General features: G+C 39.4%; 5 protein-coding genes and 4 pseudogenes across 7 annotated transcripts; 1 reads left to right on the top strand and 8 right to left on the bottom strand.

Annotated features, from left to right (window-relative positions):
• Nucleotides 1-8,627: 8,627 nt before the first annotated feature.
• On the bottom strand, nt 8,628-22,365 carry LOC143405200 (guanylate-binding protein 5-like). Its single transcript, XM_076863574.1, has 11 exons — nt 21,940-22,365; nt 19,980-20,188; nt 18,719-18,846; nt 17,456-17,565; nt 17,006-17,199; nt 16,396-16,638; nt 15,010-15,290; nt 14,088-14,300; nt 13,397-13,499; nt 12,890-13,071; nt 8,628-11,501 (listed from the first exon to the last, which is right to left on the bottom strand). Exons 2-11 carry the CDS (start codon nt 20,167-20,169, stop codon nt 11,382-11,384), a joined length of 1,764 nt encoding a protein of 587 aa, XP_076719689.1. The 5' UTR covers nt 20,170-20,188; nt 21,940-22,365; the 3' UTR covers nt 8,628-11,381.
• Nucleotides 22,366-32,360: 9,995 nt separating this feature from the next.
• On the bottom strand, nt 32,361-63,217 carry LOC143405201 (guanylate-binding protein 5-like). Its single transcript, XM_076863575.1, has 10 exons — nt 63,028-63,217; nt 62,261-62,388; nt 60,987-61,096; nt 60,539-60,732; nt 59,880-60,122; nt 58,442-58,722; nt 57,364-57,576; nt 56,408-56,510; nt 35,146-35,327; nt 32,361-33,742 (listed from the first exon to the last, which is right to left on the bottom strand). The coding sequence occupies exons 1-10, from the start codon at nt 63,215-63,217 to the stop codon at nt 33,623-33,625; spliced, it is 1,764 nt and encodes a 587-aa protein (XP_076719690.1). The 3' UTR covers nt 32,361-33,622.
• Nucleotides 63,218-77,766: 14,549 nt separating this feature from the next.
• On the bottom strand, nt 77,767-115,234 carry LOC143403849 (guanylate-binding protein 7-like). The gene is made up of 11 exons (XM_076862112.1): nt 115,153-115,234; nt 104,549-104,744; nt 103,050-103,177; nt 101,167-101,276; nt 100,784-100,980; nt 98,899-99,144; nt 96,608-96,891; nt 95,064-95,273; nt 85,927-86,029; nt 85,408-85,601; nt 77,767-78,237 (listed from the first exon to the last, which is right to left on the bottom strand). Exons 2-11 carry the CDS (start codon nt 104,736-104,738, stop codon nt 78,010-78,012), a joined length of 1,890 nt encoding a protein of 629 aa, XP_076718227.1. The 5' UTR covers nt 104,739-104,744; nt 115,153-115,234; the 3' UTR covers nt 77,767-78,009.
• Nucleotides 115,235-121,920: 6,686 nt separating this feature from the next.
• On the top strand, nt 121,921-122,727 carry LOC143403850 (PRELI domain containing protein 3B pseudogene; annotated as a pseudogene).
• A 17,518-nt stretch (nt 122,728-140,245) lies between these two features.
• On the bottom strand, nt 140,246-142,000 carry LOC143404408 (endoplasmic reticulum chaperone BiP pseudogene; annotated as a pseudogene).
• Nucleotides 142,001-142,276: 276 nt separating this feature from the next.
• Nucleotides 142,277-172,885, bottom strand: LOC143404409 (rho GTPase-activating protein 29-like). The gene is made up of 8 exons (XM_076862562.1): nt 172,846-172,885; nt 153,334-153,473; nt 152,417-152,605; nt 152,007-152,144; nt 148,704-148,936; nt 145,669-145,984; nt 145,434-145,542; nt 142,277-143,127 (listed from the first exon to the last, which is right to left on the bottom strand). Exons 1-8 carry the CDS (start codon nt 172,883-172,885, stop codon nt 142,277-142,279), a joined length of 2,016 nt encoding a protein of 671 aa, XP_076718677.1.
• Nucleotides 172,886-182,083: 9,198 nt separating this feature from the next.
• Nucleotides 182,084-182,691, bottom strand: LOC143404410 (COMM domain-containing protein 2 pseudogene; annotated as a pseudogene).
• An 11,568-nt stretch (nt 182,692-194,259) lies between these two features.
• On the bottom strand, nt 194,260-202,915 carry LOC143404411 (endoplasmic reticulum chaperone BiP-like; annotated as a pseudogene).
• A 44,305-nt stretch (nt 202,916-247,220) lies between these two features.
• LOC143405202 (guanylate-binding protein 6-like) lies at nt 247,221-266,678 on the bottom strand. 3 transcript variants are annotated; one of them, XM_076863578.1, is made up of 12 exons: nt 266,591-266,678; nt 266,408-266,497; nt 261,942-262,155; nt 261,020-261,147; nt 256,069-256,178; nt 255,683-255,879; nt 253,483-253,728; nt 252,303-252,583; nt 251,313-251,525; nt 249,961-250,063; nt 249,435-249,628; nt 247,221-248,096 (listed from the first exon to the last, which is right to left on the bottom strand). In XM_076863578.1, exons 3-12 carry the CDS (start codon nt 262,129-262,131, stop codon nt 247,872-247,874), a joined length of 1,887 nt encoding a protein of 628 aa, XP_076719693.1. In that variant the 5' UTR covers nt 262,132-262,155; nt 266,408-266,497; nt 266,591-266,678; the 3' UTR covers nt 247,221-247,871. The 3 variants fall into 3 exon arrangements, with proteins under 3 accessions (XP_076719693.1, XP_076719691.1, XP_076719692.1); XM_076863576.1 differs by having other exon boundaries at nt 266,578-266,678; XM_076863577.1 differs by having other exon boundaries at nt 266,408-266,678.
• Between the last annotated feature and the right edge of the window lie 21,680 nt (nt 266,679-288,358).

The following is a 288,358-nucleotide window of genomic DNA, read 5'->3' on the forward strand; positions in this document are numbered from 1 at the left end:
AAATAAGCTTTCTATCCTCTAACTTGTTCTTATCAGGTATTTTTTATCAAAGTAACAAAAAATTGACAAACACAAAAATTGGTACCTGAGTAGGTAATTATTTGACTAACTTGATCATGTGGTTCAAGAAGTTTTGTGGCTGCTTTACAAGAGGAATTTGGAAAAGTTTGGAGAAGCTTTAGAATGTTGTAAGTCTTGCTTAACAGGCCAATCTGGTGGAACAAATAAGACCAAAATGCAGATTTTTAAAGAGAATTCTCTAGAAAATTGGACTAGAAGCCACTAATGTTATATTCTAGCAAACAACTTGCCTATATTTTAGATATGTGCTGAAATTTTGTATGAGGCTAAATTTAAAAGAGACATATTAAAAATCTGGTGGAGAGAATTTCAAGGTAGCACAGCATTCAGGTAGTGGCATGGATTTAGCTGGCAAATTTTGGCCACATTTGCTGTGAGAATTGGTAGCAGAAAGCAGAGCTGAAGGACTTGAAAAACTTGCAGTTTAACCAAAAAATTACATGCTAATGGGGGGGCCAAGTAAGTTGTGCTTGTTGAAGAGATTACAACAGATACTTCAGATATTAAGTATTTTACAATAGAGACAATAGGAAAAATGGTTTGAAGGCATCTCAGAAATTTCTAAGACCACACACATTGCAGGTTCAAGGATGTAAAAGTAAAAATCTCTTTGAGAACACACTGTGGAGGCAGATTGCTTGCATAGGGAACCTAGAAAGTTGTTTCACCATGCTCAGCTGCCCAGGAATACAGAGGCCACTGCAACAATGAGCCAGCAAGCCCAAGCATTGCACAAGTTGGAAGCAGACCTTGGCATCATTAACAAGGTTATGTTTTTCTGGAATGCAGGATGCTAGAGTTAGGGGATCATGAAGGCTTCCACCAAGATTTCAAATGCATATCTGATAAGTAATGAAAGGTGTAGCAGCAGAGTCAGAATCCTTGTAGGCTGCCCCTCAGAGGGCAATGGGTATAGCTGTAAATGTGAAGACAAAGCTGGAAGAGAGACCCATCTGTAAGAGATGCCAGTAATGTGAAATTTCTGCCAAGAAAATCTTCAGGTGTGAAGAGAGCCAGGCTAAAAGAGGAACCATGTGCTTCAACTAGTAAGTCCAAAAGGATGGGACTGCCTAAGTCCTTAGTTGAGCACATCTTGTGACCATATGTCCTAGAAGCTATACGTGGAGATACAGGACATATTTGCCTGGCTAGGTTTCGATCTTCTTTTGGTCCCATCCCTTTTTCTATGCCTCAATTCCTCCCTTTTAAGATGAAAATATCAACTCTGTGCCATTAATTATTGAACATATGTAGCTTGCGTTAGGTTTTTATAGTTTCACAGCCAATATTTTTCAGAGTCTCAAATGAGACTTTGGACTTGGACATTTGAGCAATGCTGGAACAGTTAAGATAATGAGACTGTTAGTCATGGACTGAATGCATTTTGCACTGTGAGATGGACATGAGCTTTTGGGCAACAGGAGAAGAATATAATGGTTTGGATATAAGGTGTATTCCAAAGGCTCTGTGTTAATGCAGAAATTATCAGAGCTGAAATGATTAGACTTTGAGAGCTGTATCCTAATAAGTCCATCCTAGTTTCACTGGGCTAAGTTAGTGATAAAACACTTATTAGAAATTTCACCTTTAAAGTGAATTTATAAACATTCTTTGCTAATACAACGTGTTAAATGTACTCTTATTATACTATGTCATGGTGAAATTTGATGTTATTCAGAAAGAATAAAAAAGGGAATCATACATCAACAAGACATAACAATCACAAATATTTATGCCTGAAACAATGGAGAATCTACGTACATCAAACAAATCCTTCTCAATTTCAAGAATCAAATAGATCATTACACAATAATAGTGGGTGACTTTGACATACTTTTCTCACCACTGGATTGATCTTCCAAACAAAAACTAAATAAAGAAACTATACAATCAATAATTTAGACCTAACAGACTTATATAGAATATTTCATCCATGAATGAGCAAATACACTTTCTTCGAAGTAGCACATGGATCATTCTCTAAAATAGACTATATGTTATGCCACAAAGCATCTCTTAGCAAATACAAAAAAAAAATAGGGATACTACCCTGTACTCTATAAAGGAATGAAATTAGAAATCAATGAAAAAAATAAAAGATAGAAGCTACTCCAATATCTGGAGACTAAAAATATGCAATTGAATGACAAATGGATAGCAGAAGACATCAAGGAGGAGATAAAAAAAATTCTTAGAAGTAAATGAGAACACCAATACAACATACCAAAATCTCTGGGACACTATGAAGGCAGTGCTAAGAGAAAAGTTCATTGCATTGAGCTCATTTATTAAAAAATAAAAAGTCAACAAATAAACAACCTAACATCACATCTCAAAGCCCTAGAAAAAGAACAAATCAACACCAAAAGCAGTAGTAGATAGGAAATGATTAAAATCAGAGCTGAAATCAATAAACTGAAACAAAAGAAACAATTGAAAAAACTGACAAAACAAAAAGCTGGTTCTTTGAAAATTTGTACTCCAATAAAATAGAAATGGGGCAAAGACTTCAAAAAATTTCTGGAGACATATGATCTACCCAAACTGAATCAAGAGGACATATACAACTTCAACAGATCAATTTCAAGCAATGAAATTGATGACACCATTAAAAGCCTACCAACAGCCCTGGACCAGATGGATTCTCAGCCGAGACCTTCAAAGAAGAACTAAACCAATACTCCTCAGAGTATTCCACGAAATAGAAAAGGAGGGAACCCTTCCAACCTCATTCTATGAGACTAGTATCACTCTGATACTGAAACCAGACAAAGACACTTCAAGGAAAGAAAACTTTAGGCCACTATCCCTGATGAATATAGACGCAAAAATTCTCAATAAAATTCTGTCTCGTCACATACAAAAATATTGAAGAAGATAAAGCACCAAGATTAAGTGGGGTTCATCCCATGGATGCAAGATTTGTTTGACATACAGAAGTCAATAAATGTAATTCATCACATCAATAAACTTAATGATAAGAATCATATGAATAGCACTTCCTTGTGTTCAAAACATTAGAAAAACTAGGAATAGTAGGAACATACCTCAACATTTTAATAGCTATATATGCTAAGCACAAGGCCGACATCATTCTAAATGGAGAAAAATTGAAAGCATTCCCTGTAAAAATTCGAATAAGACTGGGATGCCCTTTTTCACCCCTTCTATTCAACATAACCCTTGAAGCTCTAGCCAGAGCAATTAGGTGAAAGAAATTAAAGTAAAATGAATAAGAAAAGAAGAACTTGAACAATTTTTATTTGTTGAAGACATGATTCTATATTTAGAAGACCCAAAAAATTCCACCAGAAAACTTCTAGAACCAATAAATGAATTCAGGAAAGTAGCAGTTTATAAAATCAATACCCATAAATCAAATGCATTTTTATACATCACTGATGAATCCTTTGAAAGAGAAATTAGAAAAATTACTCCATTCACAATACCCTCAAAATTAAATAAATAAATACTTGGAAATCAATATAACAAAAGAAGTGGAAGACCTCTACAACAAAAACTGCAGAACACTAAAGAAAGAAATTAAAGAAGACCTTAGAAGATAGAAAGATCTCCCATGTTCTTGGATAGGCAGAATTAATATTGTCAAAATGGCCATACTACCAAAAGTGTTATACAGATTTAATGTGATTCCAATTAAAATCCCAATGACATTTTTCACAGAAATATTGAAAGCAATCATGAAATTCATTTGAAAAAATAAGAGACTGAGAATAGCCAAAGCAATCCTTAGCAAGAAAAGTAATAAAGGAGGCATCACAATAGCAGATTTTAAATTATACTACAGAGTGATAGTAACAAAAATGGCATAATATTGGTACCAAAACAGACATGAAGATCAATGGTACAGAATAGAAGAAACAGAGACAAACCCACACAAATACAGTTATCTCATACTAGACAAATGTGCCAAAAACATACATTGGAGAAAAGATAGCCTCTTTGACAAATGGTGCTAGGAAAATTGAAAATCTATATGCAGCAAAATAAAATTGAACCCTTATCTTTCACCATGCATAAAACTCAAAGTGGATCAAGGACCTAGGAATTAGACCAGAGACCCTGCACCTAATAGAAGTAAAAGTAGGCCCCAATCTTCACCATATTGGCTTAAGATCTGACTTCCTTAACAAGACTCCTAAAAGAATAAGAAGTAAAACCAAAATTCAATAAAAGGAATTGATTCAAATTAAAAAGCTTCTTCTCAGCAAAGGAAACAATCAATAACATGAAGCTAGAGCCTACAGAATGGGAGGAAAATCATTACAACACACACATCAGATAGAGCACAAATCTCCAGGATATATAAAGAACTCAAAAACACCAAAAAAAAATCTCAATCAATAAATGGGCTAAGTAACTAAACAGACACTTCACAAAAGAAGATATACAAAAAATGGTCAAATAATATATGAAAAAATGTTCCACATCTCTAGCAATTAGGGAAATACAAATTCAAACTACCCTGAGATTTTATCACACTTCAGTCAGAATGGCAATTATCAGGAATACAACAACAGTAAGTGTTGGCAAGGATGTAGGGGAAAAGGTACACTTATACATTGCTGATGGGAATGCAAATTGTTGCATCTATTATGGAAAGCAGTATGGGGATCTCTTAGAAAACTTGGAAGGGAACCACCATTTGACCCAGCTATCTCACTCAAAGGACTTAACATCATCATACTACAATTATGCAGCCACATCAATGTTTGTAGAAGCTCAATTCACAATAGCTAAACTGTCGAACCAACCTAGTTGCCCAAAAATAGATGAATGCATAAAGAAACTGTGTTATATATACACAATGAAATATTACTCAGCCTTAAAGAATAATGAAATTATGGAATTTGCAGGTAAGTGGATGGAGTTGGAGAATATCATGCTAAGCAAAATAAGCCAATTCCCCAAAATCAAAGGCCAAATGATTTCTTTAATATCAGGATGCTGATCCATAATGGTCAAGCAAAAAAAGAAGGAACTTTGGATTGGGCAGAGGATAGTGAGTGGTATAGGGGTGGGAAGGATGGTGGAATTAGGTGGACATAATTACCCTGTGTCCATGTATGATAGCATGAATGGTTTGACTCTGCAGTGTTTACAACCAGAGAAACAAAAAAATTGTGCTCTATTTGTGTACAAAAAAGAAAGAAAGAATTTCCTAAATTGATGAAGTTTAATGAGGCCTTTTAAAATGAAATAAAGTTCTTTTCTATTTTATTACTTGAACCCCAGGAAAAAAAATGTTATAGTATCTTTTAGAAGTTGTTTTGCTTTAATTTGTGTGTGTGTGTGTGTGTGTGTTTTATACCCAGTGCACTCAGTACTGTGACCTACTGAATGTACTCAGACAGGAAGAGTGTCTCATTTTGACACCTTGCTATGGAATATTTGGTTAAAAAAAAAACAAAAACAAAAAACAAGATGAGTATTGTCAGGTTGCACAGGCAAGCCCCTACCCCACCCCACCCCCTGGGAAACACCCAGAGGCTTCCAAGGTTTGAAGTTACAATGTACTACCTGGAGAAAAGAGATAACTCATGCCCCCACCAGGATTCTGGAACTGAGTAACAAGTAAAAGCAGCCTAGGCTGAGACAGGAAATTGAGCCCATGTGACAAAACTATGCAGAGTCTGCTCAAACTGAAAGATGATAGCAATACCTAGAGACTCCCTGGCACACCAGATCTTACATATTGATCAGTGTCAATGCAGAATGTCATTGGTGAAAGTTCAGGCTTATGGTACTTTGAAGGTAGCTATGCATAAAAACCAAACCCAAATCCAGCTGAAGTATGACTACGTTGAACCCATGCCTGTCCCCAAACATCTTAAAGCAAAACAGGTATGTCCATTTGCAGCACAACTATTATCGTATCATTCTCAACTGTTTTGTTTTTTTTAGCAATGAATGATTTAATAATTATGAGACACACAGAGAAATGAAGTTAAAAATATTTATTTTAAAGAAATAAACATAGATATAGGAGCACTTGTTCCAACAAGTTTTGGAACAATCATACATGGCTTCTAAAATCACTACAATTATTATGTTTAAGGATTCTAGCAGAAAGGTGATCAACATACATGAAAAGATATGGATTTGTAGCAGGAAAGTGGAAATTGTTAACAAACTCTGTAAACACAAAGCACAATATTAGTGATGAAGAATTCTTCAGTGGGCTCAACCAAAGACTGGACATAAACACAGCAGAGAGAGCAATCAGAGCCCTTGAAATAGGTCAATAAAATTAACAGCAGCACGAAGAGTCATGAGTGCAAACAATGATAACTGAGTTCCTAGTGGCTCAGGGCATCCCCAAAACCAGCATCAAAGGGTTTACTGTAAATGTGACGGGGATTCCAAAAGAGGAAACGAAAAGGGAAGAGAACAAGGCTGAGAGCTTTCTAAAACTACTGAAAGACAATAAAGCATGATCCATAAGTTCAGAGAACCCAAGCAGTACAAATACAAGAAAAAATACATTAGTGCACATCATAGACAATACAATGAAACCTAACATAAAGTAAGCATTTTGGAGGCAACTAGAGGAAATCTTACATATAGGCAATTAAAAGTAAAAATGGGAGCAGTTTTGTATGGAAACTATAAAAGTGAGAGAAAATAGAAAAGCATCTCTAGGATACTAAAAAGAAAATGGCAACCCCAAATTCTTTACCTAGTAAAAATTTTTGTAATGAATGTAAACACAGAGTTTTTTAAAAAAAATGATAAAAAATGTTATTGGACTCCTGGTGAAAATATAAACATTTCCAGTAGGTATAGAGTGATCCTAAAATTTATATGGAAATGCTAATGTTCAGGTAGAGTCAAGAAACTTTTGAAGAACATTATATAAACACTAAGTATAGCAGAATTAAAAACTTATTAAATTAGTTAATGATGCATTGTTATATTTGCACCTGAGTGGGTAAATAGGCCAAAAGAACAATTGAGGGAGTCCCAGATACAGTCAAATACTGATATTTAACTTAGAGTTATTTCTACATAAGTTTACAGACATAAACTATCTTCGTTAAAATTGTTTCGGGAAAATATATCATCCTTCTCCAGAAAAATACTTTGGACCCAAAATTCACATCATATAGACTTTCAATTGTTATTCAAATATAGATGTGCTCATGAAAAAGAAAAATACATTTTAGAAGATATATAGATAAGTACCATCATGTCCTTGGATGCAAAAAAAAATTTTTATTGACTGCACTAAAATTACAACTATTTTTTACAAAAAATTCTAAAAAGTGTTAAAGGAAATCATAGAATAAAAAAATGACTTTGACAATCATCCAACCCCCCAAAACTCAGGACTTTTATATTTTATTTTTTTAAATTTTTTTTTGACTTTTATATTTTAAAATCTCCTAAAAAATCAAGAAAAAGGCAGAACATGACAAAAACACATGAAAGACACCACAAAACATGGAAAAGAACTAGTAAACAAACAAACGCACAAAGAGGCATTCCACCCGACTCATATAAAAAAAGCAAATTAATGTCTTAATAAGATCTACCACATAGACCCTCCACTACCAAATGTGAAAACTTTTGGTGTGGAGACTGTCATTCTTTGTTGTGAAGTATGTAGTTTGCTAGAAAAACAAGTCATGGTAAACCTTATATAATAGGACACGATTCACCTCCTCTATGATCTGGAAAGTCCATTCCTATGGGTGTTACGCAGGGAATTTTGCATGTATACATGCATATACATGTATACGCATATTTCAAAATATACTTAATAATATTTCATAAAAGATAAACATGAGAATTTACATATTTATCAATAGCATTACAAACAACTCAATGTTACTTTATACAATATATTTTTCAACTACACAATGAACTAGAAGAATCATTAATAAATCTTTAACAAATGAACAAAAGTACAAAAGAAGACATGCAATAAAAACTGATTTGTATGGAAAGCAGATCAAACTAAATTACAGTATTTCAGACATCGCCTGTATATGATACAGTCCAGGGGGAATTCAAAAGTTGTGATACTGGTTGTCTCTAGCAAGGTTGTCAGAAGTTGTAATATACTCCTTTAGGGTTTTAGCAAAGCTGAATTTGCTTCTAGGGTGTGGTGTTACAACAGTTTATATTATTCGTATGCTTTATATTTGATGCACTCGTCTGAATGTGTCATATTTTATAATTTTTAAAAGCAAAGGAGGGGATGTAACTTATCAAAATCTTACTTTGAAAAGGATCAAGAGATTGTGTTGTAACTGATTGAGTTATGAGATCAAGAGACACTTCAAAATAGGTTTGACTCAGAGAAAGGCCCTCTCCTATAGGTTCAGAAAAAATATAACCTTGGATTTTAAAATGGGTTTTACATCTTTATACTTTAAACTCTTTTTCTTGTTGTTCTTTTTAGTGTATGATATAAGATCTGGTTCTGTGTCAGAGACCAGCTCCAACAGGGGGTCTCAGGAGAATAACGGATGGTGAGGAGTCGGCGAAAGAGGGGTAGAGAAACAACACAGACACCAAAGTGAAGGTGTTGATCCCAATCTTTACTTGTGAAGTTGATCATATATACTTTTCATTTTGGCAGGCTCACAGTACTTTGTGGTTACAAAACAGGAATCATTATTCAAAGAAACAAAATATTACCTAGCTACAATTAGAATAGAAGAATGCATCTTGGCTTATGCATAAGCAAGCATTTGTACTTTCAGTTCGCATTTTGCTTTGAGCTGTTTCTGCTTAGTTAACTTTTAATAATAGTTACAAATGTCCCAAACTATTGGCCTATTGACTATTGACTATTCTTTCTTGACTTACTGACTGGAACTGGTGCCATGGTTATCAAGTGGTTGACTTGTTATTAATTTTAATCAAACAAGAGTAAGAGCACAAACCATTGTGCACAGGAACAAGAACAAGTTGCCCAGTACTAAGCACTAATCTGTCTTCTTAACATTAATTTTTCTTCTCTAGATTTTAATTTAATTTCTCAAAAACTTCCCTGACAGGAATACAGGGAGTTTTTCATTAGACATTAACAATTTACGCTCCACAGCTGAATCATTGCATTTAGAGCAAACATCTATTCTTTAGAAGTAGTTGCTTTAATTGGGAAAGTCATGTTTTTTCCTTCATACTTAATGGTCATATGAGAAGTCACAACTATACTTATTAAAGGAATACAAAAACAAATCAGCCCATTCCCAGAAACATACTGTGCTCCTCCAGAGGACGGACGCCTTGTACCATCCACCTCAGTAGGGCCTTGCCATTGCCTGAGTCAGGGGAGGGGCACAGCAGTTCTGACATGATCTCTTTCTAAGTGGCCATGCAGCTGTCTCTTTCTATTTAGAATTTCATCTTTACTCTCCATGCTTCCTATATAGTTTATTTTGGACTTTCTATTCTGTTTTATTGGTGATCTGTATATTCAAGAGTCATTACCACACTTTTAACTTTTATTTTTGATAGTCTCTTTACTTTTTGTGTTGAATACTTTTTCATTGTTTTGACACTCTGATTTGGTTTTCATTATTTTAGTAATGTTCTCTAGATTTTAACATATTATTTAATATTTATAGAAATATTGTCTTACTAAGCAAGACAAGAAAAACAGTTTTAAGATGAAAGGTCCAGATCTGAAAAGCCTTCTGCAGCATTGCCTCTAGATGACTTAATTATCTTGAATGCCTTAAAAGTAATAACTTTAATAATAATAACACTAATAAATATGAAATATTTTAAGTAATGATAATTGTAATAAAGCAATACTGCATGCTCAAAGGATTTTGTGAACAATGCATGAGGTATTACAGTGACCACAACAGGCACGTGGTGAAACCTGACAAACTATTACCTGCTTTTATTAGCTATTTATGATGCTAAGGAATAAAGAAATCATACATGTTTACTATTGCTGCTATACTATGAGAAATTCAGAGAAATAAAACACTCCAAAGCATAAGAAAAAGTACAGTCAAAAACATTAATGTGTATTTCTTTTGCATATGAGTAAATCATATTTTGAGGAACTTAAAAAAACCTTAAAGATCCTATAATATCACCCAAAGTAAAATCTTTACATAAGCAAACAGTTATAAGGGAGAAAAAACTAGAGCTTTGTGGGGTGGTCCTATAATTTTTAAAGCATATTTTACTAGAGTTAAACACAACAAACAGAAAACAAAAAGATATTGCAAAAAGCATTTTAGTTCCAGTTTTAAAGTAATTCCTGATCTTGTGAGGGAAATTCAGAAGCTTTCCCCATAGAATTTTATATACTGAGAGACATAAAAGCAAAGCAATAGAGCTATGGTTTAAAAATATTTTCATAGTTAAAACTAGGTACTAACAGATACATTTGTACAATCAATACTTTTTTAATTTTTTTATTTTTTAGTTGTAGTTGAACACAATTTATTTATTTATTTATTTATTTATTTAGTATTCATTTATTTTTATGTGGTGCTGAGGATGGAACCCAGGGCCTGACACATGCTAGGTGAGCACTCTACTGCTGAGCCACAACCCCAGCCCATACAATTAATACTTTTTTAAAAATGCCAGCAGGCTCTTATATGGTATGATGATTTAACTTTAGCATTATACCAAGTATAAAATTAAATGAGCACCATCATAATTTTGGCTAATTACACATTATTACTTATGCCTCCTATTTACAAGCTAAAGGATTATAAAAATGTAACACAAAAATATCAAGTCACAAATAAGTTGTTACCTATTATAACATGCTCTAAGTCATGACTTATTGAGGATGAGTAAAAGAAAAAGGCTTTTTCTTTAGTCCTTAAGCCTATGACACAATTTCCACAGTAGTATTTCTTTTCATCCTCTAAAGATCTACCTTTCATGATAACATTGTTTTCTTTCAGCTTGGGAATTCTCTTTGCAGAAGATGAACTGACAGTGCAGATGATTTGTACCATTGCCCATAGAATAGCAGTCTCCACCCAGGTGAGACCTGCAGATTGTTCCTACTTTACCACTGGTGCCTCCCTCTGATGGTATCCAGCATGTGACCAGCAGCAGAAGTGAAGCCATACTGACCCCAGACCTGGGTACCTTTCTATTTGACTGAGCCCATGTAGTAATTTGCAATAACTAGACACCTGGGTAACTTGCAATACCTAGAGACAAATTGGAAGACTAGGCAGAAGACTAGGCATTTAAATGTTGATTGTCCCAAGTTCTTTAGTTTCTTGTTCCTTTGTGTCTTCAGTGAGAAGAAATAAGAAAAGGAAGCTTTAATGTTTAGCATTTTAGAGTATCAAACATGGATCAGGTTGTGGCTGAGACCTTGTGCTTTGAAGCTGCTGGATCTGAGCTTGAAATCTTGCAATTTGAGCTTGATGGATCAATTTGAGCCTCTGGGCTTCTTCCTAAGTGAAAATAGTCATAATAATACTTAGCAAAAAGTAAGGTCTGCTTCATTTTGATTGCTTGTTGACTTGTCCTTATTTCCTTTAATCCACAGGAACAATAAACAGTACCTGAATCTCCCTCTTCCACTAATTTACCTCCAGTTTACTTCTTTATTCACTTTGGTCTTCCTCTACCTCCAGAAACATTGTTTCAGTCCCTGAAATGTTGCTGTCTCTAGAATTCCATCCCAGGGCTCCCTTCCCAATTACACTACACAATTTCCTTCAGTAATCTTCGTTACATCTTGACCTCAATTCTCTATCCCTATCTCTTTCCAGTTTTTAGGAAAATATTGACTATGTTTGTAAGAGAAGAAACTGAAACAAAAGCACAATGTCTAGGTGATGTGCAATTAGGAGAGGAGTCTGGACCTTAGATGAGGGATACGTTCCAGGTCAATACACTTTGGAGGGAAAAGTACAAGAAAGGACTGAGCAGATCAAACACCAAGATTGCCAAAAATGCCTTTCAGGAAAAAGCTACAATCCCCTAAATGCCACAGGGTAGTTACTAAAAAAAAAATGGGTACCCATAGTTTCCATGTTAAGTCAGGGCAAGATTGGGATGTTGTCTGAGGTGCTTTCATAGGAATTCTCCAAGGATTTCGGGAACAGCAACACTGCAGATCCCATTCACTGGAAAGACAGCTTCATTGACTCACAAGACTGTGAGATACTGGCATTTAGTTATTTCCTTGAGACCTCGATTACCTCATTTAAAACTGAGGACAAAATAGTTCTGCTTCACAGTAAGTAGATAAGATGAGAGAATGCATGCAGAGGGCTTTGTACAGTGCTTGGGAGAGAAGAACTCCTGCTTATTGAGTGATGATAAACTACAGGACTTGGTGAAACAAGCACTGTGAGTTCAAGGTCATCAACCAGAGATGACAAGAGCAAAGACACTGCGATATGAAGTTGATGTAACAAGGTATGATCAAGAAAAAGGATTGACCAGTCAATTAACAAATTAACAGAAAAGGCTAATCACTGTGGGACAGAAATGCCTCAGTCTATATATAAAAAATTATCTTTTTACTCTATGCCAAATACCATTCTAAATGTAAGTACTAATGCATTTCATTATCACAATATAAAATATATGAAACTGTCATTTCCATTCTATACAAGAAGAAAAGGAGACACAGAGAAAATAAATAGATACCTTGCTTAAACCATGCATTTGGTAAAGTTGAGCTTAATGCAAACCCAGCAGTCTAGCTCCACAGACTCCACTCTGAGCCACCATAGCAGTCTGCATCTCCCCAATGGCTACTCTTTCATGCCTTCATCCTTATAGGGAAGGGCCAGAAACACAATCCTGAGATACAACGATTAATTAATACCTGGAGTCGACGTTCCTGCTCCCTCTGTTGCTGTGCCTGAAAGTTTGCTTTATCTATCTCCATTTGTCTTATTTGCTGCTGATGGCGTCTCTCCCTCTCCTCCATCATTTGCTGATTCTGCCTACGAATCGCCTCCAACCTTTCTGCTTCAGCCTTGGCAGCCTCTGCTTTTATACGTGCCTCTGAAGAGAAAGAAGAAAAGGTAAAACAAAACAAAACAAAACAAAACAAAAAACCCTGGAGAACTGTTCTGTCCCTCCCTTGGGCTTCCCACTCTTATTTGTTATTGCTCCAACTCAACAGAGAAAATTCCCTGGCACTGTTTTTCCTTCAAGATAACCATATTGCACCTGATCCTGCCATACTCAGGTACCACCTGTGGGGATAGGACACCTCTTTGCCTGTCTTATTCTAGTTGAATGATCTCAGCTGGGCCAGAATATATGAATTTCACATTTTTGGACATTTTTTTTTGTCTCTCTTACTTTGTTTCTGTTCTCTTCTCACCTTCCATCTCCTTTTCCTTGGCTGTGAGAGCCTGGTCTGTCTGTAGAACAGCTTTACTCACAGACTCTTTGGACTTTAAATACTTTTGCAGAGCTTCCTCAGCCTAGGAACACCAAAAACATACAGTTAGAACTTGGCAGTGGTGATTGGCAAGGTGATAAAATCACATTTTTTGTTCCATAAAGCATCTTTTCCTCTTAGAAGGTGCTCTGTCTGTACCTGCCATCAAGCCTCTCCACAGGTGGGGTTCAGAACATGTCAGGGCAATTAAGAGCACCCAAGGCCACTAGATGAAAAAAACTCACTGCAACAAGAGTGTTTACTCTGTCACCAAGGTAGTAAGAATCGGTTGACCTCACACCCAGTGGTATCTCTTTGTTGTCATGTCGGGCAAGCCTTTTTGAAAATAGAGTCAATAGTGAGGAAAATGGAGCACAATAATGAAGAAGTGCTGGAACATCAAAAGGAAGCAGGAGAACTGCTGACACTGTTTCAACTCTGGAATGTGTCCACACTTGAAACTAAATAGCAAGCACAAAATACCCATGCATGCTCATTCAGTGACAGTGAGTCTGAGGCAGAGACATCAACCTCATCTCTATTCCTCTAGACATTTCCTTTCTCCTATCCTCAATGGCTTATTAGAGAGGCCCCAGAAATTCCCATAATTAATAGACAGAACCAGGGATACCTGTATTCCTTTCCTGGGCTGCTGATGGTACTTTGTCATTAGCTCCTCTGTCTTCTGAAGGTAGAGATTATGGCCTCCTGGCTTAGAATAAACCCCCTGCTTCACTGCTTCTTCCAGAGGACCAAAAATATCCTGAAGCAAAGCTGAGCAACGATCTGAAGAGACTTCTTCGTTCTGTTTACAAATATCATTCTGCTTTGCATCTAGTAGGGTCTTCAAAGGGACAGGAACCCACAGAGGTGTTAAACATACCTCAGTACTTCTGAAATTTATATTTTAAAGTCTCTATTTTTCTTAGAAATTCCAAGGACTATACCCTTGCCAGCAATCCTGGAGGAAATTGCAAGGACGAGAGTCTATGGAAAATATTTACATTTGTCTATGAAATATTCCGAAATTCCTGTGTCTTTTAATTTCTGCTTAAAAATGATCTTAAGACCACAAACCCCTAGCCTCAAGCCCTCATTTTAAATGAAGCCTACGGTTTTCCAACATTTTCCTACATCAAGCAGAAAATAGATTTGAATAATTGGTTGGAATGATGTCAGTTTATTCTATTAATTCTGATCGTAATTTAGTAGATACAAAGGACAGTTTTTCTCTGCTTAATTAATGAAAAACAAGAATAATATTTTGCAAATGTTTTAAAGGAATGAATGAATCAATCAAATTAATTCCATGGATGTTAAATGGTAAATGTGAGCTGTGTGACTATGTGAAAAATTCAGACTGTAAAAGTCCCAGAATATTTACACATTTTTGTTTTCAGAAGGAAAGTATAAATCATGCCACATTAATGATCACCATTGTTTTCCAATATAGAAGGAATTGCTTTTCTTAAACCATTCCTATTGTATCACTCATAGCAGTATTGTTCATTCTATTAACCCAATGCCCATGAACAAGAAAAATAAATAATTACCTTTAATTCTTTCTGGAAACTTTGGTCCTCATCCTTGAAAGAGTTCTCTGTGAAGATTTTTATGGCCTCTCTCTCACTGGCCCAGTGGAAGTCCAACAGCTCCTGGAGGGTCTCTGTGGGAAGCTGCACCTTCTGGCCCATCAGCTGGTCATAGTGGGCAAGTGCTCTTTTTATTGCAGCTGAATTCTCTCTCTGGGCCAGGGCCAGGACTGCATTCTCCATGCAGGGCAGATCTCCATTGTTGATAGCATTGACATAGGTCAGCACCAGGCTCTCTAGACCTGCACAGAAGGAAGAGATGCTTGTGTTCTCTGTAGAAAAAGTCTATGATCTATGTCATTAATTCTGAGAGCATTCATTGAACAATGTATTACCCCCAAATTTTCAGCATTCTGAATAGGATCCAAGTGTCCCAGACAAATTCCTTTGGGAAATAGTGAGATTAAGAAGACAGGTATTTCCTTCTTAGGAAAATGAAATAGGAGTCAGAGGATAAAGACAGGAAAAATGTCTAGATGTATATCATTATTTAATTCTATGCAGAGAAATAAGCATATGATCATATAAAAGTCATGCATATTCATGAAACATATAGTTCTAGGAATTGAGCCCAGGGGTGCTTAACTACTGAGCCACATCCCAGCACTTTTTATAAAAAAATTTTTTTTTTTTTTTTTTTTCAGACAGGGTCTCTCCTACTGCTTCTGGTATGGGAAATGCCATTCCCTGAAAAAGGGCAAATTGAATAAATTAGAACAATATTCCTTTATTCTTAGTTAGAACTTCCTTGTTTTACTTCTTTGTCATTTGCACTTAACTTCCATGCATAATATAGTGATTATTTACAAAGCTGTGAAACAGAGTTGTTATGGAAAGGTACAGCAAGAAATGTGATTAGATATTTTTAGAGGCTCTAGACCACTTGGGGCATAGTTCAACAATTGTATCAACCAAGTTGCATTTCTAAAAGGAATATATTTATAATGTGTGCCTTCAAACATTGTAACATACCTTAAAAATCCAATATATTTGTTAAACAAATGCTGCCAACACATATGACCTAATATAGGTCAATAGTGGAAGACAGAAGGATACAACATCTTTAACTTCATCTTATCCTCATGTTCTTATTTCATGCAACCTTAAAGGCATTACTAAAATAAATACTAGAGATATGTTTCATATTCACTATAAGTTTACATGGTGCATATGATTTGCATGATGGTATTTGAAGATATATTTAACTGAGGATCACCAAGAAAATGAGCACCATTATCATTTTGGTAACTGCTTATGCATCTCTCAAGGTTGGCACAACAAGGACCCTCCTATATATCTCTTACACATTATTCTGAGTAGAAGGAAAATCCTTGAAGAGGTACTCACGAGGGCCATTGACCTTGAAGCCTCCTGGAAGAATCTTGATCTTGGACTTGGTAAAAATGTGGGAAGAGAATTCTGCCACTTGTTGCACAAATTCAAGACTCAGCTCCTCATCCTGCAGTGTCTCTAGCTGGGAGACCTTCTTCTGGTGAGTGGGTGTGTCAAAGACAAAGCACTTCTTTGTTGGAAAGAACTTTTGAATACACAACCGGGGCAAATTGAAAGTTTGTGTTCTTTGATCACTACCTGGAGAAGGAAAAACAGGATTTATTTTCTTTAGAATTTACACTCACTTTAATACATTGTCCTTGAATACGTGTCTTTTTTCTTGGTGATCCTCAGTTAAATATATCTTCATATACCCTAAGCAAACAGAGTAAATGTATTTAATCAGAAAAAGGAAAAAAAGGAAAGAATATTTTTTCCCAAGAAAAAGGAGTAATAAAGTTTGATATTGAGCCTATGAGTTCATTGAAAATTAATAATAATCATTATATATTCTGTAAAACAGCTATGTTGATAAATAGGAAAAATATACATTTAGCCTTCTACCCAAAACATATCATTTCTTGGGTTACTTTTCTTCCTCTTTTCCAAACAGAAGCCCAATTACCTTTCTTTATCTTCAGTGAATTCTCCAGGTATTCATCTGCTGTCATGAGTTGTCCATCTATTTCCAGGCTTAGGTAGAAATCTCTTATAGTCCACACCAAGTCTGGAAAGAAGCTTACAATGTCATCAGCATCCTCGACTCCAAGATCAAGCGACTTTCTTGCCCTGAGTAGATCTGTCAATTCTGTCACATTGCTGAGATGATTAAGGAAAACTCTCAGAAATAGCACAGCATCTAAGCCCATATTTGATCCCATGTTCCCCAAACCTGCATTTTCCACTTGGCAACCAGCCAAATAAACATTTTCTCATCAGAGAATATGAGGGCTTTTGTCTGTACGTTCAGTGTCTACACATTTTCATTGGGGGGATTTACAAAATCTCATAGACTTGCAGCTGGTGCGTAGTGTTCTCTGTGGCTTTGGTGCCATCCTGAACCACAAAAGGATACTGCAGTAGGTCAATAGCCCCCTGGTCAATTTTGTTCATGGTATTGTATACAAAGGTGCTGCTCAGGAGGATTGCCAGAGCAAAGATCTGGGTATCATTCTTATCATCATCCTAGAAGTCAAACAAATTTAAGTCATGTCAAATGGCATTCCCAAATGCACAATCATTAAAAGTAGAATCCTGATATACAAATGTTAAGCATGGAAAACACAAGTGATTGCCAGACACATGAACTTGCATAACTTTCTCATTTATAATTTTATACTAATGCATATATTTCTAATTCCCAAGTCCCTCTTATAGCTACTATTAGATAACTGCAACTGGTGTAGTCAAAGTTAATGGGGGAAGCAGAGTAGTTAAAATGAAGGTTTTCCAGGTATCAAAACAAAATTGGCCTATCTGCACAATCCATATATCTATTTTATAAAATAATTATTATCCACAGGGAGTTCATATTACCAATCTTAGACATCTAATTCTAATGCTATAAGATGAGCTCATAATTAATATCTATTTTGTATATGAGTAAACAGAAGATGAAATTTTGTCTTAACATCTTTGCATCAGAAGTAAAAATCAAAATCAAAATATAAAAAACAGTAGACATTCAAGAGATAGTTTGGTTTGGTACAAAAATCAGCTTATAAGATCCAACTATGTACCTTTCTTCCCAAGTCTGAGTTTAGGGACTTCACTTGAGTAGCTTGTATTTAGTTATGATAAAAATATTTAGGGAATGATCAAGTCTTTCTTTTTTTCTATGAGCTGGTTGTTAAACACTTACTAGCATACAACTAGAAAAGGCTCATGTGTTAGACAAGACCTATGGGTGTACTGTTGAATAATTCTAAAGAAAAAATAAAAGATTTAGGGAGACCTACTCTTCTTGTCAGAGTCAGAGAGTTACAAGTGCCAGAGTCCTGATTTGAATAGAATTTTATCTCATCTTCAACCCGCTACTAACCATATTCAGTGCAAGACCAGGCTTGTAATGTGATTTTATTTGCACCATTTATGCATCTGGCAACTACTAAGCAAAACATCAGTGTAGTTCTCCTAATACTCATTCTGTATTATAAATATATTTCCTCACTTTCAGACTTCCAAACACTATTGAAAATGGAAAGAAAAAATGAGGGGCAATATAGTCCAGTCAAGTGGAAATACAAATTCATAAAAACAAAAACCAAATGAAAAACTCCTTGTACAAAGTGTGTTCAGTGATAAGGAGTTTAATCATAAAAGAATCCTCTGTCCTTACCTTCTCTACATCACCCAGGCCTTCGGTGTCCAGCAAAACTAGGGTGTGGCCTGGCTTCTCAGGATGGGGCACACACCACATCCAGATTCCTTTGGTGTGAGACTGCACCGTGGAGCCCACAGAGAAGCCTGCAGAGGGGAGTGCAGGGTTCGTCACAGAGAAGGGGATCTAGAATTCGTGTAATTTCTTGATAATTGAGTTAGGGTTTAAGGAAAGCAACATAAGGAAACAGCAGAAAATACGAGTGTTGAGCTCCATTACAATAGAGAAATGGGGAAATAAAGTCAAATTCCATAAGTGGGAATTTTTTTATGTTTTTTATAATAATAAAAAAGTAAAATTTTAAATTTTAAAGTAAAATCTTAAATTTTATAATTACACATATGGAAATTATTTCATTGATGTTTATTCCTTATGAGAGGAATATATTGTGTTTCTCCCAGAAAGACATTAAGGTCAACATTTTTAAAAAGGGTTTATATGTCAGGGACAGAAATCTGCCCTTTATTTTATAGTGGCACCCCTTTCTCCACAGAAAATCTTAACTGAGCTTCTCCAGAAATCTTCACCATGGTTGATTTTAGACTGTCAGCAAAAGAGTCTCAACAAAAGAGTTCAATGTAGGTAAACTTTCTATTTTTGTGGTGCCATATTTTACTTGGTCACTAGCCTGGAAGAAATCAGCACTCCAGGTGCTGGACACCCCCTTACTAGTTCTTTACAAACATTTATCCAGTATAGTAGTTTGTAGAAATGTGTAAACGAGGCCTCTGGCCTTGAGCTGAGGCTTCACAGAGATGTCTACATTTCTAAGATAAGTTACCAATTGGGCTCCATGGTAACAGCTGGCAGGGGGAGGAAAGAAAGGGGAGAAGAAGCTCTCCCCTTCTCAGGTGTTATCCTTGAAGGGTTAACTTGCCCAAAACAGTGAAAGAAAAAGCTGCTTTTATGTGATCTTCTGCAGACTGTGAACTTCTGAGCCCCTCCCCTTACATGCTGGGTATACAATTCTGAAACTTCAGGGGATTGGTTGATTACAGCAAAAGCTGTGCCCTCTGAACCTGGCTGCAGCCAAATAAAATTGTTTCCTGCTGTCTTAGGTTTTTAAAACAATCTCTCCAATTTAAAAAACCTAACTATGGCCTAAACATTAGTTTTTACTGTTCCTCCCTGATACTAACTTTCTCCCCTCCATCCCCATGCAGAGTGTCCACAGTGGAGTAGACAGAGGGCTAAGCAGAGCTTTGTTGGTGTCACTCACCCAGTTTCTTCCCAGCCAACTGGTTCATCAGGTAAGATTTGCCTGTGCGGTAGAGGCCCACAATGGCCACCACCACCATGGGCTGCGTGATGGCCGACAGGATCTGCAGGGCTTCCTGCTTGACCACTAGCTGCCCCTCCATGTTCTCAATGAGGCACATGGGGCCTGGCATGTAGGTCTCTGAGGTCATGTCTGGGGTGTTACTTTGTCTGGAAGGAAGAGATGGGATGGGCAGTAAATATTAGTCCTTGCAGAGAAAGCCATTTTGCTTACTGAACCTGAAAACATAATTGTTTTCCAGTGTGGCCTGTTTCTGAAGACATTACAAAACAAAACATAAAAAGAAATATCTAAAAGCACCAAGGTAAACTAGGTCCTAGGCCAGCCATCAGCTACCCTGCTTGTTCTTAATGGCTGGTGAACAAAGAAAAATTAATTTCCTGAATCTTACCCTCTGATTTTTTGCATCTATCTCATTTCACTGGATTTTGATTTACTCATGTTTCTCAGTTTTTACCTCCTAAAATCCCTATTTTGAAAATTTATTTTCATTATTTGCTATATATAAATTTTTTGCTTTTCTCTTATTTAGGTCCATGTCTAGAATGAATTGCATTAAACAATTCTATGCCGTTATGTTGCATTTTCCAATAAATTCAAGTGTTTATTCAAGCTATACTTTTCAAAGGGATTTTTACTTAGTTAATGATTTCTTTTACAGAAACAAAACTTCAAAGTGTTATCATTTTATGACTGTTTATATGAATGAAAAAAATTTCATTTAATAATTTTTCACCACTAATTTTCTACTTCTGGGCATCAACTCCTGTAACCTGAAGAGTCTTTGGTAAAATATTTTAAAGCTATGTGAAACATAAAGGCAAATTGTTGTTTTTATGACCTGTCATGCCATAAGGAGAGGGTTTTTTTATTTTTTCCATTTTAGAAATTATCATTTATTTTGAAGCTAAAAATCCACTACCTGCTTGAATTCATATTTCATGAAACTCTTAAAATTAAAACATCTGGATTCTTTTTGCTAGCAGACTATACACACTGTGGATTTCTTTGTTGTTGTTGCTGGTTTTGATGATCCCTTTCTCATAGCCAATGACCTTTCTCATCAACCATCCTGATGAAAGACAAATTAGAACAGAAACTGCTGCTTGGGACCAAATAGTAGGAAGTCCATTCACAAATTGTACAGCACCATGTGTTCAGAGGCAGGAAATTCCATATGCCAGATGTCTTTCCCTTCCAACCCACTTCTACTGCAATATTGGTACTTTATATTAGTAGAATTCTGGTTGCCTGACTTACATATAGCAGGGACTAGAATCATATTTAGATTAGAAAGATGTGGGAAAATTCCAATCATGATCTACAATAATTAGCTACAAAGCAGATATTTATAAACCAAATCTGTATTCAGACATTGGAGACTTATAAATTCTCATGCTTTGAGGTGAAGTTACTAATGTGAGAGAAAACAGTTTTGAAGTTTTAGACTTCTTCATGAATAAGAATAGCTCTGTGTATCAATATCAGTAATAGTGTTTTTTATGTTGTTCCCAGGTGTGATCTGGATAGCATCTTTAGTGCTTTTCGAAGAGCCAAATCTCTGACACATCTTGGAATATTGACTGTGTTCAAGCCACACACACAACTGCCACTCTGCCATTTACAACTCAACCTGTTTGTGTCCTCTGGGATAAAACATATTAAGACATTTCAAGTTCCCACTGGTATTGTGTCTAATTAAGCAGGAAACAAACTCAGCAGACACTGAATGAATTCTCTTATCTAGCTACACATCAATTTAGTCTTCAATGGGTTCATTTTGTAGTATCTCAGAAAAATTTGCACCCTATCCCGGATGGAATACTTTTAAAAATACCTGAACATTGCAAATATCTTCCTCCCTTTTGCCCCCCACCACCTGCCCACAATCTTAACTTACCTGTAAAATCTAGAGCAGAGAGAAAAGCTGCTTTTAGAAATGGCAGAAAAGCTGCTTTCAGGAAGGCTTGGTAAGGGTGAGTTTCAACAGTTGTCCTTTAATTTAGCTGTAATGAGTTCTGATGAGCTCTTCCTCCAATCCTGGGGAGTTTCTTTCTTCCCCAGTTCCTGCCTCCCAGCAGAATATTTGAATATGAAATGTAAGCATGGCAAAAGTCCAAGGGGTTTTCAAAGTTTCTCTACAAAACCGAAACCACAGAGCAAATTCAGTGACTAGGTAGTTGCAGAGAGGATATTCTGAGCGTCCTCTGGTGGAAGGTTTCAAGATACTTGGCATGATTTCCCAGAAATTGCATTATGTTACTGAAGGAAAACTTTGAGAACTTTTGCAAGTTTTTCAAGTGTGTGTTATTTGAACTAGCTTGAGATGATATTTATCTCCAGTTTGGAAAAACATTCTCTTGTAGGTCTAGTTTACTGAGATGTTAAATGCACTCACATAGGAGTAAGGTTGTTGTTTCTTTTCTTTCTTTTTTTTTTTTTAATGGAAGCTTTAGGAGCTAAGAACTAATTTACAGGAAAAGATAAAGGTTTCTGCACAGTACACAAAGAATGCTGGCAAAGAAGTCATTTACTAAACATTTTCTATAACTCCCTGTACAGTGTTCACTTCTTTATGTGGAGTACCCTATTTTAACTCTCCCAACTGAAGAGCCAGGGCCCTCAGAGGTTTAGTCACTTGTTCAAAACCTCAGAGCTACTGATAATCAGATCTTAAAGCTCAACCCCATGCACGTCCTGGAGTCCTTCTGATTTGTTGTGTGTCATAATTGTCACCAACATCATTACTGCTTTTTACATAATTAAATCTCTTTTTATTCGGACAATAATTGTACAGGACTGTTGGTTTTATCTGTAATTTAGAATGAACACGGGGGCTGTTAGGCTGTGTTTCCATTACGGAGTCAAGGATTTGAGATTGAGGGATTTGCTCAGAAGATGATCAAACAAAGCAGAGTAGAAGATAGGGAATGGAAACTGGAAGGGAATGAAGCCAAGGAATGGGGAAAGAGCCAGTGGTTCCTTTTGTGTGAACCATGAGGTTAACCCCTGGAGCTAACTCCAGGAAACAAGTTAAAATCTGCCTGGGAATCTGGCCCTTAGGATGGAGCTTTTTCCTCCAACTTCCTTCAATATCTGCTCAGGGACTGTTCCTGGCAGCATGACTCCCTGGCATTGCTGGCCTTGCTACGTGTGCCTTGAGAGCAAATGCTAACGTAGGGTATCTAAAATATTTGTTGTAAGATACCTTTGGAATATGCAGAAAGGGTAAGTAGCAAGGGGAGATGGGTGAGGCACCCACAGCATCTGTGAAGATCATTTTCTATTTGCCAAGATCCCCTCATATCACAGAAAATCTACTCCTTTACTTCAAGACTTCTTCAAATGGATGGTTTGTCATAGTTTACTTTTTTAAAATGTACCCACAATAGGAACATATAAGCTATAGCCCTTATTACTGCCATTGATTTCATGGTCATAATTGATACTCAAGATCTTCCCCCTCTTCTACCCATTCTAGATTCCATATACGTAGCCAGCAGTTCTTCTTATGTACTTACAAGGTATTCTAAAAAAGTCTTTTTGTGTTCCAATTAGGGTGTGCTCACTACCAATGTATTTGAACAGACCACAGAAATGACAAGAGACTCCCAATTAATCCTCAAGAACAAGACATACTCTTCCTTCCTTTAATCATGTATAATCTCTTCACATAAATTATTGGCAGTTAAGCTTGCCAATAAAGCAATCTCATTCATTGTCTGCTGGATGGTCCAATGATAAGTTTTATATAATATGAGAGATTTGCATGACAGCTGTAGTTTTAGATGTAATGGAGCCTTACTGCATCTTACTTCGGAGAAATACCTCTTAACTCCACCCTTAGAACTATCCTTCTAGTCCAGCAGAAACACAGGATGTAGGTACTGGATCATAAATTCATAAATGAGTCAATGAAGAACATTTTTATTTGATTCCTTAGTGTTCAGGCCTATATATTCTAGCAAGCATGCAATGGCTGTTACTTCATCAACTATATACTGGATCTTGAATGCCAATGAACAATCTCAACAGTGTTTCTTATTATATCACCAAATGGACATTGCACTGTTTTATTAAGCTAGCAATATCTCGGTGATGTATAAGAAGTAGTGGATCCTATAACTACATTCACATTGTTGTTCCTCTTTTTTGTAAAATCAGAAACGTGTCTGAGATGACATGTAGCAGAGTCACATAACAGTAGACCAGACACTGTGAATCCTTAAACAGGGTTTTCCCATAATTCTCTAAGTAGAGGAGGGTAACACATAACCAGAATTCATATCAATTCCAGTTACAAAGTTGCTACCATCTTCAGGGTGCAAAGGAACCTGAATGGTCATCTTACTATCTAATGGAGGGCTGATCTCTAAGAAGAAAGGAATCATGTAGAAGCATCTGTTTCAATCTTTGTTGCCTTCAGGCCAACATTTAATATCTGGTGAGATTAAGAGGGAGACCAGGCTGGTGGATTCATGCAAAGATTCAATCATCAAACATAGCTATCTTGTCCACTTTGTACAAACAGTTTGTAAGTGAGAACAAAGGCTGAATCAAATTTAAGATAACTCCCTGATGGTTCAGTCTCTCTCTAAGGTGTATACTCCTTGGTTTACATTGACCTAACAGATAGACATCTACATATTAAAAACCCGCACTCCTGTGACTCACCTCCTGGTCATTCACTTGTGTTCCTTGTAAGCCAAGAACAACCAGAGAAACCATTCACACTGCTTAAGACTTTCTGTAGAGCCTTACTTCAGTTTACTCTTTCTTGGTACAAAATTGATGAACAGTTGAACTGCTTAAAATCTATTCATAGACAATAAACCTAAAGGTAGGTGTCTTTAGGGTCCATCTCTAGCTGCCAAAACTATATATTTTCCATTTTATTTCAGTAAATAGAAAAATCGAAACACTGAAATTAGAACTGTCAGACAACATCATACCCTGACATTGGTGGTTTTCCTGTGTTTTGAAAACTTCTTTTACACAATTTCAAATTTCTTTTGGCTCCAGTTTTACTATAATGCCTGTTGCTACCACCATTTCTGCCACTTCTACAGCTGACATTGGGGGATTCTCTCCTGGACTGGTACTTTATGTCTTCACTGCTTCTGTAATGTGGGGTCCCCAAAACTATTCAACTCACAGTCTTACATATGTACAATCGTGTTCTCCCTAGAATTGTAAGGCATTGGTATCCATAAAAATGAGAGCCAATAAAAGTACTTTTGCATTTTGTTTTTTGGAGGTTCTATTCTGAGATACATTGCAGAATGTATTTAAGAGAAAGCTTCAGAGAGAATAGTAGTTATTTACAGTGGTGAGCAAATCAATGACTTGTTTTTGGTCTTCTATCCAGATGTCCTATATTTTTTCCATTGATCATTTTAAAAAAGAAAACTCTTTCACTCAGACCTTTGTCTCAGACTCTGATAATGGGAGAATCCACAGTGTGACCAATGGTGATGGACATCCTTACAAGCGGCTCTATGTGGTGGCAATTTGGATTAGAAACATGGGGACACTATAATTGACATTCACAAATGGCCATGCATCCGTCTATCCCCAACAAGACCACAGACATGAATGAGGTCATCATGATTCAACAGAGTGTCTTTCATTGGAACCCCTTAGAGCAGAAGTGTCACACAACTAAATGTAACCCAAATTTCTGGTCAAAACAAGAATAAAATTATTAACTAGGAAAAAATATTCATTTTTTTAAGTCAATAAGTTTTGGAATAAATTGTAATTTACCTTGGTGGTTTTAAGTTACCCTGGTTACAGTGAGAAATCAGTTATCCCTTCATAGTGGAGCTATGAAGGAATTTATTCGGAACCAAGGACATCAACTGACTTTTCTCAGGTTCACGATGAACTAACAGTAGCAGCAATCACAGTCAAACAAACCAAGGTAAGTAAGAATTCAGGACTTCTTAGGAGATGATTTGTTTCATTTCACAAGGAACATAGAGCACCTTAAATATCCCTGTGGATAAAAAAGCCTACTGTGCAGTGCTATATATGAATGTATTTATCTTTCTAACATTCAGATGGCCTCATGGTGAATAGTATTAAGAAGTGGGAACTTTGGAGAAATGATTAAGTGATAAGTATTCTGACCTCACAAATGGTATTTATTAGTGTTTTATAAAAGATGCTGAAGAAGACAACCAAGACATTTTGCCCTTACACCATGTAGGACACAACAATGATGGCCATGTTGAAGCAGAGAGTGAGACTTTAGGAGACACCAAAACTACCAAGCACCTTGATCTTGGACCCTGCAGTGTCCAGAATGGTGAAAAATAAATTTCTATTATTTATAGATTACCAAGTCTGTGGTATGTTACATCAACAGGAATGGACTAAGGCAAGTGATAAAAGAAGAAGATGAAGAATATAAATTGTGGTCTTAAAACTGTCACTGCAAACAGGATGTGGTTGTCCTCCAATGTGCCTTTGTTAAATTTTGGTGTTGATAAAATTTCCTGTTGATAACCCACGTGTCCCCCCAATCTCCTATGTTAATTCAGGAGACAAAGTAATTAGATTATGAGACTGTAACCTAATCAGTGCATCGATCCATTCAATCAATGATTTGAAAGAACTGAACTGGGTAGTGACTGAAGGCAGGTAGAGTGTGGCACAAGGAAGGATCATGGGGACATGCCTTTGGAGTATATATTTTATTGCTGACGAGCACAGGTTACTCTCTCTGTTTTTTGGCTACATGAAGTGAGCAGGTTTCCTCTGCCATACCCTTCTGCCATGATGCTCTACCTCACTTTTGCAAAAAGCAACAAAATCAGCTGATCATGAACTGACCTCTGAAACCAGAAGCTCAAAATAAACGTTTCCTCCTCTAAGTTGTTCTAGTCAGATATTTTGGTTACAGTGACAACTGTAACTAATATACCTTTTGAAGACTCAATCCTAGACTGGTCCTGCTAGAGGAGCAAGTAGACTGAATTATGTTCTTCATACTCCCACTTTATACTCAGATTATGTTACTGCATTCAATTTCACATGGGCTGGAACAAGCTTCATGCTGGTGAGCAGCCTCCTTCAGGACCATTGTCCTGCCCTGAGGCTTCTCTGATGCTCAGTTTGAATTTCCTATTAGAAAACATTGGCACTCATTCTTGTACAAATTTGAAGATAAGTTTGTGGGACCAGTCTTCATCCAAAGGGATGGAAGCTGATGGATAAATGTTTTCATTTTTTGACTTCTTGAAGGCATAGTTCTGAATAGTTTTTTGTCCAATCTTCAATATATTCCAAAAATGGAGGTGAATGGCTGTAGCCCAAATTGATAACCCATTCTTCTATTGACTTCTCTCTCCTCCCTGTTTCACTTTATCCCTATTCCTACTCCCTGGTATCCTATTTCCAATAAAGTTACCTGTAAGCAGGGCTTTATATCAGGCTCTCCTTTCAGTTAAAACAAAGCTTATAAAACTGGCATTTACTATCTTAGATATCAGAATATCAAGGACAGATAAAGTTTCTCAAAATAAGCTTAGGAGAGTTCTTATTTCTATTCTACTTTCAGCTCCCAGAAGCAATCCAGAAGCATCCATACTGGACACCTATGTGCTTATTTATCTAAAGACAGGTATGTAGGAAGTGACAGCTCTATGTTAAAATGGATCCAAACTCTGAGTATTTTCAGCTCCTTTCCTACTACCTCCCCAGTATATTACCATCCTCCTTAGTTGAGATGGTCATAGGAAACTCCAACAATTCTCTCTGCCTTCATTCTTTCACCCTTCCCTCATTTGAACATCCTGCGGGTTTCTCTTTATACTATAATCTGACACTGTAAATCAAATTTCCCACATTTCCCAATTACTTCCCCAAATTAGTAAATGCCAGTTTTCTAAGCTTTGTTTAAAGTGAAAGGAGAGCCTGATATAAAGCCTTTAAGTCCCTTAAAAATGAAATTTTTAATAAAGCATCCAAACAATAAATGGGAAAAGGAACTGAACAGACACTTCACAAAAGAAGAAATACAATTGATCAACAAATATATGAAAATACATTCAACATCTCTAGCAATTGGAGAACTGCAAATTAAACTCCACTGAGGTTTCATCTCACTCTAGTCAGAATGGCAATTATCAAGAATACAAGTAACAAATGTTGGTAAGGATGTGGGGAAAGGACACACTCATACATTGCTGAAGGGACTGCAAATTGGGGAAAACACTCTGTAATTTAGTATGGAAATTCCTTAGAAAACTTGGAATGGAACCATCGTTTGACCCAGTTATACTACTCCTTGGCCTATACCCACAAAACTTAAAATCAGCTTATTATAGTGACACAGCCACATCGATGTTCACGGCAACTCAACTCACAAGAGCTAAGCTATGGAACCAACATAGGTGCCCTCAACAGATGAATGGATAAAGAAAATGTGGTATATATAAACCATGGAAGGTTACTCCACCTTAAAGAAGAATGGAACTATGGCATTTGCCAGTAAATGAACAGAACTGGAGAATATCATGCTAAGCAAAATAAGCCAATCCCATAGAACCAAAGGCCAAATGTTTTCTCTGATATGCAGATGCTAATTCACAATAAGGGGAGCCTAGGGAAGAATATAGGTACTTTGGATTAGATAGACAGGAGTGAAGAGAGGGAAGTGGGTATGAGGGTAGAAAGGACAGTAAAATGAATGAGACATTGTTACCCTATATATATATATGACTACACAATCAGTGTAACTCTACATCATGTACAACTAGAAGATGAGAATTTATACTCCAATTTCATATACTGTGTCAAAATGCATTCTACTGTGTATAATTAATTACAACAAATTTAAAAATAGGAAAAACAATTTAAATTAAAAATAAAATAAGAGGGCTGGGGATGTGGCTCAGTGGTTAAATGCTCCTGGGTTCAATCCCTGTGCCAAGAAAAAAAAAAAAAAAGCAAATAATTTTTTTTAAAGAGAGAGAGTGAGAGAGAGAGAGAGAGAGAGAGAGAGAGAGAGAGAGAGAGAGAGAGAGAATTTTTTAATATTTATTTTTTCGTTTTCGGCGGACACAACATCTTTGTTTGTATGTGGTGCTGAGGATCCAACCGGGCCGCACGCATGCCAGGCGAGCGCGCTACCGCTTGAGCCACATCCCCAGCCCAAAAATAAAATTTTTCTTTCAAAAATATATGGCATAAATTTATTTTTTTGCGGGTTGGTTTCTTCTAATAATCATCACTCTATATTCGCTACCTTTGCTTCAAGGGCATGTCAGGGTTTTATAGAGATCAGTATTTCCCTTATATCAAGAATTTTAGGGTCAAGTGTAAAAATAATAATCCTGTTTTATCCTTTATAATATGGTATCTCAGTAGCCTATCTTCTACTAGAGGGCAGGAGGCTGTGTGCCCAGTGAGAGATGTAGAGAACAGACTCACTTATTTGAAAAGCTGTATAACAAAATGAAACACAGGAGGACAGTGCCGAACTACTGAAGTTAAAATAGGAGCATTCTGGGCTTGGTGAAGTTTCCAAGAAGCAGTGCTACACATGCCATGAAATTTTTTGGCCTGCAAAATTCAAATGGTCCCAATGGGAAGAGGGTGGTCTCTGAGGAGGGTTTGCAGAGGCACCATAAGAATAGTAGTTCGGAAGTCCTTCAACACTTCAACATTTATTAATATCTTACTTGTAAACTACTAAAATCCAAGAATCATGGCTGTTCTGCTAATCACTGTATCCTTAATGCCTTCACTAGGGTCTACCACACAGTTTAATACATATTTACCAGTGAGTAAGATACTCTCCTAAGCTCATTTTGAAAAACTTGATCTGACCTCAATATTCTGATATCTAATTCTGACGAGGTCTGCTTAGATTTTTTTTTTTTTTAAGTTCTTGTTTTGCTACAAGAGAAGACCAACTCATTTCCCAGAACTGGCCAGTTACACAAATAATTCTTTGTTGCTTTCGGTTTCAATCTGAATTGCATTCCAGGAAAAGCCATTTCAAATAGGCCTTCAATGGATCAAGAGGTCATTTTCCTGGCTGGAAAAACACTTCTGCTAGGTCATTTTAAAACAGAATATCTGAAAGTGTATGCAATGTGGAGGGAGGAAGGGAGAAACACCACACATCAGACTTCCAACATAGCCCTATTTTGCTGCTATTTTATAAGCATGTGGCACTGAGCTTCCAAAAACAGCTTGCAGATCAGGCCCATTGCCAGGGCTATCATAACTTATAATCACATCTGAGTGGCTTTAACTCACATCCATGCAATAAACATGATAACTTAAAAACAAAAACTGTGTCTTGTCACTTTTTTTTTTTTTTTTTTTTGCTGAATAGATTAAAGCTTCCTGTTTTATACCATTCTATGGTTAGAACTATCTTACTTGTCTCTTTCCATATATATCCAGTCTATCTTTCACCACATGGACTTTCATCCTGACCAACCATGCCTGGAACTTGTTTTCCTCATTTCTTTCCTGAACACATTGTACTCATTAAAAATTCTCCATAAGTCTCTTTTCCTCAGGGAAATATTTCTGACCAACTAATCTTAATTGGGTCTCCTTTCTATACTTACTCATAACACCCTGAATTGTTCACTTACAATGCTTAGCAGAAATTGAAATTTTACATTTATTAATATCTTACTTGTAAACTACTAAAACTGAAGAACCATGGCTGTTCTTCTGCTAATCACTGTATCCTCAATACCTTCACCAGGGTTTGGCACACAGTCCAATACATATTTTCCAGTGAGTAAATACAATCATGTTTAAAAATGCCCACTCTCTTTTCAGTAACGTATGAACTTTGCTCTTTGCATCCTCACCTTTCAGCCTTATAGATAAAATAAAGAAATTCTGTTCACAAGCTCAAAACATGAATTCATGGATGTGGGCTCATGTTAATGTTATGTATCTTATCATTGCCATCATCATGAGCATCATCCTATCCTTAGCTTTTGCTTTAAAGATTCCGTAACCCTAAAACAACACCTATATCTCCAAGATAGATAAATTACACAAAGAGCAAGGGGAGCTCAGGGGTTTCACTTAGGCTTCCTTTACAATATTAGTGATTGTACTGGATTCTAGGACTCTAGTCTAATATCAGCTATTTTCTTAATATTATTGTCAATAGAAAATCAAAACAATAACAGGAGACTTCTGGTAACATTTTGAACTGCATCATATGAAAACTTTCTCATCATCATATACTGAGAAAAAAATTCAACGAATTATGGCAAACAAGCTTGCTAGAATTGTCAAAAAAAAAAAAAAAAAAGAATTCTACCATTCTCCCTTTGGGTCCCCAAAGCTCATGTCCTTCTCACATGCAAAATACATTCATCCCATCCCAACATTCCCAAAAGTATTAACACATCCTAGCATCAACTCTAAATCCAAAACATCATCTGAATATCATATAAACCAGGTGGGAGGGAGTAAGATTGCAGGTGTGATTCATCCTGGGTAGAAATTCCTCTCCAACTGTGAATCTGGGAAACCAAATACATGGTTGGTCAGGCATCAGTTCTCTTCCTCTCTCTCTATTATAGCTCTTGCTAGAGACTTAACATGTAATTTTAAAGGACTCCTTCTGCTTTATTGGAGAAATCTTCTGTGGAAATCTCACCAACAAAATCAGATTCATATGGAAGGAGTCAAACTAAATTATCTTATTTCAGACATCAAATGTATATAATAAAATCCAGCAGGAATTCAAAAGTTGTGATACTGGTTGTCTCTAGCAGGGCTGTCATAGGTTGTTAACACACTCCTTTGAGGTTTTGGCAATGGTGAATTTATGTCTAGGGTGTGGTTTTGTAATTTATATTATTTATATGCTTTAGATTTGATGCACTCCTCTGAATGTGCCATATTTCATAATTTTGAAAAACAGGAAGGGGATGTAATTTGTTAAATCTTGCTTTGAAAGGATCAAGAGATTTTGTTGTAACTGATTAAGTTGAGATCAAGAGACATTTCAAAATAGATTTGACTCACAAAAAGGCCCTCTCCTATAGGTTCATAAAAAAAAAAAACCTTGTTTTTAAAAATGTGTTTTATATCTTTACACTTCAAACCTTTTGTTGTTGTTGTTATTAGTGAACGATGTAAAGGCTACTTCTGATTTGATCTTTTTCTAAGTGGCCATGTAGTTGTCTCTTCCTATTTAAAAGTCCATCTTTACCTTCCATTCTTCCTACATAGTCTTTTTATTTCACTTTCTATTCTCTTCCATTGGTGATATGTATATTCAAGAGACATTACCAACATATCAAAATCTCTGGGACACTATGAAGGTACTACTAAGAGGAAAGTTTATTGCATTGAGCTCACTCATTAACAAAATAAAAAGTCAACAAATAAATGACTTAACATCACATCTCAAAGTCCTAGAAAAAAAAACAAATCAACACCAGTAGAAGATAAGAAATAATTAAAATCAGAGCTGAAATCAATGTTATTGAAACAAAGGAACAGCTGAAAAAATTGACCAAACCAAAAGTTGGTTCTTTGAAAAAATAAACAAAATAGATAAGCCATGCTAACAAAAAGAAAAAGAGAAAAATTCAAAATACTAAAATATGTGATGAAAAAGGAAATATCACAATGGCACATCTAAAATACAGAAGATAATTAGAAACTATTTTGAAAATTTATACTCCAATAAAATAGAAAATATCAAAGACATCGACAAATTTGCAGTGGCATATGACCTACTCAAACTGAATTAGGAGGTCATACATGATTTAAACAGATCCATTTTAAGTAATGAAATAGAAAACACCATCAAAAGCCAACCAGTTAAGAAAGCCCAGGACCAGATAGATTCTCAGCCGAGTTCCATGAGATCTTCAAAGAAAAATTAAAGCCAATACTCCTCAAAGGATTGCATGAAATAGAAAAGGAAGGAACCCTTCCAAACTCATTCTATGAGCACCATCAGAACTTGGGCACATTACACATTATTACTTATGATTCCTATTTACAAGCTCTAAAGGATTACAAATATGTAATACAAAAATATTAAGTCACATTTAAGTTGTTACCTATTATAAGTTATGAATTAGTGAGGATTAGAGAAAAGGAAAAAGCTTTTTGTTTAGTCTTTAAGCTTATGACACAATTTCCATAGTAGTATTTCCTTTCATCCTCTAAAGATCTCCATTTCATGTTAACATTGTTTCCTTTGAACTTGGAATTTCTCTATGCAGAAGGCCAACTGAGAGTGCTGATGGTTTGCACCACTGCCCATAGTATAGCAGTCTCCAACCAGGTAAGAACTGTGGATTGTTCCACGGTACCATTGGTGACTCCCTGTGATGGCATCCAGCACATGACCATAAGCAGTAGTGATGCTGAACAGGGTACAGTTCGATTTGACTGATCCCATGTGATAACTTGCAATACCTAGACGCCTGGGTGACTTGCAGTATCTAGAGACAAATTAGAAGACTAGGCAGAAGGCTTTGGGGTTATTTAAATGTTGATTGTCCCAAGTTCTTTAGTTTCTTGTTTCTTTGTGTCTTTAGTGAAAAGAAATAAGGAAGCTTTGATGCACTTTAGAGTATGATACATCGAGCAGCTTGTGGCTCAGACATTGTTCTGTGGATATGCTGGATCTGATCTTGAAACCTTGACATTTCAGCTTGATGCATCAACTTGAGCTTTTCGGCTTCTTCCTACGTGAAAAATAGACACACTAATACTTAGCAAAAAGTAAAGTCCGCTTCATTCTGATTGTCTAAACTATTGATTTGTCCTTATTTCCTTTAATCCACAGGAACAGTAAACATCCCTGAATCTCCCCACTCCATTCACTTACTCCAGCTTACTTCTGAAGTTATGCACACTACTACTCTTCATCTACATCCAGAAACATTGTTTCAGTCCCTGAATATTGCTGTCCCTAGAATTCCATCCTAAGGCTCCCTTCCCATTTATTCTACACAAGTTCTTTGAGTAATCTTAGTCACATCTTGACCTCAATCCTCTTTCCCAACTTTCTTTTTCATTTTTAGAAAAATATTAACTGTGTTTGCAAGAGGAAAAGTTGACACAAAAACAGAATGTCTAGGTGATATGCAGCCAGGAGGCATCTGAGCCTTAGATGAGGACATGTTCCAGGTCACCACACTTTGGAGGGAAAAATACAAGAAAATACTGAGGAGATCAAACACCAGAGTTTGCCCATAATGGCCTTCAGGAGAGAGCTGCAATCTCCCAAATACTCTAGGGCAGTTACTGAAAAACAGGTACCTGCAGCTTCCCCAATAAGCCAGAGGGAAGGTTGGGGTGTTGTCTGTCTCATCAGAGGCTCACATAGGAATTCCCTAAAGGATTTCGGTAGCAGCAACACTGTAGATCCCACTCACTGGAAAGGCACTCAGAAGACTATGAGATAATGGCCTTTAGTTATCTCCTTGGGGCTTCATTTACCACCTATAAACTGGGGACAGAACAGTTCTGCTTCACAGTAAACAGATTACCGTGAGCGATGCATGCAGAGGGCTTTGTACAGTGCATGGGAAATAAGAACTGCTGCTTATTGAGTGATGATAAATTAAAGGACTTGGTGAAATAAGCACTGAGTTCAAGGCAATCAGACCAGATATGATTGATGCAAGGACAAGAGCAAAGACACTGAAATATGAAATTGACATAAAAAAGTATGATCAGAGCAAAGAATTGTCCAGAGTAATTAACAAATTAATAGAAAAAGCTAGTTACTGTGGGACAGAAATAGCATGGTTTATACTTAAAATTCATATTCTTACTCTATGCCAAACACCATTCTAAATGCAAATACTAATGCATTTTATTATGACAATACCCTTAGAAAATATGTGTGACCACCATTTCTATTCTAGACAAGAAGAAAAGGCACAGAGGACATAGATGACTTGCTTAAATAATGCATTTGGTAAAGGTAGAGTTCACATGCACACCCAGCTGTCTGGCTACAAAGTCCCTGCCCTTAGCCACCCTAGTAGTCTGAATCTCCCCCATGGCTACTCTTTCATGGTCTTATCCTTATAGGGAAGGGACAGAAACACAGTCCTGAGATGCAACAATTGATCAATACCCCCAGACGAAGTTCCTGCTCCAACTGTTGCTGTGCCAGACACTTTGCTCTTTCTATCTCTATTTGTCTTAGTTGCTGCTGATGGAGTCTCTCCTTCTCTTCCATCATTTGCCGCATATGCCTACGAATCTCCTCCACACTTTCTGCTTCAGCCTTGGCAGCCTCTGCTTTTGCACGTGCCTCTGAGAGTAAGAAAAAAGAGATAAACCTTCTAGGACAGCTCTGTCCCTCCCTTGGGCCTCCTGTTCTCATTCATTATTGTTCTAACCCATAGAGAAAATTCCCTGCCATTGTTTTTCCTTCCAGATAACCCTCTGCAGCTGATCCATCCATATTCAGATACCACCTGAGGTGATAAGAAGCTTCTTTGTCTGTCTTACTTCAGGTGAATGATCTCAGCTAGGCCAGGACACATGAATTTCAAATTTCTGGACATTTCTTTTTGCATTACTTCTGTTCTCTTCTCACCTTCCATCTCCTTTTCCTTGGCTGTGAGCCTGGTCTGTCTGTAGAACAGCTTTACTCACAGACTCTTTGGACTTTAAATACTTTTGCAGAACTTCCTCAGCCTAGGAACCCCAAAAACATGCAGTTAGAACCTGGCAATGGTGATTGGCAATATGATAAAATCATGATTCCTTTTCCATCAAACATCTTTTCCTGTTAGAAGGCGCTTTGCCTGCACCTGATGGAGATGTCCATCAAGCTTCTCCACAGGTGGGGTCCCAAACCTGGCTGGGTCAATCAGAGCACCCAAGGCCACTTGTTCACAGGAGGAAAAACTCTATGACTTTAATGTTATAAAGGCTGATATGGGTGCTGGCAAAGACACCTGTTCTGTCATCAGGGCTATAAACTTGGGTTAGACTTAGACCCAGCAGTCTCTCTTTGTAGCCATATGGGGTGAGTTTACTTGAAAATAAAGCCAATAGTCAAGAGAATGGAGCACACTAATGAAGTAGGATTTGGAAATAAAAAAGGAAGCAGACAACTGCTGATGCTGTTTGAACACTGGAATGTGACCATCATTTTATAGTCTAGTTGGAATTGCTTTTCTTAAACACTTGAAACTAAATACCAGGCACATAATTCCCAGGAATGCTCAGTGACAGAGTAAGTCTGAGCCAGATGAGACATCAATCTCATCTCTGTTCCTATACACATGTCCTTTCTTCTGTTCTCAATGGTTTTTGTTAAAGAGGGGCCCCAGGATTTATCATAATTAATAGGTAAAACCAGGAATACCTGTATTCCTTTCCTGAATTGCTTGTGGTACTTTGTCTTCAGCTTCTCTGTCTTCTGAAGCAAGAGGTTATGGCCTCCTGGTTTAGAATAAAGCCTGTTTCACTACTTCTTCCAGAGGAACAAAAATATCCTGAAGAAAGCTGAGCAAAGATCTGAAGAGGCTTCTTCATTCACTTACAAATGTCTTTCTGCTTTGCATCTAATAGGGTCTTCAAGGGGACAGGAACCCTCAGAGATATTAGCCACACCTCAGTATTTATGGAATTTATCTTAAAGCAAATCTCTATTTTTTAAAAGAAACTTCAAGGAATATAAGCAAGACTGTGCCCTTCCTGAAAAAGTTTCAAGGACTTGAGAGTCTATGAAAAATGACATTTAGCTGGGCACAGTGGCACATGCCTGTGTGCCAGTGGCTTGGGAGGCTGAGGCAGGAGGTTAGGGAGTTCAAAGCCAGCCTCAGCAAAAGCGAGACACTATGCAACTCAATGAGACCCTGTCTCTAAATAAAACACAAAATAGGGCTGGGGATGTGGCTCAGTGGTGGAGTGCCCTTGTGTTCAATTCCCAGTACCCACCCACCCACCCCCACCTCCCAAAAAAAAAGAAAAAAGAAAAATGACATTTACTTTCGGGTGTGAAATTTTCTGAAACCCCTCTATTTCAATTTCTACTTTAGAGGTGATCTTATGACCATAGACCTCTAACCTCAAGCCCTCGTTTTAAATGCAGCCTACTTTTCCATCATTTCTGACTTCAGTGTTTTCCACCCTCAAGGAGAAGGTAGAAGTGAATAATTAGCTGGAATGATGTCAGCTGACTAAATTAATCCTGGATACATTATACTTAGTTGATCCAAAGGGAAATTCTTTCTGCTTTATTAATAAAAAAATACTTTGTAAATATAATGATATAAAGGGATGTACTGAATATTTTGTAAATGCAATGTGTTTAATATTTTGTAAATACAATGTTTTAAAGAAATTAAATCAATTCAAATTAGCCAATTGGTGTAACATGGGAAAGGTTGTGTGCACATTTGAAAATTTCAGATGCTAAAAGTCCAGAGTACTTTTATACATTTGTTTGTTTTCAGAATGAGAGTGATAATGTGACCACATAAGTGACCATCAGTTTATAGTCCAATAGGAATTGCTTTTCTTAAACAGGTTTTATTATACCTTTCAGAGCAAAGCTTTCTTTTCTATTAACCCTAATGCCCATGAACTAGAAAAACAGTTACCTATAATTGCTTCTGGAAAATTGGTCCTCATCCTTGAAACAGTTCTTTGTGAAGATTTATATGGCCTCTCTCTCACTGGCCCTGTGCAGGTCCAGCAGCTCCTGGAGGGTCTCTGTGGGCAGCTGCACCTTCTAACCCATCAGCCTGTCATAGTGGGCAAGGACCTTTTTTATTGCAGCTGCACTCTCTGTCTGGGCAGGGCCAGGACTGCGCTCTCCATGAAGGGCAAATCCCCACTGCTGATAGTGTTGACATAGGTCAGCACCAAGTTCTCTAGACCTTTACCAAGGAAAAGATGCTTGTGTTATTAAAGAGATACTTTAATCTATGCCATTTAATTCTGAGAACAGCCAGTTGCAGTGGTGCACATCTTTAATCCCAGGGGCTTGGGAGGTTGAGGTAGGAGGACTGAGTTAAAAGTCAACCTCAGCAACATAGTAAGGCCCTGAGCAACTCAGCAAAGACCCTGTCTCAATGTATTTTTTATAAAAATATAAAAAAGGGCTGAGGATGTGGCTCAGTGGTTCAGTACCTATGGGTTCAAGCCCGAGTACCAAAAAGAAAACACAAAACTTTAAGAACATTCATTTAACAATATACTGCCATTTTTCAGCATTCTAAATAGTATCCAAGTAAGTCTAGATAAATTCCTTTGGCAAATTATGAGAGTAAGAAGTCAGGTGTTTCCTTATTTGGGAAAAGAAGCAGGATTCAAAGAAAATATGAAAAATGTCAAAATGTAGCTCATAGCTGATGGTCCACGTTTACTCCTTCTCTGGAGAAGTTAAAAGTCATGCACATTCATTTGATTGGAATGATATATGGTTTTGCCTCTTTAACCTCCTTTTCTTTCCTTCTTCCTCAGTTATCCATTTTCTTCAAAACTCTTTCACTTTTCACAGTTAAACCACTATGGGAGATACCATCCTCTGAAAAAGGGTTGATTGAGCAATTTAGAACAGGTTTCCGTTATTCTTTGTTGGAACTTCCCTGATTTACTTCTTGACCATTTACATTCTACTTCCCTCTATAATATAGCAGTTGTTTACAAAGTTCTGAAAGAAATGTTAGGAAACCTAGAGCCAGAAGTGTGCTTAGATATCTTTAGAGGTTCTAGATTTTTGGGCCTTAGTCCCATATTTGTATTGTATTTAGGTTAGAAAAATGTGGAAACTTCCAATTATGATCTATACCAATTACCTACAAAAACAAGTTATATAAACCTAATCTACACACAGATATTGTGGGCTTACAACCTCTCATGCTCTATGGTGAATTTACTAATATAGGAGAGAATAACTTTGAGGTTTTGGACTACATGGTTAATAGCATCTGTATCTATATTAATAATAGTATTTTATATGTTGTTCCCAGGTGCTATCTGGATAGCATCTTTAGTGCTTTTAGAAGAGCCAGATCTCTGACACATCTTTGAATGTTTACAGCGTTTGAACTATACACATAACTGCTGCTCTACCATTGAAAACTCAGCCTGTGTGTACCTCTGGGATGCATTTTCTCCCACTCTGGTAGAGCCCATGACTTTTATAAAAGAAAACAATGCAAGAGTGGATCAAAACACATAGAAACAAATACACATTTTAGCTTTATTGTAAGCTAGATTTAATTTCTAATCTCATTCTTGCTCTTTCTCGTGAAAACATTGAAAAGTTCTTCAAACTGTCAGATTGCAGGTGAAACCAGATTAGTCAGGTGTCAGCGAAGACAAAGATAACTTAAATTACAAATATGAACCCTGGTAGAACCTTAGATGGCAAAGGAAGAAAAATAGTATTAAGGCATTTCAAACTCTCTGTTAGTCCCCGCTAGTATTGTGTCTAATTCAGCAGGGAAAAGGAGGAGAAAAAAAAAAAAAAAAAAAAAACCCTTACCAGACAACTAATGAATTCTGCTGCCTGTCTGAACACCAAAGTTCACTTTAGTCCTGCTGTGTTTCCTAGGGCCCTTCAGGCAAAGCTGCACCCGGTCCTGATAGATGTTTCTTTCCCCTCCCCGGAATCCACCGTGCGGCTGGCGGAGGCGCCATATTGGAAGGTACAAAACTCCAGAAACGCGGAGTGACACACACACATAAAAATACCCTAGATCGGTTCATTCCCCCAGTTTTAAGGGCCCGGGGCGCGGTATCCAGAGGACTGCTGGACAGCGGGGGCGTGGCGCAGGCCGGCCCCGGCGGGACCCGCGGGGCGAGAGCGCCTGCGCAGCCGCAGGAGGGAAGGGGGCGAAGGAGGCAGCGGCTTCTTTCTCTCCATAACCTGCAGCTTCCTCCTGAGCTGCTAGTTCCCTCGACCGCCTGGGTATTTTAAAAACGAACTGAACCTTGGTAAATCTCTTCCCCCCCCGCCCGCGATCTTACCTTATCTACGTAAAATCCGGAGCAGAGATCTTTTAGAACAGGCAGAAAAGCTGCTTTAAGGAGGACTTGGTCAGGGTCAGTACCAACAGTTGTCCTTTAGTTTAGCTGTGATGAGTTCTGATGAGCATCTTCCCACAGTCCTGGGGATTTTCCTTCTTCTCCAACTCCCACCTCCCAGCAGACCCTTGGATATGGAGTATAAGCACGCCAAAAGTCAGAAGATGTTTTCAAACTTCTCCACAGGAAATGGAAACCACAGAGTCAATTCAGTTACTAGATGGTTGCCCAGGGTATATTCTGAGCGCCTCTTGTGGAAGGTTTGGATATATTTGGCTTAATTTTCCAGAAATTGCAAAGCGTTCCTGAAGGAGAAATGTTACCAAGGAGAGCTTATGCAAGTTTTCCAAGTGTGTTTTACCTCTTTTGAAATATGATGATATTTACCTCCAGTTGGGAAGAACATATTTTTTGAGGTCTGGTTTTCTGAAAAGGTAAATGCAGTCACATAGGAATTAGTTTGTTGCTTTTACAGTAGGTTCCATAGTTGAGAACTTTAATTTACAGGAAATGACAAAAGGTCTTGGCACTTAGTACACAGTGAATGCAGGCAAGGAAATTATTTTCTAAACATCTGCTATATTCCACGCACAGTGTTCACTAGTTTATGTGGAGTAAATATTCCACAAATATTTCCTCCCAATTTAAAAGAGCTAGGGCCCTGAGAGATTTTGTAGCTTGTTCAAAATTATAGAGCTACCAATTAACTGATCTTAAGTTTCAAACCCAAGCACTCCTTGAAGTCCTCTGGTTTGTGGTGTGTATTCTCATGATTGTCACCAGTACCATGATTCTTTTTAATGATTAAATGTCAGTTTATTCTGTCTTTGGTTCTTTTGGAGAAGGGGACAGTACTGGGGATTGAACCCAGGACTTCATGCAGGCCAGGCAAGTGGTCTACCACTGACTACATTCCCAGCCCCTAGATCTCAATTTATTCTGACAACAATGCTACAGGACTGTTACTTTTATCTGTAATTTAAAATAAACACAGGGGTTCTTAGACTGTGTTTCCTGAGGTTCTAGTCCCTAGCCAAGGATTTGAGTTTGAGGGATTTTTTAAGAAGGTAATCCTACAAAGCAGAGTAGCAGAGAGGGAAAGAGAAGATTGGAAGAGAATAAAACCAAGGAACAGAGTCAGAAAGTCATTTTGTGAGCTCAGCCCCTTGAGCTAAATCTAGGAAACAGTATAAAATCTGCCTGGGAATCTGGCCTTTAGGATGGGGGCTTTTGCCTTCCATTTCCTTTCACATCTGAATGGGGATTGCTACTGGGAGCGATAACCCTCCAGCATTGCTGGCCTGACCCACATGTGGGTTGAAAGCAAATGCTCAGATAGGGTATCTCTGATGTTTGCTGTTAGATGTCATTGGAATGTGCAGAAAGGGTAAGTGACATGGGAAGATGGTTGGAACACCCACACCATCTGTGAAGACCCCTTTCTCTCTGCCCAGATCTCCTCATACTTCACAGAAAATCCACTTCTTTCCTTCAAGACTTCTTCAAATGTTCGGCTAGTCATAATTTTTTTTTAATGTATCTAGTATAGGAAAGTCTAAGTGATATTCCTCATTATTGTCATTGATTTCATGTCATAATTGATATTCAAGATCTTTGCCTCTTCTACCCATTCTAGATTGTTCATACTTAGCCAGAAGTTCTTCTCATGCATTCATGAGGGATCAAAAAAATTTTTTTGATTCTATGTTCTAGTTAGGCTATGCTTGCTTCCAATACATTTGAATAGACCACAGAAATAATACAAGACTCCCAATGAATCCTTGAGTACCAGACTGTTTCCATCTTGCACAATCTCCTCATTTAAATCATGGTCAGTTAAGTCTGCCAGTAAGACCACCTCATTCATTGCCTGCTGGTTAGTCTCATAGGAAGTTTACAACATGGCCACGTGGCATGTATAGATTTAAATTTAGTGCAACTTTACTAAGATTCTTGGGAGAAATACTGCTTAACTCCACCCTGATACTCAGCTCTCTAGTCCAGTAGGAACTCAAGAAGTGTTTAGAGGATCAGAGGTTCACGAATGAGTCCATGAGCAACATTTCTACTTTAATCCCTTGGTTCCCAGGCCTATATATTTTAGCCAGCATGCAAGAGCTGTTCGTTCATCAATTATATACTACACCATGAATGCCAGTGAACAATCCCACAGTGTGTCTTAGTTACATCACTAAGTGGATATTCCATTTTTCTATAAGCCTGACAGCTTCTCCATGATGTATCAGTACTAGTGCATCCTTGGGCTATACTCACATTGTTATGCCTCTTTTCTGTAAGTCAGAAACTTGTTTAAGGTGATATGTAGCAGGGTCAGACACTATGAATCCTTGAATAGCTGCTGCCCATAATTCCCTAAGCAGGGGAGGCCAACACACAATCAGAATTCATATCAATTCCAGTAACAAAATTGCTGCCATCTCCAGAGTACAAAGGTCCTGCTATCTAATAGCTGGTTGATTTCACTGAAGAAATGGATTGTGTTGAAGCATCAGTGTCAATCTTTGTTGCCTTCAGGACAACATTAAATATTTGGTGAAATGAACTTTGTTGAGAGAGATCCCAGGCTGTAGGTAATTGCAAAGATTCCATTACAGCTGTCATGTCTACTCTGTACAATCACTGGGTAAGTGAGGACAAACTTGAGTCAAATCTAAGGTAACCACCAGATGGGTCATTTTTTCTTTAAAGTATATACTGTCTGGTCATCATTGACCTAAGAAATAAATGTCTACATATTAACAAACCCACTCCTGTGAACTCACCTCTTTATTACTGATCATTCACTTGTGCTCCTTATAAACCAAGAATAACCAGAGAAACCATTCACCACTGCTCAAGACTCTGTAGAGCCTTACTTCAGTTTTCTCTCCTTTTGTACAAAATTGATGACCAGTTGAACTGCTTAACATTTGTTCATAGACAATAAATCTAAATGTAGGTGTCTTTGGGGTCCATCTCTAGCTGACAAAGCAACATATTTTCCATTTAGTTTCTATAAAAAAGAAAACTCAAACACTGGAATTGGTAATGTCATACCCTGGGTGGAGGTTGTCGCATGTGTTGAACTTCTTGTACAGTTTCAAGTTTCTTTTTGTTCCATGTTTTATAATGTCTGTGGCTTTGTAGAGCTATCACTGGGGGGATTTTCTCCTGGAATGGTGCTTTATGTCTTCACTGCTTCAGTAATGTGGGGCCCAACAAAGATTCATCTGACAGTCTACATATATGATCATTTTGTTCCCAGAATTGTAAGGGTGTTGATATCCATGAGGATGGGAGCCAATAAAATTTTTTTCCATATTGTTTCCTCTAGGTGCCCCTCTGAGATGCCTTGAATACAGTATTTCAGAGAGAATTCTTCAGGTGGATTTGCAGTTACTCACAGTGGTAACCAACTCAATAAATTAGTTTTTTATTAACCTTTGTTCCTTCCTTGCTTGACTTGCTGCTCCTCTACCCAGATCCCTTATATTTTATCTGTTCATCACTTTTTTAAAAAGAAAACTCTTTTCATTCAGACCTTTCTCTTGGGCTTTGAACTGGGGGTATCCCAGGCTATGGCCAACAGTAATGGACATCCTAACAAGCAGCTCTATGTATTGGAAATTTGGATTAGAAATATGTAGGAACTTCAAATGACATTTATAAATGGGATCTGTAGGGTTGGCCCAAGATGATTATAGTTAGGCTCTCTCATCAAGCTTTCTGGTGGGCTATTTTTAGTATGTAGCCAAGGTCATAAACACCTTGATTCAGCTTATGTATTCAGAGTCATAAACATGTGCTTGTGGGCATGGCCTCACTTATTTAATCTGTTAGCAATATGCCTTCTTATTTTCTGTTAGCAATATGCCTTTTTTTGGCTGGCATATAAAAAGGCCTCTGGAATGACTGGGGTAAGGGAAGATATTGCTGCCTCCAACCAAGTATGTCTACTATCACTAGTGCACCTGGCATGTTCTTTCACCTGCCAAAATCCTAAATCTGTTTTCAGTGTCTGAGACCATGAAGGACGGGCCCATGTCTCTAACTATCCTCAACCAGGCCACAGATTGTGAATGAGGTCACTGTGGACCTCTAGACCACTGCACTTATCATCTGAATACAACAGAGTATTTTCAGTTGGAACCACTTGAAGCAGAAGTATCTCACAGCCAAACTTGACCCAAATTTCGGACCAAAATACTAATTAAATCACTATGATAAAATATTTTTTGTAAGTCACTATCTTTCGGAATAAATTTTAAGTAGCAATGCGCCACTACTTAAACACTGGTAGTTATAATTTACCTTGATTACAATGAGGAATCATAGTTACTTCTTCACAGTAGAGGTATAAGGAGTTTATTTGGAATACAGGGCATGACATGGCTTTTCTGTGGTCCATGTTGAACTGACAGAACCAGCAACCACAGTTCAAAATCAATGTCACTGGGAATTCAGATTTCTTAAGGTGATGATTTGGTTCACTTCACAAAGAACATAGAACATCTGAAGTGTCCCTGAGAATAAGGAAACCTATTAAGCAGTACTATAATCTGAATATATATGTCACTCCAACATTCAGATGTCCCCAAGGTGACAGCATTAGAGGTGGGAGCTTTGGATAAATAATCAAATCACAAATGTTCTGCCCTCATGAATGGTGTTTGTTATTACAACAGATGTCAAAAGGGACAAACAAATCATTTTTCCATTCCCCCATGTCAGGACACAGCAGCTAGGGGTAATGTTGTATGCAGAAAGTGAGCCCTGAGCAGCAACTCAATCTTGGACTCTCCAGGGTCCAGAATTGAGGGAAATAAATTTCTATTATTTATAACTTTCAAGTCTATAGTGTTGTTAGAGCAACTGGAATGGACCAAGGCAAGTGGGAAGAGAGGCAGATGAAGAATATCATTTATGGTTTTAAAATCAGCCACTGTAAACAGGAAGTTAGTTTTCCACTAATCGTCCTTTAATAAATCCTTGCAGAGTTTCCTGGTGACAATGAATTTTTACACCTTAGATATGAGGTGTCCTCCAAAGCTCTTGTGTTAATACATGAGATGAAATTATTATATTATGAGAGCTATAATATAATCAATGAATTAATATTTGAAAGGATTACTGTACTGGGGGGTAATTCAAGGCAGGCATGGCTGGTAGAGGTGGGTCACTAAGGTCATTTCTTTGAAGTATATGTTTTGTTTACTCTCGCTCTCTCTTTCTGTCTCTGTCTCTCTCCATCATCACCACCACATCTCTCTCTCCTTCTTGGCTACCATGAATTAAGCAGTTACCTTCCACTGTACTCTTCTTTCATGATGTTCCACCTCATCTTGGGCCTAGAGATATGAAGCTGGCCATCAGTGGACTGAACCTCTGAAACCAGGATCTAAAAGGAAAAAAAAAAAGTCAACTCCCCCCCCCCCACCCTCTAAGTTGTTCTGGTCAGGTGTTTTGGTCACATAAATGACCATAACCCATAACCCATACGGATACACTTTTTGAAGAGACTCTATCATGGACTGGTCCTACTGGAGAAGAGGGAGACTAAATTATATTCCTTATAGTCCAATTTACACTCCAGATTATGTTACTGAACCAGTTCTACCTGGGCTGGAACAAGTTTCATGTTGGTGAGTACTCTGCTTCAGGCCTATGCCTATGCTATTTTTCCTACCCTAAGACTTCTCTAATGCTCAGACTGGATCTCTCATTAGAACACACTTAAAATCATTCCTGTACAAACTAGAAGATAAGCCTGTGGGATCAGTCTTCATCCCAAAGGGATGGAAGTTGATGAATAAATGCTTTTCTTTCTTGACTTCTTGGGGTCAGAGTTCTTAAATGCATTTTGTACCATTCCTCAAAATATTCCAGTGGAAATGAATGGCTCTAACACAGCTGCCTAAGCCTTTTTTTGTACACCTCTTGCTACCATGGGTCCTAGATGCTGTATGTGGAGATATAGGATCTGTTTGCCTGGTGAGGTTTTGATCTTGTTTTGGTCCCATCCCTTTTTCTATGCCTCAGTTCCTCCCTTTTAGAATGGAAAGGTTGACTCTGTGCCATTACTTATTAGATATATGTAACTTGCTTTTGGTTTTTATAGAGTGTCATAGCCAATAGTTTCCCAGGAGTGTCAAAAGAGACTTTGGATGTGGATATTTGGGCAATCTGAAACTGTTAAGAAAATGATACTATTAGTAATGGACTGAATGCATTTTGCATTGTGAGATGGACATGAGCTTTTGAGAATCAGGAGCATAATATTTTGGTTTGGATATGAGGTATACTCCAAAGGGTCCTGTGTTAATGCAGGAATTATCAGAGGTAAAATGATTATAGATCATGAGAACTGTAAACTAATCCTAGTTTCAATGTCTAAGTCAGTGGTAAAACACTTTAATAAGAAAGTTCACCTTTAGAGTGAATGTATAAACACTCTTTCCTAACATAGCTTTTTAATTGTACTCTTCTTAAAGAGCATCAAAGTAAATTTCATGATCAAGTTTTTCAATTGTCTTTATATAAAATTGAAAAATGCTATTTTTTTCCTTCAACTCTTGAGGGCATATTATACTGGTAAAATGTAACCCAATGTGAGAACCACTGAATATGTAAAGAAAGAGCAACCTTCTCAGTTCTTAATAAAACTTTATCTTGAAGAGGCATGAATTACAAAACAAAGTGAGAAGGGATCTGTGTTAATGTACAAAGTGTTTGAGCATCTCTATCAACAATGATAAATTATATTTGATAAGTTGCAGAAGTCATCACAAGGAGGCTCCATTTCTTTAGAATCTTGAAGGATGCCTCAAATTTAGCAAGGAGATATTGTAGAACATTTATTTTAGAGCAAAGAAATGGAATGAGAGAGAGTATATAATGACAAAAAGTAAATGGTTCAGGTTAACCTGTGTCACTGCAGGTGGTGGGCTTACTGAAAGATCAGTGGCCACCTGGGCTATGGACTGTCTTTCAGAGGCATGCTTCAGCCTTTATTTTTCACTACTGTCACTCTGATAGCAGGAGCAAAGAAAGCATAAAGAGGAGATAATGGAGAAAGAGAGAACTCATCAAGAGGCTGTTGCTACAGCTTGGAAAATATGTTATGTCCCTTCCCCTTTGGCTTGAGGGTAAGCCCTGCACCACAGGACCATCCAGGAAGGCTGGCTCCTGACATCCCTTGATTCTGTTCCCAAGAAGTCATTTTACTCATCTGCAAGGTTCAGACAGAAAGAGAGGAATGAGAAATTTGTGGAGTGCAGGCTCAAATTCTGTGACACAGATGTACAAATAATCTATATTTACTCTCTTTGGCCATACCAGCTTGCAGTATAGTTAGAAAAAATATAACCTCTATCTAGGTCGCCATGAACTCCTCATGTAAAATATAATCACACAATATTTAAAGGCAAACTTTTAGTATAACTCTGATATATATAGAGAATTTTTTTAATCCTGAAATTAACTTGGCAATTTCTGGTGCTGAATCCAAGCTGGGCTAAGTACAGTGGCCTTATAGTTACTGAGACACAGAGGGACATACCTAGTAGACATGCACATTGTTGCAAGCCTAAATAGCAACAGTCCTTTCTCTATTAATGGGATCTAAAATGTGAGTGTCTTTTTAGTCTCTCTCTCTCTCTCTCTCTCTCTCTCTCTCTCTCCTTCTCTCTCTCTCTCTTATATATATTTTGTTTGTTTTCATTTTGTTCATGCAGGTATGAAGATATGACTCTAAAAGATACTCAGGCTTATTTGTTCTTTCTGACCATAAGGAAGATTTATGATCATTATTTGATAATGGAAGAAAAAAGCAAATTTGGCATCATTCTTCTCACTCCATGATTTCAAGCTGTTGCAAGAAAGAACATCTCTTAAAATGATATTTAGTAAGCCTCATAAAAGTTAAAATATTAATTAAGGAAAGCTTGTTGAAATAGTTTCCTAAACTGATAGTTTAATGAGACTTTATTTAACTGAAATAAAGTTCTTCTCTGTTCCATTAGTTGAACCCCCAAAATAAATGTAGTATCTTCTTTAGAAACAGTTTTGCTTTAATTTGTGGTTTTCTTCGATTTTTTTGTTTGTTGTTGTTTTTACATGTACTCAATTTGGGGTCTGGAGAATATGCTCAGACAGGAATAGTATCACTTTTTTGATATCCATGTAAGATAGCTATGCAGAGTCTGCTAAAACTGAAATGTCACAGCAATATTGAGACAGACTTTCTAGCACACCAGACCTTACCTAAAGATTAATGTTGTTACAGAACGTCACTGATGAAAGTTCAGGCTTGTGGTACTTTCAAGGTAGCTATCCATAAAAACCAAACTCAAATCCAGCTGAAGTATGATGACACTAAACCGATGCTTGCCCCAAACATCTTAATACAAAAGAGCTATGTCTATTTCCATCACAAATATTATAATACATTTCTCAACTATTTCTTCAGCAATGATTGATTTAAAAAATTATGAGACACATGGGAAAATGAAGTTAAAACTATTGATTTTAAAGAGCTAAAGCAAGCAACATATATAGAAATATATATTATGATGAATTATATATGTATGATGTTTAAGGATTCTAGCAGAAAGGTGATCAATATACATGAACAGATGTGGATTTGCAGCAAGAAAGTGGAAATTGTTGACAGTCAGATGGAAACTCTGTGAACCACAAATCACAATATTAGTAATGAAGAATTCTTCAGTGGGCTCAAAAAAATAATATACATGAACATAACAGAGAGAAGAATCAAAGCCCCTGAAAAAAGGTCAATAGAAATTAACTAAACAGCAGCACAAAGAGATTCATGAGTACAGTCAATGATAGCTGAGTTCCCAGTAGCTTGGGGCATCCCCAAAAGCAATGTCAAAGAGTTTACTGTAAATATGATTGAGATTCCAAAAGACAAAATGGAAAGGGAAGAGAACATGGCTGAGAGCTTTCTGAAACTACTCAAAGACAACAAACCACAGGTCCACAAGTTCAGAGAACCCGAGCAGAATAAATGCAAGGAAAACACACTCATGCACATCATAGGCAACATAATAAAACCTAATATAAAGTAAGCATTTTGGAGGCAACTAGAGAAAATGTTACATATGAGGAATTAAAAATAAAAATAGGAGCAGTTGTTTATGGAAACTCTACAAGTGAGATAAAATAGAAAAACATCTCTAAGATATTGAATAGAAAATGGCAATTCCAAATTCTTTACCTAGTGACAATGTTTGTAAATAAATGTAAATACAGAGTTTTTAAAATTTTTATTTTATTTTTTATTAGAGCTTAATGGTTACACATAGTTTCTGGGTTCATCCTGATAAACTCAAACATGAATGAAAATCCATTTCAGTTCATGATCTCCATCTCCCCTCACACTTCCCCTCCCCTCTCTTCCTCTATTCTACTAGCCTTCGTTTTACTTGTCTATTAATTGTAAATACAGAGTTTTACAAATTATAAAAACAATGAAAACAAATATTAATGGATTCAATGTAATCCAAGAAAAAATATGATTTTTTTCTGGGAGGTACAGAATGATCCAAAAATTAAGATAGAAACGCAAATGTTTAAGTATAGCCAAGAAATTTTTGATGAACATTGTAGAAAGACTGAGCACAGTAGAAATAAGACATAATTCTTATGATCCTTTAGTTTGTAATACATCATTATATTTGTGCTTGAGTGGGTCAACAGGCCCAAAGAATTGGGAGAGTTGCAAAATAAACAGTCATATATTGTTATCAAACTTACAATTTCTTCATGAGTTTGGAGACAAAGACTTCTGTTTAAATTGTTTTGGGAAAATAGGTCATCTTCTGTTTAAATTGTTTTGGGAAAATAGGTCATCCTTTTTCAGAAAAATACTTTGAACCCATAATTCACACTACATAGATCTTAAATTTTTGCAGAAATTTATAGATACATATGAAGGTCAAATGACACACATTTAGAAAAATATTTAGATAAGGAGCACCATGTCGATAGATGTGAAGATACACACAGGCAATCACACATACATCCCTCCTACCATAAAGTAAAATGTTGTTGACTACAGTCAAAAATTCTTTTCACTAAAATTCCATAAATGGTGTTAAAGCAAATCACAGAATGAGAAATGACATTGACACATCATATAACACACAGGAAACTCATATCCTTTATATTTAAGGAACGCCTAAAAATCAAGAAAAAGACAGAATATGATAGAAAAAGACATCACAAAACATGAAAAAGAACTAGTATACAAACACATGAAGAAGTGTTGCACCTAATTTATTTGAGAAAAATGCAAATTAATGTCTCAATAAGATACAACACATTACCATATACAGTACAGCCCCTGTACTTCAAAATGTGAGCAATTTTGGTGTGGAAACCATCATACTATACAAGAAAGACTCTGAAGTCATGGCAAAGCTGATGTAGAAGGACAGGATTCCCATTTTTTTATTGAACTCCCATAGAGTTCAAAATCCACTTGAATCTAATATATGTAATACGAGATGTCAAGAGCTTTGTAATATTTTGAACAACCAATAAAAAAAAAAGAAAAAAAAAAGGACAGGATTCACTTCCTCTAACCTTAGGAAGTCCATTCCTAGGGGCGTTACACAAGGGAATTGTGCATGTATGCACACACACACACACACACACATACATATTTCAAAATCAACTGAATAATATTTCAGAAAAGATAAACCTGAGAATTTATATATTTATCAATAGTATAATAAACAAAGTGATTTTACTATATACAATATATACATTTCCAACTACATAATGAAATAGAAGAATCTTATTGATATCTTTTTGGAAATGAAGCAAAGTACAAAAGAAGACATGCAATAAAATCTGATTTATCTAGAAAGAAGGTCAAACTAAGTTACGTTATTTCAGACATCATTTGTATATGATATAATCCATGAGGAATTCAAAAGTTGTGATACTGGTTGTCTCTAGTAGGGTAGTCAGAGGTTGAAATACACTCTTTTGGGGTTTTAGCAATGCTCAATTTATGTTTCTGGGGTGTGATTTTTATAATTTATATGCTTTATATTTGATGTACTCCTCTGAATGTGTCATATTTCATAATTTTGAAAAACAGAGAAGGGGATATAATTCGTCAGAATCTGCTTTGAAAAGGATGAAGGCATTGTGTTATAACTGATTGAGATATAGGATCAAGAGAAGTTTCAAGATACTTTTGACTCATAGAAAGGCCCTCTCCTATAGGTTCATAAAGAATATAACCTCTGTTTTCTTAAATACAGTTTATATTGTTACACTTTAAACTTTTTTGTTGTTGTTGTTTCAGTGTAGAATGTGAGATCTGGTTCTGATTTAGTCTCTTTCTAAGTTTGCCATGCAGTTGTTTCTTTCTATTTAGAAGTCCACCTTTACTCTCCATACTTCCTATAAAGTTTATTTTGGACTTTCTATTCTGTTCCACTGGTGATCTATACATTCAAGAGTCATTATCACATTTTTAACCTTGATTTTTAACAATGTGTCTGCTTTTTTGTGTTGAGTACGTTTATGTTGTTTTCACACTGTGCTTTTGGTTTTCATTCTTTCACTAATTCTCTCTAAATTTTAACATATTACTTACTATTGTTTTATTAAGCACCACAAGAAAGACAATATCAAAATGGTTATTAATGTGGGGTCCATATTCAAAAGGCTCCTGTGGTATTGCCTTGAGATGACTTAATTATCTTCAGTGACTTAAATTTAATAACTTTAATAATAGTCCCACTAATAAACATAAAAATGTTTTAAGTAATGATAATTACAATAAAGCAATACTTCATGTTCATAGGATTTTGTGAGCAATATATGTGTTATTACAGGGACCACAACTGGCACATGGTAAATCCTGAAAAAATATTAGCTGCTATTACTAACTACTTACGATGCTAAGGAATAAAGAAGTTGTACATGTTTACTATTGTGTTGTATCAAATGACCACCAACTAAATGACTCAAAACAATAAGAGTGAGATCTGAGTTTCTAAAAAACATTTCAGTAATAATAAATTAAAATGCTCAGAGAAAAATGGCACATGTGGTATAGAAGCTTCTATTATATGAGAACATAGAACTTGAGAAATGTTGGAAATATACATTTACTCAGGACGCTCAGTAAAATTATCTCTTAAAATATGCTAGAAAGGGCTGGTGTTGTAGCTCAGTGGTAGAGCACTTGCCTAGCACTTGTGAGACCCTGAGTTCGATCCTTAGCATCACATAAAGATACATAAATAAAATAAAAGTACTGTATCCATCTACAACTACAAAAATAAAAATAAATATGTTCCAAAAAAAAAAAAAGAAAGAAACAATAAGAGCAAGGGCTGGGTTTGTGGCTTAATGGTCGGGCCCTCACCTTGCATGGGTGATGCACTGGGTTAGATACTTAGCACCACATAAAAATAAATAAATAAAGGTATCATATCCATCTACAACTAAAATAATATTTAAAAAAATGTAAGCTTATACTCTACAATTCTGGAAATCAGAAGTCTGCGAGTCTAATCTCAGGCATTAGCGGGTTTGTGATTCATATGGAGACTCCAGGAGAGAATCTATTTCCTCACTTCTTATTATACCTAAATAATTTAGTCATTTAATTTCATAATAATAAGATCAGTGGGGTCAGAAAACATAGTCTAGTTCTTAATAGTTCTAAAAAACTGTCCCTGTTCATCTTTCAGTGCCTTTTCTTGTCATTTTGTATCCAGTGACACAGTTTTGTTCTAGGTGACAGAGTATGTGGGGACACATGGGAGCCAAGGAAGCTGGTGGGAAGGAAAGTCTGTGGACCACTGCTCCTCTAGAGATTTCTAAGGAAAAGACCCCTTATTTGGTGGGGAGATACTAGAGAAGTGTTAGTGAGCTAGATGTCAGATTATTTGTAGTGTGGTCTGGACTAACAGTATAAATGGTGGGAACTTTGGATAAGTAGATTAATTATGCTATGACCCAGCTTTAAAAGTGTGTTGAAAATGAGTAGTAATGATATAGAAAGTTGTTCTTTCTGACTATGCCATTTCCTCAGGTGTAAAATATATGTTATTTTCTGTTATGTGGTCTGCATAACTCACAAAGATACCTATAGAGTATTGCTAAACAAATGCTCAGCGAGTGTGCTGGTACCTTGTGGAGTTGAGGTCAAGTCCAGAAACATAGCTGAGCAGGCATACCTTTGCTGATACAAGAAGTTTAGAGAAATAAAACTCTCAAAGAACAGAAGAAAAAGTACAGATATTAACACTAATGTGCTTTGTTTCTATAGATAAGTAAATCACATTTTGAGCAACTAAAAAATAAATGATGCACTTCTAATATCTCCCCACTGGAAATTCTTTACATAATTAAGTAGTTATAAGGGATAAAGAAATGTAACTTTGTGGAGTATTCCTACAATTTTAAAAACTTTTATTGGAAATTAAACAAAACAAATAGAAAGGCATAGCAAAGTGTATTTTAATTCTAGTTTTAAAGAAATTCCTAATCTCCTGATGAAAATTTAAAAGTTTTCCCCATAGAATTTAACTACTGTGAAACATTTTTAAAAAGAGTTAAAACCATAATATATTTATGGCTTAATAATATTTTATAGTTAAAACTATGTATTAACAGATACATTCTTTTAATCAATATTTTTAAATAATCAACAGGCTCTCACAAAAGACTGCAAAGGTTATGATGATTTAACTTTCACATATAGCAAGTATAAAACTAAATGAGCATCATCAGAATTTTGGCACATTACACATTACTTATGCCTATTATTTATGAGGTCTAAAGGATTTCAAATAATACACAAATATTAAGACCAATGTTTTCTATTATAAAATTCTCTGAGTTATGAACTAACTCAGATGAGGATGAATGCAAAGGAAAAGGCTTTCTCTTTAGCCCTTAAGCACATGACACAATTTCACAGTAGTATTTCCTTTCATCCTATAGAGCTTTAAGCTTGGAATTTCTCCATGCAGAGGTCAACTGACAATGCTGATGATTTGCACCATTGCTCATAGAAGAGCAGCCTTCACCCAGTTGAGAAGGGCACATTGTTTTAACTTTACCATTGGGGCCACCTTTTGATGGCATCTAGCACTGGGCCAGCAGCAGGAGTGATGCTGAACAGAGGCCAAAACCTAGAAAGATTTCCATTTGACTGTGGTTAATAACACCTAGGTAACTTGTCATACCTAGAGACAAACTGAAAGATTAGGCAAAAGGCTTTGGGATTGTTTAAATGTTCATTGTCCCACATTTTCTAGTTTCTCATCTTCAGTGAAAAGAAATAGGAAGAGGAAGCTCTGATGTTTTCAGTACGTTAGAGTATGATACATGAATCACTAGCACGGTGGAGATGCTGGATCTGATCATGAAACCTGGTGATTTGAGCTTGAGGAATCATGTCACCACTTGCCTGAGAAGCAATAAATACAAACAATAAAACTTAGCAAAAAGCAAGGTCAGCCTCATTCTGATTGCCTACACCACTGACTTGTCCTTACTACCTTTCATGCGCAGAAACAATAGACATTTCCATATTTTTCTTTTCCACTCAGGTAGGTCCATCGTACTTCTATAGTTAGTCACATTCCTCTTTCTCTAGTTCCAGAAACATCCAGTCCCTGAAATGTTGGGATCTGTAGAATTCCATCCCAAGGCTCGCTTTTCACCTACGCTACCCGGTTTCCTTGAGTAATCTTAGTCACAACTTGACTTCAATCCTCTTTCCCAATCCTCTTTTCCATCTTTAGGAAAATATTAACGGTGTTTGTAAGAGAAGAAACTGACACAAAAACAGAATATCTAGGTGATGTTCAGTCAGGCGAGGTCTGAGTCTTAGATGAGGGAAATTGTCCAGGTCACCAAACTTTGGAGGGAGAAGTACAAGAAAAGAATGAGGGGATGAAACACCAGAGTTTGCCCATAATGCCTTTCAGAAAAGAGCTATAATCCCCAAAATACCCTGGGGTAGATACTGAAAATCTGGTATCCACAGATTCCATGGTAAGCCAGGGAAAATGTCGGGATGTCATAAGAACACATCTTATGAGGTGTTCCCACAGGAATTCGCCAAAGAATCTAGGGAGCAACAACACTGAGGATACCACTAATGGGAAAGGCAGCTTCAATGCCTCACAAGGGTGTGAGATACTCACATTTAATTATCTCCTTGGGGCATCGCTAACCTCATATAAAACTGGGGACACAACAGCTCTGCTTCACAGTAAATAGATGAGAGAATGCATGCAGAGGGCTTTGTACAGTGCTTGGGAGAGAAGAACTCCTGCTTATTGAGTGATGATAAACTACAGGACTTGGTGAAACAAGCATTGTAAGTTCAAGGCCATAAGAACCAGAGATGACCGAGGCAAGGACAACAGCAAAGACAAAATGCAAGATGAAATTGATATAATCAGGGCAAAGCATTTTTCATTAACAAATTAACAGAAAAGGCTAATCACTGTGGGACAGAAATGCCTTGCTATAGATTTAATAATTTATATTCTTATTCTACTCCACTCACCATTCTAAATCCAAATATTAATGAACTTGCTTATCACAATAACTTCACAAATATGTTTAACCCCCATTTCTATTCTATGCAAGAGGAAAACAGGCACAGAGGACATAGATAACTTGCTTACACCATGTATTTGGTAACAGTGGAGCTTGGATGCACACCCTGCGGTCTGATTCCACAGTCCCTGCCCTGAGCCACCCTAGTACTCTTCATCTCCCCTCACTGTTTCATGCTCTTATCCTTATGGAGAAAGGACAGAAACATAACCCTAGGCTGAAACAACTGATTCAATACCTGGAGCTGACGTGCCACATTCCTGTGTTGCTGTGCCAAAATGTTTGCTATTTCTATTTCCATTTGTCTTATTTGCTGCTGATGGAGTCTCTCCTTCTCCTCCATCATTTGCTGCATCTGACTATGAATCACCTCCACACTTTCTGCTTCAGCCTTGGCAGCTTCTGCTTTCACATGTGCCTCTGAGGAGAACAAGGAAAAGGATAAACCTTCTAGGACAGCTCTGTCCCACCTTTGGGCCTCCCATTCTCATTCCTTATTGTTCCAACCCACACAGAAAATTCCTGCCATTGTTTTTCCTTCCAGATAACCATACTGCAACTGATCCTGCCATATTCAGATACCACCTGTGGGGATTAGAAGCCTCTTTGTCTGTCTTGCTCTAGGTGAATGATCTCAGCTAGGCCAGGGTCCATGAATTTCAAATTTCTGGACATTTCTTGTCTTTCTTGCATTACTTCTGTTCTCTTCTCACCTTCCATCTCCTTTTCCTTGGCTGTGAGAGCCTGGTCTGTCTGTAGAACAGCGTTACGCACAGACTCTTTGGACTTTAAATACTTGTTTAGAGCTTCCTCACCCTGGAACCCCAAAAACACACAGTAAGATCCAGGAAATTGTGTTTAGCAATGTGATACAATTATACTTGTTGTTCTGTCAATCATCTTTTCCTCTTAGAAGGCGCTCTGCCTGCACCTGATGGAGAGGTACATCAAACCTCTCCACAGGTGGGGTTCAGAACCTGGCTGGGCCAATCAGAGCACCCAAGGCCATCTGATGAAAAGAACTTATTCACAGAAGGAAAAATACTGCAACTTGAGTGTTTTAAAGACTGGTAAGGAGGCTGGGAAAGACATGTTCTGTTCCCAGAGGATTGAGGCACTAAGAGGAATTGAACTTTTATTCAGTTGTATCTTCCCGGTTGTCATGTGGGGCAAGTCTATTTGAAAATGAAGCCAATTATCAGGAAAATGGAGCAGAATAATGAAAGAGGGGTTGGAAAGGAAAAGGAAAGGAAGACAACTGAGGACACTGTTTGAACTCTGGAAAGTATTCATATTAAAAACTTTTGATTTTAGATATATAAACCAATTATAGTTTTTCTTAAATAAGTTACAATAATTGGAATTCTGTTCTGTATAGCCAAAAATGGTCCCTTTGCTGCAGTCAGTACTCATGTTTGCAATAGAATTCTGGTGATTATGGTGATGGTTCAGATTAATTCCACAGCTATCATTAGCACACCCACATCTTGTGCTAAAATACCAACACCAGGTACATAATTCCCAGGCATGCTCATTCAGTTACAGAGTAACTCTGAGGCAGAGACATAAACTGCACCTCTGTTCCTGCGTGCATGTCCTGTCCTCAATGGTTTTTTAAACAGGCACCTCAGCATTTCACATAATTAATAGATAGAATCCTGGGAAATACCTGTATTCCTTTCCTGGGCTGTTGATGATATTTTGTCATTAGCTCCTTTGTCTTCTGAAGGTAGAGATTATGGCCTCCTGGCTTAGAATAAAGCCCCTGCTTCACTGCTTCTTCCAGAGGACCAAAAATATCCTGAAGTAAAGCTGAGCAACGATCTGAAGAGGCTTTCTCATTCTGCTTACAAATGTCATTCTGCTTTGCATCTAGTAGGGTCTTCAAAGGGAAAGAACCCACGGAGATATTAGCAACACCTCAGTCTTTCTGAAATTTATTTTTAAAGAGATTCTCTATTTATTTAAGAAACGTCAAAGAATATAAGCAAGACTATACCCTTCCCAGCAAACCTGAAATAGTTACAAGAATGATAGTCTATAAAATATGGCATTTACTTTTGGGTGTGAAATTTCCTGAAACCCCTGTCTTGCATTTCTGCTTTAGATGTGATCTTATGTCCACAGACCTCTAAACTCAAATCCTCATTTTAAATGCAGCCTACTCTTTTTCAGCATTTCTGGTTTCAGGATTTTTCTACCTTCAAGAAGTAGAAGTGAATAATTAGCTGGAATGACGCCAACTTGCTCTATTAATCCTAGATAGCTCATACTTTAGCAAACCCAAATGACAATTCTCTCTGCTTAATAAAAAGATAAAACATGACTTTGTAAATACAATTTTTTTCTTTTCACATTTTTATTGGTTCATTGTAGTTGTATATAATGATGGGATTTGTTTTTATGTATTTAAACATGCAAAGAATACAACAATATATTTTGGCCAATATTATCCCCTGTAAATACAATGTTTTAAAGGAATGAAATCAATTCATATTTAGCTCTTGGGTGTAACATGGTAAAGTTGAGCTGTGTGCATAGAGGAAAACTTCAGACCCTAAAGGGTCCAGGTATTTACATTTTGTTTACAAATGAAAAGTGACAATATGTACACATAGGCAAATATCATTATCTTCTAGTCTAATAGGAATTGTTTTTCTTAAAAAGGTCTTATTGTGTTATTCACAGTAATGTTTTTCCTTCTGTTAACCCTAAACCACATGAATTAGAATTAAACACACAATTACCTGTAATTCCTTCTGGAAACTTTGGTCCTCATCCTTGAAACAGTTCTTTTTGAAGATTTCTATGGCCTCTCTCTCGCTGGCCCTGTGCAGGTCTACCAGCTCCTGGAGGGTCTCTGTGGGCAGCTGCACCTTCTGGCCCATCAGCTGGTCATAGTGGGCAAGTGCCCTTTTTATTGCAGCTGCATTCTCTCTCTGGGCCAGGGCCAGGAATGAATTCTCCATGCAGGGCAGATCCCCGCTGTTGATAGCGTTGACATAGGTCAGCACCAGGTTCTCTAAACCTGCACAGAGGAAGAGATCCTGTTGTTATTTGCATAAAAAGTCAATGAAACAATTGACTAATTGATTCATTAATGTCAATTAATTCTGATAACATTCATTCAACAATTTTCTGACCAGTAGATAACTTTCTTTAGGAAATTGTGAGATTAAGAAGACAGGTATTTCCTTCTTTGGGAAAAGAAATAGGGGCTAAAGAAGAAAATAGGGAAAATGTCTAGATATATGATTTTATGATTTTTTAAAAAATATTTTTATTAGTTGTTGATGATTTTTTTTTTACTTATTTGTATATGGTACTGAGAATCAAACCTAGGGCAACACACATGCTAGACAAGCGCTCTACTGCTGAGCCACAACTCCAGCCCCAAGATATATGACTGTATGATTTTAATCCTTCTCCATGGAGAAATAAGCAGATGATCATATAATATCATGCACATTCCTGTAGTTGGATTTTTTGCCTCTTTGATCCTCCTTTTATTTCCCTCTGCCTTGGATTTCCATTTTCTTCAAAATTTTCTCTTCTCTCATTTTTTTTAAGTATTTAAGTTAGTATGATAGATACCATTCTCTGAAAAGAAGCAAATTATACAATTTAGACCAATTGTCCCTTATTCTGTGTTGGAACTTCCTGGTTTTCCTTCTTTGTCATTTTTCTACTTCCTCAATAATACAACAATCATTTACAAAGTTATGAAACCTGAAGTTGTTAGGTAAAGGTAGAGCAAGAAGAAGTCTGATTGGATATCTTTCGAAGGTCTAATTCAATACTGGACCTTAGTTCAATACTTGTAGCAACCAAGTTCTGTTTTCACAGGGAACAGGTATGTGTCACTATATCTACTAAAATTGTGACCCCCACATGCATCTAATTTATTTGTTGAACAAATGCTGCCAACCTACGGGGAGTAATCTAAATGAACAGGGGTTGACTGAAGGATAAAATATCTAACTTCATCATGTTCCTATTTCATGTAACCTTATAGGCATTACTAAAACAAATACTAGAAATACTTTTTGTATTCACTATAGCTTTTACAAACATGGTGCAAATGATTTGCACAGTGGTAATTGTTTATGCAATGTTGACCCAAGGACCTTCTTACATGTTACACATTATGTTGAATAGAAGGGAAATCCTTAAAGAGATACTCACAAGGTCCATTGACCTTGATGCCTCCTGGAAGTGTCTTGATCTTGGACTTGTTGAAGATGTGGAAAGAGAATTCTGCCATTTGTTGCACAAACTGAAAACTCAGCTCATCCTCCTTCAGTGTCTCTAGCTGGGAGACCTTCTTCTGGTGAGTGGGTGAGTCAAAGACAAAGCACTTCCTTGTTGGAAAGAACTTCTGAATACAAAGACGAGGCAAATTGAAACTTTGTGTTCTTTGATCACTACCTGGAGAAGAAAAAAACAGTATTTATTTTCTTTAGAATTTACATTCACTTTAATCTATTCTCCTCAAATATATGTCCTTTCCCCGGTGTTACTCAACTTATTGTGTCTTTATATACCTTTAGAAAAATATTAAGGATAACTAATCAGGGGAAAGAAAAAAGAAAAGAATTTTCCCCAAGAACAAGGGAGTAATAAATTTTGATATTAAACATATTACTTCATTTGAAATCAATAATATTCATTAATTATTTTTAAAACAGCTAGGTGGAAAAATAGGGAAAATTATACATTTAGCCTTCTACCCAAAAAGAGATCATTTTTTTTTTTGACTTCTAGGATGATGATAAGAATGATACCCAGAGATCATTTCTTGGGTTACTTTCCTTCTTATTTCCAAAACCAAAGCATTTATTTACCTTTCTTCATCTTCAGTGAATTCTGCAGATATTCATCTGCTGTCATGAGTTGTCCATCTCTTTCCAGGCTTAGGTAGAAGTCTCTTAGAGTCCACACCAAGTCTGGAAAGAAGTTTCCAATGTCATCAGCATCTTTCACTCCAATGTCAGGCAAAGTTCTTGCCCTGAGTATATCTGTCAGTTCTGTCATATTGCTGAGATGATTAAGGAAAAGTAGAAGAAATAGCACAGCATCTAAGCCCATATTTGATTTCATGTTTCCTAAACCTGCATTTTACATTTGGCAACTAACAAATCAACATTTCATCATCAGTGAATATGAGGCCTCTTGACTGTACATTCAGTGTCTACCCATTTTCATTTGGGGGATTTACAAAGTTTCACAGACTTGCAGCTGATGAATGGCGTTCTCTGTGGCTTGGTGCCATCCTGAACCTCATAAGGATACTGCAGTAGGTCAATAGCCCCCTGGTCAATTTTGTTCATGGTATTGTATACAAAGGTGCTGCTCAGAAGGATTGCCAGAGCAAAGATCTGGGTATCATTCTTATCATCATCCTAGAAATCAAACAAATGTAAGTCATGTCAAATGGCATTTCCAAATGAACTATCATTGAAAATAAGATTCTGATGTACAAGTGTTAAGCAGGGAAAACACAAGTGATCAAACACATGAACTTCCATAGTTTTCTCATTGATAATTTTACCCTAAAGCATACATTTCTAACTCCAGAGTCCCACTTATAACCACTGATAGAAAAATGCAAAATTAATAGTCAATGGGGTAACCAGAATAGTTAAAATGAAGGTTTTCCAGGTACTAAAACAAAATCAGCCTATGTGAACAATACATATATCTATTTTATCAAATAATTATTATCCACAAGGGAGTTCACATTACTGATCTTTTCTAATTTTAATGCTGTGGGATGAACTCATTATTAATATCTCCATTTTGTAAGGAAACTGAAGCTGAAATTTTTGATTACTATCTTTGCATCTTGGTAGGTAAATCAAATGTAAAAATCAAAATCAAAACATAAAAAGCAAACAGTGGACGTTCAAGAGAAAGTTTGGTTAGTTGCAAAAACCAGCTCATGAGAGTCAACTATGTACATCTCGTCTCAAGTCTGAGTTTAGTGACTTTGCTTGAGTAGCTTGTAATTAGTTATGATAGGTATCTTTATGGAATGGTCAAGTTGTACAAATCTAATTCATTTTCTTCTGTGAACTTGTTCCTAAATACTTATTAGAATATAACTAGAAAGGACCTATGCAGTAAAAAAGATCCATGTGTCCACTTCTCCTATGATGAGTTGGATAAGACCAAAAAGAATATTAAAAAATTTAGGGAGACTCACTCTTCTTGTCAAGGTCAGAAAGCGAAAAGTGCCAGAGCCCTGATTTGAACAGAAGTTCATCTCATCCTGTGCCCACTACTAACCATATAAGCTTGTAAAGTGAGTTTATTTGCACCATTTTTATATAACTGGGAACTACTCAGCAAAAACATCAATGTAGTTCTAATACTCATTCTGCATTATAAATATATTTTCTCACTTCAGGCTTCCAAACACTATTGAAAATAGAAACAAAAAAATGAGGGGCAATATAGTCCAGTCAAGTAAAAGTACAAATTTATAAAAACAAAATGAAAAACTCCTTGTACAAAGCATGTTCAGTGATAAGGAGTTTAATCATAAAAGAATCTTCTGTCCTTACCTTCTCTACATCACACAGGCCTTCGGTGTCCAGCAGAACTAAGGTGTGGCCTGGCTTCTCAGGATGGGGCAGACACCACATCCAGATTCCCTTGGTGTGAGACTGCACCGTGGAGCCCACAGAGAAGCCTGCAGAGGGGAGTGCAGGGGTTGTCACAGAGAAGGGGATCGAGAATTTGTGTATTTTCTTGATGATTGAGTTAGGGTTTAAGGAAAGCATAATAAGGAAACAGCAGAAAATACGATCTTCATTACAATAGAGAAATGGGGAAATAAAGTCAAATTCTGTAAGTGGAAAATTTTTATGGTTTTTATAATAATATGCAAGTGAATTTTTTAAAGTTTATAATTATGCATATGGACCATCTTATTATCCAAAGTACACGTATGAAGACAGGAATTGGTGTGAATGTACATTGTCTACAACCAGAGCTATGAAAAATTGTGCTCTGTATGTGTAATAAGAATTGTAATGCATTCCGCTGTCATATATAAATAAATATGGAAATTATTTCATTGATCTCATTCTGTATGATGGGAATATATTGTGTTTCTCCCTGAAAGACATTAAGATCGACATTTTTAAAAAGTTATATGTCAGGGACAGAAACCTGCCTTTTATCTCTCCAATTAAAAGACCCAGATGTGGCCCAAACACTGGTTTTCACTGTCCCTCCTTGGCACTATCTTTTCCCCCTCCATCCCCATGCTGGACGCCCATTGTGTGGTGGACAGAAGGCTCAGCAGAGCTCTGTTGGTGGCACTCACCCTTTTTCTTCCCAGCCAGCTGGTTCATCAGGTAGGATTTGCCTGTGCTGCAGACGCCCACGATGGCCACCACCACCATGGGCTGCGTGATGGCCGACAGGATCTGCAGGGCTTCCTGCTTGACCACTAGCTGCCCCTCCATGTCCTCGATGAGGCACACAGGGCCGGGCATGTAGGTCTCTGAGGCCATATCTGGGATATTACTTAGTCTTCAAGGGAAGAGGTGGGATGAGCAGCAATTTCTAGTCTTTAAGCAGAGAAAGCCATTTTGCTTACGGAACCTGAAAACATAACTGTTCCCCAGCATGGCCTCTTTCTGAAGACATTAAAAAACAAAATATAAAAAAAGATAATCAAGAGCACCATGGTAAAGTCAGTCAGTCCTAGGCCTGCTATCAGTTACCTTGCTTATTCTTAAATATTTGGTGGACATAGAAAAATTTATTTCCTGAATCTTACCTACTGGCTCTTTGTATCTAACTCCTTCCCCTGGATTTTGGTTTACTTATATTCCTTTTTTTATGTCCCTAGCTTGATTATTTGCCAAATATAAATTTTTGTATTTCTCTTATTAAAGTCCAGGTCCAAAGTGAATTGCATTAATTCTAAGCCATTATCTAGCATTAAAAATAAATTGCAGGTGCTTATTTCTTAAAGCTGTACTTTTGAAGTGCTTTTAACTTAGTTAATGAATCCCTTTATTGAAACAAATGTTCAAAGCATGATGATTTTATGACTGGCTATATGAGCGGAAGACAAAACTTCTTTTATTAATTTTAACCAATTTCTACTTCTGTTCTTTAGCTCCTGTAATCTGAGGAGTCTCTGGTAAAATTATTTTTAAGCAAATTCTTGCTTTTCTGACTTGTCATACTGTTAAAATTCTTCTTGAGTTTTCTGCCATTTTACAAAACTAAAAATTCACTATCTGTTTGACTTTATTTTCATGGACATCTTAAATGAATACTTCTGGACTCTTGTTGTAGCAGACTATATAAGCTGTGAATTTCTTTGTTGTTGTTGTTGACAACCATAAAGATCCATTCTCTCCCTTTCTCATAGCCAAAGCCCTGTCAATCCTCTAGATGAAAGACAAAACAGAAACTGCTGCTTGGAAACAATAGTAGGAAGTCACAAATTGCCTTCACACATGGCACAGCTCCAGGGCATGGAAGTCAGGGAATGCTTATACTGCAGAAAGGGGCAATTTTATGATGAATTTAGAAGCTCAGATGCCAGGTGTCTTTCCATTTTAATGTACTGCTATTGCAATATTGGCACCTTAGATTAGTAGAATTCTGGCTGCCTGATTTACATGTAGCAGATGCGAGAATAATATTTAGATTAGAAAAATGTGGCAACTCCCAATTATAATCTACACTAATTAGCTATAAAAACAGAAGTTATATAACTAAATCTGTATACAGATATTCTGAGCTTACAAACTCTCATGCTTTCGAGTAAATTTACTAATGTGGGAGCTAACAGCTTTAAGGTTTTGGACTTTCTTGTGAATAGCATTAGCATGTGTATTAATAATAGTGCTTTATATATTGTTCCCAGGTGTTCTCTGCGTAACATCTTTAGTGCTTTTAGAAGACCAAATCTCTAGCACATCTTTGAGTATTTATAGTGTTCAAGCCACACTCATAACTGCTGCTCTGCAATTTACATCTCAGCCTGCGTGTGCCTCTGGGATGCATTCTCTCCCACTCTAGTAGAGCCCAAGACTTTTATAAATGAAAACAGTGTAAGAGTGGACCAAAACACATAGAAATCAGGGCTTAGGGTGTGGCTCAGTGGTAGAGCACTTGCCTAGCATGTGTGAGGCACTGGGTTTGATTCTCAGCACCACACATAAATAAGTAAAAAAATAAAGGTCCATTGACAACTAAAAAATATTTTTAAAAAGCACATAGAAAACAAATGCACATTTGGATTTGTAGTGAGTTAAATTTAATTTTCAATCTCTCAGCCCTGTAACTGGCTATCACATTGGCATTTCACTCAATTCTTTAAGCCTAAAGTGGAAGTAATGTTTCCTAAAGTGGAAGTAAATGACTCTGTATTTATATCAGTACAGCTATTATTTTTAAAAAAGAGGTTTGCAGGAGAGAGAGAAAAAGTTCAAAGAAGAAAAATGCCAAGAAATAAAAGAACATGCTAAGAAATGTTGTTGATAGATTTTTCTGGAAGAAAACAATTCTTTTTTAAATCCATGTTAGTCTAGCTTGGGTTTTATGTTTTATTGTTGCTGTTTTTATTATGTTTGCTTTTGATTTATTTTGTGTAGTTTTGTTCAAAGTTTAGAGGGAAAGGAAAAGGCACTGATCAAAGAGATATGTGGAAATCAAACAAACATGAGACTCATTAGCATGTGCTATGGAAAGAAGTTGAGAGGAGGAAGGAGTTCCAAGGAGTGACAAAATTGCTAGACCAATATTGAGTTTGGAAATTAAATCTAATCCACCATAAGCCCAAATGTGCATTTGTTTTCTATGTGTTTTGATCCACTCTCGCATCTTGTACATTTATAAAAGTCATGGGCCTCTACCACAGTTGGAAAGAATGCATCCCAGAGGACAGCAATATGGAGCTGTTGAATTAAGTGATCCTAACAGCAGAGACACTGGAGTAGAAAAAATAGGAACCAACACAAAAGGGACTAAGGAGATTGCAGGAGTGGATGGCATTGGGGTTTAGGGGGCAAGCCAATATGATAACAATATATTGCTCTTTTCAAGAAACTGCTTCATTGTTCACTCTGGGTTTCAATTTTTTCTTTTTATTTTCTTTCTATTTTCTCTTTTCTTTTTTTGTCCTTAACAATGCCAGCAAATATTTATGTTGGTTGACGTTTTCATTTATTGCTCCCTCATGAAAATAATGAAAACTTCTTAAAATATTCAGGCTACAGTTTAAACAGCAAAACCAGGTGTTAGTAAAGACAAATGTCACTTAGTGACAATTATATGATAGGACATAAGGTGGCAGAAGAAGAAAAACAGTACTAAGACATTTTGAACCCTCAGTTACTCCCCACTGCTATTGTGTCTGATTCAGCAGGAAACAAACTTAGCAGACACTTAATGAATTCTGCTGTCTATGTGGCTACACCACAATTTAGTCTTTACTAGATCCATTATGTAGCATGTCAGGCAGAATGCCACGCTATACTGGATAAAATGTTTTAAGATCTACCAGAACCTTGCAAATCTCTTCCCACTCTTGTCCATGTCCTTACCTTACCTGTAAAATCTGGAGCAAAGATCTTTTGGAGCCAGTAGAAAAGCTGCTTCCAGGAGCACTTGGTAAGATTAGTCCCAACAGCTGAACTTTAGTTTAGCTATGATGAATTCTGATGAGCTCTTCCCCCAATCCTGGGGATTTCCATTCTTTCCCAGCTCCCACCTCCCTGAAGATAACTTGAATATAAAATGTAAGCATGCCAAAAGTCAGAAGGGGTTTACCAAACTTCTCTACAGATAACTGAAACCACAGAACACATTCAGTGACTAAGTAGTAGCAAAAGGGATATTCTGAGCATCCTCTGGTGGAAGGTTTGGATATATAGTGTAACTGAAGGAGAACTTTGAGCTCTTTTGTGAGTTTTCCAAGGGTGTGTTATTTGAACTAGCTTGAGATAAGATGATATTTATCTCCAACTGGGAAGAACATACTTTGGTAGGTCTGGTAAACTGAAATGTGAAGTGCACCCATGTAGTAGTTAGTTTATTGCTTTTATGGTAGGTTCAATTGAAACTGAGACTTCAATTGATAGGAAAAGACAAAGGTCCTGGCATTAGTACACAATGAATGCAGAGAAGGAAGTTATTTTCTAAACATTTGCTATACTCCATGCACAGGGCTCACTAGTTTAGATGGAGTACCCTATGTCAACTCTCCCAATAAAAATTCCCTCCATTTTAAAACAGCTAGAGCCCTCAGAAGTTCAGTAACCCATTCAAAACCACAGAGCTACTGATAAACAGACCTTAAGGTTCAAACCAGAGCACTTCCTGGAGTCCTTCTGGTTTGTGCTGTGTCATAATTGCCATCAGCATCATTACTTCTTTTTCATAATTAGATCTCTTTTTATTCTGACAACAGTCATATAGGACCATTGGTTTTATCTGTAATTTAGAATAAACACAGGGGTTCTTGGGCTGTGTTGCCTGAGGTTTCCTTCCAGAGTCAAGGATTTGAGACTGAGGGATTTGCTTGGAAGGTAATGCTACAAAGCAGAGTAGGAGATAAGGAATGAAAACTGGAAGGGAATGAAGCCAAGGAATGGGGCAAGAGCCAGTGGTTCCTTTTGTGTGAACCACGAGGTTAGTCCCATTAGCTAATTCCAGGAAACCAGGTAAAATCTGCCTGGGAATCTGGCCCTTAGGATGGGAGATTTTTCCTCCTGCTTCCTTCAATATCTGCAGCATGATCCTGGCAGCTTGACTCCCTGGCATTGCTGGGATCTGAAATATTTGTTGTAAGACACCAGTGGAATGTGCTAAAAGGGTAAGTGGTAAGGGAAGCTGGGTGGGGCACCCACAGCATCTGTGAAAACCATTTCCTATTTTCCAAGATCCCCTCATATCTCACAGAAAATCCACTCCTTTATTCAAGACTTCTTCAAATGGATGGCTTCTCATAATTTTTTTTTTAGGTACCCACAACAGGAAAGTCTAAGCTATAGCCCTCATTATTGCCATGGATTTTATGATCAAAATTGATATTCAAGATCTTCCCCTCTTCTACCCATTCTAGATTACTCATACTTAGCCATCAGTTCTTCCTTTGTACTTACAAGGGATCCTAAAAAATCTGTTTCTGTTTCAGTTAGTCTGTGCTTGTTTCCAATACATTTAAACCAACCACAGAAATAACAACAGACTCCCAATAAATCCTTGAGAACCAAGCATACTCTTCCTTCCTCCTATCATGTACTATCTGCTCACATAAATCATGGTTGGTTAAGTCTGCCAATAAAAAAAAATCTCACTCATTGTTTGCAGTATGATTCAATAGTAACTTTACAAGAGATCTATTGGATGACAGCTGTAGATTTAGATGTATTGGAACATTACTAAGACCTTTCGGAGAAATGCTGCCTAACTTTACCCTAAGAACCATTCTTATACTCCAGCAGAAACATAGGATGTTGTCAGTGGATCAGAAATTCATGATCGAGTCCATGGAGAATATGTCTATTTATCCCTTGGACTGAATTCTCCAGTTACTGTAGAACTGCCTATGTTCACTTTAGTTTTGTCCATTTTGACTTCAACACCTGAGAACACCCATTATTAGTGATACAAATGTTTATAATTTTATATCTTTTTTCTGTATTAGAATATTTATTGGTATGTATTATTCTTGTATCTCTTCTACTTCTTTTGATTCAAAGTGAATTTTGTTGATATTAGGGTGACTATACTAATCCTAATAGTAGGACCAGTATTCACATGTAATATTTACCATAGGGATTATGTTTAATATCTTTTTTTTTTCTTGGTACCAAGGATGGAACTCAGGGGCACACAACCACCATGCCACATCCCTAACCCTATTTTGTATTTTATTTAGAGACAAGGTCTCACCTGAGTTACTTAGCTCTTCAATTTTGTCAAGGCTGGCTTTGAACTCATGATCCTCCTGCCTCAGCCTCCTGAACCGCTGGGATTATAGGCATGTGCTGCCACCCTCATCTTATATTTAATATCTTAAATCCATAAAACTCTAATAGAAACTTATACCAGCTTCATTTCAATAATATACAAAAGATTTTATCTTCAAGAGGTTCTTCCTCACCCCTTTTAGTTATTGATATCACAAAATTATACCTTCATAACTTATGTGCCTAAAAACATGAACTAATCATTTTTTGAAACAACACTGTCTCTTAAATAATGTGGACAATAAAATACAGAGTTAAAAGCCACAGTTACAATGATGATAGCTTTAAAGTAATAACAACTAAAGCCAGCAGCTGAACTCTGCAGATCAGGCTATCAGCCTACTTTCTCCCTTGCCTCCCCATCCCTCAGATTCAATGAATCAGAAACTAAGGGTTTTCTGCTCAGAAACTAGGGATTAAGTGTAAGTGAGCATTTCCTGCCTGGTTCCTGTGCAGGTCAGTGTGGTCAAGATAAAGCTGCCAGTCTGCTCCATTTCCTCTTTCCACTTTTCTGTTGCTACTTCAGGGAAGAAATTTAAAACAAACTGAGGGCATATTGTTTCATTCTCATAAAGAAAATGGAGCAAAAAACTGAACTCAAAAGTAATTTATGTAGCGGATTTTTGTTCAATTGTTTGGATCATTTATTTAGAAACAGTTCAGGATAAATAAACTTTGACCATTTAGTAGTGATACTTGAGAGTTGATCAGAAAGATGAAAGTTAATTATTCCATATACAACCAGCTTTATCAAATGTATGTAGTATTGAATGTTGTTAATACAAGGAACAATCACTTTCTTTCAACATTTGCTCATTTTATTGTAGCCACCACCCACTTTCTTCTATTCTTTTTAAATTAATCAACCTATTATTTTTAATCAACAGGTAATAAATATTTTTTTAAGATGGAAATTGCACCTTAAGAAACATCTTTTTTATTTTTTCAATTCCTGTCAGGGCACAATCACAAAATCGGTGTCTGAGGACAGAAGGAGAAAGGTGGAAGAGGCAACCCCACAGCAGTGCCTCTGCCTCCATGAGGCAGGAACACCCATAGACAGACAGGATAAGGGCCTCAGAGAAGGAGAAGAGGGAGGAGAATATCATGATTTTTCGGAAGGAAACATCAAACCTATAGAACATCCTGTCACTGCCTCTGACAGCTTTAACCACAATTGCTCTTTCTTAGCTACCCTACTCCTACCGTTAACAATAGCTGACCACCAAATCTACCCTTATGTAAAGTGCTTCCTCTCCCCAACAGATGTGTCAACCACAAGGTTGGATGGGTCCTCTTAATTATGTAAATAAGGCATTAAACTTATGCACTTATTAAGCTTTGGCAAGAATTTGGCCTCACAGACACCTCTGGACTAAACAGAGATGCTGGCAATTGGGAGCACAGCACCCAGCAGGTGGAACACCTCAGAGCCACCTGTGTGCCCCCTAATGTCTCTGTCCACCCACTGGTTAGGATGAGAAGTGAAGACTCACCATTCCCAGTGACCTTGACTCCTTCCCTGAGGGTCTTGGTCCTTGCGTTGGTGAAGATCTAAGAACAGAAATATTTTTTTATTGTTCCTAGAATTAAGGAATTTTAGTTACTTTTCCAACATGTCCTCAGTATGGGATAGGAACTCCTTTTCATATTTTGTCTGGTCAAAGATAAAACATCCAATTTGAAAATATATGCCTGGGGCTGGGGATGTAGCTCAAGTGGTAGTGCGCTCGCCTGGCATGCGTGCAGCCCAGGTTCAATCCTCAGCACCACATACAAACAAAGATGTTGTGTCCACCGCTACTAAAAAAAAATAAATAAATATTAAAATTCTCTCTCTCTCTCTCTCTCTCTCTCTCTCTCTCTCTCTTAAAAAAAAAAGAAAGAAAATATATGCCTGGTATCCTCCATAGATATGTTGGAATTTTTAGCTTTGGGACTTTCACCTGAGAAAGAGAGAAAATGGAGTTGCAGTGAGCACAGTCTTGGGATAAGGCAGCTCTAGAATTTTGACTGGTGATTCTTGTTCTTTGGAGTTATTTATTCTTACAGATATATTTTTACAAATTCATTCAATGCCTCAGTGCAAATCAAACTCATAGCAATGATGTATCTCTGGAAATAAAATAGTAGGAAGCATTTTCCAAGGCAAAGAAATTTATAGCTAATATCCATAGAAACAAGAATCGCTCATGGATTATTAAGTGATGTTATGGTTTAGAATGAGGTGTCCCACAAAAGCTCATGTGTGAGACAACATGAGAATGTTCAGAGGTGACATGATTAGATTATGAGAGGTATAACCTAATGAATGGATTAATCCAAACCAATGGTATGATAACTAAGTGGTAACTGTAGGCATGTAGGGTATGGATGGAGGTTGTAGGTCACTGGGGTATGTACTTGGGGTTTGAAATTTGTTCTCTCTCTCTCTCTCTCTCTCTCTCCTTCCTCTTTGCCATATCCTGTTTTCCTTCACCGAGTCTTTCCACCATGATGTTCTGCCTCATCTCAGGCTCAGAGCTACTTCCCCCCCCCACACATTGAAGGTCTTTTGGTCACAGTAACACACTGCTAGAACAGATGTCTACTAAATGACTTAATTAGTTAATGGTCATATATCAATCTCTGGTTTATGCCTGCTGATATAGCACTGCATGAAGAGGAGCAACAAAAAAGGATAATAAGAACAACAATTAACAAGGATCGGATGATACTTTATTCATTAAAGAAAACTTTTGATAAAATTGTGTATATTTTTTTTGCTATGAATTCCAAAGACCAAACACTATTTAAAGAATTTCCTTCTACTTAATAAACTCATGTTTTTTTCCAGGTATTCACCCACCTAAATTCAACATATTAAGATGATTTGTAAACTTAAATAGCATCCACATAAATAAATCTGTTAGAATAAAGAGAAATATGTGATGGGGAATGAAAAATGGACAATCCAGCAGATATCAGATACATTGAAAAACTATAAACTGAAAGTCACCCTAGATCTATTTAGAACGTGTGATTATTTTTGAAGAGGTTATAGCTATCCATTAGCTAAAAGGTTACACATTTCCTTGGTGCCTATGCTATTGTAGATACAGCTGAGCAAACCTAGTTCTCCATTGCAGTTTTATGTCTAACAATAATCTTACTATAATATTAATTTCTTTTTTATTAGTTTTAATTAGTTATACATGACAGTAGAATGTATTTATGCATTTCAATATATCATACATAGATGAGATATAATTTCTCATTTTTCTGTGTGTACATGTTGTAGAATCATATTGGTCATGCAGTCACATATATACATACAGTAATAATGTCTGTGACATTTTACAATCTTTCCTATCCCCACATCTCCTACTCTCCCCTCCTTTCACTTTTCTATATCTAATCTAACACTAGTGCCCCCGACCTTATTGTGAATTAGCATCTACATACTAGACAAAACATTCAGCCTTTGTTTTTTTTAGAATTGGCTTATTTCACCTAGCATGATATTCTTCAACTCCATGCATTAACTGATAAATGCCATAATTTCATTCTTCTTTAAAGCTGAATAAAATTCCATTGGAAAAAAATATAATATATATATATATATATATATATATATATATATATATATATATATATATCACATCACATTTTCTTTATCCATTCATCTATTGAAAGACACCTAGGTTGGTTCCATAGTTTAGCTATATATTAATTGAGCTGCTATAAACATTGATATGGCTACATTACTGTAGTATGCTGATTTTAAGGCCTTTGTGTATAAACCAAGGAGTGGTATAGTTGGGCCAAAGGGTGGTTCCATTCCAAGTTTTCTGAGAATCTCTATACTGCTTTCCATAGTGGTTGCACCAATTTGCAGTCCCACCAGCAATGTATGAGTGTGCTTTTTCCCCACAACCTCACCAACATTTAGTGTTGCCTGTATTCTTGATGATGGCTATTCTGACAGGAATGAGATGAAATTTTAGTGTAATTTTGATTTGCATTTCTCTAATTGCTAGACAAGTTGAACACTTTTTCATATGTTTGGGTTTTTTTATTGATTGTTCAAAACATTACAGAGCTCATGATATATCATCTTTCATACATTTGACTCGATTTATGAATTCCCATTTTTTCCCCAAATACAAATTGCAGAATCACATTGGTTACACACTCACATTTTTACATAATGGCATATTAGTGACTGTTGTGTTCTGCTACCATTCCTATCCCCTATTATCCCCCCTCCCCTCCCCTCCCCTCCCATCTTCCCTCTCTACCTCCTCTGCTGTTGTTTAATTCTCTCCCTTTTTCCCTCCTCCTTTCCCCTCACAACCTCTTATAATATTGTGTAACATTGAAGGTCTCCTACTTTTTCCATATGCTTTCCCTTCTCTCTCCCTTTCTCTCCCCCCTCTCGTCTTTGTTTAATGTTAGTCTTTTTCTCATGCTCATCCTTCCTGTTCTGTTCTTAGTTGCTCTCTTTATATCAAAGAAGACATTTGGCATTTGTTTTTTAAGGATTGGCTAGCTTTGCTTAGCATAATCTGCTCATATGTTTGTTGATTGATTGTATTTCTTCTATTGTGAAGTGTCTTTTCAGTTCCTTAGCGATTTTGTTGATTGGGTTATTTGTGTGTGTGTGTGTGTGTGTGTGTGTGTGTGTGTGTGTGTGTTTTGGTGTTAAGTTTTTTGAGTTCTTTTTATATCCTAGAGATTAATGTTTTATTGGAAGTATATGTGTTAAAGATTTTCTCACAATCTGTAGACTGTATCCTCACATTATTGATTATTTCCTTTGATGAGAAGATTTTTAATTTGAAGCCATCCCATTAATTGGTTCTTGATTTTACTTCTTGTGCTTTAGGAATCTGTTAAGGAAGTCAGATCCTAGGCTGACATGGTGACGATTTGGGCCTACTTTTTCTTCTGTTAGGTGCAGGGTCTCTGTTCTAGTGGCTAAGTCTTTGATCCACTTTGAGTTGATTTTTGTTCAGAGGGAATGCTTTCAATATTTCTCCATTTAGAATGATGCTGGCATTGGGTTTAGCACAGATAGCTTTTACAATGTTGAGATATGTTCCTACTATCCCTATTTTTTCAAGTTTTGAACATGAAGGTGTGCTGTATTTTGTCAAATGTTTTTTTTCTGCACCTATTGAGATGACCATATGATTCTTGTTTTTAACTCTACTAATTTGATGAATTATTTTTATTGATTTCCGTATGTTGAACCAATCTTGCATTCCTGGGATAAAGCCCACTTATTGTAGTGCACTATCTTTTTAATATGTTTCTGTATGCAATTTCCCAGAATTTTATTGAGAATTTTTCATCTATGTTCATCAGGGATGTTGGTCTGAAGATTTTTTCCTTTATGTGTCTTTGTCTGGTTTGGGTATCAGGGTGATATTAGCCTCATAGAATGAGTTTAGAAGGGTTCCATCCTTTTCTATTTCATAGAATATTTAGAGGAGTATTGGTGTTAAATCTTCTTTGAATGTCTTGTAGAACTCTGCTGAGAATCCATCTGGTCCTGGGCTTTTCTTGGTTGGTAGGCTGTTAATGGTGTTTTCTATTTGTTGCTTGAAATTGATCTGTTTAAATCATGTATGACCTCCTCATTCAGTTTGGGTAAGTCATGTCCCTAGAAATTTGTTGACATCTTCGATATTTTCTATTTTTTTGTAATATAAATTTTCAAGATACCTTCTAATTGTCTTCTGTATTTTAGACACGTCCATTTTGATATTTCCTTCTTCATCTTGTATGTTAGTAATTTGAGTTTTCTTTCTCCTTCTCTTTGTTAGCATGGCCATGGGTTTATCTATTTCATTTATTTTTTCAAAGAACCAACTTTTTGTTTTGTCAATTTTTTAAAATTGTTTCTTTTGTTTTGATTTCATTGATTTCAGCTCTGATTTTAATTATTTCCTGTGTTCTACTGCTTTTGGTGTTGATTTGTTCTTAAAGGATGTGATTGTTTAAGAGAAGTAAATAGGTTCTGTTCTCCTTCATGAATATGACATAGTAAGCTATGGCAGTCCTAGAAACCCACAAAAGTCAGGCCATGTTTCTGGGACTGGAAATGCTGCCTGCTTCCCTCACTACAGGAGATCTTATTTCTGGTTTTTATTCCAAGCTGGAAAACCTCCCTGAGTACCTCCCTGTGACCCCTTCCTAGTGAGACTTTGCTTCCCAGAGGCCTCTCACTGGGATGCTGGCAGCTTGGTTACATGCTCTTACTTCCTCCCTCTGAGGAATATATGCTTGTGTGACAGAATGTAATCTGAGACTGAGGAGGCCAGAAGGAGACCCTGCAACTCTCTCCTCAGCTTTCCTGCTTCTTTGTGTTATTTCCAGTTCTCTAGGACACAGGTCTTCTCCATTTCTTTGTATTTCCAAGTTCCCAGCCCTAACTTCTAGTCCACAAGAGGAGTTTCCTGAAGACACGGATTTAATCTGGGTTGTTCAGACTTGGCACCAATAGGTGAGAAGGTGGCCCTAGCAAGGCAGGCTGTGGACACTATCTGAGAACAGGAACAAGGAGTTTTAGAAGTGGCCCAAATACCATGTGGAGGAGGAGTGGCTGTGCACTGGTCTTCCTAAAAAAGTTGTAGAGAAGGTCCTTGAGATAAATCCATTATACATTCAAAATTTCAACAAATATGTGTTGATTTTCAAGAATGTGAGAGATCTTTTCCCTGGAAACTTATTCGTGGTGTATATAAATATTAACCCAACAGGTGATGACTTATGACTAAATTTACACTGGGCAGAGAATCACTTTTCTCTGCTTTCATTGTTTTATCACCTCCCTTTTGACTTCTTCATGATATATAAATAGATATAATTTCATGCCAACATTTCCTTATTGAGGTTACACTTTCCTTTGCTGGTCATGTGTATTGAGAAGACGTGATGGAACACCAGAACTCTAGCCTACCCCCTCATTGCCCTCACCAGACTATCCCAGTGTGCACTATTCAGCGTATTCCCTTCACTGACAGCAGCAGGTTCCTGGGGACTGGTTCAATGATAGAACTTCTGTTATCAGTGGTTTTTATTGGGGAAACTGAAAGGTGACTGACCATTACTTTAAGATCCTAAAGAAAGCACAGATGTATTCTTAAGACATTAGAGGGAAGGAACAAATAAAGAGTATTTGCAATGTTGCAGTCTTGTGGCTCTGTGGACACTAAGCAGATTCCTCTGTCAGAATTTGATCCTCATATAAAATGTGTGGTTTTATTTCAGCATGATAGAAGGACTATGACAGGAATGAGGTTTGCATGAATACTTTGTTTACTATTTTAAACATCCTACTTTTATGCCATTCTTGGGTAGTTACTACGAGTGAGAAATTTTAAGAACTCAGGGCTCATGGGGTGTCCAGTTCATCAGAGAAATAGGCAGCAGTTTCACACTAGGGTACAGGTCCCTTTGCTTCAATGAGTTTTTTCAGCACTACTTCCTACAATTGTGTCCTTCATTTTGAGAGCACTAGAGACTGAGGAACAGGGTGAGGACCTCATCAGTTGGTGCCCTATTGGATATGTGATTAATGTGATTAAAACGAATGTGATTAATCAGCCAATACCTGGTATTTAGCAAAATTGTAGACTAACACACAATTCATTCTGGCTGGAAGTCTTAAGCATTACACAGCTGAAAAGAATTCCTGAAATACTGAGTTAACCTGAAGAAATTTTTCCCTTTTAATTCACCATCTTTATAAATCTGGGAGGAAATTTAAAGGCCATTCCAGTTTAATATCTTAGGGGAGTTGTATCTGAACATATACTGGTGAATAAACTTTTAAGGACAATTGAAAGGCCATAATGAAAACAAAATCAAGATGCAGGTCTTGGGCTTTCTAGTTCCCTGTTCTTGTGAGTAAATTATTCCTGTTGGGCCTACTTATACTATTTCTAGTAGTATTAAAAGCTTTCATCCTGTCCTGGGAGCCTTTTAATTTGTATTTATTTGTTTGAATAGGTGACAAATTCACCTAAAGTGTTAAAGTTGTGGAAGAATATACAATATAAAGTTGGTTGTTTTCTTATTTCTTACTTCAGCTATCTAAGTCCCAATCTATTGTGACCATGGATACTAGTTTCTTTTGTGTTTTTCCAGAGGTAGACAATAACATGTGTGCACATACACTATATTCTTAATTCAGTGATAATATGTATATACACTTTCAGCATCTTGTTTTTCACTTATTATATATCTTGGAGAAGATCTCATATCAATACCAATAAAGCTTTGCCTTTCATATCAGTGAAAATGCAGAGTATTCTTCTGAAAGTATGTCCCAAGGTTTACGTTATCAATACCTGATTGTGTCAGTCAGCTCTATGGCACTATGGCTACATCTAACAAGAACAACTTAGAGAGAGAGAGAAAGTTTATTTTGGTCAGAGTTTTAGAGGTCCTGTCTGTGGTCAGTCAACTCTATTACTCTAGACCTGAGATGGAAATGATGGAAAGGAAATAGCAGAGGAAAGCTGCTCAGCTCATGGTAGCCAGGAAACAAAGAGAGAGAATGACAGAGGACACTCAAGGAGCCAGGGATAAGATATAATCCCTAAGGACACAACCTCAATGACCTATTTCCTCCAGGCATGCACAACCTACCTATGGTTAATAGGAGTTCATTTAAATTATTAACCCATCAAATGGATTAATTCTCTCATCATTGCCTAAAACTCCAACTTCAAACTGTACTGGTTTGGGTATCATGATTTCAAACATGAGCTTTTGGGAGACATTTAAAATCAAAACATCAGTGACTGAGGGACTTCAAAGTTTTGTTTTTCAGTCTTTTGTCATTACAGCATATCATTAACAATGCCCATTTCATCTTGGGTAAATAAGTATATAAGATATCTGTATTCTAATTTTTAATGTAGGCCACTGATTACACCAAACCCTTGTTAGCTCAGGGTCCTGGAAAAATTACCCTTTCTTACCCATAAATGAAGTGAAACACAAACTTCCTAATTTCATTTTGCAGAAATTTTATTATCAGTAAAGTAAAAATTTTTATCATATCTCTGCTGATTTAGAAATGTAGTTGTTGGTCTCTTCTCACAAGAGCTCATCATTAGTTATAATATCATCATGTCTAAAATCAAACTGCAAATGTTTTCTTCATCTTGGCATTTGTCTTTGCTTTATTCAAAACTTTTCTACTAACAATTTCATTATCTCCTTATTTGTTTCCCATTTCTTTATATTGTTTACTTAAATATTGAACAACAGTGTTGTGTAATTAAAATTTAAAATTTCATTTTATCATTTTCTTAGGAGAAGTGCCTTAGTAATAGATCACATATATTCCTCACTATATCCAAGAGTGTTTCAGCAGAAGTTCCTACCCTTATCACAGAGGAAATAAAATCAAGGATCTGTGAGACAATTGAGGATTTTTTGGTGTTGATGTCATCTAGTTCATCTCGTACTCGATCTATCTCTTTTCTTAGCTTCTCAGCTTCCTTTTGAAATCCTTCAGTCAGAAGTTTTTCTTGGACCTGTGAAAGAGAAGAAATCCACTTTTGAAAATCCCATTGCTAACAGACAGAGTTTTGTGTTGAACAACTTCAGCAGTTAATCATGTGTTCATTTCTCTACCACCTTAGAATGTTTTTGATGTCTCTAGACATTTGGACTTGGATAATGGGACAATCCATGGTTCATACATTTGTGAGATTTCCTCAGCACCACCGGGCTATGCTGGAGAGATGTTTTGTTCAAGCCCAGAGACTGTCCTGAGCCATATGATGTCAGAATAGATGCACCCAGTGCTTGCCTTCTCCTCTGTGGACTAGAAACAAAGCAATAGTTGTGGAACTGCATGTGGAGGTGAGTGGCCCTGGGAGAGCGCTAGAGTTCAGCAGCAGAGAGATGGGGACCTGGTGAAAACACAGAATCTTGGGATAACAGCATAGCAAGAGAAACAGAATGCCCCAGTACCTACTGCCCATCACTGAGGTCAGGTATTGGGATCTTCTCTCAATGGGAATAAAGGGGAAAGAGTCCCAGCCAGCTCCACTGGTGCACAGGTCAATATGTTGCAGACATACAATTTAAATAAGTAAGAGACCTGAGGTCTACACTTTAGGTTTGTTCCATCTCCCAACAAACCCTCAGGGTGCTGAAGCCAAGAGTCAACTTGAGAAGGGTCCCATTGAGTTTTCCCTGCTCAGGAGGGGCATATTCCCATCTCTAGGACTGCATGGACTTTCCACTGCATTGCTTCAGTGGGTGACTGTTTTTTGAGAGGGCCTTGGCTCAGGGGACTGGCTCTGACACAAACTCACTAAGAGTCCCATTCTGTGGGAATGCAGGCTGTGAAGCTAAGGGGAGCAGAGGCTGTCACCCTCTACAATCATCTCACCAGGGAACCTGTCCTCTGAAAAAAGGGACTGAGTAGTTGCAAGTGGTCTCTCATGGCTACCAGGCCTGAAGATGCCAGGATTACGACGGCAGATTATGTGGATCCCACTGTTCCCTTCCCATCACAAAACTGTATTGTTCTAGTGTCCAGTCTGCCCCTGACACCTTCATTCCCAATTACCTGCCTGAGATACTTTGCTCGGAAATATGCCCTACCTCAGGACACACAGCCTGAGACATGCCAAAGGGAATCTAGGCCTGGCAAAACCCATTTTACACAGCATCTAGCTCTGGCCTGCATCTAGCTAAAAGGAGTTTCAGTTAGCTTCATGGGTCTCACTGCCTGTGGCTCCTTGGTGGCTACCACAAGTGAAAGAATGGTGGGGAGGAATGAAAAAAACCCACCCCTGGGAAGCACACTCTAAGATTAGCAGAGAAGCTGACTTAAAATAGGCTGCAATAACACACCTTTCTTACTTTTCCAAGCATCTCAAGTGGAAGGATTTGTTTTCTTCTTTTCAAAAAAAAAAAAAAAAAACACAAACTTTTCTTTTGTTTTTTTTTTTTTCATTTGGTATTATTTATTTTTATCTTTTATTTAACTTTTCTTGTTAGTTTTATTTTTAACTTGTTAGTTTTATTTTTTATTAAAATTTAATTTTTTATTTAAGTAATATTTTCTCTTTTCTCCTTGTTGTTCTCCTTGTCTTTATTTTTGTGATTTTTATTATTTTACTTTATTTTTGGATTAAGCTCAGGGCCTTACACAAATTGCATGGCTGCCTGGTTGATGAGCTGCATTCTCAGGCCAGTTGAGAGGAATTGTATCCAGCTCCAGCTTTGACAGACTTGAAACCTGACAGACACTTCAAGTGGGTACGGGTAGGGAGGCTCTGAGTTCCCACTCCTGGGAAGACACTCCACAATAGTGAAGAGAAGAGTTACAGAACTTTTGCTGACATCATTCTTATGCATTATTTCTGCATTGGCTGCACCTGCAACTTGTCAGAACATGCATTGTTGATAAGACTAGATGTGAATGCCACTAGAGGAGAACTGTGATTCTGGCCCCCACTTCTCCCCATGAACCACCTAGACATGCACCAGTATTTAATCAGAGGACAAGAGCTTCCTGCCCTGTACCATGACTGGAGCATCTGTATCAGAATCATATTAAAAAAAAAAACAGAGCCAATATAAACCCCCATCACTTGATAGAAATAATCAATCCCACTGTAATAGAAAACATAGAAATGCATACACTATGTCCACACAACTCCTGGCTGAATTACCAGAATAGCTTCACTCTTGTGAGACCTATAGATATAAGATAATAAATTGGAAAATCTAGAAGAAAAGAAGAACTTTCTGGTCACATGCAATCTGCCACAATTGAACCAAAGGTGGGTATGTGGCACATGCCTATAATTTCAGTGGCTTGGGAGGCTGAGGCAGGAGAATTCCAAGTTCAAGTTCAGCCTCAACAACTTAGCAAGGTTCTAAGCAAGTTAGAGCCTGTCTCAAATTTTAAAATAAAAACAAGGGCTGAGGATGTGGCTCAGTGGCTAAGTGCCCGAGGGTTCAATCTCTGGTGAAAACAAAACAAAACAAACAAACAAAAAACAAGAAGATACAAAAACCTAAATAGAGAAATAACAAGTAACAAAACCGATTCAGTTTAGAAGACTTCTCCAAAAATAACAACTCAAGACTGCATGGTTTCACTGTTGAATTTTACCAAACTTTTAAAGACCTAACAACAATGATTCACAAAATTATTCCACTGTAGTGAAAAGAGGGAGCCTTCCAGACTCATCCTTTGAGAACACCATTACACTGCTACCAAACCCTACAAGGACACACCAAGAAGAGAAGAAAATATACATCATTATCCCCGATAAACACACATGCAAAATCTTCAATAAAATACTTGCAAACTGAATTCAACAACACAATAAAATGTTCATACATGATGATTAAGTTGACTTTCATTTCAGGGATTCAAGAATGGTTCAACATATCTAATCAATACATGTAATGCATCACATAAATAAAATTTTAAAATTACATGATCATCTCAACAGATGCAGAAAGTGTCTTTGATAAAATTCAATACACCTACATGATAACATCTCTGAATAAATGAGATATAGAAGGATCATACCTCAACATAATAAAGGTCGTATGTAACAAATCCATTGCCAACATCATACTGAATGGAAGAAAACTGAAAGTATTTCCTCTAAGATCAGGAACAAGACAAGGGTATACACTCTCAGTGCTCTCACTCAATACAGTGCTAGAAAATTTAGCCATTGCAATTAGACAAGAGGAAGAAATAAAAGGTACAAACAGGAAAGGAAAAAGGCATCTCTATGTACCAATAATATGATTCTATACATACAAAAACCTAAAGACTCTACCAAAAAAACTTTTGTAACCAATAAACTAATTCAGGAAGGTAGTAAGATACAAAATCAATATGCAAAATCAGTAACTCTTCTATACATCAATAATGAATTTGATGAGAAAAAAATCAGGAAAACAATCCCATTCAAAATAGCAAAGAAAATACTGAAAGAAAATAGAGGAGTAGTATCCAGTGCATATTGACAACCCCCCTCCCAGGAAATTAAATTAAATCTATAGTCATGTTCATTGGAGGTATTTGAGCTATGGTTCTTCTTGTACTTTGGTCATACTTTTCTCTATCTTTGGTATCTCATAGTTGTTTGTCTACCTTCTCTTCTCATTCCCCCACCCCATTTGTTTTATTTATTAATTTTTGGATAAATATATATCAGCAATGGTGAGGTGCTAAGCCACTCAATGAGACACTGTCTCTAAATAAAATACAAAAAAGAGCTGGGGATGTGGCTTAGTGGTTGAATGCCCCTGAATTCAATCCACACTACTCACCCCCCCAAAAATATCCAGGAGTTTATTTCTTCTCAATTAATTCTGCAGAATTTAATTTTTTCACCAAATTATTTTTCTTACTCATTATCACTCACCCTATTAATAGTAGCAACCTGAATTCTATCCCTAATAATTCTAGCATGTCAATATCAACTAAATAATCAATTCTACAAAAACTTTATGTTGCAATATTAATCTCCTTAGAAATATTTTCAATTGTAACATTCACAGCCACTATATTTTGTATGCTCTTCAAAGCAACATTAATCCCAACTTTAATCATATTATCCAGTGAAGAAATCAAACAGAACAATTAAATGCAAGACTTTATTTTCTATTGTACATATCTGTTGCTCTCCACAACTTCCTATAGCATTAATCTACACTCAAAATACAGTAGAATCACTAAAGTTTTTAGCTGACCATCACAAAGTGTTATGATTTGAATGTGAGGTGTCCCCAAAAAGCTCACAGGTGAGACAATGCAAGAAGGTTCAGAGGAGAAATTACTGGGTTGTAAGAGTCTTAATCCCCTGATAGGGATTAACTGAGTAGTAACTGAAGTGGTAGGGTGTGGCTGGAGGAGGTGGGAATTGGGGTGTGGCTTTGGGGTACATATTTGTATCTGGAAAATGGAAACCTCTCTCTGCTTCCTGATCAGCATATGAGATGTTTCCCTCTGCCACACTCTTCTGCCCTGATATTTTGCCTCACCTCAAGCCCTGAGGGATGGAATTGACCTTCTTTGGACTAAGACCTCTGAAACTGTGAGCCCTCAAATAAGCCTTTCCTTCTCTACAATTGTTTTGGTCAGGCTCTTTAGTCATAGCAGCAAAAAGCTGACTAAATTTGCAAAGCTAAACCACATCCACACAACTGATCTAATAACATTTTGTGATTAATGTGTATAAAAGCTTTTATATAAAAACACACTCTGGCCTCCACCTATGACTATCAAAAGCATAACAGAGACTCCAATAACCAGATCTGTGGTCCTTTTGGGTGTATTGTGGATACTAGGAGATTATGGTATAATATGAATCACTACAGTTCTAAATCCACTAACAGATCATCTAGCCTATCCATTTTTTATATCATCTTTATGAGGTATAATTATAACAAAATTTATTTCTTACATCAGATCAAAAGTCATTAATTACTTAATAACCTATAAATCATATAGTATTAATAACAATTGTAGTTATTCTTATTCAAACATCATGAAATTCTACAGGAACCACAGCCTTAATCATTGCCTATAGCTTCACACCATCAATACTATCCTGCCTTGCTGACTCAAACTATAAACAAACTGTATTATTAACTTGAGGATTATAAAAATTTCTTCCTTCTATAGCAGCCAAAAGGTTACTAGCTATTTTCACTAATTTAGCCATATCACCTCCACTGACCAAATCAGAGAGGTGTTTGTAGTTTTATCCTCATTCTGGTGATGCAACCTTAGCATTTGTGTAATAGGACTTAATATGCTTTGACAAGCAAAGTGATCTACAGATTCAGTGGTCATCAAAATATGAATGACATTCTTCAGATAAAAAAAATTAAATTTATATGATAGCACAAAGACCCTGAATAGGCAAAGCAATATTGGGCAAAAAGAGCAAAGCTGGAGGCATCACAATACCTGATTTCAAGAGGTACTTCAGAGCCGTAGCAACAAAGACCACACCATATTGGCATGTAAACAAACTTGTAGACCAGTTAATAGAACAGAGAACCAGAAATGAATCCACACACCTTCCCCTCACTGATTCTCAATGAGGGTACCCAAAACTGAGACAACGGAGGAAGGACAGACTCTTCAACAAATGGCACTGGGAAACTGAATATCCACACGTAGGAGACTGAAAATGACCCCTATCTCTCACCCTGTACACTAAAGAACCCCAAATGGATCAAAGACTAAAGTATAAAACCTGAAATTCAGGAACTACAAGACGAAAACAGCAGAAGCACTTTAAGATATTGGCACAGGCAATGGTGTTTTAGATAGGATCACAAAAACAAAGGAAACAAAAGCAAGAATTAACAAATGAGATTACAACAAATTAAAAAATTTCTGCACAGCAAAGTAAGAACACTAAAGAGGCACCTTACATGAAAATCTTTGACACCTATTCTTCTGACATAGGATTAATAACTTTAAAAATCTTAACAACAACAATAAAAAACCTAAGTAATACAATTAGAAATGGGCAAATATCCTAAACAGATAATTCTCAACAGGAGAAATACAAATGGCAAATAAATATGATACAAAGTACTAATATCTTTAGTTATCAGGGAAATTCAAATCAAAACTACTCTCAGACTATATCTCCTTCTGATTAGAATGCCAATTGTCAAAATAAATAATAATTATTATTAATATTAATAATAATGGCAAGTTCCGGATTTGGAGAAATAGGAGCACTTACATGTGGTTGGCAGGAATGTGAATTAGTACAGCTACTATGGAAAATGGTTTGGAGGTTTCCCTAAAGTAAACTTAGAATTTACCATGTGATCCAGCTATCCCACTCCTGGGCAAATATCTCATATGTGGAAACAATAACAACAACAACAAAAGTGACTAGAAAGTAGAAGAGGGAATATTAGGGACCAGGATTGGGGCTGGGAGAGAGGAAGGGAGAGAGGAAAAGGGTAGAAGAAGGATCTATGGACCTGATCAATGCACAGTATATGCATGTATGGAAATATCATGGTAAATTCCATTAACTTGTACAATTAATATATGCCATTGTTCATGATTTTAAAATCCCCCCAAAAAATAATTCCTCTTAGCACACAGATTGAGATCTAATGAATTATCAGTTCCACTGAAGTAGCATCTTCTAACAAATAATAGGAAATACCTAGTAGAGAACACTAGTTATCAAGCTTCTGGTTGGGACAAAGACTTTAATTTATTTTTGTTGTAGAAAGAATCAGGCTATGGAAATAAATGGAGCAAATTCAGAGCTTTCAAAGATCCTCCATTTTATATAAGGTCAAAGGTGATACATGCAGTTCAGATGGATCTAATTTTGATCTCTTTGATGGTTGTGCCAAGAGTCCTAAAAAAGACCAATGGACTAAAACACTATTCAACTGGGACACAGTAAGACCACCCTATAATCTCAACAAACCTTAATCCATCACCCTGGGAAACACTGTATACTCTGAATTCTATCAATATACAAGGTGCTGGAGTCTCGGAGGTTTATAGACTTCAGGAGGATGCAGGTATACATGAGGAGTTAGTGAAACATGCACCTTTTGAGTTTCCCTTTGAAATCATGTCCATGCTTAACATGTTGGTACTTCCCTTCCTGAGGAACCAGGGCACTGTCTGTCAGGCACTACCAGGCCCTGTCCAGGCTCACCTTTAGCTTATGGTCCAGATTACTTTCCAACCTTCTCAGAAGGTTCTCCATTTTCCTGTCCAACTTCTTCTCCAGCTGAGCAATGTGTTCTTTTAAGCTTCCCTTTTGTGCTTCCAACATTTCCTGTTGCTCTTGCTGTTGCTGTCTTAGCAGCTCCTGTTCCTTCTCAGCTGCCTCCCTCTTGAGCCGTTCAACTGTTCCACAAACGTTTTAGGGAGGAAAACAAACAAAAAAAAACCAGTTAGGTCTGAGCTCTACTATCCTAGCTTCACAAACCAAACTTATTTCAGAAAAGGCAAGAGGGATATCTGAATCCTCCCTTTAGCCATGATAGCCACAGTATGTTTCCAAATGTGATGAAAAACTGATTTGCTGGCCTCCCCTGTTGCTCCTCAGATTTAGCAGAGCATGTGTTCCACAGCAGGAAGAATTTTCTGGTTTCAGGAAGGTTTTCCTGTCCAGTCAGTCAGTCTATGCAGGAACCTCCCTACTCTCTGAGAGCTGTGACCTCCCCTGTACCTGCTATGGCCTTCTTTTGAGCAGTGAGGGCTTTATCTGACTGCAGGATGGATTTTTCTATGGCAAATTGTGACTGCAGGAAGCTCTGAAGGACCTCCTTTGCCTGGGGAACCAAGAAGGAACAAAAACATTTTAGGCATCAAAGATCTAGTCTTCTGAGGATCCAACATGGCGGCCGGCGAGGAAGCTGCACTTTCAATATCTCCACATTAACGGGATCAGAAACACCAATTAAAACAGCTACATTCTACCTACTGAGGATCTTCTAGCAAAATTCCGTTGAAAGGAGACCTGCCGAGAATTAGTAAGTTTATTAGACGTGACAGTTTGCCCCAGACAAGTGAAACTTGACCGGCAGCGCGGGCTCAGAGTCCAATCCCGCGGCCACCCGCCGCTTCTGCAAGCGGCAGGCGGCCCAGAGCAGCGCGGCAGAAGGGTCCCCGCCCAGCCAGCAGACAGCTCCCGCCTTCCCAGCTACCCTGGCGGCCCTGCTTTCGCTCGGCGAACAGCCACCCTACCCGGCTGGTTCTTAGCCACGCGGCTGCAGTCACCCGGCTTTACAAGCACCCCCGGCGGCCCTGCTCGGCGAGAAGGGTCCCCGCCCTGCCGGCAGACAGCTCCCGCCATTCCGCTCTTGCTCTGCAAACAGCCACCCCGCCCGCCTGGTTCTTAGCCACGAGGCTGCAGCCACCCGGCTTTACAAGCGCCCCCGGCGGCCCTGCTCAGTGAGAAGGGTCCCTGCCCGGCCAACAGACAGTTTCCACCATCCCGGCTACCTTGGCGGCCCCGCTCTCGCCCTGCAAACAGCCACCCCGCCCGCCTGGGTCTTAGCCACGCAGCTGCAGCCACCCGGCTTTACAAGCGCCCCCGGCGGCCCTGCTCTGCGAGAAGGGTCCCCGCCCTGCCGGCAGACAGCTCCCGCCATTCCGCTCTTGCTCTGCAAACAGCCACCCCGCCCGCCTGGTTCTTAGCCACGAGGCTGCAGCCGCCCGGCTTTACAAGCGCCCCCAGCGGCCCTGCTCGTCGAGAAGGGTCCCTGCCCGGCCGGCAGACAGCTCCCACCATCCCGGCACTCCTGGCGGCCCGCCCGCTCTGCGAAGGGTCACCCCGCCCGGCTCTTAGCCACGCGGGCGCCATCTGCCTGGCTCTGTGGGCGCCCCCGGCGGCCCAGCGCAGCCAGAAGGGTCCCCGCCTGGCCCGACAGAAGGCACATGCCCTTCCGGCTCTGCTAACGGCCCTGCCCACCTGGGAAAGGGCTCCCCCCCTTGAGAGGATGGGAAGGAAATCTAACCAAGCCTCTATGAATTAGCGAACTGGGATCTAAAACCAGAGATTGTGTCAGACCAGAGACAAGCCAGTTCCACCTCTCCCTTCGGTCACTCCTGCAAGGAGCCAGGGGCCCGCCATAGCAGAGAGGGGAAGTTACCAAAGATCGGCCAAAGAGATTCCTTCCCAGCGGATTCTAAATTAGCAGGAGCGGAGAGGGAGCCGGCCGGAGCTGGCGGGAACCGCGGCAGCGGCACGGGAACCGGCGGGAGCTGAGGCGGCGCTGACACAGGAGCCGGCGGGAGCCGCGCGGCGCGGGTCTCCCAGCTACAGCTCCCACCAGTGCTGACAACTGAGGTCTCTTGCACCAGATATGGGGGCGTGGCTACCAGAAGGTAAGCAAATTTGCTGGGGGTTCTCAGCCCCAAGCTCTACAAACTTAGGGCCTGAGGGAGGCAAACAAGGAGAGTGTGCCCAGGCACTAATGAAACAGCTGCTCCACGCGTGTGCAAGGTAGGCGGAACCGTGACCACCGACAAAACAGGCCCAGTGGCCCGCCAGATACATCGCCCGGGTCGGGGGAGGGGCAGAGCCGCCACCAGCGCCTTTTAGGTAGACAGATCTGCAACCGACAGACAGAACAGGCCTAGTGGCCAGCGGAGGGGCAAAGCCGCTACTCACGCCTGCAAGGTAGGCGGACCTGTGACCACCGAAAGAACAGGCCCATCGAAAGTACAGGTACAGCGGCCTCCTGGCGTGGAAGGCACATTGCCTCAATTGGAGGAGGGGCAGAGCCACCGCCAAAGCCTGCGAGGGAGACTTTGCAGCTATACAAGAGCAATATAAATATATAGGGGGAAAAATCAATAACACAACAGTTTCACCAAGCAGAAAGAAACGCGATCAGTATGAAAAGACAAGGAAAGAAAGGACCACAAGCAATGCAGGTCAACTCAACTTTAGAAGAGGTAATATCTGCAGCAGATGGAATGTCAGATAAAGAATTCAGGATATACATGCTTCAGATGATCTGGAGTCTCAAGGAAGACATTAGACAGCAAAATCAGACAATGAAAGACCACTTCGACCACTTCGACAATAAATTACATAAACAAATCCAAGAAGCAAAAGATCAATTATACAGGGAGATAGAGGTTATAAAAAACAAACAAACAGAAATCCTGGAAATGCAGGAAACAATAAACCAACTTAAAAACTCAATTGAGAATACTACCAGCAGAGTAGAACACTTAGAAGATAGAACATCAGACAATGAAGACAAAGTATTTCAACTGGAGAAGAACATAGACAGCTCAGCAAAGCTGTTAAGAAACCATGAGCAGAACATTCAAGAAATATGGGATAACATAAAGAGACCCAACTTAAGGGTCATGGGGATACAGGAAGGTATTGAGGTCCAAACCAAAGGAATGAGCAATCTATTCAACGAAATAATACGAGAAAACTTCCCAGACTTGAAGAATGAGACAGAATCCGAAATCCTAGAAGCCTACAGGACGCCGAATGTGCAAAATCATAAGAGATCCACACCTAGACACATTATAATGAAGATGCCCAACATACAGAATAAGGAGAGAATTTTAAAAGCTACAAGAGAAAGGAAGCAGATTACATTTAGGGGTAAACCAATCAGGATAACAGCTGATCTTTCAACACAGACTCTGAAAGCTAGAAGATCCTGGAATAACATATTTCAAACACTGAAAGAAAAGGGGTTCCAACCAAGAATTGTGTATCCCGCGAAATTAAGCTTCAGGATGGAAGATGAAATTAAAACCTTCCATGATAAACAAAAGTTAAAAGAATTTGCAGCTAGAAAACCAGCTCTTCAAAACATCCTTGGCAAAATATTACAGGAAGAGGAAATGGAAAATATCAATGAAAACCAACAGCGGGAGGTAGTACAGTAAAGGTGGGGGGGGAATAATCAAAGAGGAAAACAAACCATGTTTAGTAACATAAATAAACAAATATGGCTGGAAGAACAACCCATATCTCAATAATAACTCTAAATGTTAATGGCTTAAACTCACCAATTAAGAGACACAGGCTAGCAGAATGGATCACTAAACAAGACCCAACAATATGCTGCCTTCAGGAGACGCATTTGATAGGAAAAGACATACATAGACTGAAGGTGAAAGGTTGGGAAAAATCATATCACTCATATGGACTTCGGAAACAAGCAGGAGTGTCCATACTCATTTCAAATAAAATAGATTTCAAGCCAAAGTTAATCAAAAGGGATGAAGAGGGACACTACATACTTCTCAAGGGAACCATACACCAACAAGACATAACAATCATAAATATATATGCCCCAAACAATGGTGCAGCTATGTTCATCAAACAAACTCTTCTCAAGTTCAAGAGTCTAATAGACCACCATACAATAATCATGGGAGACTTCAACACACCTCTCTCACCACTGGACAGATCTTCCAAACAAAAGTTGAATAAGGAAACTATAGAGCTCAATAACACAATTAATAACCTAGACTTAATTGACATATATAGAATATACCACCCAACATCTAGCAGTTACACTTTTTTCTCAGCAGCACATGGATCCTTCTCAAAAATAGATCATATATTATGTCACAGGGCAACTATTAGACAATATAAAGGAGTAGAGATAATACCATGCATATTATCTGATCATAATGGAATGAAATTGAAAATCAACGATAAAAGAAGTAAGGAAAAATCATGCATCACTTGGAGAATGAACAATAGGTTACTGAATGATCAATGGGTTATAGAAGACATCAAGGAGGAAATTAAAAAATTCTTAGAGATAAATGAAAACACAGACACAACATATCGGAATCTATGGGACACATTGAAAGCAGTTCTAAGAGGAAAATTTATTGCTTGGAGTTCATTCCTTAAAAAAAGAAAAAACCAACAAATAAATGATCTAATACTTCAACTCAAAATCCTAGAAAAAGAAGAGCAAAACAACAGCAAAAGAAGTAGAAGACAAGAAATAATTAAAATCAGAGCTGAAATTAATGAAATCGAAACGAAAGAAACAATTGAAAAAATTGACAAAACTAAAAGTTGGTTCTTTGAAAAAATAAATAAAATCGACAGACCCTTAGCCACGCTAACAAAGAGAAGAAGAGAGAGAACTCAAATTACCAGCATACGGGATGAAAAAGGCAATATCACAACAGACACTTCAGAAATACAGAAGATTATCAGAAATTATTTTGAATCCTTATACTCCAATAAAATAGAAGATAGTGAAGGCATCGATAAATTTCTTAAGTCATATGATTTGCCCAGATTGAGTCAGGAGGATATTGACAACCTAAACAGACCAATATCAATTGAGGAAATAGAAGATACCATCAAAAGACTACCAACTAAGAAAAGCCCAGGACCGGATGGGTATACAGCAGAGTTTTTCAAAACCTTTAAAGAGGAATTAACACCAATACTTTTCAAGCTATTTCAGGAAATAGAAAAAGAGGGAGAACTTCCAAATTCATTCTATGAGGCCAACATCACCCTGATTCCTAAACCAGACAAAGACACTTCAAAGAAAGAAAACTACAGACCAATATCTCTAATGAACCTAGATGCAAAAATCCTCAATAAACTTCTGGCGAACCGGATACAAAAACATATCAAAAAAATTGTGCACCATGATCAGGTAGGATTTATCCCTGGGATGCAAGGTTGGTTCAATATACGGAAATCAATAAATGTTATTCACCACATCAACAGGCTTAAAAATAAGAACCATATGGTCATCTCGATAGATGCAGAAAAAGCATTCGACAAAGTACAGCATCCCTTTATGTTCAAAACTCTAGAAAAACTAGGGATAACAGGAACATACCTCAACATTGTAAAAGCAATCTATGCTAAGCCTCAGGCTAGCATCATTCTGAATGGAGAAAAACTGAAGGCATTCCCTCTAAAATCTGGAACAAGACAGGGATGCCCTCTCTCACCACATCTGTTCAACATAGTTCTCGAATCACTGGCCAGAGCAATTAGACAGACGAAAGAAATTAAAGGCATAAAAATAGGAAAAGAAGAACTCAAATTATCACTATTTGCAGATGACATGATTCTATACCTAGCAGACCCAAAAGGGTCTACAAAGAAACTATTAGAGCTAATAAATGAATTCAGCAAAGTGGCAGGCTATAAAATCAACACGCATAAATCAAAGGCATTCCTGTATATCAGCAACAAATCCTCTGAAATGGAAATGAGGACAACCACCCCATTCACAATATCCTCAAAGAAAATAAAATACTTGGGAATCAACCTAACAAAAGAGGTGAAAGACTTATACAATGAAAACTACAGAACCCTAAAGAGAGAAATAGAAGAAGATCTTAGAAGATGGAAAAATATACCCTGTTCATGGATAGGTAGAAGTAACATCATCAAAATGGCGATATTACCAAAAGTTCTCTATAGGTTTAATGCAATGCCAATCAAAATCCCAACGGCATTTCTTGTAGAAATAGAGAAAGCAATCATGAAATTCATATGGAAAAATAAAAGACCCAGAATAGCAAAAACAATTCTAAGCAGGAAATGTGAATCAGGCGGTATAGCTATACCAGACTTCAAACTATACTACAGAGCAATAGTAACAAAAACAGCATGGTACTGGTACCAAAACAGGCAGGTGGACCAATGGTACAGAATAGAGGACACAGAAACCAATCCACAAAACTACAACTATCTTATATTTGATAAAGGGGCTAAAAGCATGAAATGGAAGAAGGATAGCATCTTCAACAAATGGTGTTGGGAAAACTGGAAATCCATATGCAACAAAATGAAACTGAATCCCTTTCTCTCGCCATGCACAAAAGTTAACTCAAAGTGGATCAAGGAACTTGATATCAAATCAGAGACATGGTGTCTGATAGAAGAAAAAGTTGGCTATGATCTACATACTGTGGGGTCGGGCTCCAAATTCCTCAATAGGACACCCATAGCACAACAGTTAATAACTAGAATCAATAATTGGGACTTACTCAAACTAAAAAGTTTTTTCTCAGCAAAAGAAACAATAAGAGAGGTAAATAGGGAGCCTACGTCCTGGGAACAAATCTTTACTCCTCACACTTCAGACAGAGCCCTAATATCCAGAATATACAAAGAACTAAAAAAATTAGACAATGAGATAACGAATAACCCAATCAACAAATGGGCCAAGGACCTGAACAGAAATTTCTCAGAGGAGGACATACAATCAATCAACAAGTATATGAAAAAATGCTCACCATCTCTAGCAGTCAGAGAAATGCAAATCAAAACCACCCTAAGATACCATCTCACTCCAGTAAGATTGGCAGCCATTAGGAAGTCAAACAGCAACAAGTGCTGGCGAGGATGTGGGGAAAAGGGTACTCTTGTACATTGCTGGTGGGACTGCAAATTGGTGCGGCCAATTTGGAAAGCAGTATGGAGATTTCTTGGAAAGCTCGGAATGGAACCACCATTTGATCCAGCTATTCCACTACTCGGTCTATTCCCTAAAGACCTAAAAAGAGCACACTATAGGGACACTGCTACATCCATGTTCATAGCAGCACAATTCACAATAGCAAGACTGTGGAACCAACCTAGATGCCCTTCAATAGACGAATGGATAAAAAAAATGTGGCATTTATACACAATGGAGTATTACTCTGCATTAAGAAATGACAAAATCATAGAATTTGGAGGGAAATGGATGGCATTAGAGCAGATTATGCTAAGTGAAGCTAGCCAATCCCTTAAAAACAAATGCCAAATGTCTTCTTTGATATAAGGAGAGTAACTAAGAACAGAGTAGGGAAGAAGAGCATGAGAAGAAGATTAACATTAAACAGGGATGAGAGGTGGGAGGGAAAGGGAGAGAGAAGGGAAATTGCATGTAAATGGAAGGAGACCCTCAGGGGTATACAAAATTACATACAAGAGGAAGTGAGGGGAAAGGAGGGAAAATATAAGGGAGAGAAATGAATTACAGTAGAGGGGGTAGAGAGAGAAGAGGGGAGGGGAGGGGGGAGGGGGGATAGTAGAGGATAGGAAAGGCAGCAGAATACAACAGACTCCAGAATGGCAATATGTAAATCAATGGTTGTGCAACTGAAGTGATTCTGCAATCTGTATATGGGGTAAAAATGGGAGTTCATATCCCACTTGAATCAAAGTGTGAAATATGATATATCAAGAACTATGTAATGTTTTGAACAACCTACAATAAAAATTAATAAAAAAAAAAAAAAGAAGGCCAAAAAAAAAAAAAGATCTAGTCTTCTGATAAGGAAGTTATTATTCAATAGACTGACTTTATTTTGCATCATTCTTAGTTAGGATCCCATAGGGATTCCTGTCCTTCTAAGGACACAACAAAAGTCCGTGCTCTGGTGAGACATGAAAACTCTCTACAGCAGACTCCTCTTCCTTGAGTGCTGCCCACCAGCCACCCCAGTCATATGTAAGAGCAGTTCTACAAACATGTACCCTCTCCATTGTTTGTGGTATGTGCACATCCTTTTTCTGGATCTGTTCTAGCCTTCCTTAACTAGCATCATATCTACAGTTTGTTTGACTTGTGTCTTCCACCTCCGATACTAGAAAGCGTTTCTAGGCTGCCTTCTGAGTTTCTTTTCAGCTTTGTTGAGATTAACAAATAAAAATTGTATACTTTGAAGTTATATAACATGATGTTTGATATATGACTGCGTTGTTGAATGGTTCCTACAATCAAGCCAGTTTTCATATTGATCACATCACACAGTTACATTTTCCATTGTCATGAGAATGCACAAGGCCTACTATCTTAGTAACATTAAGGTACACAATATTTGTAAGCCATATATCTGATAAGAGGTAATATACAAAGCATATTAGAAAATCATAACTCAACAGTAAAAAAAATAAATAACCTGATTACAAAATGGACAAAGGACCTGAATAAACATTTTTCAAAGAAGAAATTCAAATGTCAATCAGATATTTGTAAAAGTGCTCAACATCACTAATACCAGTGAAACACAAATGAAAACCACAATGAGATCTTAGCACATCTGTGAGGATGCCTATTATCAATTAGTCAAAGGACAAGAGATGTTTCTGAGGATATGAAAAAAAGGGAACCTTGTAGAATAGCTGGAAGAATCTGAAGTGGTGCAGTAGGAGGATCCCCCCCATCCCCCCGCCTTAAAAATAAATTCTGAGTTTAAAATGGCTGCCCATGAGCTCTGTCACTGACAGACTGTTATGATCTTAGGTCACGTATTAGGCCTTCTGTGCACTACCTTTCTTAAGGGTATTAATATGGAAGATAGTAATATGTACTTTGTGTATTCTGAGAATTAAATAGGTAATGTAAGGAAATCACCAAAACCTGTACCTGATGTAGGAAGAGAATGTTCAATATTTCCTACAACCACGTCCATCATCATTCTCTGCTACTATGAGTACACACCAGTTACCGTTAACTTATGATAACCCTATCACTTCATATACCATTGACTGTTATTTGTCCAACTGAAATATGTTAAGCCTCACAAGAACAAAGTCATTTCTTTCATATTGTACCTTCTGTGTTTTAGCAGAAAAAAAATTAAAACCGCTTTTTTGATAAGTAAAAGAAATGGTTGGTTTCACCTGAATTCCTGGTTCTAAACCCTCTCTGGGAAGAACTGTTTCTGGTTTACTTAAGAGGATCTAACTAACATGGGATATAAAATCATATAAATGTCAACATATAGCCATTCTCTGCTTTTGTTTCACAAATAATGGTGGGAGCTTAGTTTTAGAAGGAGCAGCACAGACCCTCTGACCACATACTGGCCCTCTCCCCTCCCCTTACTCCTCACCTTCACTCCTTTCCTGGACCCTAGATTGTACTGAAGTTCTACCTTCTTCTTTACTTCTAAGTAGAGCCTATGGCCTCCAGGAACAGAGAACGCTCCTCTTGAGATGCTTGGCATCAGGGGCCCTGAAAGCTGCTTGAGCCGAGCCTCGCAGCAGTTGACAGATACCTCTTCATTCTGCAGCAGGAGAGCTTTTTTCTCTCTCTCTCTATGGTGTCCTGGAAGGGAAATGTAGGGAAGTAAAATACAAAGAAGTTGTTAGAAGGAAGGCCCAACTGGTATCCTCTCAGAAAAAGCAGTCTGACCGCCTCAGAGAGGACTGGAACATAGAAGGAGTCAGGAGACATGCTTCAGTCCCAGGTCTGGCCAATTCATTGTGTGACTCTGAAAAGTCTCTTACCTCAATGTCAGTCTCAATATATGTGAAATGATGGAGTTGGAAGACATAAACTTTATAGTTTATTTAGTAATAGTATAATTAACAGCAACTGAAACCCTAACAATCACTAATAAAATGTTTAATGTTTAATTCTGGTTGAAGTAAAATTCCCCTCAGAGAATGCGGGTTGCTACAGATGAAAATATATGCATGGCACATCTACCCACCAGAAACAAGTTAAGTATATTCTGAGCAGAGTTTTGACTGCTTTGCAAGTTCTTTCCATGACAGTTTCAGTGTGTGAGGATATAAGAATAGGTGCATTTGTTTGTTTGTTTCTATTTGGAAATTACAATCCAGCTGGATTTTCCTCAATATGAAATATGAGAATTTTGTCAAATTAAGATCTGTCCTAAATAGTCTGAAAGAAAAACTTTCTGTGAAGGTGCATCTGATCAGCCAAACTAAGTTGTCACCTGAGAGTTCTCTCCTCTGTGTCCACTTCCTGCCTCGCCCCCGGGTCTGTGAATATGATGGTTAGTAATCCTATGATTACAATATGTGGCATTACACAGGATAAATATAATAAATAAACAGTACCCTATTGAACCTAACCACATCTGCACATTAGAACAGTTTTTTCCAGCTGTGGCAGAAGGGAAAACAGAGAGACTAGAAAGGAAGGAAAGATGGGATGCATCACTGGTATGTTGAAGATGAAAAGGGTTCCCAGGTGTCCAGATGAGAACTAAGCCCATTTTATATCTTGTTTTCAGCTTGTGAGGCACTGAGCAGAACCCCCACATATCCTATGCTGGGATCTAACCTTACTGTGAGCTAATGAATGCATGCTCTTTTAGGCTGTTGAGTACATGACCATTTGTTTTGCAGCAATAGAAAACAAAGTGTCATCTTTTAGATAAAGAGAGCACTTGTAGCCTGCAGAGTCTTGTTACCCACAAAAATCTAGGTTATTTCTGAGATAAGAAGGATACAAACCCTGGAATAAAAATGTTAGGCCTAGGGGTTTGGGATGTGGCTCAGTGGTGGAGTGATTGCCTAGCATGTTTAAGGTCCTGGATTTGATCCTTGGCACCACAAAAAAAAAAAAAAAGACTATCAACCTTATTCCAGGACAAGATCAGGAAAGGTATAAGCTAAGGTTAATTACCACCAGCTTCTTCTGGAACTCCAGCTTGTCATCCTTGAAGGAGAGCTCCATGAAGACTTCGATGGCTTCCCTCTCACAGGCTGTGTGCACCTCCAGCAGCTCCTGGAGTGTGTCTGTGGGGAACTGCACCCGCTGGGCCATCTGCTCACTGTAGTGGTGGGCTGCCTTCTGCACAGCTGCTGAGTTCTCACGCTGGGCCAGAGTGGTCACTGCATTCTCCAAACAAGGCACCATTCCGCTGTTGATGGCATTCACATAGGTCTCCACCAAACTCCCCAACCCTGAATAAGGCCGAGAATAGGTATGCATGTCAAGTTCTCACTCAATAGGATACAAGAGTCTGAGACTGTGTTTTTAAAATCACACATAACACCATGGACTGATTAATTCTCACCATGAAGGTGATGGAAGTAGGAGGTGGTGCCTTCTGTGAAGTGATTAGAGACAATGGGGGAACAGTTCAGAATTAGTATGTTACAGGAGACCCCAGAGAGCTAAATTGCCCCTTCTACCATGTGAGGTAACAGCAAGAACTCAGCAGTCTGCAACCTGGAAGAGTTCTCAAAAACTCTACCATGTTGGCACCCTGATCTTGGAGTTCCCAGCCTACAAAACCTGGAGAAAAAAATGTATGTTGTTTCATACTCCCAGTTTAAGGTATTTTTAAATAATAGTCCAAAGGACAAAGATAAACTAACACATGCCTTGCATACTTTTTCTATCAGCACATACAATTTCACACCTTTTCTTCATTCTATTACTCACTGGGACTTAACAGTTTAAAATATTGAATACCAACCTTCATCTAAAATCTGATTTAGATGATTATGATCCAGCTATCCCACTTCTTGGTGTTAATCCAAGAGTACTAAAATCAGCATATTATAGCAATACAGCCACCTCAATATTTATAGTAGCAAAATCCACAACACCCAAATTATGGAATCAAACCAGGTATCCTTCAATTAATAAATGGGTTAAGAAATTATAGTATATATATATACCTATTGTGGCTAAATACAACTCCATATATACAATGGAGTTGTATTTGGCCACAAAAAATAAATAAAATTATATCATTTGTTGGTAAATTCATGGAAATGGAAAACATCATGCTAACTGAAATAAGTCAGTCTCATAAAATCAAGAGTCAAATGTTTTCTTTTATATGGGGAAGCTAGGAAAAAATAAAGAAATAAAAGAGGGAGTATTAAATACATAAAAATATAGAGAAGATCATGGAATAGAAGAAGGAAATTGAGAGGGAGAGGAAAGAGATGGGAAACAGAGAAATGTGGAATGAATTTTTTTTAAATCATGTTAAGTACATTCATAAATATACCACAAGGAATCTCACTTTTATATATAAATAGAAAGAATTAATCAAATATAAATAAATAGGTGAGTGATAGGAAGATCAGTGGAGAAAAGGAAGAATGGGGGGAAAGAGGAGGGAAGAGAAGAAGGGCAGACATGAACTGACATTGAACTCCATGCATGTGTGATTTTGTTGGGAGGAACCCAACTACTATACTAACTATAATGTTCTAAAAAGTTTTAAAGATATGGTCTGAGATCTTTACAAAGCTGAGTTTTAAATGGTTACGGTGATGAAAGCAATTGAACCATGAAAATCAGTGTGGACAAGGGACTAAAGGAGGTAGGATCTAGGCAGGTTCCTCAAGCCCACATCCCATTAGTAAGGAATTGTGGTCATTTACAAATATCATAATATTGTGATTCTTCTTTCTCTTTTGAAAGATAAAAATAAAATAAAATAATCATGGTTGTTCAGGAAAAAAAGAAACTATTTTTTGTTAACTGAAGAGAAAAGTAGGATAAACAGATAGACTAAGGAGGTAGGGGAATCCAAAAATCATTTATTTCTAATTATTAAGCATTCAAGAGATTTTCAGGGCCTCATAAGCTAACATTTATTTTGGACTGGTTTAAACTGCCAGATAGTCTCCCTTTTCACAGGACCTCCCGTGAAAAGACAATGCAGTCTGTTTTTAACCCTATCACTTCTATTTCATCCAAGATGGGTCCCTTCATATATGTAGGAACTGTCCATACCAGTGATGTTTGAAGTTTTGGAAAATAAAATTAATAATAGGATTTTGTAAATCCTGTGACATGAACACTTACACATTTTCTTGTGGTATATGAATATTGATAAATAGTCTATACTCTTCTGTATAAAAAGAAATAAAAAACTGAATAGCATGTACTATGATTCAACAAATATTAGACCACACAGAAGTATCATTTAAGAAAAGTAAACTCACGATTCCCAGTGACTTTGACTCCTTCCCTGAGGGTCTTGATCTTTGCATGGGTTAAGATGTGAGAACGGAAATTTTTTGATTGTTCCTGGAATTCAGGATTTAGTTGATTTTCCAACACATCCTCAATATGAGCTAGGAGCTCCTTTTCATATTTTGGTCGGTCAAAAACAAAACACTTCCGGTTGGGAAAGAAACGTCTAATACAATCCCTTGATGTGTTAGTATTTTTCGCTTTATCATTATCACCTGAGGAAGAGGAAAAACAGAGTCACCCTGAGCACAAACTAGGGACAAGGCATCTCAAGCATATCATGACTTGGAATTATTATTCATTGGAATCTTCTTAAAGATCCAATTTTATATATTCATTCAATGGCTTAGTGCAAATCAAACTCATATCAGTGATGCATCTCTGTAAATGAATTGTGGGAGGCATGTGCCCAGGAAAAAAAAAATTGGGGTTGGTATCCACTGAACCAAGATCAGCACCTGTCTTATAAGATTTTCAGGAGTGATTTGATTGGTAGATGGTTACATATCAATTTCTGGTCTGATAGTACTGATAGTGGAAGTCCAGCTGTAAGACTGAATGAAGAGGAGCCACAAATAAAGATAGTGGAGCAATAACTAAAATAAGACAGATGACACATTGTTAAGGAAAACTGTAATCACTGTTATTCACACAACAAATAGGATTATGTAGTTTGGGTATAAACTCTAAAGAATATAAACTCTCAAAATGGAAGCTATATAATTTGTCTCTACATAATAAACTTATGGGTTTTATCAGACACTCACCCACCTAAATGCAATACATTAGAATAATTTATTAACTGAGAACAGTATCATCATAGGTGCTAATATGAAGAGAATGATATGGTAGGGAAACACAAATGAAGGCTCTGGCAGGCAGCAGAAGTATTGAAAAAGTTTGGAAGGGACTGTTTAGGTCTATTTGGAGTGTAAAGTTGCTTTTATGGAAGACATAACTAGCCACTCCCTGAAAAGTTAATACATGTCTGTTATGGTTTGGATGTGAGGTGTCCCCCAAAAATTCATGAGTGAGACAATGCAATAAGGTTCAGAGGAGAAAAGATTGGTTTATAAGAGCCTTAATCTATCAGTGACTTAATCACCTAATGGAGTTGAGGCAGGCGTTATGTGGCTGAAGGCAGGTGGTGTGTGGCTGGAGGAAGTAGGCATTGTGGGTGTGACTTTGGGGTATATATTTGTATCTGGAGAGTGGAGTCTCTCTCTCTGCTTTCTGATCATCATGTAAGCTGCGTCCCTCTTCCACACTCTTCTGCCATGATGTTCTGCTTCACCGCAAGCCCTGAGGAATGAAGCTGACCTTCTATAGACTTAGACCTCTGAAACCGTGAGTCCTTAAATAAACTTTTCCTCATTTATAGTTATTCTGGTCAGGACCTTTAGTCACTGCAGTGAAAAAGCTGACTAAAACAATGTCTGAAAGGAGAATGAATAAAACTGAACAAAGTAGGTTCTGCCTTGTAATTCTATGACTAACAATTAACTAGTACATTGTTTTTCTCATTGTTTTTCCACAAAAAAAAGGAGAAGCATAAGAAAGAGCAATGTCAGGTATCTGGAAAGGTTTAGTGCCTGACGTAAGCTGAATGCTAAAGTACAAATTATTTTAAGTGAAAATTGGTTTGGAATCACTTTGTACACATTCATGCCCTACTCTCACTGGGTGAGTTAACTCTAGTCATTAGAACTTATCAAAGAGTAATAACCCAGAACCCAGTCATTTCTGTAGACCTGAGCTAGTGTGAAGTACAAGGCAACCCCAGAGATGATGGACAATGTTCATCAAATATCAGCCCTTACTAGTCAGCACCCCACCCAGATCATGCTCATATACCTGGAATCATCCTCAAGGCATTCTCCAGGTACTCGTCTTCCGTGATGGGGTGACCACGTAGGTTCAGCTCCAGAGTGAAATCCCGAATAGTCCAAACAAAGTCTGGAAAGAAACTCACAAATTCTGTGGAATCTTCTACTCCATCAAGTCTCGGGGAAAACTTCACCCTGATTAGTTCTGTGAGTTCTGTCACATAACTAGGACTTGGCTAAGGAAAAGGAGTGGCCAGGCACAATTTCCTTGTTCCCCTTAAAAAATTATTACGAATGCTCTCCCTTCCCCTGGGTCCTCTCTGCCCTACCAAAGGCAACTCAGCCACTGGGGGAAGGATTCAGCTTGGTCTCCATTCCCTCCACAATTTCTCAATAAACTAGAACGGATACTGCATCTTCTCCAAGGCATCATTGTTGATGGTGCCCATGCTGTTGTACACCAACATGCTGCTCAGAAGCACAGCCAGGGCAAAGATCCACGTGTCATTCTTAGGGTCACCCTGGAAAACATGTTAAAACAAGCACTGAATGATCTTTTCCTTCAGTGTTCATTCAGGTTTTGTTGTTGTTGTTGTTGTTCAGTTATTTTTCATTTGTTATTACAGACAGCACAGTGTTGACACAAAGAAAATAAAACATGAAAACAAAATTAAATCTCAGCTTTGGCAATGAAATTTCTGTGACCCCTGTTTCCTCATCTATGGAAGGATTCTAACAATACTTTCTTCAAATGATCCTTCTTTTTCGAATGAGATGAAATAAGAAAATACAGGTTGAAAAAACAGGGTCCAGTATGCAACTAATTAGTAGTAAGAGACCAAGTCTCACTTAACAATAAGAGGGCCACATAATTCATGCTGTGCTAATCACCACTGAGCATTTTAGTCAAATCCACAAAGCATACATATGTGTGGGCTACTAAAAAATGTTGCTCACCTTGTTTATTTGGTGAAAAACATACTTAAGCACAGCAATTTTTACAATCTACGTGATTATCTAATAATACATTAATTTAAAAACAACGACAAACAAGGATAATAACATAATTAAAGTGTTTACATATTAGTAATGAATCTAAAGTAAAAAGAACAGTTATTATATTGAATAAAAATAATGAAAGTGTCAATGAGAACAAAAGTTACTGAAAGTAGGAAATGACTGTATGTGACATAGAATATAACTGGAAATTACATCTGAGTGCTGAAGTTTTTGTAAAATGTGGACTTAACAAAAGGGTATGCAAAATAGAAATACTTGCAGAAGCCAAATCAACATTAGAATTAAATAAGCATAGAGTTCTTAGGTCTGACTGTCTCAGAGCCAAGGGAAGATACAGAAGATGTGACTTCAAAGCTAGCTCTGTGGCGAGATGGTGAGAGCCTTGAAGAGGCAAAGCTGCTTTTGTGTTGACTGAATCACTGAAGAAGCCAGCAGTCAGTTGTAGTAAAACTCTGATATGTTTTATTACCTGCTTGAGGAAATGAAAATCCTGAAATTCAAATCCAGAATATGGGAATTTGGAAAAAAAATATTATGAATATACTGCATTTCCCAAATTCTAATTATTTAAGAAGTAAATTGACTGAGATCAGAACAAGTTGGACTTAGAGAAACAACAATAGGTTTTGGCACCAAGACCGTATCTTTGGTATGTTGTTTTATAAGTAAGAACAGAATATCTGCTTAAACTTGGGAGCAAATGAACCCTACAGAAATATAGATCTTGTTTCCAATTTAATCTCTAAATAGGGAAGGAGGAAAAGAGGGAGAGACAGATACAGAAATAGACATGGTGTCTTAATTGCACTCTAATGTAAGATTCGGCAAACTAAAACCTGAATTAAAAGACCTCCTGCCTGTTGGTGTCTCTTAGTGTGCTTTCTAGGAAATTCACCTGGTTCACTCACACCCAAGCAGTGATCACATGGTATTCTAGCTGACTTATACACACCATCTCCTCAACAGAGTTGAAGGTTCTGAGAGAGCAGGACCTTTACCTCATCAACAGTACTTGCCCAAGACCCTATATCTCAGCTTCTCCATAAAGGCTTACTAAAATAGATGAAACTCTTCAATTCACTTCTCAGGAATACAATTTTACCTAACGTATCACATTATATGGTATAAATTCAAAGAGATCGAAGTAAGTCTCATTCCATAGAGTAGCATTTGGGGATTTCAGGAATGAAATACAGAAGTTGAAGTAAAAAGTACCATGGAAAGCTAAGAAAAAATACCAGAATAAAAAAGATCTGTCTGAGATTCTGCCTCACCTTTTGCACATCTCCCAGGCCCTCAGTGTCCAAAAGAACCAGACTGTGGTTTGGCTTGTTGGGGTGGGGCATACACCACATCCAGATGCCCTTGGTTTCAGATTGTACTGTGGATCCCAGAGGAAAGCCTGCAAGAGAAGAGCAGATATTCAGGAACCTCCTGAACTACAGAATCGCACTTGTAGGATCATAAGAGCCGGTGATACGAGATACTACTTCTCTGATTTTATATATTTACATGTACGTTTCATATATTTATAAAGTATAAGCATGTATATCCATATGTATATGTGTGTGTGAATATTTGTTTTTAGTGGGTGTGGATATGTTGTTGCATATAGTATATTTATGTTTTATTTTACAATGATAATACTTATTGCAATGAAAAAAAAGATGATGCTTCTCTGTTCTTTGAGGATATCCAACTTAGTGTCACATAAACACCTCATATTTTTCTCTGTAAGCTTCTCCCACATTTTAAAGTTTGGTTTGTTCATAATTTCTAATTCCTCTTCCCATTGTAAGAAAATGTGCCTTCCTGTTGGTGTGGCCCACCAGTGCACTGGATGAAAGAAGTTACACTACACACAAAGATGCTTTGATTCTTAGCTGTCCAACCACCCTGACTTCAAAAGGAAGTTAAGCTAGTGATGGTATTGTAATTAGATCAAGTCCTTTTAATCATCTGAGGAATAAACAAAGAAATTTAGTCAACAATTACTTATTAAGTAACTATTATTTTCCAGGTACTATAGATAAGTTAAAGCTCCAGGAGATACAATAGGACTGAATGAGGCTGAAATACCTGCCCTTCGGAGGCTAAAGCCTGTGAGTACCTTGAAAAGATGGAGATGGAGACTCAGAGATAGAAAGAAACCAAGAGTGTGTGGTATAGAGATAATAAGAAAGGAAAGAGTTTTTAGGAGCAAGCTGGTGAAACAGGAGAAGTGATGCTAAGCAAGGGTCCGGGATGGATAAAAAGAAACATAATTTGAATCAGAAAAGACAGGGTCATTGGTATATATTGAAAGAGAAAGAGCAATTCAGTGGAATGTTGGGTTTTAAGAAAAGAGAGGAGTTGATTGAAAAGTGGGAAGAAAGTATAAAAAGGAAATTGAGACAATATAATTTTGCTTGAGATAGAGTTTTAAAAAAAAACAGTGATATGGCAGCCATGATGAGATACATAATTCAGAGAGAGCATCAAGTTAATAAGAATAAGATATCAGAAAAAGGAAAACCATGGATGGGTGAAGGTCATTGTAAGAGCTCAGGTCCTAAGCTGCTAGAAATGAAGGATATCCCTTTTACAGGAAGCTGAAATGACAGATGTAAATAAAAGCATTGGATACATTGACAAGGCTGCAATTTTGCTGGAAAGAATTAGATTTGTTGGAGAGGAGATTCAGAATCTCCCTCCTTGTTATCCTGAAGATGCAGTGACAAACTGAGATAGAGCTGGATTGAAGTAAACAGCCCTGCCGAGGGACCTCACTCACCAAGGTTTTCTCCAGCAAGACGGTTCATCAAGTAGGACTTTCCTGTGCAATAAGGCCCTACAATAGCCACAACCACCACAGGCTGAGAAATCTTGCGAAGAATCTTCAAGGCTTTCTGGTTCACTCTTAGCTGCTCATTGTTGTTTTCTAGCAGACACACTGGGACCAACATAATTGGTCCAGACGTCATGGTGATCTACAAAAATAAAAGGGCCTCACTGTAGAAATAAGATCGCAAATTAGTTCCCCCAACCCCTGAAGTTTAATCAAACATGTTATGACAGGAGGGAGCTCAGAGGATTTCCATATTTTTCTATGGCACAAAATGTAGGATATCATTTGCATAGGGCTTCCTCTACTAGAAATCTGAAGTTAAAAGTAATGAATAAAAAAATTTGAAGTAATGAAGTAGTTAGATACCAGTCCAAGGTTTTACTTCCATAATAAAAATAAAATTCAAGCAATGTTTATCATGCATTGACAGTCTATACAAAGCTGTCACATATGTTTTACATACCTGAGCTCATTGATGTTTACAGGAATTTTGAAAGTTAATGCTATTTATACTCAGTTTGCATATGTACAAGATGAAGTTCAAAAAGACTGAGGAGTTTGCTTCGTCATATCTAGTGAATAGTGGGAGTCCCAACGTTTGAAGCCAGGAATGTCACTTCCCTACACCATGCTTTGTGACCACTCATCTGGCAGAATGATCTTTCTCAACAACATTGCTTCCTGTGCTCCTTAATCAGTAACATACAGGGGCTTTCCATTGACACTCATTTACCAACAGCATGATGCTCTGATCCATTAGTGTGATGGAATGAACTCCACTTATTCCTGTAGAGTCAGGCCTGCATACCAGAAACAGGCCTGCACACATGAGAGGTCTTGTTCTCTGCTATTTGTCAACTAAAAATTGGAATAGGAATGAAAATAGAAAAACTATGCTTCCATTTGTAAAACAAAAGTATATAAATGATGTCCAAAATATCACCAGGAATGAATCTAAGAGAAGGAATATCTGAACTTTCAGTAGTCTTAAACTTTCTCTATAATTCAGAATTATTTTTTTAAAACAAAGATTTAATTAGAGCTTATTAAGCATTAAAAGTTCTATTATTGCATGAATCTCTTGGCAAGCATTTATTTAGCTTTGTATATCAGTGGCTTTCTATGATATAACCAATTTTTTATTGTAATAATATGTAAGAACATTCTGTTGAAGTCACTCAAATATATTTATATTTTAAATGCTAAATATTCAGCATGTATCTATGACTTTCAAAATTTTTCAGCTCTACAGTTTACTACTGCTACAGTTTGTATGTTGAATGTGCCTCAAAGGCCCATGTGTTAAAGCTTGGTGCCCAAGGTAGCACTGTGGGGAGACGGTAGAACCTTGAACATTGATGCCTCATGGTAGGTCTTCAAGTCACTGGGGGAGTGCTTTTGAAAATAACTGCAGATTTCAGCCACTTCCTCTTTTTTCTCTACTGCTTCTTGGCCACAAGGAGGATAGTATTGCTCTGCCACACACTCTTGCTATGATGTGTTATGCTAGTGTCATCATAGACCCAAATAAATGAAACCAATTGACATTGACTGGAAACTCCAAAACTGTGAGCCAAAAGAAACCTTTTCTCTTGTGTGCTGATCATCGCAGATTTGTGTTATAGTACTGGAAAACTGACTAACACATCTACCCATATAACTTGAGCAAAGAGCTTAAGCTAGCTGGGTGTCAAGGAATGAAAACAAAACACATTCGTCATTTTATGAGGGTTACAGGTTAAAAAAAAAATTCTTCCTACCTCAAGTTTGTTTTGAGATTTAAACGGAATGATGTAACCTTTATTGTAACATTATTTAATCAACAGATTGTTGGTTTTGATAAAATTAATCTCCATTTGTGCACAATATGTCAAAATGCATTCTATTGTAAATTTAATTAATTAATTAATTTTAAAAAAGATGAATCTGTAAAATCTACCATGAAGATTGATCTACCAGATAATGTATTTCAAAATATTCTGTAAATGTAAGTTAAAGAGACATACAGTGTAAAAAAAAATTTTCATTGGAATGAGACATTAGTAGGCTGAAAACATTGTTTTTGTTTATGTTTATTTTGTTAGAACCTTTAGGCTCTGTGCATATGGAAAGTAAGAACTCCTTTTGGCCACATTAGAATTCTGGATTTGCTTTCCTTTTTTCAAGGAGCAGATTAAGGGGACTGCAAAATGATATGAATTTGATAGCAGAATTTATTTATAAGAACCAGGCCTGTCATGCCTCTATTATTAAAGAACCACAAATTGTAGCTTCACATTATCAGAATAATGTTTTTCACTCTTGCTCAGAAAGTCTTTTTCAAAATGTAAGACATAAGAGTATCACTCAGAGTGGTTGTAAAACCCAGATTCCCAAACTTAAGAATCAATGTGTGGTCAGGCATGGTGGCACACACCTGTAATCCCAGTAGCTTGGTAGGCTGAGGCAGGAGGATCATGAGTTCAAAGCCAACTTCAGCAACACCAAGGCACTAAGCAATTCCGTGAGACCCTGCCTCTAAATAAAATATAAGAAAGGGAGGGGATGTGCCTCAGTGGTTGAGTGAGTGCCCTGAATTTGATTCTCCATTCCCACCCCCAAAAAAGAATCAATGTGTGTAAAAAAATCACCACACATGGGGTACATACACATTGATACACATTGGATTACCTTAGATTAATCCTGATATCCCTAAAGAAAATAAATCTATGGAAAAGAAAAAGAAAAACCTCAGTTTTGACTACTTTGACCTAAAGGGAATAGATGTAGGTACTTAATTTTTCCACCAGTATAAATAAGAAACAATCTTTTCCAATGATAATAGTGATAAAATACTAGGGACAAACTCTTTTTTCTCTGTATTTGCAAACCACCATCTTTGTGAGGGATGCTATTTGATCAGGAAGGTCCTTGAGGAAAACTAAAATTTTCCTTTTTTCCATTTTCTCAATTGTGGTAGAATTAACAACATAAAACCTTGTTAAATGTACAGCTCGGTGGTTTCAAATATCTTTATGCCGTTTTTGCACCAAAACCACAATTCCATCTAAAAGATGGTTTTCATTTTGCACAACTAATACTCTGTATCCATTAAACAATATAATCCCACATCTCTGTTACCCATCCCTAGGCTACTACATTCTATTTTCTGTTTCTATGATTTTATAATACTTGAAGTTTCAAAATAGTTCAAATAAGGAATCACCAACTATCTTTTTGTGACTGGCAAATAAGCCACTTGGCACAATGACCTTATTCATATTTGTAATATATGTCAGAATATTCTTCATTTAAAAGACTAAATAATATTCTATCAAATACATATACCACGATTTGCTTATTAATTCATGCATAATTATGAATAACTAGTGGCTTCTGTGGTTTACACATTACAAATAATTCTGCTCCGAACATTGGTGAACAAATGTCTCTTTGAGACCCTGCTTTCAATACTTGTGGGAATATAGTCACAAGTGGAATTGATGAATTATATGATAATTACATTTTTTAATTTTCTAAGGAACCATCATTATCATTATTCACAGCAGTTATATCCTTTCACATTCCCACCAAGAGCTCAGAAGCATTTCAGTTTCTCCATATTCCTCTCAACACTGGTTATTGTGTATATGTGTGTTTGTCTCCCTTTATTAACTTTTATTATTAACTTACTTATTTCATTAACGGGGTGAGGGGTGGGGGGTGGGGATTGTACCCAGGACCTCACTCATGATAGGCAAGTGCTCTATCATTGAGCTACATCCCTAATCCTTATATTCTATGTGAATAACCTTCCTACTGAGTATAAGGTGGTTTCTCATGGTAGTATTGATTTATGTTTTCATAATAATTTGTTATCCTGGGTATCTTTTCATGTTCTCATTGTATATTTGTATATTGTCTTTGGAGAAATGTTAATTCAAATCCACTGCCATTTTTGCTTCAGGTTAGTTTTGCACTGCTGGATTTAGAAGTTCACTGTATAGTTTGAATATTAATCCTTAATTAGATATACGATTTACAAATATTGTTTCCCATTCTCTAGGCTGCCTATTATCTTATGTCTTCTTTTATTTCTTTCAGCAATATTTTGTTCTGTTTTATATTTCAATTTTTTAAGCCGTTGTAAATGAAATTGTATTTCTAAAATTTCCTTGTGCAGAATATTCATTGTTAATATATAGGAGTGCATCTAATATTTGAGTGTTGATTTTAGAGCCTGCCACTTTGCAGAAATTTTTATGAAATTACCAGAGTTTTCTACATCTCATTACTTAGGAACAGAAAAGTTTAATTTTTCCTTTCCAATTTGGATGTCTTTTCTTTCTTTTTCTTGCTTATTTTCTCTAGCTAGTTCTTTACAGTACTATGTTGGAAAGAAGTGAAAAAAGAGAGCATCCTTGTTTTGTTCCTGATCTTAGGGGAGGAGTCTCCCATCTCACTGTTACTTCCAAACTAGCAGTGAGACTAGCTTTTAGACTAACAACAACTAAAGCTAGCAACTGCACCCTGCAATCCAGGCCATCAGACTATCTTCTCCCTCACCTCCCCATTTCTCATATGCCACTTTAAGTCAGAAATTAAGGAACTTAAGCTCAAGACTAAATTATATGTAAAAGAAAGTCCTTGAATAAGCATTTCTGCTCTATCTCTGTTCAGGGCAGTGTGATCCAAAAAGGCTACCAATTGTTGTCCACTCATCTTGTTCTCTTTCCTCCATCCTATTTTCTGATGTTATTTTATAGAAGATGAAAACATACTGAGGATTATTTTTCATTCTCACAAAGGAAAACAGAGTGAAAAACTGAACTTGAAAGTGAAAGTAATTTTTGTGTCTGTTTGGTTGCTTGGATGACACATTGAGAGAAACACAGGTTTAAACCATTTAGTAATTGTTTTCATCAGCTTTTTCACCACTGTGACCAAAAGACCTGACAAAAACAACTTTAGAGGAGGAAAAGTTTGTTTGACATTCACACTTTCAAAAGGTCTCAGTCCATAGACACCTGGAACAGAACATCATAGCAGAAAGGTGTGAGGAGGAAAGCAGCTCAGGTCATGATACCAGGTAGCAAAGAGCAACCTCTGCTCACCAGCAACAAACCCACAGGCACATCCCAAGAGACCTGACTTCTTCAGCCACACCCTACCTGCATACAGATACCACTCAGTTAATCCATTCAATTGTATTAATGCCCCAATTAGGTTAGAGCTCTCATAACCTAATCATTTACCTCTAACCTTTCTTGTATTATCTCACACGTGAGCTTTTAGGGGACACATATAATCCAAACCTTAATAATAATTAGTTTAACTGTTGATTAAAAGACAGATAATTACAATCTCTTCAGATCAGTATTTTCTCTTAAAGATCATCTTTCTCACTGTTTTCCCAGTGGTCAACAGAGTACAGTCAGGAAACATTAGAGAATGGGAGTGGACAGGAGGAAGCTACTCCACAGCCACCTGTCTACCAGAGTGCTGGATTTTGGTCTCTAGTTAAGGTCAGGGTGAAGAGAATCAAAATCAAAAGTATGTGATTTTGTTCAAGGATACAACTGTTTGGGGGGCTTTTCATTGCATTTTTAACCAAAATGGAAATTGGAGTGAATGGCTGAAGCCAAGTGAACCATCCTCTGTTGCTGCACACCTGGACTTTGATTTCAACACCCTGGGTGTGTCCCTTCTCCCCAGTTGGCCTAGGGATCCTTGATCTCCACAATAGATATAGAACAGCAGGCAGGAATGTCACCACAGTGACCAAAGACTAGAGCATTTCAACATCCTACCTCAGTGGTACTATTTTAGTAGGGTAAGGATTGATGTTTATTTTAAATTTTTACTTGCTCATCTCTTGCTCATCTCTCTCTCTCTCTCTCTCTCTCTCTCTCTCTCTCTCTCTTCTTGTTATTATTATCTAGTGTTATCAGTACTTTTCATTAAGACTAAAATCATACATGTGTATGTTGTCTCCAACTTTACATTCCAAATTCATTCCTATTATTTCCAAGCTTATTCTACCAATTTTTTCACTAGAGTAAATCTAGACAACGGGAACCTGGAATTCATATATTTGGGGTGTTTTATTTAAGTAAACATGACAAAATATTAATTCAAAAGTGATTACTGGGGCTGTGGGTGTTGGTTCATTGTTAGAGAACTAGAGTGTTAGGCTCTGGGTTCAATTCTTAGCACACACACACAAAAAGTGATTATCTATTGAACACACAAAAGTGATTATCTATTGAAAATTAACAGATTCAGAACCATAAACAATTAAAAGCTAACAAATGCACCAGATGTGGTGGTACACATCTGTAATCCCAGTGGCTTGGGAGACTGACACAGAAAGATCACAAGTTTGAAGTCAGCCTCAGCAATTAAGCAAGTCCTAAGCAACTTAGTGAGACCCTATCTCAAAAAATAAAAAGGGTTGGGAATGTGGCTCAGTGATTAAGTGCTCCTGAGCTCAATCTCCAGTACAGAAAAAAAAAATGCTGACAAATGCTGCAAATATCATCTCTACTTATTGTTTTTGATCTTTAATTAAGGCACTTCCTCTCGTATTTAAGTTTCAGTATGAGCAATCATTCAGAAAACAATGTAGTAATTTAAATCATTCCACTATGTTAAACTATAGGAAAAAAATCATATGTAATCAAAATATATAAGATTATATATTACATTACATTACATCTTTTGCTATACATGCTGCCTTCTGAATGCATATAACTAGGCACTGGGTTATTAGAATTGCTGTCAACTTAGTTTCATTGGGTATTTTTCTTTGCCTAGAAAGTTTTATGTTGCTAGAAAAGTCATCAAGAGTATCCACCCCATTTTCATATTTGAATAGAATGGAATCTTTGACAATAACATGACAGAAACTAAGTACCAACAGCTAGATGTCCATTTGTATAGCATCATCAAAATAAATTGCTAAAATAACAGTTATTCACAACTATTGCTTGAATACAGTACAAGAATAAATTTCAAAGTGAATTTTTCAAAACCCCTCATTTTCTTCACTATGTTATGCAACGCTATAGATAGTGTTTTTATCGGAATACTTGTGGTTTTATGGCTCATTTCTAGCACTTCCTAACTTCCCAGTTAAAATTTACTATTGTTTGTGAAATTAGTTGGTCAATTTTCATCAGTTGTCTTTACTTGTTTTTTTTTATTTTTAAATGAGCAATGCTATTTTTTTCTTCAATACTTAAATGACATATAATCATTCAGTCAATAGCAATGTGGGGCCTATTGCTATTGAATACTTAATGATGAACAAAACAAGTTTCTTCCTTCAGCCAGTCTGTCTTGATAGGAAAAAAAATTGTGAAATATAGCAAGAAGCAATGGATGTTAAAATGTTGATTCAAATAAGGTGTGGTCTCTACCCAAGTAATAGTTTTATTTGTAAGCATTATAGCTGGCTTCACAGAAGAGACATTTCTATTGGATCTAAAAATTGGAGTTCTGCAAAACGATTTTGGAGAAAATATATTTTAGAACAGGAGATACACCATGGTAGGAGCTAAAGGCTGGGAAACAGCCTGGGTCCAATGCAGCCAGTGGAACAGTCTTACTGAGGATAAAGTAGAAAAATCATTGGGGACCCCAGTCTTGGGCTTTGTTGCACACACAGGAAGAGACTTTCAAGACTACTAGGTACTCAGCTGTGTTGGAGTTCCTTCTTTCTGATAGGAGGAAGAAACAGAGAATAAGGTTATGGCATTGGTGACACAGATTGCTTAAAGAGCTATTGATACAACTTGAAAGATATGTTTAACCCTTCCACCTTAGACATGAGTGGAAGCTTTGCTTCACATGGTCATTCAGAGATTCAGATTCCTGCCTCCCCCTTGTTTCCTACATACTAAAGCACTGCATTCATCTGCAAGATCAAAGATTGACTTCTACCAACATCTGGTATCCTGAGTAAACAGGAACAGAAAAGAGATACTGCTTAAATAATGGCTCAGAGTTCTCTAGATAAGACCTACAGAGTAACATAAAAGTAATTCTGATGAAATCTCATGTATAAATATAATCACCAGGACAACTCAGTTGCAAGAGCAGCTAGAAAAAATCCAATTTCTGCCTGGGATCATCTTATAAAATAGAACCATACAATATTTAAAGCTGAATATTCTGTCATAACTGTCAAGTATGCACAACAGTATCAGAAAAAGATATTTTTAAAATCCTGAAAGGAATTGAAACTGCTGACCTAATAAAGTGGCCTTAACTTCCTCAGATGCAAAGATTGGTGTTGTAAAGTGAGATATGGGCACCCAACAAATGGATCAAAGTGTCTCTCTCTCTCTCTCTCTCTCTCTCTCTCTCTCTCTCTCTCTTTCTCTCTTTCCCCCTCGCTCTGCTCTTATTTTACTTTTATATTTTTTTCACAAGCTTAAAAAGATTTAATTCTAGAGAAATAAAATATAAGACTAGTTAATTCTTTTGCCTTTAAATTTTTATTATTGTTATTTTGCTAGTATTTATTATATTTTAACATCTATTATTAATTTATCATTTATTATTTTAATTACTATCTTGTTGGATTTAAAACATTTTTAAATGGGAAAACAATTTATCTATTTATTTCAGTCCCTGCCAGTGTAGATCCATATTCAAGGGAGAATGGGGACAATCTCAAGAGAGAGGCCTTTGGGGTAAAGGAAGGAATGCACATTCAAGGGAGAGTGAAGGCTCTCTCCAGAGGGGAGTGCTAATATTTTTAGTCGGTGTGGGGTGCTAATATTTTTAGAGGCCAGTTCTAGAGACTGGATTAGAGCTGAAACCAGCGTGATCTATATACATTTGTGCCAGTTTTCTCTGCCCTCATGGTACAAGGGCATGGCTCAATGGCATGAGCCAAGGGCATGTGTTCAGGACTTATGATTTTTCCTGGGCACTTTTTGCATCTCAGTAGTTCATTTGAGACTTGGTATCTCACCCTTTATTCCCAAATTCCTGTCTCAGAATGGTGAAAGAAGCCTAAGTTCTTAAGCTCATGTGGGGATAATGTGTTTTTATTTAGATTTCTTCTCCAAGAGAAAGAGAACTGAATTCATTCAACCTTTCCCCTTCTTCATTTTCAACTCATTTTTCTGACTATGAGAGGGCTGCTTATCTTTATACACAATAAATTTACCTATTTGCTCCAATCTAGCACACACGGAAAGTAATTTTAAAGTTGATGATTCAGAACTCTACAAAAAAACATACATTTACTAACTAGAATACATTTTTTAGCAGACAGTTCTTTTTTTGTCTTTAGACTTACGCACATGGTCAGAACACTATATTCCAAAGTTGCTTAGACAATTTCTTCCACTTTTTCACTTTCTGAGGTGTGCTCAATTCATTTGTAGCACACTCAGATTCACTCATTACTGTTTCTGTTTCATTTGGGCCTTCTTCATATGTTGGTGTATTCATTAATTTTAAGTATGTGTTTATTTTTGGACTACGTGAAACACCACGGTTCTATAAGTCAGAGCTTTAAGCATAGTGAGACGCTGTCTCAAAATAAAAGTCAAAAAGGACTGGGGATGTAGCTCACTGGTAAAACTTCCCAGATTCAATCCCCAGTACCAAAAAAGGAGAGGGGAAATCAGAGTTTTCAAAAAGATTTAGTTGGAAAAAATGTCACTTCATCTTACCACTGTATTCCCATTCATGGGAATACATAGAAAATGTATTAAAAATTACATCTAGAATGTATTTATAAATTTTAATACATCTAAAATATATTAGAAATTAATTTTTTTTCCATTATTAATGAATTAACTTACTTATTTTTTTGTCAGCATCACAATCCCTGTTACTCAAAGAGTTCCCAATGAAATGAGTAAATTCTTTGAGATACAAACAAATATTTAGCATAAGCACCCAAGTTTTCATTCTTTAACTTGAAAATGTTGGTTACTTCTGACTTGTTCCATTTTAATCAATATGATGCCAGTTCTGCCTCAGTCTAGCTTCCCAAGTCTTCCCCCCAGCCCCATCACAAAAAAGCCATTAATTTTTCTCTGATCAGAACCCATTTCCTCTTACAATTCCCCACCGAGATTACCACGAAGCTGATAGTCTAATCAATTATATAGCATAAGGCACTACACCACAAAATGAGAACCAGTCAGTGACTGGCCCAGAAAAAATGTCTGCACAAGATTTTAAAAGTTCCCAAATTTGGGACAATGGCCTCTTTAGGCAAATTCCAAGTTGTTAAATTTTATCTACCTAGAGCTATGAAAATAATCAATAAAGCAAGATTTCATTTTAATTTTATTAGATAATTTAAGTGTCAAGAAAGAAATGACAATCTTAAAACCTTCCCAGTTCCCTCTGTGGGCTCCACCTTTGCTGGAGCCAGATTCAACACAGGAAGAGCAGTGGGCACTTAATGGACAGGTGCCTCCTGATATACCCAGGATTATAAGTGAGCTCCTATCCCACATCTGGCTCAGGAGCAGCCTCTCTTGGGAGATGCTCATTTCAGAAAGAAGGAATTCACCTCGTAAACTGTGTCCCAGTCTCACCTGGAGCAAGGATCCTTTAGAGAAGGCTACTTTGGGAAGAAGGCTACTTTCAGGAGGTGATGAGTACTGATGAGCTCCTTCCCTTCTGTTTTACCTGTTACTTTGCTTTATAACCTACTGCGCTGACTTCCTGGGACTTTATAGACTTCTTTCAGTGACCCAATGAGGAAACGTTCAAATAATAAAGCAAACTATGCAAAAATCTAGGAAGAGGAAACTGAAAGTACTGAATTCGAAGCATTTGCTCGACAATCATGAAAGCAATCACTGAGAGGAAGATTTGACACAATTTCTGAACTAGAATCTTCCAATTGGAGGAGACTGCTTGCAACAATAATATTCATAAATAAACTTCTATACACACAGAGTGTCTCGGATCCCATAGGAAAGTGTACTCTGGAAAGATAAATTATATTCATTCCCTCCATATAGAAAGAATCTAGACTCATTTGGTATAGTTGTGGGAGACAATAAAGATGTTTTTGGGTTTTGTCTTCCTGGTGAGCAAATAAGATAAGCCTAAATTCTTATTTTGTCCATGTGAAAATATACTTTAAATTATTTCAAGGGACCTTAGTCCTTCCTTTCTGGTGGCTAGAACAAAATACCATAGAGTGTCTTGGTTTGTTTGTGCAATAGGTAATTCTTTCTCATAGTTCTAGAGTCCAGGAAGTTCAAGATCAACTCATTGGCAGATGCAGTGTCTGATGGGGCTCACCTTCAGGTCCACAGATGGTGGCTCCTAGCTACATCCTCATATGGTGGAAGGAAAAAACTCTGTTGTCTTGGGTACAGAATTAGTGCCTTCAGGAGGGCACTAAATCTCATTCTTGATTGCTCCACACTCATGGTTTGAACACTTCCCATGGCCTCCCTTCCTAGTACCATCACACTGGGGATCAGGTTTCAACATGTGCATTTGGAGCAACGTAAACAGTCAGTCCATTGCACAGAATAAGTGCTGTGCTATAGCTGTTAACAACTGATTCAAACTACAGGGATGAGGTGGTCAATGAGCAGATGAATTGGCCTGATCTGAAGTGATCACCTTAATAGCAGATGATTTAGCACAGGAATCATTGCTCTCTGTAAAAAACGAGAAAGGCTTGAAGAATTTGCAAAGGATATGATAGAAGCAATGACACCAATCAGCTTGAAAGGACATGGTTGTTTATGAGAAGCAAGCAGGTGCCTGTTCACTTTCATGACCATGACTTACAAGCCTGTGTAGTTGTGCCATGTTCCAGGGTTTAGAGCTGCTGCCCACTTCCTCTCTCCAGAAAGGAGGCAGCTCTTGATCTCACTTTGAGGCAGAGAACTTGCCTTAGAACCTTCCTAAATCCCCCTTGAGTGAGGCTTTGCTTCACAGAGGGCTCTCACTGGGATTAGGCAGCTTGGTTATATGTTCTTAGTTCCTCCCTCTGAAGGATGTATACTTCTGTGACAGAATGTAATCTGAGACTAAGGAGTCCAGAAGGAGACCGTGTGCCACAGTCTGGCTGGACACAAAATCACGAGCCACTCAAGCAGGAACAAACTTTATTTTTGAAACTGCCACCAATGCCCCGTACACTCCTGGGAAAATTGCCGACCGACACACGCAGCGTTCTCCCGACCCCAACAGGAAGTCCCTCCTCCGGAATTTCCTCCTACCGCACTTCCCCAACCAATGGGAACTCTCTAGGAGTCCCTTAGCAGGGGTCTAATATCCATAAGAATGCAGATCTTAACATAATCATATCATCTCAATGGCTTGCTGGTTTCACCTATCAACCAAAAATGCCAAGCATCATACTACTGGGCTATGGCTCTTAGCAACCATGCAACTGTCTCCTCAACTAACCTGTTTCCTCACATTATTTCCAGTTCTCTGGGACAGAGGTCAGCTACATTGCTTTATATTTTTAATGATTTCCCAGCCCTAACTTCTACTCCACAACAGGAGAGTTTCCCAAAGGACTGGTTTATTCTGGATTGTTCAAACTCAGCCCAACACATGAGAAGGTGGCACTAGTGAGTTTAGCTGTGGATATGGTCTGAGAACATGCACAAGGGGTTTTAGAAATGGCTAAATACCATATAGAGGATTGGGTGTGCATTTTTCTTCCTACAAAATTGTTGAGAAGGTATTTGAAATAGATCTGTTGTACCTTCAAAAATTCAACAACTATTTATTAATCTTCAAATGCAGGGAGATCATTTTGCTTGGAAAACTATTTGAGATAGATACATACATACAAACACATGTAAGTATTCATACACACACACACACACACACACACACACACACAAATACACATACACACACACAAACCAGATGTTAACTTATGCCCTAACTTAACTGAGGGGAGAAAAATTACTTTGCTTTTATTGTTATTTACCTCACTCCTGAGTCCTTCATTATTGTATCATGAAATAGCTACAATTTCATACCAACTTTTCCTTATTGATGGTTTCATATTCCACTGATGGTCATGTATGTTGGAGAGAGGTGATAGGGCACTCTTGGTGCTCTTTGCCCTTAACAGAGCATCCAGATGTGCAGTATTCAGGGCATTCTTCTGATTGACAGAAGCAGGTTCTTGGCGACTGGTTATCCACAGGCTTTCTGTTGCCAGTGAAGAGAGAGAGAGAGAGAGAGAGAGAGAGAGAGAGAGAGAGAGAGAGAGTTGTTTGTTTGATTTTCCCTTTTGTGATGCTGGAAACAGAACACGCATATGCCAGTCATGCTCTCTTTCAACGTAGCAACACTCCAGTCCTTGCCAGTGCTTTTGGGGTGGGAAAACTAGAAGGCAACTACACATTACTTTAAAATCCTGAGGAAAGCAGAGGCATGCTTTTAGGACCTCAGTGGAAGGAGGAAATAAGGAGAGTTCACAATGTTGTCGTCTTGTGGTTCTATGGACAACATGCAGATCCCTCTTACACTGTAGCTATCCTTCTCAGTGAGAATTTGATCCTCATATAAAATGTATGGTTTATCTGCATACTACAGCAACACAGCCCCATCACTGTTTATAGCAGCACAATTCATGATAGCTAAATTATGGAATCCATCCAGATGCCTCTTGATAGATGAATGGATTAAGGAATACTGGTATATATTAAGGAATACTGGTATATATTAAGGAATACTGGCATATATATATATATATATATATATATATATATATATATATACAACTGAGTTCTACTCAGCCAAAAGAAAATGAATGAAATTATAGCATTTGCTGGTAAATGGATAGGAATGGAGAATTTTATGCTAAGTGAAATTTGCCAAGCTCAGAAATTCGAAAGTCTTAATTTTTCTCTCATATGTGGAAGCCAGAGTAAAATAAAGGAAAGGGGAAGAGAAAGATAACACAAATACAAATTAATAGATGAGCAAAAGAAAGCCTAGTAGAGAAAAGAGAATGGGAGAGGGAAGTGAGGACAGGAAGGGAAAGAGGAGGGAAAGAACTGAAACAGATTTCCATGCATGCATGAGTTTGTCAGGAGGAACCCAACTTCGTAGCTCTAGGAATAATAATAATAAAAAATTGAAAAGCTGTATTTCAGAACTAGCCTGGACTGAGAGAAGAACTCTGGTAGAAGTGAGGTTTGCATGATTATGGCATGTATTTCCTATGGTAAACCTCATAGTTTTGCTAAGAACTAACGATAGTGATGTCATTCCTGGGTAGCTACTGTGAGTGGGAAGCTTGAAGAATACAAAGCACATGAGTGTCCAGTCCCTCAGAGATAACAGGCAGAAATTTTCCACTAATGTGTAGGTATTGGGGTGCAAGTCTCATGCTTTCTAGTTTCCTATTCTCGTGAGCAGACTTTTCCTGTTGATCTGACTTATGCTATTGCTAGTAGTATTAAACGCTTTCATCCTCTCCTGGAAATGTGTCCAGCCATGTGCAATTTTGTTTTGAAGTGTGTTTTCACCATTTTTCAGAATGATTAGTATTACATAACTCCTGCCCCCAGCATTCAAGTTGTTGCAATTATTATTGCTGTAGATGACAGAATTGAAGCCTGCTGTTCACTTTAATACCAGATTTAGTTCACAGTTTCTTATTTATTTTGCTGTTGACAACTGCTGGCTTCATTATTCCTGTTCTGGTGGTAGCTAGTGTTGTAGAAGTCACCATACATGTTGGGTATTTATTTTAATGCTGTTTATTATTTGCTTTGGATGTTCATACTGTTGGTTTTCCCCTTTTCTGTAAGGTCCTAGGAATCTAAAGGAACACTACAAGTTCATAGGGTACAGACTCTGCTTCTGAATTAAATTCAGCCAAAAAAAAAATCATTGGATCTTGCTCTACACACAAATTAAAAGCACTCAAGATTCAGCTATATCTTATTTAAAAGGATAGAAAAAACAAAAATACAAACTAATGACTAGGCCTCAGGTATGAATACCTAGAAGTGGACCTTCAGGACCCATACATGGACATCCACTCTTACAACAAAAACAGAAAAAAAGTAACACAAAAGTTGTAGATACCATACCTATGAGAGGGTCTCAAACTAGATCACTCTTGGACATTTTATTAGGAAAAGTCTGTGACCTAAAAAGGTCCACATAGAATAATAGAGAAGAAATTCATCACAAAAGATGCATAAAACACAATACAGGTATACAAGAAACATGAAAAAAAAAACAAGGTAAAATGATAACTTCTAAAGGTCACAATTCACCAGCAACTGACTACAAAGGTATTGAAGTGGATGAAGTACCCGATAAAGAATTCAAAAGAATAATTATTAAAATGATCAATAAATTCTAAGAAAACAAAAAACAACTGAGTGAGAGTAGATCATGCTGAAGACAACATCTCAAAGCTGGAAGGTAAAGTGGACAGCATTGAACATTCAGACAGTATTAAAGAAAGGAAAATAAGTCACCATGATAATAATTCAAAAGAACTCTTAAGTACATTATGAGATCAGATTTAAGAATATTTGGAATTGAATTGGGGTGTGAGATATAGGTGAATAGAAAGGTCAACCTCTTCAGGAAGATATTAACAGAAAATGTTCCAAATCTTGGAAATGAGATGAACAGCCAGATACTTGAGAACCACAAATATATAAGATCATAAAAAGAAGCTCTCACTTGTGGGACACACGTATAATCCCAGTGGCTCGGGAGGCTGAGGAAAGAGGATCACAAGTTCAAAGACAGCCTCAGCAACTTAGTAAGTCCCTATGTAACTTAGCAAGACCCTGTCAAAAAATTTTAAAAATAAACATAAAGAGCTGGAGATGGACTCAGAAGTTAAGCATCCCTGGGTAAAATTCCATGATATGGAAAGAAAGAAAGAAAGAAAGAAAGAAAGAAAGAAAGAAACAAAGAAAGAAAGAAAGAAAGAAAGAAAGAAAGAAAGAAAGAAAGAAAGAAAAGAGGGAGGGAGGGAGGGAGGAAGGAAGGGAGATAGGAAGGAAAGAAAGAAAGAAAGAAAATAACTTTTCCACAATACATTATGATAAAATATACTGAACAAGAATAGAATTTTTCAACCTCAAAATAAAAACATCAGGTCACATTTAGAATCAAACCATCTGATTCCTCAGCAAACTCAACAGGTAGATTTGGAAGGGTGTGTTCTAAGTCCTGAAAGAAAATAACTGTCAGCCTAGACTGTTACATAAAACAAAGCAATTCTTCAAAAACTAAAGAAAAATAAACACTTTCCAAGATAAGAAGAAGCTAAAAGAATTCGTGGCTACTAACTCAGTACTACAGAACTTTTATAAGGAGATAGTCCACTTATTTTTCCAAATGAATATCATGACTGCTTTTTCTATTTCTGTGATGAATGTCATCAGAACCTTAAAAAGAATTGCATTGAATCTGTATAGCACTATTGATAATATGCCATTTTGATAATATCAATTCTGCCTATCCAAGAACATCTTCTAAATTCATCTTCTAAATTCTTCTTCAATTTCTTTCTTTGGTCTTTTGTAGATTTCATTGTACAGATCTTTCACTTCTTTGGTTAGAGTGATACCCAAGGTTTTTTTTTTTTTTTTGGTTTGGTTTGATTTGGGGTTATTGTGAATGAAATAACATTTCTAATTTCTTTTTAAACTGATTTATCATTAGTATAGGAATGCAATTGCTTTGTGGGTGTTAATTTTATATCCTACTACTTTGCTGGATTCATTTATGAGTTCTAGACATTTTCTGGTGGAGATTGTTTTTTTGGTGTGTGGAGGGGTTCTAAATATAGAATCATGTCATCAGTTAATAGAGACAGTTTGAGCTTTTCTTTTCCTAATCATACCCCTTTAACTTCTTTCTTCTGTATAATTACTTTGCCTAGAATTTCAAGGACTCTGTTGAATAGAAGTGATATAAGGGGGATAAGGCAAGGGGCCCTGCATTGGGACGTCCTCCCGCCGGCCCCATGGCGCCTGCGCGCTGCGCGGCCACTGGGGGTGGGTGGGGCTGGGTAGTGTGGCCTCATTGTCCCCTAGAGTCTCCCGGACAGGACTCAGGCCGCTGGCACCATGAAGATCTGGACCTCGGAGCACGTCTTCGAACCTCTTAAAGATTAGATGAAAGTTCTGGGACCTACCTTCTAGAAGATAGGCATACTCAAATAAATGATCTCCATGTTCCAGGAGGAGGAGCAGCAAGCAGCTCTGCTCTGCCTCTTCTCCAAATAGTCTGAGCTGCTCAGTCAAGGTGCCAGCTGATACACGTTCATGGCGACCAGATCTGTACCTTGATCTCCAGCCTCTCAGGAACTTCCCATTGTTATTTTCAGTCACCCATGGGAAGCTGTTACAACAGCTGCAATGCAGAAATACCCAAACCCTATGAACCCGAGTGTGGTTGGAGTTGATGTGCTGGACAGACATATAGATCCCTCTGGAAAGCTGCACAGCCACAGACTTCTTAGCACAGAGTGGGGACTGCCTTCCATCGTGAAGTCTCTTATTGGTTCAGCAAGAACCAAAACATATGTGCAAGAACATTCTGTAGTTGATCCTGTAGAGAAAACAATGGAACTTAAATCGACTAATATTTCCTTTACAAATATGGTTTCAGTGGATGAGAGACTTATCTACAAACCACATCCTCAAGACCCAGAAAAGACTATTTTGACTCAGGAAGCCATCATCTCTGTGCAGGGAGTTAGCCTTAGCAGTTACTTGGAAGGACTGATGGCGACCACAATATCTTCTAATGCTAGTAAAGGCCGAGAAGCAATGGAATGGGTAATACACAAATTAAATGCTGAGATTGAAGAGTTGACAGCTTCAGAAAGAGGAAGCATAAGGACACCAATGGCAGCGGCAGCATTTGTAGAAAAATGATAAAGTCAGTATAGAATATCAAATCCCCAGGTCTCTCCAAGCAGACAGTGTATTTATTTGTTATTTAAAAAGTACAACTGTATTTTAGGTAGAATTTTTTTTTTCTAATAATCTGGAGTAAGGCTATGTGACTTTTGATCAAAACTAAAAGATACAGGACTTTTAAAATCCAAGGGATCATCTGAGGTTATTGTGGCTTGAAATGACTAATTTCTAGAGTTCTAGTATTTATGTGAAATATAACAATTTTTTTTAAAGTACTCCGGAGAAATGGGTATTGACATTGAGTCTCCTTAAAATAGAATTTTAACACTTTTCAGGCATTGGAACTGTACCTGACTTTGGACCAACCCCAGAGCCAAGCAAACAGAGCCTCTCCTCATACACACACACTCACCTTGCTAATACAGACAAGCACAGGCTGCATGGGGGAACTGATTCTAAAATGAGAATTTGTGTAGTTTTAAAAGACATTAAATTGTATAAAATAACTTGCTCTGCTAAAAACCACAGTGTTTTGATTTGGTATTTAAATGATGTTTTTGGAGTAAAAACCATCACTAAGTCTAATATATGACTCCAGCATAAATAATATTTTATTGTATTATAGAGTACTGTGTTGATTTGCCAAAGTTTTGTAACTTAGTAAAGGTAATACCTTCCTTGGACTTGTACTTTATGATTTAGCATGCTGTACCGTGGGCTGGTTATGTTAACTAAAAAAATAAAGTCATTACCTGAAAAAAAAAAGAAGTGATATAAGAGGTCATCTCAGTCTTGTTCCAGTTTTCAGAGGGAATGCTTTCAATTTTTCTCAGTTTAGAATAATGATGGCCTTGGTTTTAACAGGTATAGCTTTTACAATATTGAGATATATCCTACTATCCAAGTTTTTCTACTTTTTTTAACATGAATGAATGCTGTATTTTGTCAAGTGCTTTTTCTGCATCTGTTGAGATAAACATGTGACTCCTGTCTTTAAGTCTATTAATGTGTTTAATTACATTTATTGATTTCCATATATTGAAGCAACCTTGCATCCCTGGGATGAACCCCACTTAATCATAGTGCACTGTCTTTTTAATATGTTTTTGTATGTGATATGTCAGAATTTTATTGGGAATTTTTGCATTTATGTTCATCAGGATATTAGTCTGAAGTTTTCTTTCCTTGATGTGTCAGTTTGGTTTGGGTATAAGGGTGAGGCTAACATTACAGAATGAGTTTGGAAGAGTTCCCTCCTTTTCTATTTCATAGAATAATTTGAGGAGAATTTGTATTAGTTCTTGGAAGATGGTAGGACTCAGCTGAAAATTTGACTGATCCTGGGTTTTTCTTTGTTGGTAGGCTTTTAATGGTGTCTTTAGAAACTGTAAATTTATATGTAGCAGAATAAAACAAAACCCCAATCTCTCACCCTACACAAAACTCAACTCAAAGTGGATTAAGAACCAGGCATTAGGCCAGAGACCCTGTGCTTACTAGAAAAAAAAAAAAAAAAAAAAACGTAGGCCCAAATCTCCATCATGTCAGCTTAGAAACCAACTTGTTCAACAAGACTCCTAAAACCCAAGATGTAAAATCAAGAATCAATAAATGGTATGGTATCAAACTAAAAAGCCTCTTCATAGCAAAAGAAACAATCAAGAATGTGAAGAGAGAGTCTACAAAATGGCCCCCTGCCCCTCAGATAGAGCATTAATCTCCAGGATATATAAATAATTCAAAAAACCTAACACACACACAAAAAAATTACCCAATCAAAAAGTGGGCAAAGAAACTGGCAGACACTTCACAGAAGAAGAAATATAGTAGGTCAACAAATATATGAAAAAATGTTCAACATTTTAGCAATTAGAGAAATGCAAATTAAAACTAGATTGAGATTTCTTTTCAATTCAGTCAGAATGGCAATTATCAAGAATACAAGTAACAATAAATATTGTCAGGGATGTGGGAGAAAAGGTACACTCATATATTGCTGGTGGGACTGCAAATTGTTGCCACCACTCTGGAAGCAGTATGGAGATTGCTCAGAAAACTTGGAATGGAACCACCATTTGACCCAATTATCCCACTCCTTGGTATATACCCAAAGTACTTAAAAATAGCATATAGGGGCTGGGATATAGTTCAGTTGGTAGAGTACTTGTCTAGCATTCACAAGGTCCTGAGTTCAATTTCCAGCACGAAGAAGAAGAAGAAGGAGGAGGAGGAGGAGGAGGAGGAGGAGGAGAAGGAGAAGAAGAAGAAGAAGAATTCCATACAACAGTGATGTAGCCACATCAAAGTTTATACCAGCTCAATTCACATTAGCTAAACTGTGGAACCAACCTAGATGCCCTTCAGTAGATAATTGGATAAAGAAAATATGGTATCTATATACAATGAAATATTACTCAGCCATAAAAAGAATTACTTTATGACTTTTGCAGATAAATGGGTGGATCGGGAGACTCTCATGCTCAGTGAAATAAGACAATCCCCAAAAAACCAAAGGCTAAATTTTCTCTCTGATATGTGGATGTTGAATAATACAAAGGCGGGGACAGGGGTAGTGGGGTGAGGGGGGGAGTCAGGAATAGAAGTTCATTGGATTAGACAAAGAAGAATGAAGCGAGGGAGTGGGCTGGGAAGAGGAAAGACAGTAGAATAAACTGGACATAGCTTTCCTATGTTATATATATGAATATACGACCAGTGAAATTCCACATTGTGTATAACCACAAGGATGGAATCCTAGTGAAGAATAAGTTATACTTCATGAATGTATACTATGTTAAAATATACTCTGCAGTTACATATATCCAAAATAGAACAAAAGAAAGATGGTAAAATTAAAAAAAAAAAAAAAAAAACAGGGAAATGAACTGGAAAAAAGAAAGAAAATACTCCACTCAAATAGAAAGCAAACTCCAGAGCTCACAAGTGAACAAATATAATTTCAAAAACAGCCAAGTACATGAGAAACAGGATCACATTAAACACTAGAAATAAATCAAAGAGGCAGGAGTCAATAAACAACTCTCTATAATTTCATTGACTATAAATAATCTTAACTATCACACTAAAAGACATAGGCTTGCAGAATGGATATAAAAAGAGGACACAACTATGTTTTTTTGCAAGACATCCACTTTACTGGCAAAGACAGTCATAAGCTGAAAGTGAAAGGGTTGAAATTTATATATCATGCACATGGAATATGAAAACAAGGAGTAGTAGCTACTCTCATATCTGGCAAAGCTGAATTCAAGCCATAGTTAATCAGAAAAGGCAAGGAAGGTCACTTTGTGCTGGTAAAGAGAACAATCCAACAAGATGATGTAACAATAATAAATATTTATGCTCCAAATATGGATGCAGCCAATTACATGAATGAGACACTACTCAAATTGAAGCTTCACATAGACTCCAGTACAAAAATATAGAATGATTTCAACACACCTTTCTCACCAATAAATAGGTCATCCAGACATGTGCTCAGTAATGACACTTTGAATTTGAAAAAATTATAAAACAAATGGACTTAACAGACATCTATAGAGTATTTCATCCAACAACAGCTGAATTCATTTTCTTCTCAGTAGCTCAAGGAAATTTCTCCAAAAATACACCATATTTGATACTACAAAGAAACACTTATAAAATACAAAAAAATTATATAATTCCTTGCATCTTTTTTTTTTGATCATAGTAGAATGAAATTAAAATCTACACTGAAAAACCTTGGGAAACTATATAAATGCATGGATATTGAACGTATTTAGACACAGGCTCTCACTGAGTTGCTTAGCATATCACTTTTGCTGAGGCTGGCTTTGAACTCAGGATCCTTCTGCCTCAACTCCTGAGCCGATGGGATTACAGGAATATGTCACCATGCCCATAATCACTCATTGCTTTTAACCTTCTCTCAAGCCATCCAATGATTAACAAATATTTTTCTGCAGCAAAGAGTTCCCAGGCACTGCAAAGCTGGCACATTAAAGGGCCAGGGGTTCCAGTCTGCTCACCATCACTACTTATCACAACCTACCTAATCACCGGCTTGAAATCCTGGGTCCCACCAGACACCACTGAGCAGCTTCCCCTCTTGGTCTCCACATACCATAGTCAGCACATTTGCTTCCAAATGCCTCACCTTTTTCCAAAGCCAAAAAGAAGGGCGTCCAACTGCCTTGCGACTGCCAGCCTGTCGTCTTGCTCATCTGTCCTCTACTCTCTGCCCTGTACTCTTTGTACAAAGGAGATCTGTTTGTGCTCTTCACTTGCTTGAAACTAACTTTAAATCAGAGCTCAGACACCTGCAGCCTGAGAGCATCCTGTCCCACAGGGAGTCCCAGACCTGCACCGAGAACCCCTTGGTGAGCCTTCAGATATGTCCTTGCCTAAACTCATTCTAAGGCCAATAAATGTGGACGTCTGGGGGTGAGATCCAGGCACTAAGAACTTCCCAGGTGACTCCAGGGCCAGCCAAGATTCCACAGTCCTGTTTGCTGGTCAGAGGACTAAAAAATGAGCACAGGGAAAGTGCCTCTCCTCAGCATGTGGCCTTTGTTTTCCTCTTTCACCTCCATCCACTGCCACCAGAAATCCATGCATATCATTGAAACATCCATTGCTAATTTTATCATGTTTCAAAAGATCTCAGATGCCAAAGATTCAATTTCCCATAACTCACATTGATAACACACTTACATTGTCCATACTGGCCTGCTTTTATTAAGTTTTTAGTTATTTCTCATATATCTACCTTAAAAATTCAAGTGGAACAACTTTCATGGAAGTATATGCTTTCCCCTGCCTCCTTTCACCTTTAGGAGTCCTTATTCTCTCACTTTCTTTGAAGTTTTATTGCAACTGTTAGTATTCCTAACATTATATGTGTATGTGTATGTGTTTGTGTGTGTGTGTACAAATGCATATAAATGTATAACATTTTAGTGATCCTTTAATTTAACAAAAATATTCTGTTGAATGTATATGCATTCTGTGTAGTCTTGGAAGAGATAAGGAGAGAGAGAATGGGAGAGAGATTAGTTTTGATGTGTTGTCATATTATGGGAGCAGACAATCTGAAATCCATGACACTTGTCAGCAGGCTGGAAATTTAGGAAAAAGTAAATGCTGCAATCTCAAGTCAATTCCATAAGTTAGCAGGTTGGAAACTCAGGTGAGACTTCTTTGTTGCAGCCTTGAGAAGAATCCTTTCTGCTTCAGGAACCTCAGTTCTTGCTCCTAAGGCTGTCAACTGATTAGATGAGGCCTACCCACACTATAAATGGTGGCCTATGTTACTCAAAGTCAATGTCAATCACAGCTAAGAAGTATTTTTCCACATCTAGACTGATGCTTAACCAAACAACTGGGGACCATAACCTTGCCAGCTGGACACATAAAAATAGCCATCAAAGAGTGGTGGTCCTTAAACTCACCCACTGTGCTCACTGGTTTTGACTGGAGTCAGCCTGTGGATATACCTGGTTGCCTTTCTCACTCTCCTGCTTATGCACTTTTGAGACGTCTCTAGGTTTTTGCTGCTCTGAGCCTCATTGCTATGAGCTTTAGGCACAGGCCTCCCTGTGGACAGTGTGGGACTGTCCCTGTAATATGTGCTGGGAATGTGGCTGCTGGTCACAGGGCATATGAGAGGTCAGCCCAGGGATCACACCCAGCTCTCTTCCTAGAAGCAGCATCAGTTGCCACAAGTGTCAATCACATGTGAGATGCCCTTGGTCTAGTCTCCTTGGAGGTGTCCAGGCACTTTCTCATGGTCTCTTAGCTGTTGGCAATAAAACCTTCAGAAGCTATTTCATTATGAGGTCTATATTTATTGTCATTGATAATGTTACATTCCTTTTCTGTGTTTGATTGTCATTTGTATTCCTTTGTAAAATTTCTGGTCATATATTTTGGTCATTTTTAACTAGATTAATTATATTTTTCTTGCCAATTTGTAGGTTATCTTTACATATTTTTAATTTTCAAGTGTGTTAGTTATATTGAAACTCTATCAGTTATATTGAAAATATATTCTTAAATTTCTAAACATTTTTAGTTTAAGACATCTTTTTTTCCCCAGATAATCAAGCATTGATTGCATTATTTTTATATCCATTATTTATAAATGTAAAGGACAGTGTGTCTCTTAGTTGCTTTGGGTATATGGGAAAAAATAATCCATGCGAAAATATTACTAACAATCACACAACATTGAGTACTACTTAAGTCAATGAACCATAAGTCAAACTTCAGCAATATGGTAAAAAACTACTTATCTTTACATTCAAAGATAAATGTATGAACTTCCTATGACAATATGGGCATATAATTTAAAAAACTCATACTCACTTTACATTATTCTGTAGCTAGTAACATCATGAGATGCTTTTAAAAGTCAGAAATATTGTACTATTTAGAAATACTCTGAATAGGAAAGGAATTAGCTGTAAAGTTTATTCTCAAAATTGATCAACAACGAGGAAAATACTAGTTGAGCAGGCAAAAATGTACCAAAAAACAGGGTATTGCTCATATATACAGAAGATATGAACAGTATAGATTCATTTCTGGTTGATTAAATCCTATTTACACATTTAAAATACAAAATTACTTTTCAATCTGTCAAGAAGCTGACCACATTTAGCACCAGAAAAGGAACTTGACTTTAGCTTCTGATCATGACCTCAATATCCTGGAATAGGAAAAGGAATTTCTGGAATCTAGATGCATTTATCAACACTGATTAATAAAAATTAATTCTGAAAAGTAATTCCTGAATGTCATCCATTCACGAATGAGTCAAAGGCATTAGGACCTTATCACTTGGTACTACTTGAAGTTGTGAACTACTCTCCTACAGTGCTTGGTTTTCATCTAGTCCAAGGATTGTTACAGTTGCTGAACTAAATGAAGTAGGGTGGCTGAGGCTGTCTGCAGAACTTTGTTGTTGTGGTCTCCATTCTGATTTAGGTGTAGTTTTATAGTCACTGCTGGCTTTATCTGTTGCCTGAGACTTCTGCTTGCAAGCTGTACATGTAGTCGCCACTCAAGGCTGTGGTAACTGGGAAGGCTGGGTGCCAATTCACCCAGATTAGTCCTGATCTCCTTTCTGTTGTCCAGGTAAAGCTGAAGCAATAATTTGTTCAGTTCTTCAGAGAATCCCAGAACAAAAACAGAGTCTTGGAAATCCACTTCAGAAATCATGAGCTTGGAGCTCTCGGTGAGCAGGTAGGTCAACCCTTCCACAGCATGCTGGACAGTGTTGCTGCTCACGTTGAGCTTCCTGGCGGCACCCTCATAGACCTTGGAGATGGTCCCTCGCCTCAGGAACTCCAGCCAGATCCACCCAAACTCCACCACCACTTCGTCAGGAAGGCCAGGTGCTCCTTATGCTCTTCTGACAAAGTCCAGCAGCATCTTCACTGGGCACCCTTTTTCACCCAGCAGCACCCTGGTCTTCCTGTTTAAGACGTCTTTGGACATACAGATGTCTTTAATTTTTTAAAAAAGTATTTTTTAGTTATAGTTGGACACAATAATTTTTTTAATTATTTATTTTTATGTGGTGCTGAGTATCAAACCCAGCGCCTTGCACATGGTAGGCAAGCACTCCACCGCTGAGCTCCCCAGCCCCAGATGTTTTTAATTTTATGTGCTCAAATTGCTAATCTTTTATGTTGCAATCTTGAGAAGAATCCTTTCTGCTCAATCCTTTCTGATCATGTGTTTTCATGTGTGCGTGCGTTCTTAGAAAGTATTTTTAAGACCAAGTTTTAAAAGCTATCCACAATATTTTCCACTGATCATTTTTAAATTTCCTTTTAAAATATTAGCATGGTTAATATATCTAGAGTTGACCATGCATATGGAATGATGTAGGAATGCAAGTGTGTATTTTATTTGTGGAATGTCAGTTCTCCAGTCCCATTTGTTAAGTAATACTCTCTTTTCCTACTTCTCTATGATGCCATCTCCATCATGAATCCAAGTTGTCCATATGGACAGTTCTGTTTCTGGGATTCTTAAGAATGTGTTGATAAACTTGTGTTTTTATTCTATTGATAAATGATTCTTGCTAGATTAGTTGAGAATGTTTCCTTCCACTACAGAGTAATAAGAAAAAATATGATCATAAGACATCTACTTGTATAGAAGGGTAATATAGTAATCTGTGTGATAGAGCTTTCCTTGGGAAGAATGTATGTTGGACATAAATTTTTTTTTAATGTGGAAGTATCAGAACACTGCTTATAGAACCCACTCAACACTAAGTAGTCATGAAGCAGAGACCTGTCCCCTACTGATGTACAGCTCTCTCTTTTTCATGACATCTATTCTGACCCTATGAAAAGCCTACCCAATTAAAATAATTGCCACTTACTCAGTATTGTAAAGAGAGTTGTGAGAGACTCTGCATCTAACAGAAGAAAATATAGGCCTTAATCTTCATCATGTGGGATTAGGCCCCAACTTCCTTAATAAGACTCTTACTGTATAAGAATTAAAACCAAGAATCAATAAATGGGATGGAATCAAACTAAAAAGTTTCTTTTCAGCAAAAAAAAAAAAACAATCTGTGAGGTGAACAGAGAGCCTACTCCCTGGGAGCAAATCTTTACACCTCACATATCAGATAGTGCACTAATCTGTAGGGTACATAAAGAACTCAAAAAGCTAAACACCAAAAAAATTAAATAAATAAATAAATAGATAAATAAATAAATAAATAACCCAACCAACAAATGGGCTAAGAACCTGAACAGACACTTCTCAGAAGAGGATATACAATCAATCAATAAATATAAGAAAAAATGCTTGACAATTTCTATAGGTATTTCCAATAATCTTTCTGGAGATTCCTTTTTTTTTTCCAAAATATAAATAGTTTGGACTGGGGATGTGGCTCAAGTGGTAGTTCGCTCGCCTGGCATGCGGGAGGCACTGGGTTCGATCCTCAGCACCACATTAAAAAAATAAAATAAAGATATTGGGTCCATCTAAAATTTAAAAAACAAAAAATATATTAAAAAAATCGTCATCATTTGAAAATAATGCAAGTTTAAGCTTTCTATATTTTAGTATTCCATTCTTCTACTTTCTTTTATTCTCATTATATTTTACTCATGAGGATCTCCAATACAAATTTGATTAAACATGGTGATAACGGGTATGATTATTCTGATTTTAAAGTAAACATTTCTAGGGAGCAGAGATGCTAGCAAGAAGTCTGACTAGAAGTCCTACCATCCTTCCTCCCACAAAGACAACTCCCAAAATAAGCAATGCATTTTGGTGAGGGTAAGTGAAGAGAGCCCCAGAGCACATCTAAGGATCACCAGAAGCCAGATAGAGCATGGGATCCTGGGATGTTCACACAGAATATAGGACAGACTTAGTGTCTGACACACCATCAACAGCCAGGAGCAGCTCAGAACAAGGGAGCCTTCTCCCTGTGTGGACTAATCAAGCAAGAGGACCCCAGCAGCTCCCACCCAAACCTTGGACACTTTCCATACTCACTACTAGAACTCTTGTATTCTCATGCCACTCAGCTCTCCTGAGGGGACTGCCTGGAGTCCACACATCTGAGCTCCCAGAAGAGAAGGAGGTGACGGTGTACCCCACTCCTGTGGCCAGCACAGCTATTAGACCATGACACCTGGGGACTGGAAATACTGCTGGATTGTGTCTTGCTCAGGTGACAAACAGCCATGGCACCCCACCTTCCCTGAGACTTAGCACTGCTAAACCACCCACACTTGGTGGCCTGCCACTCCTGAGCTCAGCCCCTGTCATAGCCTACCCCATGGGGCCAGCCTGCAGTGAAGTCACACATCAGTGCTCCCAGACCCTGGTGCATCCTGCCCCTCAGGGCCTGGACTGGGACTGTAGGCTGCCTCCTGGAAGAGGCATCTGAGTGCCTACAGCAGTCATAACCTACATCTGACTGAAGTTCCACATCACTTCTTGGGACCTAGCAGAGCAGCCAGACTTGCAAGGGCTGAGATGAACGTAGTGCCATGGGTTCAGAAAACAGCATTGGCTGAGCTGCATCCTCACCCTACAGGTCAGAAAACCCTACAACCCTGGGTAAGACCGAGGACCCTGCAATGCTGGAACTGTGTGATCTTCCTAGACCTTCCACTCCTAGAACTGGATAGGCCTCTGTGGGGGGCTGTTGCATTTTCCTTCCCTGATTGGTTGCAGCTCTGTCAGTCACTTGCAGTGATCTGGCCACATTCAAAGTGGCCCTACATGGCTGCCCTGATCCTGGAAGTAGCAGAATGTGTCTTCATGCTTAGGCATGCCTTCCTATGACCCAGGGGTCAAATTACCTTACTTGTCCTTGTAACCCTGCCCCTCTTGACCTTATTTGGATGGAATTTTCTAAAGAATGAGGGTCTCCCTGGTAAAAGTCCACTCTTGGACATGCTCACTCTCACCAGCCCCTCGTGACATTCCTTGCTCTCCCATTTGGAGAGTTTGAGGCAGAGGAGCTGTCCTGGGTGTTTTATTTGGTATCCTAGGGAATTCACTGGAGTAACCTTTAGTTTGGATGCCTGTGCTGCTGGGGCAGCAGGCCTCCCAAGATTCTGCAGTCCTGGAACTGGATAAGAATCCTAGACCCTACAATGGAGTGATCTCCCAGAACCCTGCAGTTCTGGAACTGGGTGAGTTTTCTGGACCCTCCCCCATTCCTGGAACTGGGTGACCCCCAAGCTGCTGAGCTGCTGAGCCACTCCGCTCCCTAGAGAGGAGTCATTATGTATTTTTGTTTCCCTTCCCTTCAAAGTGCAGCACTGTGGGAGTCCATCCTTGAACTGAGTTTACTCCCTGGCTAGGTGTGAGGTGCTCAGACACTTTTAGTGTGGCAGAGCTCTCTCCACCCTTCTTGGGTTTGAGAGCTTTTCCGTGTGGTGTGGAGGCATGTCTCACCACTGCCTCAAAGACCCAATCATCGCACCTGACCTTGCCACATTGCCCCACCCCCCGCTTGACCTTCAATGGATGAAATTTTCCCCAGAATTTTTTGTTCCCCAATAAAAGCCCTATCCCTAGTGTTCTCTCTCTCTCTCTCTCTCTCTCTCTCTCTCTCTCTCTCTCTCTCTCTCACTCTCTCTCTCTCTCTCTCTTCTCTTCAGTTAAACCTCACTGCCTCCCTGGGGGGCTTGAGGCTGAGGGTTCAAGGAGCCATCCCAGAGCTGGTTTAAAGGTAAAATGGTGTCTGTGTCTTTAATTTAAACTCCCTGAGGATTTTCCCACGTGACCAAACTGTTCACACCATCTGCACTGGCCCTGGACTAAATAGCACCACAAACTCTTCTTGCAATCATAGAATGAGTAAGGGCCGACTCTTAGGTAGATCAACTAGGAGTTCCTTTGAGTTTGTTGAGATGAAAAGTGCTTAGAACAGTAACTCACCTAATAAATTCTCAGTACACTTCACCATCACCTGGTTAAGATCAACATTTCTTATTGTGTACTATATATCCTTAGATAGTGGAACTGTGTGCCTTGCCAGTGGTCTGATGGCTTTCCAATGGCCCTGTTCATAGCCCATGGTCCTCATCCCTGCCATCTGCTCCTTCTCCCACATCCTTGGCCAGTGGTTTGCAGACAGGTGCACACCAGGATCATTTGCAGGTCATCATCTCATCTGACCTCCTTCTTCACCTGAGGCTGCTGGCCTCTCTTCCCTGGTTCCCAGGCACTGCTCATGTGATTTGCTGTCCTGGGCCCTTCTCCACATTGATAGAAGGGAGCTGAGCCATTGTGGTTGGATGGTAAACACCAGAACATATTTACAGTCCTGCAGAACTTCTAGCACCATGAAGAGTGCAGGCTCTGCAGCCAGGTGCCTGGGTGCTGGCTCAGCTCCTGCTCCAGTTCTTCCCTGGACAAGTCCATTGCACTAGCCCTACCTGCCTTCCTCTGTGAAGACTGATTCCTATGTGGAGATATGTTGGCATGTGGTCTTAATGATCTACTAAGGAAGAGGCTTAGAAATTCTTGGTATGTAATAAGCAGTCAAAATTAAAAATTTTAACTTATCTTTTCTTAATATTCCTCATTAGGAGTTCTAGATCTTGGGATAGTAAAATTAATGGAAGCTAGCTGGGTTCAAATTCTGACTGAAGGACTCATTGGGAGCACAATTTGGAGCACATTATTAAACTAAGATCAGCCTGTTAGGCTATAGGATTAATACTACCTACTTCCTAACACACAGTTATTTCAGAAGTAAATAAAATAAATGGAATTAAGCACTTTGTATAATGCCTAGCATGTAATAAATAGGAATTACTAAACTTCAGTGCAGTGGTTTTTAGACTTTATGATTACTGATACCAGATTTAAGATCAAAGATATCATATAGGACCCTATTTTCATATGTCAATTGGAATTTAGCTCTACTAGTATCTAGAATTGCAGTAGCAAGAAGTAGTTTTTTAAATCAGTGTGTATGAACTCTTACAACAAAAATATACTAGAAAAAAATTGAGTGAAATATCATTTTAAAAAAGTATATTCACATATGTATGTTCACTAAAGGCAGACCACAGTCAAAAAAGAGTTAGAAAATTCCTTATGAATTTCAAAAGTCTAGTTTGACCCCTGTTGAGCAGTTAGTCAAGAAAGAACTTTCACTATGTTAACACACCCCTCAATGGCTTTGTTTCATGGAAGAATTTCCAGTCTGTTATTTTAGTGCTGTGCTATTATGCATTAGATGAACTAGTTTTCCTGGTTGGTTTTCTATTTGTAACATTCAATTGATAATCAACCCAGATTTGTATACAAGATTTGGGACTTTTAAACTCATTATGATGCTTTTTTGTATATACACAACAAAGAGGCTATTTTCCAAATGATGTTATTTTGCCAACATCATGAATGAGATGCTGCCAATTTGACTGGTTTGTTAAGAAGGTCCTTTTTTTTTTTTTTTAGTTTCAGGATTTCCTCTTGTAGGTCACAATTTGCTAAGTGTTTTTTTTTTTTTTTAAATGTATGGTGTTTAATTTTATTGAATATTCTTTAACACATCCACAATACCAGTATCTTGATGTGATGCTTCCTCTTTATCAGTGTTGTCCAATAGACCTTTCTGCCATGACAGAAGTGTACAGTATCTGCACTGCACTGTCAGGTATAATAGCCACCAGCCCATGAGCCCATGTGGTTACTGAGTTCTTGAAATAAGTGGTGGGACTGAGATAGTGAAATTTGATTTTGTAGAATTTTAATTAATTCAAATAGTCATACAAGGGCTTTGGTTCCTGTATTGAATGACTAATATGTAGGTTAGCAGAAGACCTTTTAATTGGTGTTCATTATAATTTTCTTTTCCTGATCTTTTTCCTTGCCTGCCTTCCTTTCTTTGTTCCTTCCTTCCTTCCATTCCTTTTTCCTCCCTCTCTCCCTCACTTTTCCCTTTTTCTCCTTTCTCTCCTTCCCCCATTTCTTCCTTCCTTTTTCCTTCCTTCCTTCCTTCCTTCCTTCCTTCCTTCCTTCCTTCCATCCTTCCTTTCTTCCTTCCTTCCTTCTTTTCTTCCTTCTCTCTAGCACTGGAGCTCAATCCCAGGGCCTCAGCATGCAAGGAAAGTGCTTTACCACTTAAACACATCCCAGCCTTCAGGAGAATTTTCAATTAAAGTCTCCTGAAAGAAAGCTGGGTGCACAAATATAATAATTACAATTTTAGTAATGGGAGGTCCATCCATGCCTTTAATCCCAGTGGCTTGGGAGTGTGAGGCAGGAGGATCATAAGCTCAAAGCTAGTCTCAATAAATTAGTGAGATCCTGTCTCAAAAAATAAGATCTCTGAATGTGACTCAGCGGTTAAGCTCCCCAGGGTTCACTCTGCAGTTCCAAGGGGAAGATAAGAATTTTACAAATGGGAAATAATGTTTTTGAAATAGTACAAGTTACATATTTTTGCTTCAATTTAAAAGTTTAGTCCTATTCTCAGACTTTATTTACAGGACATTCTGCTATTTTTTTTTCTTGAAAACATGGTACTTAAACAAATCTGACTTTTTCAAATGTGAAAATAGAATCCACTGAGAGTTAGCTGCCAATTCCTGATAGTATTTAGTTGTAAGTTCCACAAATACAGAAAGGTTTTTTGTTTGTTTTTAGTACTGGAAATTGAACGCAGAGCCTTACACATGTTAGGCAAGCACTTAACTGAGCTTTATTCCAGCCCAGAAAGTGTTTTTAAAGATTGTCTTGTCTCTGTTATCTAGCATGGTGATGGTGTATAGTAAATTGTCATTAAATGTTTAATTATTTTAATTAAATATCAACAACCTAAAGCTTTAAACTACACAACAGTCCTTAAATCCTACAATCCAATAGTGACATCAGTTCATGTTAGTAGCAAGATGGAGATGGGAACCAGGGCCACAGTGCAGTGATCCCTGGCTGGTAGCTGAAACCTCAGGATGCAAGCTGCATCAGCACAGGGCACTGCCATGTATGGACACATATTTGGAAACAGCCCACTAGAATCAAGATCTATTTATCCTACAGTCTTAGGTTCAGAGTTAGAAAGGACTTTCCACATGATTTAAACAACATTCTTTCCCCAGAAGGATTTCTCTTTACAGTGTATTATACATGGTTGCTATGGTCTGAATATGTTCTTCCCAAATGTATATGTTGTGACAATCACTATTGTGACAGCAGCAAAAGGGAAAATGAGACTTACTATGCTCTCAAAATCAACTTAAATAAATTATTTCTCAATTCTAATGACATATACGTTTTCACTGGTTGATAGTACAGGTAGAAAAAGTATGTAATGTGATTTATAAATCAAAACGTGTGATTAGGTCATGGAGCTCTATATTTTTTAATAGAATGAATGCCCTTATGTAAGAGGCTTCACACATCATTCACATCCCTTTCCTCCCTTCTGCTTTCTGTCAACTGATGACGCAGCAATACACCCCACCTTGGACAATGTGAATATACTTAGTGTTACTTAACTGTACACTTCAAAATGGTCTAAATGGCAAATTGTAAGTGTATTTTACAATAAAAACATCGAAAGATGCATTTTCTATTGTTCAGTGTTTCCTGCTATTATTTAGTAATCACATTCATTAAGAGTACTAACCAGCCAGGCACAGTGGCTCATGCCTGTAATCCCACTGGGAGGCTGAGGCAGGAGAATTGCAAGTTCAAAGCCAGCCTCAGCAAAAGCAAAAGCAAGGTGCTAAGAAATTCAGTGAGACCCTACTCTAAATAAAAAACAAAATAGGGTTGTGGATGTGGCTCTCTGGTACCCAAAAAAAGAAGCACTAATCAAAATTTCACAAGCCTGTATTTGAGATTCAATTGTTCTTGCTGCATCTCTGAAAACTAAAAGCATGTCACTTAGCTAAGCCTCAGTTTCCTCATCTGTAACACAGGAATTATAAAATGCTTACTTACCCATTAGAGGTTGCTGTGAAATTTCAACTTGGTAAAGTCTAAATACACAAAGCTCAATAAATGTTAACTCTGATTTTATTTTTAAGTTGTCAAACCAATATGATTCTTGTACTTTGTATAAAGAAGGCTAAAAACTGGCTTTAGCATTAAAAAGTCCATTTGTTCATTTCTCCTTAGTCCTTAATGTTATGGAGAACTATAAGATTACATGCCCTAAAACACATTTCATATTATAGTTAAGTGGTGAGCCCATGTGTTGACCACTGAGTCAATAGTTAATAATCTTAAAGTACCATACTCCAAGAGGCAAAAATTTCAGAGAAGCCACAATAACTTATTGTACTTGAAATAATTTACATATAATAATGTGTGTATAAACCTGTACATATAATTTTTATCAAGTATAATATGATCATACAAAAACATTGACTCACAATATAGTTCACACATACCAAGAATGCTCTTTTATTTTTGTCCCTTTTACATCATATTTTAGGCAAGATGATGAAACCCAGAAAATAACAGGAATGGACTAGTTTATAAAAACTGGGTATTTTATAAGTGAAACACATTCAGTCATCTACATCTCTGAAATTGCAAACAATGTGACTTACTATACTCTCAAAATGAACTTACATAAATTATTGCTCAATTCTAATGACATATACATTTTCACTAGTTGATAGTCCAGGTAGAAAAAGTATGTAAAGTGATTTATAAGTCAAAACATTTCATACAAAAGGATTGGGGGGGGTAACTGGAAATTGAACTAAGGGACACTCAATCATTGAGCCGCATCCCCACTCTTTTTATGAACTTTATTTAAAGACAGGATTGCTAAGAGTTTTGCCATTGTTAAGGCTGACTTTCTACTTGAGATCCCACCTGTCTCAGCCTCCCAAGCTACTGGGATTGCAGGCATACATCCAAAGGAATGGTTTTAACCAAAACCTCATAATGTCAGGAGAAAATGCATTGAAATTAAAAATATCTGAAGCATGCATTTTTTAAGACCATTATAAAAAATACAAAAAGGGTTAAAAATGTCATAAAATAAAAATTTATACAGATAAAGTTAAGGGGTTAAAAACTATCAAAAGTATTAAAATCATCTAAAGTCAAATAAGACATAATTTATCTATATAATTTAAATTATAATATTATATAAATATATTGCATATTATATAATACATATATAATATAAATTAAATACAATATATTTATATAACATTCTAATTTATATTATATATAATACATTTATTTTATCATATATACATATAATAAAAATATATAATATATATAAATTTTATGTATATTAATATATAAATATATTATATATTCATAATATATTATATATAATTTATATAATATATTTACATAACGCACTTATATATTTATATGTAAATTATATATATTAATATATAAATATATAAGTATATATATTATATAAATTATATATTACATATCAAAATGTTTATGATTCATATGTATTTAATATAAATTTTATATAATATGAAATACATATATATTATATACACATATAATAAAAAAATATATAAGTTAAATGTATAAATATTATTTTATTATATATAACATATTTATTATATATCATATAATATATTTAGATTTATATTAATTTATATTATATTACATATCATTGTAATGTAATTATATAATAATATAATTTCTATTATTAATAAGATAATAATACAATTATTATATTAGTATAATTAATATTAATATGATATATAAAACATGGATTATATTATAATTATATATAAACAACTTATATCAAATAGATATATGTAAATCTATGATATGTAGTATATAATAATACATAATATATAATATATAAATATATTATAATTTAAATTATATAGTTTAGTTATTTGGCTTTAGATGGTTTTAATGCTTCTGATAGTGATTTATCCCTTAGCTTTATCTGTACAAATTTTTATTTTATGACAGTTCCAAACTTTTAGTATTTTTTTTTTAAATAACAAACATTTATTGGTGTCACTTATGGTAGAAAAAAGTTCCTACACCAGATGTGCATGACCCAATCGTTAAATAGAACATTTCTGAGGTGAACACACATCCTGACCCACATTTTTATATCCAGTTTTTTAAGATAGCCAATTCCGCCTCTCTCTCTTCCCCAAAACATGTGAGCAACTGCTAATGGAAAGCAGTAAACAGCCACTTGGGCTATAGCATTTTCAACTCCACTCTGAGGTGAAGATTCCAATTACATTTGAGACTTAAGTTCTCTTGGTTTTCTCCTAAGGAAAGTTCTGAGTCCAGTATTTACAATATTACAGCACTAGCAGATCAGTGTCTTCAACTCGTCTCTTTCTGCTGTAGCCTCTTCACCAGTTGGGGGAGGGCCTACACTTCCATAGAATTTGCTGATAATTGGCTGAACAATTTCTTCTAGTTCCTTTTTAGTTTTGAAGTCTTCAATGTCAGCTTCTTGGTGGCTTTCCAGCCATTCAATCTTTTCCTCTACAGCTTTTTCCATGGTCTCCTTATTTTCAGAGGAAAGTTTGCCTCCCAACTTTTCTTTATCTCCAATCTGATACTTTAGAGAGTAGGCGTAGCTTTCCAAGTCATTCCTAGTATCAAGGCACTCCTTGCATCTTTTGTCTTCCTCAGCAAACTTCTCAACATCATTAACCATCTTTTCAATTTCTTCATGTGTCGGGCAATTTTGGTCATTGGTAATTGTAATCTTATTTTTGTCCTCTTTACCTTTGTCTTCAGCTGTCGCCCCCAAAAAAGAAACATTCACATCTATCTCAAAAGTGACTTCAATCTGGAGGACCCCACAGGAGGAATTCCAGTGAGATCAAATGTACCCAGAAGGTGGTTGTCTTTTTTCAGGGGTCCTTTACCTTCATAGACCTTGATTGCAACAGTAGGTTGATTATCAGAAGCTGTAGAAAAGATCTGAGACTTCTTGGTGGGTACCACAGTGTTCCTTGGTATCAGTTTGCTCATGACACCTCCCACAGTTTCAATACCAAGTGTCAGGGGACATACTTCAAGCAGTACTAGGTCACCTGTATCTTGATCATCAGAGAGTACATCAGCCTGGACAGTGTCACCATATGCAACAGCCTCATCTGGGTTTATGCCACAGGATGGATCTTTGCCATTGATGAACTCTTTAACAAGTTGTTGAATCTTTGCAATTTGAGTAGAGCCACCAACAAGAACAATCTCATCAATATCAGACTTCTTCAAGGCAGAATCCTCCAGTACTTTCTGAACAGGCTTCATGGTAGACCAGAACAGGTCCATGTTTTCTTTTTAAATTTTTCCTGAGTCAGGGATTCAGAAAAGTCTTCTTCATAGAAGGACTTGATTTTAATTCTTGCTTAAAGTTGAGCAGACAGGGCCCAGTTGGCCTTTTCTACTTCTTGCTGGAGTTTCTGCACAGCTCTGTTTTCTTTCCTAACATCTTTGCCAGTCTTCTTTTTGTACAGCCTAACTAAATGTTCCATAACATGCTGGTCAAAGTCTTCTCCACCTGGATGAGTATCTCTATTGGTGGCCATGACTTCGAAGACATCAAAATGTCAATGGGGAGAAGAGACACATAGAAGGTTCCACCACCCAGATCAAACACCAAAATGATGTTCTCTCCCTCCCTCTTATCCAGACCATAAGCAATAGCAGCTGCTCTAGGCTCATTGATGATCCTCATAACATTCATGCCATCAATAGTTCCAGCATCTTTGGTTGCTTGCCAGTGGCATCATTAAAAAAGGCTGATAGAGTAACAACTGCATAGGTAACCTTCTTTCCCAAATAAGCCTCATGTAAATATTTAAAAAGTTAAGTGAATTGCCAATGATTCCACACATGCTATAACAACACAAGTGGTCAAAGATGTACTAGAACATTATGTGGGAAAAAATATATTCATACCCAATCAAGATTTTTCAGGCACTTGCATTCAGAAGCATTTTATGAGTCAGCACCAGGTTTCCTCCAAAATAAAGCTCATTTTTCCCTACTGCCCCTATTTGTTGAGAACAGTATTATATATTAAAGATGCATTTACATGAATCATTTTATAGAGAATATTATTTTAAGTTTTAAATTATAATACTTATTTTATGCAAAACTTCAAAAACACAGAATTTAAAGACAATACCAGTGAGGCACTATCATTCTATATGACTAAAACACTATCATTCTATATGACTAGCAAACACAATACAAGGCCAAAAGGCAAAATATACACTTTGAAAATCCTATACAAAAGTGGTTCTGTTACAACATTCTTTCATAAAATAAACACAATACATAAAAACGAAACAAGAAAAAAAAACTGAATTTTGACAACCTACACAAACTGTGGCATTTCAAATTCAAGGTCTTGTACCTCTTCCATTTGTTTTAGCCTGAGTCCCTGACACATTGGATTCATGTCAGGCAGGCCAACCTCCTCACAGTTCTCTTTAGGCTCAGCAGCTGGTTTCAAAGCATAAGCTGATGTGCTGTCTGCCTCTGGAACAGATGTCTCCACGTGACTCAGGGGAGTAAGAGCTGTGCTAGGAGGCACTGCTGCTGAAGGTGAAGCTGGTCTCTCCTCAGTCCCCCTGACTTTGCTGGTCAGGATAGGTGGTTTGTAAAATGTTGTCCCGAGATGGGGCTGCAGTATTCTGGGTGCTCTTGCAGGAGCAAGACGGTGAGAATGAGAAGACAGTCTCACTGGTGCCTCTCTTGCTGAACTGACTGGCGTGTTGGGCTGTGTGGCACCATTGGAATGGTCACCACTATCATTGATGCTCATTGTCACTTTTTCCTGGAGTACACTTGGCACAATCACTGCACTCATGCCAGTTAAGTTCTTTAGTTCACATTGTTGTTCCTGAGTTTTTTCTGAAATCTGCTTATCAAAACCATTAATTTGGGAGCCAACAGTAGTAGACGTATCTTTTATGTTAAGTCCTTCAAAGGTAAGATTCTGGCAAAACTTGTCTGAATTGACATTTCCCACATTTCTGCTGTTTTTCTCATTAGGAGAGCTTGCAAGATGGAATCTATCTACAGGCAAACAGCAATATCTGATCTTGGTGCTTGGCATAGGCCTCTGTATATCATTTGTTGTCACATCAGATTTCTGACTAAGTGGTTTCATGGTTTTACATATATTGTCCATCTTTTGTGATGATGATTCAAGTTCTTTGTGATCTGAAAAAGAAGAGATTTTTTTTTAACTTCATGAAGCTTGGTTAATAAGGAAGTGTGGTTATTATGAATGGGCATTCTCTCAAACAACAGAGACTTACATATTTTTCCAACACTATTTTCTCAGTCATCTATGCAGAGGAATTAAAAATCCATACAATATTAAAGGCACATTTTTAATTAAAGCATTACTTTTTAAAATTTATCTTAATAGTATAAATAGTCACAAAGCACATAAAACTAAAAAAAAAAAACCCTTCCTGTAGTAACTTGTTTTAATATACTACCCATGAATGAATATTTTCTGTGTTAAGACTTTCCTGATTTCAACAGGCAGACAATGGTAACTCTAGAACAGTAACACTATTCTGTACACCAACAAACTCCATGTCCTGAATCCCAAGGACTTTGCCTGTCACTTAATCTGCTTTCCAGCTACATTCTGTCCATACTGAGGGCAACACACCAGAGAGGACTTGGATGCTCTCCCAGCTGATCCACTAATACATGGCAACATCCTCTGCACAAAGGAAGGTTGAAGAGCTGTCAGAATTGCCATTGTGCTACTGGTTCTGGAGACTCCAGACTTACCTCCTTCTCTTTCTCCTCTAGTCTGGTCCCAAGGTCCCTGTTTTCTCACCTACAACCCTAGCATCTCCCACTCTGTCTTTGCTGCATGTGCCTTAGAAGCTCCTGTTACTAGAAAGGTGCAGCCCTCTGGCCATGATCCTCTTCTCCCTGCTGAGAAACATCAGACAATTGTGTGCCTTGCCACTGGTCTGATGGCTTTCCAACAGCCCTGTTCATAGCCCACAGTCCTCATCCCTGCCACCTGGTCCTTCTCCCACATCCTTGGGCAGTGGTTTGAAGACAGGTGCACAGCAGCATCACTTGATGATGATCGCAGGTCATCATCTCATCTGACCTCCTTCCTCACCTGAGGCTGCTGGCCTCTCTTCCCTGGTTCTCAGGCAGTGCTCCTGTGATTTGCTGTCCTGGGCCCTTCTCCACATTGATAGAAGGGAGCTGAGCCATTGTGGTTGGATGGCAACCACCAAAACATATTTACAGTCCTGCAGAACTTCTAGCACCACTTCTAGCTGCCTGGGTGCTGTCTCAGCTCCTGCTCCAGTTCTGCCCTGGGCAAGCCTAATGCACTAGCCCTACCTGCCTTCTTCTGTCAAGACAAACTCCTATGTGGAGATATGTTGGCATGTGTTGTTAATGATCTTCTAAATAAAAGGTTCAGAATTACCTGGTATGTAATGAAAATTTCAAATATTTTAAAATTATTTATTGTTATTACTATACCTACCTGGGAATCCAATTTCATTGGACAGCAAAACAAGGTTACGTTTAGGAATGAGACAGGATGAGGTTCAAATCCTGAATCAACAATAATTTAAGGACATGACCCTTGGCATTATTTACCTTCCTGAGACTGTTAACTATGGCTTAAATGAGGCCAAGGTTCATAGCACAGAAGTGCTGATAAGATCAAATCAGATAAATGGAATCAGTGAGTCCAGTGTTTTTCTTTGCAGAGAGGAAATGGACTCTTTGTTTTCAGACTTTCTCAGGCTACACTTATTGATATTTCATTAATTTTATATATCAAATTTAACATTTATGACTATATATTGAAAAATTCAGATTAAGCTCTACTAGAGCAGTAAGGAATGGAAGGTTTTCAACCCCCTTACCAGAAATGATACACTGAAATAAAATGATTAAAAACAGTGAACAAAAAGACTGGAGCCAAGAAAATGGAAGACATGTGTGCTTAATGTGCTAAAGTTAGGCCACAGGTAAAGGGACATCAAAAAACTTTAGGAGTCTATTTTTTTTTTTTTTTTTGAGTTTCAGGAGTCCAGCTTTTTTCTGTTTTGACTTTAATTGATGACAAAGAAGTGAAGGTGAAAACAAATCTCAGAAAGAGAACAAAAATAATTTATGAATTTCAAGATATCTTTTTACAAGAGAGAAACAAAGCATGATATTCATTTAAATGACATTCACTAAACTTTCTCAATGGCTAGAAAAGTTAACTAATAAAACCTTGAGGTTTGAACTTACCTCAACTTAATACCCCTTGTTTTTTTTAAAGGATGAGTATTGTAGATGGACACAATATTTTTATCTTTATTTATTTGTTTTATATGGTACTGAGGATCCAACTCATGGCCGCACACATGCCGAGGCAAGCGTTTTACCACTGAGCTACAAGCCCAGCCCTCACCTTGGTTTTTAATCACGACTTCTTGGCAAGGTTTGAAATATGCAAGGATATATGTTACATGACCACTCACCAATGAGACATGCATCCCATTTTTCCAATGCATTTTGCTTGCGTTCTGATTCCTCAAATGATGTAGCCAATTCATAATTTTTAATTTCAATATCTGCAGTGTGAATATCCTATTGAAACAAGAAAAGTTTTAAACTAAAAGCAAAACACATCTCAAAACAAACAGTTCAAAGACTATTAACTTGTTAACATAAACATCACAAATTTAATGCAATTCTGTAATGGTCAAAACTCACTTGCTTCATGGAAAAATATTGTGACTTTGTGGAATGTTCTGTTGATATTACGGGTTTGCAAGGAGGGCTTTTATCCACCCGAGGTGCAACAACGTCAGTACTAGATGAAATATTTTGTGGCTCTAGGGACCCATCAAAGATCATCTCTGCGTTGGTAATGAGGAATTCTACCAACAGGGCCTGATTGGCATATGCAACAAGAGAGGAGGAGATGGTACCAGGAGTGGTTGTAGGCCTGGGCCTCATGACACAGGGTCCAAATACCACCCCCAAGTTTTTTGAGTTCATCAGGTTTTCTTCAGAATGGTCTGCAACCCTGAAAAGAAGAACACATAAAGTGTATGAGATTTGCCTAATAGATGTCTTTAATGTTAGTTTACTATGACTTGAGAAGGTTGGAGAAAACTTGGGCTATAGAAGACTACAAAACGTTTGTCAAGGGTCAAGTTTGGTGGGTCCAGGGAAAGAATCCTTTGTTTCATTATGATACTTACCACACACCAAACTGAGTTTCAGAGTACTATATTAGGATAAAATGCATGTAAGTAGAAGGAACTACTGAACTCAGTAGCAGAAGGAAGAAAAACACCTCTAAAAATTGCTCCATCATTGTATGTGGGATATACTCCCCGTTCCAGTATAAGAACTGGAAACTGAAACAGCACTGTCAATTTCTCTCTCACTGCCCAGTTAGTTTTCTTTTTTAAAAAAATAATTTTTACCTAGAGATGGACACAATACCTTTATTTAATTTATTTATTTTTATGCAGTGCTGAGTATCAAACCCAGTGTCTCACATGTGCTAGGCAAGTGTTCTATCACTAGCCACACTCCCAGCTGCCCACAGCTAGTTTTCTAGCCGGGATGGTTCTCTCTCCTGAACACCTCTCTGTTCTATTGCCACTATCAATGTTCCGGTTTTACTTCAAACACTCTCAGCTTGATATTTCTATGACTATCCAAAGAAATCTGTCTCTGCCTGGTTTAGCTATCAGGATGATACTAGATTCATCTATGGGTAAAGTAGCTGTGATATATATATATATATATGGTGAATGGGGTAGCTTTGCTATTTGTCTTTCAGAGGATTCACCACTGATGTATAGAAATGCATTTGATTTATGGATATTAATTTTATATCCTGCTACTTTGCCAAATTCATTTATTATTTTAGAAGTTTTCTGGATCCTCCAAGTATAAAATATGTCGTTGGCAAAAATGGTAATTTAAGTTCTTCTTTTCCTATTTGTATTCCCTTGAATTTCTTTCACCTAATTGCTCTGGCTAGAGTGGCAAGGATTATGTTGAACAATTTTTAGATGGAATGCTTCCAATTTTTCTTCATTTAGAATGATGTTAGCCTTAGGTTTAAAATAGAGAGCTTTTACTATGTTGAGGTATATTCCTACTACCCCTAGTTTTTCTAATAGTTTGAACATGAAAAGGTACTGTATTTTGTCAAATGCTTTCTCTGCATCAATTGATATAATCATAGGTTTCTTCTCTTTAGGTTTATTGATGTGATGAATTACATTTATTGATCTCTGTATGTTGAACCAACCTTGCATCCCTGGAATACACAACTTAATCATGGTGCATTGTTTTTTTTTCATATGTTTTTGTATGTGATTTGCCAGAATTTTATTGAGAATTTTTGCATCTATGTTCATCGTGTAGATATGGGTCTGAAATTTTTTTTCCTTGATGTGTCTCTGGCTGGTTTGGGTATCAGGATGATACTAGCTTCACAGAATGAGTTTGGAAGGGTTTCCTCCTTTTATATTTCATGGAATAATTTGAAGCCCTTCAAGATATGAATAGTTAAAAAAACTGTGGTATATATACACAATGGACTATTACTCAGCATTACAAGGGAATAAAATAATGGCATTTATAGGTAAATGGATGGAGTTGGTGAATATCATGAAGTAAGCCAATCCCCCAAAATCAAAGGCCAAAATTCTCTCTGATAAATAAATGTTGATACATAATTGGGTTCCTGGGGATGGAGGAACACTGATTGGGCTCAGGAGAGGGAAGGAAGAGGAGGGGTACAGGGTAGGAAAGATGGTGGAATGAGACAAACATCATTACCCTAAGTACATGTGTGACGGCACATGTGGTATGACTCTACATCATGTACAGAGAAATGAAAATTTGTGCTCCATTTGTGTACAATGGATTGAAAAGCATTCTGCTGTCATGTATAACTGATTTGAACTAATAAATTTTTTTAAATTTTTATTTTATTTATTTATTTGTATGTGGGACTGAGGTTCGAACCCAGGGCCTTGCACAATCTCTACTGCTGAGCCACAATTCCAGCCACAAAAAATAAATTTAAAAAAAATTAAAAAAGGAGATCTTAATTACTGTCAGAAAGGTCTAGCAGGCAAATCTGAATATGTGAAATTCCTGATTCCAAGTTCTTTAGTGGGCATAGAAACACCTTGGTCAACTAATCTGCCAGGTAGGTAAGATTTTTTATCAAGTCTCTAGGAAGGGTAGCACAGTTCCTGCTACTGCTTGCTATATTGTAGCCTAATGAAATCAAATTTTCTAAATGCAAAATGCTTTCTTGTGTCTCCATGTCATTTCTCTCTGCCTCATATGCTCTTCTGCACATTCAATACCAAATCACCACTCAGTTCTTAAAATCAGACACAAGGCCTTTTGCCTCTTCTGCTCTATTCCTACCCCCAAAACTTCCTCTGCATGCCTACAAGCTGTGCACAGCTACTAGAAAAAGAATGATGGTGAACTGTGGTTATATACAGACCTGTACCCCAAGAGGATAAGCCCACAAATAGCAGAAACCCTATATTTCCACCCTAGTTTCCCCAGCCAGAGCCTGGCACACAGGAAGCATCTGAGGGAACCATGTTTGCTGCATGAACATGTATTCAATGTCTCCCTCTCCCAACACATAATAAAAACATCCTAAAAATCATTTTGAAAATCATAACAATATAAATGTACTGAATACTATTGCCCTGTTGAATTAAAAATGGCTAAGATGGTATAAAAATTCTTACCTCTTAAGATGGATGATAAGGTAATGTAGAGTGTTAAAATTGAACGGTGGCAATTTTCTTACAAGGTCCTTGGTTTTGAGAAAAATTTGGTTGATATCTGTACACATATTTGGAGATGTGTTGTCTTCAGAGTTGTCCCTTTTGGTGTCCTGTTCTTGGTTAATTTGTTGGATGACATTTGCAAGCTGCATAAATTCCTGGTACCATTGGAATAAAACCAATGGTTCTGGTAACTAAAGAAACAAAATTATATTAAAAATACCTTTGGGCTGAGGTTGTGGCTCAGAGGTAGAGTGTTTGCCTAGCACATGCAGGGGCCTGGGTTTGATCCTCAGCACTACATAAAAAATAATAAATAAAATAAAGGTATTGCATCCCGCTACAACCAAAAAATAAATATTTTGAAAAAATCTTCTGCCTGTTTTCTTTGTTAAAGTCAACTATAAGTGAGAATTACTCAAATAATTTAGCATGTCCCCCTTAGATTAACAAAATTTTCTAAAGTCAATCTGTATTTATTGATATCATTTTCAGTATTGGGGATTGAACCTAGGACCTCAAGCATGCTATGCAAGCACTCTAGTACTGAGCTTCATCCCTGCCCATAAAATATAATATATATGCTTGGTAGAGAAGTGACTTAGAAAGCAAATCAAAATCTTGACTATAAATTATATTTATGTTAATAACAAATTAATGGATAATGAGTGAAATTCTAAACTTTAAATGAAGTTTAAGCTTTAAGCTTCATTATGGGATTTTAAAACTCTTCTATTCACATCTGCCCCCCAAATATATAATCTTCAGCTGTTTTACTGGAACAAACATAGAATAGTGAACAGAATCTATAAAATGAATCAGAAACCCATGGATTTTATGAGTAAGGGGTAAAAATATCAAAGTGCCAAAGGGCACAGATTTTACTTAGGCAAGAATGAAGATCAGCACAAGATAATATGACCTACAAAAACATACTGTCAACATCTCATGAAACTTTCAAACAGGCTGATTTGCCATGAATAGGTCAAAAGAAGTTCTTACAACAAATATCCACTGCCAAAATGAATTTTAATGTTTCTACTGACCTACAATAAAAAATTCAGTGAATTGTTGGCTACCTGATGTCCTATAATATCTGTGGGAAGTTAAGGTGTTGCTCTGTGATCAGTTTCTATCTTCACCACTCTGGGATCTGAAGCAAGTCACATCACCTCTTGGAGCTTTAGGTCAATGAGTCAGATAAAGGCTACTCTCTAACACTATTGCAAGAATTGAGCACACTTTGCCAAATGAAAGTCTTAGACATATAAAATTCCTCAACAGAATGCAAGTTTATTGTATTGGACCCAATTCATCTCCTTTCCCTGACTGACTAAACAAGGTTAAGGATGACACATTATGAGACTTCCAGTCATTCAAAGGTATCAACCTCCATTTCTCAGTTGAGGAATCTGTAGAATGTGATTAAAGGGTTATCAATGCTTTCCTGGGCTAACATTGTAGACCCAGCAATTTATACTTAATTTCTTTCCCTCCTGCAATTCCACTAAAATACAGTAGGCTCATAAGGACTAGGAAAATAGAGAAAACAAAAAGCAACAATTCACAAGTAGAAGAGCAGATGAATAAGTCCTGATGCAGCATTTCCAAGAGAACTGACTCTTTGTCACTCAACATGATTTTCAGAATCCTAAAGGGATGTGGACAATCACTACCAGGTCCTCTGATCTTGGCTTAGGTTGCAGGTGGGCCAGCTGAGAAAGCTTAGCTCTCTATAGAATCCTGTCTCCACTCCATGTACTAGGGCAATCTCCTTTCTAAAACTCTGGAAAATTTTTCTCTGGGCAATGGGATACAGAGGCTCTCTGAATCGAGGCAATGCCAAACATAAGGAACAGAGAGGTAACTGTTTTCAAACGGGGATATGTTGGCTATATGCACACTGAAAGCCCAGATCCTACAGTCTTAGTAACCCTGGCTTCCACAGTATTGGTACTGCATCTCTAGGCAAGGAAAAAAACCCTTTCCTGGGGGACTGGGGTTGTGCCTCATGGTAGGGCACTCATCTGGCATGTGTGAGGCACTAGGTTGGATCCTCAGCACCACATAAAAATAAATAAATTAATTAAAAGTATTGTGTTCATCTACAATTAGAAAAAATGCCTTCCCAGGAGGATCACACCAGTGCCAGAACAGGGAACTAGAGACATGTAGTTAGGCATATACCAAACAGTCCACCTAGACCACTTTATAGTAAAGTTCAAAGTTTTTAAAAAGCCTTGATGTGTTCAAGTGCTTCCAAAGTGATTTCAAGTCCAAACTCATGTAACTAGACACCATGAAAGACAAAAATCAAAATGGGTGGAAAAAGAACAAAATGAAGTGCCAGCATCTAAAATGATGCTGTCAATATGCTGGCAACTAGTCAGATATGGTGAAAGAGTACTGGAAATGCAACTGATCTAAATTGAGATGTGTTCTAAATGAAAAATAGATACCAGATTTCAAAGAAAAAGAGCTGCAATACAAATACATAAATAAACAAAATACCTCATAATTTGAAAAACTAGATATTCAAAATGTTAAATGATATGTTAAAAATCACTTCACTTTATTTTTAATTTTTATGTTGCTATAGAAAATTTAATGTTATATATGAGGGTCACATTGTATTTCTACAGAGGTTAGAGGCCAAATAGAGAAAAGAACCCTTAATGAGAAAAATCTATGAACATCCACAATAAAAGAGCATCATATAATCATTTAAAAAATGTGATCAAAAGAATAGAAAATCAGACTTCTTGAATATTAAAACATGATCTCACAAATGGAGTAATTTACTTATTCAAGAAGAAAAAGACAAGGAAATGTCTTAGAAAGTTTTTGAAGAAAAAAAGAACAATAAAGAAAAGGTAAGGGAACTGGAGAACAAGTATGCTTGCCAAGCAAGTGCAAGACCCTGAATTTTTAATCCCCACGAGTACAAATAACAAATTTATAAATATTTATATGTGTGTTTGTGTATGGTACACACACACATCTCCAAAGAAGAGCTTCAAGTACAAGGGTGGGAGAATGGCAATAAAAATCAAGAAAAGTTCCAAGAACTAAAGTGCTCACAACTGACGGAGCTCATGGAGTGGCCAGAATACTGGATGGAAATATATCCACATCAAAGTACATCATTATAAAATCTTAGAATAATGAGGGGGGTGATGACATAGTCTATACCAATGAAAAATATTCAATATAAAATATTTTTGCTCTTTGCATTTGATGGTAGGTTTAGAATAAAACTTTAACCTTGTGTAGGTAAAATTTTAACACTTCACATATATCGTGTGAAGAAAATTCGGACAGATCTACTAAATGCCTTCCACTTTCCAGAGCTCGACACAGGATTGCGATTTTTGCCTTGTTGCCACTGACTCTATAGATGCCCTTGAAGAGAAAAGAAAAACAGAATGCAATATTTCACTTTAGTACAAAGGGCTAAATGCAGACATCTAGACAGAGTTGATGTATCTACTTCAATTTTTATTAGTATTTAAAAAATACAAGTTGAAGTCAAATAAATTAACATTTTCCAAATAAATGTGAATAAATTTAGTTATTACAAATGGAGAGTGCTGATTTTCTTAAAATCTCTTTTTTCATTAAATCAAATCACAAAGGCATTTATGTTTTTAGAGTTTTAAGAGTAAACAACATACTTGTAAACTCAAGGCAGTCCTTTTGATTTCTGAAGTACACATTTTGATTATGAAAGGAATGCCATCTGGCTCCTTTTTGGCAACACAGGACAATTCTGCTCCAAATAGGTGTATTTTCCCCCGAAGTTTACGATGTCCGCAAACGATGGTTAAGTTTGCCATGCATTTTTTATGGCAGATAAGAAGACACTATAAGAAAATGATATTTGAAAACTGATTGACTCACCTTAAAATTATTCACAACTAAGCAAAATACAGGCCGACTAATAACGACAAAAATAAGTGAAAAAATACTATTTGTGGTTTGTGAATTACATTTAACAGGAAAACAAATAAGAAAACTACAAAAATAAACTGTGGGACTTTATTAAACATGTACTGGCAAGCTAGGTGTGATGGCATATGCCCATGATTCCAGCTACTTGAGGGGTTGAAACAGGAATTTCACAAGTTAAAGGCCAGACCAATCTAGCAAGAGCCCATTTCAAAGCACAAATTTAAGAAAGAGTGTATGGGCTGGGGATGTGGCTCAAGCGGTAATGTGCTCCCCTGGTGTGCGGAGGGTGCTGGGTTGGATCCTCAGCACTACATAAAAATAAAATTTAAAAAAAAATATTGTGTCCACCGAAAACTGAAAAATAAATATTAAAAATCTCTCTCTCTCTCTCTCTCTCTCTCTCTCTCTCTCTGTGTGTGTGTGTGTGTGTGTGTGTGTGTGTGTCTTCCTCTCTCTTTCTCTTTTCTCTCTCTAAAAATATGGCATGTGCAAGACCCTAAATTTAGTTCCCAGGAGTACAAACAACAAATTTATATATATTTAAATGTGTGTTTGTGTGTGGACACACACATCTCTAAGTAAAATCATAACAAAAAAGTATATAGCAAAAGAAAAAATTGTGATTCCAAAAAGATCTTACCTCTTGGCATTTAAGACCTTGAAATATGACAATGTGTTCACAGTATCTACATCTTGCTGGATATCTCCATTTTCTGAACTTATGGGTGGCAGCTGCTTTTGCCATTAATGATTGCTGAAATTTTCCAAGGGAGCTGGGTCCTTACAACAGAAATGTTAGTATGTAAGAAGGGTAAAATGACAAAAACATATACCACATGATATTGTACATGGAATAATTTTTAGACTTTGAGATTACTTATATATTACAAAAAGCTATTATTTTGAATTTCTAACATAAAAAAGCATCTCATTTATTGATCTCTTATAAAACACACATTTTTTTTCTTTTTTTATTTACTTATGACAGTGGAATGTATTACAATTCATATTACACATGTAGAGCACAATAGTTCACATCTCTGGTCATATACAAAGTATATTCATACCAATTCGTGTCTTCATACATGTATTTGGCATAATGATGACCTTCTCATTTCACCATCATTTCTAACCCCATGTTCTCTCCGTTCCCCTAGCATCCCTCTGTTTCAGAGTCCTCCCTTGTTCCCCCTCCCTACCCCACTATGAGTCAGCCTCCTTATATCAGAGAGAACATTTGGCATTTGTTTCTTTGGCTTGCCTAGATTCACAGAGCATTATCTTCTCCCACACCATGCATTTATCTGAAAATGCCATGATTTTATTCTCTTTTATTGCTGAGTACATAGGATTTTGGAAGAACCCTGCATGTTTTTATACAGAAATTAACAAGTTGATTCTAAAGTTTATATGAAAATGTTAAAGATATTGGAGAGCCAAAGAAATTTTAGAGAATCTAGACTGCTTGACTTTCCAACTCACTGTAGAGCTACAGATTCAAGCCAGTGTGCTTTTGGCCTAGGAAGAGACATGCAAATCAACAGAATAAAATAGAATCCAAAGTAGACTCTCTTGTATTTAGTGAAGCTATTTCTTTTTTTAAAATTCATTTTATTTTTTTAAATACATGACAACACTGGAATGCATTTCAATTCTTATTACACATAAAGAGCACAATTTCTTTTATCTCTGGATATAAAGTATGTTCACTTCAGTTTATGCCAGTATATATGTTCTATTTTTTTGCATTACAATTCTTAATACACATATATACCACAATTTTTCATATCTCTGTTTGTATATAAGGTATGTTGACACCCATTTCAAATCTTCATATATGTACTTTGTAAAATGATGTCCAACACATTCCACCATCCTTGCTAATCCCCTTCCTCCTCTCTTTCCCTCCCACCCCTCCCTAGAATTAATCTCATCCTCCCATGCTGTTCCTCCCAACTCAACTATAAGTCACCCCACTTATAGCAGAGAAAATATTTGGCATTGTTTTTTAGGAATTGGCTGACTTCATTTAGCATTATCTTCTCCAACACCATCCATTTACCTGCAAATGCCATGATTTTGTTCTTTTATCATGCTGAGTAGTATTACATTGTGTATAAATGCCACATTTTTTTTTGTCCATTCATCCACTGAAGGACATCTAGGTTGGCTCCACAGTTTAGTTCCCATCTTCTCTTCCTACCCCATCTACTGTAATTCATTTCTCTCCCTGATACAAGATTTTTGGTTGGAACCCATTATCTTTCCAGTTTGAAATATGTTGTTCCAGGATCTTCTAGTTCTCAGGGAATATGTTGAAAAATCTGCTGTTAACCTAATTGGTTTACCCCTATGTGTAATCTGATTCACTTCTCTTGTGGCTCTTAAAATTCTCTCCTATTTCTCTATATTGAGAATTTTCATTATAATGTGTCTTGGTATGGGTCTGTTGTGATTTTGCACATTCAGTGTCCTGCAGGCTTCTTGGATTTGGATTTCCATTTCATCCTTCATGTCTGGAAGTATTTCTGATATTATTTCATTGAATAGCTTGCACATTCCTTTGGTTTCAAACTCTGTGCCTTCCTCTATCCCAATGACTCCTAAATTTGGACTTTTTATGCTATGCCATATATCTTGGGTTTTCTGCACATGGTTTCTTATCATTTTTGCTGTGCTGTCTACATTCTTTTCAAGATAATATACTTTGTCTTCGTGATGTCCTATCTTCTAAGTTGTATTCTCTGCTGGTGATGCTCTCATTTGTGTTTTTTTTTTTACAAATTTGTTACCAAATTTTAATATATGTATTACCAATGCATTACTATGTGTTTTCATTGGTTAACCTAATGTTTAATAATTATTGTACATAAAATTTATATAAGGAAATTTATATTAATGAAAAAAAGAAAATATGAAATATAGTGGGCTAGAATGTGTGCATGCATATGTATATAAGGGTTCTAAGATTTTTTACTTGAAAAAAAGGATTCCATTGCTGAAGTAGTAGTACGAAAACCACAGATAAAAACCTGTTTCTAAGATAGGAAACTACCAACAAGAGTAAGAGACTTTCTCAAGGTTACACAATCATCCAAGTGCATCTCCATGTTGATGTGATACAGCTTCCAGTATTCTACTTGCAAAAACAAGAGCATTATTGTAGCTATTTGGTAATTAGCTGATCCTATCAGGAGTCAAGTTATTAGCCAGATATTTTTCCTTGAAGTGGATTTTATTTTATTTGCATGTCCATTAATTTTTTTTTTGGGGGGGGTACTGGGGATTAAACTGAGGAGTGTTTTACCATTGAGCTACCTCCCCAATTCCTCTTTCAGAGACAGGGTCTCACTAAATTGCTGAGGCTGATCTTGAACTTGCAATCCTTCTACCTCAGCCTTCAGAGTCACTGAGATTACAATTGTGGACCACCATGCTCAGGCCTATTAAAATCTTAACGTTCAAAAATTTCTGTCATCAATAGGTAGCAACTTAAATTTTTGGTACTTACAGTTTAACTTAGTTAAAGACTATAAAGTTGGGGCTTTGCCTTATAAATTAATTTCATTTGTGTTTTTAATTTGGTTCATATTTCTTTCATTTCAAGTAATTCTGTTATATATATATCCTCAATCCTCAATCTCCCTGTAGAGGTCATCTTTTGTTTCTTGGATTTGTTTATGTAGCTCATTGTCAAAGTGATCTTTTACTATCTGTATTTGTTGTCTAATGTCTTTTTTGAGATTCCAAAACATCTGAATAATGTAAATCCTGAAATCTTTCTCTGTCACTTTTTCTGCTGTTTCTAATTATTCTTCTAATGATGCATTGTCTTCAATTGTTTGTGGTATTTTCTTCCCTTGTCTTTTCATGTTGTTGGTATTTCGTTCCTGCTCTGTGGGACTGGTGTGTTATTCTTTTTACCCTATAGATTTGTAGTGCTCTTGTATATTCCAAGATCCCTTCTTTGTGGGGAGAGACAATGTTGACATTCCCAAAATAAGCAATACATCACCTATGTGTAAATTACTGCTATTAAGACATTCATAGTTAGTTTCAATGTCTAGTAATTCTAGATTCAATTATAATTTAAAATATAATCAGTAGTTTCATAGAAGATGTACACTTTCTTCTGGTGGTGGACAGAGAACTAGAGGTCAGGTATCTGACTTTATGTTAAGGGCAAAAGATGTGAGGGCAATGGATTAATAAAACTTAGAAATTTGGAGGAGAACTCTAATCAAGAGAGTTAGTAGCAGGGGAATAAACAGGAGGTAATTTAGGGGAGACAAGTATGTGGGAGGACAGTAGAATGCATAAAAACAAACACATATATGTGTTTAGAAAATTACAAGAAGTAAAAATAGTAAAAATTAGGAGGTTGAAAGAGAAAGAGGGAGGAAGAAACATAAAAAGGAAGTAAAAAAGAGAAAAGAGAGAGAGAGAGAAGTAAAAAAAAGAGGGGTGGCTTATGCAATTCCTTTATATTATATTATTCTGGTGACTCAGTTCTATTTCATGCAAAGTTCTTGGTTATATGTTGGGGTTGTGAGGACCAGAGGAGGAGGGGTAGAGGAGAAAGAAAGAGGATAATATGGAAGAGAAGAAAACAAAAAACAAAACAAACAAACAAACAACAAAATACTCTCAGAGTTCCCTTTTCTTCTCTTTTAGTAGGTAGAGTTGTCTATTCCAAGCTTGGTTCTCTGCCCTCAGTGTGGTGTAGGTAACCAGTGTGAGAAGACTAAAGCTCTCCCTCTCTTGTCTGGGCTTCCCTAATCTTGGTCTCTCTGAGTTGCTCCTAGGTTTTAGCCCCCTCACCTCTCTTGCTTATCAGGTCTCATCTGGGGGACCTCACGCCCTCCAACTTAGGATTGCACCAAGTGGGCAGTGTCCTGGTGGCACTGCACTCCTGTTCAACTGAGAGCTGATTTTGTGCTGATAGTTTCTATACCGAGTTATTACAGCTGGGGGAGTGGATTTGGAACCCAGGTACCTGTTCAGTCACAGATCCAGCTGGTAACCACACCCCCCAAAGATGGTGAGAAAGGTCAAGTCAGTCCTTTTCCCAGTCGGGGTGTCTGGTGAGGTCGGGGGAGCTGGGATGTCCTAGTGCTGTGCCTAGAACGTGGTCTGGGGACCTGCGTGGGAGCAGAGCATCCCCTGGAGTTCTGCCACTCCACCGAGGTGCTTAGTTGGTGTCTCTGCTCCCCCACTTGAGAGTCGCGCCTGTGCTCAAACTGTGGGCTTTGGGACTGAAGCCTGGAGTCTCACCTGAACACAGAGGCTCTGAGTTCTGCTTGGTGTTCGCAGCTCTGGTGGATTCTGTGAAAATCCGCTGGATGGGGTCCTGTCACATGAACTGAGATGTTGTGTTCCCTCAAGGCAAGACCCCGAGCAGGAGAAGCCACCTGATAGCTTTCTCTGATTCAGGCACAGAGCAGCTTGAAGCAGGAGCTCCTCTACTCTGCCACCTTGGATCCCAGTCAACCGATTTCTGTCAGAGATGCCAAAGTAATTCCGTGGTCTTTCAATAAATGGTGCTGAAATAACAGATATCCATAATGCGAGGGATGAACATCAAACCTTATTTCAGTCAACTCTAAAATGAACAGAAACCACACACCTAAACATACAACCTAACACTATCCGTCTTTGAATTCAGGGTTATGAAGGGCAGCTGTCTATTTTTATAAATAAAGGATGTTTTGGGAACACAGCCATGTTGATGTATTGTGTATAATTGCTTTTAAGGATTATTAAATATAATGGTAGTAGAGATAAATGACTGTTCAGGTGTTGATAATTTTTGAAACTGAGGTTGTATTCACAGAGTATACTGTTTGGCCTACTTTGATGCCTGCTTGAAATTTCCCATTATGAAAACTTGTTTTTGTTTTTTTAGTCTACCTTCAGATCTACTCTGGGCTATCTCAAGATCATCCCCATAAGCTCCATCACTCTCCTTCCCATTTCTCTCCAGCAAGGCTCAACCAATCCTAAAGTCCCCTGAATGTCCTGTGGAAGCCAGCCATTCATTCTAACATGCTAAGCACAAATGTGACATCATGGTGGTACTCAATGAATATTAGAAAATATATATTATAAGTAAAATTATGGAAGGTTCTGTCTGCATACACCCTGAAGTTGAAACTGAACTTGCCCTTCCCTAACACTTCTATAAACATGTTAATTAGCTCCGACCTCTTCCTTTCAAAGGAAGACTATGGGGCTAGAGTGTAGTTCAGTGGTAGAGTGCTTGCCTAGTGTGCCTGAAGCCCTGGTTCAATATGTAATACCACAACAAATAAAATAAAAAGGAAGACTGTGACATTTGAAAACTTTCTCAGCAATACACCCTGAAACTTTCTTCAAGAAAAATAAAACTCTTATCAAGGGAGGCATTATTGCCGAAAATCTGCTCTATGAACAAGGTGGCTCAATTCCTTATCATGTAATCATAAAGACAATTAATAAAATATGCTCCCAACCCTTTATCAATCCCCTGTATTCTTTACACATATGAATTATTTTTGTGTGTGCGTCTCATCACCATGATGAAAATGAATGGGAAATTTAAAAGAAACAGCAAACCAACTACTCTTCAAATCTTCAAAGCAGAGCTATTGTCTGTGACTTGTTGTCTCAGATCAAGTGGTTCTGGCTTGATTTGAGAACCTGCACATACTGGCAACCTACAGAGCTCTCTTTCAGATTTCTCAGTGTCTCTGAGCAAATGGCTGCACTGTCAAAGCAGTGAGATCCTGGTAGACATTAGAGATGACGAGCAATTCTGTGCAGGAAGACCCCCCCGCCCTTCTGTGCTTATTAAAATTACCCTTTACTTTCAAGCTCACACAAAAATACCACTTCATTCCCTCCATTGAAAATAATCATTCCTTTGGCTCTAGTTTTTGGTTATTGTATTCTGCCACTCATTAAATGGAAAGGTTCTACAGGGAGTCTGTCTAGCATAAAGTGAGATTCTGATTAATTTTCAGAAGCTGAATAAATTAAAATACATAGGAATCAAAATCCTTCCAGAATCCCTTCTGGGAATCATCTTTGTTCAATGGTACTACTAACTCCCTGGGACAAAGAGCAGTTGTAAATGCCCACATTCCTAGGTCAAGGGCTTTTACAGGTGGGAGGTGAAGGGGATGATAATTGAGAGGTTGTTCTATTTTGGGGAGGTGGAGTGGTCTGGTGTTACCCTACATTCACTGAATATAGTGATTCTTCAACTCAGCCAAACTTCAATATCCTGCCAACTTGGGGGCTGAAACTTTTCTACCTGGGCCCATTGGGCTTTCTTCAAATTCAGTCTGCATGAGACCAGATCTATAGGTATTGTCAACCTAATGAGGCTTAAGTGTCACTATTCCTCACTTTCACAAGTCTTACAATAGGTTAGCATTTCTATGTAGGCATTTCTGGCAAACTGATTAAAGAACTCACTGCAGGGAAAAGGATCTAAATTTCAAAGACACACATGTATATATGTATAATGTGCTGTGATTTATTTACTCATCCTAAATACTCACCTCCACATCTAATTTTGAATTCTTTTCCATGAAGAGGGAGACCCCTACACCCAAACTCAATAAGGAGGTGAAGTGAACCCAAAGAGGAAAAGAACAAAACTGATTTAGAACAAAAAGCTGCCTGCTGTTTAGAAATGGCCTTGGAATATTCACAAAACACCTAACACTCCTCCCTTCCCCCAAAAGATACAAAGAACTCAGTGGATGTCAAAGATCCAAAGGACTCAGTGTGGAACCCTCTCCTTGGTCTGTAAGACAGGGACAGTAGTGAAAAAGTGAAATAAACCAGCACCTGTCTGACTCAAAGAAAAGGACAGTCCTGGTCCACTGGTTTCCTCAGAAGGGGGGCCACCTCTGGAACACCAGATTTTTATCACCGACAGGGTCTTGGGGAATCCTGGACACATACTCACAGGGACATACCCTCCTTGTAGCAGTTGGGATCTCCCAGCTTATCAATTCCTATTTAGACCCTAACTTTCTGTGCTGAGGTCATGGTTGAAAAAAGGTGAATGGAAACAGAAGGGACAGTAATAAGGGAAGGACAGAAGAGAGATAGGATAGAGACACAGTCAGAAAGAAAGGCAAAGAGGGTGTCCCTGCACCTTTAGGTCCCTTCCCTGCTCAAAGTAGTCATCAACAAAGGCCTAGATGAGGTGAAGTGTGTAAAGAAAAAGTAAAAAGGGAACAGCAATTGTTAGTGTCTTTACCTAGGTACTCATCAAAATGAAATTTCAGGAAATGTACCCACACTTACAAAAAGATCCCAGTGGGAAAGACGATTGTGAAGACCCGAAAAACAAGAAGGAAAAGTCAAGTTAACCCGTGAGTATGGTGAGTATCGCTGTGGTCCTCAGCTGCCTCAGCGTCCTTATCCTGCTCCAACTGCTAACTGATCACCAAGGACCACAGTGTTCCGGTTCCCAAAGTGCCCACTCCTGACGTCTACCTCTCGTGGGCGCCCATCTCAATGTTCCATCCTTGCGGAAGACCCCGCCCCGCCTGCAGCTGCCTCCCCTCCAGGACCACCGCGTGCCACTGTGGCCGCTCTGACCCTGAAAGGCAATTGGTCAGCAGCCATCTCTGCAGTCCCCAGGCCAGTGCAGCGCCAGAGCGACCACCTCCATCCCACATGGCCGTTGTGGATCACAGGCTGTCAGCTGTGAAGCACTCTGATTCAGGCCCCGCCCCGCCCACAGCTGCCACACCTCCCGGACCACCGCTCGACGCCAGAGCGACCACCTCCATCCCACACTCATCCCCGTGCTTCCTCCAGTGTCCAGGACTCAGACTCCCGCCAAATGCTTGGCAAGAGAGGGCCAGAGCTCGCTGCCTCCATCCCCCACGCATTGCCCTTGGTTGCCCTATCAAGCCACCTCCAAGACAACCCTGGCCACAGAAGCCCCTCCCCGCCATGCACTGCCAAGTCCCCCAGAGACCAGGCACTGTGCAGCGCTCATGGGAGTGGAACCAGGGCCAGCAGCAGATGAGGGCGGTTGTGGATCACAGGCTGTCAGCTGTGAAGCACTCTGATTCAGGCCCCGCCCCCCGCCCCTCCCGCAGCTGTCACACCTCCAGGACCACCGCGCGATGCTGTGGCTGCTCTGACCCTGGATGGCAATTGGTCAGCAGCCATCTCTGCAGTCCCCAGCCCAGTGCAGCGCCAGAGCGACCACCTCCATCCCACACTCATATCCCGTGCTTCCTCCAGTGTCCAGGACTCAGACTCCCGCCAAATGCATGGCAAGAGAGGGCCATAGCTCGCTGCCTCCATCCCCCACGCATTGCCCTAGGTTGCCCTATCAAGCCACCTCCAAGACCACCCTAGCCACAGAAGCCGCTCCCCGCCATGCACTGCCAAGTCCCCCAGAGACCAGGCACTGTGCAGCGCTCATGGGGGTGGAAACAGGGCCAGCAGCAGATGAGGGCCGTTGATGATCACAGGCTGTCAGCTGTGAAGCACTCTGATTCAGGCCCCCTTCCCTGCTCAAAGTACTCATCAACAAAGGCCTACATGAGGTGAAGTGTGTAAAGAAAAAGTAAAAAGGGAACAGCACTTGTTAGTTTCTTTACCTAGGTACTCATCAGAATGAAATTTCAGGAAATGTACCCAGACTTACAAAAAGATCCCAGTGGGAAAGACTATTGTGAGGACCCGAAAAGCAAGAAGAAAAAGTCAAGTTAACCCGTGAGTATGCTGAGTATCGCTGTGGTCCTCAGCTGCCTCAGCGTCGTTATCCTGCTCCAACTGCTAACTGATCACCAAGGACCACAGTGTTCCGGTTCCCATAGTGCCCACTCCTGACGTCTACCTCTCGTGGGCGCCCATCTCAATGTTCCATCCTCGCGGAAGACCCCGCCCCGCCTGCAGCTGCCTCCCCTCCAGGACCACCGCGTGCCACTGTGGCCGCTCTGACCCTGAAAGGCAATTGGTCAGCAGCCATCTCTGCAGTCCCCAGGCCAGTGCAGCGCCAGAGCGACCACCTCCATCCCACACTCATCCCCGTGCTTCCTCCAGAGTCCAGGACTCAGACTCCCCTGAAATGCATGGCAAGAGAGGGCCAGAGCTCCCTGCCTCCATCCCCCACGCATTGCCCTTGGATGCCCTATCAAGCCACCTCCAGGACCACCCTGGCCACAGAAGCCCCTACCGCCATGCACTGCCAAGTCCCCCAGAGACCAGGCACTGTGCAGCGCTCATGGGGGTGAAACCAGGGCCAGCAGCAGATGAGGGCGGTTGTGGATCACAGGCTGTCAGCTGTGAAGCACTCTGATTCAGGCCCCGCCCCGCCCGCAGCTGCCACACCTCATGGACCAGGGCGCTAAGCTGTGGCTGCTCTGACCCTGGATGGCAATTGGTCAGCAGCCATCTCTGCAGTCCCCAGCCCAGTGCAGCGCCAGAGCGACCACCTCCATCCCACAAGGCAGTTGTGGATCACAGGCTGTCAGCTGTGAAGCACTCTGATTCAGGCCCCGCCCCACCCGCAGCTGCTGCACCTCCCAGACCACTGAGAGACGCTGTGGCTGCTCTGACCTTGGATGGCAATTGGTCAGCAGCCATCTCTGCAGTCCCCTGCCCAGTGCAGCCCCAGAGCGACCACCTCCAACCCACACAGCGGTTGTGGATCACAGGCTGTCAGCTGTGAAGCACTCTGATTCAGGCCCCGCCCCGCCCACAGCTGCCACACCTCCCGGACCACCGCGCGACGCCAGAGCGACCACCTTCATCCCACACTCATCCCCATGCTTCCTCCAGTGTCCAGGACTCAGACTCCCGCAAAATGCTTGGCAAGAGAGGGCCAGAGCTCCCTGCCTCCATCCCCCACGCATTGCCCTTGGTTGCCCTATCAAGCCACCTCCAAGACCACCCTGGCCACAGAAGCCCCTCCCCGCCATGCACTGCCAAGTCCCCCAGAGACCAGGCACTGTGCAGCGCTCATGGGGGTAGAACAAGGGCCAACAGCAGATGAGGGCAGTTGTGGATCACAGGCTGTCAGCTGTGAAGCACTCTGATTCAGGCCCCGCCCCGCCCGCAGCTGCCAAACCTCCTGGACCAAGGCGTGATGCTGTGGCTGCTCTGACCCTGGATGGCAATTGGTCAGCAGCCATCTCTGCAGTCCCCAGCCCAGTGCAGCGCCAGAGCGAACACCTCCATCCCACACTCATCCCTGTACATCCTCCAGTGTCCAGGACAAAGACTCCCGCCAAATGCATGGCAAGAGAGGTCCAGAGCTCCCTGCCTCCATCCCCCACCCATTGCCCTTGGTTGCCCTATCAAGCCACCTCCAAGAAAACCCTGGCCACAGAAGCCCCTCCCCGCCATTCACTGCCAAGTCCCCCAGAGACCAGGCACTGTGCAGGGCTCATGGGGGTGGAACAAGGGCCAACAGCAGATGAGGGCAGTTGTGGATCACAGGCTGTCAGCTGTGAAGCACTCTGATTCAGGCCCCGCCCCGCCCGCAGCTGCTGAACATCCTGGACCAAGGCGAGATGCTGTGGCTGCTCTGACCCTGGATGGCAATTGGTCAGCAGCCATCTCTGCAGTCCCCAGCCCAGTGCAGCGCCAGAGCGAACACCTCCATCCCACACTCATCCCTGTACATCCTCCAGTGTCCAGGACTCAGACTCCGGCCAAATGCATGGCAAGAGAGGTCCAGAGCTCCCTGCCTCCATCCCCCACGCATTGCCCTTGGTTGCCCTATCAAGCCACCTCCAAGAAAACCCTGGCCACAGAAGCCCCTCCCCGCCATGCACTGCCAAGTCCCCCAGAGACCAGGCACTGTGCAGCGCTCATGGGGGTGGAACCAGGGCCAGCAGCAGATGAGGGCGGTTGTGGATCACTGGCTGTCAGCTGTGAAGCACTCTGATTCAGGCTCCGCCCCGTCCGCAGCTGCCACACCTCCTGGACCACCGCGCTATGCTGTGGCTGCTCTGACCCTGGATGGCAATTGGTCAGCAGCCATCTCTGCAGTCCCCAGCCCAGTGCAGCGCCAGAGCGACCACCTCCATCCCACACTCATCCCCGTGCTTCCTCCAGTGTTCAGGACTCAGACTCCCGCCAAATGCTTGGCAAGAGAGGGCCAGAGCTCGCTGCCTCCATCCCCCACGCATTGCCCTTGGTTGCCCTATCAAGACACCTCCAAGAAAACCCTGGCCACAGAAGCCCTTCCCCGCCATGCACTGCCAAGTCCCCCAGAGACCAGGCACTGTGCAGCGCTCATGGGGGTGGAACCAGGGACAGCAGCAGATGAGGGCAGTTGATGATCACAGGCTGTTGGCTGTGAAGCACTCTGATTCAGGCCCCCTTCCCTGCTCAAAGTAGTCATCAACAAAGGCCTACATGAGGTGAAGTGTGTAAAGAAAAAGTAAAAAGGGAACAGCACTTGTTAGTTTCTTTACCTAGGTACTCATCAGAATGAAATTTCAGAAATGTACCCACACTTACAAAAAGATCCCAGATGGAAAGACTATTGTGAGGACCCGAAAAGCAAGAAGAAAAAGTCAAGTTAACCCGTGAGTATGCTGAGTATCCCTGTGGTCCTCAGCTGCCTCAGCGTCGTTATCCTGCTCCAACTGCTAACTGATCACCAAGGACCACAGTGTTCCGGTTCCCAAAGTGCCCACTCCTGACGTCTACCTCTCGTGGGCGCCCATCTCAATGTTCCATCCTCGCAGAAGACCCCGCCCCGCCTGCAGCTGCCTCCCCTCCAGGACCACCGCGTGCCACTGTGGCCGCTCTGACCCTGAAAGGCAATTGGTCAGCAGCCATCTCTGCAGTCCCCAGGCCAGTGCAGCGCCAGAGCGACCACCTCCATCCCACACTCATCCCCGTGCTTCCTCCAGTGTAAAGGACTCAGACTCCCTCCAAATGCTTGGCAAGAGAGGGCCAGAGCTCGCTGCCTCCATCCCCCACGCATTGCCCTTGGATGCCCTATCAAGCCACCTCCAAGAAAACTCTGGCCACAGAAGCCCCTCCCCGCCATGCACTGCCAAGTCCCCCAGAGACCAGGCACTGTGCAGCGCTCATGGGGGTGGAACCAGGGCCAGCAGCAGATGAGGGCGGTTGTGGATCACTGGCTGTCAGCTGTGAAGCACTCTGATTCAGGTCCTGCCCTGCCCGCAGCTGCCACACCTCCTGGACCACCACGTGATGCTGTGGCTGCTCTGACCCTGGATGGCAATTGGTCAGCAGCCATCTCTGGAGTCCCCAGCCCAGTGCAGCGCCAGAGCGACCACCTCCATCCCACACTCATCCCCGTGCTTCCTCCAGTGTCCAGGACTCAGACTCCCGCCAAATGCATGGCAAGAGAGGCCAGAGCTCGCTGCCTCCATCCCCCACGCATTGCCCTTGGTTGCCCTATCAAGCCACCTCCAGGAAAACCCTGGCCACAGAAGCCCTCCCCGCCATGCACTGCAAGTCCCCCAGAAACCAGGCACTGTGCAGCGCTCATGGGGGTGGAACCAGGGCCAGCAGCAGTTGAGGTTGGTTGTGGATCACTGGCTGTCAGCTGTGAAGCACTATGATTCAGGCCCCGCCCCGTCCGCAGCTGCCACACCTCCAGGACCACCGCGCTATGCTGTGGCTGCTCTGACCCTGGATGGCAATTGGTCAGCAGCCATCTCTGCAGTCCCCAGCCCAGTGCAGCGCCAGAGCGACCACCTCCATCCCACACTCATCCCCGTGCTTCCTCCAGTGTCCAGGACTCTGACTCCCGCCGAATGCATGGCAAGAGAGGGCCAGAGCTCGCTGCCTCCATCCCCCACGCATTGCCCTTGGTTGCCCTATCAAGACACCTCCAAGAAAACCCTGGCCACAGAAGCCCTTCCCCGCCATGCACTGCCAAGTCCCCCTGAGACCAGGCAATGTGCAGCGCTCATGGGGGTGGAATGAGGGCCAGCAGCAGATGAGGGCAGTTGATGATCACAGGCTGTCAGCTGTGAAGCACTCTGATTCAGGCCCCCTTCCCTGCTCAAAGTAGTCATCAACAAAGGCCTAGATGAGGTGAAGTGTGTAAAGAAAAAGTAAAAAGGGAACAGCACTTGTTAGTTTCTTTACCTAGGTACTCATCAGAATGAAATTTCAGGAAATGTACCCACACTTACAAAAAGATCCCAGTGGGAAAGACGATTGTGAAGACCCGAAAAGCAAGAAGGAAAAGTCAAGTTAACCCGTGAGTATCGCTGTGGTCCTCAGCTGCCTCAGTGTCGTTATCCTGCTCCAACTGCTAACTGATCACCAAGGACCACAGTGTTCCGGTTCCCATAGTGCACACTCCTGAAGTCTACCTCTCGTGGGCGCCCATCTCAATGTTCCATCCTTGCGGAAGACCCCGCCCCGCCTGCAGCTGCCTCCCCTCCAGGACCACCGCGGTGCCACTGTGGCCGCTCTGACCCTGGATGGCAATTGGTCAGCAGCCATTTCTGCAGTCCCCAGCCCAGTGCAGCATCAGAGCGACCACCTCCATCCCACACTCATCCCCGTGCTTCCTCCAGAGTCCAGGACTCAGACTCCCGTGAAATGCATGGCAAGAGAGGGCCAGAGCTCGCTGGCTCCATCCCCCATGCATTGCCCTTGGTTGCCCTATCAAGCCACCTCCAGGACCACCCTGGCCACAGAAGCCCCTACCGCCATGCACTGCCAAGTCCCCCAGAGACCAGGCACTGTGCAGCGCTCATGGGGGTGAAAACAGGGCCAGCAGCAGATGAGGGCGGTTGTGGATCACTGGCTGTCAGCTGTGAAGCACTCTGATTCAGGCCCCGCCCCGCCCGCAGCTGCCACACCTCCCGGACCAGGGTACTAACTGTGGCTGCTCTGACCCTGGATGGCAATTGGTCAGCAGCCATCTCTGCAGTCCCCAGCCAGTGCAGCGCCAGAGCGACCACCTCCAACCCACACAGCGGTTGTGGATCACAGGCTGTCAGCTGTGAAGCACTCTGATTCAGGCCCCGCCCCGCCCACAGCTGCCACACCTCCCGGACCAGGGCACTAAGCTGTGGCTGCTCTGACCCTGGATGGCAATTGGTCAGCAGCCATCTCTGCCGTCCCCAGCCCAGTGCAGCGCCAGAGCGACCACCTCCATCCCACAGGGCGGTTGTGGATCACAGGCTGTCAGCTGTGAAGCACTCTGATTCAGGCCCCGCCCCGCCCACAGCTGCCACACCTCCCGGACCACCGCGCGACGCCAGAGCGACCACCTTCATCCCACACTCATCCCCATGCTTCCTCCAGTGTCCAGGACTCAGACTCCCGCAAAATGCTTGGCAAGAGAGGGCCAGAGCTCCCTGCCTCCATCCCCCACGCATTGCCCTTGGTTGCCCTATCAAGCCACCTCCAAGACCACCCTGGCCACAGAAGCCCCTCCCCGCCATGCACTGCCAAGTCCCCCAGAGACCAGGCACTGTGCAGCGCTCATGGGAGTGGAACCAGGGCCAGCAGCAGATGAGGGCGGTTGTGGATCACAGGCTATCAGCTGTGAAGCACTCTGATTCAGGCCCCGCCCCGACCGCAGCAGTCACACCTCCTGGACCACCGCGCTATGCTGTGGCTGCTCTGACCCTGGATGGCAATTGGTCAGCAGCCATCTCTGCAGTCCCCAGCCCGTGAAGCGCCAGAGCGACCACCTCCATCCCACATGGCGGTTGTGGATCACAGGCTGTCAGCTTTGAAGCACTCTGATTCAGGCCCCGCCCCGCCCACAGCTGCCGCACCTCCCGGACCACTGCGCGATGCCAGAGCGACCACCTCCATCCCACACTCATCCCCGTGCTTCCTCCAGTGTCCAGGACTCAGACTCCTGCCAAATGCGTGGCAAGAGAGGGCCAGAGCTCCCTGCCTCCATCCCCCACGCATTGCCCTTGGTTGCCCTATCAAGCCACCTCCAAGAAAACCCTGGCCACAGAAGCCCCTCCCCGCCATGCACTGCCAAGTCCCCCAGAGACCAGGCACTGTGCAGCGCTCATGGGGGTAGAACAAGGGCCAACAGCAGATGAGGGCAGTTGTGGATCACAGGCTGTCAGCTGTGAAGCACTCTGATTCAGGCCCCGCCCCGCCCGCAGCTGCCAAACCTCCTGGACCAAGGCGTGATGCTGTGGCTGCTCTGACCCTGGATGGCAATTGGTCAGCAGCCATCTCTGCAGTCCCCAGCCCAGTGCAGCGCCAGAGCGAACACCTCCATCCCACACTCATCCCTGTACATCCTCCAGTGTCCAGGACAAAGACTCCCGCCAAATGCATGGCAAGAGAGGTCCAGAGCTCCCTGCCTCCATCCCCCACCCATTGCCCTTGGTTGCCCTATCAAGCCACCTCCAAGAAAACCCTGGCCACAGAAGCCCCTCCCCGCCATTCACTGCCAAGTCCCCCAGAGACCAGGCACTGTGCAGGGCTCATGGGGGTGGAACAAGGGCCAACAGCAGATGAGGGCAGTTGTGGATCACAGGCTGTCAGCTGTGAAGCACTCTGATTCAGGCCCCGCCCCGTCCGCAGCTGCCACACCTCCTGGACCACCGCGCTATGCTGTGGCTGCTCTGACCCGGGATGGCAATTGGTCAGCAGCCATCTCTGCAGTCCCCAGCCCAGTGCAGCGCCAGAGCGACCACCTCCATCCTACACTCATCCCCGTGCTTCCTCCAGTGTTCAGGACTCAGACTCCCGCCAAATGCTTGGCAAGAGAGGGCCAGAGCTCGCTGCCTCCATCCCCCACGCATTGCCCTTGGTTGCCCTATCAAGACACCTCCAAGAAAACCCTGGCCACAGAAGCCCTTCCCCGCCATGCACTGCCAAGTCCCCCAGAGACCAGGCACTGTGCAGCGCTCATGGGGGTGGAACCAGGGACAGCAGCAGATGAGGGCAGTTGATGATCACAGGCTGTTGGCTGTGAAGCACTCTGATTCAGGCCCCCTTCCCTGCTCAAAGTAGTCATCAACAAAGGCCTACATGAGGTGAAGTGTGTAAAGAAAAAGTAAAAAGGGAACAGCACTTGTTAGTTTCTTTACCTAGGTACTCATCATATGAAATTTCAGGAAATGTACCCACACTTACAAAAAGATCCCAGATGGAAAGACTATTGTGAGGACCCGAAAAGCAAGAAGAAAAAGTCAAGTTAACCCGTGAGTATGCTGAGTATCGCTGTGGTCCTCAGCTGCCTCAGCGTCGTTATCCTGCTCCAACTGCTAACTGATCACCAAGGACCACAGTGTTCCGGTTCCCAAAGTGCCCACTCCTGACGTCTACCTCTCGTGGGCGCCCATCTCAATGTTCCATCCTCGCAGAAGACCCCGCCCCGCCTGCAGCTGCCTCCCCTCCAGGACCACCGCGTGCCACTGTGGCCGCTCTGACCCTGAAAGGCAATTGGTCAGCAGCCATCTCTGCAGTCCCCAGGCCAGTGCAGCGCCAGAGCGACCACCTCCATCCCACACTCATCCCCGTGCTTCCTCCAGTGTAAAGGACTCAGACTCCCTCCAAATGCTTGGCAAGAGAGGGCCAGAGCTCGCTGCCTCCATCCCCCACGCATTGCCCTTGGATGCCCTATCAAGCCACCTCCAAGAAAACTCTGGCCACAGAAGCCCCTCCCCGCCATGCACTGCCAAGTCCCCCAGAGACCAGGCACTGTGCAGCGCTCATGGGGGTGGAACCAGGGCCAGCAGCAGATGAGGGCGGTTGTGGATCACTGGCTGTCAGCTGTGAAGCACTCTGATTCAGGTCCTGCCCTGCCCGCAGCTGCCACACCTCCTGGACCACCACGTGATGCTGTGGCTGCTCTGACCCTGGATGGCAATTGGTCAGCAGCCATCTCTGGAGTCCCCAGCCCAGTGCAGCGCCAGAGCGACCACCTCCATCCCACACTCATCCCCGTGCTTCCTCCAGTGTCCAGGACTCAGACTCCCGCCAAATGCATGGCAAGAGAGGCCAGAGCTCGCTGCCTCCATCCCCCACGCATTGCCCTTGGTTGCCCTATCAAGCCACCTCCAGGAAAACCCTGGCCACAGAAGCCCTCCCCGCCATGCACTGCAAGTCCCCCAGAAACCAGGCACTGTGCAGCGCTCATGGGGGTGGAACCAGGGCCAGCAGCAGTTGAGGTTGGTTGTGGATCACTGGCTGTCAGCTGTGAAGCACTATGATTCAGGCCCCGCCCCGTCCGCAGCTGCCACACCTCCAGGACCACCGCGCTATGCTGTGGCTGCTCTGACCCTGGATGGCAATTGGTCAGCAGCCATCTCTGCAGTCCCCAGCCCAGTGCAGCGCCAGAGCGACCACCTCCATCCCACACTCATCCCCGTGCTTCCTCCAGTGTCCAGGACTCTGACTCCCGCCGAATGCATGGCAAGAGAGGGCCAGAGCTCGCTGCCTCCATCCCCCACGCATTGCCCTTGGTTGCCCTATCAAGACACCTCCAAGAAAACCCTGGCCACAGAAGCCCTTCCCCGCCATGCACTGCCAAGTCCCCCTGAGACCAGGCAATGTGCAGCGCTCATGGGGGTGGAACCAGGGCCAGCAGCAGATGAGGGCAGTTGATGATCACAGGCTGTCAGCTGTGAAGCACTCTGATTCAGGCCCCCTTCCCTGCTCAAAGTAGTCATCAACAAAGGCCTAGATGAGGTGAAGTGTGTAAAGAAAAAGTAAAAAGGGAACAGCACTTGTTAGTTTCTTTACCTAGGTACTCATCAGAATGAAATTTCAGGAAATGTACCCACACTTACAAAAAGATCCCAGTGGGAAATACGATTGTGAAGACCCGAAAAGCAAGAAGGAAAAGTCAAGTTAACCCGTGAGTATCGCTGTGGTCCTCAGCTGCCTCAGTGTCGTTATCCTGCTCCAACTGCTAACTGATCACCAAGGACCACAGTGTTCCGGTTCCCATAGTGCACACTCCTGAAGTCTACCTCTCGTGGGCGCCCATCTCAATGTTCCATCCTTGCGGAAGACCCCGCCCCGCCTGCAGCTGCCTCCCCTCCAGGACCACCGCGGTGCCACTGTGGCCGCTCTGACCCTGGATGGCAATTGGTCAGCAGCCATTTCTGCAGTCCCCAGCCCAGTGCAGCATCAGAGCGACCACCTCCATCGCACACTCATCCCCGTGCTTCCTCCAGAGTCCAGGACTCAGACTCCCGTGAAATGCATGGCAAGAGAGGGCCAGAGCTCGCTGGCTCCATCCCCCACGCATTGCCCTTGGTTGCCCTATCAAGCCACCTCCAGGACCACCCTGGCCACAGAAGCCCCTACCGCCATGCACTGCCAAGTCCCCCAGAGACCAGGCACTGTGCAGCGCTCATGGGGGTGAAACCAGGGCCAGCAGCAGATGAGGGCGGTTGTGGATCACAGGCTGTCAGCTGTGAAGCACTCTGATTCAGGCCCCGCCCCGCCCGCAGCTGCCACACCTCCCGGACCAGGGTACTAACTGTGGCTGCTCTGACCCTGGATGGCAATTGGTCAGCAGCCATCTCTGCAGTCCCCAGCCAGTGCAGCGCCAGAGCGACCACCTCCATCCCACATGGCGGTTGTGGATCACAGGCTGTCAGCTGTGAAGCACTCTGATTCAGGCCCCGCCCCGCCCACAGCTGCTGCACCTCCGGCCACCGCGCGACGCCAGAGAGACCACCTCCATCCCACTCTCATCCCCGTGCTTCCTCCAGTGTCAGGACTCAGACTCCCGCCAAATGCTTGGCAAGAGAGGGCCAGAGCTCGCTGCCTCCATCCCCCACGCATTGCCCTTGGTTGCCCTATCAAGCCACCTCCAGGACCACCCTGGCCACAGAAGCCCCTCCCCGCCATGCACTGCCAAGTCCCCCAGAGACCAGGCACTGTGCAGCGCTCATGGGGGTGAAACCAGGGCCAGCAGCAGATGAGGGCGGTTGTGGATCACAGGCTGTCAGCTGTGAAGCACTCTGATTCAGGCCCCGCCCCGCCCGCAGCTGCCACACCTCCTGGACCAGGGCGCTAAGCTGTGGCTGCTCTGACCCTGGATGGCAATTGGTCAGCAGCCATCTCTGCAGTCCCCAGCCCAGTGCAGCGCCAGAGCGACCACCTCCATCCCACAGGGCGGTTGTGGATCACAGGCTGTCAGCTGTGAAGCACTCTGATTCAGGCCCCGCCCCGCCCACAGCTGCCGCACCTCCCGGACCACCGCGCGACGCCAGAGAGACCACCTCCATCCCACACTCATCCCGGTGCTTCCTCCAGTGTCAGGACTAAGACTCCTGCCAAATGCATGGCAAGAGAGGGCCAGAGCTCGCTGCCTCCATCCCCCACGCATTGCCCTTGGTTGCCCTATCAAGCCACCTCCAAGACCACCCTGGCCACAGATGCCCCTCCCCGCCATGCACTGCCAAGTCCCCCAGAGACCAGGCACTGTGCAGCGCTCATGGGGGTGGAACCAGGGCCAGCAGCAGATGAGGGCGGTTGTGGATCACAGGCTGTCAGCTGTGAAGCACTCTGATTCAGGCCCCGCCCCGCCCGCAGCTGCCACACCTCCCGGACCAGGGTACTAACTGTGGCTGCTCTGACCCTGGATGGCAATTGGTCAGCAGCCATCTCTGCAGTCCCCAGCCAGTGCAGCGCCAGAGCGACCACCTCCATCCCACATGGCGGTTGTGGATCACAGGCTGTCAGCTGTGAAGCACTCTGATTCAGGCCCCGCCCCGCCCACAGCTGCTGCACCTCCCGGACCACCGCGCGACGCCAGAGAGTTCACCTCCATCCCACACTCATCCCCGTGCTTCCTCCAGTGTCAGGACTCAGACTCCTGCCAAATGCATGGCAAGAGAGGGCCAGAGCTCGCTGCCTCCATCCCCCACGCATTGCCCTTGGTTGCCCTATCAAGCCACCTCCAGGACCACCCTGGCCACAGAAGCCCCTCCCCGCCATGCACTGCCAAGTCCCCCAGAGACCAGGCACTGTGCAGCGCTCATGGGGGTGAAACCAGGGCCAGCAGCAGATGAGGGCGGTTGTGGATCACAGGCTGTCAGCTGTGAAGCACTCTGATTCAGGCCCCGCCCCGCCCGCAGCTGCCACACCTCCTGGACCAGGGCGCTAAGCTGTGGCTGCTCTGACCCTGGATGGCAATTGGTCAGCAGCCATCTCTGCAGTCCCCAGCCCAGTGCAGCGCCAGAACGACCACCTCCATCCCACAGGGCGGTTGTGGATCACAGGCTGTCAGCTGTGAAGCACTCTGATTCAGGCCCCGCCCCGCCCACAGCTGCTGCACCTCCCGGACCACCGCGCGACGCCAGAGAGACCACCTCCATCCCACACTCATCCTGGTGCTTCCTCCAGTGTCGGGACTAAGACTCCTGCCAAATGCATGGCAAGAGAGGGCCAGAGCTCGCTGCCTCCATCCCCCACGCATTGCCCTTGGTTGCCCTATCAAGCCACCTCCAAGACCACCCTGGCCACAGATGCCCCTCCCCGCCATGCACTGCCAAGTCCCCCAGAGACCAGGCACTGTGCAGCGCTCATGGGGGTGGAACCAGGGCCAGCAGCAGATGAGGGCGGTTGTGGATCACAGGCTGTCAGCTGTGAAGCACTCTGATTCAGGCCCCGCCCCGCCCGCAGCTGCCACACCTCCTGGACCAGGGTACTAACTGTGGCTGCTCTGACCCTGGATGGCAATTGGTCAGCAGCCATCTCTGCAGTCCCCAGCCAGTGCAGCGCCAGAGCGACCACCTCCATCCCACATGGTGGTTGTGGATCACAGGCTGTCAGCTGTGAAGCACTCTGATTCAGGCCCCGCCCCGCCCACAGCTGCTGCACCTCCCGGACCACCGCGCGACGCCAGAGAGACCACCTCCATCCCACACTCATCCCGGTGCTTCCTCCAGTGTCAGGACTAAGACTCCTGCCAAATGCTTGGCAAGCGAGGGCCAGAGCTCGCTGCCTCCATCCCCCATGCATTGCCCTTGGTTGCCCTATCAAGCCACCTCCAAGAAATCCCTGGCCACAGAAGCCCCTCCCCGCCATGCACTGCCAAGTCCCCCAGAGACCAGGCACTGCGCAGTGCTCATGGGGGTGGAACCAGGGCCAGCAGCAGATGAGGGCGGTTGTGGATCACTGGCTGTCAGCTGTGAAGCACTCTGATTCAGGTCCCGCCCCACCCCCAGCTGCCACACCTCCAGGACCACCCCGTGATGCTGTGGCTGCTCTGACCCTGGATGGCAATTGGTCAGCAGCCATCTCTGCAGTCCCCTGCCCAGTGCAGCGCCAGAGCGACCACCTCCATCCCACACTCATCCCTGTGCTTCCTCCAGGGTCCAGGACTCAGACTCCCGCCAAATGCATGGCAAGAGAGGGCCAGAGCTAGCTGCCTCCATCCCCCATGCATTGCCCTTGGTTGCCCTATCAAGCCACCTCCAAGACCACCCTGGTCACAGAAGCCCCTCCCCGCCATGCACTGCCAAGTCCCCCAAAGACCAGCCACTGCGCAGTGCTCATGGGGGTGGAACCAGGGCCAGTGGCAGATGAGGGTTGTTGTGGATCATGGGCTGTCAGCTCTGAATTTCCTCTCAGTTTTGCTGAGAGGAAGCTCCAGAGGCTCAACAGCTGTGAAAGCAAGTCCAGTACCAGCAGCTCCCAGAAGACCACAGCAGATGCATCGGAAATCTGCCCAGCCCCTCTGACGCTGTGGAAGAAGAAAGAGCAGAGCCCAGGTAGGCACAGCTGGGATCCTGCCAGCCTCCTGGCATCTGAGCTGGTGCAGCTGCACATGACGCTGGAGGAGAAGCACAGGGTCATAGAGACCCAGAAGAAGAGGATGGAGGCACTGTCTGCATGGCAGCGCCTGAAGCTGGGCAAGGCCGCCTTCCTGCATGTGAAGAGGGGGAAGGCTGATGGCGCCCCACACCCACTGAGGCTCAAGCATTTTGCAAAGGAGTATGCTCAGCACAATGGCAAGGACTCTTGTCCTGCTTCTTTCCAACCCAATTGGCTGTGCAATCTTAGGTAAAAGGCAACTTCTTTGCTATTTTCCTAACCTCCTAAGTCAGTTTGCCTTGGGGCTCAATTCTTGAGCTCCCTGTGTAGATCTTTCCCTGAGGCATTGTTCAGTCTCCTGACCTTGGAAGCCATGTCTAAAACAATAACTCCACCTCTAGGTTCTTTTTCTAGCCCTGTTTTTCCTTTCAGTGTTTCTTTTATGGAGCATTTTACATCCTTGGATCATGACAGAAAATCTTCAATAGAAAATATCACAATCGCCTTATTTTGTAGATGAGGAAACTGAGGCACAGAGAGTAAGAAAGCTGAGTGTGAAGTCAAGTGAGAGCCCCAGGCTGTATTCTTAACTAATGTACCAATCCACCCAATATGGCCAGTGAATGTCTTAGGAGAGGCAGTGATTCATTCTTTTTAGTTGCTGGGAAGTGATTTTTCTCTCCTCTGCACCACCACCCATTTGTTGGCTTTGTCCATTCAGGAAGTAATTAATCAACGTTCATGTGTGTTTTGTGGAGCTTGCATTTGGACTGCACTTTTTAGTTTCCAGGATGATATTTTTTTTTTTTCAAGGAAATTATTATAATTATTTATTTTATTTTATTTTATTATTATTAATCTCCTTTTTAGCTTCTCATTTTTTAAAATTTATTTTTATTGACTTTTTAAAAAATAAATGACAGTGGAATGCATTACAATTCTTATTATACATATGCAGCATAATTTTTCATATCTCTGGTTGTATATAAAGCATGTTGACACCAATTCATGTCTTCATACATGTACTTTGGGTAATGATGTCCATCACATTCCCCATCCTTGTTAATCCCTTGCCCCTTCCCTTTCCCTCCCACCCCTCTGCCCTATCTAGAATTCATCTCTTTCCAGTAAAAACTGATCTTACTGCATTTTTCCAACAGATCCTAAGGTAGGTAGGGCAGGAATTGTGAGTTTTTCTGTCATTTCCATTCTAGGAGGTGTCAGAACCAGCTTGGTATTCCTTAACCCTATCAGGAGCTGCAGGTATCTAAGGAGAGGCCTGGGCACTCTGCTTCCCTAGGAAGGCCTCACACTTCTCCGTTTCTCATCGTGGTCCACCCCTCTGTACTATAAACCCTCACCAAAGACCCTCAGATCACCTCTTGTTTTGCATTCTCCATGCCAGCCCCAGGACAACCAGAACTTTGGAAGGTCCCATTCCAGCTCATGGGCAGATCTCTTCCTGAGAAGTTGTCTCCATCAACCTCTCTCACTCTGATATGTGTCCTCTCTGCCTCAAAGAAACAGAATATAACAGCAAATGATGCACACACTCACCCCTGACAGGCAGAGTTGGGCCTAGAGGCTGGGTCGATTGAGAGTCCTTGGGGGCTTTTCCAGGAAGGTCTCCTGGAGCAAGGTCCCTGAGCTGTGCCAATGGCAGATGTTACTTTACCATGCAAGACATGGCTTGCAGCCTTCTTGCTTAGGTAGCTGGATTATTCTTCCATTTTTATTTTTAGAGCCAGAGTAGAGATGATCAATGTAATTTCAATGCTCTGATCATAAACCTCCATGTTAATATTTCCCCTTTAAATTGAGTATTTATGAGTCCTTTAAGAACCACCTGGATATTCTACCTTGAGGTCCCAAAGTCATTTAGCTATAAATTATTGAACATTCTCTTAGACCTTTTTCCTTGGTCTGGACTTGATTATTTCTAATGATCATAAATGCCGCTCTAACATTCCAGACATGCACTGTTAAAGTCACGCCATTAGCCAGAATTAAAGCAGGGTACCCAGTCACCCATGTGCCCCCAGCCCAGTGCTGAGAGGTGTAATGACCTTCACACCTTTTATTATACAGGAGAGAGGGTGAGGAGGATGCTGTGTGAGGGGTCGGACCTCATTGGGTATCTCTGTCTTACCTTCTGGAAACATGTGCTGGCCTCTCACCGAACTCCGTGAGCAGTGCCTGGTGATAACTCTGAAGCCAGTTCCTTATAAACATATTTAAAAGTGGTATGTAGCATGGTCCCAAAAGCAATGTGGGCTCCTCCTTACCTTCAGAGGTCAGGACAGTTGAGTTTTGCCAGGCTGCCATGCAGCCGTCTCTACAACCTGGTGCGGCTCAGACTCACTCCTGTGCTGGAGCCAGGCCCAGGCTCTCATCCCTACTACTCCTGACACCTCCTGACAGGCCTGTCTTCACACAGCTCTTCTGGCAGACTGAGCAGCTGCAGATACTGGCGCTGAGTCCATCAGAAGGTGCAGGCTGCCAAAGCACAGTTACAGGGAGGCGAGAGGCAGGGCAACCTCTGACTGGGCTCTGACCTTTTCTGTTCTGAGCTCTATTCCAGAGCCAGTGACCTGACAGAGCAGTGGCCCAGGCAACCATCTTCTCCTCATGTGATCTCACAAACCAGAGATGCTTTTACTCCCTTAAAAACTCCTGATGTATTTCTGAGCTTAATTTGCAAACATTTGTGTCTGGGGCTACGGGGGGCCCCCTGACCCAGCACTTGCAGCTCTTCACCTGGGTACCTGTCCAGTGCTGTCTAGTCAAGCTGCAGCTCTTGAAGGTTGTTTCCCACCCCCTGGATTATGCCTCCTCCATCCTAAGAAACTCAAATAAATCATCAGCCAGGAGGAGATGGGAAGTCCATAACAAGAAAGCAGAAAAGAGTGAAAGGAAGTCTTTAACCTCACCCTGCCTCCAGAAAAGGAGGAGGAATTGGAAGATTTGAACTGCAAGTTAGATTTAGAAACTTTTGCCCTTCTGTTTCTTTCCAAATAAAGTGTGATAATCTCCAAAAGAACTTTTATTGAAGTCATAATAACTAGGCTTTCTATAACTATGTCATGAATTAATGAAAGATTAAATTTTCAATTTGCTTTTAAATCATCATTAGGTTTATTAATATTAACATTACTCTGCTCATGAATACCTTTTAGATGGTTTGCTGTGACACTGTGAACTAAGGGGAAAAATGTTATTTGCTAATTACTTTACGTGAAATTCAATAGATCCTCACTTTTTGTTTAAAAACAGATAAAATAAAACCAAGAAGATGTTCATGGGACTATACCAGCATTTTGGAAACCTGAAGACAGAGGTGAGTGCAACTGGCCCCATGGAACAACTCATGAGAAGTCTGTGGGTTCCATAGTAACCATCAATCCTGCTCTCTAGAAAAGCTGTGCCACCAACAGACATGGCACAAGGAACCAGAGAATGAGAAGCAAAGTTTCCTGAACAGTCCTCTGGGAGGAAAGGCACAGATCACCCATTGCTTTTATTGTAAAAAAAAAAAAATTGGAGTAAGGGTACCAGGCATTGAAATCAGGGTCACTCAACCACTGAGCCACATTCCTGTCCTTTTTTGTATTTTATTTAGAGACAGGGTCTCACTGAGTTGCTTAGCATCTCACTTTTGCTGAGGTTGGCTTTGAACTCAGGATCCTTCTGCCTCAAACTCCTGAGCTGATAGGATTACAGGAATATGTCACCATGCCCATAATCACTCATTGATTTTAACCTTCTCTCAAGGCATCCAATGATTAACAAAGATTTTTCTGCAGCAAAGGGTTCCCAGGCTCTGCAAAGCTGGCACATCAAAGGACCAGGGGTTCCAGTCTGCTCACCATCACTACTTATCACAACCTACCTAATCACCAGCTTGAAATCCTGGGTCCCACCAGACACCACTGAGCAGCTTCCCCTCTTGGTCTCCACACATCACAGTCAGCACATTTGCTTCCAAATGCCTCACCTTTCTCCAAAGCCACCAAGAAGGGCATCAAACTGCCTTGCGACTGCCAGTCTGTCCTCTTGCTCATCTGTCCTCTACCCTCTGCCCTGTACTCTTTGTACAAAGCAGATCTGGTTGTGCTCTTCACCTGCTTGAAACTAACTTTAAATCAGAGCTCAGACACCTGCAGCCTGAGAGCATCCTGTCCCGCAGGGAGTCCCAGACCTGCACTGAGAACCCCTTGGTGAGCCTTCAGATATGTCCTTTCCTAAACTCATTCTAAGGCCAATAAATGTGGATGTCTGGGGGTGAGATCCAGGCACTAAGAACTTCCCAGGTGACTCCAGGGACAGCCAAGATTCCACAGTTCTGTTTGCTGGTCAGATGACTGAAAAATGAGCACAGGTGTGGGAAAGTGCCTCTCCTCAGCATGTGGCCTTTGTTTTGCTCTTCCACCCCCATCCACTGCCACCAGAAATCCATGCACATCATTGAAACATTGATTACTAATTTTCTCATGTTTCAAAAGATCTCAGATGGCAAAGATTCAATTGCCCATAACTCACATTGATAACACACTTACATTGTCCATACTGGCCTGCTTTTATTAAGTTTTTAGTTATTTCTCATAAACCTACCTTGAAAATTCAAGTGTAACAACTTTCATGAAAGTATACGCTTTCCCCTGCCTCCTTCCACCTTTAGGAGTCCTTATTCTCTCACATTCTTTGAAGTTTTATGGAAGCTGCTAGTATTCCTAACATTATATGTGTATGTGTATGTGTTTGTTTGTGTGTACAAATGCATATAAATGTATAGCATATAAGTGATCCTTTAATTTAACAAAAATATTCTGTTGAATGTATCTACATTCTGTGTAGTCTGGGAAGAGATAAGGAGAGAGAGAATGGGAGAGAGATTAGTTTTGATGTGTTGTTTCATATTATGGGAGCAGACAATCAGAATTCCATGGCACTTGTCAGCAGGCCGGAAATTTAGGAAAAAGTAGATGTTGCAATCTCGAGTCAATTCCATAAGTTAGCAGGTTGAAAACTCAGATGAGTCTTCTATTTTGCTACCTTGAGAAGAATCCTTTCTGCTTCAGGAACCTCAGTTCTTGCACTTAAGGCCGTCAACTGATTAGATGAGGCCCACCTACACTATAAAGGGTGGCCTATGTTACTCAAAGTCAATGTCAATCACAGCTAAGAAGTATTTTTCCACATCTAGACTGATGCTTAACCAAACAACTGGGGACCATAACCTTGCCAGCTGGACACATAAAAATAGGCATCAAAGAGTGGTGGTCCTTAAACTCACCCACTGTGCTCACTGGTTTTGACTGGAGTCAGCCTGTGGATGTACCTGGTTGCATTGATCACTCTCCTGCTTATGCAGTTTTGAGAGATCTCCAGGTTTTTGCTGCTCTGAACCTCATTGCTACGAGCTTTAGGCACAGGCCTCCCTTGTGTGGGACTGTACCTGGTATATGTGCAGGGAATGTGGCTGCTGGTCACAGGGCATATGAGAGGTGAGCCCAGGGATCACACCCAGCTCTCTTCCTAGAAGCAGCATCAGTTGCCACAAGTGTCGGTCACATGTGAGATGCCCTTGGTCTAGTCTCCTTGGAGGTGTCCAGGCACTTTCTCATGGTCTCTTAGCTGTTGGCAATAAAACCTTCAGAAGCTATTTCATTATGAGGTCTATATTTATTGTCATTGATAATGTTACATTCCTTTTCTGTGTTTGATAGTCATTTGTATTCCTTTGTAAAATTTCTGGTCATATATTTTGTTCATTTTTAACTAGATTAATTATATTTTTCTTACCAATTTGTAGGTTATCTTTACATATTTTCAATTTTCAAGTGTGTTAGTTATATTGAAACCTCTATCAGTTATATTGAAAATATATTCTTAAATTTCAAAACATTTTTAGTTTAAGACATCTTTCTACCCCAGATAATCAAGCATTGATTACATTATTCTTGTATCCACTATTTATAAATGTAAATGACAGTGTGTCTCTTAGTTGCTTTTGGTATATAGGAAAAATTAATCCTTGTGAAAATATTATTAACAAACACACAAAATTGAGTACTACTTAAGTCAATGAATCATAAGTCAAACTTCAGCAATATGGTAAAAAACTACTGACCTTTACATTCAAAGAAAAATTCATGAACTTCCTATAACAATATGGGCATATAATTTAAAAAAAAACTCATATTCACTTTACATTATTCTGTAGCTAGTAACATCATGAGATGCTTTTAAAAGTCAGAAATATTGTACTATTTAGAAATACTCTGAATAGGAAAGAAATTAGCTGTAAATTTTATTCTCAAAATTGATCAATAAAGAGGAAAATACTAGTTAAGCAGACAAAAATGTACCAAAAACAGGGTATTGTTCATATATACAGAAGATATGAACAGTATAGATTTATTTCTAGTTGATTCAATCCTATTTACACATTTAAAATACAAAATTACATTTCAATCTGTCAAGAAGCTGACCACATTTAGCATCAGAAAAGGAACTTGACTTTAGCTTCTGATCATGACCTCAATATCCTGGAATAGGAAAAGGAATTTCATGGAATCTAGATGCATTTATCAACACCAATTAATAAAAGTTAATTCTGAAAAGTAATTCCTGATTGTCATCCATTCACAAATGAGTCAAAGGCATTAGGACCTTAACACTTGGTACCACTTGAAGTTGTGAACTACTCTCCTACAGTGGTTGGTTTTCATCTCGTCCAAGGATTGTTACAGTTGCTGAACTAGATGAAGTAGGGTGGCTGAGGCTGTCTGCAGAACTTTGTTGTTGTGGTCTCCATTCTGATTGAGGTGTAGTTTTATAGTCACTGCTGGCTTTATCTGTTGCCTGAGACTTCTGCTTGCAGGCTGTACATCTAGTCGCCACTCAAGGCTGTGATAACTGGGAAGGCTGGGTGCCAATTCACCCAGAATAGCCCTGATCTCTTTTCTGTTGTCCAGGTAAAGCTGAAGCAATAATTTGTTCAGTTCTTCAGAGAATCCCAGAACAAAAACAGAGTCTTGGAAACCCACTTCAGAAATCATGAGCTTGGAGCTCTCAGTGAGCAGGTAGGTCAACCCTTCCACACCATGCTGGACAGTGTTACTGCTCATGTTGAGCTTCCTGGTGGCACCCTCATAGACCTTGGGGATGGTCCCTTGCCTCAGGAACTCCACCCTGATCCACCCAAACTCCACCACCACTTTGGCAGGAAGGCCAGGTGCTCCTTATGCTCTTCCGACAAGTCCAGCAGCATCTTCGCTGGGCATCCTTTTCCACCCAGCAGCACCCTGGTCTTCCTGTTTAAGACATCTTTGGACATACAGATGTCTTTAATTTTTTAAAAAAATATTTTTAGTTATAGTTGGACACGATACTTTTATTTTATTTATTTATTTTTATATGGTACTGAGAATCAAACCCAGCACCTTGCACATGGTAGGCAAGCACTCCACCGCTGAGCTCCAGCCCCAGCCCCAGATGTTTTTAATTTTATGTGCTCAAATTATTAATCTTTTCTCATGTGATCATATGTTTTTATGTGTGCATTCTTAGGAAATATTTTATAAGATCAAGTTTTAAAAGCTACCCACAATATTTTCCACTAATCATTTTTAAATTTCCTTTTAAAATATTAACATGGTTAATATATCTAGAGTTGACAATACATATGGAATGATGTAGGAATGCAAGTGTGTATTTTATTTGTGGAATGTCAGTTCTCCAGTCCCTTTTGTTAAGTAATTCTCTTTTTTCCTACTTCTCTATGATGCCATCTCCATCATGAATCCAAGTTGTCCATGTGGACAGTTCTGTTTCTGGGATTCTTAAGAATGTGTTGATAAACTTGTGTTTTTATTGTATTGATACATGATTCTTGCTACATCGGTTGAGAATGTTTCCTTCCACTACAGAGTAAAAAAATATATATATGATCATAAGACATCCACTTGTATAGAAGGGTAATAATAGTAATCTGTGTGATATAGCTTTCCTTGGGAAGAATATATTTTGGACATAATTTTTTTAATGTAAGAGTATCAGAACACTGCTTATAGAACCCACTCAACACTAAGTAGCCACGAAGCAGAGACCTGTCCCCTACCAATGGACAGCTCTCTTTCTTTCATGACATCTATTCTTACCATATGAAAAGTCTTCCATGTAAAATAATTGCCACTTACTCAGTATTGTAGAGAGAGTTGTGAGAGACTCTGTGTCTAATAGAAGAAAAAATAGGCCTTAATCTTATTATGTGGGATTAGGCCCCAATTTCCTTAATAAGACTCTTACTGTACAGGAATTAAAACCAAGAATCAGTAAAAGGGATGGAATCAAACTAAAAAGTTTCTTTTCAGTAAAAGAAACAATCTGTGAGGTGAACAGAGAGCCTACATCCTGGGAGCAAATCTTTACACCTCACATATCAGATAGTGCACAAATCTCTAGGGTACATAAAGAACTCAAAAAGCTAAACACCAAAAAAACAAATAACCCAATCAACAAATGGGCTAAGGACCTGAACAGACACTTCTCAGAAGAGGATATACAATCAATCAATAAATATAAGAAAAATGCTCATCATCTCTAGCAATCAGAGAAATGCAAATCAAAACCACTCTAAGTTATCATCTCACTCCAGTCAGAATGGCAGCTATTATGAAGACAAACAACAATAAGTGTTTGTGAGGATGTGGGGGAAAAGGTACACTCATACCTTGCTGGTGGGACTGGAAATTGGTGCAGCCAATATAGAAAACAGTATGGAGGTATGGAACCACCATTTGACCCAGCTATTCCTGTCCTCGGACTATATCCAAAGGACTTAAAAACAGCATACTACGGGGACACAACTAAATCAATGTTTATAGCAGAACAATTCACAATAGCTAAAGGAGGGAAATGCAGGGATGTGGGGATAAGAAATATAGTAGAATGAAATAGATGTGAGTCAACCTAAATGTCCTTCAGCGGATGAATGAATAAAAAAACGTGGCATATATACACAATGGAATTTTACTCAGTATTAAAAAAGAACAAACCATGGCATTTGCATGTAAATGGATGGCACTGGAGAAGATAATACTAAGTGAAGTTAGTCAATCCCCCAGAAACAAATACTGAATGTTTCCTCTGATAAAATAAGGTTGACTCATGGTGGGGTTGGGAGGGAGAGCATGGGGGAAACAGGGTAAAGGGGTGGGAGAGAAAGGGAGGGGGCAGGGGATTAGCAAGGATGGTGAAATGTGATGTATGAAGACTTGAATTGGGTGTCAACATACTTTATATACAAAAAGAAATACAAAAATTGTGGTATATATGTGTATTAAGAATTGTAATTCTACAAAAAAAATATAGCATTACCTTAGGTAGAGGGAAGTGAAAGGAGGGGAAGGCAGGGGATATGGGGATAAGAAAGATAGTAGAATGAAACAGACATTATTACTTTATATATATGTGACTGTTTGACCAATGTGAATCTACAATATGTACACTCAGAAAAAGAGAAATTGTATCCCATCTACGTATGATATATCAAAGTATAAAAGTGCATTCTACTGTCATGTATAACTAATTAAAACAAATTAAAAATTAAAAAAGAGAGAATTGTGGCTTTGACCAATAGTGTTGCCCCTGCATCTCCCAAAAGAGCAAGAGTGCATGGCTCTCAGAAAACTCCCTCTGCTGAGAAGCCTTGCTTCCCTTCAGTCTGGTCCTCACAACTAACCTCTTACACTGTTACCAAGAAAGCCTAATGTGTGCATGGGAGTGGGTATGTCATGAGGAATAGAACATTCAAATATTTACATTTTATATTGCTTCCACTCTGCATTCTTCTTGCTCACTACACTAGTGTGTAATTTTGCAATGAATTTCCTTTCATTTTACTGAACATTTTTAAATTCTTCAAAGACTGTGATTCTAGAATGCTGTGTTGTTTTGTGAGCCTCTGTGTTTTCATGCAAAATGGAATGTCTAATTGATAGGAGGTTGCTGTTACATCAAAGTAAAGTTTTGCACTTAATGTAATTTCTACATCTGCACCAGCATTTTACTATTTTAATCAGAACAACTTTATAATGACAATAGCTTAATTTATAATAATAATAGCTTAATAGTTAATTGATAGGCCAGAACCACTCCAGGTTCCTCTTTAGATTTCATGGTGTTTTAGCCTTCAAAATACTTTTTTTTTGGCAGGGAGGATGTACTGGGGATTGAATTTAGGGGCACTCTACCATGGAGCCACACATCCCCAGCCCTATTTTGTATTTTATTTCAGAGACACGGTCTCACTGAATTGCTTAGTGCCTGTTTTTGCTGAGGCTAGCTTTGAACTCATGATCCTCCTGTCTCTGCCTCCTGAGCTGCTGTCATTACATGTGTGTGCCACTGCACCTGGATACCTTAAAAATACTTTTAAAAATGACCTAGACAAAGTCTTATGTTGACAAATGTAGTATATGCCTTTATGTATTTATGTTCTTTTGCATATCCCCTAATAAAATTTTATAATTTGTCTACAGAAGTCTTAAGTCTATTATTTGATTATTTAGGCAATTTCAGTCTCTGATACTATTGTAAATAGTATATCCTGTTCAATCACGATTTCTAATCATTTGCCACTGGAATATAAAACTTTAATTTTGCTTTTATATCTCAAGCTTTTATTCAGGAACCTTGACAATTTCTATTTAAAAAATAAACAATATATTAAAAAAATCGTCATCATTTGAAAATAATGCAAGTTTAAGCTTTCTATATTTTAGTATTCCATTCTTCTACTTTCTTTTATTCTCATTATATTTTACTCATGAGGATCTCCAATACAAATTTGATTAAACATGGTGATAACGGGTATGATTATTCTGATTTTAAATAAACATTTCTAGGGAGGAGAGATGCTAGCAAGAAGTCTGACTAGAAGTCCTACCATCCTTCCTCCCATAAAGACAACTCCCAAAATAAGCAATGCATTTTGGTGAGGGTAAGTGAAGAGAGCCCCAGAGCACATCTAAGGATCACCAGAAGCCAGATAGAACATGGGATCCTGGGATGTTCACACAGAGTATAGGACACACTTAGTTTCTGACACGCCATCAACAGCCAGGAGCAGCTCAGAACAAGGGAGCTTCCTCCCTGTGTGGACTAATCAAGCAAGAGGACCCCAGAAGCTCCCACCCAAACCTTGGACACCTTCCATACTCACTACTATGACTCTTGTATTCTCATGCCACTCAGCTCTCCTGAGGGGACTGCCTGGAGTCCACACATCTGAGCTCCCAGAAGAGAAGGTGGTGACGGTGTACCCCACTCCTGTGGCCAGCACAGCTATTAGATCATGACACCTGGGGACTGGAAATACTGCTGGATTGTGTCTTGCTCAGGTGACAAACAGCCATGGCACCCCACCTTCCCTGAGACTTAGCACTGCTAAACCACCCACACTTGGTGGCCTGCCACTCCTGAGCTCAGCCCCTGTCATAGCCTACCCCATGGGGCCAGCCTGCAGTGAAGCCACACATCAGTGCTCCCAGACCCTGGTGCATCCTGCCCCTCAGGGCCTGGACTGGGACTGTAGGCTGCCTCCTGGAAGAGGCATCTGAGTGCCCACAGCAGTCATAACCTACGTCTGACTGAAGTTTCACATCACTTCTTGGGACCTAGCAGAGCAGCCAGACTTGCAAGGACTGAGATGAATGTAGTGTCGTGGGTTCAGAAAACAGCATTGGCTGAGCTGCATCCTCACCTACAGGTCAGAAAACCCTACAACCCTGGGTAAGACCGAGGACCCTGCAATGCTGGAACTGTGTGATCTTCCTAGACCTTCCACTCCTAGAACTGGATAGGCCTCTGTGGGGGGCTGTTGCATTTTCCTTCCGATTGGTTGCAGCTCTGTCAGTCACTTGCAATGATCTGGCCACATTCAAAGTGGCCCTACATGGCTGCCCTGATCCTGGAAGTAGCAGAATGTGTCTTCATGCTTAGGCATGCCTTCCTATGACCCAGGGGTCAAATTACCTTACTTGTCCTTGTAACCCTGCCCCTCTTGACCTTATTTGGATGGAATTTTCTAAAGAATGAGGGTCTCCCTGGTAAAAGTCCACTCTTGGACATGCTCACTCTCACCAGCCCCTCGTGACATTCCTTGCTCTCCCATTTGGAGAGCTTGAGGCAGAGGAGCTGTCCTGGGTGTTTTATTTGGTATCCTAGGAAATTCACTCGAGTAACCTTTAGTTTGGATGCCTGTGCTGCTGGGGGTGGCAGGCCTCCCAAGATTCTGCAGTCCTGGAACTGGATAAACATCCTAGACCCTACAATGGAGTGATCTCCCAGAACCCTGCAGTTCTGGAACTGGGTGAGTTTTCTGGACCTCCCCACCCCATTCCTGGAACTGGGTGACCCCCAAGCTGCTGAGCTGCTGAGCCACTCTGCTCCCTAGAGAGGAGTCATTATATATTTTTGTTTCCCTTCCCTTCAAAGTGCAGCACTGTGGGAGTCCATCCTTGATCTGACTGAGTTTACTCCCTGGCTAGGTGTGAGGTGCTCAGACACTTTTAATGTAGCAGAGCTCTCCCCACCCTTCTTGGGTCTGAGAGCTTCTCCATGTGATGTGGAGGCATGTCTCACCTCTGCCTCAAAGACCCAATCATCGCACCTGACCTTGCCACATTGCCCCCCGCTTGACTTCATTGGATTAAATTTTCCCCAGAATTTTTTCTTCCCCAATAAAAGCCCTATCCCTAGTGTTTCGCTCTCTCTCTCTCTCTCTCTCTCTCTCTCTCTCTCTCTCTCTCTCTCTCTCACACTGTCTCTCCTCTTCAGTTAAACCTCACTGCCTCCCTGGGGGGCTTGAGGCTGAGGGTTCAAGGAGCCATCCCAGAGCTGGTTTAAAGGTAAAATGGTGTCTGTGTCTTTAATTTAAACTCCCTGAGGATTTTCCCACGTGACCAAACTGTTCACACCATCTGCACTGGCCCTGGACTAAATAGCACCACAAACTCTTCTTGCAATCATAGAATGAGTAAGGGCCGACTCTTAGGTAGATCAACTAGGAGTTCCTTTGAGTTTGTTGAGATGAAAAGTGCTTAGAACAGTAACTCACCTAATAAATTCTCAGTACACTTCACCATCACCTGGTTAAGATCAACATTTCTTATTGTGTACTATATATCCTTAGATAATGGAACTGTGTGCCTTGCCAGTGGTCTGATGGCTTTCCAATGGCCCTGTTCATAGCCCATGGTCCTCATCCCTGCCATCTGCTCCTTCTCCCACATCCTTGGCCAGTGGTTTGCAGACAGGTGCACACCAGGATCATTTGCAGGTCATCATCTCATCTGACCTCCTTCTTCACCTGAGGCTGCTGGCCTCTCTTCCCTGGTTCCCAGGCACTGCTCATGTGATTTGCTGTCCTGGGCCCTTCTCCACATTGATAGAAAGGAGCTGAGCCATTGTGGTTGGATGGTAAACACCAGAACATATTTATAGTCCTGCAGAACTTCTAGCACCATGAAGAGTGCAGGCTCTGCAGCCAGCTGCCTGGGTGCTGGCTCAGCTCCTGCTCCAGTTCTTCCCTGGACAAGTCCATTGCACTAGCCCTACCTGCCTTCCTCTGTGAAGACTGATTCCTATGTGGAGATATGTTGGCATGTGGTCTTAATGATCTACTAAGGAAGAGGCTTAGAAATTCTTGGTATGTAATAAGCAGTCAAAATTAAAAATTTTAACTTATCTTTTCTTAATATTCCTCATTAGGAGTTCTAGATCTTGGGATAGTAAAATTAATGGAAGCTAGCTGGGTTCAAATTCTGACTGAAGGACTCATTGGGAGCACAATTTGGAGCACATTATTAAACTAAGATCAGCCTGTTAGGCTATAGGATTAATACTACCTACTTCCTAACACACAGTTATTTCAGAAGTAAATAAAATAAATGGAATTAAGCACTTTGTATAATGGATAGCATGTAATAAATAGGAATTACTAAACTTCAGTGCAGTGGTTTTTAGACTTTATGATTACTGATACCAGATTTAAGATCAAAGATATCATATAGGACCCTATTTTCATATGTCAATTGGAATTTAGCTCTACTAGTATCTAGAATTGTAGTAGCAAGAAGTAGTTTTTTAAATCAGTGTTTTTGAACTCTTACAACAAAAATATACTAGAAAAAAATTGAGTGAAATATCATTTTAAAAAAGTATATTCACATATGTATGTTCACTAAAGGCAGACCACAGTCAAAAAAGAGTTAGAAAATTCCTTATGAATTTCAAAAGTCTAGTTTGACCCCTGTTGAGCAGTTAGTCAAGAAAGAACTTTCACTATGTTAACACACCCCTCAATGGCTTTGTTTCATGGAAGAATTTCCAGTCTGTTATTTTAGTGCTGTGCTATTATGCATTAGATGAACTAGTTTTCCTGGTTGGTTTTCTATTTGTAACATTCAATTGATAATCAACCCAGATTTGTATACAAGATTTGGGACTTTTAAACTCATTATGATGCTTTTTTATATACACACAGCAAAGAGGTTATTTTCCAAATGATGTTATTTTCCCAACATCATGAATGAGATGCTGCCAATTTGACTGGTTTGTTAAAAAGGTCCTTTTTTTTTTTAGTTTCAGGATTTCCTCTTGTAGGTCACAATTTGCTAAGTGTTTTTTTTTTTTTTAACATGTATGGTGTTTAATTTTATTGAATATTCTTTAACACATCCACAATACCAGAAATGGGAGGTCCATCCATGCCTTTAATCCCAGTGACTTGGGAGTGTGAGGCAGGAGGATCATAAGCTCAAAGCTAGTCTCAATAAATTAGTGAGATCCTGTCTCAAAAAATAAGATGTCTGAATGTGACTCAGCGGTTAAGCTCCCCAGGGTTCACTCTGCAGTTCCAAGGGGAAGATAAGAATTTTACAAATGGGAAATAATGTTTTTGAAATAGTACAAGTTACATATTTTTGCTTCAATTTAAAAGTTTAGTCCTATTCTCAGACTTTATTTACAGGACATTCTGCAATTTTTTTTCTCGAAAACATGGTACTTAAACAAATCTGACTTTTTCAAATGTGAAAATAGAATCCACTGAGAGTTAGCTGCCAATTCCTGATAGTATTTAGTTGTAAGTTCCACAAATACAGAAAGGTTTTTTGTTTGTTTTTAGTACTGGAAATTGAACACAAAGCCTTCCACATGTTAGGCAAGCACTTAACTGAGCTTTATTCCAGCCCAGAAAGTGTTTTTAAAGATTGTCTTGTCTCTGTTATCTAGCATGGTGATGGTGTATAGTAAATTGTCATTAAATGTTTGTTTAATTATTGTAATTAAATATCAACAACCTAAAGCTTTAAACTACACAACAGTCCTTAAATCCTACAATCCAATAGTGACATCAGTTCATATTAGTAGCAAGATGGAGATGGGAACCAGGGTCACAGATCCCTGGCTGGTAGCTGAAACCTCAGGATGCAAGCTGCATCAGCACAGCGCACTGCCATGTATGGACACATATTTGGAAACAGCCCACTAGAATCAAGATCTATTTACCCTACAGTCTTAGGTTCAGAGTTAGAAAGGACTTTCCACATGATTTAAACCAACATTCTTTCCCCAGAAGGATTTGTCTTTACAGTGTATTAAACATGGTTGCTATGGTCTGAATGTATTCTTTCCAAATGTATATGTTGTGACAATCACTATTGTGACAGCAACAAAAGGGAAAATGAGACTTACTATGCTCTCAAAATCAACTTAAATAAATTATTTCTCAATTCTAATGACATATACATTTTCACTGGTTGATAGTACAGGTAGAAAAAGTATGTAATGTGATTTATAAGTCAAAACGTGTGATTAGGTCATGGACCTCTATATATTTTAACAGAATGAATGCCCTTATATAAGAGGCTTCACACATCATTCACATCCCTTTCCCCCCTTCTGCTTTCTGTCAACTGATGACGCAGCAATACACGCCACCTTGGACAATGTGAATATACTTAGTGTTACTTAACTGTACACTTCAAAATGGTCTAAATGGCAAACTGTAAGTGTATTTTACAATAAAAACATCGAAAGATGCATTTCCTATTGTTCAGTGTTTCCTGCTATTATTTAGTAATCACATTCATTAAGAGCACTAACCAGCCAGGCACAGTGGCTCATGCCTGTAATCCCACTGGGAGGCTGAGGCAGGAGAATTGCAAGTTCAAAGCCAGCCTCAGCAAAAGCAAAAGCAAGGTGCTAAGAAATTCAGTGAGACCCTACTCTAAATAAAAAACAAAATAGGGTTGTGGATGTGGCTCTCTGGTACCCAAAAAAAAGAAGCAGTAATCAAAATTTCACAACCCTGTATTTGAGATTCAATTCTGCTTGCTGCATCTCTGAAAACTAAAAGCATGTCACTTAGCTAAGCCTCAGTTTCTTCATCTGTAACACAGGAATTATAAAATGCCTACTTACCCATTAGAAGTTGCTGTGAAATTTCAACTTGGTAAAGTCTAAATAGACAAAGCTCAATAAATGTTAACTCTGATTTTATTTTTAAGGTTTCAAACCAATATGATTCTTGTACTTTGTATAAAGAAGGCTAAAAACTGGCTTTAGCATTAAAAAGTCCATTTGTTCATTTCTCCTTAGTCCTTAATGTTATGGAGAACTATAAGATTACATGCCCTAAAACACATTTCATATTATAGTCAAGTGGTGAGCCCATGTGTTGACCACTGAGTCAATAGTTAATAATCTTAAAGTATCATACTCCAAGAGGCAAAAATTTCAGAGAAGCCACAATAACTTATTGTACTTGAAATAATTTACATATAATAATGTGTATATAAACCTGTACATATAATTTTTATCAAGTATAATATGATCATACAAAAACATTGACTCACAATATAGTTCACACATATCAAGAATGCTCTTTTATTTTTGTCCCTTTTACATCATATTTTAGGCAAGATGATGAAACCCAGAAAATAACAGGAATGGACTAGTTTATAAAAACTGGGTATTTTATAAGTGAAACACATTCAGTCATCTACATCTCTGAAATTGCAAACAATGTGACTTACTATACAATCAAAATGAACTTAAATAAATTATTGCTCAATTCTAATGACATATACATTTTCACTAGTTGATAGTCCAGGTAGAAAAAGTATGTAAAGTGATTTATAAGTCAAAACATTTCATACAAAAGGATTTTGGGGGCGGGGGAGTGTACTGGAAATTGAACTAAGGGACACTCAATCATTGAGCTGCATCCCCACACTTTTTATGAACTTTAATAAAGACAGGATTGCTAAGAGTTTTGCCATTGTTAAGGCTGACTTTCTACTTGAGATCCCACCTGTCTCAGCCTCCCAAGCTACTGGGATTGCAGGCATACATCCAAAGGAATGGTTTTAACCAAAACCTCATAATGTCAGGAGAAAATGCATTGAAATTAAAAATATGTGAAGCACCCATTTTTTAAGACCATTATAAAAAATACAAAAAGGGTTAAAAATGTCATAAAATAAAAATTTATACAGATAAAGTTAAGGGGTTAAATACTATCAAATGTATTAAAATCATCTAAAGTCAAATAAGACATAATTTATCTATATAATTTAAATTATAATATTATATAAATATATTGCATGTTATATAATACATATATAATATAAATTAAATACAATATATATATATATAGCCTTCTAATTTATATATAATACATTTATTTTATCATATATACATATAATAAAAATATATAAAATATATATATATAAATTTTATGTATATTAATATATAAATATACATTCATAATATATTATATATAATTTACATAATATACATACTTATATATTTATATATAAATTATATATATTAGTATATAAATACATAAGTATGTATATTATATAAATTATATATTACATATCAAAATGTTTATGATTCATATGTATTTAATATAAATTATATACAATATATGAAATACGTGTATATTATATACACATATAATAAAATAATATATAAATTAAATATATAAATATATAAATATTATATTAAATATATAAATATATAAATATTATTTTATTATATATAACATATTTATTATATATCATATAATATATTTAGATTTATATCTAAATATATTATATTTTGTAATGTAATTATATAATAATATAATATCTATTATTAATAAGATAATAATACAATTATTATATTAGTATAATTAATATTAATATGATATATAAAACATGGATTATATTATAATTATATATAAACAACTTATATCATATAGATATATAAATCTATTATATGTAGTATATAATAAATAATACATAGTATATAATATATAAATATATTATAATTTAAATTATATAGTTTAGTTATTTGGCTTTAGATGGTTTTAATGCTTCTGATAGTGATTTATCCTTAGCTTTATCTGTACAAATTTTTATTTTATGACAGTTCCAAACCATTAGTATTTTTTTTTTAAATAACAAACATTTATTGGTGTCACTTATGGTAGAAAAAAGTTCCTACACCAGATGTGCATGACCCAATCGTTAAATAGAACATTTCTGAGGTGAACACACATCCTGACCCACATTTTTATATCCAGTTTTTTAAGATAGCCAATTCCGCCTCTCTCTCTTCCCCAAAACATGTGAGCAACTGCTAATGGAAAGCAGTAAACAGCCACTTGGGCTATAGCATTTTCAACTCCACTCTGAAGTGAAGATTCCAATTACATTTGAGACTTAAGTTCTCTTGGTTTTCTCCTAAGGAAAGTTCTGAGTCCAGTATTTACAATATTACAGCACTAGCAGATCAGTGTCTTCAACTCGTCTCTTTCTGCTGTAGCCTCTTCACCAGTTGGGGGAGGGCCTACACTTCCATAGAATTTGCTGATAATTGGCTGAACAATTTCTTCTAGTTCCTTTTTAGTTTTGAAGTCTTCAATGTCAGCTTCTTGGTGGCTTTCCAGCCATTCAATCTTTTCCTCTACAGCTTTTTCCATGGTCTCCTTATTTTCAGAGGAAAGTTTGCCTCCCAACTTTTCTTTATCTCCAATCTGATACTTTAGAGAGTAGGCGTAGCTTTCCAAGTCATTCCTAGTATCAAGGCACTCCTTGCATCTTTTGTCTTCCTCAGCAAACTTCTCAACATCATTAACCATCTTTTCAATTTCTTCATGTGTCGGGCAATTTTGGTCATTGGTAATTGTAATCTTATTTTTGTCCTCTTTACCTTTGTCTTCAGCTGTCGCCCCCAAAAAAGAAACATTCACATCTATCTCAAAAGTGACTTCAATCTGGAGGACCCCACAGGAGGAATTCCAGTGAGATCAAATGTACCCAGAAGGTGGTTGTCTTTTTTCAGGGGTCCTTTACCTTCATAGACCTTGATTGCAACAGTAGGTTGATTATCAGAAGCTGTAGAAAAGATCTGAGACTTCTTGGTGGGTACCACAGTGTTCCTTGGTATCAGTTTGCTCATGACACCTCCCACAGTTTCAATACCAAGTGTCAGGGGACATACTTCAAGCAGTACTAGGTCACCTGTATCTTGATCATCAGAGAGTACATCAGCCTGGACAGTGTCACCATATGCAACAGCCTCATCTGGGTTTATGCCACAGGATGGATCTTTGCCATTGATGAACTCTTTAACAAGTTGTTGAATCTTTGCAATTTGAGTAGAGCCACCAACAAGAACAATCTCATCAATATCAGACTTCTTCAGGGCAGAATCCTCCAGTACTTTCTGAACAGGCTTCATGGTAGACCAGAACAGGTCCATGTTTTCTTTTTAAATTTTTCCTGAGTCAGGGTTTCAGAAAAGTCTTCTTCATAGAAGGACTTGATTTTAATTCTTGCTTAAAGTTGAGCAGACAGGGCCCAGTTGGCCTTTTCTACTTCTTGCTGGAGTTTCTGCACAGCTCTGTTTTCTTTCCTAACATCTTTGCCAGTCTTCTTTTTGTACAGCCTAACTAAATGTTCCATAACATGCTGGTCAAAGTCTTCTCCACCTGGATGAGTATCTCTATTGGTGGCCATGACTTCGAAGACATCAAAATGTCAATGGGGAGAAGAGACACATAGAAGGTTCCACCACCCAGATCAAACACCAAAATGATGTTCTCTCCCTCCCTCTTATCCAGACCATAAGCAATAGCAGCTGCTCTAGGCTCATTGATGATCCTCATAACATTCATGCCATCAATAGTTCCAGCATCTTTGGTTGCTTGCCAGTGGCATCATTAAAAAAGGCTGATAGAGTAACAACTGCATAGGTAACCTTCTTTCCCAAATAAGCCTCATGTAAATATTTAAAAAGTTAAGTGAATTGCCAATGATTCCACACATGCTATAACAACACAAGTGGTCAAAGATGTACTAGAACATTATGTGGGAAAAAATATATTCATACCCAATCAAGATTTTTCAGGCACTTGCATTCAGAAGCATTTTATGAGTCAGCACCAGGTTTCCTCCAAAATAAAGCTCATTTTTCCCTACTGCCCCTATTTGTTGAGAACAGTATTATACATTAAAGATGCATTTACATGAATCATTTTATAGAGAATATTATTTTAAGTTTTAAATTATAATACTTATTTTATGCAAAACTTCAAAAACACAGAATTTAAAGACAATACCAGTGAGGCACTATCATTCTATATGACTAAAACACTATCATTCTATATGACTAGCAAACACAATACAAGGCCAAAAGGCAAAATATACACTTTGAAAATCCTATACAAAAGTGGTTCTGTTACAACATTCTTTCATAAAATAAACACAATACATAAAAACGAAACAAGAAAAAAAAAACTGAATTTTGACAACCTACACAAACTGTGGCATTTCAAATTCAAGGTCTTGTACCTCTTCCATTTGTTTTAGCCTGAGTCCCTGACACATTGGATTCATGTCAGGCAGGCCAACCTCCTCACAGTTCTCTTTAGGCTCAGCAGCTGGTTTCAAAGCATAAGCTGATGTGCTGTCTGCCTCTGGAACAGATGTCTCCACGTGACTCAGGGGAGTAAGAGCTGTGCTAGGAGGCACTGCTGCTGAAGGTGAAGTTGGTCTCTCCTCAGTCCCCCTGACTTTGCTGGTCAGGATAGGTGGTTTGTAAAATGTTGTCCCGAGATGGGGCTGCAGTATTCTGGGTGCTCTTGCAGGAGCAAGACGGTGAGAATGAGAAGACAGTCTCACTGGTGCCTCTCTTGCTGAACTGGCTGGCGTGTCAGGCTGTGTGGCACCGTTGGAATGGTCACCACTATCATTGATGCTCATTGTCACTTTTTCCTGGAGTACACTTGGCACAATCACTGCACTCATGTCAGTTAAGTTCTTTAGTTCACATTGTTGTCCCTGAGTTTTTTCTGAAATCTGCTGATCAAAACCATTAATTTGGGAGCCAACAGTAGTAGAGGTATCTTTTCTATTAAGTCCTTCAAAGGTAAGATTCTGGCAAAACTTGTCTGAATTGACATTTCCCACATTTCTGCTGTTTTTCTCATTAGGAGAGCTTGCAAGATGGAACCTATATACAGGCAAACAGCAACATCTGATCTTGGTGCTTGGCATAGGCCTCTGTATATCATTTGGTGTCACATCAGATTTCAGACTAAGTGGTTTCGTGGTTTTACACATATTGTCCATCTTTTGTGATGATGATTCAAGTTCTTTGTGATCTGAAAAAGAAGAGATTTTTTTTTTAACTTCATGAAGCTTGGTTGTTAAGGAAGTGTGGTTATTTATGAATGGGCATTCTCTCAAACAACAGAGACTTACATATTTTTCCAACACTATTTTCTCAGTCATCTATGCAGAGGAATTAAAAATCCATACAATATTAAAGGCAATTTTTAATTAAAGCATTACTTTTTAAAATTTATCTTAATAGCATAAATAGTCACAAAGCACATAAAACTAAAAAAAAAAAAAAAAACCCTTCCTGTAGTAACTTGTTTTACTATACTACCCATGAATGAATATTTTCTGTGTTAAGACTTTCCTGATTTCAACAGGCAGACAATGGTAACTCTAGAACAGTAACACTATTCTGTACACCAACAAACTCCATGTCCTGAATCCCAAGGACTTTGCCTGTCACTTAATCTGCTTTCCAGCTACATTCTGTCCATACTGAGGGCAACACACCAGAGAGGACTTGGATGCTCTCCCAGCTGATCCACTAATACATGGCAACATCCTCTGCACAAAGGAAGGTTGAAGAGCTGTCAGAATTGCCATTGTGCTACTGGTTCTGGAGACTCCAGACTTACCTTCTTCTCTTTCTCCTCTAGTCTGGTCCCAAGGTCCCTGTTTTCTCACCTACAACCCTAGCATCTCCCACTCTGTCTTTGCTGCATGTGCCTTAGAAGCTCCTGTTACTAGAAAGGTGCAGCCCTCTGGCCATGATCCTCTTCTCCCTGCTGAGAAACATCAGACAATTGTGTGCCTTGCCACTGGTCTGATGGCTTTCCAACAGCTATGTTCATAGCCCACAGTCCTCATCCCTGCCACCTGGCCCTTCTCCCACATCCTTGGGCAGTGGTTTGAAGACAGGTGCACAGCAGCATCACTTGATGATGATCGCAGGTCATCATCTCATCTGACCTCCTTCCTCACCTGAGGCTGCTGGCCTCTCTTCCCTGGTTCTCAGGCAGTGCTCCTGTGATTTGCTGTCCTGGGCCCTTCTCCACATTGATAGAAGGGAGCTGAGCCATTGTGGTTGGATGGCAACCACCAAAACATATTTACAGTCCTGCAGAACTTCTAGCACCACTTCTAGCTGCCTGGGTGCTGTCTCAGCTCCTGCTCCAGTTCTGCCCTGGGCAAGCCTAATGCACTAGCCCTACCTGCCTTCTTCTGTCAAGACAAACTCCTATGTGGAGATATGTTGGCATGTGTTGTTAATGATCTTCTAAATAAAAGGTTCAGAATTACCTGGTATGTAATGAAAATTTCAAATATTTTAAAATTATTTATTGTTATTACTATACCTACCTGGGAATCCAATTTCATTGGACAGCAAAACAAGGTTACGTTTAGGAATGAGACAGGATGAGGTTCAAATCCTGAATCAACAATAATTTAAGGACATGACCCTTGGCATTATTTACCTTCCTGAGACTGTTAACTATGGCTTAAATGAGGCCAAGGTTCATAGCACAGAAGTGCTGATAAGATCAAATCAGATAAATGGAATCAGTGAGTCCAGTGTTTTTCTTTGCAGAGAGGAAATGGACTCTTTGTTTTCAGACTTTCTCAGGCTACACTTATTGATATTTCATTAATTTTATATATCAAATTTAACATTTATGACTATATATTGAAAAATTCAGATTAAGCTCTACTAGAGCAGTAAGGAATGGAAGGTTTTCAACCCCCTTACCAGAAATGATACACTGAAATAAAATGATTAAAAACAGTGAACAAAAAGACTGGAGCCAAGAAAATGGAAGACATGTGTGCTTAATGTGCTAAAGTTAGGCCACAGGTAAAGGGACATCAAAAAACTTTAGGAGTCTATTTTTTTTTTTTTTTTTGAGTTTCAGGAGTCCAGCTTTTTTCTGTTTTGACTTTAATTGATGACAAAGAAGTGAAGGTGAAAACAAATCTCAGAAAGAGAACAAAAATAATTTATGAATTTCAAGATATCTTTTTACAAGAGAGAAACAAAGCATGATATTCATTTAAATGACATTCACTAAACTTTCTCAATGGCTAGAAAAGTTAACTAATAAAACCTTGAGGTTTGAACTTACCTCAACTTAATACCCCTTGTTTTTTTTAAAGGATGAGTATTGTAGATGGACACAATATTTTTATCTTTATTTATTTGTTTTATATGGTACTGAGGATCCAACTCATGGCCGCACACATGCCGAGGCAAGCGTTTTACCACTGAGCTACAAGCCCAGCCCTCACCTTGGTTTTTAATCACGACTTCTTGGCAAGGTTTGAAATATGCAAGGATATATGTTACATGACCACTCACCAATGAGACATGCATCCCATTTTTCCAATGCATTTTGCTTGCGTTCTGATTCCTCAAATGATGTAGCCAATTCATAATTTTTAATTTCAATATCTGCAGTGTGAATATCCTATTGAAACAAGAAAAGTTTTAAACTAAAAGCAAAACACATCTCAAAACAAACAGTTCAAAGACTATTAACTTGTTAACATAAACATCACAAATTTAATGCAATTCTGTAATGGTCAAAACTCACTTGCTTCATGGAAAAATATTGTGACTTTGTGGAATGTTCTGTTGATATTACGGGTTTGCAAGGAGGGCTTTTATCCACCCGAGGTGCAACAACGTCAGTACTAGATGAAATATTTTGTGGCTCTAGGGACCCATCAAAGATCATCTCTGCGTTGGTAATGAGGAATTCTACCAACAGGGCCTGATTGGCATATGCAACAAGAGAGGAGGAGATGGTACCAGGAGTGGTTGTAGGCCTGGGCCTCATGACACAGGGTCCAAATACCACCCCCAAGTTTTTTGAGTTCATCAGGTTTTCTTCAGAATGGTCTGCAACCCTGAAAAGAAGAACACATAAAGTGTATGAGATTTGCCTAATAGATGTCTTTAATGTTAGTTTACTATGACTTGAGAAGGTTGGAGAAAACTTGGGCTATAGAAGACTACAAAACGTTTGTCAAGGGTCAAGTTTGGTGGGTCCAGGGAAAGAATCCTTTGTTTCATTATGATACTTACCACACACCAAACTGAGTTTCAGAGTACTATATTAGGATAAAATGCATGTAAGTAGAAGGAACTACTGAACTCAGTAGCAGAAGGAAGAAAAACACCTCTAAAAATTGCTCCATCATTGTATGTGGGATATACTCCCCGTTCCAGTATAAGAACTGGAAACTGAAACAGCACTGTCAATTTCTCTCTCACTGCCCAGTTAGTTTTCTTTTTTAAAAAAATAATTTTTACCTAGAGATGGACACAATACCTTTATTTAATTTATTTATTTTTATGCAGTGCTGAGTATCAAACCCAGTGTCTCACATGTGCTAGGCAAGTGTTCTATCACTAGCCACACTCCCAGCTGCCCACAGCTAGTTTTCTAGCCGGGATGGTTCTCTCTCCTGAACACCTCTCTGTTCTATTGCCACTATCAATGTTCCGGTTTTACTTCAAACACTCTCAGCTTGATATTTCTATGACTATCCAAAGAAATCTGTCTCTGCCTGGTTTAGCTATCAGGATGATACTAGATTCATCTATGGGTAAAGTAGCTGTGATATATATATATATATATGGTGAATGGGGTAGCTTTGCTATTTGTCTTTCAGAGGATTCACCACTGATGTATAGAAATGCATTTGATTTATGGATATTAATTTTATATCCTGCTACTTTGCCAAATTCATTTATTATTTTAGAAGTTTTCTGGATCCTCCAAGTATAAAATATGTCGTTGGCAAAAATGGTAATTTAAGTTCTTCTTTTCCTATTTGTATTCCCTTGAATTTCTTTCACCTAATTGCTCTGGCTAGAGTGGCAAGGATTATGTTGAACAATTTTTAGATGGAATGCTTCCAATTTTTCTTCATTTAGAATGATGTTAGCCTTAGGTTTAAAATAGAGAGCTTTTACTATGTTGAGGTATATTCCTACTACCCCTAGTTTTTCTAATAGTTTGAACATGAAAAGGTACTGTATTTTGTCAAATGCTTTCTCTGCATCAATTGATATAATCATAGGTTTCTTCTCTTTAGGTTTATTGATGTGATGAATTACATTTATTGATCTCTGTATGTTGAACCAACCTTGCATCCCTGGAATACACAACTTAATCATGGTGCATTGTTTTTTTTTCATATGTTTTTGTATGTGATTTGCCAGAATTTTATTGAGAATTTTTGCATCTATGTTCATCGTGTAGATATGGGTCTGAAATTTTTTTTCCTTGATGTGTCTCTGGCTGGTTTGGGTATCAGGATGATACTAGCTTCACAGAATGAGTTTGGAAGGGTTTCCTCCTTTTATATTTCATGGAATAATTTGAAGCCCTTCAAGATATGAATAGTTAAAAAAACTGTGGTATATATACACAATGGACTATTACTCAGCATTACAAGGGAATAAAATAATGGCATTTATAGGTAAATGGATGGAGTTGGTGAATATCATGAAGTAAGCCAATCCCCCAAAATCAAAGGCCAAAATTCTCTCTGATAAATAAATGTTGATACATAATTGGGTTCCTGGGGATGGAGGAACACTGATTGGGCTCAGGAGAGGGAAGGAAGAGGAGGGGTACAGGGTAGGAAAGATGGTGGAATGAGACAAACATCATTACCCTAAGTACATGTGTGACGGCACATGTGGTATGACTCTACATCATGTACAGAGAAATGAAAATTTGTGCTCCATTTGTGTACAATGGATTGAAAAGCATTCTGCTGTCATGTATAACTGATTTGAACTAATAAATTTTTTTAAATTTTTATTTTATTTATTTATTTGTATGTGGGACTGAGGTTCGAACCCAGGGCCTTGCACAATCTCTACTGCTGAGCCACAATTCCAGCCACAAAAAATAAATTTAAAAAAAATTAAAAAAGGAGATCTTAATTACTGTCAGAAAGGTCTAGCAGGCAAATCTGAATATGTGAAATTCCTGATTCCAAGTTCTTTAGTGGGCATAGAAACACCTTGGTCAACTAATCTGCCAGGTAGGTAAGATTTTTTATCAAGTCTCTAGGAAGGGTAGCACAGTTCCTGCTACTGCTTGCTATATTGTAGCCTAATGAAATCAAATTTTCTAAATGCAAAATGCTTTCTTGTGTCTCCATGTCATTTCTCTCTGCCTCATATGCTCTTCTGCACATTCAATACCAAATCACCACTCAGTTCTTAAAATCAGACACAAGGCCTTTTGCCTCTTCTGCTCTATTCCTACCCCCAAAACTTCCTCTGCATGCCTACAAGCTGTGCACAGCTACTAGAAAAAGAATGATGGTGAACTGTGGTTATATACAGACCTGTACCCCAAGAGGATAAGCCCACAAATAGCAGAAACCCTATATTTCCACCCTAGTTTCCCCAGCCAGAGCCTGGCACACAGGAAGCATCTGAGGGAACCATGTTTGCTGCATGAACATGTATTCAATGTCTCCCTCTCCCAACACATAATAAAAACATCCTAAAAATCATTTTGAAAATCATAACAATATAAATGTACTGAATACTATTGCCCTGTTGAATTAAAAATGGCTAAGATGGTATAAAAATTCTTACCTCTTAAGATGGATGATAAGGTAATGTAGAGTGTTAAAATTGAACGGTGGCAATTTTCTTACAAGGTCCTTGGTTTTGAGAAAAATTTGGTTGATATCTGTACACATATTTGGAGATGTGTTGTCTTCAGAGTTGTCCCTTTTGGTGTCCTGTTCTTGGTTAATTTGTTGGATGACATTTGCAAGCTGCATAAATTCCTGGTACCATTGGAATAAAACCAATGGTTCTGGTAACTAAAGAAACAAAATTATATTAAAAATACCTTTGGGCTGAGGTTGTGGCTCAGAGGTAGAGTGTTTGCCTAGCACATGCAGGGGCCTGGGTTTGATCCTCAGCACTACATAAAAAATAATAAATAAAATAAAGGTATTGCATCCCGCTACAACCAAAAAATAAATATTTTGAAAAAATCTTCTGCCTGTTTTCTTTGTTAAAGTCAACTATAAGTGAGAATTACTCAAATAATTTAGCATGTCCCCCTTAGATTAACAAAATTTTCTAAAGTCAATCTGTATTTATTGATATCATTTTCAGTATTGGGGATTGAACCTAGGACCTCAAGCATGCTATGCAAGCACTCTAGTACTGAGCTTCATCCCTGCCCATAAAATATAATATATATGCTTGGTAGAGAAGTGACTTAGAAAGCAAATCAAAATCTTGACTATAAATTATATTTATGTTAATAACAAATTAATGGATAATGAGTGAAATTCTAAACTTTAAATGAAGTTTAAGCTTTAAGCTTCATTATGGGATTTTAAAACTCTTCTATTCACATCTGCCCCCCAAATATATAATCTTCAGCTGTTTTACTGGAACAAACATAGAATAGTGAACAGAATCTATAAAATGAATCAGAAACCCATGGATTTTATGAGTAAGGGGTAAAAATATCAAAGTGCCAAAGGGCACAGATTTTACTTAGGCAAGAATGAAGATCAGCACAAGATAATATGACCTACAAAAACATACTGTCAACATCTCATGAAACTTTCAAACAGGCTGATTTGCCATGAATAGGTCAAAAGAAGTTCTTACAACAAATATCCACTGCCAAAATGAATTTTAATGTTTCTACTGACCTACAATAAAAAATTCAGTGAATTGTTGGCTACCTGATGTCCTATAATATCTGTGGGAAGTTAAGGTGTTGCCCTGTGATCAGTTTCTATCTTCACCACTCTGGGATCTGAAGCAAGTCACATCACCTCTTGGAGCTTTAGGTCAATGAGTCAGATAAAGGCTACTCTCTAACACTATTGCAAGAATTGAGCACACTTTGCCAAATGAAAGTCTTAGACATATAAAATTCCTCAACAGAATGCAAGTTTATTGTATTGGACCCAATTCATCTCCTTTCCCTGACTGACTAAACAAGGTTAAGGATGACACATTATGAGACTTCCAGTCATTCAAAGGTATCAACCTCCATTTCTCAGTTGAGGAATCTGTAGAATGTGATTAAAGGGTTATCAATGCTTTCCTGGGCTAACATTGTAGACCCAGCAATTTATACTTAATTTCTTTCCCTCCTGCAATTCCACTAAAATACAGTAGGCTCATAAGGACTAGGAAAATAGAGAAAACAAAAAGCAACAATTCACAAGTAGAAGAGCAGATGAATAAGTCCTGATGCAGCATTTCCAAGAGAACTGACTCTTTGTCACTCAACATGATTTTCAGAATCCTAAAGGGATGTGGACAATCACTACCAGGTCCTCTGATCTTGGCTTAGGTTGCAGGTGGGCCAGCTGAGAAAGCTTAGCTCTCTATAGAATCCTGTCTCCACTCCATGTACTAGGGCAATCTCCTTTCTAAAACTCTGGAAAATTTTTCTCTGGGCAATGGGATACAGAGGCTCTCTGAATCGAGGCAATGCCAAACATAAGGAACAGAGAGGTAACTGTTTTCAAACGGGGATATGTTGGCTATATGCACACTGAAAGCCCAGATCCTACAGTCTTAGTAACCCTGGCTTCCACAGTATTGGTACTGCATCTCTAGGCAAGGAAAAAAACCCTTTCCTGGGGGACTGGGGTTGTGCCTCATGGTAGGGCACTCATCTGGCATGTGTGAGGCACTAGGTTGGATCCTCAGCACCACATAAAAATAAATAAATTAATTAAAAGTATTGTGTTCATCTACAATTAGAAAAAATGCCTTCCCAGGAGGATCACACCAGTGCCAGAACAGGGAACTAGAGACATGTAGTTAGGCATATACCAAACAGTCCACCTAGACCACTTTATAGTAAAGTTCAAAGTTTTTAAAAAGCCTTGATGTGTTCAAGTGCTTCCAAAGTGATTTCAAGTCCAAACTCATGTAACTAGACACCATGAAAGACAAAAATCAAAATGGGTGGAAAAAGAACAAAATGAAGTGCCAGCATCTAAAATGATGCTGTCAATATGCTGGCAACTAGTCAGATATGGTGAAAGAGTACTGGAAATGCAACTGATCTAAATTGAGATGTGTTCTAAATGAAAAATAGATACCAGATTTCAAAGAAAAAGAGCTGCAATACAAATACATAAATAAACAAAATACCTCATAATTTGAAAAACTAGATATTCAAAATGTTAAATGATATGTTAAAAATCACTTCACTTTATTTTTAATTTTTATGTTGCTATAGAAAATTTAATGTTATATATGAGGGTCACATTGTATTTCTACAGAGGTTAGAGGCCAAATAGAGAAAAGAACCCTTAATGAGAAAAATCTATGAACATCCACAATAAAAGAGCATCATATAATCATTTAAAAAATGTGATCAAAAGAATAGAAAATCAGACTTCTTGAATATTAAAACATGATCTCACAAATGGAGTAATTTACTTATTCAAGAAGAAAAAGACAAGGAAATGTCTTAGAAAGTTTTTGAAGAAAAAAAGAACAATAAAGAAAAGGTAAGGGAACTGGAGAACAAGTATGCTTGCCAAGCAAGTGCAAGACCCTGAATTTTTAATCCCCACGAGTACAAATAACAAATTTATAAATATTTATATGTGTGTTTGTGTATGGTACACACACACATCTCCAAAGAAGAGCTTCAAGTACAAGGGTGGGAGAATGGCAATAAAAATCAAGAAAAGTTCCAAGAACTAAAGTGCTCACAACTGACGGAGCTCATGGAGTGGCCAGAATACTGGATGGAAATATATCCACATCAAAGTACATCATTATAAAATCTTAGAATAATGAGGGGGGTGATGACATAGTCTATACCAATGAAAAATATTCAATATAAAATATTTTTGCTCTTTGCATTTGATGGTAGGTTTAGAATAAAACTTTAACCTTGTGTAGGTAAAATTTTAACACTTCACATATATCGTGTGAAGAAAATTCGGACAGATCTACTAAATGCCTTCCACTTTCCAGAGCTCGACACAGGATTGCGATTTTTGCCTTGTTGCCACTGACTCTATAGATGCCCTTGAAGAGAAAAGAAAAACAGAATGCAATATTTCACTTTAGTACAAAGGGCTAAATGCAGACATCTAGACAGAGTTGATGTATCTACTTCAATTTTTATTAGTATTTAAAAAATACAAGTTGAAGTCAAATAAATTAACATTTTCCAAATAAATGTGAATAAATTTAGTTATTACAAATGGAGAGTGCTGATTTTCTTAAAATCTCTTTTTTCATTAAATCAAATCACAAAGGCATTTATGTTTTTAGAGTTTTAAGAGTAAACAACATACTTGTAAACTCAAGGCAGTCCTTTTGATTTCTGAAGTACACATTTTGATTATGAAAGGAATGCCATCTGGCTCCTTTTTGGCAACACAGGACAATTCTGCTCCAAATAGGTGTATTTTCCCCCGAAGTTTACGATGTCCGCAAACGATGGTTAAGTTTGCCATGCATTTTTTATGGCAGATAAGAAGACACTATAAGAAAATGATATTTGAAAACTGATTGACTCACCTTAAAATTATTCACAACTAAGCAAAATACAGGCCGACTAATAACGACAAAAATAAGTGAAAAAATACTATTTGTGGTTTGTGAATTACATTTAACAGGAAAACAAATAAGAAAACTACAAAAATAAACTGTGGGACTTTATTAAACATGTACTGGCAAGCTAGGTGTGATGGCATATGCCCATGATTCCAGCTACTTGAGGGGTTGAAACAGGAATTTCACAAGTTAAAGGCCAGACCAATCTAGCAAGAGCCCATTTCAAAGCACAAATTTAAGAAAGAGTGTATGGGCTGGGGATGTGGCTCAAGCGGTAATGTGCTCCCCTGGTGTGCGGAGGGTGCTGGGTTGGATCCTCAGCACTACATAAAAATAAAATTTAAAAAAAAATATTGTGTCCACCGAAAACTGAAAAATAAATATTAAAAATCTCTCTCTCTCTCTCTCTCTCTCTCTCTCTGTGTGTGTGTGTGTGTGTGTGTGTGTGTGTGTGTGTGTCTTCCTCTCTCTTTCTCTTTTCTCTCTCTAAAAATATGGCATGTGCAAGACCCTAAATTTAGTTCCCAGGAGTACAAACAACAAATTTATATATATTTAAATGTGTGTTTGTGTGTGGACACACACATCTCTAAGTAAAATCATAACAAAAAAGTATATAGCAAAAGAAAAAATTGTGATTCCAAAAAGATCTTACCTCTTGGCATTTAAGACCTTGAAATATGACAATGTGTTCACAGTATCTACATCTTGCTGGATATCTCCATTTTCTGAACTTATGGGTGGCAGCTGCTTTTGCCATTAATGATTGCTGAAATTTTCCAAGGGAGCTGGGTCCTTACAACAGAAATGTTAGTATGTAAGAAGGGTAAAATGACAAAAACATATACCACATGATATTGTACATGGAATAATTTTTAGACTTTGAGATTACTTATATATTACAAAAAGCTATTATTTTGAATTTCTAACATAAAAAAGCATCTCATTTATTGATCTCTTATAAAACACACATTTTTTTTCTTTTTTTATTTACTTATGACAGTGGAATGTATTACAATTCATATTACACATGTAGAGCACAATAGTTCACATCTCTGGTCATATACAAAGTATATTCATACCAATTCGTGTCTTCATACATGTATTTGGCATAATGATGACCTTCTCATTTCACCATCATTTCTAACCCCATGTTCTCTCCGTTCCCCTAGCATCCCTCTGTTTCAGAGTCCTCCCTTGTTCCCCCTCCCTACCCCACTATGAGTCAGCCTCCTTATATCAGAGAGAACATTTGGCATTTGTTTCTTTGGCTTGCCTAGATTCACAGAGCATTATCTTCTCCCACACCATGCATTTATCTGAAAATGCCATGATTTTATTCTCTTTTATTGCTGAGTACATAGGATTTTGGAAGAACCCTGCATGTTTTTATACAGAAATTAACAAGTTGATTCTAAAGTTTATATGAAAATGTTAAAGATATTGGAGAGCCAAAGAAATTTTAGAGAATCTAGACTGCTTGACTTTCCAACTCACTGTAGAGCTACAGATTCAAGCCAGTGTGCTTTTGGCCTAGGAAGAGACATGCAAATCAACAGAATAAAATAGAATCCAAAGTAGACTCTCTTGTATTTAGTGAAGCTATTTCTTTTTTTAAAATTCATTTTATTTTTTTAAATACATGACAACACTGGAATGCATTTCAATTCTTATTACACATAAAGAGCACAATTTCTTTTATCTCTGGATATAAAGTATGTTCACTTCAGTTTATGCCAGTATATATGTTCTATTTTTTTGCATTACAATTCTTAATACACATATATACCACAATTTTTCATATCTCTGTTTGTATATAAGGTATGTTGACACCCATTTCAAATCTTCATATATGTACTTTGTAAAATGATGTCCAACACATTCCACCATCCTTGCTAATCCCCTTCCTCCTCTCTTTCCCTCCCACCCCTCCCTAGAATTAATCTCATCCTCCCATGCTGTTCCTCCCAACTCAACTATAAGTCACCCCACTTATAGCAGAGAAAATATTTGGCATTGTTTTTTAGGAATTGGCTGACTTCATTTAGCATTATCTTCTCCAACACCATCCATTTACCTGCAAATGCCATGATTTTGTTCTTTTATCATGCTGAGTAGTATTACATTGTGTATAAATGCCACATTTTTTTTTGTCCATTCATCCACTGAAGGACATCTAGGTTGGCTCCACAGTTTAGTTCCCATCTTCTCTTCCTACCCCATCTACTGTAATTCATTTCTCTCCCTGATACAAGATTTTTGGTTGGAACCCATTATCTTTCCAGTTTGAAATATGTTGTTCCAGGATCTTCTAGTTCTCAGGGAATATGTTGAAAAATCTGCTGTTAACCTAATTGGTTTACCCCTATGTGTAATCTGATTCACTTCTCTTGTGGCTCTTAAAATTCTCTCCTATTTCTCTATATTGAGAATTTTCATTATAATGTGTCTTGGTATGGGTCTGTTGTGATTTTGCACATTCAGTGTCCTGCAGGCTTCTTGGATTTGGATTTCCATTTCATCCTTCATGTCTGGAAGTATTTCTGATATTATTTCATTGAATAGCTTGCACATTCCTTTGGTTTCAAACTCTGTGCCTTCCTCTATCCCAATGACTCCTAAATTTGGACTTTTTATGCTATGCCATATATCTTGGGTTTTCTGCACATGGTTTCTTATCATTTTTGCTGTGCTGTCTACATTCTTTTCAAGATAATATACTTTGTCTTCGTGATGTCCTATCTTCTAAGTTGTATTCTCTGCTGGTGATGCTCTCATTTGTGTTTTTTTTTTTACAAATTTGTTACCAAATTTTAATATATGTATTACCAATGCATTACTATGTGTTTTCATTGGTTAACCTAATGTTTAATAATTATTGTACATAAAATTTATATAAGGAAATTTATATTAATGAAAAAAAGAAAATATGAAATATAGTGGGCTAGAATGTGTGCATGCATATGTATATAAGGGTTCTAAGATTTTTTACTTGAAAAAAAGGATTCCATTGCTGAAGTAGTAGTACGAAAACCACAGATAAAAACCTGTTTCTAAGATAGGAAACTACCAACAAGAGTAAGAGACTTTCTCAAGGTTACACAATCATCCAAGTGCATCTCCATGTTGATGTGATACAGCTTCCAGTATTCTACTTGCAAAAACAAGAGCATTATTGTAGCTATTTGGTAATTAGCTGATCCTATCAGGAGTCAAGTTATTAGCCAGATATTTTTCCTTGAAGTGGATTTTATTTTATTTGCATGTCCATTAATTTTTTTTTTGGGGGGGGTACTGGGGATTAAACTGAGGAGTGTTTTACCATTGAGCTACCTCCCCAATTCCTCTTTCAGAGACAGGGTCTCACTAAATTGCTGAGGCTGATCTTGAACTTGCAATCCTTCTACCTCAGCCTTCAGAGTCACTGAGATTACAATTGTGGACCACCATGCTCAGGCCTATTAAAATCTTAACGTTCAAAAATTTCTGTCATCAATAGGTAGCAACTTAAATTTTTGGTACTTACAGTTTAACTTAGTTAAAGACTATAAAGTTGGGGCTTTGCCTTATAAATTAATTTCATTTGTGTTTTTAATTTGGTTCATATTTCTTTCATTTCAAGTAATTCTGTTATATATATATCCTCAATCCTCAATCTCCCTGTAGAGGTCATCTTTTGTTTCTTGGATTTGTTTATGTAGCTCATTGTCAAAGTGATCTTTTACTATCTGTATTTGTTGTCTAATGTCTTTTTTGAGATTCCAAAACATCTGAATAATGTAAATCCTGAAATCTTTCTCTGTCACTTTTTCTGCTGTTTCTAATTATTCTTCTAATGATGCATTGTCTTCAATTGTTTGTGGTATTTTCTTCCCTTGTCTTTTCATGTTGTTGGTATTTCGTTCCTGCTCTGTGGGACTGGTGTGTTATTCTTTTTACCCTATAGATTTGTAGTGCTCTTGTATATTCCAAGATCCCTTCTTTGTGGGGAGAGACAATGTTGACATTCCCAAAATAAGCAATACATCACCTATGTGTAAATTACTGCTATTAAGACATTCATAGTTAGTTTCAATGTCTAGTAATTCTAGATTCAATTATAATTTAAAATATAATCAGTAGTTTCATAGAAGATGTACACTTTCTTCTGGTGGTGGACAGAGAACTAGAGGTCAGGTATCTGACTTTATGTTAAGGGCAAAAGATGTGAGGGCAATGGATTAATAAAACTTAGAAATTTGGAGGAGAACTCTAATCAAGAGAGTTAGTAGCAGGGGAATAAACAGGAGGTAATTTAGGGGAGACAAGTATGTGGGAGGACAGTAGAATGCATAAAAACAAACACATATATGTGTTTAGAAAATTACAAGAAGTAAAAATAGTAAAAATTAGGAGGTTGAAAGAGAAAGAGGGAGGAAGAAACATAAAAAGGAAGTAAAAAAGAGAAAAGAGAGAGAGAGAGAAGTAAAAAAAAGAGGGGTGGCTTATGCAATTCCTTTATATTATATTATTCTGGTGACTCAGTTCTATTTCATGCAAAGTTCTTGGTTATATGTTGGGGTTGTGAGGACCAGAGGAGGAGGGGTAGAGGAGAAAGAAAGAGGATAATATGGAAGAGAAGAAAACAAAAAACAAAACAAACAAACAAACAACAAAATACTCTCAGAGTTCCCTTTTCTTCTCTTTTAGTAGGTAGAGTTGTCTATTCCAAGCTTGGTTCTCTGCCCTCAGTGTGGTGTAGGTAACCAGTGTGAGAAGACTAAAGCTCTCCCTCTCTTGTCTGGGCTTCCCTAATCTTGGTCTCTCTGAGTTGCTCCTAGGTTTTAGCCCCCTCACCTCTCTTGCTTATCAGGTCTCATCTGGGGGACCTCACGCCCTCCAACTTAGGATTGCACCAAGTGGGCAGTGTCCTGGTGGCACTGCACTCCTGTTCAACTGAGAGCTGATTTTGTGCTGATAGTTTCTATACCGAGTTATTACAGCTGGGGGAGTGGATTTGGAACCCAGGTACCTGTTCAGTCACAGATCCAGCTGGTAACCACACCCCCCAAAGATGGTGAGAAAGGTCAAGTCAGTCCTTTTCCCAGTCGGGGTGTCTGGTGAGGTCGGGGGAGCTGGGATGTCCTAGTGCTGTGCCTAGAACGTGGTCTGGGGACCTGCGTGGGAGCAGAGCATCCCCTGGAGTTCTGCCACTCCACCGAGGTGCTTAGTTGGTGTCTCTGCTCCCCCACTTGAGAGTCGCGCCTGTGCTCAAACTGTGGGCTTTGGGACTGAAGCCTGGAGTCTCACCTGAACACAGAGGCTCTGAGTTCTGCTTGGTGTTCGCAGCTCTGGTGGATTCTGTGAAAATCCGCTGGATGGGGTCCTGTCACATGAACTGAGATGTTGTGTTCCCTCAAGGCAAGACCCCGAGCAGGAGAAGCCACCTGATAGCTTTCTCTGATTCAGGCACAGAGCAGCTTGAAGCAGGAGCTCCTCTACTCTGCCACCTTGGATCCCAGTCAACCGATTTCTGTCAGAGATGCCAAAGTAATTCCGTGGTCTTTCAATAAATGGTGCTGAAATAACAGATATCCATAATGCGAGGGATGAACATCAAACCTTATTTCAGTCAACTCTAAAATGAACAGAAACCACACACCTAAACATACAACCTAACACTATCCGTCTTTGAATTCAGGGTTATGAAGGGCAGCTGTCTATTTTTATAAATAAAGGATGTTTTGGGAACACAGCCATGTTGATGTATTGTGTATAATTGCTTTTAAGGATTATTAAATATAATGGTAGTAGAGATAAATGACTGTTCAGGTGTTGATAATTTTTGAAACTGAGGTTGTATTCACAGAGTATACTGTTTGGCCTACTTTGATGCCTGCTTGAAATTTCCCATTATGAAAACTTGTTTTTGTTTTTTTAGTCTACCTTCAGATCTACTCTGGGCTATCTCAAGATCATCCCCATAAGCTCCATCACTCTCCTTCCCATTTCTCTCCAGCAAGGCTCAACCAATCCTAAAGTCCCCTGAATGTCCTGTGGAAGCCAGCCATTCATTCTAACATGCTAAGCACAAATGTGACATCATGGTGGTACTCAATGAATATTAGAAAATATATATTATAAGTAAAATTATGGAAGGTTCTGTCTGCATACACCCTGAAGTTGAAACTGAACTTGCCCTTCCCTAACACTTCTATAAACATGTTAATTAGCTCCGACCTCTTCCTTTCAAAGGAAGACTATGGGGCTAGAGTGTAGTTCAGTGGTAGAGTGCTTGCCTAGTGTGCCTGAAGCCCTGGTTCAATATGTAACACCACAACAAATAAAATAAAAAGGAAGACTGTGACATTTGAAAACTTTCTCAGCAATACACCCTGAAACTTTCTTCAAGAAAAATAAAACTCTTATCAAGGGAGGCATTATTGCCGAAAATCTGCTCTATGAACAAGGTGGCTCAATTCCTTATCATGTAATCATAAAGACAATTAATAAAATATGCTCCCAACCCTTTATCAATCCCCTGTATTCTTTACACATATGAATTATTTTTGTGTGTGCGTCTCATCACCATGATGAAAATGAATGGGAAATTTAAAAGAAACAGCAAACCAACTACTCTTCAAATCTTCAAAGCAGAGCTATTGTCTGTGACTTGTTGTCTCAGATCAAGTGGTTCTGGCTTGATTTGAGAACCTGCACATACTGGCAACCTACAGAGCTCTCTTTCAGATTTCTCAGTGTCTCTGAGCAAATGGCTGCACTGTCAAAGCAGTGAGATCCTGGTAGACATTAGAGATGACGAGCAATTCTGTGCAGGAAGACCCCCCCGCCCTTCTGTGCTTATTAAAATTACCCTTTACTTTCAAGCTCACACAAAAATACCACTTCATTCCCTCCATTGAAAATAATCATTCCTGACTACCTTCTTCCACCGTGATGTTCTGCCTCACCTTGAGCCTCAAGGAATGTATCCTGCTGTCTGTGGACTGGGACCTCTGAAACTGATTTCTTGGCCTTTATTAACATGTGGTGGGGTGTGTGATTGCCACTGAAGGCATATGCCTCCCCTCTACCTAGTGATGACAATATGAAAATGTCTACAGACAATGCTGAATATTCCCTGTGGAGCAAATCCACCCCCTGTGGAGACCCACTGATTAAGAAACCTGGGATTACAGTTTTGATCAGCAAACCTGAAGACCAGAACTCCTATTCCAAGCTGAGTCTGCAGGACTTATGACTTCTCTAGAGAACTCTTGGAAATTCGATGAATCGTGGAGGGAAGTTTTGTAGAACCAACGCTCTTATACTGACCTAAAGAATGATCCGTGAACCTTTTCTCAATGGTAAATTAACCTTCTCGGAACACCAAGTTTTCATCGACTGCCCCTGGAAAAGTCACTGAGAAGTGAAAAGAACATGGCTCGAGTCAGTGATGAGAACCTTAGATTGCAACATGATCCATATAAAATAAACAAACTTGTCTATCTAATTTCAGAGAAAGAAAGTAGATGGTATCATCAAATGTGACGGTTAATTTTAGGAGTCAACTTGGCTGGATTAAGAAATGCCTTGCAGGACTGGCAAGGAATTGTTTTAGGGTGTGTCCGTGAGCATGTTTCCAGAGGAGATTGGCTCTAGAGTTGGAAGACTGAGTGGGAAGGACCCACCCTCCATGTGGGTGGATGCCTCAATCAGATGATCAGGACGGAACAAGGGGAAATAGAAGAGCAAGGGCACAACACCCTCCCCTCTCCTGGAACAGGAACACTTTCCTCCTGTCCTTGAACTTGAGAACTCCAGGCCCTGGATCTTCCACACTCAGGACTCCAGGACTCACACCAAAGGCCTCCGGGTTCTCAGGCCTTTGACTTTGGACTCAGCTACACCATTGGCTTCTCAGGTTCTGAGGCCTTTGGTCTTGCACTGAGCCACTGGCATCTCAGGGTCCCCAGCTAATAGGTGGTTCGTCATGAAACTTCTCGGCCTGCATCATCCCATGAGCCTATCTTTCTAATAATTCCCCATCTCTCTATTTCTATCCCCTCCCTTCCCCACTCCCTTCCTTCCTTCTTTCCCTCCAAGTCTTTCTGGAAGACCCCGAAATCCCAGATTTCACCCTCAGTCCGTCTCCTCCCCAAATCCATTTCTTAGATGTCTTTAAAGGCCTTGGGTTTAACATCAGCTGCTTTCTTTACTGAAAGTTGAAGCTTCTCCACTCCCGACCCACTTCCCATTTAGGACTTTTCTAGGGTACTTCCTCTTTCTAGAGACATATTTACATTACAAATTACTGTTTTACAACTAGTAATCCTCTTTAGCACATGCCTGGAAAGAGCAAGGAGTCTGGAGCCTGCCACTGGGCTCTCCTGGTGGCCCCAGGCCTTCCCCGGGATGTGACCTTGGGAGAGCTGCTTAGGTTCTGTGCACATCAGCCATCATCATCGTTATTGCTGAGACTATTGAGTTAAAACACATAAATAAAAATAAATAAAAACATAAATCACCAGGATTGGGCCTGGTCATAGTCAGCATTCAATAAATATCACTGTTATAACATCAAAAAAAAAAAAAAAAGAAAATAATCATTCCTTTGGCTCTAGTTTTTGGTTATTGTATTCTGCCACTCATTAAATGGAAAGGTTCTACAGGGAGTCTGTCTAGCATAAAGTGAGATTCTGATTAATTTTCAGAAGCTGAATAAATTAAAATACATAGGAATCAAAATCCTTCCAGAATCCCTTCTGGGAATCATCTTTGTTCAATGGTACTACTAACTCCCTGGGACAAAGAGCAGTTGTAAATGCCCACATTCCTAGGTCAAGGGCTTTTACAGCTGGGAGGTGAAGGGGATGATAATTGAGAGGTTGTTCTATTTTGGGGAGGTGGAGTGGTCTGGTGTTACCCTACATTCACTGAATATAGTGATTCTTCAACTCAGCCAAACTTCAATATCCTGCCAACTTGGGGGCTGAAACTTTTCTACCTGGGCCCATTGGGCTTTCTTCAAATTCAGTCTGCATGAGGCCAGATCTATAGGTATTGTCAACCTAATGAGGCTTAAGTGTCACTATTCCTCACTTTCACAAGTCTTACAATAGGTTAGCATTTCTATGTAGGCATTTCTGGCAAACTGATTAAAGAACTCACTGCAGGGAAAAGGATCTAAATTTCAAAGACACACATGTATATATGTATAATGTGCTGTGATTTATTTACTCATCCTAAATACTCACCTCCACATCTAATTTTGAATTCTTTTCCATGAAGAGGGAGACCCCTACACCCAAACTCAATAAGGAGGTGAAGTTAACCCAAAGAGGAAAAGAACAAAACTGATTTAGAACAAAAAGCTGCCTGCTGTTTAGAAATGGCCTTGGAATATTCACAAAACACCTAACACTCCTCCCTTCCCCCAAAAGATCCAAAGAACTCAGTGGATGTCAAAGATCCAAAGGACTCAGTGTGGAACCCTCTCCTTGGTCTGTAAGACAGGGACAGTAGTGAAAAAGTGAAATAAACCAGCACCTGTCTGACTCAAAGAAAAGGACAGTCCTGGTCCACTGGTTTCCTCAGAAGGGGGGCCACCTCTGGAACACCAGATTTTTATCACCGACAGGGTCTTGGGGAATCCTGGACACATACTCACAGGGACATACCCTCCTTGTAGCAGTTGGGATCTCCCAGCTTATCAATTCCAATTTAGACCCTAACTTTCTGTGCTGAGGTCATGGTTGAAAAAAGATGAATGGAAACAGAAGGGACAGTAATAAGGGAAGGACAGAAGAGAGATAGGATAGAGACACAGTCAGAAAGAAAGGCAAAGAGGGTGTCCCTGCACCTTTAGGCCCCCTTCCCTGCTCAAAGTAGTCATCAACAAAGGCCTAGATGAGGTGAAGTGTGTAAAGAAAAAGTAAAAAGGGAACAGCAATTGTTAGTGTCTTTACCTAGGTACTCATCAGAATGAAATTTCAGGAAATGTACCCACACTTACAAAAAGATCCCAGTGGGAAAGACGATTGTGAAGACCCGAAAAGCAAGAAGGAAAAGTCAAGTTAACCCGTGAGTATCGCTGTGGTCCTCAGCTGCCTCAGCGTCATTATCCTGCTCCAACTGCTAACTGATCACCAAGGACCACAGTGTTCCGGTTCCCATAGTGCCCACTCCTGACGTCTACCTCTCGTGGGTGCCCATCTCAATGTTCCATCCTCGCAGAAGACACCGCCACGCCTGCAGCTGCCTCCCCTCCAGGACCACCGCGTGCCACTGTGGCCGCTCTGACCCTGAAAGGCAATTGGTCAGCAGCCATCTCTGCAGTCCCCAGGCCAGTGCAGCGCCAGAGCGACCACCTCCATCCCACATGGCCGTTGTGGATCACAGGCTGTCAGCTGTGAAGCACTCTGATTCAGGCCCCGCCCCGCCCACAGCTGCCGAACCTCCCGGACCACCGAGCGACGCCAGAGTGACCACCTCCATCCCACACTCATCCCCGTGCTTCCTCCAGTGTCCAGGACTCAGACTCCCGCCAAATGCTTGGCAAGAGAGGGCCAGAGCTCGCTGCCTCCATCCCCCACGCATTGCCCTTGGTTGCCCTATCAAGCCACCTACAAGACCACCCTGGCCACAGAAGCCCCTCCCCGCCATGCACTGCCAAGTCCCCCAGAGACCAGCCACTGCGCAGTGCTGATGGGGGTGGAACCAGGGCCAGCAGCAGATGAGGTCCCTTGATGATCACAGGCTGTCAGCTGTGAAGCACTCTGATTCAGGCCCCGCCCCGCCCGCAGCTGCCACACCTCCCAGACCAGGGCGCTAAGTGTGGCTGCTCTGACCCTGGATGGCAATTGGTCAGCAGCCATCTCTGCAGTCCCCAGCCCAGTGCAGCGCCAGAGCGACCACCTCCATCCCACATGGCGGTTGTGGATCACAGGCTGTCAGCTGTGAAGCACTCTGATTCAGGCCCCGCCCCACCCGCAGCTGCCACCCCTCCAGGACCACCGCATGATGCTGTGGCTGCTCTGAACCTGGATGGCAATTGGTCAGCAGCCATCTCTGCAGTCCCCAGCCCAGTGCAGCGCCAGAGCGACCACCTCCATCCCACACTCATCCCCGTGCTTCCTCCAGTGTCCAGGACTCAGACTCCCGCCAAATGCTTGGCAAGAGAGGGCCAGAGCTCGCTGCCTCCATCCCCCACGCATTGCCCTCGGTTGCCCTATCAAGCCACCTCCAAGACCACCCTGGCCACAGAAGCCCCTCCCCGCCATGCACTGCCAAGTCCCCCAGAGACCAGCCACTGCACAGCGCTCATGGGGGTGGAACCAGGGCCAGCAGCAGATGAGGGCTGTTGTGGATCACAGGCTGTCAGCTGTGAAGCACTCTGATTCAGGCCCCGCCCCCCCCCCCCCCGCAGCTGCCACCCCTCTGGGACCACCTCATGACGCTGTGGCTGCTCTGACCCTGGATGGCAATTGGTCAGCAGCCATCTCTGCAGTCCCCAGCCCAGTGCAGCGCCAGAGCGACCACCTCCATCCCACACTCATCCCTGTGCTTCCTCCAGTGTCCAGGACTCAGACTCCTGCCAAATGCATGGCAAGAGAGGGCCAGAGCTCGCTGCCTCCATCCCCCACGCATTGCCCTTGGATGCCCTGTCAAGCCACCTCCAAGACCACCCTGGCCACAGAAGCCCCTCCCCGCCATGCACTGCCAAGTCCCCCAGAGACCAGCCACTGGGCAGCGCTCATGGGGGTGGAACCAGGGCCAGTGGCAGATGAGGGCGGTTGTGGATCAAGGGCTGTCAGCTGTGAAGCTTCCTCTCAGTTTTGCTGAGAGGAAGCTCCAGAGGCGCAACAGCTGTGAAACCAAGTCCAGTACCAGCAGCTCCCAGAAGACCACACCAGATGCATCGGAAAGCTGCCCAGCCCCTCTGACGCTGTGGAAGAACAAAGAGCAGAGCCCAGATAGGCACAGCTGGGATCCTGCCAGCCTCCTGGCATCTGAGCTGGTGCAGCTGCACATGCCACTGGAGGAGAAGTGCAGGGCCATAGAGACCCAGAAGAAGAGGATGGAGGCACTGTCTGCATGGCAGCGCCTGAAGCTGGGCAAGGCCGCCTTCCTGCATGTGAAGAGGAGGAAGGCTGATGGCGCCCCACACCCACTGAGGCTCAAGCATTTTGCAAAGGAGTATGCTCAGCACAATGGCAAGGACTCTTGTCCTGCTTCTTTCCAACCCAATTGGCTGTGCAATCTTAGGTAAAAGGCAACTTCTTTGCTATTTTCCTAACCTCCTAAGTCAGTTTGCCTTGGGGCTCAATTCTTGAGCTCCCTGTGTAGATCTTTTCCTGAGGCATTGTTCAGTCTCCTGACCTTGGAAGTCATGTCTAAAACAATAACTCCACCTCTAGGTTCTTTTTCTAGCCCTGTTTTTCCTTTCAGTGTTTCTTTTATGGAGCATTTTACATCCTCAGATCATGACAGAAAATCTTCAATAGGAAATATCACAATCGCCTTATTTTGTACATGAGGAACCTGAGGCACAGAGAATAAGAAAGCTGAGTGTGAAATCAAGTGAAAGCCCCAGGCTGTATTCTTAACTAATGTACCAATCCACCCAATATGGCCAGTGAATGTCTTAGGAGAGGCAGTGATTCATTCTTTTTAGTTGCTGGGAAGTGATTTTTCTCTCCTCTGCACCACCACCCATTTGTTGGCTTTGTCCATTCAGGACATAATTAATCAACGTTCATGTGTGTTTTGTGGGGCTTGCATTTGGACTGCACTTTTTATTCTCCAGGATAGTCTTTTTTTTTTTCAGAGAAATTCTTATAATTATTATTTTTTATTTTATTTTTATTAATCTCTTTTTTAGCTTCTCATTTTTTAAAATTTATTTTGACTTTTTAAAAAAATAAATGACAGCGTATTGCATTACAATTCTTATTATACGTATACAGCATAATTTTTCATATCTCTGGTTGTATATAAAGCATGTTGACACCAATTCATGTCTTCATACATGTACTTTGGATAATGATGTCCATCACATTCCACCATCCTTGCTAATCCCTTGCCCCTTCCCTTTCCCTCCCACCTCTCTGCCCTATCTAGAATTCATCTATTTCTAGAAGATCTTACTGCATTTTTCCAACAGATCCTAGGGTAGGTAGGGCAGAAATTGTGAGTTTTTCTGTCATTTCCATTCTAGGAGGTGTCTGAACCAGCTTGGTATTCCTCGACCCTCTCAGGAGCTGCAGGTATCTAAGGAGAGGCCTGGGCACTCTGCTTCCCTAGGAAGGCCTCACACTTCTCCGTTTCTCATCGTGGTCCACCCCTCTGTCCTGTAAACCCTTGCCAAAGACCCTCAGATCACTTCTTATTTTGCATTCTCCATGTCAGCCCCAGGACAACCAGAACTTTGGAAGGTCCCATTCCAGCTCATGGGCAGATCTCTTCCTGAGAAGCTGCCTACATCAACGTCTCTCCCTCTGATATGTGTGTCCTCTCTGCTTCAAAGAAACAAAATCTAACAGCAAACGATGCACACAGTCATTAATATGGTATTATGTAAAAATGTGGATGTGTAACCGATGTGATTCTGCAACTTATATTTGGGGTAAAAATGGGAGCTGATAACCCATTTGAATCAAATGTATGGAAGATGATATGCCATGAGCTTTGTAATGTTTTGAACAACCAATAAAAAAATATTAAAAAATAAATAAATAAATAAAAAATAAAATTGAGAAATTAAAAAAAAAAAAAAACGATGCACACACTCACCTCTGACAGGCAGAGTTGGGGCTAGAATCTGGGCCCATTGAGAGTCCTTGGGGGCGTTTCCAGGAAGGTCTCCTGGAGCAAGGTCCCTGAGCTGTGCCAATGGCAGATGTTGCTTTACCATGCAAGACATGGCTTGCAGCCTTCTTGCTTAGGTAGCTGGATTATTATTCCATTTTTATTTTTAGAGCCAGAGTAGAGATGATCAATGTAATTTCAATGCTCTGATCATAAACCTCCATGTTAATATTTCCCCTTTAAATTAAGTATTTATGAGTCCTTTAAGAACCACCTGGATATTCTATCTTGAGGTCCCAAAGTCATTTAGCTATAAATTATCGAACATTCTCTTAGACCTTTTTCCTTGGTCTGGACTTGATTATTTCTAATGATCATAAATGCCCCTCTAACATTCCAGACATGCACTGTTATAGTCACGCTATCAGCCAGAATTGAAACAGGGTACCGAGTCACCCATGTGTCCCCAGCCCAGTGCTGAGAGGTGTAATGACCTTCACACCTTTTATTGTATAGGAGAGAGGGTGAGGAGGATGCTGTGTGCATCCTCTACAACCTGGTGCAGCTCAGACTCACTCCTGTGCTGAAGCCAGGCCCAGGCTCTCATCCCTACTACTCCTGACACCTCCTGACATGCCTGTCTTCACACAGCTCTTCTGGCAGACTGAGCAGCTGCAGATACTGGCGCTGAGTCCATCAGAAGGTGCAGGCTGCCAAAGCACAGTTACAGGGAGGCGAGAGGCAGGGCAACCTCTGACTGGGCTCTGACCTTTTCTATACTGAGCTCTATTCCAGAGCTAGTGACCTGACAGAGCAGCGGCCCAGGCAACCATCTTCTCCTCATGTGACCTCACAAACCAGAGATGCTTTTCCTCTACTCCCAACTCCCTTAAAAAATCCTGACCTATTTCAGAGCTTAATTTGGCAAACATTTGTGCCTGAGGCTGCGGGAGGCCCTGGACCCAGCACTTGCAGCTCTTCACCCGGGTACCTGTCCATGTGCTGTCTAGTCAAGGTGCAGCTCTTGAAGGTTGTTTTCCACCCCCTGGATTATTCCTCCTCCATCCTAAGAAACTCAAATAAATCATCAGCCAGGAGGAGATGGGAAGTCCATAACAAGAAAGCAGAAAAGAGAGAAAGGAAGTCTTTAAGCCTCACTCTGCCTCCAGAAAAGGAGGAGGAATTGGAAGATTTGAACTGCAATTTAGATTTAGAAACTTTTTCTCTTCAGTTTCTTTCCAAATAAAATGTGATAAATTCTAAGAGACCTTTTATTGAAGTCATAATAACTAGGCTTTCTATAACTATGTCATGAATTAATGAAAGATTAAATTTTTAATTTGCTTTTAAATCATCAGTAGGTTTATTAATATTAAAATTACTCTGCTCATGAATACCTTTTAGATGGTTTGCTGTGACACTGTGAACTAAGGGGAAAAATGTTATTTGCTAATTACTTTAGGTGACAATTCAATAGATCCTCACTTTTTGTTTAAAAACAGATAAAATAAAACCAAGAAGATGTTCATGGGACTATACCAGCATTTTGGAAACCTGAAGACAGAGATGAGTGCAACGGCCCCATGGAACAACTCATGAGAAGTCTGTGGGTTTCATAGTAACCATCAATCCTGCTCTCTAGAAAAGCTGTGCCACCAACAGACATGGCACAAGGAACCAGAGAATGAGAAGCAAAGTTTCCTGAATAGCCCTCTTGAGAGGAAACGCACAGATCACCCATTGCTTTTATTTAAAAAAAATTTTTTTTGGAGTAAGGGTACCAGGGATTAAACTCAGGGTCACTCAACCACTGAGCCACATCCTAGCCCTTTTTTGTATTTTATTTATGATACACTTAGTTTTTGTTATTGTTGTTGTTTTTATTGTTGTTGGGGGAGACTGGGTTTGGTATTGAACTCAATGATGCTTATCACTGAGTCACATCCCCAGCCCTTTTAATATTTTATGTTGAAATAGGGTCTCACTGAACTGCGTAGAGCCTTCTTAAATTGCTGAGGCTGGCTTTTAACTTGCAATCCTCCTGCCTTAGCCTTCTGAGCCACTGGGATTACAGGCGTATACCACTGCAACTGGCTTGAATGATACACTTTTGAATGATGAATGTGTGATAGAAGAAATAAGGGAGAAATTAGAAAGTTCTCAGAAGCAAATGAGAATACTGATACAACATACCAGAACCTCTGGAACAATATGAAGGCAATTCTAAGAGAAAAGTTTGTAGCTATGAGTGCCCACGTAAGAAAATCTGAAATAAACAATTTAATGATGCACCTTAAGGCCTTTGAAAAAGAACACACCAATTCCAAAATCTGTAAAGGGGAAGAAAAACATAAGATCAGAGCTACAATAAATGAAATTGAAAGTTTTTAAAAAATATAAAAGGATCAATGAAACAAAGAGTTCATTCTTTGAAAAGATAAACAAGATTCATAAGCCCTTACCAAACTAAACAAAAGAAAAAGAGAGAAGATTCAAATTCATAAGTTAATTTAATAAATTAATTAAATAAGGCTAGGCTGCTGGATTTCAGTCCCTGGTTTTAAAAAACCCATCTTTCTGCAGATGAGGATGTGAAGCACTGCTGAATCGTTTATGCAGAAATTCTTTGGGGTAGTCCAAGGTGGATGTCAGAGAAGCTGCAGCACAGGAAGGAAACGCAGGGCGTGTGCTTTCGCTATGCAGTTACCTCTTTACAAAACCAAGAATCACAACCTAGTGCAGCTCAGTGTAACATAGGCTGCAACCTCCTGCCACCTGCGCTGTCCTTCAGCTGCCTTCACCCACCCTCCAATATGGGCTCTGCACCCCAAGTGTTGAATGTGTACTTGGGGTTTCAATATTGTTAATGAATGGAAGGCCAGCTTAGGAGAAGATTTACTTGGCCAGGGCAACAAAGTCTGGGGGCAAGTGTTCAGGCACCCTGTTTCCCACAAGTTCTGTGTCTGGCTATTTCTAAAACCAGGATTTTCAAAAACTGGAAAACAAATCTGATTTATAGCCAGCTAGTTAAGGGATGGCTGATTTGAGACAAAGAGAATTGCAATCCAAAACACAAGATCTTTTCAAGAATTTGACTGTTTTATACATTTTCGCCCCTGGCTGGAAACTCAGTGAGTGGCTGAGGCCAGGCAGACTGTGCCCTGTTTCTCCACACAAGAACTTTGGCTTCAAAAACCAAGGCATATCCCTCCTCCCCAGGTGGCTTAGGTGTCATTGGCCCCACAATAGATGTAGAACAACAGGCAGGAAAGTCAAAACAGTGACCCGAGACTGAGTATTTTAATACCCTCTCTCTCTCAGCTGTACTTTTCTGGGAGGGAAAATAATTTTTTGTTTGTTTTAAATTTTTACTCCCTCATCACTTGCTCTCCCTCTCACTCAGTTTTTTTAAGTATTCTCATGAGTATCAGCATTTCTTCATTAGCAATAAAATTATATATGTGTAGTGTGTGTGCATAGATAGATGGATATATGTCCTCCAACTTCACATTCCAGATATAATTACTGTTCCTTTGAAACATAGTCTTCCAATGTATCACTAGATTGGATCTAAGTCTTGAAGACCTAGAATGTATATATTTTGGATCTTTGCTTTAAGTAAAAGACAAAAACACAAAATAAAAGTGATTAGTGATGTCTATAGGAGAAGAGAGTTCAGTGGTAGAGGGCTGCAGTGTTAGACTCTGGGGTCAATCTCCAACAAAAAAAGAAAAAGAAAAAAGAAAGAAAAATGGGGTCTATTTATTGAAAATTAGCAAAGAGTCATAACCATAAGCAATTTTCTAAAGCTGACAAATGCCACAAATATCATCTGTTTGTTGTATTTATCTTGGATTAAGTAACTTCCTCTCACATTTAAATTTTAGTATGAGTAATAATTTAAACAACTGAAAATGTATTAGCTTAAGGGAGGAAGTCTGGTGTGTTAAACCATAGGACAAAATTATATAATCAGATTACTCTTTGCCTATACATGCTGCCTTCATGGTTCTAGGTGCAAATAAATAGACACTGTGTTCTTAAAACAGATGTGGATGTTTCATTGGCTAATTTCTCTACCTAGAATGCTCTGAGCTCTTCAAAAAGATATCAAGAGTGTCCCTCTCATTTTCAGCAGTATATTTGTGTAGAATTTATTTTTTGACAATAACATGACAAAAACTAAGTACTGATAGCTAGAAGTCACAGCTCCATTTTTATAATTTCATCTAAAATAACAATTATCCAACATTGTTACTTTGAATACAATATCAGAAGATAAACTTCAAAATGATAATTTTGAATCTTCTCATTTTTCCTTGATATGTCCTGAAGTGCTACCAATCACATATTTAAAATTTTATGTTTATATGAGCTTATTACTAGCACCTCCTAATTTCACAGTTAAAATATACTATTATTTTGTGAAATGAGTTTTATCAGTTTTCATAAATAATCTTTGTTTTGTTTTGTTTTAATTGAACCATACTTCTTTTGCCTGCAACATTTAGGAGTACAATTACTCATACAGATAATACAAATGTGGAGCTCATTGCTATTGGATGTTTAAAGATGGAAAAAAAAACAAGGTTATTATTTCAATCAGTTTGTATATTGATGGGGAAAATCTAATAAAATATAGCAAAAAGCAATGTATATCAAAATGATGATAAAAATACAGTGTATGTGGTTCCTACCCAAGCAACACTTAGTTTTACTTGTAAATATAATAGGTGGCTTCACAGAAGTGACATTTCCATTCTTTAAGTAGAGCTTTCATTTTTTATTCTTCAAATGGATCTTGAAAAATTACTCAGAGTTTAGAAAAAGATCTTGAAGAAAATATATTTTAGAGCAGAAAATACAGAGTAGTAGGGGCTAATCCTGGGAAACAAGCCTCCATCCAACATAGCCAGTGAAACAGGCTCACTGAGGATGAAGTAGAAAAATCACTGGGGACCCAGTCATGGGTTTGTTGCACACTCAGGAAGAGACTTTCAAGGCTAAGAGGTACTTAGCTGTGTTGGAGTTCCTTCTCTCTGATGGGAGGGAGATAGAATAAATTGATGGCACTGGAGATGCAAATCGTTTGGTGGTCTGTTGATACAACTTGAAAGATACTTAACCCCAATCCTTAGACATGAGTGAAAGCATTACTTCACATGGTCATTCAGAGATTCAGATTCCTGCCTTCCTGTTGTTACTCTCACACTAAGGCACTGCATTCATCTGCAAGATCAAAGATTGACAACTGCTACATCTGGTATCCTGAATAAGTAGGACGGGAAAAGAGCAACTAAGGCTTGAATAATGTCTCAGAGTTCTATGAACAAGACCTACAAAATAACATAAAAGTAATTCTGATGAAATCTCCTGTATAAACTTAATCACCAGAATCCATCTAGGTGCAAGAACAGCTAGAAAAAAAATACTCTCTACTTTTGTTGCCAGAAGCTGATTTCATAAAATAGAGGCAAACAATATATAAAACTGTAAGTTCTGTCATAACTCTATATAGAACAATACACACACACAAAAAAAAAAAACCCAGGTATTCCTATAATCTTGAAAAGAAATTAACCATTAGTAGAATTGAACCTGCTGACCTATTCAGTGGCCTGGACTTCCTGAGACAATGAGACCAATGATATAAAAAGTCAAACTCCAGAGGAAAAAAATTCTCTCTCAGCAAATCGATCAAATGTCTTTCTCTCTTTCTCTTTGTCTCTCTCTCCCTCTCTCTCCTTCTGTCTTTTGCTCTTATTTTTCTTTTTTTATTTTGTTCATGAGTTTTTAAAAGATACAATTGTAGAAATGAAGAATATAAAACTTGTTATTTTAGTCTTTAAATTAAAATTTGTAGCATTGTTATTTTATTAGTATTTATCATATTTTAAAGCTATTATTTATTAGATATATTTTGGTGGAAGAGTCTAGTTATTACTCTTTTTAATATAGAAGAAAAACACATTTGGAGCCTATCTCCTAGATTTTATGGTGGGTAACTTTTGCAAGGAAAAATACCTTTAAAAAAAACATTCTGGAGAAGACTCAACATGGCGGCCGGCAGGGAGGCAGCGCTTTCAGTACCTCCTCAGCCATGCAGACAGAGAGACACATCAGAACGTTCGGATTCCACCTGCTGAGAAACTCGCAGCAAAATTCCGCTGAAGTGAGACCTAGCTGGGGAATTTGGGATTATTTGAGGTGACAGCTTGCCCTGTACGGGTGAATCTCGGCCACCCTTCGAGGAGGTTCGAGCCACCGCTGCCTAGTGACCGGCAGCGACCGGAGGCATTTCAGCACTGTGGGATACCCTGTGTGGCGTAGAGACCTATGAAGAAGTTGCTAACCAAGCCTTCATGAAACAGCGGACCAGGACTGAAACTGAGACTGGGACAGACCAGAGACAGGCCAGACCCACCCCTCCCATCAGACACTCTGGCAAGGAATCTGGGGCCCGCCATAGCAGAGAGCTGACGTCACCAGAGTTCACAGACAGGATCCCTTCCCAGTGGAATGGCTTTAGCAGGTGTGTGACTCCCACCCCCACCAGATACATACAGCTGGGAAACCTCAAAAATCTTTCCCCAGAGCTCCCTGGGCGTGACTGTAGGGACCGAGGGAAGCAGAGGGGACTCCCTGTTGGGAAAAGTATAAATGGCAGCTGCACCCCAGAGAAAAACCCCAACATGGCGCCTAACAACCTCCTCTTCCTACCTTCCCCTTTTCTGCAGTGGTGCGAAAAGTTCCCGCCCATGTGAACTCTCCCACTGGCGCCAATTTCAAATCTCACTGGCGGGGAACCTTAGCCCCAATAAGAACTAATTCCTGGGCTCTGAAGCTGATATCTGGAAGAACTTGCCAATAAACAGGTGGCCTGCCATTTATCTAAGCCCTGCCATCTCCCCTTAGATCTATATAAGCACACAGCCTTTTGCAATAAAATTGGAATTCTCCCAGCGAAGTGTCTTTGTGTGGGGAATTCTTTCATTTTTGGTGCCCTAACTCAGATACGAGTGAGCTCTTTCTAACAAGAGCTCCGTCCCCGGCTCCGCTGAGACACTCCGCCCTGGTCCGCTCTTTCAGACGCTGGCTCCCTGCACTCACCACTGATCTGGTCTAGATAAGTTTCCCCTTCCCGGCTCACCAACTCCCTTCGGGCTTAAGCAGGGACTGTAACCGTGATCATCTGGCACACTCCTGACGCCTGGTAGGGAGGAGGAAACCCACCCCACTAAGACCTTCACCAGTCGCAGTGGACCCTCTGGCGATCCACTTCCCTTTGGGGCATGAGGATTCTGGGTTTACACGAGAGGATCTCTGTTTTTTTTTTCCTCCTCCACGGGAGCTGCATCCTGCCAAAGCTGCTGTGTCCTGCGGGAGCTACATCTTGCAGGAGCTGCTGTGTCCTGCCTGAGCTGCTTTTCTGCTCGGAGCTGAACTTCCGGCCCGGAGCTACGTTCTGCCGGAGCTGGAGCTCTGTTTCTTCTTTCATTGCTGACTCTTTTCGCTGCAGTCAAAAACTTTCCTGAAGTCAGGTTGCCCATGGCTCCGACCCTATTGGGTCTCACAGATCGCACTTCACTAGTGACGACCAGGTAGTGCCCTCATGGCGGCCGGTCATTTTGGGGATGCCCACTTGACCCCGTTCACCCTGAGCTTCCAGGAAGCCATTCCAGCCCAGGTTTTCCCTTTGTCTCTCTTGCTTACTCTTATTCTCTCTCTCTCTCTCTCTCTCTCTCTCTCTCTCTCTCTCTCTCTCTCTCTCTCTCTCTTCCATCTCTCCCTGTGACTATGGGTGCCTCTTCATCTGTACCTGAAGCCTCACCTCTCAAATGTCTAATAAAAAATCTGGCCACACTCTCCCTCACACCAGACATCAAGCCGAAACTTCTGATCAAATTCTGTACCCAAGATTGGCCTACATATCCACTGGATAATGGCAATCATTAGCCTCCAGAAGGCTCCTTAGATCCAAACATCCTCCGGGACCTTTTTAACTATTGCCGGCGCCTGAAAAAGTGGAGGGAAATTCCCTGCGTTGAAGGTTTTAGCCTTCTCGCACAGCACCCTGCTCTCTGCTCCTCCTGTTCTCCCTCTCAAGTCCTCATTGCTTGCAAACCCCTCCCTTCCCCTACTTCTACTCCTGACTTCGCAGATTCTTCCTCATTCGACCCAGCAGATGAACCCCCACTTTATCCTCCAGCCCCATCTGCCTCTTCTCTCCCACTATACCCTCCTCTTCCTCTGCCTTATTCCACGGATCCTCAGCCTTCCGTTTCATCCCCCTCCCCTCTGCCCTCTTCTGCCCTCTCCACCTCCTCCTCCGCAGAGACATCCCCTTCCCCTCCCTCTTCTTCCTGTCCGCTGCTGACTGCCTCTTTCAGTCCTCCTGTTACCAGGTCTTAGGAACTCCTTCCCACCCCCATGACAATCGCACCCCTTCATGAGGTAGCTGGTCCTGAGGGTGTCATCAGAGTCCACATGCCCTTCTCCATGTCAGACATTACTCAGCTAGAGAGGAAGTCAGGCTCATTCACCACCGACCCTACCACTTACATTCGGGAGTTTCAATGGGTCCTGCAAGCATATAGCCTCACTCATCATGACATCTTGGCCAATATACTTCTCCCCGAGGAAAGGCGACGGGTCTGGGAGTTAGCCCAAGCCCATGCTGATGAAAATCATAGGACCAATCCCAACCACCCCACGGGCCCTCATGATGTCCCAGAGCAGGATCCTCTATGGGATTACAACACCCCTGGAGGCTTACAGTCTCATGAACTTTTTGCATCCTGCCTCTTGGCGGGCCTGAACAAGGCCACCCGCAAGGCCGTTAATTTTCAAAAGGTGCAGGAGGTCATTCAAAAGAAGGAAGAAACACCTTAAGAATTCCTGGGTAGACTAACCAAGGCCCTCCAACAGTACACAAACCTCGACCCAGAAACCCCTGATGGCCATCATCTCTTAATGACATATTTCCTGGCCCAAAGCTACCCTGACATTAAAGTCAAGCTTAAGAAGCTTGAACAGGGCCCTGCTACTCCTCAGACCGAAATCCTTGTGGCCGCTTTCAAGGTTTTCCATGGTAGAGAGGACAAAAGTGAATGCTGTAGGCAGAGGGCTGAAAACACCAAATTCCAAATGTTGGCCCAGGTCATTCAGAGAAGGTCATCACCACACCATCCTAATAAGACACCCCCTGGAGCTTGCTTCAAATGTGGTAAGGAGGGACATTGGGCCAGGGCTTGTCCTTTGCCGAGGACACCCTCCACCCCCTGCCCAAAATGCCATCAAATGGGGCACTGGGGGACAGACTGCCCAACAACCCAGAGGGGGGGTTGGTCAGCCACCCTGCAACCCCAGCCTCTCCTGGGCTTGGCAGAGGAGGATTGAGGGAGCCCTGGGCCTTCCCTTCTGACTATTACCATCAAGAAGCAAGAGCCTAGGGTCACCTTCCTGGTGGATGGACACTTCATTACCTTCCTCTTGGATACTGGTGCCACTTTTTTGGTCTTGAGGGAGTATTGGGGTCCTACCACACCCTTAAAAACTCCTATTGTTGGGGTAGGAGGTAAACATATTTTCCCTTGAACCCCCCCCCCCCTTATCATGTTATATGCAGGGATCCCTTTTGTCCTTCACACACTCCTTTCTAATTATGAGCCATTGCCCCATTCCCCTTCTGGGAAAGGACATACTCTCACTATTGAAAGTCACCATTCACATATCACCCCACACCTCTCCCACCTCTCATTTCCTCATGATGTTCCTAGGGGCAGATACACCTCCTTTACGCACTCTTCCACAACTATCTAAACCAGTTAACCCTGAGGTTTGGGACACAACTACACCCTCTATGGCTAAAGGCAGTCCTATTCATATTGTCTTACAGGACCCTTCAAGATATATTAGTCAACCACAATATCCACTCACAATCACAGCCCTCCTCGGATTAGAACCCATCATCCAGATTTAATACGAAAAGGGTATCTTAGGCCTACACGCTCTCCTTTCAACACCCCCATTCTGGCAGTTAAGAAACCTAAAGGGTCCTACAGGCTGGTTCAAGACCTTTGCCTCGTCAACTCCTCTGTGGTCCCCATCCACCCGCTAGTGCCCAACCCCTACACCCTCCTCTCACTACTACCCACTTCTCAGTCCTAGATTTAAAAGATGCCTTCTTTTCTATTCCCTTGTCCTCAGAATCTCAGGATATCTTTGCTTTTACATGGACTGAACCTCGCACCCGCCATTCTCGTCATCTTACCTGGACCGTCCTCCCACAGGGATTCAGGGATAGTCCCCATCTCTTTGGCCAAGTTCTTGCCCAAGACCTCACATCCTTTCACTCCACCTGTCCTAACTCTACTCTCCTTCAATATGTCGATGACCTTCTTCTCAATCCCACACTGCCCAGCTTCTTAATTTCCTATCGGACAAGGGATATAGGGTGTCTCCCCAGAAGGCCCAGGTTTCCCAGTTTACTGTCACCTACCTTGGTTTTCACCTGGCACCTGGGAAAAAGGAAATAACACTGGATAGGAGGCAACTCCTCTCTAATCTTCCAGTGCCTCATACGAAAGCTGAAATACTATCATTCTTAGGACTAGCAGGTTATTTTAGGGCCTGGATCCAAAATTACTCTCTTCTAGCCAAACCCCTGTGTGACCTAGCAAAGGGACCCCCTAGTGAATTTCTTGCCTCCTCCCAATGCTACCACTTCTGCAGGCTTCAGCAACTCCTCTTAAAGGCACCTGCCCTTCACCTTCCCGACCTTTCAAGACCATTTCATCTATATGTCCATGAAAAAGGGGGGCAAGCACTTGGGGTCTTAGGTCAAAACTATGAGCCTACATTTGCACCTGTGGCATATTTGTCCAAGCAACTAGACCCTACCATCCGTGGGTGGGCCCCTTGCTTAAGAGCTCTGGCTGCTGGACAAATTTTACACAAAGAAGCCTCTAAGATGACTTTTGGGGCCCCTTTAACTATCCACTCCCCACATCATTTGAAGGATCTTTTAGCTTATAAGGGCCTTCAAACCCTTCCTCCATCCAGAGTCCTGTCGCTCCTCACTTCCTTTCTGGAAAACCCTAATATTACGTTCCTCCCCTGCCCTGCACTGAATTCTGCCTCCCTGCTCCCAATGACCCCCACACCTGACACACCAGATCATAATTGCTTGGAAACCTTGGATGATTTCCTCCCCTGTCATTCTTCCATTTCTGAGGGACCACTCACCACACCTCACCTTATCTGGTTCACTGACGGCAGTTCCTTTAGACAAAACGGCACTCATTACTCTGGTTATGTAGTTTCAGCCACTGAGATTATAGAGGCCAAAGCTCTGCCTTCAGGAACTACCAACGAGCAGACCGAACTTGTAGTGGCCACTTGTGCCTACCTTCTAGCACAAGGCAAATCCCTCACCCTTTATACTGACTCAAAATATGTCTTCCATATTCCATTATCCCATGCTGCAATATGGAAGGAGCGAGGCCTACTTACCACCAAAGGTAATGCAATCACTATTTCGGCTCTTATAATCAATCTGATAGAGGACTCCCACTTACCCACCCATTTGGGAGTTGTCCATTGTAGGTCCCATCAGAAGGACGACTCTCTTATCACTGAGGGCAACACCAAAGCTGACCAGGCAGCACGGATGGCTGCTACCACTTCCAATTATGACCCCCCTGGGGGACATATAATGGCCACTTTAGACTGCTCATCTGAAGCCCCTACTTCTTCCAGTAAGAACAAGGATCTTTTCAAGTTTCTCCATACTCTATTCCATTCCAGTTCTCAGTCTTTGACCCTCTTTTTACAGAGCTTCTTCTCCCTCACCCCCTCTGACAAAGCCATGCTACAGAATATAGCCTCTAATTGTCAGATCTGTTAGCGGACCAACCCTCATACTCCTTTAAGGCCTAAACCGTTTCCCTCCCACCAAGCCCGGGGACATATTCCTGCTGCTGACTGGCAGGTAGATTTCACTAACATGCCTACAGTACAGTGCACACTAAATACCTCCTTGTCTTTGTGGACACTTTCTCTGGTTGGGTTGAGGCATTTCCCACTTCCAATAAAAAGGCTTCCACTGTAGCTTCAATCTTACTGACAGACATCATCCCCATGTTTGGTATGCCCACTTCCTTACAATCCGACAATGGCCCTGAGTTTATTTCTAGGATCACACAAAAGGTCTCTCAAGCCCTCTCCTTCAAGTGGCATTTCCACTGTCCATATCGCCCCCAGGCTTAAGGGAAAGTGGAAAGGGTAAATCGAACTCTGAAGGAAGTCCTTACCAAATTGACAATGGAATTAAACTTAGACTGGGTCAAACTCCTTCCCTTGGCTTTGCTTCAAATCAGAGCTCTCCCTAAGAAACCATCTTTACTGTCTTCCTTTGAGATAAAGTATGGAAGACCTCTTATACCACCTGGGTTGGTCGTTTCCCAAGGATCTCTCACAGGAGATTTGTCTTTGCCTCTCTTGTTTCATCTCCACTCAGAACTCTGGAAATATCAGGACTGGCTTCTTCCAGACCCAGTCTCCTCTCCAAACACTCCTCTCTTAACACCTGGGAGTTTAGTCTATTTATAATACCCCAGAGGAGAAAGGGCCTCTTGCCCCAAAATGGGAAGGCCCCTATCCTGTCATTCTCTGTACCCCCACCACACTAAACTCACCGTACCAGACAACCATCTCACTCCCTGGATTCACATTTCTAGGTTGAAGCCATATCACCAGGAGGCCCCACCTGCTGACAACAGGACCACCCCAGAGGAACTCCAAGAGTCACCTCCTGAACATCCCCTTTACTCCTGTTCTCCACACCCATTTCACCCCTTTAAGTTGCGGCTCACACGGTGTTCCCTGCAGCCCAATTCCTTTTAAAGAAGGCACAATGAGCTTTCCCAATACCCTAGTCTTCTCTCTCTGCTTGTTTTTTGTGCTCTGCTTGTTTCCTGTGCTCTGTCAGGACTGGTATTTACCCTCCTCTCCTACCATGTACCAATTCACTCTTCAGGAACAATACTCAGAACATGGCATGCAGAATGTCCGCATAGTGGATGTAACTACTTGCTTCATCCACAACTGCACCTCTATTTCCCTAAAATTGTCACCTTCCAGGACCTTCATTCCTGGTAGCTGGAACTGGCCTTTCATTTGCTTCCTTTTTGATCAAACCAAAGACTGTTGCCATTGGTGGCCTGAGATATATAATGGATGCCCCTATTGGTCATACAGGCTCCATGATGAATGCAGTAGCTATTCTTACCACTCACTTGGCTACCCTGAAGGATGGACTTCTAGTTACCTAAAATGGCATAAGGGCTCTTCATCCGATAACAATGGATTGTATACTTTAGATATACCTGACCCCAAGGCCAAAAGTTGGGACTATGTTGAATTTGCTGTCTATGCTCAAACAATCTCAGCTAGACCCACAGGGTGGATGACTGTTGGCCACTCCCTGATAACACCACCTAAGGCAACCATCCAGGTAGTAGAACACATCAAGTAATCAGAATCAAAACTTCGAGATCTTATCCATAGCCCATCCAAAGAGGATTCAGAGCCTTCAACCCCCTCAGGCCCGCCTCCCACATGGCTCAATTTGCTACACCAAACTCTTCGATTATTAAACTCCACCCCTCTTTCTGTGCCTACTTCTCAGTGCTTCCTCTGTGCTTCACTTAGTCATCCGCTTCTAGCAGCAGTCCCATTAGCGGCAGAAAATATTTCAGCAAAAACCTACAATTTCTCTTAGAAAGGACAACCCCTACATCTGACACGTATCCCACTATGGGAAAGTTATTCCACCAATACTTCATTTCCTTTCATCTGTTTCCACCTGCCAACAATGAATCCTTTACCCATTTGTTCCTTGAGCTATAGCACCCCATTGAGCCCTGCATTTATGCAACCTGGACATTTCCTCTAGTGTAACAGATCTTTAAGTACCTCAATGATCAATGTCTCTGGCACCTGTTTCTTGGTTACTGTAGTTCCTCAGCTGTCTTTGTATACTCCCACCGAATTCTGACAGTTGGCCCTACCTTCCCGCACCCGTAGGACAGTCTTTCTGCTGGTTCTGGTAGGCCTCACTTTAACAACCACAGTGGCGAGTCTCGGACTCTCTGGTGGAGCTATAGGTCATGCTCTATGGGCATCCAATGACCTTCAACAAAAACTGCAAGAAGCACTCAATACCACTGCTGAGTCTCTGGGCTCCTTGCAGCGGCAGGTTACTTCATTGGCCCAGTGGCTTTACAGAACGATGGGCGATTGATCTTCTCACTGCAGAAAAATGGGGTACATGCCTGTTCCTCAGAGAGGAAAGTTGCTGCTATGTTAATGAGTCTGGGCTAATAGAAAAGAGTGTTGTTAAATTGCAGGAATTATCAACCCAATTGTTCACACCCACCTCCTCTAATCCCATAACGGGGTTCTTCCAATCCTCTCTCGCCACGTACTTGCTACCTCTCTTGGGGCCCCTTATTGGGATGCTCCTTTTTTGCACTCTCTTGCCCTGCATAATGAAGTTCCTTCAAACCCAATTGCAGAAAATTTCTAATCAAACTTTCAACCAGCTTCTGCTTAGGCACTACCAGCCTCTGATGACCGATAAACCCCCAACATCTTCAAGAGAACAGCTCACTCAGTGCTGAAGCTCACTACCAGGCATGATGGAATGCAACGGACATCAGACAGCAGGAGACAATGATTCTGGAGAACCTCTTAATCTGCCACCCTGGATTCTTGAGTCTTTATGTCCTTTTAAGCCTCCTCATGGCCCTTGGCCTCTTCTCTGTCAGTCCCCTGACATGAAACTTCTTCCAAAAATTGACCTTTGCTTTAATTTTTATCTTCATCCTGTTTTTACTTGCTCTTATCTTCTTCAGGTGCTGGTGACACCATTTCAAGGCAACGCTTCTAGTATTTCCTAGAGTCTCTGTTACAGGACCAGTGGCTGATAACAACAATCTCCTCCATCCAGGACTGGTTCGATGCCATCGATGACTTGTGGCTTCAGGGAACTTTCATAGACTTCATCCCTATGAAGTAGCTGTCTATAGCCACTGGGTTTTATCTCTGGCTGCCCTGATATCCCAAGACCTGCCCCCCGAACATTCCTCCATTTCCCTTTCTAGGCCCCATGCCGCCCCCACACAGCAGGAAGCAGCCGGATCTGACCAACGACGCCCCAATTCCTAAGAAAACAAAAAGGGAGGAATGTTGGGAAAAGTATAAATGGCAGTCGCATCCCAGAGAAAAACCCCAACATGGCGCCTAACAACTTCCTCTTCCTACCGTCCCCTTTTCTGCAGTGGCGCGAAAAGTTCCCGCCCATGTGAACTCTCCCACTGGCGCCAATTTCAAATCTCGCTGGCGGGGAACCTTAGCCCCAATAAGAACTAATTCCTGGGCTCCAAAGCTGATATCTGGAAGACCTTGCCAATAAACGGGTGGCCTGACATTTATCTAAGCCCTGCCATCTCCCCTTAGATCTATATAAGCACACAGCCTTTTGCAATAAAATTGGAATTCTCCCAGTGAAGTGTCTTTGTGTGGGGAATTCTTTCACTCCCGACCCCCAACTCCCCGTACCACCAGCGGCGACACCCAAGGCCTTAGCCGCCAGTTCCCGGGGGTGTGGCCACCGAAGGGGTATGGACAAATTAAACTGAGGGTGTAAGCGGGGCCTGGCTGGCTGGCAGGAGGAAGGGGGGAGGGGCTGGAGAAGAGAAACAGCTCTGGACTAACAGGATTGGAGACACACCCAGTAGTGGAAGAGGAGCCGCCTTACAGGGATTGCTGCCAGCACATAGAGGGCAGAAGCTCGGCTCAGAGGGCACAGCTCCGCCTACTGAAAGAGAAGAAAATAGAACTCTAAGACTTCATTTATCTTTTTTCCCCCCTTTTCAATTTTTATCGTTCTTTTCATTCTCCTTTATTCTACCTATCTTTCTCTCCCTCTTTCTCTCTAAGGACTCCTTCCTTCCCCTTCCCCCTAACTTTCATCCCAAGCTTTACAACTTTCATTACATGTAATTTTCTAAATGCAAATAGGTGAAAGTTCTGAGGCTGTCTATAGGTCTCCTAAGTACCTAGCTATTACCAAATACCCTGATCCATTCGCCTGTTAATATCCCCCTTCAGTAGAGCAATCTTCCAAAGTAGCCAAGACATACTAACGTTCATACCATCATAGCACCCAACCAAAACATAGTCCTAAGACCAAACAACAGATCACTATATGCCTACAGAATCCATAAGCCTTTTATGAATCAAATGAATCAGCTTTAAATTACAATAAAGCCCAACATCTCTAGACATAGTCTCCCACCACAAAGGAGAGACCACAGAGATATACAAAACCAAAACAATTTTATAGGAGAAAACAGAAACACAGCAGTTAAACAGAGCTGGAAAGTAATGTGAACACCATGAAAAAACAAGGGAAAAAGGATTACAAACAATGCAGGACAACTTAAATTTACAGGAGAACCTAGAGCATAGAAAAATGGACAGAGAAAGAACTCAAGGCATACCTGACTCAGGTGGAATGGAATCTTAAAGAAGTCATTAGACAGCAAGTCCAAACAATGAAAGAATACTTTGAAAATGAATTACGTAAGCAGATTCAAGAAGCAAAAAATCAACTATACCAGGAGATAGGGATTTAAAAAAAAAATCAAACAGTAATCCTAGAAATGCATGTTGAAAGCCACAGCCGAAGGGGCCCCAGCAAACTTCCAGCTTCCAGCTGATGATTGGCTCACAGCGGCCCCAGCAAACTTCTAGCTGCCAACTGATTGGCTCCTCTGCAGTGATGCTCATTGGGTTGTTTCCCCGCCCTTTCAGACCATGGAGCTGCTCATTGGGGGACTTTTTTTGGCTCTGCCCACATGACCCAGCCAATCGGCCTCAAGAGCAGGAGGAGTGGGGGAGGTTGAGAGGCTTGTGGGAAGCCGGTGGTGGCAGTTGGGCTCTGAAGGTTTTCCTGAAGAGCTGTGTGGTTTGGCGTGTGTGTTCTAAAAATAAAGTTCATTTCTTTTGACAAGTGGCTCCTGAATTGTGCTCAGCCAGACTGCAGCATTTGGTGGGCCGCACAGGGAATGACTGAGGGTAAGTGACAAGGTAAACTGTTTGCCCCTGAGGGCAGAGAAAGAGGATGGGTAGCCATTTTAAGATTCTTCTTTTGTTTTATTTTACTTTTGTTTTAAGTTGCCTGTCCCTGGAGATGAGTGAGACGGAAGAAAAACCACTCACATCTGAGGAAAAACTATTTGCGTCTGAGGAACAGATAGGGAGAAAGGACGGATGCACATGTCAGGAGGATAGAAAGGCTATAATGATTTTGTATTGTTCCATTTTTATTTCATTCTGTCTTGGTTTTGTTTGGTGTCATCTTGTTGGGTTGTATTATAGTAGAAATATGTAAAAAACAGAAATTAGTAAAAAAAACAAGCCGAAAGAGTGTTAAGTAAATTGTTAGAGGAAGGAGGCATCCCAGTAAAATCAAGAGCAGTCAGGGCATACGTTGATACAATACAAAAATGTAGCCCATGGCTTTTTAAGGAGGAGTTGGAACCATCATGGTGAAGATTTAAAAGGAATAGAAAAGAAAAGCCCAGGGACTCTGCCAGTTGGCACATTGCCATTGTGGACGTTCGTATTTTGTTTGCTTAGTCCAAAGCCTTCAGACAATGGTAGAGGAAGGAGAAGACATATTGATTCAAGTAAAAGAGAAGGTCTCTCGAGCTAGTCAGACAGAGGAAAAGATTCAAGTAAAAGAGAAGGTCTCTCAAGCTAGTCAGACAGAGGAAGACAGTTTAGAGCAGAAAATGCCATCAGGGGAAAAGTTACAACAGGAGACTGCTTCTAACACCTTTCTATCACCAGAGGATGTAAGTGTCCAACCAACAGAGCCACCTCTACAGGAGACTGCTACTAACACCTTCCTATCACCAGAGGGCGTAAGTGTTCAACCAACAGCACCACCTCCATATGCTGGGAGGCCCCCAACCCCCGCAGTTGATAGTTGGGATCCTGAGACAGGATCTCAAGTATTAACATGCCCTGTATTTGAGCAGGCAGGAGGGCAGCGAATTCACCATGCTTTAAATTTCAAAAAAGTGAAGCAGCTAAAAGAGGCTGTAACAACCTATGGTCCTCAAGCACCCTTCACTGTAAGCATGGTCGAATCCATTACCAACTTGAACATGACGCCAGCAGATTGGGCTAATATGTGTAAAGCTGTGCTAAATGGAGGACAATACCTGTTATGGAAGGTTGCCAATGAGGAATTTTGCAAGTTGTCGGCTAGGCGAAATGCAGCAGCTGGTTATCCTCAGAGAATCTAGATATGTTGTTAGGAAACGGACCTTATGAGGATCAGCAGCAACAAACTGCATATGATCCTGGCGTATACATACAAATTGCTGTAGATGCGGTTAGGGCATGGAAGACTTTACAAGGACATGGAGGTTTACAAGGTCAATTATCTAAGGTAATACAAGGAGCTAATGAACCTTACACTGAATTTGTAGATAGGCTTATTCAACAGCTACCAGAGTTTTGGGGAATACAGGACAAGCAATGCCATTAATAACAACTGGCTTATGAGCAAGCGAATTGTTAGTGCAGAGAAGTCATTACACCATGGAAACATGAAGATTTAAACACATATATTAAATTATGTAGAGACATTAACAAACAAGGGCAAGTTGTGGCAGCTGCCGTACAACAGGTTTTAGATGCCAGGCCAAAAACATGCTACAAATGTGAACAAACAGGATATTTTAAAAGGAATTGCCCCATAGGAGGAGGATTTAACAAAACTAGGTATCAAAGGAGTAGAATACCGGGTATTTGCCCACAATGCCATAGAGGGAGACATTGGGCTAATGAATGCCATTCTCAAACCACCATAGAGGGTACTCCATTATCAAAAAATGAACAAGGACCAGGTGTCTATCCACGATATCATGGAGAAAGGCATCGGGCTCCATTGCCAAAAAATGGACAGGGGGCCCAGTGCTCCGGGGCCCAAGACCACAAATATACGGAGCACTGGAGGAACCCAGCAACCCCATCAGGGTAGTGCCCAGGACACATTGTCCATTAAATCCCTCACTAGACAAACCAGAGGAAGCACAGGATTGGACACCTGCGCCTCCGCCAGAACAGTACTAACTCCAGAGATGGGAGTTCAAATCATTCCCACAGGGGTAAAAGGACAAATTGGTGCAGTCAATTTGGAAAGCAGTATGGAGATTCCTTGGAAAGCTGGGAATGGAACCACCATTTGACCCAGCTATCCCTCTTCTCGGACTATTCCCTAAAGACCTTAAAAGAGCATACTATAGGGATACTGCTACATCGATGTTCACAGCAGCATAATTCACAATAGCTAGACTGTGGAACCAACCTAGATGCCCTTCAATAGATGAATGAATTTTTTTAAATGTGGCATTTATACACAATGGAGTATTACTCAGCACTAGAAAATGACAAAATCATGGCATTTGCAGGGAAATGGATGGCACTAGAGCAGATTATGCTAAGTGAAGCTAGCCAATCCCTAAAAAACAAATGCCAAATGTCTTCTTTGATATAAGGAGAGCAACTAAGAACAGAGCATGGAGGAAGAGCATGAGAAGAAGATTAACATTAAACAGGGATGAGAAGTGGGAGGGAAAGGGAGAGAGAAGGGAAATTGCATGAAAATGGAAGGAGACCCTCATTGTTATACAAAATTACATATAAGAGGAATTGAGGGGAAAGTGGAAAAAAACAAGGGAGAGAAATGAATTACAGTAGATGGGGTAGAGAGAGAAGATTGGAGGGGAGAGGAGGGAAGGGGGAATAGTAGAGGATAGGAAAGGTAGCAGAATACAACAGACACTAATATGGCAGTATGTTAAAATGTGGATGTATAACTGATGTGATTCTGCAGTCTGTATACGGGGTAAAAATAGGAGTTCATAACCCACATGAATCAAATGTATGAAATATGATATGTCAAGAGCTTTGTAATGTTTTGAACAACTAATAATAAAAAAATTAAAATTAAAAAAAAACATTCTGTAAGCCTATCAGAAGTATATAATATTGGGGGAAGGACAGAATTGTTAAAATGATTTCTTAAATTGATGGAATGAGACTTACAAGTGAAATGAACTTTTTCATGTTTCAGTGTCCAGTAAGACAACTCTACAAAAGATTAGCCAACATCACTGTTTAGAAATTGTGATTTTTTAAAATTTTATTTTCTTTATGTTTATTCATTCATTTATCTTAGTGCCTGTACTCAGCTGTGGAGTTTGGTGGAAATTCTCAGGTGGGAATTCTTGTTTACTATCACACTACTCAAAGCTTGATGAGGGAACCACAAAACCACAGATGTCACAGCCCTTCCATAGAAGCACAGACTTTAAGTAGTTTCCATACAGAATTCTGAATAAAATTAAATCAGAAGTACATGGATTCATGGGTGCATCAAAATCATATTAAAGAAACCAGGCAACAGTCTGTGAGGAAGTGAGCACTCGTTGAGTATGAAGTCTGCTGATAACTTGATCTTGAACTTACGTATCTGTTTATTAGCCAGTCTATGGGTGGCTAATAAACAGCAGTCCAAATGGACTACACACCTTCACTCCAGCTTATAAGTCAAAAAAAAAATACGTTTGTACTTTATAGTGGTGCTAGGCAACTTGAGGTTGTTTACTTGCAAAAACTAGGAGTCATTCTATGTTGGCACTTGGGCTCAAAACGGAACAACACATCATGGCAAACCACCGCTGCACAAAATGGAGTGATTCAGAGCTGGGCACAGCCTGAAAACCGTGTTCTATTTATCATGGATGGACTCACAGAAGGACACAGGCTGCTATCCACAGGATTAAAGCAGAAGGCTATCTAAAAGCCACTATCAATCAAGGACTATGAAAACTAGGCCAAAAGTAGGAGAAAAAAATTAAATCTGAGAGAAAATTTTAATGAACAAGAAAACAAATATGCAAAAGAGAGAATCAAAACATCAAAATATTGGTGTCTGATGAATATTAATGGAATTGACAAAACACAAAGAAGCAACAAATTGCCATCTTTATTTGCAAAGGATATAAAAATGACTCAGAAAATCTTCTACTATACTAACAATTAGAAACAAGCAGATAATCAAAGCAGCTTTATTGTGTTAATCTACTAGAGAACTGAATTCATAAGACTAGTGGATAACCTGAATTTCCAAAGGAAATAATGTTCCTTGAAGACACACATTTTAATTTTTGTCTGAATATGGAATCGAAAAGTAATAAACTTAAGATTTCTCATAGAAAAATTCAAAAAAGTTATTTCTTTCAAGTAATAGTTTTTGGGCAAGTTTTATATATCATATGTTGCAATGCAATTGGTCATTTATATGCTAAAAAGTATTCCATAGACACTGGCTACATTCAATACTCGGACACACAGCAGGTCATACCTGGGTACATCTGAATTACTGACATTGAGATGGGCTGATATGAAAGGCTGCTTAGATGATTAGTTGTTCTCACCCTCATGGTGTGAGCAAAAACCAAGCACTTGATAAGGTTTCAAGGCCAAAAATATATATATGATGTGAAAAGGCAGGAGGCACGGCAGGCACAGATCTGATCATGCCAGCTGTGCACAATCCAAAACTACAAACCCTGACCCATCTCTACTCACTCCATAGAGGATCCCACCATAGACAGTCTCACAGTCCCCAGGCTGAACTGAGTCTTGCTTCATAGGAAGCACCTCTCTAGGCTACAGATGTACTGTTTGAACATTTTCGCCTCCCTGTCATATTTTATGAACACAACATTGGCAAAATTTAATCTGAAGCTCTTGCGACTGAAAACCAGGTTGTCAAATTTGTGGAGTCGGGAGTCCAAGGTCCCTAACTTCTAAGCACCAGAAGCTACAAATATCACCACAAGAACCCAACATCTCACAATAGGCCATGAGGTTACTCAGCACAGCAGATGTCTTCACAAAAGACTAAGGTGAAGAGCTAGAGAGCTCCCAGGGGCAGATGTCAGGGACACTGGGAAACAATCCAGAGTAGTCTAGAGCCCAATCAGTGCACTTAGGACTCATGCCCCACTCCCCCAGGGATTCTAACTTGCACCCCCATTGCCAGGAGAAAGGCTGACTTAAGAAGTCACAGTTACAAGCCTGTAAGGGCATCAGATATTAAACATGTTACCTGAAGAGAAATTCTGAAACAAGGATCAAGCTCAAGAAAGATGTGGAAGCTCTGACAAGCCATGGACAGCTGGAGCTCACCTGAGACACGGGATGATCTCTCAGGTGTGTCTTCTCAAGCCTAACTCAGGAGGGGAAATGTCCTAAGAAACTGGTGCTGGCGCTCAGGGCTGGCTTGTGAACATGGAGAGACAGCAAAGTGTTACAGGCAGATGATAAGCAATCTAAACTAAAAAAACAATACTTGCCAAAACTATTAGGAATTTGAAAACTCGGCATAGCCATTTTTTTTTTTTTCTGAAAACCTCCATATTTCCTCAAAGCAGTTGAGTGCCAAGAATTCCAGGTTCCTCTCAGGAGCTGTCAGTACTGTTTGTACTGGTGTCAGGATCACCCAAATGTAGCAGAGCCTCCTGTGTTGGTTACCTTCCCGCCATGTTGCTGCCCTTGTGACTTTGAGCAGGCCAGAGGGGACCATGTGATACTGTCTTGTCAACTCTCCTGCTTCCCTATTATTCTAGGTAATTTTGGAGAGAGGTTTGCTCTCTATTCTTTGAACTTCTAATGGGTTTCTGCCCAGACCCATCTACCACCCAGTCCTGAAGAGTTTCTGTAAGAAGGAAATGCTGTGAGGACTATCGAAGCCCAGAGGGACCGTGGAGAATTGATTCCAGAGGGACATCCTGGAAACTAAGTAGGGAATGGAGAAAGGATTGCAGAAGTGTCCAAAGCAGGGAAATTTATATTGTATCAGAACACCATGAGCGTGAAATTGCCTCACTACAATTGAAGAAATGCATGAGATAGAACTTGATTCTTGAATCATTCAACGAATTAATTTTTATTATTAAGGAGATCTAACAAGAGTCTCATGCATCCTGAGGTGTACATGAACTTGCTTACAACAGATGACAGATTATGACTCAAAGCCAAAGTGCATGAAGAATTCTCACAGAACTGTTATTTTCCATTTTTTCACCTTTAATCCTTATAAATACAATCACTTCAAGTCAACATAATGATGTGACTATTTATTATCATTATTGCTGCTTATGCAAATTAAAGAGATTTGATGGGAGTGCAGCACTACCTGCTTTAGCACCTTATCTAAATAAAATAGCTAACTATGTACCCTTTAGTATTCAGAGTTTTTCAATATTCTGTTTGTGACATTAGTCTACATTTTTATGCATGGCTAGAGGATCACTTTCTCCCATTGATATTAAGTACTCCAGCTGTGGGTATATCAAAATATTTATCCATGCAAGTGCTGATAAACATTTCAGTAGTATCTAGTGTTTGAGAATTATAAGGGAAAAAAACTATTATGAAAATTCCTGTACTTTCTACTTAGTTCGCAGGCAGGCACATACTTCTAATATATACACTGCAGAAAGGCACGTGTTCAGCACAAGCAGATACTCCAAAGAGTTTCAGAGCTGTGCTATCTAGTCTTTGCACTAGCAGTGTGTGAGCATTCCAGGTTCTCCAAAACTTCATCAGACCCTGACATTTTCAGCTCTGGGGACAAGTGCATGGAGTACTGCATACATGGCATATGTTAAGGGCATCTTAGTGGCAGGCCACTCCCCTCATGTTAGGCATGTGAGCGGCCGGCCACTTACCCTGTAGGCACAGCCCTGGGCATGAGGCCATGTGTTGCAGTCCTTGAGCTTGCTCCACCACCCACTCCTGGATTGGTCGCTGCAAGGATAGTTAGCAGACATTGCATTGGTGGCTGCCTGTAATCTGCTTAGCTACTGCCTGAGTATTTATACATGGTAACTGTGGGATAAAATTAGACCTGCTTCGTGCTTGGTCTCCAGAGGTCTTGATTAGTGACTCCGCAGCCACACTTTCCTCTACCCTGTTCTGTGGACCTCCTCACTGGATGAGAGAGAGCCCTCGCAGTCAGCTGTATTTTTATTAGCAGATGTGTAGTGGTAACATATAATGGCATTAATGAATCATACAATTGAACATCTTTTTGAAACCGCTGTTGACCGGTGATGAGTCCTTGCTTCCCCAATGTTGAAGAATAACACCAAAGAAGCACGCCAAGGCAAGGTCAGAATAGAAATTAGAAGTTTATTAAAGGACAGCAGAAAAGACTTCTCCCAGAGGAAGAAGGGGACCCAAGAGGTGGGAATCCGTGGAAGTGTGGTTGTTTCCCCTTTTTATAGTTTTGGTGATGGAATGTAGGTTGGAAGAGGGGTGGATCACAGGTGGGCCAAAGAAGTAATCTGGTCAGGAAGGACTTCTGAGTCAGCACCTTCAAGTTTGCTGGGGGCTGTTTCCTGGGCTCCATTAACATTTCTTTGAGGTGGACTTTGGCCTAGGACCTTTTCAGGACTTCATTAACATTCCATGAGTTGTCCTGCGTTTTCCCTGAGTCATTCCCAGCATGGCCTCCATTTTAGATTTCACTCGATATTAGACCCAATTTACCTAACTACACTGACTACCTAACTTTAAATCTGGCGTCATTTTCATATGTTTATTACCCATTTGAAAATCCTTAGTTTGTCTTTTACATGCATTCCACTTTAAAATCCTTTTGTCACACAATATTTTTTACATCTGTGTGTTTATGTATGCTTGAATGGCTTGTTACATGAAAATGAATAAATATAACATTTGCCCATTAAAACATATTTAGGCTGCTTTATATATATATATCCCTGAAAGTAAGGGCAACTTTATCTTACTGGAAATTAAAGCTCCAAGTTGTTTTAACTTGTCAACCTCCTCGGACTCAGAACAAACAACCCCAAATACACATGTTCCATAACACTGCCTAGCTAAATCTACATTCTGTTACTATTACAATCTATTACTGCCTTGTCCCACTTTGCCAATACTTCTCTTATAAAAGCTTCCCTTTCCCTTGAGTTTTCTGAAGATGATAATTTGAAATGTAAAGGTTTCCTCTGTCTTCCATCAAAACGGGGCTTGAATAAAAATTATTTTCCTGCCACCCTGCCTCCTGAGGTTTTGGTGGAGTGAGGAGGGGTAAAACCCTGCCTTTTGTCCTCACAGGGAACAGTTCTGTGCAACAATACTGTGGGCAATTTGGAGGGAGAAAAGGGGAAAACATGTTTAAGAGTTCCAGCACTTTATTGTTGTTCAAGAACAAGCATACAACATTTACTCTTTCAAGTGTTTCTACAAATAGGCAGGTCATTTTATAAGCTAAATTGGTGGAATTTTTATAAGCACTGATGGCCTGGCCAGGAACTATCACTTTTTACCATCTCCAATTCATTCTACCTGCTACAGTCATGGGGAGTTGTCAAAACACAAATTAAGTCATGTCACCATTCTTTGAGAATGAATTTTTAAGTCTCCCATTACAGCAAGAATCAAGTCCAGTCTCCCTGTCAAGGCTTGCAAAACCCTACCCAGCTGGGCTCCTGCCTGCTCCTCTTCTCATCTCCCGTTGTCTCAGCTTCACCATCTGGCCCTTCCTGCAGGGCCAAACACATCAAGTTCTTCCCCACTGAGGAATTTGTGCACAAACCCTTTTCTGTCTGGAATTCACATCCCTCATTTCCATCCTAATTTTGTGCTCAGTAAAAATTCATCTTAACTCATTTCCTGATGGAAAGATCACCAACTGATTAGCCTCAACTGGTTCTACACTTTGTTTCTACACTGACTCCTGGCACACTGTGCTAATCCTTTACAATGCCTATGAGCAATTCAAATTCTTTTTTTTTTTTTTTCAAATTCTTGCTATTGGTATAATTCATTTGATGTCTTATTTCTGAACTGAGACATACAAGAACACCAAAAATGTAGCCACTTTCCCTTAGCACCTTCCCAAGGCTTCCCTAGTGCCAGGAGCACATGGCTAGGGTCAATGCAGTTACCTGTTTACTCACTGACCAGATGCAATTATGATTAAAAGTACTTGTATTGACCTCACTCAGGATCTCATATGAGTTTTTTTTCTCTGCATTATGAATGTGTAAAACAAATCAGAACACAAACTCATAAAGGTGAGCTTTAAGTCAGTGTCGAATTTCTGGCTATAATCATCACCATTGTCATCATTTTGTTAGCTTTTCATATAGATTTCTATGATTCAGAAGAAATGATGTCTGTAAGATAGATAATTTTATTACATTATCAACTTTTTTAAGAATTTTGCTCAGATTTGTTCATATATGTACTAGAGTTTTAGATTTTATTCTTAGTCCAATTATTTACTTAATATTTGTAATGCTTAATTTGAATTGTCAACTTGATTGGATTAAGAGACCTCAAAGATTAAAAGGCTTCAGGGTGTGTCAATAAGGGTATGTCTAGGAATGTTTGGCATGTGGGATATCAAACTGAAGTGAAGACCCTCCCTAAGCACGGGCAGCACCATCCTATAGGATGATGGCTTGGATGGAATAAAAATTGAGCTGACTGATGTTATTTGCAGAAATAATGAGATGTTTCATCATTTAATGGTCAAATCTACTTTCATTATTATCACTATCACTAAAATTTATAATTTTTTTCAAAATGAATGAGATACAAGCTTTATTTATGATCTTCCAAAGATGGAGTAGGTAATGAATGGTATGTGTCCCTTGAACCTCTGATTCCAATCATTTCTTCCCAAAAGGAGCCAATGATATTAGTTTCTCATTAAAACTTCAAAAGACATTTTATTTGTACAATGTATATTTGCAGATGATAATTTCACTTTTAATAGTGGTCAATCATATATACTATTTTGGACTTTGTTTTTACATAAAAATTTATCTTCAAGATCCTTTGTATTAGGGTACCTAGAGTTCCATGGCATTTTGTTTCCTGGCTATTCCAGTATTGACACATATGAAAATTTATAGTACCAATTTTATGTAGGTGACATTTACATAGTTTCCGAACTTTTCTGATTAAAATCAATGCATTTAAGAACCTCTTATGTATGTAAACTATTGCAAATGTGAGTTTACTAAAACTAGCATTATCTGAAAATGTTTCCAAGCATTTGTTCCATCTAAGGCAGGTCATGCACTGATATCTTCTAGCAAGCACTTTTTAGGTTTAAAACTTTGCAGAATTAAAATGAAAAACTTGAGCACCAAAATAGGCCAAAGCATGTACCACAAGCCACATTTTTCCTTACTTCTTTCTAAACAGTGAGTAAAGTCCTTTTCCAAGTTTACCAACAGAACTACCAAGAGAAAATAATGCATTTAGACCATTGCCAAATGATTCCAATGCTTGAAAAATCCAGGGAATTTTACTCTCCTTTGTATTATCAATCATATATCTCAGTTGATTAATTGTTGCATTCATTTCCTCAGATTTCCTCTTGAATCCTTCCTCAAGCAAATCCTTTTGAACCTAAAATAAATAGAATTGAAAGGGGTGTAAATATTTTATAATTTTGATACTTTGAGTTATACTTTGTTTAAAAAACTTTGTCAACATGTCTTATTTTCTCCCTAAAATGTTTTCTCAATTACTGTAGGATAATTTAGCAACAAAGACTATCATCTGAGCTAGACCTAGACACTACCAGGAAGTAACATTTCCCACTTTACTAATATTCACCCACCATTACAGATTGGCTGGGTGCTAACCAAGGTGTGAGAACAAATTCATATTCTTGCCAAGAAATGTTATTGGTCTGAATAAACAGATTCTCAGTCCCACTGGGATGGCATGGTCACCATCACATAGCAATGATGAGAACACATTATCTGATCCAGAAATCTATTACCATATAATTTCCAAATGGACAATGAGGGATTTCTTCTCATGCCCTGTGCAGCTGTTTACATCTGGATTTAACTGCAGCAAGTTTAGAAGCTGTCACTTTCCTGGATTTCTACTTCTGTCAGTGCAGATCTGCCTTAAGGTCTTTGAGTAGAAATAGGGCTCCAGACAACATGGGACTTGGTGATGCTAACCAATTGCTGTTCCCATCTTGACTACAGCTGGTTAAAATCTGTCTGCTTAGTCAGGCCCTCATGAAATTTTTTTGTTTGTTTATTCCTTTTATTCATTTACCAAATACTTGAATGTAAAACCTTAACATTCAATCATTTTACCACTACACCTCTTATATACATCTCTAAACAATGTTAATATTTGTCTTATATAAACACAAGGGCTTTATCATATTTATCAAAATAATTTCACATTATCTAATGCTTCAAATTTCCTTGATTGTTTCAAGTATTCTGGAAGTTGTTTTGTTCAAATCAGGGTCCCAAAAAAGTTTATATACATTTGGTTATTAGGTCTGAACTATCTTTTAATCTAGAAAAGTTCACCTCACTACTACTGCCATGACTTCTCCTTCTCTTCCTTCTTATCCTCCTCTTTCTCCTTCTTTTCTTTTTTTAATACCATTGATTTGTTTCAGACTGAGACAATTGCCCTATAGAATGTCCCGCACTCTAGATATCACTGTCATAAGATTATTTTAAAATCTCCTTAAACAGCAGCTTACACCATGTATAAAATCTAAAGATTTAAGGGACTATAAATGACTCTGCAGAGTCTAAATACAGAATACAATTTTTTTAAAAAATCTTTTTACAAGAGAATTCAGGGCTTGCAATAAATCACAGGCAACACATGGTGATTATCTTCCTTCTGTGAGCTGAGTGTAATTTGCACTATTCCTTCTGGGGCCCCAGGACTATCAGAACTACTGAGCAGGGCATCACCCACCTTCAGCTGGTGCTCCAACATGGTGTTCTGGTTTTTCAGGAGCTCTTCTCTCTCCTCCTCCAGCTTCTTTTTCAGTTGCTCCACGTTTTCCTTGAAACTCCTCTCTTGAGCCTCCATCTGTTGCTGTTGTTCCTGTAGTTTCTGTCTTGAAAGCTCCTCTTCCCTCTCAGCCGCCTCCTTCTTGGCCCGCTCCTCTGTCACAGGAAAGTTTTAGAGAAGGAAGAAAGAAACAGCAACTATACTAGAATTTCCTGAGCTCAGAGACCAAACCAAATCTGAAAGGCAGGGCAAGGCAGGAAATCACAGAATTCACATCAAGTGCACGTTTCAGACACTGATAGGAAAGGTCCTGCCCATCAGGTTGAGGTCTGACCTCTACTTCCCCTTGCTCCTCACACATTCAGCAGAGCATGCATTCCACAGAGAAGGGAAAGCTCGCAGTTTGGAGAAGGTCTTCCTGTCAGACCTGTCAGAAGGCTTTACAGGAATCCAACCACCACCTGGGAGTGGAGTCCTGTCCCTGTACCTGCAATGGCCTTCTCCTTATCACTGAGGGCTTTATCTGCCTGCAGGATAGACTTCTCTGTTACTGTCTGTGACTGCAGAAACCTCTGGAAGACCTCGCCTGCCTGTGGAGCCAAGAAGAAGCAAAAAACTTAGATTTCATTGGAAGACCACTTCTGTAAGAACAATATATCAGCCAGAGGCAGTGGTGCACACTTATAAATCCCAGCAACTTGGGAGGATGAGGAAGGAGGGTTGCAAGTTCAAAGCCAACCTCAGAAACTTAGCAAGGCCCTAAGCAACTTCACAAGACCCTGTCTCAAAAATGTAAAAATAAATAAAAAGGGCTGGGGATGTGACTTAGGATCGTTAGGCACCCCTGGATTCAATCCCCAGTCCTCAGCAAAAAATAGAATAAAATAAAACAAACAAAAACCACACATGTCCATATCATTTTGGCTTCATGGTTAAAATTTCAGTGATTCCCTTCTAAGTGACCAAGCTCCTCAGTGTGACCTGAGACCCTCCATATCTCCTCTTACTGCCCCTTCCTCCCCTTCTTCCAAAGCTTTTTCCCTCCACCTGCTCTAGGCTCCTCCTAGTCTAAATGATGTGAAATTGTACAAATTATAATCTCTAATGCTTTCACGTGTTTGTTTTCCAATGTGAAATGCTGCCTCTGGTCTGTGCTGCTGCTTTCTCCCACCACTGGCTGGGTATAACTTTGGACCAGTTATTAAATCTGTCTGGGCCTCTCAGTTCAGATGTATAAAATGTTCACATGAGGAGAGGTATTACATAGAGTTGTTTGGGGAACTAAATTAAAAGTTCTCAGGAAAAAGCATATCACCCTGTCTATAGTCAATAGAATATGAAATGTTAATTGTGCCATTATTGTGTTTCCTGCCACCACCTATGTAGCCTGTTGTCCCTGGCTCATAAGTGATATCACTCAATATGTCCATTTAGTTGACTCTTTCTTACCTTGATCAGCCCTGAGAGCGAAGGCTCTGACTGAACCTTGGGAATCACCAGCACTTGGCACATTTCAAATAATGTGGATGAAGAAATTCATAAGTTCTTTCTGTCTTTCCTGAATTTCTGAAATCCATAATACCTTTGGAAATGAATACTTCCACTCTCAGGTAAATATAATAAATAGGAAGCATTCGAAGACTAAGTGGGGTCAGGGAGTAGCTCAGTGGTAGAGCACTTGTCTAGATAGCACAAAGCCCTGGGTTTCCATCTCCAGCTCTGGGGAAGAGGGAGGGAGATAAAGAGGGAGGGAGGGAGATATCATGCTTTCTTATCACGAGTAGATTTAAGAGATCCTTTGACTGTTCTCTAAGCTCCCCATGTCCCCTTACTCCTCACCTTGACTCCTTTCCTGGGCACTTGCAAATAGTTCTGTTCAACATTTTCTCTTGCTTTCATGTAGAGCTTGTGGCCTCCAGGAACAGAGAAAGTTCCTGCAGAAATGCTTTCCATTAGGGTCTTTGAAAGCCGAGTCAGTTCAGCCTGGCAGCATTTTTCAGAGGTCTCCTCATTCTTCAGCAAGAAATAGTTCTTCTTCTCCTCTATTATTTTCTGCAATGCAATTATAGACACATGTTACTGGAAGATAGGAATGAAAAAGATAAAACTCCAAAGAACCTTATAGAAGGGTCAATCTAACTATATTTATGATGAGAAAAGCATTCAAATGGAGTAAGTCTTGGGATGAATCAGAAATCACAAAACTTGACTCATTACATCCCTGAAAATCCTCTGCAAGTCTACAGGAAAATTTCTTAAACTTCCTGGGCCTCAAAATGCTCATCTGTGTGATGAAGGGATTGCATTCCAGAAGCTCCGTGGTGTCTTGCCAGCTGTGGAGTGCTGTGATTCCATCTTCAATGATGCAATGAAACAAGGAATAACATAACATGAACAGCAACGTGGAAAGAGGGTCTGGTGAAAGAAACTTTGGTTCCTAGGAAAAGGAGAGTGTGCACAGAAGAAGAAACAGTATGGGGGTGACTTGCAAGTGTTCCAGGCTGGCTTATCACCCATAGAAGGATTTTCCAATATTCATTAGAAGCGTTCAGGGGGATATTGATACAGATTTGACTTCAGTCATCAGATTGTTATGGAAGATATCTATTCTGGTTTTCCTTCAGTCATCTGAGAGATTTCTGGATAATGTGCCCCACGTTTGGGGGAAGGGGCAAAGAGGGATATATGGTCTTTGGGAACTGTATTCCTCATGAGAATCCAAAGTGCTTTATCCTTGAATTAGAGAGAGGAACCCTGAGGTCCATAAAGGCACCTGTAGGCTTCATTTTCAAGGGAACAATCAGAAAAGGTAATAACTAAGACAATTACCGCCAGTTCCTTTTGGAACTCCTGATTTTCGTCCTTGAAGGAGTGCTCCATGAAGACTGTGATGGCTTCCTTCTCACAGGCTGCGTGCACCTCCAGCAGCTCCTGGAGTGTGTCTGTGGGGAACTGCACCCGCTGGGCCATCTGCTCACTGTAGTGGTCGGCTGCCTTCTGCACAGCTGCTGAGTTCTCACGCTGGGCCAGAGTGGTCACCGCATTCTCCAAACAAGGCACTGATCCACTAGCGATGGTATCTACATAGGTCACCACCAGAGTCCCCAGGCCTGAGGAAGCCAGAAATTTTAGGGGATAAATTGGAATCTATAACTCAATAAGATCCAAGATTCTAAGACAATATTTCTAAAACCTCATATACATAAAAACACACATGCCTACCTCTTTCTACTATCATCACTTTGGTGTTACTATTGACCTCAGTTTTATGGTTCTCTAGGCAACAGTATTTAAAATGTTAACTATCCACCTCCCTCTAATATACTAAGTGTATATGGAAAACATAGCATCTCAATTAAAAGTCAAAGGAAAACACATTACATTGGTTGACCAATGAGGAAAGATATATCAGATTATATTTATTGCCAAAACTTTCAAAGGATTTTCAGGTGTTTACAGGCCACCATTTATATATGAACTACTATAAATTTCCAAAATACACATCATATTCTCCTTAAAAACAACACTTAACATATAAGAATTCCCCTAAGGATGTGGCTCAAGCGGTAGCGCGCTCGCCTGGCATGCGTGCGGCCCGGGTTCGATCCTCAGCACCACATACAGACAAAGATGTTGTATCTGCCGATAACTAAAAAATAAAAAAATATTAAAATTCTCTCTCTCTCTCTCTCTCTCTCTCTCTCTCTCTCTCTCTCTCTCCACTCTCTCTTTAAAAAAAAAAAAAAAAAAAAAAAAGAATTCCCCTAAAAAATAGTATCTGTTTTTATACCCTGTTAGTGATTTTTATTATCAGTGGAGGATTTTTCAGATATGTGGAAGCCACAGATACCAATAACAAAGGGCACAATTTTACAGATCTGTAAACCCTAACAAGTAACCTGATTTAAAATTATGCGTATTTCTCCAATTATCAAACAAAACTAATGGAAACACATTATATAGTATATTCAACATGTATTCGTCAACACAGAAATATGAAAAGACTCACGATTGCCAGTAACCACAATTCCCTCTCTGAGTGTCTTGATCTTTGCCTGGGTAAAGATGTAAGAACTGAAACTATTTGTTTGTTCCTGGAATTTAGGATCCAGTTGGTCTTTTGAGAGGCTCTCAATATGGGCTAGGTGTTCTTTGTTATTTGTTGGCCGGTCAAAGACAAAACACTTCCGTTTTGGAAAGAAATTCCTGATGCATTCCCTGGGCTGATTGAACATTGCAACTCTGGAGCCGTTCCCTGAGGGATGGGGAAAACAGAGAATACAGTAGAAATTGTCTTAGGACCGGGAACTAAAGATTTTTTGACAGGGGTTGTTGTATCTTTGCAGTTAATATATACTGTTAAAGAATTGTTTTAACATTAATATTCAATACCTATTTGCACACCAAACTTGTGCCAATGATGTAACTCTGACAAGAGATTTAGATCCTAGCAGAAAAAAAATATCTAGACTGATATCCCCAGACCTGAACATGGTACCAGTATATAGAGTTGTTATTTATTATATGTTCACTGAATGAATGAAAGGTTAAACATAAATCTCTGGCCCACTCAATCCCTTGCAAAAATTGAGCTGTGGGACCAGAAAGAAGACACACAAATAAGTGATAATGGAGCAATATCAGAAATAACATTAGGAATACTGAGAACGATACCATAATTCATTAAAGAAAACTACTTTTGTGATAAAACGAATTCATTTTTTAAAAAGCCAAATAAATAGAAAGAATGAAATAGTTGTTACCAGGGGGTGGGGAAGAAATGGGAAATGTAGGTCAAATATTAAAGTAACAGATATGTAGGAAGCAGAAGTTTAGGGATCTAATGTCCAACATGAGAACTATGGTTAATAAAACTACTATATTTGGGATTGTTATTAAATCAAATCAACTAACTATGTGAGATGATGGATTGATTATCGGCTTCACTTTACTAATCACCTTACTATCTATATATATCCCATAATATTGGGATGTAATATAACAATGTAGTTTGTTTTTTTAAAAAATAACTTTCACACAATGTTAGCTATTTGTAGCAAACACTTCCAAAGACCAAAAGTAAACAGAATGTGATTTTTAAAATTTCAGACAGAGGTCTATATTTGATTTGACTGTTTGCTTTTCTGCCTACCAATTTTTCAATTAATGTTTTGAGAAAGCATAGAGAGAAAAATGAAAGCACAAAAGAATAAATCAGAATTGGTATTCTCACAAGATTTCTTTAGGTATGCACCCATGCAAATAATTTACATATAAGCAATATGTACACCAATTAATATAAATTTTTAAAATAATACCATGAATAAATGTGTTGGAATTAAGAGAAAGCCATCATATACAAGTAAAATGAGTGTTCTTATAATCATAATAAGTATTGGAAAGGAATAAATAGAAAAGATACATGCTTCTTCAGGCCTATTTAGAACACAATGGTATGAGAGTGATAATGGACCAATATCAGAAATACCATTAGGAATACTGAGAGTACTGGCAAGTGAACTCAGGGCCGTTCCAGGGAGTTACATACCCTAATCTTTTTAGTTTTCATTTTAAAATAGGATCTTGCTAAGTTGCCCAAATTGGCCTCAAACTTGAGATCCTGTTGCTCTAAGCAGGGGCCATTACCATTGAGCTATATCCCCAGCCTTTTTTATTTCTTTTATTTTGAGACAGGTCTCATTAAGCTTGAACTTGAGATTGTGCTGCTCTGTACTCCGGAGTGCCAAGAATTACAGATGCCACACCTGGATCACAAAGGTATTCATATGAATGGAATAAATACACTAGTATTTTAAAATTAGAAGAATTATCTGTGTGAAATACATATTTTTTCATGAGATGGGCTTTGGATTATAATTTCATGTCTAACAATTTTGAGGCCATTTGTTCTAAACAGAGGAAAGCAGATGCCAAAGAGGGTACAGAAGTGCCTAGTCACTAGAAAGTTTTAGCCTCCATTGTAATCAGGAAACTAAAGTAAAAATTGTTTAAAAGAATTTGGTTTTGAATAATTTCATTGTACTTTAGGCCTTACATTTCTTAAGTAAACATCAGTTCCTGGAGCTCTTCAACCTATACTCCACTCACCATTGCTGCAGACCTCAGTTCAGTCTCAAATACTAATGGAACCCCAGAAATGATGGGCAGGTTTCAGTGATCCCACCCACTCCTGAGCCACACTCTGGTACCTTTAATCAGCTTCAAGGCTTTCTCCAGGTACTGGTCTTCTGTGATGAGCTGACCATCAAACTTCAGCTCCAGGGTGAAATCCCGGACAGTCCAGACAAAGTCTGGAAAGAAACTCACAAACTCTGTGCAATCTTCTATTTCATCAGGATCTGAGGAGGACTTTGCCCTGATTAATTCTGTCAGCTCTGTCACATAACTAGGTCTTGGCTGAGGAAAAAAACATCATTTCCGTGTTTCCCTATTAAAGAGTTCTAATAAACGGCCTCTTTTGCCATAGGTGCTCGCTGTTTCACCAGAAACTACTAATTGACAGGGCAAAAGATAATGACTTAATATTCATTCCCCTAAACTCAATGACAGGGAGGTTGAGTTCCTGGAAGGATACTGCAGCTGGTCCAGGGCCTGCTGATTGATGGTGCCCATGCTGTTGTAGACAAAGGTGCTGCTGAGAAGCACGGCCAGGGCAAAGATCCAGGAGTCATTCTTAGGGTCACCCTAGGAAGCACATTACAGCAAGGAACTTAGGAGTTATGTCTTACAAATTCATTCAGACCTTTATTCTGTCAGTCTTTCATTTATGGGTTTACTAATAGGAATTCATATGCAATAAAGAAAGACCTGAACAAATAACAGCTTTGACAATTATAATGTTTCTTAGAATCATAATTTCTTCATATGATGATTCTCATCTTACATAGCTTTATTTTTTTCAATGAGATGAAACAAGATAATATACCTACATAAACTTGTACTCTATTGGGTTCTCAATAGGATATTCATTCAATCATTGATGTTAGCATTTCTTCATTCTCTCTATATATTTATTGACCATAGACCATTTAAAACATATAAATATCAGAGTAGGGATAGCTGGGCATAGATGGCTACTGATCCCACTGATCTTAGATTTAGAAAAACAAATTTCACAATGACAAGTTACTTTGAGATGACTAATTCAAAGCAATGAAGATATTCACAATAATAAATACAACACAGATAATAATATCTATAAAAATTTGGATCTTAGTAATTTATATAAGTAGTGAAATCCATAGCCGTTATATTAAATTAAGAAGTACAATTAAAAAAAAAAGAAGTACATGTCAATCAAGAAAGAACAGAGCTATGAAAGTTGGAGAAAAACATGTATGAAGCCTTCCTAGAGATCATGAGCTGACCATTAAAGAGTTGGCAGAAGGTTTACAGAACAAATAAAGATGATCCTACAAGTAGAAAGATCCACAAAAACAAAACTAGAGATTGTAGGAGTCTTTGCAGTGAAAATAGTTATTTTGTTTAACCGAGAAGCAAGTAAGAGCAGGAAACAATGCTGGATCGTGAGCGCTGACACAGGTTGATGAAGGGCATGAAAGGTCAGGCTAATTTGTTTCTATAAATTGTAGTATTTGTCTAAATTAAATCTAGAAATTACTTCTAATATAAAGAGTATATAAAGCTTGTTCCTAGAGAGCAAGGTAATAACAGATTCAGGCCTATAATATTCTATATAGCAATGTAAGGGTGGGGAGATTAACCTATTCATTTCCTTATTTCCCCAAAACCCTAATATTAAAAAGTAATCAGTGTTCTTAGAACTAGGACTTGTAGCAAACAAAAACCCATTTAGATAAGCACATACCATTGTTTGATAAATGGCTTTCAACTGTCTATGACAATGACATTCTTAAGTAAACAAAAAGAGAAATTCTAAAATCTATACAGGACACAAAGGATACTGAATAACCAAACCAATCTTGAGCAAGAACAAAGGTCAAGGTATCACACTTCCTAATTTAAAATATTACAAAGCTACAGTGATCAAAGCAGTATGATAATGTTGTAAAAGCAGGCATCTAGACCTATGGAACTGAATAGCACCCAGAAATAAATCCATGCTTTAATAGTCAACTCAGCTTGGACAACAGTGCCAAGAACACACAATAGGGACAGAATGGCCTTGTTAACAAATGATGTCAGAAGAACTGGATATCCATAGCCAGAAGAGTGTTTAAAACTGAAGTCAAATTAGATTTGAGACTTGCGTGTAAGCACTGAAAGTGGATGTACTACTGTGTGTTATCCAAAGGAAATGAAGTGGAGGCATGGAATCAAACCAAGTGTTCATCAATGGATACATGGATGCAGAAAATGTGGGAAATGCACACACCAGAATACCACACATCCATAAAAGTGAGGAAATCTTGTCATTTGCAACAACATATATGAACCTGCAGGACTTTAAGCGAAATTGAAATGAAGAGAGACACAAAAAGGCAAAGACCACCTGACCTCACTTGTATGTGGAACTTAGAGAAGTTGCATCCATACAAGTAGAGAGTGGAATGGTTGTTGAAAGGGTGATTCAAAAGGAGGGAAAGGGTCATAGAGAAATGTTGGTCAAAGAACACAAAATTTCAGTTAGATAGTAGGAAAAAAATGACCATGTGTCCTGAAATTTCAAGAAGAAAACAGGCAAAAGCTTTTTAACATTGGTCTAGCCTTGGTTTTTGTGGAAATGACACCAAAAGTGCAGACAACAAAAGCAAAATTAGACAAGTAGGAGAGCATCCAACTAAAAACCTTCTTGCAAGCAAGAAAAACAATCAGCCATGTAAAAAGGAAACTACAAAATGGGATAAAAATATTAGCAAACCATATCTGATAAGGGGTTAATATTCAAAGTATATAAGAAATTCATATAACTCAACAGTAAATCAAGCAACTCAATAAATATAAGAAATTGACTTGAAAATACATTTCTCAAAAGTTAATATACAAATTGCCAATGGGTACATGAAAAGATATTCAACCTCACTAGTTATCAGGGAAATGAAAGTCAAAATTACAATGAGCTATCACAACAATTAGGATGGCTATGAACAAAAAGACAAAAGATGACATGTGTTGATGAGGGTATAGAAAAAAGAACACTTGTATGCTGTTGATTGCAATGTAAATTGGTATAGCCATTATGGAAAACATTCTGGAAATTCCTCAAAAAAATAGAAGTACCATATAATCCAGCAATATCACTTCTCAAGAGCCAAAGGAAGTAATCGCAGTATCTCAGAGAGATACCTGCCCTTCCATATTTATTGCAGCATTATTTCACAATGGCCAAGGTACAGACGTTTATCAAGGAATAAATGGGTAAGGAAAGTGTGGAGTATGAGTACTCAAACCTAAAAGAATGAAGGAAATCATGCCATTTGCAAAACATGAATGAAAATTGAGGGCATTATGCTAAGTGAAATATGCCAGGTACAAAAAGAAAAATACTATCTCATCTCATTCAGGTATGGAATGTAATATGGTCCAATAGTCAAATCCATAGCAGCAGAGAATGGGATGGTGTGTTCTGGAATCAGGAGGGTGGAAGAAACAGGGAGATACTGGTCAAAAAGTACAGAGTTTCAGTTATGTAAAATAAATAATTTCTAGAGGTCTAAGGTATAGCATGGTGACTCTAGTTAATACTGTATTGTATACTTGAATTTTGCTAAGAAGTTCTCTTAAGTGTTCTCACTATAAAAGCAAAAAGAAAACTAAAAATTAATACATGTATTAATTTGTTTGTACCGATCATTTCACAAAGTAAATCAAAACATCAACTTGTGCACCTTAAATGCATACAATTTTATTTGTTAATTATATTTCAAATAAGCTGACAAAAAGTAATCACAGAATATCTAAATCCTTATGCAAAAAAGGGGAGTATATAAATTTAGACGCTTTTCTCAAATAAGTCTCAAAATAAAGCATAAAAAGTCAGATCAGAGGCTGGAACTGTAGCTCAGTGGTAGAGTGCTTGCTTAACACATGTGAGGCACTGGGTCTGATCCTCAGCACTACATAAAAATAGATAAATAAAATAAATGTATTGTGTCAAAAAAAAGAACAGGTCACTCGCTTTACCTATTGTTAGAAAGCTACAATATCAAAAATCCATCTTAAAATGTGTATTATAAGTCAAAAATACGATTTGATAGAACCAGCAGTCACAGATTTCTCAAAGACTTCAGAATGTTTGTAGTTTGAAAGGTGGATCAGGAGGCTTTCCTCATCCACAGGGATGAGGCTGATACCTCTTCACCCTCCTATCAAACTCCCCTTACACTTAACTATTTGATCAAGTTGGGATGTGCTGTGTGGATCATTTTTCAAGCTATTAGAAGTGCTAATGGATGACAGCACTCAGAGGTCAGCACTCAATGAGAAAGGCTTCCAGACTTCCAAGGACTGATCAGCACCAGGGATCAAGGCCCAATTTCCTTGTCTCAATACAGGATCCCTCCAAAGGGCCAACCCAGCGACAGATTTCCCCTTGGAACTGACAGGGGTCAGGCACTACACTGCAGCATGGGACCTTCCTCTCTCCAACCTGCTTCTTTCCCAGGCCTTCTATTTAACTTGAAGCATAGGTGTGATCTCCTCATGGGTCAGCAGGTAATTTTTGGAGGACAGAGCCTTTACTTGGTCAGTAATGCCAATCTACTGAGCCCAGAAGGCTAGAACTTAGCTACTCAATAATTTTTTTATTATATTGAATCAAAGCATTCACCCTTCTGAAGCAAAATTAAAGATAGGCAGTTAGTGTAGATAGTGATGTGGTCAGATTAAGAAAATGGAGGCCAATTTGGGTCCAGGAAGTTAAAGACTGTCCCTGGAGATTGGAATGTTAATGCCTCCAGAGCCCTTTGGGCACCAAGATCACCTGCCTGTACTGCCTCTCCCAAAAGGTTGTTAAGGAAGCTTCCAGTGAGCAGGCAGGAAACTGCTAATTAATGCCTCCCAGGTTGCCCATTCCCTTCCTGCCCAGATCACTCCACCTTGGCCAGTCCAACCTACCTGCTTCTCATCTTTTTTACCATTCCACCTAGATCTCTTGGGCAAGAAGGAGAGAGATAAGGGGGAAGAGGTCATGAGAACAAAGAAAACCTAAAATGTATAAAAGGGGCAAGATGCTGTCACTTCTTGGGATACCAGGATACCAGCCATGGCCCCCTTCTCCTAGGAGAAGTCTGTGTTACTATTTTTTAAAATAAAATTGCTTCCCATACTTGCCTCGGCTGCTTCTATAATGTTCAAACTTCCACATTTGAGGAAGCAGAACTCCTCAATGATAAGGAGTGGTATTGCTAACCATCAAGAAATAAAACATTCTATTCACCATACCTCTATCTTATCTGAGCTGAAGGTAAGATTAGACTACCAGTTTGCCTTATTCACTATAGGTCTATTTCTAGGTGGTAGATCAAAGCAGTTAAATTGTAAAGGGTCATAAAGCAATAAGGAGAAAATTCAGCATACAAAGGATCTGAGACTCCCTCCCTCACCTTTTCCACATCGCCCAGGCCCTCAGTGTCCAGAAGAACCAGGGTGTGATTTTGCTTGATGGGGTGGGGCACACACCACATCCAGATGCCCTTGGTTTCCGATTGCACTGTGGAGCCCAAAGGAAAGCCTGCAAGGGAAGGGGAGAATAACATACGCTGAGAGCAGAACTCCTAAGCAGCCTAGAACCCACAGAGCCTGAGATCTTGGATTGTGTGTACCCCAACAGCCAAGATGGTGGAATCTCTACTTCCTAAGAATGCCTTATTTTGCAAGTCACCTATTTTAAGGAGCAGAGGATCAGTCATTAATCTGAGAATGATGCCACTTGAGGGTTCTAGATGAAGACAAAGAGGCATTCATGAACTAGACAAAATGGAGGTCACTAGTAAGAAGCATTTTAAAGAAATGGTGAGGTTCAGAGATCTGCAGATTAAAGATAGACGTAAGAACAAAAAAAATGAAAAAAAGGAAGTTGGAATACTATTTTTTTGCATTGAAAAATAAGTGAAAGAACAAGCAAAAAAGAAAAAGAGTAGTTGCAATAGGAAGTGAAATCCAGGGAGGATTTTTAAGATGACAAATATTCAAAGATCTTTACAATGTTGATGAAATATTACATAGAGGGGAAAAAAATATTTTATATAAGACAGAAGAAACATTTATGGAAGTGTTAGAAAAGATGTGGATGTTAGAAAAGATACAACTGTGAACACCAGTAGGAGAGACTTTCCTTAATCAGAATAAAGAAAAGAATATGGGGAAAGATTACAGTAAAGTAGTAATTTGGCCATGAGAATTAGAATGAGAAAATTCCTTTACTGAGAAAAGTTGGGTCCTCCCTTCATTTGAGTGAGAATCATCACTAAGAAGCTGAGATTCAGTTGGAGACAAGCAACTGGCCCTGCCCAGGACATCACTCACCACAGTTCTGTCCTGCCAGACAGTTCATCAGGTAGGATTTTCCTGTACGGTACAGTCCAACAATGGCCACCACTATGACTGGCTGAGAAATCTTCTCAAGAATTCTTAGAGCCTGCTGGTTCACCATCAGCTGCTCATTGTTATTTTCCACCAGACAAATGGGGCCTGACATTTTCGGTCCAGATGCCATAGCAACCTGCTAACCTGGAACAGCCTCCAAGTAGAAATAAGATTACAAAGTCATTCTCTATCTCAGAGTTATCCAACCACCCATCAACTTGGGACTAATGAGCCATCTGTCCTTTGTATGGGACTACACATAACTGAACAAGAGCAGACTTCAGAAGGTTTCCTTCATCATTCCCCAAAATCTCTAATGTTTTTGATGAAACATAAGGTGTTATCTTCTCTGAAATTTTTCTACAATAGTAATAATAAAATCCATGTAGTGTTACTGAGGGTCTAAAATATGCTAAAAACGGTAATGAATATTTTATGTACCTGCAAGTTAGAAATTATCCAGCCAACTTTGCAAGTGAGATAAATAAGCTTCACAAATGCTGAGTGAATATGTCACAGAGACAGGATTAAAAACCTAGACAATTGAACAGAATGGCAGACTAGGAAGCTTTAAGCTCTTGTTCCTTCCATGGAGATGTAAAAAAAAAAAAAAAGCTAAAATAATCTTATAGGAATTCTGAAAACCATTCAAAGAAACAGTGTGCAAAGCCACATTCAAAATAGAAGGAAATTCTATGTCTTTGCTTTCCCTTTCCCTAGCCACTCCCCAGGACATCACAGTCTTATTCTAAAGGTAGTAGTCTGATCCTGAATCCTCCCTACACTTTGAACTAGAGGGAAAGAGCAGATCTTATTAGCAATAGGCTAACCTGCCTGGGGGGCCTACTTTTCTAGTTTGTTTTTTACTAACTTGGATTTCAGATAACCATGATTTCTTGGATATGATACCAAAGCACAGGAAATAAATGAGAAACAGATAAACTATACTTCATTGAAAACTGTTATGCACAAAGGATGCTATCAATGGAGCAAAAGAAAACTCACACAAAATGGGTGAAAAATACTTGCAAATCATTTGTCTGATTAAGGATTAATCTCTAGACTATACGAAGATCTCATCAACAAGAACAGAAAACCCAATTTAAAAGTGGGCAAATGACTGAAATAGACATTTCTCCAAAGAAGATACACAAGTGACCATAACCACATTGAAATAGGCTCAACTCCACTAATAACTAGTGTAAAAGAATATTTAGAGATATAATAAAATTTTAGACTTCATTTGAATAAGATGTAATTTGTATTTGGGGAAATATCCAGATTGAAGATTGTTTGTTTTAGTGTTTGTATTCTGATAACAAAGTCTCAGAATCAAGTATTTATTAGAAAAATGTAGAAGCATGAGGAATAATTGTTTGATTAGTGGTAGTTACAAATTTGCCTTTTATGGGTTAACATGTAACAAGTATTAGTCACATAATTATATGTTAATTGGTTACTTATGAGTAACTGAGGTTAGGTTTTTATTCCATTTTACATAAGCATTTACCCAAAATGATCCAAGTTTATTTTGTTTAGATTTGAAGCTTTCACAAGGATAATATTATTTTTAACATCTAGTTGGTTTTGTTTGCTCAGAAATTTTTCAGGCCAAGTCTCCATTTTAATCTTGCTTTAATATAAAGGAAATGCAAATCAAACCACAATATAGAGCCAGGTGTGGTAGCTCAGGCCTGTAACCTCAGCAGCTTGGGAGGCTGAGACAGGAGGATTGTGAGTTCAAAGCCAGGCTCTGCAAAAAGCGAGGCACTAAGCAATTCAGTGAGACCCTGTCTCTAAGTAAAATACAAAAAACAGGGCTGGGGATGTGGCTCAGTGGTCAAGTTCCCCTGAGTTTAATCCCCAAAACACTCTCCCTCAAAAAAAAAAAAATCAATATGGTACACAACCATTATAATGGCTGCCATCAAAAATAAAATAACAATTCAAAATTTTTTTAAAGTGTTATTCAGCATGTGGATAAGTTAGAAACTGTGTGCTTTGGTACTAGAATCAGAAAGTTGTATGCCACTATAGAAAAGTATGGTTGTTTCTCAGAAAATCATCATACTACAGTGATGCAACCACATCAATTTTTATAGCAGAAAAATTTGTTATAGCCAAGCTATGGGGACAACATAGGTATTCATCAACAGATAGATGGATTAAAAAATGTGATATACATACACAATGGAATATTACTCAATCATAAACAAGAATGAGTTTATGGCATTTGCTGGTAAATGGATGGAACTGGAAAACATCACATAAGTAAGTCATATAAATCAGCCCTAGAAAGTCAAGGACTGAATGTTTTCTCTCATATGCAGAAACTAGATGAAAATAAGGGGGAAAAAAGAAAAAGAGATAGAGGAATACCATGAAAATTGAAGAGAGTTCAATGAAGTAAAGGATTGAGGGGGAAGGACGAGGAATAGGAAAAGGGAGAAACAGTGAAATTAATCTGACCAAACTTTCCTATGTATATATATGAATATACCACAGTGAATTTTACCTTTATATATTTAAATAATTTATGCATATAAATTTATGTATATAAATTATTTATATGTAAATAATTTTGTATCTTTATTGTATATTATATAATTTATATATTAAATATTATATATAATTTTTATTTTATATATATAGTTTTTCACTTTTTTATCTAGAGAGAGAGAGAGAGAGAGAGAGATAAAATATTTCAAGAAATATTCAAGAAACATTTACTGAATTCTGCATTGGGATACATGCTATTCTAAGACATAAACCCATAAATAAATAGAAGAAAGATAAGTAGGGTAAGGAGAACAGGGTGGGAGAAGGAGAGGCAAAGGAGAAATATGGGAACTGAATTGGAGCAAAGTTTATTCCATGCTTGTATAATTATGTCAAAAAGAACTCCAGGGCTAGGGTTGTGGCTCAGTGGTACAGCGCTTGCCTAGCACGCCTAAGGCATTGGGTTCAATCCTCAGCACCGCATAAAAATAAAATAAAGGTATTGTGTCCACCTACAACCAAAAAAAAAATATATTTTTTTAAAAAAGAACTTCAATATTATGTATAACTGAAATGAACTAATTTTAAAAAATAGCTCTAAGATTCACGTGAGTTCACTTAAACCAGGAGTTTCCTCAAGCAAAGCCTAAGTTGGGTAATTACCGAGTTAATATGAGTAAAACTATAGGTCCAACCTGAAGGGTGTTCCGACAACTAAATGAAACAACAGAAGTTTATGTCTTAGAATAGCATGCAGCCCAATGCAGAATTCAGTAACAGTTTCTTGCATTAATGGAAATTAAGTTATAATAACCATACTAAGCAAATCGGTCCATTAGATCATATGTCTCAACAAAATCCGCACACTGTTAATTACTAAGAAACTAAAGCTGCAAATAAATTTTTCACAGGAACAGAACATTAATCAAGTTCAAACATGCTGTTCCTCTCATCTGGTTCTTCAACATGAAGAACATATAATCCCCCAGCATCAATGTTGTGATTCCTGGAATTGTTATATTTCTTCGAATTGGGAGGGCCCCCTCTCTGCAGTCAGAGGTCTAGCAAGATATGGCTGTTACTGCAGACAACTTTAGAAATATCTCTGGTTAGCTATGAATGAACTGCTGAGCATTTTAAATTCAAATTAATGATTATTCTTTTGGTCCTGTTGAGGAATGGTTTCAAACTTCAGTGTACATAAGAATCACCCTAAGGGATTATTAAAATGTAGATTCTTAAGCATCTACATTCTTAACAAGTGCTACAGGTGACTCTGATGTCCCTGTGAGAAACAAACATCACATTCACACACACACACACACACACACACACACACACACACACACAGCATCTTGCCTATACAGTTACTTTGAACAACAAAGATCAGCACTACAGTAACTAAATTTGTTTCTACATGGGAATAGTTCTCACTCTAAAGATATCTTACATGTGACTACGAGAAAGATAAAAAGAGAAGTCTCTGGATTATAGTTGCCTTAAGTTCCTAGGCAGGGAACCTCTCCTTCTGCATATTCCAGATCTGTGAAGGGAACTGAAAGAGGTCAGCAGATGGCAGATGGGCTCCCATCCAGGGCTCTTTCCACTCCCCTAGCTTCTGCCTTGAGTTGAAGATGCAGGGAATTCAGGGACCAAGGGCTTCTGTGTGTCTGGCTGTTACTTGGAAGCTGTCATTGGTCAAAGGGAGAAGCTGAGCTTCCCCAGAACTAAAGCCAGGGAAAGACCCTTGCAGGCTCAACAATGGGCTACCCTCCCTTCCTGGCCGGCCTCCAAATCAAGGCAAAAGTAAGACTAAGCCGCATGGAAGAAGAAGAAGAAGAAGGAGGAGGAGGAGGAAGAGGAGGAGCAGGAGGAGAAGGAGGAGGAGAGGAGGAGGAACAACATACCTGCCCCACTGAACTACAGCTCCTCAGCTGCCTCGAACTCTCCTTTCCAGTCATCTGCCTTCTTCCACTTCTGTCTCTCCTTTATATAAGCTGAAAAGTAAAACCAAAACTAAGTTAGCCCTTTCCACGAATAGAATACTGCAGACAAACTGAAATTAAAAGTAACTCACAGCATTGCTAAACCTAATAAAGACATGTCTGAAAAATCAGACCATAACTCAGATACAGATGTTTGGTGTAGAGATAAAAGGACAGAAAAGCCAGACACTCCGTGGTGACATCTCCGCCAATACAGTCCTGCCAAGTTTCTTTTTTCTCCCTCCTCTTGGAAGGCTTCCACAGGCTCCCTTTTAGATACATTGCTCCAATTGGCTTATGTTTCATTAAAAAAAAAAGAGAGAGAGAGAGAGAAAATCTGTGTTGCAAATTTAAGCAAAGTTACATAAATCAAAACTACTTCAAGCATTTTGCTCTTAGTGGAAATCCCTGTTTTGCTACTGAAGAGTTTTTAATGTTTTTGAACATAGTATACATTATCATTTTATAATAAAATAGAGAATGAAGATAAAAATGAGTAATCCTTTATTTTATTATCCAGAGATATTCATTATTGACATTTTTTTTTTCAGTATTCTCAATGCTTCCCCAATACATAGCCCTTCCTAACACAGGGGCTCCCTTTCTACAGACATATAGCCAATTGGCAGGGTTTCTAAAGCATTTTAGAATTTGTGCATGTTTGTGCAGCAAAGAGACTAATCAGTTATCTCTTCCCATGGTAGGAAGATAAAGGGTGAAATGTGGGGGAAGAGGGGAGGGACATGCATGAGAAGGCTGGGCTGTGTGAGGGCAGAGGTATTCTCTTTCCACCTCTCCTTCCATCTCTCCTTCATTAAAAACTCTTCAGTAGCAAAACAGGGATTTCCACTAAGAGAAAAATGTTTGAAGTAGTTTTGATTTATATAACTTTTCCTAGTAGCTCTTGATTTTCATCTGTGTGAGCTCTTGCCTGGCTGCCTGAGCCATGCATTCACAGGTCTGCACAACTAATTGTTCAACTCCCAACAACAACATAGCACAGCCCACAGCTCTGAAATAAGCCAAAGATGAACCGGTGCTGAAGGAGTATAGTCAGTTATACTGCAGAAGCCTCTGGTTTGGTTGGAGGGCAACTGTCCACATTTGCCAGACTCCTATGAGCAAGGAAGCTTAACATTAGGGTGCATGGCATGGTGACTCCAGGCAGCCTAGTAGGATGGGCAAAAAGCAAAAATGAAGGTCAGAAAGACAGACTTTGTAGGGGTGAATCTGCCTTCATTTTCTAGACACAGCCTTAACGACAGAAAAGTTTGCAGGCACTGCCACCCTGTGGTGACTCAAAATCATAACTTACTCAGTGATGTTGAATGATGGATTTTGCTATGAAAAATGATTAGCTGATATCAATCAACATGGAATTTATGATATGTTATTATTAATATAGAACTTTATACTAAAATATAAATTATAATGAAGTAGAAATTCATGTACTGAAATATATCATCTGCACACAATGATACCAATGCCTTTACACATTTTCTAATGTACACATTGGCTATTATGTAGATTCTTTAAAGGTTCAATGATGGATGAGGTATAAAGTCTTAAGCTCCTATGGAGAAAATGTGTTTTTATTTGTGTTCTCCCTTGAAGAAAAAGAAACTTGAATGCATGTTGTTTATTTGGTATGTAATGACAGAAGATAGAGGAATGGAGAAGGGGAAAAAGGAGATTAGACAGAGAAATGCAAAGTGTCTCTGAAGGACAATGTGGAGTATCTATTTATCCAACATCACACAGTTCCCGTTGGTTTAAAATTGCCCCAGAGGTCTTTTATCCCCCTGAACTTATAGTTTGTGCTAGGACAAATGGGCAGGCTTTCACACACTGGAGAAAAAAGCCAGAGAAAGAAAAGGAGAAAGATATATGAGGTGGGACACAGTGGAATATTAGAAATATCTACCACGATACAATGAGTTTGAGAATAAACATAAGATGTGGAGTGACCAGATATTAAGAATAGAAAATAACTTAAACTGAGGACAGAAGAAATATGGTGGCCTAATTTGACTATTCTATTAATTATCAAATATATATATATATATATATATATATATATACATATACATATATAATATATATACATACAATCTCCTATTGGTCCTGTTTCTCTACAGAATCCTAACTTATATAGATTTTAATGCCAGAGGTGGTTCTAGGCAAACAGAATTATAAGGATAAATTTCCAAATTTAGGCAGGCCCCTAGAAGTGATGTACACAGTGACCAATGAAGAGGTGCACTACACTCCAAAGGAACTTCTTGAATTTTCTAATTCATACAAAGATCTGGGAAACGTGTGGAAATGGATTTTAAGGGTGTGGAATAATTGAGGAAGGAACATAAAACTAGATCAGCCTGAATTGATGAATATGGGTCCATTAAACAAAGATTATAAATTTAATGTAGCAGTTTGCAGTGTTACAAAAAGTACTAATAGTTTGTTTGGATGGTTGGCTGAAGTATGGGTCAAAATACAGCCTACAGAGTAAGCTAGAAATGCCTGACACCCCTGTTTACTGTTGATGAAGGGATTCAGAGGCTCGGAGAGATTGGAATGCTGGAATGGATCTGCCATGTAGGACCTTCTCCTCCAGAGTGGGAGGGTCCAAAAGATGTACCTTTCACCAAAACTATAAAAGACAAGTTTGTGAGGGGAGTACCAGCATTCTTGAAGAATTCTGTGTCATTGCTCTTTTCTGTATGCCAGACTTCATTATGGGAGCTGCAGTCAATCAACTGGGAGACTTAAATGCAATGGGAATAACTAGATCCCAGAGAGAAAGAGGCCAAGTGGCAGCACTCAATTGCCAAAGACAGGGTGGCTGCACTTACCATAATGGGCAGCAAAGGAGAAGAAATGAATTGAACATTCTGACTCACATAGATCTATGATCTTGGCTAATTAATGGTGTCTCCAGAAGTCAAAAAGATGGGAAACCCACTAAGATCTTACTCAACTTATATATAAGCAGAAAAGTTCAAGGGCAAATGTACAAAAGCCTGTCTTAGATCATAAAAACAGAGGACCATGGCCTCTTAACCAATTCCCAGACTTGAGCTAGTTTTCAGTCCCAGAACTCTTTGAATGAAGGGGAGGTAGTTCCCCTTGAGGAAGGACCCTGGTACCTACCAAAAACATTTACTGTTAATCTTTCTCCCATCCTTCCCCAAAGGGACCTAAGGCCTTTTACCGTTGTTTATGGAAAAGGCAATGATCAAATCTTTGAGGACTGATAGACATAGGCTATGAATTAACATTGGCAATCCAAAATATCATTGTGGCCTTCCAGTAAAATAGGAACTTATGGGGGTCAGGTGATCAATAGAGTTTTGGTCAAGCTCCAACTCACAATAGATCCAGTGGGTCTCCAAACTTGTCCTGTGTTTACTTCTCCAATCCCCGAATTCATAATTGGGATAGATATTCTTAGCATTTGGCAAAACTCAGAAAATTGTAATGAATGATATCAAGGTCAAATTTCAAGGAAAAATAGGAACCCAAAAAGTTAAATGGAGCATTAAAGTTGCTTTTTTTTTTTTTCTGGTAGCATTTGCTAATTAATGAAATGTCTCATCCATTTTGGAGGCATTATGAAGTAAGGGGCCAGAGGTCAAAGGCCAGAGCTAGATAGTAAAAGACAAAATCAATAATTCTTAATATCTAGTGCACATAAATATCAACTGGACTGTGCTTTTCAAATGCTCATTTTTGGGGAGATCCAAGATGGTGGAATAGAGGAGGTCACATTCTTGGCTGCTCCATGGCATGAAACCAAGAAAGCAGACGGGCAGCTTCTCTGCAAGGTGGGTGGAAAAAAAAGGTGGGGGGACTTTACTGGAAACTAAAACTGGACATTCAAAGCAGACTGGGGTCACAGGAAATTAGATATAATAAAATAAGGGAGAAAAGCCATCGCGACAGCCACTGCCACAGCCAGGCCAGAAGCTCCAGCCAGAGAGGTCCCTCCATGAGCATAGTAGAGGAATAAGGAAATTAAGGAACCCACATTTGGGGGAGGCCAGCGGTGTGTCTGGGTATGGAGCATTTAGAGACCAAGGACATTGCCCAACAAACCTGAAGGACAAGCTGCGTGATATCTGTGTATGGGGGAAGAAGCCATCATCTCTCCAAGCAGGTGTGGAGGATAAAGGAAGGAATCATTTTGCAGCTACAGCACAGGGACCAGCCACTGAGAAAGCCGATTCCTGGCAAACCTGAGTTTGGCTTGAAATACAACCGCTTGCAGGACTGGATGGGAGAGATGCATCTGGCCATAACCCCAGAAAGGGTGGGGGTGGGAGATATTGTTTGGAGACTGAACCTGAGACCAGGAAAAATGGGGTCTGCAGGTAACACAGGAGACTAAGAATTGGTTCCCCATCACACAAGTGGAACCCAAGAGAGATCCCTGGGGTACAGTCTTCCTGCATAGACCAGTGAGTGCACTGACTTAAAACCCCCAGACCAATTACCATTTAGAGAAGAGCCTGAAGCCAGTTTAAACCTAAACCCTGCCTCTAGTCACTCCACCTATGGGATTACCTTTCTCACTCCAGCAATCCAGAGGGTGCAGCATCACACAACAGAAGACTCCACCTAAAACTGCTGAGAAGAGAAGCTCAGAATATTTTGAATTCCAAAAGAAAAAAATTCTTTAACTGGGCTGGGTTGTGGCTCAGTGGAAGAGCAGCTGCCTAGCACTTATGACACACTGAGTTCGATCCACAGCACCAAAAATACATAAATACATAAATAAAATAAAGGTATTGTATCCATCTACAACAACAACAAAAATTTTTTAAAGAATTCTTTAACTTTTCATCAAGATTTTTTTTCTTTTCTTTTTAAATTATTTTTCACTGTTTGTGATCTTAATGGTATGTGGACATTTATGCAGTTTCCTTTTTTTTTTTCCCCTCATCTCTAGCATTTTTGAAACCACTTATTTTACATGGATAAGTGTTTTGTGCAGTAGGATGTTTGATTAGTATATTTTAGTTTTTTTCTTTTTTTAGTTTTTGTTATATATATATTTTTCTCTTTCCTATTTCCCTTAATTCTCTTTTTCTGCTAACAGCCAATCTCTAATGTTCTCTTTCACTCTTCCTTTAATTTTTTACTTCTGTCTTCTCTTCTCTTCCCTCATAATCATCACATCCTATATCACTTCTGTTCTCTCCCTGTTCACCATTTGAAAGTATTTTTATTATAGGCAATAACTGATCATATCATGTCCGTTTACTGTGATAATTAACACTGTAGACATCATAGTAGAAAATATTTGGTTTAATGCTATAAATTGTTTTCATTGGTTGTTATTATTTGTCTCCTCCTAAACAGTGAGGTACTTGAAACCGTCAGGGACACTATAATTCCACAGGGTAGGAACTCTACTACCTCAGATCCATACTGTTATATGGGTAGATACAAAAACAACATGAAAAATCAAGGAAACTAATTGGTCCCAAGCAAAACAAGATACTCCAATAACAGAATTCATCAACACAACAGTGGATGAAATGTTCCAGAAGAAGTTTAGAATGTACATAGTTTAAACTGATCTATGAAGTAAAGTATGATGTAAGAGAGCAAATACGAGGAGAAAAAGATGACTTTAATAAAGAGATAAATATTCTGGAAAGAAGAGAACCATACATCCTTGAAATAAAGAAACAATTTAAAAAATTAAAAATTGAATAGAAAGCATCACCAACAAACTGGACCACTTGGAAGACAGAACTACAGGCAATGAAGACACAATATATAATTTTGAAAATAGAGTTGACCATAGAGAGAAGATGTTAAGAAACCATGAACATAACTTCCAAAAATTATGGGATAACATGAAAAGAACAAATTTAAGATTTATTGGAATAGATGAAGGCATAGAGACACAAAACAAAGGAATGCACAACATTTTCAATAAAATAAAATCAGAAAATTTCCCAAACCTAAAGAATGAAATGGGAAGTTAAAAAACAAAAACAAAGTGGAAAATCATATAGAAGAGGCTTACAGGACCCAAAATGTGCAAAATTACAATAGATACACATCAAGGCACATTATAATGACAATGTCTTACATACAGAATAAGGATAGAATTTTGGAGAAGTCTCAGATTTAAGGCAAAAATACAATGTGTGGTCATGACATATTTCTGTTCTATGAAGCCAAAAACATGATTAAGAATTAACAGTTATATTAAAAATGTACAAAAGGTCACTTAAAGTGACATCCTATAGTCAAAATTGCAGCATTGTAAATATCTAAAAGCTCATAATTATAAGTGATTACAATTACACAATGTGAGCAAGCATTTCAGTGGAGTTTCCAGTGTATGGGAAACACAGGGGAAAGTAAAACAAGTTAAACTCTACCTTGAGAATGCAAGTAGGCCGATCCTGAGCGACATGAGAAAACTAATCTGCATTCTTTAAAAAGTTGATGGGATTTAAAAAATGATTAATAAACTTTAAAAACAAGACAGTTATTATAGTTTGAATCTAAGCAGATATACAAATACAAGGCATTATGGTTGAATCCAGAAAGACACCCCCCCAAAAAAAACTTTATGTGTTGAAAGCATGATCCCCAGCACAGCAAGGTTCAGAGGTGGGGCTTTCAAGCAATGATTAGTTGATTATCCTTTTCAGTGGATTAATCCATTTGATGAATTAATAATTTGAATGAACAACTGTAGTCCTGTGGGACCTAGGGGCATGACCTTGGGAGCTATATCTGTCCCTGGGTTCTTCTTTTCTCTCTCTGCTTCCTGGCCACCATGAGGTAAGATGCTTTCTTCTCCCATGCTCTTCTGCCACAGTGTTCTGCCTCACCTCAGGCCTTTGGAATGGAATCCACCAAGTATGGACTGAACCTCTGAAACTGTAAGTCAAAATAAACTTTTCTCTAAATTATTCTTGTCAGGTATTTAGGTCACAGTGACAAAAAGCTGACTAACACACAAGACATGAAATTTTGTTTGATACTGGCTCAAAAAGCATAAATAAATAAATGGCATAGCTATAAAAGTATTTTAAAGGCATTTGGGTAAATTAGAAAGTGATGGATTACCAGATTATGTTAGAGAATTAGCATTAATTTTTGTGGACTTCTCTAACTGTGCTAACAGCGTTGTGTTTATTTATAAAAATGTACTTCTTAGGAGATGCAAGCTGAAGTATTTAAGGGTGAGGTATCATGAAATCTATTAGTTACTTTTAAATGATCCATCTAAGAAAATATTCAAAGATAGATAAGAAGTAAGTATGTCAAAAATACTAACAAAATTCTTTCTTAAGTAAAGGTATATGAGTGTTTGTTTCTCTTTCTAATTTTTTGAGTCTTTTAAATATTCCTATTTAAAATGTTAGGAGGGAGAAAATAACTGTCCACGTGCACAAAGACATTCTTGTAATATTAAAAACATGAAAAACTGGCAGTTAACTCTCCACATGGAACTGTTTCAAACAATTTAGTGAAGAAAATGTCTTGCATTCTGCCTTAACTCATAACCTTGGAATTGAGACAAACAAACAAACAAACAACAACAGAAATTTGAAAACTACTCATACACTAACTACAAGAACAAACTAGCTAAGTCTATCAAATAAAACTTTAAAGTTTATGTAGCTGAGACCAGCCAGGGAGGTAATCTCCAAGTTGCTCATTGGTGGGAGCAAGCAATAATACCACCAATTCCCTGTTTCCATTTTGCCTGCCAAATTCCATTAACTTTGAGGAGCGTGAGTAGTTATTAGTAGATATCCACAAGAGGGCAGACGAGGGTTTCCTTTAAGAGTTGTGCTCTTTATAGAACTCAGAAAAAGAGTAAAAACAACAAAAAACCCAATAATATTTATATACTGAATTTATGTGTGACAAGCTGGAATTCCAAGAAGCAGTACACTGAGCTTTCAGAAGCAATAGTTCTTGTTTTCAGAAAAAAAAAAACTGTATAAAGACACAAGTCTACAGGAAGGGACTTAAGGGTCATGGGACAAAAGTTGTAGAAGGAATAGGTAAAGAAATCTGAATCCAGCAAAACCTGCATATTCCTAAGTGAGGGAAGCCAGATCTGAGAGGGTGACCTACTGGATGTTTTCAGTTATATAATATTCTGGAAAGAACGAAACTATAGAGGCAAGAGTGAAGTTAGTGGTTGCCAAGGCTTGGGAGGAGGGGAAAAGGAGCAGGCAGAGCTGGGCATTATGCTGCCTGTCAGGAATCAAGAAAGTGAGACATTACCTCTGTCAACTAACTTGGAAGGGACAGAGTATAAGTTACTCAGTTCCTCAGGTTGCTTTCTGAGACTTTCTGAAGAAGCAATCAGTGCATGTTCAAAATCTGCTGTGAAGTGTGATTGCTTTCTTCCTGAGCCACGGTTGAGAAATGCATTCATGTCACAGTCAGGACATGTTTGGAATGACTGAGGTTTCCCACGTCATACAGTTTTGCTAATAATGTTGCCTGATGACCCTGTGGGAAGTCTGAGACAGAAGTTTTGGAAAGCACACTCCAAATCATGAACTGAACTTAGCGTGACCCTTGCTTCATTTTCCCATTGACTCTTTACAACTCCAGCTTGGTTTTGGAAAGTTCAGTGCACCTGGTAGAAACTAAGAACCAAATAATTGTTGACCTAAGCTTTTTCCCCAAGCTTTCAGTGGAAATCATTTTGAGTAAAATTCAATGGAAAACAATCATCCTATTTCTTACAGCTGAACTTCCATCATAGTCAGGTGAAGCTTCTTTAGTATTTAGTGATATAATTGGAGTAAGCCTGTTCTGTGACTGGTTACATTTTTAAAAGTTTAAATAAAAATTTTTCTTCAAGAAAGCTGGACACTTTCCAGCCTGCAAATATATTTCATAGGTGATTATTATTACCTTGGACAAATCCAAGGGCTTTCCCTCGTGCCTCAGATGGCTTTTGGGCAAGCAGAGCTGATGTGTGTTGCTGAGCCACCCAGCCTTCCAAGGACTCTGCTCTACTCTTGGACAGCTCAGCTCCTCAGCAATTGTGCTGAACTGGGAGAGTGATCACACAGGATTTTGTAGGTATTAGACACAATGTGGTGACATGCTTTTTAAAAGAATGACAACATACCCAAAAAGTTCTTTTTAATTTTCTGGACTTCTTAGTTCTAAAACTAAGATTGTGCACAAGTGGAATATGAATTAAAGTGCAGGGGTTCCAAAAGGAAGGGATCACAGCCCAACTTGCAGTTCCATGTCTTTATAAGTTAGACGCAAATATCTCTGGAAGGTTAATTCATAAAACCTCACTCATCTTTGTCTTGATGAGTTTCAGATTACCTTTATAGAACCAACTGGCAAAGCAGGAAAAACCAAAACCTGAGAAGAACATGAGAATGAGCATCTAAGTAGGAATTGGACTCAGACTTATATGAAAAGATGAGTGCTAAAGGCCAGTGGAACTACCAAGAAATTTTATCAAGCCAAACATACAGAAAAAAGGATAATAACCCTTGGGGCTGGCCCTTTCCACAGTTGCATTTTGCAGAATGTCAGTTCCTAGAAGTAGAGAGCTGACAATATGAGATAGGCAAAGAGCTGTGTTCATGGTAATATTTAATTTACTGCAGCTGCATAGTGAAATGAAAATTTAACTATAGACATACAATCGAATAATGGTACATTTAGTCTCTTGTTCCAGGATTAAAGCTTTGAAACACACCAGAAAAAATTAACAGCCCATTGGATTCATGTGATGTGGAAAAGGCCAGAGACCACAGAATCTCTGGAGTTGGGAGCTTGCATTTGCGATTGTGTCTGCACATAAAAGACACAGGAAGTACTGAGTAAATGTTAATTTTATGGTATTAGAAATATTCTCACAGTACTGAACCATTCATCTTAATTGCAGGTTATGCAAAAACCTCAGTGTTTATTTCATACATTGCCCAGTCCCTATACATATACATAATATTTATCCCTTCATTATGTATAGTAAATGTTGGAAATGGCTAATATTTATACATAATACTTTCCATATCTCATACAATGACAAGAATCAAAGATTACATATGTCATTTTCATTGAATTCCAATCAAAATTACAATAGGACTTTTAGAGGACCTCAGAAAATTTTGGATATGAAGAAAATAAAAGCTCATGAATACCTAAAAAAAAATTTTTTTGGTACCATGGATTGAAGCCAAAGGTGCTTAAACACTTAGCCACATCTCCAGCCCTTTTCTCACTTTTTATTTTGAGACAGGGTCTCTCTAAGTTGCCGAGGTCTTTGCTAAGTTGCTGAGAGCCTCACTAAATTGCTGAGGCTGATTTCAAAGCTGCAATCTATTTTTAAATTAATTTATTTGTTTTAATTAGGTATATATGACAGCAGAATGCATTTTGATTCATTGTACACGATTGCAGCACAACTTTTTCATTTCTCTAGTACCTAGGGTAATGATGTCCGTCTCATTCCACCATCTTTCCTGCCCCCATGCTCCCTCCTTCCTCTCCCTCCCCTTTGCCCAAAGTTTCTCCATTTTTCCCATGCCCTCCCCCATTATGGATCAGCTTCCATTTATCAGAGAGATCATGTGGCCTTTGTTTTTTGGGGAATTGGCTTACTTCGCTTAGTATGATATTCTCCAACTTCATCCATTTACCTGCAAATGCCATAATTTTATTCTCTTTTAATACTGAATAATATTCCATTGTGCATATATATATACCATAGTTTCTTTATCCATTCATCTATTGAAGGGCATCTAAGTTGGTTCCACAGTTTAGCTATTGTGAATTGAGCTGCTATAAACATTGATGTGGCTGCATTACTTAGTATGCTGATTTTAAGTCCTTTGGGTATAGACCAAGGAGTGGGATAGCTGGGTCAAATGGTGGTTCCATTCCAAGTTTTCTAAGGAATCTCCATACATCAAACCTGCAATCTTTCTGCCTCAGTGTTCAGAGTCATTGGAATTATAGTGTGTGCCATCACACCCAGCTTAAAAATAATTTTTAAATTTAGAAATTGAGGAATTAAGACATATCACATGTCCATCATATTTTCAAAAAACACATAGTGCTGACATAGGAACAGACAGGCCATAAATATAGAATTCATAAGTACTAGCTCTCTGTCACATGGCAATTCGCCATGTATTATGGTTTGGATGTGAGTTGTCCTCCAAAACCTCACATGTGAGACGATGCAAGAAGGTTCAGAGGAGAAATGATTGGGTTACCAGAGCCTTAACCCAATCAATGTATTAATCACCTGGTGAAATTAACTGAATGGTAACCGAAGTCAGATGGGGTATGGCAGGATGAGGTAGGGCATTAGGGGCTTAGCTTTGGGTTATATATTTTTTATTTGGTGACTGAAGATCTCTTCCTCTGCTTTCTGATCATGTGAGCTGCTTCCCTTTGCCCCATACTCTGGCATGATGTTCTGCCTCACCTTGAGCCCCAAGGAATGGAGCTGGCCTTTTATGGACTAAGACTTCCAAAACTGTGAGCCCTCCAACAAATGTTTCCTCCTCAATGATTGTTCTGGACAGATCTTTTAGTCACAGCAGCAAAAAAATAAAAAGCTAACTAAAACACCATATCATGGATGATACCACAAATAAGTGAAGAAAGGATATATTGTTTGTGAAATGATATTAAGAAATTTGATTATTACATGGGAACTAATTGAGTTGGATCTTTACCTCACATCAAACATAAAGGTGAGCTTAGAAGGATTCAAGAACTAAAGGTATAAGGATAAATATAAAGCTAATAGAAAAATATATAGACTACATCTTTGTTATCTTGGGGTGGGAAAGATTTTCTAAAGAAACTCAAAATCACACACCATAGGGCATATGGTTGAATTTCATTTAATCAGTGGAATCCCTCAACCCTTAAAATATAGATGATCAGGCAGAGATAGTTATGGCATCTATAATTGCCATGAGATCTATGTCTGGGAATGTGTTAGAGGATGTGCATTTGTGGCAGGGGTCATTGAGCAACCTAGATGTCATCACTAGAGAGGGGATAGCTAATGTGCTGGAATGGAGCAATCTTGAAAACAACAGGAGTGTAAGAAAAAAGACATTCTTTATAGTACAACACATCCTATTTAATTAAAAATACACACATGTACACACTAATGAGTACTTTTTAAAGTAATATTTCTATATCTAAAGACACATAGCAAGTATATTGGAGGGAATTTATTGAGAAGTCAGTAGAAGAATGAGATGATGAGAATTTGATGGAAATGAGATGAGAATTACTAATCTTACTAATTAAAATCCAACAAAACTGACGATCAAGCCTAGATCAGAGAGTCAGGAAATTCGTATACTAATACTGAAGAATACAAAAAACAACCCTCTGTATTCAAGGTTCAGTTGGTTGTTTTTTTTTTTTTTTAAGAAAAAAAAAGGTATGGGGATTGAAGAAATAAGTAAAGCTAACAAAACAAGTTCATTCTGTCCCACCCGCCTCCCTGATCATCCTCTGCTGACCTCTGTGGTTACTACAGTAGGCTGGTTAATGGTCCCCCACATACGACAATGCCCTCATCTCCAAAACCTCTGAGTGTTTCCTTGCATAGAGAAAGGAACTTTACAGGTGTGACCTAGTAGAGGATTTTGAGGTGGAGATTCTCCTGGATAATCCAGATGTGCCCAGAGCAATCAAAGGGGTCCTGACAAGAACCATGTAGGAAAAGTCAGGGAGAGGAATAGGAGAGAGGATGATGGGAGGAAGCAGGAGGTGAGAGCAATGTCAGGAAAGGGGCACAAGCCAAGAGCTGCAGGATCTTCTAGACATGAAAATGGCAAGGAAATAGATTCTCCTATGAAGCCTCCAGAAAAAACTAGCACCTGGATGTCAGTCTCATAAGATCCCTTTCAGAGTTTTTAACCTCTGGAATTGTAAGAGAATATATTTGTGATGTCTTAAGCTGGTAGATAAGTGATCATTTACTGCAGCAGCAACAGGAATCTAATTCAGTTAGAAGTATTTTAAACTCACTTCAAGATCTTTAAAGTCATCATGGAGGTGGTCAGTATGCTTCCAATAGGCCCAACAACTAGTTAATGCCATTTGGAATTAGAATCTTTTTTTAATATTATACAAATTGTATCATACACATTTCACACAAATTCTACCTCTGGGACAATGGAACAAAATGGACTACAAGACCTTCAGGCTAGGAGTTTAGCTCAATGGTGGAGCACCTGCTTATAGCATGTGCAAAGTTCTGGTTTCAGTCCCAGCACTTCAAAAAACAAAAAGAAAAAGAATAAAGAAAAACAATAACAAGGACCATCATCCCCACCCTGAGAGCTATGGAAGAGACTTTGAAAAGAATAGCAAAGTGGGACTTGGAAACAGAGAATAATGAAACCAGAGCATCTAGAGCTGAACTGTTCCATCTCTAGTTATACTTCAGTTCTCTACTGCTGGTAAACTATGCCTCATAGATGTTATAACTAATCGGTCCTAGGACAAAACATGTGAAGAAGATAGGTTACTCTTGAAACAGTTTTAGGTTAGACACTTACCACTGTTAGACACTTAACCCCTTCAAATTGGACAAAAGCTCAATATCCCACTGGGATCATTCTCTTGATGTCTCAGTACTAGCTCTTCACACTACATCTTGCAATCAGCACAGGTAAGCCCCTGGAGTTGTAGCAGCAGGGAGATGGATGTCAAATATAATGTAGATATTAAAAGTGGGGTAACTTGCTTCCAAGGGAGAGCAGGTGTAAACATCAGGCAGAGAGCCCTGCTGGCTTTCTCACTGAGAATAGCGCAAGATACACAAGTGAACCTTTCTATGCTTAAAGTCTTATACATGGAAATTTGTGATATAGAACAATTCCACTGTGATTCAATTGCTTTAGCAATGCTATCTACATATGCTAATAAGTTCATAACAAAGATTTTCACAAGGTGAGGACAGATACATATAATGTTATGGAGAAGAGCATTGAGGTTGAAATCAGAATTGGGATAAATTTCCAACTCTGCCCTTAACTTTTTGACCTGGGTAAGTTGGTTCTCCTCTCTGGTTCTCAGATTCCTCATCCATGGAATGGACTGCACAATCCATTTCAGCTCCCACACACTAGACTAAAAGCTAAACAAGACGGTGCTATCTAACACAGACACTCAGAGGGAGGCCAGACAGCCTCCATTTTCACAGAGTGACTCTTGCAACATCACTTCTGTCATGTTGGTCAATATTCATGGAAAGTCATATTATGATGCATGTTTTACTATCAAAAAGACAGAAACTCAGAGAGGTCAAGTGGCATACTCAAAGTACATAGCACATGCTAGTTAAACCAGCCACGTCTGGTTCAAAACCTTGTAGTCTATGACAGTGAGCTTTCTCATCCCCAAATTTTAAATAATAGCATCTAGCACTCATACACCCTTTTTAGGTTACAGACTCTTCCACACATACTAATTCACTCAGTCCTATCAGTAACACTACTACAAACCAAAGCAGAAGAGGAAACAGGCTCAGATACACTTAAAGAACCTAACATCACAGAATTACGAATGGCAGAGATGGTGAAAGTTGAATTCAGGTCTCTCTGGCACTATTCTTTTCCACTAACCCCCAGTACTCTGCTACCTCTAAAGAACCACGAACAAGTCATTTAACATTGCTAAACTTCAATTCCCTCCACTGAAAGACCTCAACTGTAAAACCTGCCACCTGTCTTCCTGAAGATTTGGCAAGTCTCAGTGCTTTGTAAGTGTTTAAGAATATACAAATAGCAGAAGTATTTCAGCTTTGCTTGAGCACCCACCATTTGTGTCATCCAATTTAACTACTTCCCTAAAGGTTTGGCTAGAACTCCCATAACAAATCAGAGACTAAATACCTCCATGAAATAAATATACTTCTATAAAGCCCAGCACAGGCTTAGGGCTCAATAAACATATGTTTCATATTGTCAGTTAGAGAGGAGCTGTTAATCAGTAGTTCTTCTGAAAGACAATTCAGCAGATGTTTGGGTCATCAATAACAGTATCTAGGGCAGAAACCGATCCATCAGCTAGCATTGAAACCATAGATCACGTCACTGCATCCCAGTGCTAGGGAAGAATCAATTTACTAAAAATAAACTCAATATGATATTAAACCTGCTTCAAGAAGAAAAAATTCAAACCAATTTTTCTGAAAAAGTGTTGTATCAAGACAAGTCACACAAGTGGTTTCTCATGCCATATGGGCTAGTAAAGATATGATGTGGTTGGCAGCCCTATCATCAACCACCCATGAAGGGCTGTGTCAGGAGAAGCCAGCTCTAAAAGCAAGTTCTTCAAATTGAGTGGGGCCATCAGATGGAGTTACAGGAAAGATAAGCTGGCCCTTTTTTTTTTTCCCTAGAAGATTGACCTAGTTTTTGTAAATCATTACATTTTAATTCAGGATGATTGAATTAATTTTTCTACATAAGTGAAAGGGCAACTTCTTTTACTTTGTTTAGAGTATTATGTGGAGTGTGTGAAAGCAAAAGAAGGAGGAAAGAGAAAGAAAAGGGAAGTGGGGAAAAGACATAGCCAGAGGAGGGGAATAAAGAGGATCATTCGTTTCACAATGACAGATGTTTTAATTTGAGAAAAAGAAAAGTATTTCTCAAGCTTTAGAAATACCTATAACAACAGCCTCAAAATCAATTCTCAATACATTCCATACAGTTAATTCATAAACAGTCTATCTTTGGCCACAATACATTAAAATGAAAAATGGAAAGTAACCAGAAAAAAATGTCCAAATATTTTAAATAACTCATGGATCAAAAAGAAGTCAGAATAAGAATCAGAAATATTTTGAAGTCTTCTCTGTGATAATAAATGAGTATATGCTTCTTTAATTTGAGTGGCAGTCTCTGGGTTCATTGTTTGCTCTTTAAAATGCAGGGCATATTTTTCACTCACTTGAAAAAAACCAGAATGGTCACTTCATAGCAGATGTGACTGCTGAGTTGAAGCACATTCTGAGAATCAGAATTGAATCTCCACTGCTTAATATTAATAACTTCCCCATTTGCTCTCAAGTTAATTCTTTTTTTTAACATTGGGAAGCAGGGATTTATTCTGTAATATGCAGGAAACACACTTTGCCCATCTGCTTCAGATATAAATTTTACAACTCAGGAAATGGCAACCCAAGCTCCTTGTGGACCCCATGCAGGGTTCTAAAAACAAACCAGAACCCGAAAATTTTAAGCTTTCTTCCCTAAAGCATACCCATATCATTATTTACAGAATTCACTTTTTTTTTTTTTTTTTTTTTTGGTACCGAGGATCGCACTCAGGGGCACTCAACCACTCAGCCACATCCCCATCCTTACTGTATTTTATTTAGAGACAGGATCTCACTGAGCTGCTTAGAGCCTCTATTTTGCTGAGACTGGCTTTGAACTCATGATCCTCCTGCCTCAACCTCCAAAGCCTCTGGGATTACAGGCGTGCGCCACAGTGACCAGCTACAGAATTTATTTTTATACTGGTATCAAAATACTTGAATAAAAATAGATTTATATTTTTAAATAACAAATAGGGAAAAAATAAATCACTTTATCCCAAGTTTGTATCATGGTTATCAATTGAGAAAGGGAAGAGGATTTTTGTAATGTGATTTTCTTTTGCATGTTATTTATTGCAAGAGTTCATAGATAAAAACAACATTGTAGTCAAAATAGTTTCTCAACATGATATATTAATTGTCAGCTTGCTATAACTAGAATAATCTTAGTTTCAAAATCTTACTATTACTAGCCAAAGGAAAGATTTTTTAAAATATTTTCTTTAATGATAGATGTATTTGTTGATGAATTTCTTTGATCAACTTTATAGCTAACTTTGATTATGAATTAATGACTCATTTATTTAAAATAAACCATAAATCAACCATGAAAAGCTGCTAAAGAATCTTAGATGTCACATTTTGAAAGAATGTTACCAAAATATTTTATTAGAATTTTTTAAATATGTAGAATCATTTCAAATAGAGTTGGAAGATATGTATTAGAATCCTAGCTCTGTCATGGGCCATCTACACACTTAAACTCTCTGTCATATGGGCATAATGATGATACTACAAAGGTTTATTTTTATCCAATTTAGTGATAACTATATTCTTAGTCGTTTTCTGGTGCTATAAGAATATATCTGAGACTAGGTAATTTATAAAGAATTAAAGTTTGTTTGAAAGTCCAAGAACCCACATAAGCATCTGCTAGGCATCTGTCACCACAACAGAGCAAGACAGAGCATGTATGCTAGCTCAGGTCTTTCTCCCTCTTCTCATAAAGCCACTAATGCCACCACGTAGGCCACCTTCATGACCTCATCTAATCCTGATTACTTCCCAAATGCCTCATCTCCAAATACCATTATCATTTAAGTTTGAGGTATGTTCCCAACACAGGAACTTTTAGGGAATTCGAATCAAGTATAAGTCTTAATGTTTTGTAAGCGTTTAAGAATATGCAAATAGCACAAGTGGAAAGATGATGGGCTTGACTAACAGACAGATACCAAGAATGAAGGGAGAAGCTCTTGACATAAGAGACTTGGAAGAAAAAGAGGGAAGCTCAGCCAATCCACCACTAAAGCAGCCACCCCAGGTGAAGCATCAGACGTGTAATTGAAGTTCATGGACCTTCCAGCAAGAGTCCAACACCGTATCAGCAAAGACGCTATCCCTGCAGAGCTCTACCCAGACTGCAGAATCATGATCAAGTGAGTAGTCATATAGTTATTGTTGCCACTTGTTTCAGTTGCTTATTGCTGTATAATAAACCACCTCAGACCATAAACCATAGGTAATTGAAACACCTAAAAAAAATAGTTCTTAATGTATTTTACACTGAGCGACAGAATCAAAATTCATGAAATTATAACCTCTCTCAGTTGTTCAGTCAAAATGAAGCTAAAATGCAACTTAGTGATAACTCTAAATCTTTTGCTATAATGCCATGTGATTTATTTATGCTGTTCATATTTGAAAATTGCAAAATTCTGGACAAACTTTCCATTTATCCCCAATTGTATATACTAAATTTTAAAAGACTATGATAAAATAACTGAATCTTTGAAAGATGTGATTAAAAAGCAAGGATACCTAAGCAAATTATGAAGAGAAAGTTATTCCTCTCAACGCATTTTCAGCTTATTTTGTTTAAAACATTATAAACTGAATTCACTGCTGGAGAACTTAGAAATGAGAATTTTAAAAACCAAACAAAACTCAGAAATCATAATAGTTGGAGACAAAGTGAGGTTGTATTAATATTATTTTTTACTCCTATCAACCTGGGAAAGAGATAGATAAATGAGCTCCAGAGATGAGCTCCATCCTTAGTGGAGGCTTTAGATTCCATCCCTCCTCCACTAAAGTTAGAAGAAATGGTGAAGAGAACAGTGTTCCCCAGTGTTGGATTTCATAGCCCAACTTTCTTCCCATGGACACCTTATGGAAGTAAAAATGGGCAGAATACATATGAAACTGAAGGCTAGGAAAGGTGCCTGATTATTAAGAAATATTGCAAATACCCAAATCATTGACTGAGAACACCTATGAGAAAAACCTGGAAAGAGCCATCTGTCTGCCTCATGTGTTGCTCCACTTGTCACTAGGGTGGCTGGTTGATTAAGGGGGAATAAGGTCCCATCCACACCCACTACATCACTACAGTGCTGCAGGATGAGCCCAGGAGGAGAGAGTCCTCACCAAGGATGCAGGAGTGGCTGCACATCGCTGCTTGATGCTCTAAGAAAGATCAATCTATCTGAAACAGAGTAATCAGGAAACATTTTCAAATTCTACTAAATGACATGGAAGCTCATATTCCTTAAACCTCTAGCATTTTGACCAATCCAAATCTAGTTAGATAATAATCTAACAAACCTAAACCATACAATTAACGTTAGAAATAACCAATATATTCTCTAGGCTTTGAGTTAAAGAACAAATGTTAAAAATGAAAGAAATTTCTAAAACATAAAAAGCAAAGCAAAAAATTCACAAACTAAGGCTTTATAAAGTTAATCGTTTAAGTCACGTTCTGAATCTCAATCTATTTTAAATATTTAGCTGAGCCTAGTTCTTTGATAACAACAAGAAATATTAACAATACACTATGATTTCTTAGATTATAATTTGTTTTATTTTTAATAACTTATATGTGTGTATGGTTCAAAATTAAAATGTGCATAATACACAAAGTCAATTTTCTGTCCTCACTACCCTACTTCCCCACCAAAAGATTCTTCTGTATTTGTTGCATGATATTTATGCCTTCCTAGCTATTTTTTTATTTTCCCTTTCCCACAGGTTTCTCAAATAGAAATGACTATCTTATATTTATGTAATTTTTCTAGTACTAGTCAGATCTCCAATATTATAAAATGATACCTAATAATAATAATTACACTGTGATAGTCAAGCAAAATGTGACTCCATTTTGTTTGATACCTCCATTTTGTAAAACAACCAAGTAGAAGGGTCATGTCCAGGGCAAAATGTTCTTTTCCTTTTGCTATAGAAACCTTTAAGAACATGGAACTACCTAATGGGGCATTGTTTCTGTAACTAGGGTAACAGGGCTCTGTTTCTGTAACTGGGGTGACTGGGCTAATTGTGATTGGCAAAGCTTCCTGCCTCCTGACTACACTCTCCCGCTTCTGTAACTTGGCTTGCTTGCTTTGGCTGGACCCCCAAACGTCCCTCTTGCAGCTTTCAGGCTTATAAGGAGCACTCTTGCAATTGTTCAGGGCTGATCAGAGGAACAGCTTTATGTTCTGGTCAGTCGCCACCGGTGTGCTTCAATATAGGCTTGATTCAATTATACGTGAGTGGTCTGGAAGTCAGTTTATGAAACCCAGGGATGAAGCTTTAACTATAACAATAACAATAATAATCAATTTTAAAAAGAGATAAGGTTTATTTTGTCTCATGATTTTTGAGGTGTTAGTCCATGTTCAGTTGGCTCCATTGCTTTCGGGCCTGTGGCAGGGGACCACATGATGGTGTCAGGGTGTAGCAGAGGAAACCCATTCACTACACGGTGGGAAAGTGAAAAAGAGCAAGGGGCAGGGTCCTACTATCCTCTTTAAGAACCCTCCACCAATGACCAGCAGGCCTCCCACTAGTTTCCACCATCTCCCAACAGCACCAGGGTGGCCTTTGGAAAATATTCCAGATCCAAACTGTAGCAGTTCTACAGTGCATGTTATGATACACTCTATTTTTAAGCCTCAAAACTTAAGGTAGAAATTTATTTCAATTTTACCAGTGAAGACACCAAGAAAATCTTTGGAACGCTTGTCCAAATGCAGTGTTGAAACATAGACCTACATCTTCTTATTCCAATCAACATTCTTTACACTCCAGCATCCTTGTTTGTTATTCATTCATCTATTCATTTATTTTTTTTCACATACATATTAAATTCTCATTATATACAAAATAAGTTAAATGTTCTGAAATGTACACATTTTGCAAAGCACAATCTTTTTTCTAAAAAGTTTAAATCATATAGTTAGTGGAAATAAAATACCTAGAGATATAAAATAGATGGTTACAAAGATTTTATAATTAAAATTAAATGGGTCCTAAAGAAGAAACAACCTTTTTGCCTAGAGGTATCAGAAAAGGTATCTTGATAAAAATAACACTTAAATCAAGCTTTAAATTACAAATAGAATAGAAATAATACAACTGTGCAATTAAAATACTTTTACATACAGCAGGTTATAAACATAGTTGTGTTAGATTTCTGTGACTGTCACAAATATCTGAAACAATAAGTTATAAGGAAGAAAGGTTTATTTTGGTTCCTGATTTCAGAGCTTTCAGTCCATGGTAGCTTGGCCCTGTTACTTTGGGCCTATAATGCACAGTATGTTGAGGTGTAAGAAACTACTCACTTTATGGCAGCCAGAAAGCAGAGAGAGTAAAAAGAAGGACTTGGAGTCCCAACACCCCCTTCAAGGGCACACCCACTGTGATCTATTTCTTTCCACTAGGCCTCATATTTTGAAGATTCCACTACCTTCTGATAGTGCCAAGGACTGGCAACCAAGCCTTCCAACACAGAGGAAAGTTTAAGATCCAAACTATAGCAATGGAAAAGGACTTCATATAAGTAAATAGAGAATTTTCCATGAGAATAAAATTTGAAGTCTCCAAAATTCGTTAATTTATTCAAGAGTCTTTTCTTACTCAAAATGAGAATCACATTTAGTTATAAAAATGGATTACTTTATACAGAGCATATCCTATTTTGAACATTCAATAAAAGAATAAGTCATGCTAACCAGTCATCCACTTCTATCAGTGACAAAGTAATCAAGCCAATCTTCCCACTGAGAACTAAAAGAGGTTGTGGTGGGTGGGAGGAATGTAAACATATGTCTCAAGGACTCAGAGCACAAAAAGATAGAGAAAAGTCAGGTGGCTTAATTCTGAGAGAAGAATTTTGGAGTAAATGTTTGCCACACACACGTCAGATAGAGAACTAATCTTCAGGATATATAAAGAACTCAAAAACCTTAACACCTGAAAAAAAATTAATAAATGGGCTAAGGAGCTGCATAGACACTTCCCAAAAGAAGATATACAATCAATCAACAAATATATGAAAAAGTGTTCAACATATCCAGTAATTATAGAAATGCAAATTCAAACTACTCCTAAGGTTTCATCTCACTCCAGTCAGAATGGCAGTTATTAAGAATACAAACAACAATAAGTGTTGACAAGGATGTGGGGGAAAAGGTACACTCAAATATTGCTGGTGGGACTACAAATTGGTACAGTCCAATCTGGAAAGCAGTATG

Source organism: Callospermophilus lateralis, chromosome 7 (assembly GCF_048772815.1).
Source record: "Callospermophilus lateralis isolate mCalLat2 chromosome 7, mCalLat2.hap1, whole genome shotgun sequence".
Lineage (NCBI taxonomy): Eukaryota > Metazoa > Chordata > Mammalia > Rodentia > Sciuridae > Callospermophilus > Callospermophilus lateralis.

Excerpts from the sequence above, each read along its gene's own strand:
- LOC143405200 (XM_076863574.1), bottom strand. The coding sequence starts at position 20,169 with ATGACCTCAGAGACCTACATGCCAGGCCCCATGTGCCTCATTGAGAAC. Across the intron at positions 16,639-17,005 it reads TTCACTGAAGATAAAGAAAG|GTAGTGATCAAAGAACACAA; the intron begins GTAATTGGGCTT and ends TTCCTTCTCCAG. Across the intron at positions 14,301-15,009 it reads GTTTCCAGAAAGAATTAAAG|ACCCTACTAGATGCAAAGCA; the intron begins GTAATTATTTAT and ends GTCCCTTTGAAG.
- LOC143405201 (XM_076863575.1), bottom strand. The coding sequence starts at position 63,217 with ATGGCCTCAGAGACCTACATGCCCGGCCCTGTGTGCCTCATCGAGGAC. Across the intron at positions 62,389-63,027 it reads GCTGGCTGGGAAGAAAAAGG|GCTTCTCTGTGGGCTCCACG; the intron begins GTGAGTGCCACC and ends TCCCCTCTGCAG. Across the intron at positions 56,511-57,363 it reads AGCCCAGGAAAGGAATACAG|GGTGAGGAAGCTCTAAACAA; the intron begins GTATTTCCCAGG and ends TTGGGGTTCCAG.
- LOC143403849 (XM_076862112.1), bottom strand. The coding sequence starts at position 104,738 with ATGACGTCTGGACCAATTATGTTGGTCCCAGTGTGTCTGCTAGAAAAC. Across the intron at positions 101,277-103,049 it reads GCCTGGGAGATGTGCAAAAG|GGTGACCCTAAGAATGACAC; the intron begins GTGAGGCAGAAT and ends CATGTTTTCCAG. Across the intron at positions 100,981-101,166 it reads GATGCCTTGGAGAAGATGCA|TTATGTGACAGAACTCACAG; the intron begins GTATCCGTTCTA and ends GCCAAGTCCTAG.
- LOC143404409 (XM_076862562.1), bottom strand. The coding sequence starts at position 172,885 with ATGGAGGTGGTCTCTCTGGCGTCGCGCGGTGGTCCGGGAG. Across the intron at positions 152,145-152,416 it reads GGACTGCCTTGAGTTTACAA|GGCATCTATAGAGTCAGTGG; the intron begins GTATGTTGTTTA and ends TTTCTCTTCAAG. Across the intron at positions 145,543-145,668 it reads AATATTTTTCCATGAAGCAA|GATATTCACACTGCAGATAT; the intron begins GTGAGTTTTGAC and ends TTGTTTCAATAG.
- LOC143405202 (XM_076863578.1), bottom strand. The coding sequence starts at position 262,131 with ATGGCATCTGGACCGAAAATGTCAGGCCCCATTTGTCTGGTGGAAAAT. Across the intron at positions 261,148-261,941 it reads TCTGGCAGGACAGAACTGTG|GCTTTCCTTTGGGCTCCACA; the intron begins GTGAGTGATGTC and ends CTTCCCTTGCAG. Across the intron at positions 252,584-253,482 it reads AATTGTGGTTACTGGCAATC|GCCTGGGGACTCTGGTGGTG; the intron begins GTGAGTCTTTTC and ends TGGCTTCCTCAG.